The sequence below is a fragment of the Centroberyx affinis genome, unplaced genomic scaffold, assembly GCF_046629955.1.
Source record: "Centroberyx affinis isolate AG114_WGS23_722 - 3 ecotype Tasmania unplaced genomic scaffold, CSIRO-AGI_Caff_v1 ptg003986l_1, whole genome shotgun sequence".
Lineage (NCBI taxonomy): Eukaryota > Metazoa > Chordata > Actinopteri > Beryciformes > Berycidae > Centroberyx > Centroberyx affinis.
In genome coordinates, this window is record NW_027281803.1 from 59,464 (window position 1) to 347,821 (window position 288,358).

Genomic DNA, 288,358 nt, shown 5'->3' on the forward strand with positions numbered 1-288,358 from the left:
GCAGGCATGGTTAAGAAAGATGTTGCTATCTTGGACAATATGTTGTTTTATGAGTAATTGTTGAACTAATAAATATCTATGGAAGTGTTACAACCTGATTACAGTTATAGGGGGGGTGTGAGGCTGGGGGAGGGGGGCTATGATAACCTGTTTATTTTTTAATTGAGGTATATAAATTTTCCAAGAGGGGGGGGATTGACACAGGCATGTCCCAGAGCCGGGGAGCAACAAAGAGAGGCCCTCTTCTGGAAGTAGATGGACCACATCATTGAGTTACTGGTCACTGGAGCCCATCCAGTCACTGTCAGCCACAGCTGGCTGGACCACTGGACCACTGACAGCACACACACACACACACACACACACACACACTCATATGAGCGCGCACACACACTCCGACTGAAGTGCACCGCACCGCACACATGCACACACACACAGACAGAGAGACAGACACAAGCACACTCTGATTGCAATGTAGAAGCCCACATTCACAATGTCTTCCTGTTTTGGACTCTACAATCATTATTATCTTTGGCGTCTCTTTCGTCGTCTCTCTCTCTCTCTCTCTCTCTCTCTCTCTCTATCTCTGAAACACTGAAATGTGCAAACACACATGCACAATCTCCCCCTGTTTTGCTCTCTTTTTCTCTCTCGCCCTCTCTCCGTCCTGTACACACGCTATTAGATTAAAATGTGAAAGCGCAGATGCACAATATCTCTGTTTTGCTGTCTCTTTCTCTCTGACTCTCTTGTTCACATTCTCCCACATGCCCATTCCTAACCATAGCTCTTCTCATCTGCCTCTGAGGGGGGAGCCGACATAGGAGACCAGGCTATAAAGTCGTCCCGGGCTCCTCCTGACAACTGTAGGAAATAACAGCTACCTTTTTGGCCCGCTGTCCAACAGCTGTAAAATGGCACATGTTACCCTAACGTCAAGCCAGCGGCGAAAAGCACCTGTCTGGAGAGGAAACGTGGAGCAGCAAAACGAAAGGGCAGCTACTCGCTTTTGGCAGATGAAGCTGTGACATGATAGCGTCGGGGATAGTAAAGGCATAGAAAAGAGAGAGATAAGAGATATGGCGCGCCACAGGGAGATATATTATATTCGGTGCATGGCCTGCACCTGCACGATGAATGCACGCATTCACGCACCAAAATATGCACAGTCCCAAATGTTGTCTTGTTGCAGCTGTCAACGCCACTTGTGCAGACACGGACACACTGGAGGAAGAACAATGGAACTCTATGAGACAGAGGCTCTCTCAATGAGCCGAGCGCCACATGAGGCTCTGCGCTGCCACTGCCATGTCCGCGCCATAGGAAGCTGGAGTATGGTTCCAGCTAATCATATGGACAATTACACCAGAATGGGGTTCAGCTGACCCATAAATGATGAGCTTATAGCGCACGTTGACTCTCAGAGGATCACCCGGCGGCGTGGTTACAGGCCTCTGGTTGACGGGGATGTTTCTGTTACTATTTCACTGTGTTTCACACTTGGAGGCTGCAAGCGACAGGGGGGGTTCAAACCTGGGACTTCACCGGTGATGTTTCTATTATTTCACTGTATTTCACGCTTGGAAATTGCGAGCGACAGGGTTTCAAACCAGTTGGACACTGAAGTTAGTGTTTCACGCTAAAGCTTGCACCTTGATCCGGGATCAGCAAGTTGCCAGATATGAGTGTGGGTGGGCAAACCACTACTCACAACACCTTTAATGAGTGGAACTAGGCAAGGGGATGTTTGCATGAGTGAAAAGCTTTTGTGCTCCCTTCACAAAAGACCCGGGTGAACATTACAGAGGCTTAAGTGACAACATGTATTCTCTCCCGAGTCGTTGTTAACATGAAATATTGCTTAAGTAAAAGGTGGGGTGGGAGGGGGTGAGAGGGGTGGTGGAGGCAAGCGCCAGCACATAAGTCTAAACCTCGCCCCTCCGCTCGCTACCCTTAGGAGGAGATTACATTATGCCGCTCGCCATTGTCCCGCGTCTTCAAGACAAAGCCTGTTCCACTGTGCAAACAGCGCGCCTCGGAAAGGTTGTAAAAACAAGAGGTGAATGTCAAAGGCAGACGTGAATAGGATCTCTCCCTTCTTTTGTCAGGCCGGTGAGGTATGCACAAACACACCGCTGCGTGACAGAGAAGAAAGGAGGGCCTTGTGAGGGAAGGAGCCGGAAAAAGTTGGAGCGTCTTCGCATGAAAAGACCAATACCGTGAGAAGTCGCCCGCCTGACTCTCGGGTCTATAGAGAAAACCCCTCCGAATGTCTTTGGATGAAAGACCCCAAAAACACACAGCAGGCATTCCACTAAAGACAAAACACAAGGCCTGCAACTATGACCTATAGGATGCAGAAACAGAAAAACTGTTGTCAGGCATGCAGAACCTAAACACAGAGGTTGCACAACATCTCTGCATATCATTCATATCCCAGAGCAAAAGAGAATAATGATAGTAGAGTGTATTATTTACACTGAGCCTCATTAAAATACAATAAGCATCCACTTTAAGCATATATTCAAAGTGCCAAATATCAATCAGAATCAAAATCACTTTATTCGCAGATACAATAAAAGTTCTGGAGTTTGTCTCGGTGACACTGGTGTGGAAACGTATTTCTTTTTACATTTTACAGGACGTGGTACAACAGCATCTCATATTTATCAACAAAGCAAATTTCGCTTTTTTCAATGGAAAATGATATCAGATCCGTGAAGAAAAGTCACCAGCGCTGCCTTAACCCCGAGCTTCCACCGTCCCAGCCTGAAGTCAACCTTGTCACGGCCCAAACAAGGCTTTAACTGTCAGGGGCAATTAATGAGGGCGACCTCGGCTCCCTCTAATTTACAAGGCCAGCGCCGGCCTGTAATTAATTGCTGCGTGCATAAATGTAAATGAGTCCATTGGGAGAGCAGAGGGAAAAAACGACTGTCAGGCCAATACTCCAGCGGGGAGCAATCTGCGAGAGAGGGAAATGATTTAGAAGACAGAGCACAAATCTGCTGCTCCGCGAAACACGGAGAAACCAAATGTGAGGGGAGGCTTGTTGAGATGGAGGAGGTGGTCCTCAGGAGTAAATGTGTTTTAACTGTTTTATTTCAATCATTTCAAAAGCCTACAATACAGAAATCAAATACATCAGTACAGTTTATCTCAGTGATTCTCAACCTTTTTCATATAAAGGACCCCTAATGTAGTACATATGTGGGCCATGGACCCCATTTAATGAGATTTTGTCTCTTGTACCCAAATCTGAGAATATTTTTATTGTTAGATATGATTTTGTCCAGAATTCCATGACTATCTGTATTGTAGGTAGAGAGATAACAGAGAAACTATGATCAAAACAGTCATTCTTCCACATTCTTTAATTGTGTTAATTAAATAATGGTGAAGTTTAACAATTCAGCAATTTGCTGGGGCACCCCTGGAACCCCCTCAAGGACCCCTGGGGGTCCCCGGACCACATGTTGAGAACCACTGGTTTATCTCATCTGCCTGACCTGCCATCACCCATAACTCCCACTCTGGAAAAAAAAACAAAAAACACCCCACTCCACTATAGTTTGTAACACTGTCGTGAGGCGATTTTTTTAAAGACCATAAAATTGCATATTTCAATTTTTAGTAACCTTATCAATTTTTAGTAACCTTAAGCATAAAACAAAAGTGCTATTTAGGATCAAGACTGTTCCCTTTCCTCACTTTTTCCGCCTTTTATTAGAAGTAAATTTGTTCTGCCCTGACCATACGGCTGAAATGGAGCGAAGCAGACGTTTTCTGGGCTGCTAGAGGCCTGTGAGTCTAAACAGGTTAGTCAGAGGTGGCGGTGCTTGGAGAGAGTGATGAGTGATTAGATTCATGACCGACAAAGGAGAAGTATTGATCTGTGAGGAGGAATCCACTTAGCTGCCTTTTTCAGTCCCTGCCATTACACGATCCTAATTTTGTGTACCATCTGTACTTGGAGTTGTTTATCAGAATTAATCAGGTAATTTTTAGCCTATAATTATTCAGGGAAAGTTGACTGAGCACATATGCTCTTTTTAAGCAACCGCAGTCTTCTACTGTTGTCCGCTCTACTGGAGGAACTGGGGGTTAAGTGCATCACTCAAGGAAACCTCAGCAGTAGTTAATTAGATAGTACTTAGTAGATTTAATAACAGTTAATTGGGCAAGAGCTGACTGGCGATGTAGTAGAAGTCAAAACCCTCCCGTTAGACATTATTCCTTTTGAAATTAAGCATAAAGTGGCATGCTTCTGTGTCACTCTAGGATCACGTGTCTTTCTCCCACAACTTGTGTTTGCCTTAGAGCTCCATATTGTACAGTATTGTGTGCATCCTCCTATTTTTTTTTTTGTTTTGTTTAAACTTTTTATTGAGGAATAAAAAAAAAAGCAAAGTAAAAAAAAAAACGGCATTGCTGTTATCCAAGACTTTTTCCATTTTTTCCAATTTTCAAAAGGAAAAAAAAAAACAGAGGAATATCCAAATGTTCCCCTCATTTGTCCTCCTATTTTTGAGTGGGCCATTTATAGTGGCAATATGTTTTTAATGTGTTTGGTTTGGTGTAGATTTTCCCTTTTTAGTGGCAAAGTTGTCCAGCAGCGTCCAACATAAGTATACAATTTGATGGGTACGGGGTTTACTGAGATAACAGGCCATTTGTTTTATTCATGTTATTTCATATATCTAATAAAAACTAAATTTTCTATACTTTATATTTGCAGGGAATCATGGGCAATCTTCAAGGGTAATTTTGATGGGGTTTGGCCACGTTGTAGGCGAATGGTTTGTTGGTGGCTGTTTGAAAGAGGGGAAGGAATTAGTCAGTGGTGCACTTTCTGTGTTGGGTTTGGTTTAGAGTCGCTCTTTTGGGGGGCAAAGCTGTAACCATACCTTTTTATCGCAAGAGAAGATGTTTTTCTCTCGTATTCAGCTCGCTCCATTGGTGGTGAAGAAAGAAAAGGCACAGAGGGAGAACACAAACATATCGTTGTGTCTCCGTTGGAGGACCAGATGCGCGATGCAGCTTGGTGTTAATGATGACTTAATAATAGCTACTTGACTTGATGTTGGAGCGCCTATTCTTTTCTTGTTGTTGTTTTCTTGCCATTTGTGTTTGCTGTCATCAGCATAACAGTTGAGAATTCATAGAAATTGCGAATGTGCAATTGATATATTTGGGTCTGACATTATGCTGTTATATCTTCACAGACAAAACAGGTGGCGAGCTTGAAAATAGCAAGTAAGCTAGTTTTCACTTGTTTCATCCATGTTTGGGTTAGCTTTAATGAGTTGGACAGAAGTTTTTGTTTGTCTTGAGTTGATACGCACCCTTCCATTATCACCATTATTTATCTTGTACCTTATCCCCCACCACCCAAAGTCATGGAGTTGCACAATGACAAAGAGCACATAAAATCAAAGGGACCCAGGCGGAGGGAACATGTAATCATTTATGGCCGCTACAATAGCTGCTCTCATTCATAAATCTCCCCCACAAAAGGCCGGTGCTTAACTCCCTTTGTATGCACCATGACAAACAGGCACAGAAACATTGTCCATTGAAACCTGCACAAATGTGAGGAAAACACACGTGAAATTCACAATGTATGGGTCAAAGTAGTGACACTTAAGGATACACACACACACACACACACACACACACCACAGAGGCCCGCAGCAGCCACAATAGCGTCTTTATGACTAAGCTCCTTTTCACTACAGTGCTTTACAAAAGCAAATGAGATTTTTCCTATAGCAGCCCTCCAGCAATAACAATTGACATCACAGGCCGGCCTACGTATATTTCCCATATTAAAAAGGGAGACACAGTGTAAGCTCCTGAGAATGAGACGAAACAGCTTGCTGAGGCAGCGATTTTCCCTTCAGCAGCGGCAGGCGCTCCTACAGGGAACCATCGACTCGAGAGACCATGGCAAGGGCCACTTTATTTGGTTACACCGCTGCGAGCCAAGACAAATTAACTACCTTTAACAATACAGCTGTGTGGGTGACCTGGTTAGCTGTTTCTGCCTTCACATGTAGTCACATCTCAGGCCAAAACGCTAAACAAAGTTTGCTCCCAAATCGCTTTGGTAACATGAGGTTAGCATTAGCCGTGCAAAAAGCACAACAGGTGGGTCCCATGAAGTGCCTGTAATTCTCTTCAGATGGGGCAATACATGCACACACACACACACACACACACACACTGCTGCTACCGTTCCCATTAAGTGCGTCTGTGTGTGTGTATGTGGTCTGAGTGCTTGCGTATTTCTCGTGTGTGAAACTTCCCGGGACAAATGTCAGTGAGCCACGACGCTGCCATCCGTCACACCGTCTAAAGTGTGTTGGATTACGTGGCCGGAAACCTGAGGTCTCGCCCAGTCAGCTGGACACCCGAGCCAGCGCCGCTCCCCGCTACACCCCGTCATCCAGAAACACTACGCACTCACACTTCTGCTAATCCAACATCATGTACAGTACATAGCATGCCGTATAGAAATAGGCATGGGCCAGGAGCGTGTCAAGAGCGTGTCAGTTAAAGGTTTTACCTACTGGTTCCCCAGGCACTGTATGGGCCTGGGAACCTCATGACACAACCGAGGAACAGTCCCTGATGTATGTCGCTCACCAAGATGGGCTGATTTCACAGCTGTCCATCAAGTGGCACATTTCTATTCTGAGCGACACAGTCGATACCCGACCTCTGTCCTTCTCTCTCTCTCTCTCTCTCTCTCTCTTTCTCTCTGTTTTTCACTGTCAGTCGTTCTGCGTCTATCTCTCGACCGCGAGCCTGAACGCTCACCACCACCTCATAATGACAACAGCTCGATTAAAGACTTCTTTGCGGCCTGGGAAACCATAGCAACGCCCTGCGTCGACAGCTGGCCGGCGACCAATTGGATTGGGCTTTGGCGCGGTGGGTGGGACCACGTTCCCCTGGCCCTCACTTCTTCACCACAGGGTCGTTTGGGAGGCCTCGCTCCCCGGGCCCCGCTGCCACGCCCCATTACTCCAAACCGCTACGAGTGGTGAAGCGAAGCGTGCCCGCTGGGTTTTGGAGGAGGGAGACGCTTCTATAACGGGGAGGACCAGGGAAGCACCAAAATATAAGAGCAATGTAAACATCGACACATGCCTCTCAGTGTACACAATGTACAGAGCGACTGTCAGCGCGTTCGCCCCAGGCATGTTTGGAGGGGTTTATTCAGACTCTGGAGTGTTTACTCCTTTAGTTCGGTTCATTTGCCAGGTGAGAACAATGCAGTTTGAACAGGATCAGGTGAGACCAATGCAGTTTGAACACGTGTAGCACCAAATAACCGCACTGAGACGGCTATTGAGGATGAAAATGTGAGGCTCGGTCCACTTTCAAGAGAACTGTGCTGTGGTTCGTTAGGAGTGAGAACGTAATCCAAACCAATTACAAGAAATGAGCCCAAAATGCGTTCTTAATTAGCATGACAGGGACTGGTATCACCTGCAAAATCTCTAACCTCATGGGATGACAGGTTACAAAACTGACAAAACTTTTGTTTTCAAGCCTTGTTCGCTTGTAATTGAGCAGTGTGAAACTAAGCTAAATCCAAAATTGCAACCAGATAAAGTTTCCCATGGTAGTTCAGACCAAAGATATCGAACTATAGTTATGATCACACCCTCAGCTTGTTTATCAGTGTGTGTGTGTGTGTCTGTATGTTTGTGTGTGTGTCTGCATGCATTTTCTCCTGCTATGTCCATTTCAAAGCACACATGCATGCTGGTGTGTAGTTGTGAGGCATTTGCCACTTTCAGCAGCTCCATTCAGATGGACCCAGAGAGGCTCATGGGAACGACCTCTTCCTCGCCACAAACATTTCAGCACATTGCCCCTTCTTCTTCTCCATCTAAAGACAGACAGACTTACATATTTTTTAATCAAAGCCGTTGAACAGCACTGAACAGTTTAGACGGTGAATAGCACATGTCCTTCATAAACAGCTATACAACTTCCAAACCATACACCTTCCCTGAATGCAGCTTCCAGACAAGGACCATGTCGCACTCAACAACCCTGAACAACTCTGTGACACAAATACTCGGAGGCCAGGAGGGAGAATACCTCACGGGCGGACCAACTACAACACCTTCTCGCCTTTTGTCATACGTGTCTGGTGTCAATCCTTTTGACTGGCTGCAAAGCACACAGTGAAATAAGTGATGGCCGAGCTGGAACAAAAGAAACGGTCTGTGTTGTGTTATTCGATACGGAGACTCTCTCACGGCTTCTTCACTTCACTACGAGAAGGAGAGGCTGTATGTTTTTTTTTTCCTCCCGTTTGACACAGAAAAATAAAGATGGCTACTGCAAGCTGAACGTCAGCATGAATTGTTTTCCATGTCAGTCTGAGGTGTGTGTTCATATTTTCCGTGCTAGAAGGCCATGTCAGAGAACCGTTATCCGGTATCGATCGTTCCTGCACGTTCATCAATTGATTCATATCTATCTATCTATCTATCTATCTACCTATCTACCTATCTATCTTGGACAGATAACCAGTTGTCATCTCAATCTATGATTCTGGAGTAGTAATACTTGTTTCTTTAATCTTGGATGCATTTAACATAACACAAAGTGAAAGAGAGAGACAGACAAGACAGAGTCAGAAGGAGAGGGGGAGGAGGAAGCAAGGAGGAAGGAGGGGAAAAAAAGCTACTGGACATGCCGACTTGCTCGCATGTGATTTCCTCCTCTGTAAAATCATCAGGAGCAGCGTAATTGCCAAAGCATCTGCTACTGTTGCTGCTGCTGCTGCTGCTGGGCAATCCAAGGCCTTCACTGCTGACTGACAGGTGAGGAGCCACTGGAGCACAAGTGTCAGTCACCTGGCCACCCTCGTCTTGTTAGCAATACCAAAAGTCGGCCATCTGATTGGCCGAACCAAAGCAGCCAACCGCAGCAGTTTGCCCGTGCAATTTATGTCCAGGAATTAGCAGAGAAACAAGAGCGAGGGCCATTTTTTCCAGGGCTGTTTTTTAACATGAACTTTTGGCTGCGCCTCACAAAGCTTAGACGTCCGTCAAGCGCGATCGAGAAAAACCAGGCTGAATTATGTCTTCTTACAATGAGTCCGTCTCTGAAAAGTGCACCAATAAAGTTACGATGATGGGATTTCCATGACCGAGCAGCGATGAATAATAACTTGTGAGGCTAATCTATTTTGCATGCAACATCAGAGTATCTGAAGAGTTCATTTTCAAAATGCTATATGTCCATTTGGGGGTAAAAAATAATTACCTGAACTTCATCATTCAATATTGCTGAAATCCTGAGGATCCAGGTGTGAGGGTGTTAACATTTTGTCAACCAAGGACTTAAGTTACCTTTGATTTTGATTTTTACAAAGTACTTTAATTGGTTTAATGCTATTATATAAACTATTTTGTAAGGGTAGGTGTCAAGTTGTTCAAGTGCTGGGTATCTCATTTTTGAAAAACAAAACCCAAAAAAAACCGAATCTGTTGTCTGCTTGGAAGCAGGTCTAATGTTTGACCTTTTCTCCACTTTGGCCTCTGCGCTGACTGATCTCTACCTAACTGGGTTCAGTTTCCCAAAGCATCTTAAGGCTAATCTTTATTCCACTGTAAGCTAATGGACGGAGAGGATTTTTATTACACAGTTTTGGAAAAAGGGCCCTAATTTCAATCCATATATTTCCCTTGCCCAGACCATCAACAGCGGCGAATACAGTAAAGTCGGGACTATGCCGTTGGGGTTAGGATTCCCAAAGCCATTTTAGCACCCGTCCTCGTTGTTTCCTAGACTGAAAATGGAGCAAAGAAATTGCCTTGGCATCGGGACGCTTTTTGGGACTTCAGTTCAGTTTGGGTTCTCTCAGCAGAGTGAGATTGATGTGAAAATGCTTGCTGAGTGCTGGAAGGCTCAGAGGGAGCAGCAAACGAGACACTCCAGTAAAATAAAGCACACTCATTTTGCCATTGATCATTTTGGTTTTTCTTTCCAACAGCTGATTCAAATTGACTGTTGCTTCTTCTCATTTCTATATTGTTGGCATGCATGAACAAAGCTGGCCCTCGCTTCCCAAAACTACCTTAGCATTACAGGAAAATTCCACCCCCAGATACTCTTACACTGTTATATATCATCAATTTGTGCATTCAAGCAGTTACTTTGTGATGAAGGGTTGTAATTTACTTTGTGGTGTACTCACTTGGTCTCAACCTGCCTCATCTACTTCTACTTCAGTTAGTGATTTCCTACGTTTCCCAGAATGCCGTTCACCAACCCCCAGAGAAGGGGGTTCTCTGTGCTGGATGCATGTAGGTGGAGAAAGCGATAGCGAGTTTTTTCCATCAAGTTTTTTCCATCAACAAAGTGAGAGAGAAGAGAGACGTTGTGGTGTGCCGTGCCTGGTTGTTCAAAAAGTCGAAGAGGGTTTCATTTTTCACACGCTACTGATGACAGTAGTGTGATTTATAAAAATACAAACTATGGCTGCATTGCATTCTGGTCTATTGAGGCTAATGTCGGTGGAGAAATTGGTCTCTCTGCCTCTTCTACGATGGATTTCTCCCTGTATGATTTTTTAATGTTGGTGAAAATGGCAGAAGAAGAACCCCTTTCTCTTTAATTCACAAAAAAACTGACATTTACTGTTGATGTCTTAAATCGTTGAAAAGATTCTGTTATTAAACTCTGTTGTAGCTTCTGGAAATATCTGGATGTGACGTCATGTTGTCTGCGTTTGGCCAGTTATCCACAAAATAGGCCCAGAAATGCAAGATACATCACCAGTAACTGCTTTAACAGAGTTAAAGTGTTTTACGGTGGATTTATTTTTTAAAATCATGACAGTTATTGAATGTCTGCGGGACAGAGATATTCTTATTCCTGTGATGCTTTTTGGAAGGCCAGCCTGTTTTTTTTGTTTGTTTGTTTTTTTAATTTAGGTGGAGATGTTTTGCTCTCCAGGCAAGAGGCCAGGTTTGGGACTGTCATTTGTCACAAATCGTCTTGTGTAAACCATACATTTATAAACCTCGCTCAAGCCTTCACAGGTACATAATAGCCATTGTTAATGTTCACGTCAGCAGAAGATAGTGCGCCACTCACGCATAAAGAAACAAGAGTTGGAGAGAGAGAGAGAAAGAGAGAGAGAGAGAGAGAGATAGAGAGGGAGAGAGATGAGGAAGGGCATGAACTTGAGCTGCTAAGCAAAGGCCTCCATGCATTAGATGCCAAACAATCTGAGCTGCTGCCGAACGCGACGAGGACACATTTTGATGTTGAACAAAGATGTTGGGCAAATATGTAAAGACTGAAGGGTGTGCGACGAAGAAGAGGGTGCGGGGGGGTGTTGGGGGAATTTGGGGGGGGGGGGGGGGGGTGGCTGGTGTCATTAGGAGCTGGTGTGTCAGGTAAGCTCCCATTCTGAGCTTTGTAATTGGATGGTGGGGAGCAGGTGCTGCAGAATCGACCGCAGAAAGCAAATTTCTGCGGCCATTGAAAGAGTAGAGGGAGGAGAATGAAGACGGCGCCTCGCTATTCTCCGCTCCGGTAAAATGAGGAAGCTGTTTCCAAGGTTATGTGGTGGTGGAGAGCAGAGGAGGGATCACACACACACACACACACACACACACACACAGAAGAACTTGTATACATGCATGCAGGTATAGCCCACCTAGTTTACATACACATACAGCGTTAGCCACATTACACACACAAAGGAACGCACACATATCATACACACAGACACACACACACACACACACACACGGACGAATGCATACATATTACACACACACACACACACTTTAAATAGGCCTACATGCAGTCATACACACATCAAACACACATGTACAATCATCTCAAAATCATCACAAAAACACAAAACATAAATGATACGAAGGCATTTGTCTGTAAGAAACACACACACACACACACACATACACACACATAAATACACACACACATACACACACACACACACACCTCAGCTTGCATTGCGGTTGAGAAACTTACAGGCATCTGCCAGCATGCTTCAAGTGCTCATTCTCCCGGGCCTCAACCTTTCTTTTTCGGCAGCAACACTGCAATTTGGGTGTGCCGTTGGGCCAGAGATAAGTATAGGCTGGCTAATATGCACTTAGGACCCAGGGAGAAATACTTAGGGCTAAATGTTTAATTTGTGTTTGTACAACACATGTCCAATTTGGGGGCTGGTGTCTTTTTCAAAGAGCCCGACAACAAATAATTAGGACTCTCTGCATCGGCCACAGGCTTAAAATGGTGGGGCGACGGTTTTTCCGACGAAGGTGAATGACATCTTCAGAAAAGCATCATGTGGAAACACTTAGCTCTGCAACACCATGGTCAGATGGAAGATAGACATGTAGCTCAATAGCCAGTGTAAACAACAAAAAAACAATATTTCAAACCTGATTATTCTATCTGAAATTGAAATTGAATACACTTTCCTCTCTGCTTTTCAGTGCGTCTCATACTCTGGGTGTTGTCATGATGTCTGATTAATGACAAACTCAAGTCAAGCCTGATGATGTGTTATGACAAAGGTTACAGGCTTAACATTCAGAGTGCTGAATCCCCCCCCCCTCTCTCTCTCTCTCTCTCTTCTCCTCCTCCTCCTCCTCTGTTCATTCTCTCTTCTTCTAACTCTCTCTTTCTCTCAGCTGTCAAATGCCTTCATCTTTAACTCTTTCCAACTGCTTCCCTCTGCACCACACTGAAGGAAAAGGCTTCTCACCGTCCAAGAAATTTTGTCGCATCTTAAAATAATTTGTGAGCATCAGCTAGATTTCTAAATACAAGAATTACACCATGTGGTCGGCCCTGCATTACATTAAAACCAGTGCACACGTTTTCAAGGCATACAATTGGGGTCAAAGGAAAAAAATGTTTGGGGTTTTTTTTGCAATAGATTTTTATAGAATTTAGAATAGCATTTAGTGTAATCCCTACATGTTTTATGTTTTTATGTGTGATTGTTTAAAAAAAAAAAGGAGGTAAACCTGTGTTGATGCTGGAAATAAGGGGCTTGAAATTTTAAGCTCAGGCTGAGGCTGTTTCAACTTAGAAAGACATTGCAAAACACATACACACACACACACACACAAGATGAGAGCGAGAGATAGAGACACAAGTTTTATCAGATAATTGCATTAACCTGTATCAAACTAGTCATTACAGCAGAAGAAATCATTTTCTATAACAAGCGCAAAAAACAACCCCTTTCATTTTAGTTGGTTAATAACTAACCCGGTAAAATAAAAACACAAAATATAGCCTAAGTTCTTTCACCAAGAGAATTTAACTATTTCATTTTGTAAATTATTCAAATTTATCATCTGTTAAAGGGAGTGGTAAATACAATTTTATTGCACACTTGAGGAACTACATGAGAGGCATTTTACGCACGGTTTATTGTGATTTCATCTTGCTGACAGAATCTACCGGACGCGCAGTGATCGGCCGCCGTCTGAAGGCTCGCGAGCCTGTTGTCAGCGCGGATCCAGACAGAAGAGAAAAGCTGCAGGTCTCCCTCAGACAGCGCAGAGAGCTCAGCCATGCAGGCCGGGACAATGTGCTGAATTGGCAGCCTATATATAAGTCTGCCATTTGGACACTCTAATGCCACTTTACCTTATGAGGGAACTTCAACCCGCAGCACCTGCTCAAAACAAAATGCCATAGGAGATCAACTTCAGCGACCCCCCCCGTCGGATTGTTTTTCAGACAGACACTCTCACTTACAAGAGGGAGAGGGGGGGGGGTTGCTCTATAAATTGTCCTGCCAGGCTCCAAACAATTAAACAACTTGTTGGAAAAGGTGATTTATTGTATTGGCCGGTGTAGGCGGGTCAAAACTGGCAACTGGAGCTCTATCAAAACTGGCATTAATAACTCGGAATATCCTATAGGAGTGTGATTTGATGAGTAAACAACTGATTCTGGGAAATTGAGCGTTTGCGCAAACCACACGAATCAACCCAAACATAAGAAGTTCCTGAGATCAAACGGCTTTAGAAATCAGTGTAACAATTATCAATTAGCATTGCCACAATCCACTGCGTTTCCTCTTTAGTGGTTTTTAAACTTGGCCATTTTTTTTTGCCATGCGTGCATGTGAGTTCTCTTTCCCAAAGCTCCTTATCTGCGGCCGAGCAGCGCCTTATCTGCGAGGTGTATGTGGCTCTAAATATGGGAAACACCCTGAAGTGACTCTATCAGCCTTTTGCAGATCCGTGCTGTGCGCCTTGTCCTCCTGTCCCCCCTGTCTTGTGAAGTGATCATCCTCGCCGTGACCCCCCGCCCCCCCCCACCCCCCGACCAAACTTTCACACAGGAGAGCCAACTCTTGTGCGGGGAAACGTCCGAGTTAGAGACGCTTCACTCTGGAGAGACACTGTCTCTGCCTGGCTCGGTTTACGCACTCTCCCGACCGGGGAATTAAATTCACATCGATTAAACAAGCACTATAACCTACTCTGTCAGGCTTCATTTACACACTAAACGACAGATGGAATTGCCAGTTTTATATCACCCAGACCCTAAAGACGCATGGTGCAAACTCTAAAGGAAAACGGTGTTTATCACAACAGCAACAATTACAACAGCAACAGAAGGACAATTATGCCTTTATAGGCTATCGCACTGATAATCATTCCAGGAGAAAAAAAAACTTACAGACTAAATTTCTCAACTCTCTCGCCGTGCTGGGGCCACTGTCCTGTTTTCCCCCGGTATTGTCTCCCAATGGATCCGTGTTAGGGCTCCGAGTCTATTTTAATTTATGACTCACGCATTCTTCTAGGGTCAGTCGCCGTGACCTCCGGGGGGGAAAGTTAACTTGGGCTCTAAAGACGCGCCCCCCCTCTCCCCTATAGTCTATTTGACTCTATCGTATAGGGCTAAAGCCGCTGTTTCCAGTTGATATGGGGAGAACGCACGGCTCGACAGATTTCATTGTGGGTTGAATGTGCGTCTGTGGAGGTGAAGCGGAGCCGGGGACGCGCACGGAGGCCCCAGCCTCTCCAACACGCTGCGGGGCAGGAGAGGAGCGCACGACGGTCATGATTAAGGACAGAAGGCTACCGCTGTGTGGCCGAGCAGGAAACTACTGAAAGCGTCAGTCCCACACAGAGACCCAATACCAGATAAAATAGAGTTAGGGTTGTGGTTCTGTAGCCTATGGGATGACTCTCTGATTTGTTGAAATAAAATAAAAAGTGATGAATCCAAATTTAAAGTCCAGTGCGGTTCTTTAATTCTGCTGATCTGGAACATTTCAGGTATTGTTAAAAGGTTCTGTAATTGACCTTTCTTAATGGGTCCTTAAAATGGTTCTGCTATGGTACAAGCCTAAATAACAATTTTCTGGTAATATAGAACTGTCAAACAATTTTTGTTAAGAGTGCATAAGAGCGATGTAGTGGAGAGTAAACCTATTTAAGCTCAAGTTTAGCCTCAGTCTTATCAGCAGACTAGAGTTTACGCACTTTTGAAATACACCTTAATAACCTAAATCTAGAGTAAGTGGTATCAAACTGACAAATTATATGAGGAGAGAGTCTTAAAAGAAAAAAACATAAATACACTTTTCTGAAAGTACACGCTTTTGTTCATATTGGCGGTTGTTTGCCTGTGATGATCACAGATTGAAGGTCATGTTTGCCCAAATTTTGATTTACCACTCCATCACCGGGTCTGAGCTGAGCTACAGTGGGTGACAGCGGAACTGGATCGCAACTTTTTGCAGAGTTCTAACAAATATCTCGCTTAGTTTGAAGCTGAAGTCTCAACATCATGATTTTAGTGCGATTATCGCAAGTTACAGCGCATAACACTCCTAAAGAAAAATCACAACAATATCCCTTATAAGTGGGAGTCAAAGTGTGTCTGTGGAACTCTATAGTGAGTTTATAGTAACTTTACTATGTTTTAAGGTATTTTTTTTTTATTTCCTATGTCATCATAATATTTCTGTAATATTCCTGTAGGATGTTTTAGTTCAGGTTTTGCTGTAATACCTGTATTTGTACCTTTCTACAATTTATTCTAGTATTACCAGTTCTTTTTCGTATAATATCCATAGTTTTGACAGATAATAACCCCACGCCCCACTTGCAAGTTTTATGATACTGATGCAGCCTGGATGTGGTGACACTTCTCTTACTGCTGTTTATTGTACAGAAGAGATAAGTGCGCACCGACATTCAAAACAACAAGCCCGGAGCACGCGCCGTGTGACAGCCCCCGGTCCCCGGTGATGGCACAGGAGTTTTCTTACCTGGGTCCACTTTGTCGGCACTTCGCTGCGCGTAACTTGCAAACTTGTAGATTGTTCGGGACGATAATAAGAGTTTCGGCGTTGAAACAAAACAATAAAAAAAACAAGCGAAGTCACTCGAAGAAGCCTTCAAATCCCGTGCGTAAAGTCACCATCGCTGGAGCGCGTCAGGGACTTGGGTTAACTCCTCTGTTTGCCCTCCGCCGAGGAAAGAAAAAAAAAACACTTGAACGTGGAGATTTGAATGTTGTCGGTGCTAATAATGAGCCCGAGGAGCGACCGCTCAAATGGGTTTTTTAAGTATTTTAAGTTATTTCCCGTCCGGCACTATGTGTAGGTGAAGTGAGAGTGCGGGGTAGTGTGGGGTAAAGAGGCAGAGGCAGGATAACCCCTCCCCTCTCTCTCTCTCTCTCTCTCTCTCTCTCTCTCTCTCGCTCTCTTTCTCTCTCTCTCTAACTATTTATCTCTCTCCGTGTCTGACTGTTTCTCCCACTTTCTTTCTCTTTCTATCTGTTGTTCTTCGAAAAGTTTTTTTTTATTATTATTTTTAGAATTCTCTTTCTTTTCTCTTTATGAATTTCTCTCCCCTCTCTCTCTTTCTGACTCTGTGTGTGTGTGTGTGTGTGTGTCTGTGTGTGTGTGTGTGTCTGTGTGTGTGTGTGTGTGTGTGTGTGTGTGTGTGTGTGTCCTGCTCACCTGCCCTTGGCCACCAGTTGGAGTAACAGCTGTATGATATTGAAAAAAAAATCGTTTTACTTCCACATATTACAAACATTTTCATTTCTCATAAATCCCACCAAGCTGAAAATCTACATAGAAAAATAACGGTGTAGGCCGATGCTGGTTTCTACTGATAAAATTAGAGGGATAGTGGGGAGTTTCATAAATACATTAAACTGTAAAAAATAGGTTTCGCTATGAGATTAATTATAGGCATGGAGTTAATTTGTCATCGTCGGTCGTTTATCTTGAAATTACATATTTTTACAGTCAAAATGGGAACATAAATCTATAACAAATATTCACTTCACAGCCTGTATTAGGCCAAGTAATCTGACACAAGCAAATAAAAACAAAAAAGAACAAGAACAAATCTGGCAAAACAAATTTCATTTTTCGAAAATAGTGAGTTTGCTCTCATAGTAGGCTAATGAAGTATATTGTGGAGCCTGGAAGGAAGGTTTGTCCTTCACTTTATTCAAGAAAACAGTCATAATAGAGAATTCACATAATTACATACAGGAATATGTCTAGGTTATTTAACAGTTAGATTTAGGTTATTTAGGATTTCAGCTTCCAGGCCCAAACGCTAAGACTTTTCGTTTAATAACTTGAAGATCTCATATTGGGATATATAGTTGCAGAAATTGCTCCTAAACTTTTAGCTGAACCGTCCTGTCAGACCTGTGAGCGCCTCCGGCTCCTTTTCCATTAGATCTGCTCTAACGCCACCTTTTGGCCATTTTAATGCACGTCAGCCATCCGAGGCTCCAGTTCATACTGGATGCTCATGACTGAATCGTCCTCAGAATGACGGATTGTTGAAATACGTATTAAAATAATTTAATTCGATGGGAATAGAGACAGATACCCAAATGTTTTCCTTGATATTCAAAACCTCGAGGGTATCAGGCTATTGAATTATCCTCCATTTGTACTTTCAATTGGAATATATCTTCAATATCAATCTGCTACTCAATGAATGGATCTATTATTATATTTAGATTTTTTTTTTTTTTTCTTTAATCTGAATCACATTATTGTAGATCACATTTTCGGTCTAGAGGAGGAGTGTTTTGTTTTTGTAATAGGCTATTTTTGCTTGAAAGAGATTGCCGTTTTCATTGTTGTTTTTTTTTTTAGATTTTAGATATTTAAATTCCTTCAAAAATACCCTAAAAACTAAAAAGAGAACAGCCACTTAGACCTGGACAACCCTTTCTGTCAAAAAAAAAAAGTTAAAGACGCCACAGGAAAATATTCCTCGTTGAACCTGATTAACTCAAGGCACACTTCGGAAATACATAGCCTACATTATAAACACACATACAATACACAGAAACTAGTTTATTAAGTTAGTCAGTTAGCCAACATTACACCCAAATGTAATCACTGCTTTTGGAAGGTGTAATAGTAATAATGTAATATTGCCATTTTTCACATTTCATATTTTGTTTGTGGATGTAGCCTAAATTGTAAATTCACAATCTATTATTCAATATGTTATATCATGAGTGGCAGTGTGGCTAATTGGTTTCCAGGTAATTGGCCCTCGATAGGTTTGAGGCTACGCCAGCTTCTTTACGGGTGATATAACGCAACCCGCCGGTGGAGGGCAGCAGAGGGTGACGTCACCGACCTCCAGCACCAATGAAGAAGAAGCCGGAACAGGAAGTGGCGACCACAGCACGGGGGGTTGTTGACAAATTCAGCTAACCTCGCCTTGGTGGCATGATATTGTTATTAACAATATACTAAACATTGAATCGGTAATGAGTTCTCCGGAGGACAGACATGGAACAAAACGACCCGCATCTCCGAGTGAAGTGGGTGAAATTAGAAACTGTATTGTAATCCGTAGATACAAGCTATGAATTAGATAGCGTTGCGTTAGCCGCATTGCTAGCCTCGAAATGCTGCGCATTAATCATGAAGTCTAACGGTGGTGGAGTGAGCTAGTTTAGCTAGCGGAGGGCTGATGGCTGGCTAGCCACCGAGCTAGTTTGCCCAGCAGGTTTAAGACGGAGCAGCTTCACAGTTACTGCACGCTGATAAATGAATGGCGGCCTTACGGAGTCCTGCAGTCAGGAGAGTAGTGGAGGGTAAAACCCACCTACACTCATTAAACCACCTCTTTGGTTTACCTACCTGGTCAGCCTGACATAAACTTCTATTGCATGCATTGATAATATATAAATCACAGTAAGTTAGATGGTATCAAACTGATTTGAGTAATATGCGCATATGGTTATTTAATAGAAAAAAAACATGCATTTTAATTAACAAGCATACATTGTAAAATGTGTAACTGCAAATAAAACGTTTTTCTTTTACTGTTTGCTGTAACTTAAAACTGTTTCTGTTGGTGGTTGTTTGCCTTATTAGGGTTAGTGCCTGTTCCTCCTCTGTGTCCCTAGCCAGTCCATCTTCCACCCCTCAAATGTTGAGTCTTTTACCATATTGGTTGTTGGTTTTTTTTGTTGATGCACTGTTTTTTGTTTTGTTTTGGGTGGTTGGCATTTTCACCCTGTTCACATTTTACTCCTAATCATTGGGAGCATCTTTTTTGTCCCCCTTTTTTTTTTTTTTTTTTTTTTAAATGTTATGGTCATTAAGGTATTCCCCCCCCCCCCCCCGAGTTATGAATAATTTCTGACCCTGTTCTACCTACCTATACTCACCCAAGGCTCACAGTTAGAGTAGACCCACAAAGTCATAACAGAAAATTCTCAAAATAAACATAATCAGTGTCAAAAGGGATGACTGATCCTTCTGGCTGACACTGTTGGCTAGAAACGACTTAAGGAGTTTGTAAACGTCATTGTAAAAACAGCGGTGTGTGTGTCTGTGTAACTTATTACATGTAGGCCCAACATAATGTTTTTGATGGGGATCTGCTGTATTTGAGTGTATGAGACCAAATGATGCCAATGTTTTGCCTCGGCAGGACGGGTCTACCCAGTGGGCGTCAGCCGATCTGGGGAGCAATGAGAGGAAGCAGAAGTTTTTACGGTTGATGGGCGCCGGCAAGGTTTGTTGGATTTATTGTCACCAAGATGAACTGGGTCTCCTTGTTCTGCTTATCACTGCCATTTTAAAACCTGTGCAGAGGTTGTGACAAGTAATGGCATTGTGTCTATTCTGTACTCCCAGAAAGAGCACACCGGACGCCTCGTCATTGGAGACCACAAGTCGACATCTCACTTCCGCAGTGGTGAGCATCTTCACTAAAACGCTTTTTATTTATTCTTCTACATGTAAGCCAACTCCAAGCTACTGTCCCATGGCGCTTAGTCATGCTTATTTGTCCCTCCCTACAAGGCAATTAACCCAGCTACCCCACTCCACATCCGCCGCGCAGATCTATCCATGCATGGATAGGCCTGTGACGGCTGGGTGCGCCTGCTGTGACTGGTGTCTCCTCTGCAGGGCAGGAGGATAAGAAGATCAACTGTGAGCTGGAGATGCAGTACCAGCAGGGCATGGACGGGAAGCTGTCGGGCCGGAACCGGAGACACTGTGGCCTGGGTTTCAGCGAGGTGAGCGGCCATCCAGGGCCAGTGAGGGAGGGGCAATGTGTGGTAGACCTGGACAAGATCAAATGTAGTCGAAGAGATTTTGATTTTGAAGAGAATTCTTTAATTTATCTTGCCAGTTAGAGATGGAAATTTTGAATAAAATCACTTCTGATTAATCTGGAGTTATGCAACGGATTAGCCGGCTAGTTTAGCAAGAGACAGAAGTCTAAAACAGGTAGCTGAAAGCTTTTTTCCTGTGTATGTCAAAAAATGCAGCCTCAGTACAACCCAGGTGAATGATGATGACTTTGTTCCCCAGTAACTTTAGTCAATACAGAATGTGTATTTCTGTTGTTGAGCCATGGAAATTTAGTGCTTTACTCTGATAACTCTGTATGTAGTTTTAGTTTAACCGAGGAGTATCTCCATAGCTGATAAGAGGGTCACCCAGCACTTAGCTGACTAGTTGTTTAATCATTTCCATGCCTGTTGCCAGCAAAGTATTTTGTATGTGTTGTTGTGCTGAACCTCATAGTTCAAATATGTCCATGGTCATAAGATCACAGATATTATGCTGTACCGTGTTAGCTAATTTTCCATGTCCTAATGTACACCTAACTACATAACAATCAATGCATGCCAAAAAATTTAATTTTTTAAATTATATTTTAAAATAAAAATGCCATAACCTTTCCTTCATGGAAAACGGCATATTTTTAGTGGTTGCTACATTACGTGCCAGACCTCGGGGCAGCTGTGGTTCAGGAGGTAGAGCGGGTCGTCCACTAATCAGAAGGTCGGTGGTTCGATCCCCGGCTCCTCCAGTCCACATGTCGAAGTGTCCTTGGGCAACATACTGAACCCCAAATTGCTCCCGATGGTTGCGGCAGAACCCTGCGTGGTAGCTTGCCGCCATCAGTGTATGAATGTGTGTGTGAATGGGTGAATGTAGGCATTGTTGTAAAGTGCTTTGGATAAAAGCGCTATATACATGCAGTCCATTTACGTACCAGTAGGAACATATAAAATTCCATTCGATAATATGATCAGAGACTTTTGGACAATCACCTCCTTCCCCCTCCCTTCATATAAAACTTGCAACTTTGAAAGTGATGGGAGTGTCACCACGAGGGACAAAATCTTCCTCCTCTCCTTCCTCCTCCTCCACCTCCACCTCCTGGACTCCCAAGGGTTTTGTCCACTCCCTGCTCCAGTAATGGAGGTTTTGGAGGACAGTGGAATGCAGGCTAGCATCTATTCTTCTGAGTAACTTTCCAGGTTGCATTCTGTTTCAACCAGAAATATCTCTCTTTCGAAAAATGCCACTTCATGTTGACTTTAATGTGTGGAACTGTGAGTGTGGAGCAGAGCGTTGGTGGCAAAGAGCATGCATGTTCAGCCATTTTCCCTAGGTAAGTAATACATGAAAAGGAAAAAAAAAATAGAAGGCAAACCTCTGCCAACGCTGAACAATTCCCCAACTTGCTGTTACACCAAACACATTATTTTTTATCACTTATGTTAACTTGATTGATTGATTCTGCAAATATACCCTTAGGATCTGGACTCATATCTCTGTTTCATAGTTATCACTAAAAAAAAGTCTAATGGTGGAAATCCCACATCTGGATCACCACCAAAATCCGATTAATTGTTCCTTGGCCAATCCGTCCACCAAATTTCATGGAAATCTGTTCATACATTTGTAATAGATCCTGCTGACAGACAGAGACAAACTGAGCGAAACCATAAGCTCCTTGGTGGAGGTAAAGATCTTCTCATCTCTTGCCTCTCTCACCTGTCGTCCCACAGCCCGAGTCGTTTCCTTCGCCACCGGAAGAGAGCCAGACAAAAGCAGACGAGCCAGAAAAAGAGCAATCCACCGGTACAGAAGAGCCCACAGAGCCACAGGACGAAGACTCCGATCCAAACCCGGAGCAGCAGACCTCAGATCAGGCCCAGTCCAGCACAGACAACGGGAAGGAGGACAAGAAACACGGCTACAAAATGGCCTTCGTCAAGTCAACATAGAACTGAGGGGTTGGCGGGAAAGAATCACCTTTTGTAACCTTGAAACACAAATTTGTACATTTTGATGTTTTTTGTTTAAGTAACTTCTCCCATAGGTGATCACTTGTCATTTTACGGTGTAGAAATGGCTTTTCTACACAAGTGCTCGACACTGGGCTAAGATCTAGTGAACATTTGTCAAAGTATCAAGTAGCCTAATGGTCAGCTTTCGTTGGCTGGTGTTTCACCATATTAAGACGGAGAACGACCCAGTTGAACGTTTTGTAACGGGCGCTGTGTTTGCCATGAATTGTGTTGAATGAAACAGGATTGCTTGCCATTCAGCATGATTGATACACATGTGAAGTACGTGATCTCTTGTTTGAAAACCAATAAAGGGAAGTACCACAGATCTCAGGTTTGCTGTGCTGAACAATGGAACAAAAGGATAAAAGGTTACTGTCAGACATGATTGAGCAAAATATATGGAGTTTGTTATACAGATGAAGTTGGTGTTTGGCATGCTGCTTTCTATAAAAGGCTGTTTTGCAGTCTGGACTGTGTATCCTGGTAGGCTTGGAGGAGTCTCACACTGATTCTTCAGTGCTTGCAAGTGCTGTGACCAATGGAGTGAGAGCTAGGCTGGGGCAAAGTCGAGGCCAGTGGTTCTCAACGTGGGGTCCGGGGACCACCAGTGGTCCTTGAGGGGGTTCCAGGGGGTCCCCAGCAAATTGATGAACTGTTGAACTTCACCATCGTTTCATTTACAAGAAGTTAACACAACTAGAGAATGTAGAAGAATGATTGTTTTGATCATAGTTTCACTGTTATCTCTGCCTACAATACAGATAGTCAAGGAATTCTGGACAAAATCATATCTGACAATAAAAATATTCTCAGATTTGGGTCCGAGAGATAAAATCTCAACAAAATCGGGGTCCGTGGCCTTAATTTGTACTAAATTAGGGGTTCTTGATATGAAAAAGGTTGAGAATCACTGGTCTATAGGCATAGAAAGAACTGCTTAATTTGTCATCACTCTGGTGGCCACCAGGGGACGCTGTAAACTAATCTTAGAAAGATGTCTAATTATGTAATTGTGAAAGGAAAAATCCACCCTAAAATGCTTTAAAGCTCGCTCTGGACAGCATTAGTCGTGAGCAGAGGTGGGATGTAACAAAGTAAAAATACTTCAATACTGTACTTCAAGTATCTGTACTTTACTCAAGTTTTTCTTTCACTGAAGACTTTTTACTTTTATTCATTCCATTTCAAAAGAAAAATCTGTACTTTCTACTCACTACATTTTCAAAACAGACTCGTTACTCTCGGGAAATCGTCAACTGATTTTATAAAAAAAAAATATTTTCAGCATCAGATGGCTTCCATCCTGGAAGCAGCTGATCAAGAGCCAGATGTGATTGGCTGCTTGTTCAGTAAAGCAACACCAAAAATTAGGGAAAGGGACAAAGAGAGAAGCAACACGAAGAAGAGAGAAGCAACAAGAGAGAGAATTAACGTTAGTGAATTCAGCTGCTAGGGTTCGGGTTTGTGATTTGAGCTGCAGACTCTTTCTCATCTGGGATTCAGAGGAACGCTCAACAGAAAACCAGTTTAGAACATTAGAAATGACTGTTTTAGAGAACGACTTTTACTTTTATACTTTAAGTAAATTTAAGTCCACGTACTTTTATACTTTAACTTGAGTAAAGGATTTGAAACGGTACTTCAACTTCTACCAGAGTATATTTTTAAATGAATATATACACTTTTACTTGAGTAGGGAATTTGTGTACTTCTACCACCTGTGGTCGTGAGGTCAGTAGTTTGATTTTGCCCATGCACATTGTTAATTTTAGTTAATCATCTGGACCTTCAAATATTTCACTGGGGAATCATGGTAATCCAGGGACCTGGCCATGTGAATGTGCCACACAATACAATAGCACAGGTACAACTCTCAGCTGACTCCATCTCATTGTAGCACTGGAAGCTGCTGCCCCTGCACACTTTACCCACCTTTTTCTCTCTTTTTCTTGGCACCAAACTGTTTAAATGTACCATCTCATCTATAAGAACCAGGCTCTGTGTGTGTACGTTTGTGTGCAATGCAGCACACTGCTTAGGAGAATTATGGTTTGCGCTGTTTAGGAGGCACAGAGCCCTACATAAGTGAAATCCAATGTGCTCTCATACACCAGGCAGTACGGTAGAAGTCAAACGAGCATCAACCGACTGGGGGCTGTTTAATCTCTATGTGCTGTACATCCATATACCAGGAAGTCGCTCTGTGATTTTCTAACTGTAATGGGTAAGTCAATGCATGGCATGAATTAAATATAACCCTAATACTTAAGAGTTTTAGTCAACATAGTTTCACTCGCTCCAACCATGCACCCCCCTACGCCAGCCCTGTGATTTTGTAGTTTCTTTTTGACCCATGCACACTCCTGTTCAGTTCATAGACGTTGATACTCAGTAGACCCCTTCCTCTGTATGCCACCCTCCTTCCTTGTAGCTGCTACTGGAAGGCGGACCCTCCCTGATCCCCCAGCATCACCCTCGACCCTCCGCTGCGCCTGTCCTGACCCAGAAGTCCTTTCCACTGCCTCACCCCCTGCTGACTCCACTTTACCACCCTGAATGTCGGTGTGTCTTCAAAGACCCTGTGTTTTCCAGGTGATCCAAATCCTCCATTTGCAGCAGAAACTCCCCAAAATCTTGGTCAAATACCCCAACCTTGTTACCATTGTTGTTCGCGTGGACACAAACGACAGAGCTGCTAAAATCAGACTTGACTCAACTGTTGATCTTGGCATCCCTTTTACAAATAACTCTGCTAGGCCATCCTTACTAAAACTGGAAGGCCTTCATCTGATAGCACAGGCACTCTGCAGAACCGGTTACTCCCAGGTCACGGCATTACCTTAGCTTACCTTTTGTGCTTACCAGTTCCCTCTCCATCTGCAAATATCCCTGCTTTCTTAACTATTAAATGTCAATATTAGAAGTCTATCTCAGCATCAGAAGCTGGATCATATTAATATCTGTATGAATATCTCTCAAGCTGATCCTGACATATTAATGCCTACTGAAACCTCCCATTGGTTTCCACTTGAATGATTCCTCCCCACATCACAATATCACAATATCCTGCAAGTCAGAATTGAAATAAACATACTCAAAAAGCAGAAGCAAGTACAACTAAAATGAAATAACACTGCAGCATTTGCTATCGGATTGTCACTGAAACACAAACAGTACCACACCCTCCCCCTTTCCTGATACGTGCCGTGCTAAATTTTGTTTCCGATTATCTGGATGACATAACACCATGGCTGCATTTTCACTTTCACTGCAAGGGTTGTGAAACAATCTGTATCATTAAACTATTTTAACCCAAAAGATAATATAAGAAACTTGATCGTCTTAGAGGCACATCATCCTGAAGCGGTTGAATGCAACAGCAGTAGATTAAATCTTTGCTTAGACCAAGGATAAGACTAAAGCGGCTGCAACTGTCAGAGCGAAACCAGCCTCCGCGTGCGAGAAAGAAACCACAGAGCATTTCCTGAGCAAGAAAGAGACACGTACAAGGGTAAGAGACTTTTCAACATAAATAAACTAATGAATAGAACAGATTAATAGACATCATATTGAGATTTATCACAAAATGATGATTGATGATGATCATTTTGCTTGTAAACTATTTTGCAGTTTTTGTTTTAACTATTTTACTGCAAACGTTTTACTAACTTAACGGTATCCTTTTCAAAGTCATATGCTGGGACAGAGTTAAAACGTTCCTGTAGAGTTAGTTTGTAAAAGTACAAACGAACCAAACAGCTTTTGATGTGGGAGAGTTTTTGCCTTCCAAACTTTGCTGTTGTGCTGTTATCCAAGTACAGTTAATTCACTTTAAATTAATGATAGTGTAGTTGATGTTACATCCTCAAAACAAGATTTTTGAATGAACATGAACATGAAACTGAAACAACTTACCAGAGGGAGATAGTGTACTAATACTGTTAATGTAAAAAAGAAATGTAATAAAAGTCTAATACATTTTTTCCTCTAACTGTAATAATTATTATATTTGTGGATTTTATAACATCAACAGGAGGGTTGATTTTACAATGATCACCAAAGACTTTTTTTTTTCTTTTCATACATGCCTTTTGCAGATGGTGCACCATAGTTAATACCAAATTTGAGAATGGGTGACAGTTGTGTACTGAATTTTGACTATTAGATTATCAGTTCAGTTATTACATTTTTGAGTGTAATTCAAATATAAAATTCATTTCCACCAGAAGCCACTGCCTCCAAAATGGACGCCCCAGAGGAGGCTGACAGGGCTCCTGATAGGTAAATTCTTTAGTGTTTTTGTCTTAATTTGAACATCTATATTGACTCTAATCCCAGTAGTTTTATTTCCATCGCACTGTGATTTTTTTTTCCAGTTCAATCCATTTTGAGAAGCCACACTTCCCTACTCTATCCTGTGTGTCCCTGAAAAGTGACAAATCAATGAGGAGTCATCCTTACTTCAGCAAAGAAGACATGTCAGTGTTGTTTTCAGTGGATATACAGAGCATATACTATTTTTGTTCTGTTGTGTTTAAACTCTACAGCTTTAAATGAGAGCTGAGGTCTTTTTGATTTCTGCCACTTCATGAAATGTGTTTCTGAAGGATGTTGCAGGCTACTGAAGCACTCTTGATATTAGATTGCTATATTCAATGAATGAATTACAATTTCCTATTAAAATCGACTGCATTTTGATCCTTTTAAAAATATATATTATTCTCAATATCCCCCCCTAGAGACGCACATGACTGTCCAGAATCGATGGTTCCATGCTGCCAGGAAATGGATGGAAATGACATTTTTAAGGTAGGCAGACAACTATTGCCTAAAATAAAATATCAAAATATCTCTATAAAATATGAAAATAAACCATAACAGCTGAAATTAAGTGAATGGCAAAAGCAAATGCAAAAGGATCATAACAGTTTCATAATCATTAGTGACCGAATTGTTTACTGCTGGATTGCTGTTCAATGAAATTGTAGGACAAAAATGAAGAGCTTCTGCAAATATGATATTGTCTCACTTGCTCAAACAAACATACAAAGTTATTTAGGACATGAACGTGTATATGTGATTTCATTTTATTCATTCTCCTTCCTCCATTTCAGCTGGTGGAGGATTGTGGCATGAACATTTTGTTGAGTGAGATGAGAAGGTATAAAAGGATTCTCTTCCCACATCTACCAGAATCATCTGAGAGTCAAAATGAGGATGATGACAATTTGGCAACTGAAGATAAAATGGAAGACAACAGTGCCAGAAAGGGGGCTCTCAAGATTACACTGCATATTTTAAAGGAAATAGGCCACAGTGAGCTTGCTAACAGATTAGAGAAAGGTAAGTACCAAGAGTAGAAAAGGCCAAAATTGGTTGTTACTTAAGTTTTACCCATTTTTTTTTTATCTCCAACAAAGTTGACTCCTTCTCCGCCAAATGTTATACACAGCATGATTGAGCTGCCTACATCATGCCTCTTTCACATGTTTTTAATACTTAACTCAGTGTTTACAAAACAAGCAGTGGGGCAATGCGATGTTGATGAGGGTGCAATTTCATCAATCACACATTGTAACTCTACAGATTGCATCATCTCTACAGGCAAATCGAATTCTGACGCTGCAAATTCAAATTAAGGTTGTAGCACTTAACATGATGCACTAAACTTTTTTTCTGTATACAACCAGAGATTTATGGTGAGCTTGATGTCTGCCAGCGCAAACTCAAACTCAGACTGAAGAAGTTTGAATACATTTATGAGGGAACAGCAAAGCAACGTCAACAGACGCTCCTCAACAAGGTGTATACTGAGCTCCACATCACAGAAGGAGACAGTGGAACCATCAATGATGAACATGAGGTCAGGCAGATTGAGACTGCAACCAGGAGACCAGTAACACAAGATACGCCAATCAAATGTGAAGACATCTTTAATCCTCTACCTGGGCAAGACAAATTTATCAGAACTGTGCTGACAAAGGGAATTTCTGGCATCGGAAAAACGATCTCTGTACAAAAGTTTAATCTGGAATGGGCAGAGGGAAGGATCAACCAGGATATCCAACTCCTAGTTAATCTTCCTTTTCGGGAGCTGAATTTGATGAAGGGGAGAAACTACACTCTGGTACAGCTTCTTCATCATTTCCTTGTGGAGGCAAAAGAATCAGGAATCTCAAATTTTGGCAAATACAAGATTGTGTTTATCTTTGATGGCTTGGATGAGTGCCGACTTCCCCTGGACTTCACCCACAATGAGATGTGCTCTAGTGTCTCAGAGCCAGCCTCAGTGGATGTGCTGCTGACAAACCTCATCAAGGGGAATCTGCTGCCCTCTGCACACATCTGGATTACCTCCCGACCTGCAGCCGCAAATCGCATTCCATCTGAATGCGTTGACCGTGTGACGGAGATACGAGGGTTCAATAACCCCCAGAAGGAGGAGTACTTCAAGAGAAAAATCTCTGATCAAAACATGGCCGATAAAGTCATCTTACATGTCAAGAAATCCAGGAGTCTCCATATTATGTGTCACATACCAGTCTTCAGCTGGATATCAGCCACCGTTCTGGAGAGAATTCTACATGAAGCAGAAAAGAAGAGAGGAGAGGAGGGAGGCAGAGGAGAAATGCCCAAGACTCTGACAGAAATGTACTCACATTTTCTGGTATTGAACACGCTGATCAAAACCCGGAAGTATTCAGCAGGACAAGAGATGGCTGAAACGCAGTCCCAGGACAAAACAGATGAAGAGATGATTTTGAAACTAGGAAAACTGGCCTTTGAGCAGCTGATAAAAGGAAACCAGATCTTCTATGAGGAAGAATTGAGAGAGTGCAACATCGATGTCACTGATGCCGCAGTAAATTCAGGAATGTTTACACAGATCTTGAAGAATGATTTCGGGTTGCACCAGGCAAGGGTGTATTGCTTTGTGCATCTCAGTATTCAGGAGTTTCTTGCTGCATTGTACGTTTTTCATGCATTTATCCACTGCAATCAAAACCTACTGGAACCACAAGAAACCACCACTGTCAAGCCAGCAACCAAAGATGCAACCATCCTTCACAAGACTGCTATAGATAAGGCCTTGCAGAGTGTCAATGGACACCTAGATCTTTTTCTTCGTTTCCTTCTTGGCCTCTCACAGACATCTAATCAGACTTTGTTGCAGAGCATACTGGCTACAATGGGGAGCAGTTCACGAAGCAACGAAGAAACGCTTGAGTACATCAAGGAGAAGATCAGGCAAAATCCCTCTCCAGAAAGATGCATCAATCTCTTCCACTGCCTGAATGAGCTCGATGACCAGTCTCTGGAGGAGGAGATCCAAAACTACCTGCGCTCTGGTAGTCTCTCAGAGACCAGACTTTCAACTTCACAGTGGTCGGCTCTGGTCTTTGTGTTGCTGACCTCCAAGGAAGAATTGGACGTTTTTGACCTGAGGAAATATTCAAGATCAGAGGAGGGTCTATTGAGGCTGCTACCAGTGATCAAAGAATCCACAGTAGTCCTGTGAGTACAGAAGAACATAATCCTCTGCAGCTTATCAATATCATAAATATGTAAAGTGTTATTTTTTAGTAAAGGTGCTATGTGTAGCATTAAACATTGGTACATCATTGGCAGATTTATTTTGACACCTTGATATAATTACTGTAAATAAATAAGACCATGGTCAAGATAATTGGTAACCTCTATCTCATTCCAGTGGTATTGTTAGTGCTACAGTTTTTCAAAATTAAGAGAGGATGATGTCCTTCCTCTCGTCCCTGGCTTCACTCCGCATGCCTTTGTTTTCTCTCACTTTACTGAAGAGGATAAACATGTTGGAAGTGATTGACATTTCACTCGTTCCTCCATCTGCCATTGCAAGCAACTCTGAAAGATGTAGCTCTATTTATGCTGAAAGAACAGCGCCCTCTTCCTGTTTTGTGCCATTAAGCAATCCAGCAGATTTTCCTGTAAACTTCAACAGAGTGGCACACAAGGTAAAATGCACTGTAATGGCCGGTAGAGGCTGGCAATCTTCTTGGTGATGGTATTGTTTGTTTATGGTAATAATACTTAAGCCTTAAAATGAATGTTGATGTTAATATGTTATACACAGCACATAACTTCATCAGATTAATGCAATATAGCAGTTATAATCAGTTTAAACAGTTGTTTGTTTTCTATAGGCTTAAAGAATGCAACCTCACAGGAAAATGCTGTGAAGCACTTGCATCAACTCTCAGCTCAAACACTTCATGTCTAAGAGAGCTGGACCTGAGTGACAATGATCTGCAAGACTCAGGAGTGGAGCTGCTGTCTGCTGGACTGGCAAGTCCAACATGCAAAGTGGAAAAACTGAGGTTTGTGAACAAATATTGAAGCAGGCTATCTCTGACAGTCAGTGAAAAATACTATTACAATAGAGGCATACAGTATTACTTCAGGCAGAAGATGGCAAAGACACATTTAGAGACGACAGTGTCATAATCTGATGTAAGTGTCATTTTGACATGAGGTTTAAATCGAGGAAGCTATTAAACTAAAACAAATGGCCAATCTTAATTTACATTCAGTGAACTTTTATTCATTATTTTTAGCTCAGCGACAGCAGGGCTCTAAGGATCGCAATGTCGGTTGGTCAGTCGCTCTGTTCAGCACTTTTGGTGATGTGGGTGAAAGTGTGCCACAGGGACTTAGATTGCAGACTCTCAATCGAGAGACCTGAGTTTGATTTGTGGCAGGAATGCTTCCACAAAATACAATATTAGACTCTTAGTCTTGTTTATATCCATTTTCAATTTCAGGCTGCCATTCTGTGGAATCACAGAGAGAGGCTGTGGCTTTTTGGCTTCAGCTCTGAGGTCCAACCCATCCCACTTGAAAGAACTGGATCTGAGTTATAATCACCCAGGTGAATCAGGGATGGAGCTGCTGTCTGCTGTACAAAAGGAGTTTGGACAGCCCACTCTCAGGTACAACTTACATTGAGTGAAGATGTTTTCTCATTGTCCCATATGGGAACCAATGAAACAGGTTCTACAGCATTTTTTTCATTACTAATAATGCTTCTTTCTTTGTCTTTTCTTAGTTTGAAGGGCAATGCAGAATGTTACTTAAAATCAGCTCTGAGGAAATGTAAGTTTTCTAGAAATTTTAGTGTTCACTCAGAAATCAATTCTGTTTTCTTAAATAAGGAGTCATGGCTAAGAACATGGTTTATGGGTGTTACTGAAAATTTCCACTGTATCTATGATGTATTGGCATTTTATATGTTGAACAACAAATACATTCCTCTGTTGGTTATAGCATTTCTTGTCTCTGTTTCGTCAGATGCATGTGAGCTCACACTGGACCTCAACACGGCCCATCCACAGCTGTCTTTTTCCGAGGACAACAAAAAGATGACACGAATGGAAACAGCTCAGCCGTTTCCTGACAACCCTGAGAGATTTACAGACTGGGGACAAGTGCTTTGTAAAGAGGGTCTGTCTGGTCGTTCTTACTGGGAAGCAGAGTGGACAGGGGAATGGACAGGTATAGGAGTGGCATATAAAGGAATTAGAAGGAAAGCAAAAGGTAATGATTCTGTGCTTGGATACAATGATAAGTCCTGGAGTCTGCGCTACTGTAAAGGGAAATACACTGCCTGGTACAATAAGAATGATGAAACTATGTCTGTTCCCTACTTCAACACCAAAAGGGTTGGAGTGTATTTAGACTGGGCGGCTGGCACGCTGTCCTTCTACGCTGTATCGTCAAACACAATGACTCACCTGCACACATTCCAGACTACATTCACTGAGCCGCTCTACCCAGGTTTTAGGCTGGGATACGAAGACACCTCATTGTCTCTGTGCCAGGTAGAAAACCCACCCAGTACTAAAACATGAACAGGAGATTAATCAAAGTTGGAAAAAGTTAAACAAGCAGATATAAAGAATAAGTGGGAATAAGTAAGGTTTTCAATGCCCCATAGCACAACCTGTCTATAATATATCTGCGGGGATGATTGGGATAAGTTCTGTCGATGTTGCCGACATAAGTCATATATAGATGACTTAGTATTACTTAAAACCCCTCAAAGTACAAAGAAGTCCAGCACAGTACATAGGGTTTTGTCTACACAGTAGCAGTGTCGAGTGGCTATCAAATCAATGTGATTTATGTAGAGATCACAGATCTATATGATTTCAGTAAATAGATTTCATAGACCAAAAGGCCTATATCATCTGTGTGTAGCTGAGTTAAGTTGTTTTAGCTTCATCCCTAAATTGAGCAATGTGATGCTTTCAAAGTTGTTCCTATCAGCATCCAATATTGATTCCGAGACTGCTGTTTGTCATTGTATCCAATATCCAGTAACAAATGTGATGCTAAGCAAAAGCCAGTGACTGTTTCAGCATCAAAGATAAATGTCACGGCAGCATCATTGTTATTAAGGAATTCATGTGTCATTGTGTCAAGTTTAATTTATCATTCAGGTTTTTAAGAAACCCATCTGATTTCTCATGCACTGGGAATCCACATGTATCCAAATGGCTTCTTAGCTGTATAAATATATAAAGGGATGTAACTATGATTTTTAAGCAGTATATTATGCTGTTCATTTGTGTTTCATTTTATTCAATACGCTACAAAACAGGAAATCCATACAGGCGTGTAGCTTTCCTTTCAACTTTGGTGGGGGACACTGATGTATTATTTATGTTATTCCATCAAAAATCCAAATTTGGAAGAAACAGTCAGTACATAACTTTTTTTTATTTTAACATTTATTTTCTGTAATGATACCATTGTTGTTTCCTTGTGTTTGAATTATTATTTGTATTATTATTTGTATTAAGTGCAGTACATTTGAGTTGATTGACAGGACCATTAAATCATTGTGTGGCAGTGTTGAGCTACAAAAAGAAAATATACAAGTTAATAAGCATCTCTCTCAAAACATTATAATAAATACATGATTCATGTCAAAACATTTCATCTTTGTCTGAAAATATTGGCTTTCATTCCACTGTTCTTTTATTCACTCATGAAAATACATACCGAACTGTGAAATACAGGTAGGTAATTGCAGGTAAAAGCGATTCACTCGTGTTATAAATTATCATTATTAATTGTGCCATAAGTGCAGAAGCAGGAAAACTTGATTCAATTTCAAAACTATGAATTACACACTTTTTTTTTTTTTTTTTTTTATAAATGTGTATCTTGTTCTCACTCTGATAAAAAAAAAAAGCATCTGTTACAAGTAAATCATTCAGTTGCTAATTGCTCAAAAATGATTAGTTCATTTCCATTTCCATCACACTGAATCTTTTTCCCACATCAGGAGGGTCGTCATGGTGGTCGTTCCTGTGGGTCAGTGCTCAGCAGCAGCTTTGGCTGAAAAGAGAAGAAAACACATTCATGACAAGGAAAAGTCTGATGTCAATATTTAGTCTTGCAGTCAGTGAATCATACGTGCCAACACATCTTGATTTTGTGGGTGTGTATCTGATTTTAACAGGATTTCCATCTTTTTTTAATAAGCTTCAACAGGACAAATATGATATCTGGGGGAGACCTGCTGGGTCAATTAGTATTTACATAGCATTTTAGGTTTGTTTTAGACAACTTAGGTGCCAGGTAGGGGGGGTTGTCACATAGGACAATATATTGAGTGCAAGAAAGTTTAGACAATCACAGGAGAGGAAAAGTCAATTTAGCATACTTACAACTTTCTCAACACTGTCAGTATTGTGGTAAGTGCAAAATGTGCTAAACATCACCTATTTGGTTCTACTGACAGGTTATACTATTTGACCCAGGTCATGATCTTCAGTGATAAAATATTCCTCAGTAACATAACTGCACAAACCACTGTGCATGTATAGTATACTAAACCAATTATTAACTGTCATCGTTTCCTCCCATCAAGTGCTCTTTTACATAGCAAGACACATGACTTGCACCAAAAGACCATTTGCACACGGAAGGCCACCACACTTCTCCAAAGCAGCCGTCTCATCACACAGACCACAACAGCAGCACAGAAGAGACCTGAAGCTCTGGCGAGAATACCACCCAAACCAGGGAACCAGGACTGTGCACAGATCTTTTGGGGGGCTCGATACAAAATGGTATTCCCATGCCTCAAACTGTTAAGCGCAGTACGGAAGAGGATTAGGGCCACATGTGAAATGTGATTTGAGTTCTGTGATTAATCTCAGAATTCTGAGTTTAAAGTCAGAGAATAAGGTCAGAATTCTGAGAATAAAGTCAGAACCTTAGAATTTTGAGTTTAAAGTCAGAATTCTGAGAATAAAGTCCGAGCTCAGAATTCTGACTTAAATCTCAGAATTCTCACTTTCATCTCAGAATTCTGAGATTAAACTCAGAACTCAAATACATTTTTACGTGGCCCTAATCCTCTTCCATAAAGGAGAGTGAAGGTGTGTTTTGTTTTGTTTTTATGTTTTGTTTTTTTAAGTAAGGTATCCCCACCTGTTTTTTTTTCCCCACAGATTATCTTTCCTGTTCTAAATTCAGATGATGATGAATAGGAGGCTCAGATGGAATAATCAAAATCAAACAAATAGTGGAAAATACTGAATAGTAGAAAATACTACGGTGCGTAGGTAACCCTCAAGGTAATTAAGAAACTCAGAGCACACAAAACAACAACACATTAGGCCTACTACTAAAATGGGTTGTATTCAGGCTGTACAAAAAGCTATTTTGTCAGGATGAGTGCTTATCCATCGGCAGAGAATTTTTATAGGAAAAAGTACGAGTGAACACATGGTGTGACAGAGGTGGTTTGAGTCCCAATCAAGCCCGATCTGTGCACGTTCCTGCCCAAACCCAACCAGCACATACTGTAGACATATACAATGTAAATCCACACACACCACCCAGAGGGGAGATGGCAGGTACCTGGACCAGACATGTTCACCAACTCTCCAGCCACTCACTCCCTGCACACCAGGGACAATGACAAATCATGGGTTACCAGTGTGAGGTAGCAATCTTAGATGTCTCCTGCTGAATCTTCACCTCTTCTGTTCCATGTATGTTGTCACACAGTGCCATGTGAATTATTGGTAAAACAACAATGTACTGTGCCTGTTGGTTTATTACAACAGTACCTTAGAGGTTTCCTACATTTCAATGCAGGGGCTGCAAACATATCAAGTAGGAAAATGGCATTCATTGTTTGACATTCATTGTGTTTGTGTGTGTGTGTGTGTGTGTGTGTGAACACTAACCTGCGACCAGTTTGCTCTTGCGCGATGCTTCTGAAGCCAGGACATGGGAGACACTCATGATCTTCTCCTGCTGCTGCAGAGCTGAGTCCAGTTCACTGAAGTCCAGCCCAGAGTTGAGCCCCGACGACGGCTGTATGTTCTGAACACTGACATAAGGACACACACACACACACACACGTATTAATATAAACCAGTGAGTTATTGAATGGCATTATAGACCAGTCTTAAACAAACAAGGAGAAACAAACAAACCATCAGGTAGTCATGGCTTACAGACCAGTAATTTGGTACATTCCTGATACAAAACAGCCAAGCTTTGAGGTAGCCACAACCAATGTCCTTTAACACCAATCTATTAGTACAGGGGCCAATAGGGCCTTAAACATTGATTTCCCTAATTTTCACACAGGGAAGAATGAACTTTATAAACACGGTAGCTATTTTGAACTCAAACTTGGGGTGGGAAACTGTATTCTGAAGAGCAAGTACAGCCCAGCTATCCTGTTGTGTACCAAGAAGCAAAAATCATACAAACTTCGGGGAAACTGACAAACATTTATCAATTCACAGATGGGCCATTGAAACAAATGGATCTCAAGAAACCGGAGGATACTCTAGGTATTTTAAGGTAGGCTATAGCTAGCTGAATCTAGCCTCAGTAGCTAACTAGCAGCTAACTAGCTAGTAAGGTAGGTAATTTCCCTGCTAAATTCATGCAGTCGTCGTAGTTGTTCCTGAGATTGCAAGTAATTTGATATCTGCAGTCCATGTGTTGAAGTAACACTGTTCCAGTCTTCTGGGTAGAGTTCCCCACCTCAAGTGTTCAAAATAGCTGCTGTGGGGATAGGGCTAGGTGATAATTCAATATTATCGTTTATCGTCTTTCATATTGTGATGATATGAAGATATTTAGATATCGTGACACACATTTCTGCTGTCTAAATTGATAATGACAAGCAAATTTTACTTAAAAACTCTCATAAAATGAGGTATGGTAGGAATATTATTTGAATATTAGATGAACATTAATTTGATTATTTAACGTGATTTTGCATACATGAACCATATTGTGATATATATTGATATCGAGAAAAATCCTTATGATTATCATGATATTGATTTCAACCATATCGTCCAGCCCTATGTGGGGATAAGGTCAAAAAAGTATCTATGTGTCTATCTAGGCCTATGAGCTGAAGCATCAAATCCAGGCACTGTTTGACTCCAAACATCTGCCCCTGGCCTACCAACATGGCCATGTGGTGAGGTAATCTCCAGTGTCTGTGTTTGGGTGTGTCTACCTGGATTTGGCCAGGAGGTTTTTGATGCGCTCGGCCCGGCGGGAGCGCTCCTCCACCTCCTCTGGGCTCAGAGGCTCTTCAGGGTCAGACTCCACGTAACGCTCTGGGATGGGAACCTTCCGGGGTTTGGACAGCTGCAAGGATCACACAGACATGACTGACCGTCAACGGTTTTCCATGCATTTATTATACAACAGGTTTCAGTTTCGGCCAAGCAATCTGATTGGTCACAGACATGTTCCAGCCATGCAGTACTTCCCATAATGCATGGATTGAACAATCTAAACTTTCCGTTCGTGTTCATGAAAATCATGCCTGGAGTGTGGATTCTTTTATACCACAACAGCGGTGTGATAAACATGGAGGCTCACTGACTGATTTGTAAAGTGCTGAGTGTACTGCAAGTCGGACCTTAAAAAGGTAGCTGAATGACAAAGGCAATGCAAGCCAATGTCAAAAGTCTGACATACACTCAAAATGTAACAGCATCTTCCTATTATTGAGTTGCAGGCCCATTTGTACAGTCTATGTGTCAGTTTGTCAGTCTTCAGTCTGTCTCTTCCCTTTCATCACCATTTCCCCATTCACCATTTGTACAGTGTGTACTACATGATATCATAATGCCCTCCCTTCTTCACATCCTTTGAGTAATCACTTGATCTGACAGGATAGGACTGGAACAGTGCAGAGAAGAGCACACACTTACACCTATCCCTGTTATGTGAAATCAGTGATAATATCCAAGAATAAGTGAGAGAAAGATTATAACACACCAGATGGGCCAGAGCAGTGGAGCTGACAGAGGTTCAGCATCTTGTATCTTTCGAACCTGTGACTTCCCCATTACAGGATGGTCTCCCAAACCACCAGGTCTCCCTGCCACCTTTATTTTGCACGACTGAGACAGAGACCACGCGGATAAGTAGCTACCTCTCGGCTGATATCCAGGTCGTAGTCCAGAGGCTCCAGATCCACCTCTCTGATCCGTGTGGCCGTCACCGTCACCCACTCATCTGACTGGATCCTCCCCCTCTCTTTCACCTGGGACCGCCCTTCATCGCTCTGGCCCTCTGCCCCGAGTCGCTCCTCCTGGAAATCAAATACCTGGGAAAGAGTTGGGGGGTGGGGTGGGGGGCAGGGATCAGGATTACACAGCTAGCCAGATGACTGTGAAAAAAGATCTGGCTATATCAAAGTTTTGGACTTTTGGTCTTTAAAACTAAAAGTGACCAGTCAGCCATACTGCTAATCGCTAATTATGGACAAAATCCCTGTTGTTTTGTGATGTATTTTTAAAGGTGCTACGTGTAGTGTTTTAATATCAGTAATCGTTCCCACATGAATTAATTAATATAATCACGGTAAACAAATGATATCATCATCAAGAGGATTGGCAGACTCTACCGGCCTCTACACTGCATTTTACTTTATGAGCCACCGGGTTGGATTTCATGGAAAATCTGCAGGGTTGCTATACGGCACAAAACAGGAAGAGGGCGCTGTTCTTCCAGAGCAAACGGAGCTAAAGATTTCAGAGTTTCTGGCAACAGCAGATGGTGGAAGGAGTGAAAGGATGATGGACAAATCCCTTCCAACATGTCTATCCTCTTCAATAAAGCCAAAGAGAAAACAAATGCACACGGAGCAAGGTGGGGAGGGGGAGGGGGGCAAGCAGCAACATCTTCTGTGTGACAATGGGGTTTATGGGAAATGTAGTCTTAATTTTGAGAAACACTAGCACTAACAATACCACAGGCTACCAATCGTCTCAACCATGGTCTCATTTGTTTACAGTAATTATACCAAGGTGTCAATTAATTTGACAATAGCCTACTGTATATATTGATGTTTAATAATGCAACACATAGCATTATTAAACATCTTAAGTTCTCTGGTTAAATGTGTACTGCCACTTTCTGCAATACTCGCCTGCAGTGAGTCTTGCCTCAGTTAGAGGGAGACAAACACCAAAATAAATGGGAGACAATTCTGAATTTAACTTTTCTTTGCAATGCGGAACCAGGAATAATTAGAGCAAGGAGTCCGTCCAGGGATTTGCAGGGATATAATGTTTAGTATCATTAACAGAGAAGGAACCCAGCCACCAGAGGCTATCATTATGATGATTAGTCAGTGTTTCTGGAAGCTGTAATTACATATCATCGCTCTCTCTCTCTCTATCTCTCGCTCACATACACACATACAAACACACTTGCATCCATAAAATTTGTATTTTTTGACTTTGTTGTCTGACAAGTACGTGTGTGTGTGTGTGTGTGTGGTGAGGGGTACTTGTGAGTAATCATCCAAGGAGCATCAAAGCCATGCATTCATCCTTCCCACTCCAGTGCTTGTTCAGTACAGTAGCCTGCAGCAGGGTCTGATCTGTTGATGTATTCCCATGCTTTGAGAAACACCGCATCCCATGCCTTGTTGTGCTCAGGAGAATCAATCAATCACACACAAAAGAAAGAAAGACCATCATGCAAACATGTATTCAATAAACCCCCGCCAGATTAGGAAGAACACAGCCAGAGGAGGTTCAGAAGCAAGAAACTCTCTTTATTGTCGAGTGCAAATCTCTACATGATAGAAAAGAAAAAAGGAAAGGAGTTGTGCGTTGCTTCTCAATTACACAGAATTAGGTGGTGATTAGCAGTTCACTTCTCTAAGTTCTCAACTACTATAATTCTAACCTTCAATTGAGCGATCTCCTTTAACTATTTTTTTCTCACTGATCTGATATAGTTATGGAGGGGTAAAAGCAATATGGCGGAAAAGCATTCCGGATTAACACTTGAGGGAAAAACAAGGAGTGGACAGACGTGCCATGGAGAGCCAGGACTGGGGTATGACACACACATTATGAATTTTCAATAATATGATCAATCTGTTTCACACAAAGTAGGTAAATATGCCACTGTACATACACCATACTCTCCAGTTCTGGGCTCCCCCCGGTGATGTCCCAGGACAACATCGTCCGCTCCTTGTTTCTACTTTTCTAATATTGCATTTCAGCCCAGTTGCTTGAACCTGTCCTGCATGTTTATGATGCGTAAAACAGCATATACAGTATAGGCCACTTTAAAAGTACTCAGATATGAGTACACCTTTCTCTCTCCAACTTTAACTGTGGCAGTGTAATTATCAACCACAGTCAAACTATAAAAATAACCTTGTAGTGGATACAAGAAAAGGCTGTAATAATGTGGATGGTAATTCAAATATAAAATGGTGTAAACATGTTATATGCTGATGTAACTGCGGAGTGTAGAAAATAAAATATACTCTGGCCATTATGGCTATAAGAGGCAGAAATCAGGTAGTAGCAGATGATGAACTAGGTATTGCTCACTGTTACAGGATTTATGGGAAATGTAGTCTGATTACAGATAGATCTCACAGCAATCTGGTTAAGAGTGAGTGTTAGTCTGTAGTCACAATTAATACCAATCTGGTAATTATGTCATGTTATCTTAAAGGAAGACTTGGACATTTTGAATTCCTACTACCAATTACACTGGGGGGGACATTTTTTAATTTTTCCCTCAGTTTCCCTAAAATGGCTTGTTAGCATTATTAGCATTCTTAATTGAAACCAAGGGGCACAGCTAGCTGCAAGCTAGAGTCTACTTCTTCAAAATGTCGAAGTATCCCTTTAAGGATAAAACCAGCAAGGTCCCCACACCTTCCTGACTTCATTGTGCTATTACACAGAAAAGCAACCTTAAAGCTAGCTCTTGCAACATTGGTATGATTCTGCAGTGGAGACGCATGCTGTAAACAAACTGTGATTGACAAAAACGTTGATTCAGGAGGTGAATTTGTTACAAAGGCAAAGGGATTAAGGGATCATCAGCAAAACAAGGCACTTGGATTTCATCTGAAGAAAAGAAAGCGGGGAGGTGTGATCATGATTTGTGCCACTAGCGTTGCCCACTTTCTTCATATCTTTAATTCAACCTGAAAACGTCATTTTTCTTTACCCAACATTTCCCCCCAGTCCTCTATATTCTCTATATACCAAATCTCTACAAAATATAACTGTACAACTGTATACTGAAAATATCCCTCAGTAAATAAATAAAAGTGTACATGTACAAGGTGTGTAAATGTACAGAAATGGGCTGTTCTCTCTACTTTCTGGTGATAAAAACAGAGAGAAAGGAAGGCAGAGTGATGCCTTCCATTCCCTCCTTTTCTCAATGGATTTACATTCAGAATTGTGTCAGTGAGGTCCCACCAGGGGGCAGTGGTACGAAGGTTCACTTTGACCCCTGAACCTTTAAAAAAAATAATAAACAGGGAGCAACTTTAATATAGAACCTCCTTGGGAGCGACTGTCCCAGTTCCTTTCTCTCCCCTACTCTTCAAAGTAGTCCCTGTGCCCACACTGTCTCCCATTGTTCTTTGCAAGCCCAGCCTAAAGCATCAGCCAAGCTAGCTAGCCAGCCAAAGCCAGTCCCGCCCTTTAGCTTGTTAGTGCTTGCGTCAACAACCAGTGGTTACACAAAGGGAGAGAGCGCTAGCGTGTTAGCATCCCCGCTACGTTATTATGTGGTTGGTGGCGGGAGGGTGTTGTAGCAGCAGTGGTGGTGGTGGTGGTCCCTGTGTCTGCTGCTGCTGCGCGGGGGCGGGGGGTAACGTACGGAGGCCGGCGGGTCGGAGGTGGAGGAGGGCAGCCTGGAGGAGGAGGAGGAGCGCTGGGTGGTGACGCTGGAGGTGGAGAGGCCGGTGCTGGAGCGCTCGCCCTGGCTGAGGTTCCTCTTGCGCTCGCGGACCAGCGCCCTCTGGTGGCGCTTCATGCGCTCCAGCTGCTCCTCGGCGCTCATCCGGCCTCGAGGCTGGCTGGCCGGGACCTGCTGCTGCGCCTCGGTGGGCGAGGACAGGCGCTCCAAGGCACTCTTGGGTCTCTCCTGGTGACAGAGGGAAGAGGGAGGGGTGCAGGGAGGATTGGAAGAGAGATGGGAGAGATAGGGAGTATAGAAGAGATGGAGTGAGAATGGAAAGAAAGAGGAAGATATAGCTTGTGAGGAGATGAAAAGGGGGTTTGAGAGTAAAAGAGAGAAAGGAGGTTGAGAGCGATGGAGGTATATGAAGAATGAAATAGGGTGGGGGGAAAAAGAGGCGTAAACAAAATAATAAAGGGACAGAAAAAGGGAAAAGGTAGGAAACTGAATCTGAATGGGTGGTTTGTACACATTATACAGTTCCATGATTTATATGGCCAGTATTTGCCAGTGATCTATGTTCAAATGTTATATTTTGCTGAATATTGGATTTGAATGTCTTAGGTATTGTGTTGGCTAACAAGAAATATCACTTGAGACTTTGGGAGGTTGGTCATTTGGGTTGTAATTCCTTAAAAAGGTTTCAAGATAGTTAAGCTTTACACTGTAAAACTTAAACCTGATATTTGACCTAAGATTAAAACAACTTTTCTGTTATATTTACATAACATTTCCAATATAACAGACCTATAAAATACACTTTCAAATGCCCTGAGGTTTCCAGATATATCTGCAGCTATGCCAGCCGTGTTGTGGTGACTCACCCTGGCTGTGGGGCACCCAGGGCCTCTCCTCAGGGTGACGTAGGATGAGATGGAGTTGGACTGGTTCAGTCGAGACGAGGAGCCCAAAAGACCTGGCCGGATGACACGGGAACATGGATCAGCGCAATCTGGTTTAGTTTCGTTTTTAGTTTTCATTTTACTTGCACAGTGAGAAAAACATAGACGCAAAGTGATGAAGACACAGTGATAAAAATACAGTTATGGTTATATGGTTATTTACGGCTACACACTGACAGGATATGGTCAAATATAGAGTGTATTGCGCATGTTGCTGTTCAGATACCTTTGCTCGGGAAACACTGGTAGTCGACTTCGGTCCCGGTGCTGTGGCGGCTCATCCCCGGCAGCTCCGGTTCACTCAAGTACGACCGCAGCTCAACCTGAATCCAGCAAGGGTGAGGTTAGACAGAAGGCTGGACTGGACTGATATTTAGCTGCTGAAAATGGTTGGACTGGGTGCTCTTTGGCTGAATTAGGTCTTGTATAGAAAGATGAATCCAAGGCTCTCCAAAGTTAGTTTAGAGAGGCTTTTGTTCTCGTTTTCACTTTCTGGTACGATAAGCTTCCAGTTAAGATAATGTGTCTGTTTTTTGTTTTTTTTTACCCATTTTGCAGTGTGTTTAATTTATCTTTTGTCTCACAGTCAAATCATAACTCTGGTGCGATATGATATAATGGAATATGATAATACTATACTACATGATTTCTCAGAATTGTTTTTTGCACCATGATGCTAGAAACACGACATTTTATACAGACATTACTTTATTACACATACAGTGCACTTTTCTACATATGCACATGGAATCAGTTCAAATATTGCCTTCACTCATTGCAAAACTGATCACATCTACTCTTTTAGCCTGCAGCACAAGGCCCTGCCACTGTGTCCTTCCCATATGAGCTACTGTTGTCATGTGAAAACTAAGGCTGGGTATTGGCCAGGACCTCACGATACGATACGTATCACGATACATGGGTCACGATACGATTGTATCATGATACATTGTGATACGATACATATTGTGATACATTGCAATACACATAATTTACTGAAAATTTAAAAATAGAGCTGAAAATACAACTTGCTGTGTACCACCTGGGTAGTCTAATATGTACATCACATTATATTGATAACTCAGCAGACAAATTGAGTCAAAACTATTTAATTCAAAGGGATTTGAGGGAAATTTAAGGACATTTTAAATCCATTTAAAACGGAAAAAAAAAAAAAAATTAATGTATCGATACGAGGGGCTGGAAAATCGATACAGTATTATGGAAAAAAATATTGCAATACTCAGCTGTATACATTTTTTTGCACAGCCCTAGTGAAAACCTCATATGTCCAAAATGTCATTTTCCAGAATTAAGTAAAACAGCCTTGTTTTTACATCAGCTAGACTACCATACATTTTTCTCTTTATCCATTGGGGTTTAAAAGGTTTTCATAAGCCCAAGGGCTGTGGACCTTTCTGAAGCCATAGATGACTGTGTAATCCTTCAGTTGAAGTAAAAACACTAAAATCCCCAAAATTGGAGTTGGAAGGTTTTCACCCGTAGCGTAGCGTACCTTACAGTCTCCATTGACGACGTACTGCCCGCTCTCCCTGTCCCTCTTCCTCTCGTCCGACTGGCGCTTCAGCCCTCGCACCGACATGTGGCGGATGACCGAGGCCTCTTTGGGGAGGGGCGGCACCACGGGGGGCGTCTCCTCGTAGTCGTAGAGACGGGGCAGTGGTGGCCGGGGCGGGGCGCTGTCCTCAGCCTGTACAGGTACCATGACGAGAAAAATAAGTCAGCATTTCAGAAATTAGAAGTGAGGAAGTATAACTGATCTCCCTTTTCTTTTTGGATAGAGCAAAATCCCTTATCTTATCTTTTCCATACACTTTGCAGGAGAAATGAGAGTAACAGTGTACAAATTAAAGACATGTATGTATCTATGGTACTGACAATACAAATGGCAATACAAACAATGACTCAAATGACTCGCTCAAATGACTTGCTTATGCTTAAGGTCCCCCAAGCACTGTCTAAATTTGGACAATCAGCCTTTTATTTTAGTGCTCCAAATTCCTGGAATGATCTTCAACACACACTAAAAACCAATACTCTACTAACCTATGGACAATTTAAAACCATGATCACAAACCTCCCTGCCTCAATGTGTAACTGTTTTAATTGATTTTCTTTATTGTCATCTATGTCTTGTCCTATTTATTTAATACTTTGAACTTGTTTGTAACTCGACATCATTGTAAATGAGGGCAACCTCAATGGTTATTCGAGTTTAAATAAAGGTTTGAAATGAAATGAAATGAAATGAAAAACAGTGAAAGCCATGTTCAAACCTCATTATCTAAAGCCTATGTTTACATCCTCTGTACATTCAGAGTGAAAGACAGTTGAGGTTTTGTACTTTCAGCTGATCATTTACACTCCAAGCGATTTGGATGAACTACACAAGCTTAGGTACGCTGGCTGTTCCAAAAAATTTGAAAACAGACTGATGTGGAACTGTCAAACGTGATCAGACTCACTGGGGCAGAAATTCCGAAACTTAATTTGATGTTAAGTAATGTTTATGTTGCTGCAGGTTTTTACGGGCCGGAGGGTGACACTCACCCACTTTGGCACGGTGCTGTGAGGCAGGGTATGGGAGGCGAGGCTGGGGTTGGAGCTGCGAGGAGGAGGCTGGACCTCCGCGCTGTGGGAAGGCACTGCCGGGTCCGACACCGAAGGCACTAGTTTCCTCTCTGGTGGGGCGGAAGGAGAAAACAGCAAGGATTAGCTTTGATATGTACAGGGGTTTGATTTGGCTTTACCAGCAGGAGTGGGAGAAATTATTGACTGTGTTTACACTTCATCTGAGGTCACATTAACTGACAAGTCTGATGACAAAAAAATATGATATTGTTTACATCACTATTGGATGTTCAAAACCAGATACATAAGTGATCAGGTGCATGTGAGCTATGTAAAGAGATGAAGAGAGAGAGCAGGGAAACAGTAATGCAGACACAGATTTAAATAAATGCAGCCACACAAGATGTTTAATTGCCATTTTGAAGCCAAGAGTGGCTAAACATCGATGTAATCTCATCAAATCTAATCTGTAGAATCAGATCTCAAAACTAAGGTGGAGATGATAAGTGTAGCCATAGAGAATATATTGCCTGACAACATTTGCTGATGATAATACAATATGTGCAGAATACCAAACACATTTATCATGAGAGACTGTTCTGTAACATGCATAGTGCATGCACATGCATGGTATAATATACATATAGGTTAGTGGATAATATGGCACATACCATGACTCTTGGCATTGTGAGTTTGATTCCCGCTGATGAGTCATGACCTCTGTTGTATCTCATTGCCTCACTTTCCCACTTTTTCTTTTGCTATCAGCTATATAGTGTCCAATAAAGCAGAAATGCTACAAACATTGAAGCATTTAAATGGTTCTCGCCAATATGCATGAATAATACTACTATTACATTACACTAATACCAGGCTAAACTAGGCTAATGTGTCAGTGAATGTCCTCAGTTCTAAATTCTTACATCATTTACCTGTTATTTACATCTTGCAGTGAATAAGCTGCAATTTCTCGATTACCAATATTACAAGCAACAAATGGTGAAGTGTTTGCTCCTTAAGTGCGATATCACACTATTAGCTTGATAAATGGGAATACACTACTGACAAGATGACAAAACTTTATAACAGCTTTAAAGGAGAGAGATACATCATACACAGGTGATGGGATCTGTCTGGAAGATGGGTTAGTAGACAGTTCTTTATACACAACTGACAAAGACAGAAGAGGTCAGCTATACAGATAGAAAACCATTGAAAGGCGTTCTTCAGACAAGGCCAAGCCGCCTTTAGTGTTTACTGTCTCACTTCTTTACTGCTCTTGCAAATATTTCAATCCTTATCAGCCTATAAAACTGTGGGCAAAATAACTAAGCTAAGACGTCTAAGAGGAATTCTAAGATAAAGAATGGCTGGTAAAGAGAATGAATAAAAATAATTCAATTCTAAGATAAAGAATGACTAATTTTAGGATGCTTCTTGTACTCCCACAAAACAGTGCAAGGCAGTACAAGTTAAAACATTCCTTCCTAGAAGAAATGCTAAGACAAGAAATAAACCAAACAGCTGAGGAGAGCAGAATAGTTTTTTTTCTCTTTTTAAGAGTTCGAAAGAGTGAAAAATGTGTCACAAATCAAAGTAAAGCAACTTGATTCTCTGCATTTTTTCCTGCACATACAGCAGAAGAATGTTAGATCTGTCAACAGGGAAAGTATGGTTTATATCCCAATCATTTTTGTCTCATCACCCCAAAACTAATCATCTACATTTTTACTGTTAGGTAAAAGTAACAGATGGGACTAGCGCTCTGTGTGGTGGATGAAAACAGTGGCATGGGTGCTGTGGTGTTCCTACCAAGGTTATTATCATTGACGAAAACTAACGAAATAACGAAAACTAGGTGTGAAAAAACATTTTCGTTAACTGAAATAAAAATAAAAACGAGGCTTTACAAAAAAACGATGTGTGTTTACAAAACTAACTAAAATAAACTAAAATTATAGAGAAAATGTCTTTAGTTTTCGTCGTTGTCAATTTATTTCATACATAAGCCTAGTATTTTGAATTTTTGAATCTCGCCCCTGACAAATACCCCATATTACAAAAAAAGACTAAAACTAACACTGAAACTAATAAAAACTAAACTCAAACTAAGCATTTTCAAAAAACTAAGAACTAAACTAAACTAGCAAACCTGCTTTAAAAACGAATTAAAACTAAACTGAAATTGAAAACAAAAAGTCAAAACGAAATAAAAATAAAAACTAATGAAAAATGCAAAACTATAATAACCTTGGTTCCTACCTGGGTTCTGGACAGAGTCGATGGTGATCTTGTAGTTGGCTTTGCTGGAGCTCAGTCCGGCCATCACATCCTCGATCCTCCACAGCTCGCGCTTCATCTCTGCTTTTTCTTGCTGGAGTGTGACACCAAACACACATATTTGACCCAACTGAATACAAGCTGCTGGGTAGTCTGTGACAGCACGCACACACACACACACACACACACACACACACATCTCTTCCCTGTACTGCTTTATGTGTGTTAAGTGAACGATCACATGGTGTTCTCTCCTTCACCCTCATTTTGGAAGGATTCTCACTCTTCATTTGCAGCATACAGATTTCACTAGTTTGTTTGATAGGTCATAAAAATCTATCCAGTGATGCAAAGGGTCAGATGATCTATAATTAGTTAAAAACTGCCAAGAAATGCTAAGATAACTTGCAGTGACATAACCCTCAATCAAAAATTACATTTACACTTTAGGCATTTAGCTGACATTCTTGTCCAGACTGGCTTCACAGTAGAAGAAGCTTAAATTCCTGAATCAACAACATTATATGAAACCGATAGTAATGAGAGCGAGGGTCACTCCTGACTGTAGATGAAATCAAGTATTCACAGTGTAGCATTAGGGTTAGAGAGACTGTCCTGTTAGGAAAATAAGAGCAAAGGAGAGAGAATTTCTATGTATTTTTTGAAATATTTTTAAAGTGCATATTAGAACAAAGAAAGGAGGCAGATATGGGTAAGACAGTACGAATCCTTACTATTTTTCAAATTGCACGGCATTTCACTTTTTGTTTTGCCTGGTAGCTTTCAGGACCAATGGAATATGTATAAGAACTATTTGGAACCCAGCCTATGATAAAAGCTAGATGCTACAACTGAAAAACCAAAGCTGTGAGTGTGGAGGTGAACTCAGTCCAAGCTGCAGTACCAGCTCTCACCTGCGGGGTGGCGCTGTGGTTCATGTGTGCCTGCAGCGCTGTCCTCAGCTGCTCCACTGAGCTCTCCAGACTGCTGTACTCCTCCCAGGCTCGAGCCATCTCCTGCACACACACACACACACACACACACAAAATCTTTGGGTACACAGTTTGCAAGACAAATATACGGTAGAAAGAGTACAAGGCATCCTCATACAAAACATACTCTGTGTGCATGCATACACACCCCCAATCACATGTATATACACACACACACACCCACACTCATGCACTCACTCACAAGTAGAAAAAAACACATACACACAGAAAAATAAAGGTTTGAACTGGAACCAAAAATGGTTCATTGGAGTGATGCCATAGGAGAACCATTTCTGGTTCCACAAAGAACCTTTCAAGAATCTATATTATTGAAATGTATTATTGAATATTTATTATTATTTATTATAATTCATGTTTATTTTATTTTTTTCCCAAAGAACCATATATGGTTCATGAGTGAAAGAACTATATATGTTTTTTTGGGATAATAAAAGGTTCTTAATTCTTAGTTATTGGATGGTGGGTGATGGCATAAATGTAGAAAATAACCAAACCCTTCCATAGAATATATTGTGCAATTGCAAATGATAAACAAAAACACAATGCAGGTGTCTAAGCAAAGGAGAGCGGAAATGTTTTGTAAAAAAAAAAAACCTTGGTCTGAAAGGTTCTTTGTGGAACCAGAAATGGTTCTTCTATGGCATTACTCCAAAGAACCATTTTTGGCACCTTTATTTTTCTGTGTGTACACAAGCACACACATGCACACACACCTACAGTAGCCACATAGAGGTAAAGAAAGATATATACACACACTCTCTCTCTCTCTCTCTCTCTCTCACACACACACACACACACCACAGCGTACCGTGGACAGGCGGGAGATCTGGGCCCTGATGGTGACCAGGTCTTCCTGCAGCAGCCTCTGCTGGTAGGCGATCTTCTGGGCGTGGGCCGGCTGCTCCTGGTACTGCTCCATCTGCTGGTGGGACACGTCCAGCACGCTCTCCAGCTTGTCCTGAAGAGGGGCAGGAGTCAGAGGTCAGAGGTCATATGGCATGAGGTCAACAGAAACCACAGCTACTCAATGAAGCTTCCCTTTCAGGACATTGATCTGACAAAATGTTCATTTATGCCGTTCAGCATGTAACATTCACCCCAAAATGCCTCCAAAGGGCAGCATGTTTCTACTGTCCGTCATAAAACATCATTATCTTTTAAATCACTTCTTAAAGGAGATATATGTCATCAATCGGATATATGTCATCAATCTATGATGTTCGATTCAGTTATTCTGTGATGTGTTGTAAGTGTTGTAATTTACTTTTTTACTGTACCCACTTTCCCTCAGCCTGCCTCGTCTAATGGCGACCTTACACCAAACGACTTTTCAAGCGATTTCACTGTCACCGACAAATTTCCAACGTCGGAATAAAATCATGAGAGTTTTGCTAGAGTTGTGGCGCGCTCCCGTCATCTCGATCGTTTGGTGTAAGGTGGTCAGAAAACTCAGTCCGAGCTGTCTTAAGTCAGTCTTTTTCTTTTTTTTTTTTTCTTGACGTTCCGATAAAATCAAACATGTTTAATATTATCGGAAGTCTTTAGTCTTGGCTCATGCAAATAGTGAAGTTCAGTGACGTGAACATTGTCAACAACCAATAGTTGCGCTCTCTCTGAAGGAAAAAACGTGGACAGAAATTGCTGTAGCCCTCGAAATCCCCGGTGAGTATGCTATATGCTATAGCTAGCTAGCTAACCACTGTCCCGAACGGGGCTACTTGCAAGCTAACGTTAGCTACTGAATGTTTGCTATTAGCCTACGAGCTAATCGTACGTTTCAGCTGAAGATCGCTAGCTTCAGTCACATAAATCTGGCTGCAGTGCTCCCTCTCTCCCTTTCTCTCATACATACACGTGTGTGTGTGTGTGTGTGTGTGTGTGTGTGTGTGCATGTGTGTGTATGTAGGAGGGGGATTTACTTTGTAGAGGTGTTCACAAGTCAGTCCATGTTTACAATCTATTGGAAAACTGAATAATAGGGGAAGCCCTTTTCAAAGTCTTCTAGTGTATGGTAGGCAGTCTTTTCAAAATCGTATAGTCTGTGACTAAAAACTCAGTGACTTATGACACACTGTCTTTAGATGTGAGCTGGATGTGAGAAGGTGTCAGACTTTAGTCTTTTAAAAGTCTTTTCAAAGTATTTTCAAAGTCTTCTAGTGTATGGTAGGCATAACTTGAACTCGTTGCATTCAGCTGCATGTGTAGGTGGAGAGTGATAGTTATAGCAACAGTAAGAGAGCAGAGAGTTCTTCCAGTTGAGAAAAAGTGATATCATACAATTTGCATGATATATGGGAACACACCACTGAAACGATAACCAAAATTCATTACAGCTGTAAGAGAGAGATGCATCGCACAGTAGTGATAGGATCTGTCTCAAAGATGGGTTAGTAGAGACAGATTTTCTTCATTAAATCAATCTGTGATTTTCACTGCATTCCAGGAGTTATTTTGTGATGAAGTGTTGTAATTTAGTTTACTTTTCGCTGTACCTGCTTTCCCTCAAACTGCCTCTACTTCTACTTCTCCACTTCAGTTAGTGATTTACTGTGTTTCCCAGAATGCCTTTCGACAACCAAAGAGAACTGGCGTGAACTTGTTGCAGTCAGCTGTGGGTTATATGTGTAGGCGGAGAGAGCGATAGTGACAGCTTAGTAAGAGCAAGAGGGTGAGAGTTTTTCCAGTCGAAAAAAAGTGAGAGTCGCTCCCTTTACTCAAAACACAACATGCCTTGTGGCTGCATTGCATTCTGGTCTATTGAGGCTACTGTTGGTGGAGAAATTGGTCTGTCTGCCTCTTCTATGATGGATTTTTGAACGTCCCTTACACCAAGGGACTGTTCGTTATTTATGAGAGGGGAGGGGGTGGTGCAAAACAGGGGAGGCACGTCAAATAATTTTTTAAGCACTGGGGAGGGACTTATGTTTTTTATTTTGGCTTTAAGGGAGGGACATACAACTTTAAATGGTTGTACTTAGGTGGTACAGCTTCGACTACAGCTGACACTGACATAGTTAAGTGGTGTATATACTAAGGGTTATATAGGCTACTAAAATACTTTATGTAAATTGCAGCACACTCTGGCAGCCTACTGGTTAAGATGAATACCTCATAGCCAATGTCTGCGGTTCGAATCTGGTTGTGGACTTTTGTTGCATGTCGCCCCCCATCTTTCTCTCTCCCTTTATTTTTCCTGTCTTTGACCGTTGAACGTTCACATTTAGACCATATTTCACCGGTGTAATATCCCGGTGAAATATAGTCTAAATGTGAACGTTCAATCAGCGTCTTCAAATAGTCAGTGAAAAAACTTTCACTTTTGAACCTGTTTTGAACGTCTTTTCACCGGTGACCATAGTCATTTTTTAAACGTCTTTTCAACGGAAAAATGCTCACTGGGGAGGGTCGTGCATTTTCCCACAGTCACTCAGGGAGGCTCAAGGAAAAATATCAAATATCAAATCAAAAATAAGTCACACCTCAGCCACCCCTGCCCTCTCATAAATAACGAACAGTCCCTAACCGGAGTCTGTATTTGTTTTTGTCCAGGGTAAACTGAGCATAAAAGTTGCCTTGCAATGAAATTTCTACTAAATTTCCAATATTGTTTCCCACAGATGAAACAGAATGACTGAGGCTGGTTAGTTGAGTAGCAGAGGAACAGTGCGTTACCTTGTCCTCCTTCAGGGAGCTGATCCGGGCCTCCAGCTCCTTAAGGGTCTTATCCTGCTCACACAGCCGACTCAGCTTCACCTGCAGGGGGAGACAGAGAGCTGAGCGGACCGAGAGAGAGAGCGCGAGGGGGCGCTGAAGGAACTGCAAGCTTTCATGGATGGCTCTCCTGCTCTATAAAGCTCTCACGAGTGTGTGTGTGTGTGTGTGTGTGTTGTCCTCTGATAAAGCAGTAAGTCGTTCATGCATATAACTCCACTTGTTTGTGGGTCTGTACATACTGTAGATAGATCTGTGTATGTGTATATGTATGTGTGTCTGAGTGTATGCGTGTGTGTACGAGTGTGTGTTTGTGAGCATGCTTGTGCAGTGTGTGTGTGTGTGTGAGAAAGTTTGAGTGCATGCGTGTGAGTTTGTAACACACAATAGTGACTGTCCCCCAACTCCCCTGTCTCATTAGCAGATAATTATTGTGAGTGAGCCCATTATGCAGAGTGGGTGCGACCCACACGCCTCTTTTAGTCAAAGTGTCAGTGAAGCTCTGAGCCTCGTTAATTAATCCCAGATTAAATTTGACAAGACGTCGTGCCAAAGGTTGGATCAATTCATCTTCCCAGGGTAAAAAAACAAAATAACATTCAGGTAATAATGCTGACTGAAGAGCTTGATGTGTGAAGTGATTATCCATATACATTTTTACACTCACAGCTACTTTTACCATTCCATCAAATGAATTATTTATCTTGGTGTTGTCTCCATGGTAATGTTGTTGTTCAATCTCATCAAATATTCATCGCAGACATCGCTCTCATAAATTGTTTAACTGTGGTTGCGTATGAAGCTTACACTAAGATATTCTTTCATAAGAGAAATAAGGACTATTTGAGAAGCTGTAGAGAATTGTTTGGATATCAAACTGAAAGATTTACCACGTTTAACTATTAACTGTCTCTGCATGGTGTTTTCGCCTTGAAGTTAAGACCAACGACTTGAAACATCCTCCCACACTTTTTCTACATCTACAACTTTTTTTTGCCTTAATTAACCCTCGGTTTCCCCAATGGGACCATGATAGTCAGTGTAACTCTCATAAAAAACTACAATTTCAGGACTTCTTTTGTCAGGAGAGCAAAAAGACAGAAAGAGGTTGTGAAGAGTTGAGAGTGTATCTAATGCAACAAATATTTTAAGATGATGTTACAGCCTGTACTTACATCCACATCGCTTTCTGCAACCTTGACGGGTTCCCCGACTCCTTCAGAGTCTGACTTCCAACTACCTAGAAATTGGAATAAGGAACATTTTCAGATGCTAGTTCAGGGGCACAAGGAGAAGGCCTACTCCATGGTACAATGGTGCTGCAATACAAGGAGATACAGAAACACAAAACTGCTAACTAATACGAGGCTGGGGTGGATTACCACTGACACATTCCTTTAGCCTCGCGTACATGACAATATGAGTGACTTTTGGCACACAAAATCAGCTCTTGCCATGGAAACCACAATGGCTATGGACACGGAGAAGCCCTGCACTGCACAGTTTCCATATATCCGTAAGGCAACATCGGTACAAAATGTCCTCTCCTTTGAAAAAAGTCCCAGTATTTGGAATATATACACTTTTTGGATTGGGAAAAAAAGTACTAAATTATTTAGAAACACACACTGAACTGAGTCCAGGTGCTTTTTGAGGTACTGACAGGGTTCTACGGTGCTGCCATACGCTCCTAAAAATCAATTCATGCTACTTAGAAAATTAAAAAAGGAGCTCATGTGCAAAAGTAAGGACGTGCATTTTCAATTGATTTCATAATTCATTTTCTTGTGCTCCTAAAATTTTCAGTTTAGGAGTACATGTGCTCCTTGGGAAAAATAATATAAAACAAAAAGGCCACAGTAAAGCCCTGTGGTATTGTCAAGGAGGTACAGTGTTTCAGAGACGATGGTAGAAGCAGCTGGCTTTTCAACCACCGGGCCACAGCCACAGCCACAACACATGCACTGCCGAGCCATCCCATGCCCACTACTCAACAGCATCATCATCACCATCATCGCATGGGGTGGGGGGGGGTGGGGGTCAAAGGAAGATCAGAGGTTCAATGCCAGTCAAGCCATGAACACGGTGCTATAAGCAATGGGATGGTCTTTCTATAGCACAGGCACGGACGTGTGACACTCTAAACATGTGAACACACGTGCGTGCGCACATACACGCACAGTGTGCACATGCACCCCTACTCTAAATACAGTACAAACATGCACAAGCACAAATACGCACGCACACACACACACACGCACGCACACACACACACGCACACACAACACGTAACACACAGACATATATATATATCTTATTTCACATAAGATATTTCACGGAAGAGTATGAGGGCCATTGTAGGTGATTTCTTTTTTTAACCGCAGCCGGGGGGAGGGGGGTAATATTCTGAGATTAAACTCAGAAATTTGTGAGAGAAAAAAACTCAGAAATTTGCAAGAAAAAACTCAGACAAAAACCTCAGAAATTCTGAGGATTTTCTCAGAATATTACCCCACACCCCCCAGCCGCAGTAAAAAAAAATCACCTACAATGGCCCTACTTCTCCTGCGTATATACGCACATATACACACACGCACGCACACACACACACACACACACACACATACACACACACACACACACTCACACACACAGAGCTTACGTTCATTAGAGGCCTGAGAGGCCCAGCAGTGCAGTGCAGTAGTAAACTGTGAACTGCGAGGATCAGGGGCTCTAGAGCTCTGATCTGGGAGTCAAAACCACAGAGACACAGAGCCGCCGTCACAAAATGGCAGCCGCTTTCGTGAGTTGCACAAAGGCTGCCTCTAAAACCAGTTAGCAGCTAAAGAGTTGTCGAGGAACAGGTCTACTGCAATTCATTGGGAATGTTTTTGTCCCACAAAGACGCCTGTACATCCTCATCTGTAGCTGTGACACACTAATGTCCTCCAGTCTGGTCTAATAAGTTCAACATGGGCCAGAAGTGGTTGTTAGTAAGTAACACCAAGTGTATTAGTACAAGAACCATTTCAAATCAGAGAAGGAACAGCAGAACACAAGAACTAAAGGAGAAGAGAAGTTAAAAAAAAAAAAAAGGAGGGGACAAATAGAGTCTCTCCATCTCTATGTCTCTCTATCTCTATGTCTCACCTTTAGGTCCAGATACTCCAAGTCCTTCTTCAGCTGCATGTAGGTGTCATCAGCCTACAAGGCAAGGAGGGGGAGAAACAGCTGAGTGTGGATTATTGATTTGTGTCAGTGAGGATCGAACAGTTCATTGGCTGAGTCACCTAAATCTACAGCAGCTTCACTCAGTATTCATCATGTTGAATCAAGTTAGAGTTGTATGACTTGTGATCCCGTTGTCAGCACACAAAGGGACTGGCATGCCTATGTGCGCATGCTAACATGCGCCACTACACACGCACACATACACTCACCCATACTAGAAATACATTCATGTATCTTCTGTTTGGAGACGGACATAGCACTGCTTTGTCTCCCTTTCTGCACCAAACAAAGACCAGTACATAACTGGATCCATTTGAAGCGGCAGGCTCAATCTTCCAGTCAGAGTTCAGCTTTGAATCCTCGCATTACCCAAATAAAAACAAACTTCAAGTCTGTGCCAAAATGAGAGCTTGACACGTCAAAGGACCAGTCGGTGACAAACTGAACAACACACCCACAGCCAGCCAGTTAGCCAAAGCATGGGATGGCTTCGCTGACGCCAGCTAGTTAGCAGCACAACATGCTATGGAGAGCATCACTAGAAGCACGATATGGAAACCGACCAGCCGTGAAAAGACATGTAAAGGAGGCAGATGGGTCTATGATGGCAGCCAGATCAGCCATGCCCGACACACCACTGAAGCACAGGAGCGTTTGGTAGAGGTTGCCACTAATACACTGTGACCAGGCATTTGACAGCTGCTGTTTTAACTTCTGTCTAGTTCTTAATCTTTATTTATCCAGGGAAGGGTTCTTTTTCCAACACCGCCCAACTTCATGTTTACACAATTACACATATTCACACCTGGGAACTGCCAAGTATAACCACAACCTGCTGCTATTTGCCATTGAGCAGCTCCACTGGAGGAGCTGGGAGTCTGGCTTGAGGGCATCTCTAGGGAGCAGTACTGGTGAATAGGACAGATTTAAATCCTAAATCCTTTTTGCATGTAAAATTGCTACATCATGAAAACATCAAGTCAGTTTGGTAGGAAATATAAAGGTATTACATTAGTTGGAGCTGTTCCTAATTTAAAGGCAGTGTAAACCCGATTTCACTCTTTTCAAAGCACATTAATGAATAGCGTTTTACTGGGTGCTGGATTTTGCTGTATTTCTAATTTCAGAAATATTAATTCCAATGGGTTTGGATGAGTGGAATTAGCAAGGATGTGGTGATGAAAGAACAAGTTGGCTTTCAATTAAAAGTTACAGTTTATAGTTACTTAATAAGTAATAAGAATAGCTGTGTTTAATTATTTGCAGCAAACACACAATCATTTTTTTTTATACCAAATTTACCAGTCAGTGGGTTCAGTAAAACAACAAAAAAAACAAATTCAACTTCTCAATAAAAAATAAATAAATAATAAAATAAAAAATAATATAAAATCTGATTTTAGTGTATTGATCCCTGTTTTTAGAACTGAAACTCTGTTTAGAGGCAACCTGTACCAGCTCCTGGAGAAGTGCGGGGCAGGCAGGCGCGCCGCAGGGGGCCCCACCTGGGTGCTGCAGGGGCCCAGGGGAGCCGACAGGCCCACGTGTCCGAGGTGGGACACGGGAGAGGGGCCGCAGCTGAGGAGGGGGCTGGCGGTCGAGGCGCTGCTGAGGAGGTGGTAGTGCTCTTTGGGGCCGTTGAGCCGCTGCAGCTGGGCCAGCGTGTGGTGGCGAGCGGACGCCATCTTGGCCTGATGGCGGCGCAGCTGAATGAGGAGCAGAGTGAGCTCCTCCGGCTGCGAGGCACCACAGGACACCGATATTCACATCAACAATCACCGCTGGGACGTTCGGTGAAACGCTTGGTTCAAATCAGCAGCCTTGCATTCACACCGCTAGCAACCACATTTCCCTTTTATTTATTATCCTCATTTATTGATTTGGATCCTCATTAGTTGTTGTCTTGCCAAATGGCTATTTTCCCTGGGATCTAGACAAAACAAGATCAGCCTAAAACATGCACTTAAAAACAGAAGTAGGAAAAAAGGAAAAATTGTAAGAATGCTACAAACTTAAAACAAAGAAAATAAACATTTAAGGAAAAAAAAGAATAAACTAACAATAAGTTTAAAGAAAGATATACAAAAAAATAAATCAGAAAATACAAGATATCTACTTGAGTTATTGGGAAGGCATATCATATGGCTAATGGCCTTGCAAGTAAATATTCTTTAAAAAAAAAATATATATATATATATATATTCTGTGTTACTGTCTGATGGCCATGCACTGGTAAGGGACGTTTTCAGTGGGCTCAGGTGAGGGGAAGAGAGGCTTCATAACCCCAAAGTCCCCCTCAAAAAGGTTTCTGGTCCAAGTTCCAAATAGTGAGAAAAAAACCCTGAACGCAATATATGACTTCCGTTGCTATCACAACAGCAAACAGCGTTGGAGTTTACATGTTTATGTTAGCAATATATTGAAGGAAGGCTTTTGTTTTCATGTGCAGGACTTACCGTTTTGCCGTGCAGGCTGGGAGCGCTGACTGTGTGTGTGATGTAGCCAGATGGAGGCATTGACCGCCTCTCTATGGTAGCAGCCTGCAGAAAACACATTTTACATGCATTACTTGGATTTAGGAATCACATATGAATACGTATTGGATGCAATAGATTTAAAACCGTAAAGGTACAACATGGTTTATGGTAATCTCTCAATAAAGAAAGTCACACTGTGCAGCTACCTATTTCCAAATCACAAGCTGAAATTTTTGTCTCAGAGGATAATATATTTCACAAAGCCACCTTAAGAAGATTTTCTAGCGCTGTGCAGAATCCCTGGCCTACAAATAAAGTTTAATAGAAAATTTGTCATATTTATTCAAACTGAGCAAATCGTAAGTGTTTGCAACTTATCACCGTCCATACACATTTTTGTTTTTTTTACATTTTGAAGCACTGCCAAAATTACGCAGAAAAAAGCTGTGTCCACATTAACTAAAATTCATATCACATTTCCAGTATCAAGCAAAAACAGACTGCAATATAATTCTCATAAGTCAATATTGAAATCCCTTTATTTACAAAACTTGTCACCATATTTATGTATTTTATTTTTTGTGATACAGTTGAGCTCATTTAGCAGACTGGTTGCCTTAAGGCTGTGTCTGCCTTTGTGCCCCAAGGCACTAAAATAATTATTCTGTTCACTAGAGCACAGTTCCAACACCCGTCCCGCTCTGTCAGGATGACTGACACCTTTTCTGGATGAGGAACTATTCTATTTGACCTTTAGGTGCATAACAGTAAAAAAAAAAAAAAAAAAAAAATTGTTAATACTTCAAGCTTTGGAAGAACACAAATAACAGGCGAGAGTGAATTCATTTTGCAAAGGTGAACACAACCCAATCAGCGGAAAACACTGACAACAGAAACGAAAAGTCACAGTGACTTTGCATCTTGACTAATGGGTTTTGTGGGTAGCAACAGCATCTGAACACGCTGCCTGCACACTATCTACGTCTCCTTCCTAAATCACAGCCCTTCTTTCCTTCCTTCCTTCTCTGTTTATACTGGATATTGCTCCTGTCTGGTTTGGAAAAAAAGCCCCAAAACATCACCTACCATTTCCTACAATGCATGCAATTTTTTTCGTAATTTTTAGGGTGGTAGTTGTGGCTTTGTCCCTGATATTCCTCCTACTGGATGCTTGTGATGCTGGTAATCCAGGAATTTAAGCCTTTTCTACTGTCTCACTCATTGTATGTCACCATGAATAAGAGAGTCGGCTAAAATGTAATGTCCATACCCATCAAGCAATTTAAAACTGCACTAGGCAAAGTTTGTAGGTAAAAATACACCTGTCTTATCCGCCTCATCCCACGTGCTTTGAAGAGCATCCCATTCCTCTTAATTGACACCCCGTAGTTTGGCTTTATTTGCCCAAATTCATTTCTGGTGTCGGGTATCGACACTCCTCCAGCCACAGGAACTGACGAATCAAAACTTAAAGAGTAACCACACCCCAAAAACATCCTTCAGCTGAATCTAATTGTAGAATCTTCCCCAATAAGGGTTACCTAGAGATACATTTATCAAGGTTTTATGGGGCACAAAATGTGGTGACGAGGGGGGGGGGGGGGGGGCAATTTTTTTTTCAACTAGTTACCTCTCGCTGCCATTTGGAGCCACCAACATGCAAAGTTGCCTTGTGCAGCTTTAAACATCATGAATGCAACATAACCAGAAAGCGTTTTGATGGACAGTTACGCAGCAGATAGCGGAGAAGCTGCTAATGTCCGACATTCTTTTACCTTGAGCAGCTGAGATTTGGTCCGGCGGGGGGAAAGGGCCAAGGGGATGTCCACCACCGACCTCTCGCCCACGGGTCTGACCGTCACCCGCTCCGCAGGCGTGTGCGGCCTCCGCATGGGCGACCCGGCCCGGCCGGAGCCCGGCGGCCCCGGCGGAGGGATGTCCGCAGAAGAGGGGGGCACCGAGACGCAGCGGGGCGGCCCCTCGGAGCCCGACCTGGGGGCCGAGGAGGAGGAGGGAGGCACGGTGGAGGGGGGGCGGGGGCCGAAGGGGTACTCCGGGGCGGGCGTGTAGAGCGGCGCGGTGGGGCTGCCGTGGCGGAACTGGTGGCGCTGCTGCCACTCGTACAGCTGCCACACGGTGCCGGTGCCCGGGCCGCCCTGCTCCGGGGTGAGGCGGAAGTGGCTGAGGCGGTCCTGGGCGTACTTGTACTCCCCGAAGCGGGCGGCCGGCGGGGGGCTGTGGCGGGGGGTCTTTGGCAGGGTCTGGTAGGCCTCCGCGGAGGTGAACTTGGGCTGGGTGGGGGGGGTGCGGCGGGGGAGGGTGTTCTCTCTGGACGGAGGGCTGTGGAGAAGGAACAGCGGGAGACATAAGGAGAGACATAAGTGTTTTACTGCACAGTGAACAGTATCTGCAGGTTTCAGAAAGCCAAATTTAAGACTTTTATGACCATTTTAATGCTTCCTGGAATTGAATTTAAGAAAGCTGGCAAAATAAGCCTATTTCTCATTGGACATATTTAATGAAAGTTCTGAAACTATAAATGAGTAGAATAATAAAAAGCAAACCAGGAAATTATTTTATTAATAGGCATGAAGTTCAATTATGTTTAATGAAGCAGATACAATGAAAAGTAAATGTTTTGCATATTGCAACAACTAACCTTGTTCGACATTATTCTACTTGTCACTGCATGGTGGAAACAAATTAGATCTCTGATAACTGTTTAATTAGTTTAACATTTTAATACTTTAAGGCCTTAAATTAATCACATTTTCAGAGTTCTTAAGAAGCAGTGGTTTCACATATGTATCTACGTATATTGCAGCATCAGAATAAAACAACACATTTCACCAGCAGGCTTCATCAGGTTCGCTCATCATAAATATGAAACTCTTTCAGCTTGCCTGTTCATCACTGTCTGGACTGTTGTTCCTGCTTTGAACTGTCATGCTTTGACAAGTGCAATATAAATAGTTAAAGTCCTTGTAGTATATCATTGGTGCATAATATTCCTTAACTATAACAAGCTCATTATTTTTCCACTGGAGTCGGAGTTCAGAAGTGTAGCTCTGCACAGTGCAGACCAGACGAGCCTCATGAGGATTGGAGTGATTCACTGGTGTGTTTTATCCCCAGGCAAACACCACTAGAGGGAACCGTTCACTGGACTTATAAATATTGTAGCCTGCATGAACTTACCAGACTACAAGGACTGTTTACTTTAGCTGCCCTGTTGTGGTGGAATCTATTCTGTCTGCATGGTTCATACCCAGGTCAAAATCAAACTAAAGAAACTTGCATTTTACACATACAATATTGCCATAAAATGTCTACAACATCTAATATCTACTATCTACTAATATTGACTTTCTTTTTAAAATGAAATATTGGATATATATTGGATATTGGATATAGGTTTGGACACACCGGATTGAATGTTCTATGTTTTTCATTCTCTTAAAGCCATTTTGATCTAAAGGCTTATGCTTAAATGCTTGAAATTTGTTTCTTAGACAAATATAAATAGTGAAGTTGATGCCTATGTATGAATTTCTTTCCAAAGCCTTTGCCTTTCCAGCAAGGCAAAGGGCAGCTGCTTTACTTTTTTGGTCACTGCATAATTCCATTTGTGTTATTTCATAGTTTTGATGTCTTTACTCTTATTCTAAAATGTGAAAAATAAAATTAAAGAAAAATGTGTGTCCAAACTTTTGATTCTTTCTCTTTCTTTGACTCTTTCTTTCTTTTTTTAAATCCCTTTGTGTGCATTATGTGTCAGTGACCTACCCTTTGTGCTCGGCCTTCTGCACTTTGACCCAGTGCTCCACCTGCTCCAGAGCGCTCCTCCTCTGCACCTGCCTGTGTGCGGTTTCTGTCGGCGGGGCCCTCTGGTACGTCCCCGCCCCGATCCCGTTGGGCTCCAGGATGGGGCTGGGCGTGGACACCAGGCCGTTCCTGGTGCAGGCGCCGGGGGGCAGCGTGGAGGCGGCTCTCGACGGGGCGCGGGACGGCACCCTGGAGACGGGCGCCGAGGCCGACACAGGGTCCTGCTGGGGGAGGGAGGAGGACAGGGGGTTGGAGGGGAGGGAGGCGTGAGTGTCCATCTCCATGACGATGGCTCCGATGGGGAGCTCCGACACGGTGATGGCGGCGGCGGCGGCGGCGGGTGTGTCTTTGTGGAAGCTGCAGCGCTCCTCTGCGTCGCGGTGGATGGGCTCGAGCAGAACCTCGTGGACGATGGGCCTGGCGGTCTCAGGGTCGGGGGTCTTGCTCTTGTGGTTGACGTGGTTGGTCTGCGGGACGGCCTGCCGCTCCAACGTGCTCAACTTGTCGAAGTTCTCTGACGGCCTGGGGAGAGAGTGGGATGGAAACGGAAAGGACCGGATGAAAGTTGGCCTTTTTGTCCCTCTTTTATTCTCTTTCTGTCTCTCTCTCTCTTCAGCGCTGCGAGAGTTTCATTCCTGAGAGAACCGGGGTGATAAGTAGCTTCATCTGTTATCCTGACAGGTGATTTTTTTTTCTACAACCCTCTCAAAGGGTTTCAGTCATTTTCACTCGATAAGCACCAGTTCTCTTTCATTTGATCATTTCCCTGATATCCCATGGATATCAAGCTCCATCATTCCCAGGTCTTTGTTCTGTCCTGTTGAACTGAATTTGAACTGGACAACTGTCACATATAAGAGAAACTTTGAGCCTTGTGCCCAACTTAAAACACAGAAATTGGACATGGCTAAATACACCGCACAGACCATTTTTAAAGCAAGGCTGCTGGCAAGAAAAGCCTTGTAGCCAAATCGAGCCACAACTCGATTTGAAGCTCATTAATAAAATCCCTTGTGACAAGAGGCGTTTGGGCTAGAGAAATAAGTCACGGCTTTGAAATTCACTGGAACATCGCACCAAAGTTTATTTAAAATAAATGAATTAACGAAAAGATAGCCTTAAGTGCAGGAATGCTCCACGCCAACAGCCGGTATTGGAAGATATAACTTGGCAATCTGGTGACTGGTCTGTCCAATCACATTGTGTTAAACAGGGTATTCCAGTTTTTTGCATCCTTTAGCTACTGAGTAGTGTGTTGCTCTGTATTCCATCTCCTACATGCATAAAAAATTCACTTCCACATACCAGTGCCTTCTGCACTCAAAGTATTTTATTCAGAACCAAATTGAAACCCTGAAACTTGAACGGGAGAGAGTCTGAAAAACACAGAGAAATACTATTGGCTTATTTTCTTTAAACAAACAAAAAAAACCCAAATGTTTGGTAGTGGTTTCAAAAATTCGGAGGCTCTCTTCAGCTACGTTTCCCTTTTGTCATTAACTTACAGCTAGCATAGCCTTGTGGGATTTTCCCTCCAAAAAACCCCAGAGCACTATGAGCTGCGGGAGTCTGAGTCCTGTCAGTGAATGATGGAGCGTGTTTGATCTACCAACACATGAATAATAGATGGAGGCAGCGGCTGTTCATTCAGAAACAGCATTTCATAACATCAGATTGTACTGTTGTAAAACGGAAAGCTGAATGAACGTAAACAAATACAGTACGCTCACAAGCTGCACCATAAGGACTGTCACAGAGTTGTTAGACTGTGTGTAACGTATCGGGATGTTTGGGTACCATATCTATCATTTCCCAGGAACCAGACTTATTTATAGTGACATACAAGTAAAAAACAAAAATGAATGAAGTAAGTATTCATTGGACATTACAAGTGTAGAAACAACACACTAAAGCATGTTTATAATGTCTTATGATGATCTAAAAGCACCTGTAGTGATTTATAAGTGGCTATGAAGCTCTTTTTTATTATTTTTATAATGTTTTTTAATGTTTTATAAGTACAGTCCCTTATAGAATATGTTAATAATGTTTTATAACACCCCCTGTATATAAAAATCTCATAATATACCTTGGACTTGAATGAAAACAAATAAAAAAATAAAAAAATAAAATAAAAATAAAAAACAAACAAAAAAAAGTTGTCTAATAATTAGATGTGGCCCAAGCAGACGGTGTAATTAGAAAAGCTGTAGACAAATTGTGAGATGGAAAAAAAACACATTAGTAAATGGAATAGCAAAAAGTAGAATTTAAATAACTTAACTATTGTGTTGTGTCAGTGAACGATAGAGAGTAGCAAAACATAAATATGTTTATATGGAGATGTCGCTGATTACACACACACACACACACACATACACACACACACACAGTTGCTGCCCCTGACAGACATAAACACACACAGACAGACACAGACCAATAGTGGCATAGCAGAAGTAGCTGTCAACCCTAACAGACCGTTAAGGTGAAACCTATGGAGACAGATACTGACACAACAAACACTGCTCTCTTGTCATCAATCAATGTCTGTCTAACCTGGCTCACACACAAACACACACACACACACACACACACACACAAACACACACTCTCATTCTCACACACGTGTTCTCTATTCCTTCCATCCTTGCTTCCAGTACATACCATCTCTCACCAGCATTCACTGGGCAAGGGCAGACTGTGTGTGTGTGTGTGCGTGTGTGTGCATTTGTGTGTGTGTGTGCATTTGTGTGTGTCTTCTGTGGCAAGTGCAGTACAGAAACACCACAGCAATGAGCGCTGAGCACTAAAGATAGATGGATGGAGGATGACAAGTTTAAGGTTAGAATAAGGATTAGGGTTAGGTCAGGGTAAGGGTTAACATTAGCCGTGTAGAAGTGAGGGTTAATGTTCGGGTCAGCAGGTTTGGAAACTAATGTAGTCAAATTAATGTGAAGGTTCTCTTAAGGACAGAAGTTCAAGGATATACTGTGTGTGTGTGTGTGTGTGTGTGTAGGGCTGGACGATAATTCAATATTATCGTTTATCGTCTTTCAGTGGGATTATATTGTGATGATATGGTGATTTTGGGATATCGAGACGCACAATTCTGCTGTCTAAACTGATGAGAACAAGCAAATTTTATTTAGAAACTTCCTACCATACTACACAAAATGAAGTATGGTAGGAATATTATGTGAAAATTTCAGTTTAGTTTGACATCACACCAAACATTACCATTCGGTTCAACATGATGAACATTAATTTGATTATTTGACGTGATTTCGCTTATGATTATCCTTATGATTATCGTGATATTGATTTCAACCATATCGTCCAGCCCTACGTGTGTGTGTGTTTGTGTGTGTTCACCCCCTAGAGATGGATGGCTTGGCAGGCTTATCTTTGTCAGTCAGGAAGACTGACACTCAGACAAACACACAGGAATTTCCATCTGCCAGCAGAGGAAAGGGCAGGACGGGGCAGGCAGGTCGGCCACCGCAGAGTCAGAGTCAAACGTTCCACAGCTGGGAACTCAGTGCACGTTCACCCCGGGCGTGTTTGGAGCGGTTTAGTCAAACTCTGCAGCATGTACTCCTTTAGTTTGGGTCATTTTGGCAGGTGAGAACAACGCCGTTTGACCTCGAGTGGCACCGAATAATCGAACTGAGACGCCTGAAAACACAATTCTTGCTCGTCCAACAAGAGAACTCACTCACCGCGGTTTGGAAACAAGCCCAAAACGCAAAGCTTTATGGGTATAAGGAGACGGATGTTGACTTCTGATAGCCTAACATAACAAAACGAAGTGAGGGCAAGCCGCAGTCTGGACTGAACATAAACTATGTTATTCCATAACAATTCCTCAAGTGTGTGTGTGTGTGTGTGTGCATTTATGTATATCTGGTCAAATTAGGCAAGCTGTTGGGTGTGTGTGTGTGTGTGCATGTGTATCTGCCTAATTATATATGTAGCACGTATACGCATGACAATATCTTGGCCATCACACTGTATAGTCCAGTAAATAGAGGGAGAAAGTTTGTGTGTGTGTGTGTGTGTGTGTGTGTGTGCATGTGTGTGTAGGTTTCCTGTAATACTTAATAAGTGTAATTGGTGTTGTTCTCACTGAGATATTCACCACTGAGAGTGTGTTAGCTGTCTGTGGTCTGTAAGTGAATGAAGTACAGTGTAAGTGTGTGTGTGTGTGTGTGTGTGTGTGTGTGTTCAGTAGGGTCCGTTGAGTACATTGTTGACCGAGCGGCCTGGTACATGGCAGTGAAAGATTATTAGGAGTGTGTTCAGTAATTGAATGAGGGGTGTGTGTGTGTGTGTTTGTGTGTGTGTGTGTGTGTGTGTGTGTGTGTGTGTGTGTGCAGCACTACCTGATGAGTGTGTCGCTGCGGTTCTGCATCAGTGCGGCCTGGTTCATGGCCCTCAGCCAGCTGTTCATGTCCTCCTGGGTGTCGGCGCTGAAGTAATAGGTCCGCATGCCGCCGTGCTCCGCCTGCGAGCCAATCATAGAGCTCTGCTTGTAAATGTACGAGCGCATGCCCGTGTGGCTAGCCTATGGGGAGAGAGAGAGGAGGCGGGGGTTAGGGCCGCGGACGCCGAAGACAGACGAATCAGGTGAGAGACGTTGAGTTAGGCGGACTTTAGCTTCGGCCCATAGAGACACGGAGATATCATGCTGTCCAACAAGAGAAACGACATCAAGAGACACGTAAGCATCGACCAATACAGACAGAGCCACTGACGGAAACCAGCCAATAGAAATACAGAGACAAAAACGCCAGCCAGTTAAGACTAACAAAGCCACAACTTTGACCAATGAGAGGACAGGTACACCAGTACTATGGACCAATAGAAACATGTGAGTGTCAGGGAAAAGAGAGAGTCCAAACCCGACCAAATCCACCTCACAAGAAGGCAGAACAAACCTGGTCTTTACCCGCTCTTACAGCTTAAAAACCTACTAAGAACATATTAAATGGCAAAGAAAAACAGTTTATAATAGTAAACAGTATAGTTATAATAATATAGTATCTATTCCCTTTGGTTTTCCCTGTAGGATCGCATACTATTCCATGACAAGTATGGATGTAGAGCTGCAACGATTGATCGATTAATGGATTAGTTAGTAAATTAATCGCCAACTATTTTGATAATCGATTAATCAGTTTGAGTAATTATTTAAGAAAAATAAGTCAAAATTCTCTGATTCCAGCTTCTTAAATGTAAATATTTTCTGGTTTCTTTACTCCTCTATGACAGTAAACTGAATATCTTTGGGTTGTGGACAAAACAAGACATTAGAGGACGTCATCTTGGGCTTTGGGAAACATTTTTCACCATTTTCTGACATTTTATAGACCAAACAACTAATCGATTAATCGAGAAAATAATCAACAGATTAATCGACAATGAAAATAATCGTTAGTTGCAGCCCTATATGGATGTCTGTTACATTTTATAACTATCTATCTCGCAATATAAGGAAAGTGCAGTTGTCTGGCATGGAAAAAGTACCTTATTCCTGCTAAGAGACAGTGTGAAATACTGTAAAATTGATGAGATCGCCCTCCATGACAAGGTAATTGTACTCTGTAATTAAAGTGTCGTAGTTGTGACAGGCAGATTCAGACCTTACATGGATATTTCTCTGTATGCACAGTAAAAAGGCTATTAGTCAGGCCATCTAACGCGCTGTTGTTGCTGTGTGTCACAATCAAGAGCACATCTGCACCCATTCATCATCACAGATATTTTAAAGATGCAATCTGTAGAATGTGAAAAAAAATATACCATGGCTATCTCAGCTACTTTTGGTCTTATTGACTCATATGTGTTTCATATTTGTTATAATGTTGTGATTTGATAGATCTTTCTATTTTAAACTCTGCCTGCAAACCAATGTAATATTGGTATTGAAGGAAAATTCCACCCTCAGACACTCTACTGTTACTCATCATCAATCTGTGATGTGCAATGATTTATTTTTGTGTTGTAATTTACTTTTATGGTGAACCCACATTCCCTCATTCTGCCTCGTCGTTGACTTCTTCTGTTAGTGATTTCCTACATTTCCCTTGAACTTGTTGTATTCAGCTGGGGGTTATATGAGTAGGTGGAGAGTGACTGCAAAATGGTGAGTCTTCGGCCTCGCTCTTTGATTCTAAAGGACTGACACCAAAACCTGATATTTAATGTTGATGCTTTAAATCGCTGAAACATTTTCTGCTATCAGAGTCCATTGTAGCTGCTGGAAATATGTCGACATGATGTCACGTCATCTATGTTTGGCCAGTTTTCCACACAGATAAGAGAAATACACCAAACAACAAAATGGGCTCTGAAATGCAAGGTACATCGTCAATAGTTATCTTCAAGCTCAACTTCAAGTGCTATATTATCTTATCTTTATCTTATCTTTTTTAAGAGTGTTAAAGTGTTTTAGGGTGGGTTTTTCCTTTAACAACACTTGTTTTGTATCCTTGATACAAAGGTTTAAAATCGACTTTGCTGTGAATGTTACAGCTCCTTTGAAAGTCTGCAGCTGTATAGTACGGCTCTAAAAACGTCCCCCTTCCTTCTTTCCCTCCTTTAGTGTTTGGTGGTTGGGATCGGAAGACAAACGAGAGCCAACTCAACAACAGATGCATGCAAATGATAAGTAATTAAACACTAAATCTTCCCTACCCAAATTCATGCACTGAATAATGTATGCAGGATAATTAAGTGTGTTGGAGTGTTGTGGTGGCATCCATTGTTGGGGCTACATAGTAATTTCTCTGTGATTTCTTTATTTGGTTTCTATTGTGGTCTAATGAGTGTGATTCCTCAGAAATTCAGCTGCCTGTTTGCAGCATGATAACCGTCAAGGACACGCAAAACACCACGCCCTCTCACACAGGCCCTGCTTAATGTAGGCATACTGAACCGGTTCATGAATAAAACAAATGAATGCTGACTGTCAGTCCTGCGGTCTCCCTGCCACTATAATCTCTGAATAAATCCCAGCATACAGATCCAGATGTGTGTCTCGCTCCCATCCCTCTATCCCTTTATCCCTCCGTCCCTCCCAGGTTCCCTACCGGCTCGATGGCTCACTTCCCCTTTGGAAACTTTGGTGACATCTGATTGCTGAAACATGTTCGTTTCGATAGCTGCTAGTGAGCATTAACAAACTGACTTCAAAATATAGTTTTCTGAATCATTAACACACTGGACTAAAACCAGTCATGTGTGTGAATCAGTATGTCCACGAGTCTGCACCAGGCCTGTATTTAAAAATTTGAGAGTTCTTGGTGCTTGGGTGGAGGGGTGGGGTGGAGGGGTGGAGGAGTGGGGGTATGGGGGGATGGAGGGGATGGAGGGGGTGAGTGAAACTACATTGACTTTAAAAACTCACATTTTACAATGTAAAATGCAGTGTAGCGGTCGGTAGAGACTGACAATCCTCACAGCGATGGTCTTTGTTTATGGTAATTATACTAGCGTCTCTAAATTAATAGTAATATTTATTGATGTTAAAATCTGACTGCAAGTGCACATAACCCACACAGTGGTTCTCAACCCTCATCCTCAGGACCCAGAGTCCTGCTGGTTTTCTATCCTACCAGGTAATCAACTGCATTCACCAAGCATCCCAGGTGTAAATCAGTCCCTGATTAGATGGTTGGAATGAAACCAGCAGGGTTCTGGGTCCTGATGACCAGAAATGAAAACCAATGGCCAACAGGCTAATGATCCTAATGCAGGGGTGTTCAATCGTGTGTCATGGAGGGCCGATGCAGGTTTTCAGCAGGTGATTTTGTGGATTGGCACAGCTTCAATCAGAAAGGAAGAACTAATGAGTGAAATCGCCTGCTGTAGTCTTTGGTTTAAATGAAAACCTGCAGACTCTCAGCCCTCCATGACACACAGCTGAACTGAGTCCTAATGTGTCGAGGCCAGTGGTTTTCAATCATGTGTCAGCGTGACCCGAGACCAAACACTAAAGCAGCTGATTTCACCAATTAGTTCCTAAAACGATGGTTGAAAACCACAGACCTTGCCATGTTTGGGACAAAGCGATGTGTTAAGGAACATACAACAAAAAGGCAGGAAACAGGCAGGAAAACCCATTAGCACCCACTAATCTTAAAAATGAATGGGAGCTGTGTCCAAAAAACTTGAAATTTTGAAAAAAAAAAAAAAAAAAGGATCACAGCATCCCGAGGAAGCAGCTGTCAAAACACGCCCGCTCACTCACTATCAGCACTCTGACAGGCGGGCGGCTACAGCTACGGTGTGACAGGCTGCTTGATGAGAGACAGAGGACTGTGAGGCCAGTCAGATGTTTGGGCACGTGGAGCGATATCGGCATGCATGTGCAGTGTACACACACACACACACACACAAACACACACACACAGGTTTGTACTATATTGCAGTACTTGTGAGGACGTTACATTGACTACATTCCAACCTTAACCTTACATTCTTAACCTTATACTTTTTTTAAACTTTTGTTCTTTACCCTAACCTATGGAGCCCGGGAGTGGCCATTGGGAGAGAAAAAAAGTTATATTGAGTCCACGATTTACTGTAACGTGATACAATTCGCTCCCTCGATTTCGTTAAACTGTGCAGTTCAGGAAAAAATGCAACTTAAAAGGAACCTTTTAGGTATTGCAGATAGGCCTAGTAAGGATTTGGTATGCTAATATCCATTGTCTGTTTACACTGAATAGGCAAATCCCCCAGATATTGCAACACATTTAGCCACTTAACCTCCAGGCCATGTAAACACAATCAGGTGCTGCAACACACCCAGGACTGCGGGACATTTAAACATAATCACCAATATGTGCACTGACTCTTTATAAGCTCGTGAAGAGCGCATGTGTTATATATCAAGAGCACCATATCACTTTTTCGAGGGCACGTTTTGGCAATTTGTGCGCACGTAAAGAGGAAATCGAGGGAACAAATTGTATCTCGTGCGCACGAATAAACCAAAACGAGGCTCATTTTAACCAGATCGAGGGAACGAATTCTATCTTACACGTCTTATCTTATCTTTACGTTACAGTAAATCGTGGCCACCGCATAAATTATTTTTCTCCCGATGGCCACTCCTGGGCTCCGTACTAACCTAAACTTGATTCTAACCTCAACCCTAAACCCAAATTCCTAATCCTGAACTAGCTCCATAAGCTCCAAAGGTCTAAAACTCAAACTGGTTCTCACAATGATAGCAAAACAACTACACACACACACACCTAAAAGCCCAATCCCCTTAAAGCACTCAAATCTCCAGCCCTTTCCCCCCCTATTTCAGTCGCATCGGCATAACACACGTGCATGCACACACACACACACACACAGACATCGCCGACAAACACACACACTGACAGCAGCCTAAAATAACATGGGGAGACTCTGCGCCCCCCACCCCCCCCCCCCTCCCCGCACTCTTTAGCAGGAATGCTGAGTGGGTCATTCAGCTGTGAGTGCGTGACCGTCACACCTACACACTGATTCCATATACAGCTAAAGCCTCTACTCTCTCTCTCTCTGTGGGTGTGTGTGTGTGGGAGTTGGTGAGATTTTTAAGGGTGTTTCTGGTTATTTTTTCCCGTTCATTTCACACTATGTTTCATTAAAGAATAAAAAAAAAGTCTCCCTCTCTCTCGCCCTTTCTTTCTCCCCTCTGTTTCACTTCAGTCTCTACCTCATCGCTTCCTTCCTCTCCACCTCCAGCCTCTTTTCCTATCTCTTCCTCTCTTTATTTATTCTTTATTTTCCAGCCCTAATCACTTCCCCCACTCTCTGTTTTTCTCTCTCTCACCCTCCATCCTCTCCCTCCCTCCCTCCCTCCATAAACTGAAAATATCCTCTACTACTTGCACTCAGAAAGGCTAACAATAGAGTCGGCTCCTTTCCTCTGGACAGCCCCTAACACACACATACACTCACACACTGGTTCTCTTTGTCCAGGCGCTATTTAAAGACTCATTGTGCCTAAAAAGATAAGCCTCAGCAGCCAGAGCCCCGCAAAAGCTCCAGATAAGGTACATTCTCCTGAACTAGCAAGGGTAGAAATTGAATTTACACTGAAAAACATCCAAAAGGAGACAACAATAGCTTCAGGGTGTCTCTTTTTTGAATCATTCCTGCTTTTGGAAATACATTCAGTCATCCTACTCTCTATGTGTAAAAAGCCTGTTATGACGTTAGAATAGCACTTGAAACAGGCTTTTCCACTTTAAATTCACTCGAGCAGCGTTTGGTTTTGGAAAAACACCAGTTTGAGCAACCGTAGCTTTAACAACATACATCCAAACTGACAGATCCCTTTAAAAGTTTTTGAAGATTATTTTTTTCCCCCTCCACATTTCTGAGAACGGCAGCAGGAGGCAACGTGAGTCCCGAATAACGAAGTGAAGTTTTCCTCCGCGCCGTCAGAATATTGCATGCTGGTACAGTAGAGTGTGACAGATGGAACAGATAACGAGAGCGGCACATAGATCAACGATAAGCCCAAAACCAGATAAGCCAAGTACAAAGATTCATATGGCGATAACAGGGGGAGAGAGAGAGAGAGACAGGGAGGTAATTGAATAAAAGGACGAGGAACACAGAAAAAAACCACAACCACGTCAGCCAAACGGACACGTTATTCTCATGCGTCAAAAAAGAAAAACAGAAGAATATACACAGCTGCTGTATATTCTCTCATGTTCGGACCAAAGAAACCACACCAATGGTAGACATCAAGGGTGCCAAGTACACATTTGTCGAAGCGGGAGAGCACGTGGGAGGGTGTAGTACCTATTTATGGGTGGACTGTCATTGGACGAGGCCACACACTCACAGGGAGGGAGGGAGGTCCCAGTCAGGCAGCCGACCAATGGGAACAAGAGAAGGAAGAGGATTCAGTGAATAGGGGAAGGGGGGGAGGGGTGGATGGGTGGGGGGGGGGGGCGGGGGGCTGCTGGACCTTGGAGGTTTTTGAAATAGGGTTGTGATGCCTGAAGACTGATTTGATAGTAAGTAGTTGCAGCATTCATACACACACACACACACACACACACACACGCACGCGCACACACACCAGTCAAATACACTCGCTCATCCTCCCTCAGGTGGCTAATTGTGGTCCTGCTGGTGTGGGTTGCAGACCTAAGTCAAGTAGCATTTGCAAATAATTCTTAGTAGGAGTTTGTTTTAATCTGTTTTGAGTAGCAGATGGGTGGGGTTTACTGCATCAAGACAATTCAGATAGTGTCAGTTACGTTGCCAGTCTCAGAAAGTATACTGGCCTTGACTCTCAAATAGTTTCCTGTGATGGTCTTAACTTTCTGTTCATTCTTTGTGCTTTCCCATAAGGCAAACCCCATCCACCTGGTGCACCAAGTGGATTAAACTAAACACTAAGAATCATTTATGTAGGTAGGTTGCAAGTTGGAAAGAGTGCAGGAGAAGGAGAGATTAGGGTAAGAGATGACCAGTCCACTCCCCTTTCTGTCACGCACTCGGTAACACACACACACACACACACACAAACACACACACACAACTACTAAATATCTTTACAGTAAAGACCTGAGCCGAAGTTTGGAGTTAATTCACTTTCACTGTACACTCGGTGATTAAGAGTGTAAACAGAATTGATATATTTTCAGTGGACACAGCATCAGAAAACAGCGGCCATGTTGGAGGAACAACATCAGCATGGACAAGGTGCATAAAGATGGCAGGTGGAACTGATGGTCACAGGCACTTTGCATACAGCACTTGCCCTCAGACCTGGCTGAAAATAAAATGAAACAAGCCCAACGCTCACTAACGCTGAATACACACCGTCTTTCAGGTGTGTATTCACCTGAAAAGGATCCGTTACATTCAGTGATGTAGTGGTAAATAAAAAGATAAACTATGACCTCCAGTCATCAAAAGAGAAACAACCACCAATATAAATAAAAATCATTCATTCCCGCATATCAGTTTCTACTTAGGAGTTAGGTGAGTCTGGCTGGGTTTACCCTCCACTACATCCCTGATTCTATATGGTGAGGCATTTCAACTTGGGAGTGAGTTTACAGTGAGCAGCATCAGGTGGTTTCAGCCACGTTTTGACATCATCACCCATCGAACGGTGAGCAGCATCAAGGCGTCAACGCTGCTCTTGTCAGTTGAGAAACCCCTGGGGATCAGGTAGGACTCTGACATCTTTATGCACCCAGTCCTTGAAGAAGATACGTGCTTATCTATTGGCCGGGGCCTCAGATGTGTCATGCTTGCAGTGAGACTCGTTGGACAGTCAATGAACTTTCACGTTTTAAATTTTAGGCAACAATTAACAGGCAAATTACAACGAGTGAGCAGAAACGGGTTCAGTGTCTTGCTCAAGGACACTTCATCAGGAAACATGGCTGCTGATGGACACACATGGACTGTCTATGACCTTTGGATCTCAGGCCGGTTTCTCTAGCCACTAGTCCTCCCTGCCACCCTATATAGTGAAATTTAGCCCAGGGGCCAGTTGCATAAAGATAGACCTGGTCTTAGACTTAAATGTGACTTTAAGTCAAACTTGCTATAGACATTTATATTTACCTGTTTCTTCGTATTACTTCTTGGTTGTTGTAGATCTCTAATGGGTTGTTTCTGTCTCTAAAGACTCTCTCTCTTCTTCAGACTCTTCCCAAAAACCAAAGATTTGGCATCTTGTATGAAACAGCTTCAGTATTTAAACGTCCACCACTCTGACAGTCAGGCCAACTCGTTGCCATAACAACAAAGTTTTTAACTCAAGATTAGCCGGGGGGAAGGTGGCTAACATTCCTACCTCAAAATAAGTCAGTTGTAATACTTAAGTAACAGACAGTCTTAATTAGACTATTCCAACCTGAGAATCTAAGACCAGTCTAAGGCTTAGAATAGTCTTAAACTAGCTTTATGCAACTGGCCCCAGGCAGGTTGACTGATTTAACAAAAGGCAAGGGGGGGGGGGGTCCGTGGGCTCGGATGCCTTGTGCATGTGTATTTGTGCACATTTCTAATCTATACATAAGTGCATCCCCTCATTTGTATGTGCTTTATGTGCGTATGTAACCACACAGAACCACAAAGAGCCTCGTCCCAGAGGGAACGGAGCAAAGTAGCAGCTTCATTCCATTCCAGAGAGGAGCTTGTCGACCTCCATCCAGACACTGACAGACACACTGTGGTAACAGGCATCGCCACAACAGCTGGTGGCCGGGTTGGGTAGTGGTGGGCATTGTATAACAGCTATTGGTTGTAGGAAGTCAACTGAATTTTCCCCCAAGTTGAAAGTTTGTTTTAGACTTTTTTAAAACAACACAGAATGCACTTGAGAGCCTTTCATAACCGGCTCTCAACGTGAAGTTATAGCTTTGTTTGTTCGGTTTCACACAAGTGGACAGGATTGATCAACGTCAAAAAGTATATATAGATACTATTTCAAATTAGATGTGTACACTATGTAAAATTATAAAATTCTGCTTGACAATATTCTATTGGGGGAAAAGGTCATATGCAATAGGTTTTCTGTTATGGGAGGGGATATACTGTACTGTAATGTACTTCTCTGCTTGTCATTAACAATATAAGCCAGTTGGTGGACACTTTCATCCAACATGGGTGGTTTCAGTGGGAACGGTACCCCCAACCCTGGCTGTGTTGGTGCCTTGCTCTACCTATTGAGGTATACAGTACAGGATCATGGGAATTATCACTTTAGAATATGTTTTCACGTCCCTTCAGGGTTGAATTACTTCAAAAAAAATGATGCATCCCTCAGCCAACTACCACATTTATCAGTGTCAACAGTGTTCAGTCAACTTCAAAAAGTGCAGAATGGGTCAGAATTCACAGTAATCACATATTGTGACAGCAGAAACTTCTCATGGATCCCGGTAGTGTCTCAACAACTTTTTTTTTTTTTGTCAAATTATTTTCCACAGAAGCGTTCATGCTGTCAAGTGAAAACCTTGTATTTCCAATTTCATTCTTTTTTTGTAAAATATTTGAGTTTTCAGCTAGTGTATTTTTTTCCATTGTTACATGGTCTTGTTTGTGCTGAGTAGGTTTAATGATCATTACACATTATGCAAAACATACAACATTTGATATTAAAACCTACATGGTTGTCAATTGGTAAAATTCTTCTTTTTTCATTTCATTCCTTGTTTTTTTTTTTGGAGATGCAAGGTTTTCATCCAAAAGCAGCAAAAAGGTGATCATCAGCTAAGCATGCATTCACTAATCTGGAGTTAATAATAACATCCCAGCAACAAAAATGGCCTAAAAACAGAGAAATTCAAAGACAGGAATCAAAATTTGAGTGAACTGCAGGACGAGGTGATGCCGTACCTTGAAGGCGTACTTGCGGCTGATGTGGTCCTCGACTCCCACGGGTGAAATGACATAGCTGGGCAGAGGAATACTGCCTAGGACCGACTCCTCTCTGCTGTCTGTAGAGAGAGAAAGAGTGGGGGAGAGGGAGAGAGAGAGAGAAGGAGGGATAGAGGGAGAGAAGGAGAGAGAGAGGGAGGGAATGGAGAATCATGGTGAGGAAGGTGATAAACGGTGAGAAAGATAGGGATGGAAGGCAGGAGCAAGGGAGTAAAATATCACTCATCACCCACTAATTTCACCGCTCTCTGGAATCACTATCATCATCACACACACACACACACACACACACACACATACACACACACATACACACATACACACATGCCGTCATTCATACCAGGGTGCTGTGCCAAAGCAGTAAAGTCCACTCTGGTATCCCGGTGTCAGAGAGCTAAACCCGGCCCGGGCCAACTGGCAGCGAGTCGCCATTCCTCTCCGTGTCTGCTCATCCGGTTTACATGCTGAGATCATAGTGTGTATGTACACACACCTACACCCACACACACACACACACACACACACACACTACACACACCTACACACACAGACTTGCCTGCCAGCGTATGCCATCAGAGTCTGTCCTATCTTAATTAGTTCACACGTCTATAAATAAAGATGTACGGGGTATTTGTTTTCCACTGAACATTGTGACAGCGCGCTAGAATGTGTGTGTGTGTGTGTGTGTGTGTGTGTGTGTGTGTGTGTATGTGTGTGTGTGTATCCAACAATTCCCTCATTGTAAAAGTTAATAACAGACTCAGAATATGAGTGTACGTCAGCTGTATGCGTGTATGTGCACCTGTGTGAGTGTGTGTGTGTGTGAGTGAGAGAGAGAGAGAGAGAGAGAGAGAGAGAGATAGTGTGTGTGTGTGTGTGTGTGCTGTGTGTGTGTTCACAGAGCAGGGTGTTTGGCTGAGAGGTGATAAGGTGGTGCTGTGGATTAAAGGGGTAATTGGTTAAAAATAATTCAAGGAGCTTTGGAGGAGACATTCCCTAAATGGTGGGCTGGACGGTCAGCTCTTTTTATCTGTCTCTCTCTCTCTCTCTCTCTCTCTCTCACACACACACACACACACACACACAGCAGGACAGACCTTGACAACTGGAGTCAGATTACGTCCAATCAGGACAAGAACGGTACCATTCTGTCACCATGACACGGGCCATGAGGGAGAGAGAAATAAGAGACAAACAAATAAAGAAAAAAACAAAAACAAATGAAAGAGCGGGAGTCTGACAGCAGGGAGGGAGAAAGTGAGAGGAGACTGTTATGAAAACAAGCAACACATCCACCAGGAGTGGAGGGAGGGGATAAGAGAGAGAGAGAGATGTAGTGCAGCGGAAAGATCAAGGGGGTTTGATGTTGAGAGGAGAAACCTTTGAGCTAAGAGAGAAAGGCGGAGAGATAAACAGAGAGAGAGAGAGAGAGAGACAGAAAAGGAGAAGACAGAGAATTGATTTCATCCTTTCCTCAAGGCAGGGGAGCGTGTCCCAGAAGGTTTGGAAAGAATACAGAGATGAAAGAGAAAGGCGTGTAGGGACAGATAAAGAGAGTCAGGAGATGGAGACTGATGGAGAGGGAGGGAGGGAGGGAGATGGGAACGCTGGTGGTAGAGCGTGAAAGTGTGTGTGTGTGTGTGTGTGTGTGTTTTCCCCTATCTATCCATCTGTTTGAGCCGTAAACCACTGGGAAACACCAGATTAACGCCCGCCCAGATCAAATCACTCGCTCTCAGCCGCAGTTGCGTTCAATCCTGTCTCATCAGAGTCCAATTATAACCTCCAAACTTCACTCCGAAACCACTTTGTTGACAGCTGTTGTGACAAAATTCGTATCCCCTAAAGGTACGTTTCCCCTGGCGGTGCGTCTCCGCCTCGATTTCACGCCAGAAACCCCCAGAATCATTTTAAATTTTGAGGATTTTTTTTTCCTGTTTTTAACGTTTTAAAAGCATTCCGCGCAACTGCAAAGAATAAAAGCAGCCTTCCAAAAGTAGCCTAATTAGCTGCCTCTAAATGAATGAAGATCACACTTGTTTGTCAAATCACAAGAGTCCATTGATTCTACCAGGAAGTTGTCAGGTGTTACATAAGTCTAGTACTTGTCATTTATTAAGCACATTTCCCCCACAATCATTTCCTTGTGCAGAGGCAAAGCGATGAGGAATGAGGATGCAAAATGCCATGGTAAAAACACGTTTTAGGAGATACACATTTTGGCACAACACCCTCCCCAATCCGTCCTCATATTTATGAAACTTAAACAATCATTAACATAGAGACAGCATGGATGAGGGGGCAGACACATGACCAGTGTCATAATATGTTCTCTGTACATATTAAAACATCTAAAGACCTATAAATGATTTTGGTGTCTATGTTCTCATCAAGTTGACTCCCCAAAATGTGCTGTATTTATTCTGTTAAAAGTTGTGAGTCATTAGGATTGGGCGATTAGATGAATAAGATTTTTTGTGCGGATTTAAATTACCTTGATCTTTGTTAATTTAAAACGTAGCCTTGTGCAAGATACTCCCACAGCGCTTAACAAGGAGAGATAGCTGCCTTGACAAAAGAATGTGTGTGTGTGTGTGTGTGTGTGTGTGTGTCCTTCAGTCCGTCCATGCTTCCGTGTGAAATCTGACCTCAGTCAATTTCCTAGATTAATTACATTTTAAATCAAAATCATCTAAACCTCAAGTCACTGACAGAACAGCACACTCTAGGTTCAGTTTTGACTTTTGTTCATTACTCAATATTTCAAAAATACAGATGATTACATCTCCAGGATAAGAAGATCCTCAAAACCCTCATAATATTCCATAGTGAACTTTTGTCATTGCAGGTGCCACTTTTTCTTAAATGAACGAGTGGAGCTCTTCATATACAACATGTAAAGAAATATGTGACATCTTTTGTGTGTAAATTCCCATGCTTCTGGACAAAGTTAAAATCCCATTCAGGTGTTTGTCGTCCTCAGCCTGTTGCCGAGTCATTACAGGGGGCAGAGAGTGAGAAATTCAGCCATTTTTTTTTGAGTGCCAGCAGGTCGGTCGACACTGTACAGGGAAAGCTTTCAGACGACGCTCACACAGACTCACCTTTGTAGTAGAACAGGCAGAAATCAGCCAGGACGAACCACTTCCTCTTCCAGAGACGCATCCCAGAGCTGTCCTGCAGAGAGAGAGAGAGAGAGAGAGAGAAAGAGAGAGAGAGAGAGAGAGAAAGAGAGTGTAAGCAATGAATGAATAATGAGAGACAAAGTGTGGGAGAGCTTGGGGGAGATAGCGAGAAAGAGTAGAGAGAAAGTAATGTTAAGCGATGAAAGAGGAGAGAAAATAATGAGATAGGGAGAGGTCGAGAAATATGGAGAATGAAAGAAAAAGAGTCAGGTGGAAACAAGCAGAAATAAAGAGAGTGAACAAAAGAGAGAGAGAGAGAGAGACAGAGAGGAAGTGATCATTTATACTCGTTTGCTGGCTCGCTAGGCCTGTCATGGCCGCTTTACTGCTGGTTTTGTCTTTCTAGTTCTCCGGTTGAAAACGGTGATGTTTGAAGAGAGAGGAGGGACAGAAGGGAGAGAAACACTTCAAACGCTCATCTATTTCTATCTTTTCTTTGGCTTAATATGTATGCATATATGTCCGTGTGTGTGTGTGTGTGTGTGTGTGTGTGTGTGAGTGAGTGTGTATGAGAGTGAGTAAATGGGGTCCTGTTCGTTTGGTTGTGATTGTGTGTGTGTATGTACAGTTGTTTGCGTGTGTGTGTGTGCAGGAGTATATGTCTGCATCTATGCCTGAATATGTGTGTGTGTGTGTGTGTGTCTGTGTGTGTGTGTGTGTGTGTGTGTGTGTGTGTGTGTGTGTGTGTGTGTGTGTGTTATGTGTTCATGCCCAGCATTTAAGCATTTAAGTGTGTGTTGTAATTAAAATATAATTGCATTGCACTAATACAGTGTGTGAGCCCGCATATGTACATTTAGTTGTGTGTGGGCTGTGCGTTCCTGTCTGTGCCTGTGTGTGTGTGTGTGTGTGTGTGTGTGTGTTCGTGTGTGTGTGTGTGTGGTCATTAAAACATAATTGCATCGTACCAACATCCCTCACTGTTTGTCTTGTACGGGGGCCAATGGTTTTCCGGTGGGACCATGCCGGCTACAGCTATTTACAGTATAACTTCAAATAAACGCCAAGTCTCCAGTAATAGTCTGTCTCAGATGAACAGCAGGTGCTCTATATTGCGGAAGCATAAACAGAAAAAAAGAAAGAAAGAAAGAAAGAAAAAAACAAACTAGGCCACTGACGGGAGTGTTACAGAGCCATGCAAATAACAACATAATAAGGTGTGAAGGCTGAACCTGGAACTCACTCCTGTAGTGTGAAGAGGAGATATTAATAGGCCCAACTGTCATGTCGGGAGGGCGGTACCTGTATCCTCATCAATCAATCAATCAATCAGCCTTTTATGCCAATAGTGCCTTATTCCAGCGAGCTCTTTCTGCTGCTGTCTGCTGTTGATTTTCTAATCAATGTCATCATGCAAGCCCAGTTGAGATGTCATCCGTTGGTTATGGCAGTGTTTCTGTGTGTGTGTGTGTGTGTGTGTGTATTGAGCAAATGTGTTCACTGTGTCTGTGTGATATGTACGTGCACGTGTTATTGTGCATGTGTGCGTGTGTGTGTGTGTGTGTGAGCATGTCAAACAGGGCATACACAAACCAAAACAGCACATACACATGCAGAACCATCCATGTCTATATTAAATAGACATGTGTCCTGACCTGTCAGTGTATGATGCATTTGGGTGCTAATATGTGCGTATGTTAGTATGAGTGTGTGTTTCAGTGTGTGTTTCAGTGTGTGTGTGTGTGTGTGTCCTGACCTGTTTGTAGAGCCATCCTCGGACCACCACAGGGACGTTGGGGTTCCTCTTGATGGCCTGGTCTCTCTTCCCGAAGCTGTGCACCCTGCCGCTGGACCGGGACCCCTGCAACGCACAGCCAAGCACAGAGGGCGTTCATGTGATGTAACATGTTACACTTTTTTGTTCTTTTTTGTTTTGTTCTATTTTTATTTTGTTTTCTCTGTTTATTGTTAGTATTATTATCGTTGTTGTTATTGGAGTGATTTTCTTTTAAAGTTGAGAGTGTTCTGTGAGGGTATGGGGGATCTGGGTTTTGGGTGAGCGGTATGAGGGTCGTGTTGTTGACTGTTCTATGTATGTAGTGTGTTGATGTGTTTGTTTTTTATGTGTGGACCCCATTAGTTACTACCCCGGTAGCAACTAATGGGGATCCAAATAAACAAGCAAACAAACAAACACACCTTCTGGCAGCCATGTTGGAGGTCCTCAGCTCTTAGGCACCAATGGCTACGAACAGCAGCTTACAATGTGTGGGGTTAGTCAGTAGTAACTTTCACAGCCAGCAACTAGTAGTGTCTAGTAGTTACATGTTAACAGTGTGTTAAATTGGCTTGGTTAGTTAGCTAGCTAACAGTACCAAAAGCCAACTGTTTGTTCAGGTTAACAGAGCTGACTCTTCTCAAGCGACAGTTTGCAGTGCTTTGCAGTAGAGTTACAGCTAAAGGCAAGACAGTATCCACTGTCACAGTAACCTACATCTGGAAACAAATCCACCTTATCAGACCATTCACTTTTACTTATAACAGTATTGAATGGATCTCCATCCACACCACAACAATCTTTTTCCAGCATCTTTTTCGAGCCCAGTTGTTATATATTTAGCCATTATTTGGGCATAGCCAATTTTCCACTGGACCTCCATAATGGTGCCAGCTGTGGTTGCTAAGGAGATTTGTGACCCAACTACAAATCCTCTATACACATCAGTTAGGGTGACAGGGATGGGAAGCAGCAGACTAGAGGTTAGAGAGGCTTGTAACCTGCAGGTCCCCGGTTTGACTCCCAGACACCTGGGATAATCTGGGCAGGGAACCTGAACAACTACCATCAAGGTAAGCAAGGCACTAGATCCTCATGATGCAGCTGCAACAATAACAGACTGGCTGTACTGGGCAGTCCCCTGGTGTGACTGTGTCTAACTGTACAAGGTAAAAGCTCAGCATTGCTGAATAAGCCAACCTTCCCTGTATAAAAAGGTCAAAGGTCAAGATGGAAAGGACACACATTCTATCCCAGAAATAGCCAATGTGGGATAAAGTGTCCTTGAGCAAGACACTGAATTTTTGCCTGCTCACTCATTTTAAGTTGCCACGGTTAAGAGCGTTAGCAAAAAAAGTCAAAAAAAGATTAAATACACTAGGAACTATTCTACAGCTGCAATATTTCAGCTGGGGTTTCAATGATTTTGGAGGTTGTTATTAGGCAGTTTGAATATTTCAGCATTTTTAGCCAGGCTCAGGTTCAACTTAACATTGGTTTCTTGCAATAATTTAAAGGCCAATTATACTAAACTGTAGTTTACTACAACATTGCAGCCTGTGCATTACATTTACATTTAGCTGACGCTTTCTTCCAGAGAGATTTACAATGAGCAAGCAAATTGTTGCTCACAGACACTTTGACAGGACACATGACAGTTACTGGACACATTAGCTGTTGAACTTGTGACCTTCTAGATATGGGACGGTCTCTGTAACTACTTGGCCGCCCTGCTGCCCTAATATAGACTCTTGCAACAGATGTGAAGGCGTAGGATGACGTTGGATAGGACGGGACAGGGAGAGGCACAGGACAGGTGACAGGACGGCACCGGGATAGACGGGACAGCAAGGGGAGACAGCGTGAGATTGGATACGGCGGGATGAGCTGGCAGGAATGAGATGCCTGACGGTTAGAGAGGCCGTCCTGCAACTGAAAGGTCAAAGGTCCGAGCCCCGCAACCGCCAACGTGTGTTAATTAACAGGAATGCGTCCTGTCAAAGCAAGACACCGAACGCTACTGATACGCTCCTTATAAGTCACTCTGGGTAAGTAGTCAGCTAAAAAGGCCCCAAAAAAGTGATATTTTCATTGGCCAATAAATTATTACAACAAACCACTATTCTGAAGTTGAAACTGAACCTGAACTAACTGCCTGGGTTTCAGTTTTACTTAACCTGCTGGCTGAAGTCCATTAGCAGTGTTTAACTCTCTGGTAATATTTACGGTTTCAGCCCACTGAGTTATAATTGTGCCAACTAACTACAAGGGGACAGGAGTCAATTCATCATCCATCTCTCTCTCTCTCTCTCTCTCTCTCTCTCTCTCTCTCTCTCTCTCTCTCTCTCTCTCTCTCTCTCTCTTTCACACACACACACACACACACACACACAAACACATTCTCATCAAATGCACATATGCTGGATGCTGGTCGGCCCTCTCTCTCTCTGATACACACAGTTTATCTCCTCCTCTCAGCAAACCAAGACATTCTTGCATTATGATTGTCTGTGTGTGTGTGTGTGTGTGTCTGTGTGTGTGTGTGTGTGTGTGTGTGTGCACGTACAAGCAAGTGCGCTTATACGGTGTGCACACATTCATGAAACCTCATTACACAATCCTCCATCCCAAGACCTCAGATGAAAGCCTACTCCCCTTGACACCACACACACACACACACACACACACACACACACAAACAAACTGTCGCCTCTATCATCCCGTTATTCTTATAAAACATTTGGTGTGACGGCTGTGTGAGTGTGTGTGTTTGTGTGTGTGTGTGTGTGTGTGTGTGCGTGTGTGTGTGTGTGTGTGTGTGTGTGTGTGTGTGTGTTTAGGCTGAACTGGCAGCAGCACTGGGAGGCGTCCACAGCTGGAAGACAACAAACACACTCGCTAATTAGAAGGAGGCTGGTTGGCCAAGCATGATGCAAAGACACAGAGCAGCTCAAACACTGTCACACTGGAGTCCCTTATCTGCGTATGTGTGTGTGTGTGTGTGTGTGTGTGTGTGTGTGTGTGTTTGTGTGTATGTGTGTGTGTTGCAGCAGTCTATTTTTAGGTGGAAGGTAATTCTGTGGAACACTCTCCGGTCCCTGCTGCAAAGTAGCATTCTGCCTTCTAGGGGAGCGACTCAAGGTGCAGAGCAGCTATTTGTTAACTTTAATGGCAGACTGACAGCCTGGCTTAAAGCCTAGAGGATCGGCCTTGTGGCTGGAAGGTTGCCGGTTCAAATCCCCAGACAGACAAGTATAATCTGGGCTGAAGTAGTTTTAAACCAGAGCAGTGCTTCCCCCTCCCTCAACAAATCCGGTTTGAGGTTTGCTTGAACAAGGCAGCTAATCCCAGACTGTCCCGGTGAAGCTGCTCCGCGGCTAACAGTAGAAGACTGTGACCGTACATGTCAACGTGTGTACATTTCCTTAGATAAATTAAAGAAAAAATGATTCCCTGGATAAATCCATGAAAAAAGTGTAAGAAAAAATTAAAGAAAAAAAATTAAATCCAAATCTCTAATGGAATAGTGTTCTCAAATTTGGGGTCAGGAACACTAAATGCAGGAGCAAACTAATGTCCTATAGGCCCTTTTCACATCGTCATGGTAACAGATTCCGCGTTGAGAAACCGGTGCATCACAACTTCCTGTCGCCAGCTACAGCCTTCACTAAATCACTCCACAACCTGCCAAAATTAATAGTACAAAGACTCACTGACCTGTTTTCATGGACTCCTGAATCCAAACTGGAGAAAGGCTACAAGTTCCCTCTTCGATCATGAAGGAGAGTTTTAGCTGTCATCACCTCATTTGCATAACGTTATTACAGTATATATCTAGTGCTAGGTTTGTCTTGGCTTGTCAGTAAGTCAGAAAAGAAAGTTGTGATGCACCAGTCTCTCAACATGGGAACTGTTACCATGACGATGTGAAACGGGCCTACTAGAAATAAATAGGAGTTACGGTACGTGTCCAAAATACACACGTTGACAACTGGGCAGCTGTCGTTGCGGTTGTCAACGTGTGAAAACTGTATGAATGTGATGCTGGGTGTCGATGAAAAACACCAGGCATGCTCAGCAAAGGGCCGACGGATGAATGAAGGTTAAAAAAACAAACGTGTGTGTTGTTCAAAACTAGACACACACGACTGTGTTACCTTAATGGTAATTGTTAAGGGAAGGGAGAGCGCCAGTCATTCCCTTTCCCAGCACGGATTTTCCCGGCCAAAGCAGGGATTTGACATTTCGGTCACAAGTCCTCTCCTCTAACCCGTCACCGCTCAACACCTCATAGGCTTGTGATGTTATGTTGTTGGTACTGTTGTTGAAAATTACACGTCCCTTTAAAAGAGTGCAGGAAGCTCTGCGCTCCATTGGTGTTCTCATGTGCTACAGCGGAGAATAGACGAGGCACATGAAATTATATCTGGTGCTTCAGCGAGACTGGGAACCGACGCAAACTCCCAGATGACACTGACTTTGATAAGCCCCAAAGAAGTGGTGCTGGCTGCTTATGAACACAACATCGCTAAATATGCATCCGGCGGCAGAGAACACAAGTACTCAAAGGAGAATTATGACTCATGACTCGGGGAGGGGGGGAGAAAAAATAGGATGATTTCTGTCTCTGCGCTCCCTCTGATGTTTTGTCAGAGGCGGATAGGACACAACTTATTCAAAAATACGGATTCATTTCTTGATGGCGACGTCCTCGGCAAAGGGGAGACGAATGAGTCATCTTTCCTCCGAGAGCCGATTCTTTTGTTAAGAGTTTTGCCTGTCAGGGTGAGAGGCGTGCGGTATTACTTTGCCGCCGTTCGATGTCAGGGGCGATGAGCCACGGCGCCTGGGGGTGGGGGTGGGGGGGTGGCGGTGGGTGGGGACGGCTGCGGGGCGGGAAAATGTGGGGTATCGGAGTGGAAACGGGGCGACGGGGCGACGTGATGGATGTCCTGTCATCTGGGTACCGCACCCGACGACACGCGTTCAATCTTGGTCCCGCGGCACCTGTTGATTGGTCGGGATGAGATTTCATGCGACTGTGGAGCTGTGTGTGTGTGTGTGTTTGTGTGTGTGTTTGTTTGTGTGTATGAGTGAGTGAATGAGTGAGTGGGAGTGTCAGAAATAGACCGAAAGAGAGACGGTGAGAGAGAGAGACAAAGAGAGAAAGAGTGAGCCAAGGAAAGAGAGAGAGAAAGAGAGACAGATAGTGTAAACAAGACAAACAGATAGACAGGAAGAGAGAAAGACAAAGGCTCTGTTCACACTGCAGCTGGAATTCTTCCCAATTCCCAAGGTTTCTTCCATTTTTTTTTTCCTAAACAAGTTTCATAGGAGTTTTTCCTTGTATGAATGCAGGGTCTAAGGCTGGTGGTGCTGCTATAATCTGTTTTTGTGTGTCTTGCTCTTCCTGATGTTTGTCATATATCATTCTGTTCTATGGTTGATTGTTGGTCAGTTAGATCTACATAATTAGGCTCTTTTTCTGTAAAGTCCTCTGAGACATGCTTGTGATAAGAGAGCTATAAACATAAACAAACTTAAACTTGCTGAGGCTGAGATGACCTGAAGGCACATAAAGTACCAGAAATGTGTTGAAAACAAGTGGGAGAAGCATAGGTACAAAAATAGACGTGGCATCTTAGAGTGAGAGACTTTAGTGCCTCAAAATAATTTAATATACCGGGCTTGCTAAATGAAATGTCTATAACAATGCGGCTGTGTGGGGGGAAAAAAAATGCCCAAACGTACCCTATTCTGCATGACAGGCAGGTAACAGTCCGTTGTAATTACATCGCGTCTACCTGCCTGGCTTGGAACCCAGCTTTAATTAAACTAGAAATGATCTTCCACCCCCTCCCGACCTCCACTACTTTCTTCAATTAAGCCTCCATGTCTCCGTCCCCGCAGGCCTGTCATGGATCTTGGTCAACCGCAAAACACCTCTAACCCCCATTCATCATCACCCACCATCCACAGCCAGCATGAGTCAGCTGGAAACCGGTTCGAACCGGGTCAGTCAGGTAGGAGGGCTGATAATACTACTACCACTACTACTTTTACTATTACTAATAAGTATGATTTTTAGTCATGTAGTGCTTATCTTAACAAAAGGCATAAAAACAAGGAAGAGCAAAAGCAGATAAAGAACAAATAAAAACATAAACAATACAAGATTAATAAGGGTGCAAAATCAGAGAAAAAATACATAAAAGCAAGAATATAAAAGTGTATTTTAAGAGGTTATTTAAAAGATGATACTGAATTAGCTAACCTAAATTCCTCAAGTGCAAGTAGTAAAGACTGAGCGACCACCAGACAGGCTGAAGGATCTCAGGCTGTGCTCATAGGGAATCTAAGGTGCTATCTGTACCATTTTAACATCAATAAATCATTACCGCATCAATTTTGAGACACTAGTATCATTAATGTAAACAAACAACACCATTGTCGGGAAGGTTGCCAGCCTCTACCGGCCTCTACTCTGCATTTTACATTGTGAGCCACCGGGTCGGATCTGGAGGGAAATCTGCTGGATTGCTTTACGGCACAAAACAGTAAGAGGGCAAATAGAGCTAAAGCTTTCAGAGTTTCTGGTAAGGTCAGATGGTGGAAGGAGTGACAGGCCGATGGAAAAATCACTTCCAACATGTTTATCCTCTTCAGTAAAGCGAAAGAGAAAACTTTAAACCAAAGAAGCAAAGATCCTCTTCGAGCCAGGAAGCAACAGGGTTTATGGGAAATGTGGTCTTCATTTGGAGAAACACCAACACTGACAATACCTCTGGTGTGAGACAGCGGCTGACAATTGTTAACAGTAATTATACCAAGGTATCACATTTGGCAATGATATATCGATGTTTAAAAATACTACATGTACCACCTTTAAGAGGTCTGCAATGTAGCTCAGGGCCACATCTACCCATGCTTTAAATGTGATCATTATAATACATTTTAGATCTTACCAGTAACTACCTTACAGACGCTAACATTATGAATATATGGTCTCTTCATGTGGTACCAGTTGATATCCTAGCTGCTTCATTCTGAACCAACTGGAGGCGTGAGAAAGACTTTTGACTGAGGAAGGAGTAGAGGGAGCTGCAGTAATCTAAATGAGATGTGTTGTGTATAATACTAATTGTGTGGTGTGTAATCTGTAGAGAATACTTGATATGTTTCTCAACTGAAGGGTGCAGGAATGCACTGTATTGGGGAACAACCCGTGTTTGATTGTAGAAACATTGTCTGAGCAATAACAGTCACTGATGCTGGTTAGAGTGTCTGCAGGTTTCAGCAAATGCTAAGACTTCTGACGATCAATATAATGCCAGCTGGAATGAAATTCAAGACGAAGACCTTTCTGCATCTCTCCTTAGTTCTCCTTTCTCCGATTCTTTAAACCAAGGTGTTCTAAACCAAGGCGTTCTATTTTTTATTCAAAGATATCATTCAACTTAGTATGCCCAGCTCTTACTTCTTTTCTGAAAGTTTTTCTGTCTTACATTATTCTAGGGACACAGATGTGGCTCTAACCCCTGCATTCCTTACTGCCGGCTGCTTGTGCTGTTGGAAATCGAGGAATTTAAGCTTTTCTACTCTCGCACTCACTGCAACTCACTTGGGATAAAAGCTTCAGCTAAATGCCGGTCTGCATGTCAGGGCTGATGGCTCGCTAGAAAGGTAGTGGACCAAGAAAACATTTTTAAGACCTCGGAAACTGTATTTAATACTTAAAGGTTACATTTGTCTGCCTTTTAAAGGACCTTCAAACTTTCAACTAAGGGACATTTGAAGACCAGCAGACAACCTGGTTACAACCACGACCTTTTCGGGAATCGTTTGAGGTTTTTACTTGTTTGAGCTGTAAAAAGGTTTTTTGAATCAAATACTTACACTGCTAACACTTATAAACTGATTGTCAGAATAAAAGGGAAACCACCTGCTCTTGAAACAAAACAGATTTGGGGAACTTAAATTGAAACTAGATTGATAATTGATTTTGAGAAAAGGATTTCAGGTACGGAGTGTTTTGGAAAGAAACCGTTCATAAGCAAGGTGTTAAAGGGTTGATCCTAATCCAACAGTAAATACACACTTACATGCTCACACAAACACTCAAACACAGAGATACACACACTAATACACTCATAACACACACAAAGGGACACACACACACCACTGTATAGCTCCAAGGGCATAGACAGAATGAAATGAACACTTCCAGGGTTAGAGGTGTTTTTTTTACCCCAAACTAAACACAGATGTCCTCATGGTACTATTAGATAAAACCACAACTAAATGACCTCTCTCTCTCTCTCTCACACACACACACACACACACACACACACACAGACTGACCTTGGAGGCGGAGGCGGTGTCCACGGTGGAGGAGGTGACGGTGGTGGAGGCCTCGCTGACCGTGGTGCTGGAGGGGCGGAGCAGATCCCCCGACGGTTTGGACATCATGCGGATGCCCTGCGGCCTGGAGACACACACACACACACACACACACAAAAGAAAGCCGTTACACACCACTGCTATGACCACCGACGGCACGATGACTCTGACCCTTACACGTCTTACTCCTCCTTACTGGAGGAGCCATTGGCCGATGCAGGTTTGCCATAAAATTTAAGAGGAAAGACCTTTCCATTTTCTGGCTTTTTATGCTTTATTGGACAGTTAACAGTGGAGAGAGATTGGAAAGACGGGAGAAAGAGGGAGATGCCATGCGATAAAGGTCCCATGTTGGACTCCTTTTATTCTGTCTTACTAAACCAAGTTATTGTATTTATGAGATGTCATTTAACTTTTTATCTTCATTTGTTTCCTAGCATTTCTCTATGTTACACACTCGTCTTTTACATGTATAGTCAGAGAACTATGAGGCTGACCTTTACACTCCCTTGCACAGTCTCTTGTCATTTTGGTTATCCATGAATTGAAGCTTATTCTACTATCAGCTATATAGGTAAAATGTAAAAAAAAAAAAACATAACTAAGCATGGAAAATGAAAAAATTTGCCGGATGTGAGGAACAGAATGAGGAGGGAAGGATGGGGTGAGACAAAGTGTGTGTCGGTGTGAGGAGGAAGAATACGGATAAAGGACGAGAATAGAGGACGATACATGGCAGGGTTTTTTCTGGCTACTCCCATGCTTTCTGTCCGCATGTCCTGGAGGCTAAGGACAGACCTTTTGTGTGTGTGTGTGTGTGTGTGTGTGTGTGTGTGTGTAAAAACCAGAACACCAACATCCGACACTGAAGCAGCTGAATGACCTGAAGACAGGATGTCCTCAATTTTCTCTCAGTCCCCACCCCACATACCTTGGAGGGAAAAATATAAAACCCTTCTCTCTGTGTGTGTGTGTGTGTGTGTGTGTGTGTGTGTGTGTCTCAGACTTCTTTTCTCTCTCTACCCCCAGGTTAGCTCAGACTAGTGTGACCTATTACCTTACATGACCGTTTCATAACAGGAAGATGATAAATACAACGTCCGCAAACCTGATTCATTGCGGAAAAGTGAAACTGCATAGAGCAGACTGTGTTACATAACTGTTTGTTTCAAGAGGGGCATCAGAAAGTCATCGAGAGGTAAAGCACCCGTCCTTAATCCAAATGTAAACCAAACGGTGGCCCCACTACAGAAAATATGACATTGGAGAAATTATGTCAGTCTCAAGTGAATTTACAAAAATATATAATAGATTAACAACTGTTTTAATTGTATTTTGAAGGTTTAAAAAGGATTTGAATGTCACGTTTTGATAAAATAGTTAAGTATTATTATAATATATAGTATAGTTAAGCATGATTATTACAGCCAGATATCCATTATTATCATTATTATTATCATTAGGAGTAGGTACAGTAGTAGTAGTAGGCTAGTATCTGACATTAGTTCTATTAGTTCTCTACCAGTAATATTTATAGGTTATAGGCCTAAGAAGGCAATTGTATGAATTACTGTAACGCTTATTTACAGAGTGGCTCTAAATTCTTTTAGGCATACCAGGTACTGTGGAGCTGCCAGTAGAAATAATAGCCTGTCTCTAATAAAGGCCTGGTGCTCTCTTTTATTGAGGTAAATTAAAGCCGCGGCCATTAACATCCCACATTATCTCGGACGATGATGTGGATTTTACCGCACTGTGCACTAATTGGGTTAAGAATGACTTGTTTGTAGGTGCTGGTTTGAAAATAGATTGCCCATCCAAAAACGCCCGCACGCAAACACACACACACACTCTTCAGGCAAATCCCCGACTGTGACTGCAGGCTTGCGAGCTCCACTCAGAATATATCTTTGCATGATGACAGTCCTGTTATTGGTGCTGTCGTATTGCGGCGAGACGGATGAGATGTTCCGCGCTGGATGTTTTATAGTCAGCCGGTCGACACCAGGCGGAGTGCCTCTGTAAATCTGTCCGATTAGCTTCAGAGGGGAAAACACTGGCAGCGTAATGCATTCCTCCATCCAGGAATCCAAGCTAATTACCTAGCACTGTAATTCTCTCTGACACACGCCTCTCTCTCTGTCTTTCACACACACGCCCATATATTAGTATTTCTGTGCCACACAGCCACACACACACACACACACACACACTCTCTTGGGTGCTGTAAACTAGTCTACTACAGAGAAAGTAATAGTCTAATTTGTCTGGTTCGTGAATGTTGCTGGGAAGAAATCACAATCTCGGTCTCCTTCTTTCACTTTTTCTCCCTCTGTTCTCTCTCTCTTTCAATTTCCATTACTTTTTCTGTCTCTTTTTTTGTGCCTCTCTCTCTCACTAACACACACACACACACACACACACACACACACACACAAATCCACAGACTGAACGCACCCTCATGCATTCCCCTCGCCCTCCATATTACAGTCTTTAGTGTAACACGCCAACACAGCCGCCAGTTACATTACCAGCGAGCTCTCCACAGACACATAATGTAAATCTGTTGGATGTGGTGTGGGTGGGCCGAGAGAGAGAGAGAGAGAGAGAGAGAGGGAGAAAGAGAGAGAGAGAGAGAACAGAGAGAAAGACATTAGCTATGTTTCCACCCAACTGTCAAGCAAATTTCATGCAAACTTTTGAAAGGTCGCAAAATATAAAATGCAAATTAGATGCATTTCCATCAGCTGGGTTGAAGTGAATAAGTAGACTTTCTGAATGTCAAAAAAAAACACCCACCAGAAAACTGGAGAGAGAATTAATTTTTAAGAATTCATCAGTTTTGGGGCAAGTTGTTATTGCTCTTTAGTGACAGCAAATGCTGGCCATATTTCATGCCGTCCAAACAGGAAAACAAAGAAATGCACTTGGTGATATTCAAATTCACTAACTAATGGCCACAAAGCCACAACGGCCGTGTTAGACTGATATTTTTGCACACAACATTTCAGTCTGTTGTACAATAAAACTCTAGCTATTCATTGGTCCGATCATGCCAAGCCTACATCACCATCCATTCAACAAATGCGTTTCCATCGCAGCCAATTATTTATAACTCTTAATCTATTTTTTTGCGATATTGAGGGAATTTTAAGGAATTTTGCTGTTTACATGATTCACCTTTTCAAGCTTGGTATACAATAATTTGCCAAAAATACTTGGATAGAAACACAGCTGCTGAAGAGTAAGAGAACCTCAGTATTGTTCATGACCTTGTTGTTGTTGTTGTTGTTGTTGTTGAGAGAGATAGGACAAAACAGCAGAGAGAGAGAGAGACAGAGTGAGAGAGGCAAGCTTTGACTTTTGCGAGAAACGTTCACAAACCAGACAAATTAGACTATTCATTTCCCGGCAGCAGAGTCTACAAAGCTCAATTCCTCTTTCAGCCACAAATGCACAGTCAGTGTAGACCTGAACTGTCTATAGGAGTTCAACTTACTCAACTGCAGAAAAAGCTACTTTCTGACCCCCCCACCCCATCCCCACATCTAATGGATAACATAGGGAGATCCCTGGGGTTGGGGGGGGGCTTTGACTCTCGAGGCTTTCAGGAAGGTATGACCTGTCTTTTCACAGAATTCATCCATATGTAACAGAGCTCCTGCAGGTCCAAGGTTACACGAACACTGTTTCTCCACTTATTTACCTCAAATGCTCACAGAGGACAGGGTCAGAGGTAGTGATGGAGGAGGGGGGGGGGGGGCAAAGAGACAGAGAGTAAAAGAAAATAAAGACAGGGATAATAAGAGAGAGAGGAAGAAAGATACAGAGAGAGTGAAGAGAAACTGCAGCAAGCAGCAGAAAGAGATAGAGAGAAGAGAAAGCTATGAGATAGAAGGCAGAGAGAGAGAGAGAGAGAGAGAGAGAGAGAGAGAGAGAGAGAGAGAGTGGCAACCTGCCATAACCCAAGAGACAGCCAGTGAACTTGAAGAGCAAACCAAGCAAATTAAATTATAATATATCCCAGCATGTTAAGCTTCCAATAATGCTGCACCTTTGTTCTTTTCTTCACTGTCTATTAAATTACCTATTTATACTTACCTTATAATAACTGTTATATTTAGAGCGTTCTCTTTATTAGCTATTCGTTATTGCTTTGGAAACTGATTTGGCAATGTAAGGAAAAGCTTGCCATACCAATACAGTTTTTTGAATAGAATAAGGAAGGGAAAGAGCAAATAGATAGAGCAGAGAGAGAGACAGAGTGAGACAAAGGGAGCACTTTTATTTTGAAAGAGGAGTAGAGGGAGCGTCTGGACTATATTCATCAATATGAGTAAGTATAGCTTCGGTATTTTTTCACAATGTGCATAAATATCAGCAAAAGCTGAGCTAAAACAAATTACAATACAGACAAAAACTGCAACTAGACAATTATTAGTAGGTTACAATTAACTGATTTATGGCGTATGTTGGTCACTTTGAAAAATGGATGCACATTTTTCAATTAAACATCATAGCCTATGTGGATTGCCATTCACTTCATGATTACGTACAAGAGTCAGTACACCAGAAAACAACCAATAACAGCTTAATTCCTCATTATTTCAATGTATATGTGAATAAATGTGTGTGTCAGCCATTGAGAATTTATACCTTTTAAGCTTATAGTAATTTACTAAGGGATGAATGAACAGAAGAAGTGATGCTGAGGTGGGACCCAACTGGGGCATCACCGCATAGAAATCAACTCATCTACCCAGAATGCACTGGGCTCTGGTCTGCGCGGCCCTGCTGTCTCACCCCAACCCAAAGACAATCCTTTGGGGTGACTTCACAAGCTAGAAGCTAGACATAAACTGTGCAACTGTCACACTTACAGTCCATCTTTAAAAAAGACACAAGGGACTGAATACCACTAATGACGGCCCAAACACAAACAGCAAATAATGTTAAGCCTTCGTTCCCAGTTTCACGTGACAAAAATGGCGAAATCTTTCAGTAAACACAAACATGTAATAGTCCACTAGGCTTGCTAGTAAATACACATCTTGCCTCTCCATCTCTGACTCAAACAATTACTCTGTCAGTCTGTGAGAGAAGAAAAAAGACACTCAAGGACCGACACTTAAGAAGGGCACTTAGCCGCCCAATGAAGAGCACGAAGAGGGCAAGAACCCAGATTTAAAGACCGCCGTACATGATTATAACTCGCAGCTTTCCACAGAGGCTCTGACCCTGAGACGAGGGAGAAAAGCTATTGGTCGGGGTGGATATTTATTTGTCGCTCGTCCGTGAGGAGAGGTTCGCCCGTTCAAAACCTCCGTGGGAGGCACAGGCGGCCATGTTGTGAATCGAGAGGCCATGAGGGGGACTGAGTCACAGAGGAAGAGGAATTACCAGCAGGATACTGACATTTTCCTTCAAAACTTTTGGTGTTCAATAATGAAACATCTCACAGGAAAACAAGAGAAAAAAAGTGACTTAAAAAACGGCTTAAAAGTCACCTAACTCCCACAAAACACACAGACACACGGCAGCAACAACAACAGGACTGAATATATCAAAAATCTACAGCGATGGGCAGCCCACGCAAGTACAGCTGACATTTAAACACAAACTCAGTTCTTTCAGGAGGACAGTTCTCCCACCATACAGATTGTGCTCTGCAGCCCCTAAACATTCATAAATGAAAATATATTATCTGAGCGAAAAACGCAGGTAAAAACACACAGAAACCATCATTTCAGCATAGTCCAAAATCTGCAAGTTGAGGTATCAACTTCACTTCAAGATAAAAAGAAAGGACTTTAAAAAAAATGATAATTCCTTCAAAAAATGCTTGAAGAAGTGTGCTTGCCATGTCCTCTACTTACAATAATCTTTCTCTAAAAAAGCCACTCTATCTCTCTCCTCAGCTTTTACTGTCTTTCTTTCCCTTGCACTTCTCTCTTATATAATCATCATATTCATCTTGATGTTGATTACAATGATGACGATTATACTGTTGTTTGCTGCATGCCTGAAACTCTGCGGCAAAGCCTTGCATTGGCGACTGTTTGATGTGACTGTCAGTCTTATATTTTTATGTAATGATGTTTTTAACACTTGCTATGAAACCAATTGCCTGTTTGAGACTTGAGCGTCGGTAATGTAAGAATTTAAGCTTATTCAACTGTTGCACTTATTGTAAGCTGCTCTGGATAAAAGTGTCGGCTAAACACCTAAAATGTAAATGTACTATAAATGTCCAATGTTAACTGTGTGTTTTTAAAACTCAAAGTGAGGCAGAGAGGCCACTCTTTGCCCCAGCATTCATTCTCTATGTCTGTATCCCCTTGTTTGAAATCCACACCGCTGCTATGGCAACAGTCAACAAAAGCGTTGCCATGCCGCGCCCCGGCGACCCACCATGTGTGCTGCCATCATCACATTGCTGCCGTAGCTTCCCCATAAATCACCAGATCCCATATCAATCAGCAGGGGAAGGGGCAGAGAGAGAGAGAGAGAGAGAGAGAGAGAGAGAGATATTGGGACAGCGGTAGGGAGTGGAAAGAAGCTTCTGGAAAACATGAACAGGGGATGAGAGATGGAGTATGAGCTGAGAAAGATAGAGAAGGTGCAAAAAAAGAAGAACAGACCAAGTGACAGCCAGGATTAGTTTTAATCTCCATTTATACAGGGAAGGGTTGTACTGAGCATCCATGCTCATTTTCAGCAACAATAACAAGCTTCAAATTCATACTCCAGTGGAGAAGTCGGGGGTTAAGTGCCTTGCTCAAGGGCATCTTGATGGTTGTTGTTGAAGGAGAGAAGAGCGTTAAGTGGCGGCCACACTGATCCGTCAGAAAACGGACAGAATTTTTGATGCTATGATTTCTGTCTGTTGGTATGAATTATGAACACATTTTTATTTGTGTGCATGTATTATTTTCCTCAACTTTTACAGGAAAACAACTTTAAATTCCTCAATTTTCCATGACTCAAACTTCCAGGTTTTCCATGACCCTAAATGACAATGACAAGAAGAAAGGCAGGCAGACAGACATGAGGGTGAGCAGACTCAGATCCACTTCAGACCAGACGGATACTGAGACCCAGACAGCAGCAGTGAAGGAAGTTATTCCATCTCTCCCGCTGCCAAAATAAGAGCTGATAAGGGATTCGTAGGAGCTGTAAAGTCCTGACAGATTAGCCACTTCAAGCCGTGATAACCCCTGGAGTGCAGGCCCTCTGACGCCAGCCTAAACACACACACACACACACACACACACACACTGCACCCCTGCTGCTAATAATGCTCTCAGATGGAGTTTCAGCTCTGCTTTGATGGCCTGTGAGCTGATGCCTCCATCAAAGGTGATGTTGACATCAAAAAAAGCAGCTTGGCTGTGGCGGGGGGGAGCTGGAGCTGGTGGTGACAGATATATCATATAATAGGAGATCCAATGGACTCCGTGACTTGTGCGCCGGCATGGAGCGTCAACAGGCTGGTGGCGGCCTAAAGGTTAGAGAGGCAGGCTGGCTGGGAGAATCTAGGCAGAGAAAGTGAATGAATAATGCTTTCTCCCGCCTTAATAAATTCCTGCAGAGACGCCTTTGTGCAAGACACTTGATCCCCCATCGCTCTAGTGGAGCTGCTCAGCGGCCGACAGTAAAAGACCGCGGTTGTACTAGGCAGCTCCCAGGTGTGAATGTGTGGAAGTGTATGAATGTGGAGCAAGGTGATGTTGAAAAAGAGCATGTGTATTCAGCAAAACTCATTTCCTGGATGAATACAAGAGTTTATAAAAAGCCTTGGTCTTGTTCCATGTAGGCACTCACCCTATATAACACAATGTACTGGTCAATGTCTGGGGCATGAGAGCTGGAGTCTTTTGTGTGAAACGCGCGCTGTGTGCAGTGACGTGGTGGTAACTGGATAATTAGGAGGTGGGGACACTGCAAAGGTTATTGTATGCCCACTGCAAGGTGGGCATACAATAACCCCAGCCTCCTATATACTTTAATGGTAATTATACAACATTTTGTTTCCGACCACACATTGTAATTGGAGGCGTTTCATGAGTATTTCTAACCAAACTTATACTTTAAAACTTACAACATTATCACTCCACCTAAATGGATCGAAGACAGTAAGGATGTTTTTAGCTTCACAACTGGGAACTAATGTCTTGTTGGTGGAAGTCCAAAAACAGTAAGCATTAAACTAAAACCCAAAACTTGTATATTTGTTTAATGTTGGAAACTATTGTAAACATGTTGTTGTATAAAAACAGTATAAAATTGTGAAAACATAGTAGCAGAATTGCAAAGGTAATTGTAGGGACAGTTAGAGTAACCCATACAGCAAGGACAATCTCCAAAACTGAGGGTTACCAATGCAGGAAAAATATTTGTATAAATTTAATTAGATAATAATAATTTGTATAAAAGAAGAACATATACAAGGTTGTGCCATGTCATGATTATTGCACCGATGTGCTGCAGTCGTACGGCCGAGGCCACAGCACTCCCTCCTGCATTTTATAGCTTAAAGGTCCCATGATTTTGATTTCAATTATACTGTAGCTCAGGATAAGAATAATGTTCCTCATGATGTTTGGCTAAAAGGGTATTTACTGAATGAATCTGAAGATCAAGGCTGCGGTCACACGTTTTGTTTTTTTCAAAACTGCCACCACCTTTTTTACAAAAAAAAAATGCAGAGTGGCTGCAAGGCACATAAAAGGTGGATGGGATGCAGAGCGCTTTCAGAAGTTGAAAAAGTTTCACCTTAAAAAAAAAAAAAAAAGTCGGGTGCCGTGAATCACTTTTTTCTCAGCCAACAAATCATGATGAAGGAGAGGCTGGCCGTTTCCCATAACAACCACAAAGATAGAGAAAGTGTCAGTTGAGAAATTAGTTGTTGTGATAAGTGAATTTCCATTAGCACAACACTGTATTGTCTGCTACCAGCTGGTTAGTGAGCTAGCCAGCTATAACATCAGATGACGTTATCGTGATCCGCTTTTTATTTGGAAGCGCTCCAGGCAGCACTTTTTCCACACGAAAAACGTTGTGTGTGGATGCAGCCTAAGTCCTCACAGGCAGAGCAGTTACAGTATTGGACTCTGATTGGCCGACAACACCAGCTCCTCTGACTCAAATCCTGCAAATCTGCCTGATTGGAAGGATTTTAGAAACGATTTAGTGAGGGGAGCCAATCAGGTCAAAGTCCAGTTGTGATGCGTTGACTGGAGTGAGTCTGAAAGAATTTCTACATCGTCTCCATGAAACATCTTTGATCTTGGGCGTTAATAAAAGAATAGCCTACTAATGATAAGGCCCCTTTAATTATACAACAGGTAGTTTCAGCCATGAGTCTGATTAACTGTACTTTACTGGTTGCTATGCCGGCTCTTGCGGTAACCAGGTGAGTTAATGATCTTTGTTGTGTTCTCCTGGTTTGTCTTCTTCTCCATGTGCACTACTTTGAAGAAACCTTTTGAGACAGTACTTACGTGTTGGCAACTGGTGTATAGAAGCCGTGAGGACGTTCTGTACGGTGATTATAGGTACTTCAGCGCAGCTCGGCTGTGCCTCACATAATCACAGTAAAGAACGTCCTCCAGGCTATTAATGCTACTTTACACTGATAGACAGAACAGTGTAATAGTGTAGATATCCTGAAACAAATGTGAGTGTTCTTCTTCTGCCTGCATATGCCTTCCATTATAAACCACCGACTGTGTGTTCCCTCAGTCACAAACCTATCCAAAATTCGCCATTGATTTTCAGAAACACACACACACACACACACACACACACACACACACATACACACACACACACACCGATGTGTGTGCTGATACATTATCAGAGTGGAAAGGCCTGCTTCACACCCACACAGCTGCTAATAAGACAGATCATCAGAACATAGCAGGGACATAATGGAAAGAGAGAGGGAGAGAGAGAAAGAGGGAGAGGAGACAAAAAGAGAGAAGAGCGAGAGAGAGGGAGAGAGTGATGGAGAGAGACAACGAGGAGAGAGAGGGAGGGAAGAAGAAGAGATGGAGAGAGAGAGAAAGAGAGGGAGGAGACAAAAAGAGAGGGGAAGAGCAAGAGAGGGAGAGAGTGATGGGAGAGAAAATGAGGAGATAGAGGGAGGGAAGGAGGAGAGATGAGAGAGAGAGAAAGAGAGAGAGAGAGAAAGAGAGTGATGAGGAGAGAAATGAGGAGAGAGAGAGGGAAGGAGGAGAGATGGAGAGAGAGAGAGAAAGAGAGAGAGGAGAAAAAAGATGGGAAGAGCGAGAGAGAGAGTGATGAGGAGAGAAATGTGGAGAAAGAGGGAGGGAAAGAGGAGAGATGGAGAGAGAGAGAAAGAGAGAGAGGAGACAAAAAGAGAGGGGAAGAGCGAGAGAGGTAGAGAGTGATGGGAGAGAAAACTAGGGGAGAGAGAGTAAGGGAAAGAGGAGAGATGGAGAGAGAAAGACAGAGAAAGAGGAGACAAAAAGAGGGGAAGAGCGAGAGAGAGAGTGAGTGATGGGGAGAGAAAACGAGGAGAAAGGGGGAGGGAAGGAGGAGAGATGGAACTCTTCATGGGCGAAGGACGAACAGCCCGTCTTAGTGTCAGATAAACCTCTAACCTCCTTTACACTCATTTCTTCATTTAATCTGTTTGTTTGCTTGTTTTTCTTTTTTAATCATTCATTAATAACTGACCCATGTCATTTTGATCTTTTCCCATACACACAAACACTAGTTGCATCCACTAGCTCTACGGAAAATTACTTGTGGGTTTAGGAGCTGAGTATGCAGGAACATCCACTACTAAAGAGATAATGACACACACACACACACACACACACACCTGATACGAAGGGAAGAGCAGGGATTGCTACTTTATTACACTGTACTTTATCATATCACCTATTGTAACTGAAGATTTGGCAAAATTGTTAATTTTAATATTCATGTCAGTAAAGAATATTGAATTGAACTGAATTGAGAGAGGAAGAGATGGGGAGAGAGACACAGAGGGAGAGAGAGAGAGAGAGAGAGAGAGGGCGATGGGGTAGGGAGATATGGAGGGATAGAGCATGATAGAAAGAGAGAGAGAGATATGGGCAGACAGATAGAGAGACAGAGAGAGTGAGACAGGGATGTAGAGAGAGGAAGAGAGAGATAAAAAGGAGAGTAATGGTATGAAACAGACAGAGGGAGAAAGAGAGAGAAAGAGAGAAGAGGAAAAGCGTATGGGAAATGGGTATGGAGAGAAAGAGGGGAAAGAGTGATGGGGAAAAATGCAGAGAAAGAGGGAGAAAGAGGGAGAATGAGAAAGGGAGATTTCTGAGAAAAAGGTCGTGACTGGAAAAAAAAAATGAAGAATGGGGAAGCAGGAAAAGCGAAATGACAGAAAAAGTGATTGGGTGGGACGGACGGAAATAGAGGATGGAGAGAATAGGGAATGGAAAACAATGAGAGGGTGACAGGGGGAAAAAAAGCGAAAAGAGAAAATAGCGGAGTGGAAAGGCAGCGCTGTGGTCTCTGAGTCTGTGCGGGAAAACTCCAATGCATTTTTATGTGTTGTTTCATTAGATTTGTAGCTACAAGTCTATTAATTGCTCTTGGCTGAATTTTTGCTCCAGCTGAGATCTGTGTGGGGAAATTACAGTAAGACAAACTAATGTTTCTCTACAGTGGAACCTGAATATGTCTAATAAAGCAACACACTGAAATGGCTTAGGTTAGCTGCAATGTATGGTACATTTTCTTCCATTAATTGTTCACAAAGTGCAGCTACATTCTTCCTGTTGTTGAAATCTGCATGGGGGAAATTTAAAAAGGAAAGACGGAAATGTTTTTCTCTACAGTGGAACCTGTTTCCTTCTGATTTTGCTCTGAACGCAAGTCTTTGTAGCTGCAAATCTAATTATGCAACTTAGTGAAGTGATTTAGGGTCTTACTGTACAATGATGACATTTTGAAAAAGCATGTTCCTTTTTTTCATTTATCACAGCCTTCATCACTAAACCTTAGCTGAAACATGTTGTTTTTTATCATAAATAAGGATACTGAGGAAAAGATACTTTTTATTTTGAACCTGTTTATTCTATACGGAAAATATGCAAATGGCGAAAAGGAAACACAGACTAAAAACAGAATGAAAAGGGCACTTGACAATTGCAAAGCCTTGAATATTTCTTTGCTTTCTACCATTGAAAATGTATGAATTGCTCCCCTGATATTTGTAATTATTTTATCTTTATATATGTATACAATGCTTCTGTAATAATAATGATAAAAGTTTGAAAAGGTTTTTGGGATTTATCATTTTTTTTACATTAACTGTTTACCAAATGTAGCCAAAATTTTCCCTTTGGTCAGTTCGTTACTTAATTCAATCATCTTGATCGAACTGGATATTAGTGTAACATGTTAGGCCACACACACACCAAGACTGACAATTTCACTCATGTGCAATATTGAATGTATACTAAACTGTGCAATATCAATATTTTCCTATGTGCAATAGTGTGACTTCAATAACTGTTTACTTATTTATTTATTATATATTGCTTTTTACTGATGCCTTTTTTTTTTTTTTTTTTACTTGCTTTTGGACTATCCCCTTTGCTGCTGTAACACTATAAATTTCCCCGTTGTACGATTAATAAAGGATTATCTTATCTTATTTTATCTTATCTTATCTTACCCAGAGTGATTTACAGTTAAAGCAATAGGAGAATAAGGTTCAATTGCTAGATCACCAACACTACAAGTAGCCAAAAGTAAGGAGTGCAAAGGTCAGAGCCACAGCACCCTAACAAGGAATGCAAGAAAATATTCCTGTGACCCTAGAATGGTCATGTATGAAGGAGAGGTGCTAGGTAAGAACATAAGAGCTGAGGAGAGAGGAGAAAGGTAGTAAAGGTTTTTTTCTGTGCAATCTATGTCACTTAATTGTGTATTCTGTTTCCATACTAACAGTAGAATACTGGCATAGGAGCAACATTTCATTTCAATTCATTTAGAATGCCTGCTGTAGTTGAAAGGTACGAAAAGTGCAGTAAAATTATTTTGTTTCTCAAATCATCAATACTGATAATCGTGACATCTAGCCAAATAACTGGGATTATCATTAAACCATAATTTTGTGGACCAAGACAGTCATTTTAGCCAAATCACCAGGGAGCACTCAAAAAAGCTGTATGAAGTTTTGAGAGGAGTTTTGAGGAGAAGTTAATTTTAGTCAAATTAGCCATATTGCCGCGGGGCAGAGAGTTTCAAACATCTGCCAGCTGAGGCTCTGGGGGCAAGTGAAGGATGTCAGGCCCTCGGTTCAAAGCCAGAGGTAGACTATGGTGCTGATGTCTCCAGGTACTGTAAGGCCAGAGCTTTACAGTCTCCCTCACCTCTGGTGCTGTGGACTCTCAGACCCAGACGCTCAGAGGCAAAGAGAGGAAGAGGAGGTGAAAGGTGGAGGAGGAGATAAGGACTGCTGCATGACAGCTTCTTTTGATGAAGAGACGTTTTGAAGGGGGGTATTTAGTGTTTTAGATCCATAATGTGGAAGGCCTACAGGAGAGAGCTTCAAGGTCAGGGGGCAATGCACTACTATTATTATTAGCAGTAACAGTAGTAGTAGTAGAATTAGCAGTAGCAGTAGTAGTAGTAGTAACAGTAGTAGTAGCAGTGTTGTTGTAGTAGTAGTAGTAGTAGTAGTAGTAGTAGTAGTAGTAGTAGAAGTAGTAGCGGTAGTGGTAGTGGTAGTAGTAGTAGTAGTAGTAGTAGTAGTAGCAGTAGCAGTAGTAGTAGTAGGTAGTAGTAGTAGTAGTAGTAGTAGTTACAGTAGTAGCAGTAGTAGTAGTATTAGCAGTAGTAGTAGTAGTAGTAGTAGTATTAGCAGTAGTAGTAGTAGTAGTAGTAGTAGTAGTAGTATTAGTAGTAAAAAGGAATACCTAAAATTCTAAATGTAGGCTAAATGTCTTCCACTCATTAAAGGATATGATAAACTTTTGTTTATACCAATAGGACATAATGGGGAATACTCACTGACATAGACTGACATGTCCTTGCACATAACAATGTTAACATGGCAACAGCATCCAGGTGAGGGTTACCAATATGTGGAGGTTGAGGAAGGGCTTATATAATGCTACAACAAACTGTGTGTGTCAAGGATATTTGATGGAGAATCCTGCTAAGCAGTTTTCAGAAAAGTTACAAAAAGTGCATTTACCTGCACTTTCCAACTCTAATGGTCCAAACAGAGAGAGAAAGATAGAGCATCCTTTTAATATATTATTGACTCCTGCTACAGCATCACCAAACAGCGAACACATTCCAACAGCACTAAAGGTCCTTGATAAATCCACCAACACTTTCTTCTTTCACTCGTTCATTTAACACAACAAAGCCAGTCTGATAAGATGAAAGGCTCAGTTGGCCCAGTCAAAACAACACTGAACTTCCCTTGAAACCGATTACAGTATCAATCCAGAAGTACAACTCCCGAATAGACTTCAAAAATTGCTCAAATTATGTCACCAAGTTTTATACTTAAAGGTGTGTGGTGGGAGTTTACAAAGTCATAGTCACCTCAAGAGTCATGCCACCTCTTACTTATACAACAAACCATAAACTATTCTGGGAAAAAAAGTTGTCATCACTAGAAGGGCAGGGGAAACATTTTTTAAAAACGTAAAAAAATGCTCTGACATTAACTTTAATTCCATCGTTCGATCATTTCAAAGACAGGGATAAAAGAAATAACTGTTAAACAGTATATAAATGGCATTCATTCCCTGGATGAAGATCAAAACAATTTTAGCCAATTTTAGTTTTGATATATCTCAAAACAATTGGAGAAAATCAATGTAGCCCACTGATTCTGGCATCAAGATAAATTTTTCATTTCAACAGCTAAGAACCTTTTATATACCCGGCGCTGCAGAGGAGATAAAGCTAAAGACACTCACTGTTCTTGGAGGATAAAATCCACGTTCTCCGGAGAAATCTGTCCGGTCACAGGATGCCGAAACGTCGTGGTCCTCTGGTTATGACTGCAGTGACAGAGGGGGCAAAGAGGGAGGAGAGAGAGGGGAGACGAGAGACAAAATTAGCAACCTTGGTTGCACTCTGACCACAGTGAGGCCATCACCCTGGATTTTCACCCCTGCTCTGTTCACAAGTACAGCAGACACAAGCTCATCATTCCCCGGGGGAGTAGTAGGCTTAGAAGGTCTGTCCAAACCTCCACACCCTGCTGGGCCCTCGTCCCTGACTTTCCCAGGCCTGTGTAGAATGTGAGGGGTGGATGTGGGCCCCCGCAACGCCCCCGCAACGCCCCCACCCCCACCCCACCCCCCACCCGTCCTGTACAGCGTGTGTGGACCAAAGTCAAGCTCAGCACAAATTGCTGGACATTGCAGGCCAGGGCCTCCATCAAGTTCAGTCTCATTCTCGGCCTCGACCAGGGTGTAAAAGCATTCCACTGCCAGAGGGGGTAAACAACAAGGGGGGTGTGTGTGTGTGTGTGTGTGTGGAGAGAGGGGTGGTGTTGGCATGGAGCGGGGAGGGATTCAACAGGACTAAACTTTGTATTTAAGCTTTAAGGGAACTGGCATTCATTGCTCTCCATATTCAACAGGAGCTGTGAAGTTAGAGAAGTGAGTTTGCTTCAAAAATTAGATATCCACCTCTGGAATAAAGTGACACCTCCTCTATACCGACAAAATGACTGGTAAAACGAATTTAAAAACAAATAATGGGAATTTCTAATAGGATAGTAGGTAACTTTAACACTTTCACAGACTGGATTCTCAATCAATCACTTCTTTTGCCAAGTGCAATAAATATACAGGAATTTGCCTTGTTGACATTGGTACAGAGACATATTGACAACTTCCAGAATTTCACAGGACTTTCTGAGATGCATGGTGCAGGGACAACAGGGCCTCACATACACATAATATACATAGTTTTAGGGCTGCAGGGCTGCAACTTGCAGCAGATCCCCAGCTGGGAAAAGAACAGGAACCATATTTGGGAAAGAAGTTAAAACAAATCTTAGTTGTACAAATGGCGTTTTTATTTGCCATTATGCAACACAAATGTTTTATTTAATAGTTAAATAAAAATTGCTTCCACAAAGGGCCAACATGCCCCTAAAAATCAGATCAAGGGGGCAAAAAAAGCCAGTTAATTTCCTACATGGGCATGGAACTAAACCCAAACGTAGCCCCCGCAACAAACACTGAGAACTGGGCTTGTAACCTGAAGGTTGCTGGTTTGAATCCCCAGATCAGCAGCTACTATCGAGGTGCCTTTCAGCACGGCACCACAGTTGAGCAAAATATACACACGTGCATATGTAACAAAAACTTTTTTTTTTTTTTACTTGAATTTGTTCAAAACATGTGCCAAGTGATAGTTGTAGGAAGACATCAAAGATTGAAATGTTATTTGACTAAAAATATAGCATGTGAACATAGATGCTGACAAATATTGGTTGTGGAATATATGTTACTGAAGAGTCTGGAGGTGGCAGTAAAGCAGCCTAAAGGTTACAGTTAAAGGCTTGTAACCTTAAGCTTACAATGCAGTATATATATATATGATGTAGCATGGTATAGTGATGTTTGTATATGATGGTATGTAAAGCCCTTTGAGACATGCTTGTGATAAATAAACATGACTAGACTGGTGACTGCCTGACTGCTGGTTTGAATAGTAGCGCTGACTGGGAAAATCTGGTCAGGAAAAACCACTCAACAAACTACCATTAAGGTTCCCCACCTGCACACTGGCCACCAGTAGAAGACTGTGGTTGTACTGGGCAGTTCCCAGTGTCACTGTGTGGTGCTGTATGAACGTGCTGAGCATACATGCTCAGCTAAAAAACTCCTGTGTACAGAGGGTCGGAAACCTTTCCCATCTCCAACGACAATCAATACCTGGCAGCTATGTTTTCCATTCCACTAGCAGCTCACATTAGTCATGGTTTACCAACTATTGCTTGATCTAGCAGAAGATTAAATCTTATGGGAAACCCCTTCAAGGTTTCCCAGGAAACCCGGCGACATGGCAGCAGCAAGCTCCCCAACAGGGATTTATACTGCAATTAATTAGCTCACAGCATGAGACCTAAACACAACCCGTCACATCCAAACACACTGCCTACAGACCCCTTCCCCTTCAGAGAGCAGGACTTCCTCCTGTCAGTGTCAGATGAAACATGAAGAAAGAAAGAAAGAAAGAAAGAAAGAAAGGAAGAAAGGAAGAAATAACACTACTACTACTACTATTGCTATACTAATAATAATAATAATATAATCTTTACAGTGAAACAATAAGAAGTAAAAAACAATTAGATGAACATAAAAAAATGAAAGCAGGGTTTAAACAATATAAAATGGGAAAATCCCACAGTAATCACAGAAGTAAACCCCAATTATATAACGGACCGTAAAAGCTGTGGTTTAAGAAGTGATTTAGCAGCAGGGACAGCAGGGTAGGAAATCAACTTTTTTTTTTTTTCAGATGGCATTTTTTGCCCCCTTGATCTGATTTTTAAGGATATTTTGGTCCTTTAAGGCTGCAATTTTTTATCTAACTATGAAATAATACATTTCCGTTGCATAAGGGCAAATAAACACTCCATTTGTACCACCAAGATTTGTTCCATCTTCTTTCCCACTGCTGGAAACTGGCAGCAGGCCTTACAGAAGAGAATAGGTTTCCCCTCTCTGTCCCCAACCAGTTAATCTTCCACCACTCGATTGTTGAGGTTTTTGTTTTATTTTTTTGTAGATTTTGTGATGAGGTTGGCATTTTCTCCTAGTGCTGCCTGCGTGGTGCCAACATTTTCTCCTGCTTCAGGCTGCGTGTTTGGTTGTTGTCTGATCAAAAATCACTTCGTTTTTCTGTCCCAGAATGTACTGGAAAGAATTCCCCCGATCAAAGGCTCCCATGACTCATCTACGGTGGCCCACGGGGACAGTAGTCACAGTAACGTGTGAATATTTGACAACTCACTGAAAACACAAGTGTAGTTTAGTTTAGTTTAGTTTAGTTTATTGGGTATATTTATATCAGGGACCATGTACAAAATACATTGATCTCAAACAAAGAGGGAAGATGCTTTGTACCAGATTTAGCTGCTAGCTTATTTCCATCTGTGGTCCCTGGGCAGGTGAACAGAAACAATAAAACACAGAGCAAAAACCTATCAGGGTGAAATATAGGGTGAAATATAAAAAATGACGCTTCAAATTATCACTTTTAATTTGATGGGTTAACTTCTGACCCTTGGATGACAGTGATTTTGCCAAGCCGCGCCCCTCAAGGCGGCCTCTCCGCAGCCTCGAGGCCCGGACGGCAACTGACAGCAAAGAGCATTTCCTGGTGCTGAGGAGCGTGAAGCACCTTTTCTCCCAATCCACCAGGGGACAGAACTGTTCGTCATGCTGCCACAGGAGTGTGTCTTCATGGGGGCGAAAACACGCAGCGCTCCAGATAGTAGCGTCCCTCCCGGGGATACGCTCACCGTTGCACCGTAACGAGGAGCGCAGGGGCTCTAAAAATGTATAACTGTCTGAATAGGAAGGGAGTCATAATCGATCAGCTGTGGCATGAGAAGGAAAACAGATCATCTGAAGAGCCGCTCTGAGCCGTGAGTTATGACCCACGCTCTCCTCGCAGAGACGCATCAAATTCAACAGCAGATGCTAAATGGCAGCCGCAGTGTGTCAGCGCTGTTTTACTGGTAAACAGACACACGGGTCGATGTTGGTGAGGTCAGGTAACGGGAGGTTTGGTTGTTAATCTCTAGGCGGTAACTTGAGGTACAACAAATCAATGTTGTAAACCACTTAAGTAATAAAACTGTAATACTGCATAGCTTTATAATAACTTTAAACTGTAATAATCCTGTAATAATCCCTTTTTTCCTGTCCTGAAATGTTCAGTTTTCAAAACTGAAATAACTCAGTTGATAATCTAATAAATTCAGTAGTCAAACCATTTCACCCATTCACAAATTTGGTTATTAACTATCATGCTACATTAAAAAAATTGATGAAAATGTATGGACGAGGTCTTTGGTGATTTTTGTAAATGGATTACATTTAAAAATTTCAACTTTCATGTTAATGTAATAAAACCAAATTGTGTAGTAATTATTACGGGGACAGGAAAATATTAAATAAATGGTAACTTTTATTACCTCAGTAGGAAATGCATTATGTTAACAGGAGTATTTCGCCATTAACTTCACATTGTTAATACATTAATGGTTTATTATTTTAATGGTAAATTTATGACACTGACAGTTGTATTACTGGACAGCCTCCATGTGTGGAAGTGTGAATGTGTGCAACAGTAAGAATGTGAGGCAGGGCATTTCTAAAAACAGCGTGTGCACTCAATAAACTTTCCCTAAATAAACATTAAAGAAAATAGCGACCTACCCTATGAAAGTGTCATTCAAGTCAACGTATCAATGCATCATGCTGTCGAGTTATGATAAACAGTAAAAAAACACTATTTCTCATCCGCACAAATGTATTACAACTAATAAATCTTGGTAATGAGGTCAGTTAAATGCGTGCCAAATTCATAATGATCTTATGAAAGCTAAAATAAGCAATAAATGCAATATGATAAAACTATAAACATTAATCTTCATGACACACAATCCATTACACAGTCACTTACAGAGCCATCACTAATTGGAACTCTTCCATCCCACATTGCATTAGGCAGAGAGCAAATACACCTTCAGTAAAAGATTGAAACGACAACTCATGGAGAAGACCATATGACTGTACATAGATATACCCACGTGAACTATAACCAAGCAAATATTCAATAATGACTGTAATTTGTTGTGGTTTGTTATTGATCATTTTCATTTTGTTGTTTTTGTCAATTGAAGTTGTCTATGGTTGTTTTTTATTGTATGTCTTGTCATGTTCTAATGTTTGCATTGTTTGTATGTCTTGTAGTCATCCTCTAAATGTTTGTCAAATGTTCATTTATTCACACGCACCAGCTAATAAAGAATAAAGACTATGAAATAGTAACATGGTGTGATGGTATGATTGCTGAGGACAGTCGCCGCCTTAAATCTTCTCAGCAAGCCCAGCGGTCTGATATTGATCCAACACATTCAAATAATGGACTGTTTATTTGTGAGCTGGTATTTGATGCGTTGCAAGTGGGAAACTGATAAATCCATGTCTGATTCATCTGACACAGAATATGAATGGAACATGGTGTCGGTTTCTTCGGAGGCTGTTTATCGGTGGCTGTGATTTTACACTGCCACTGGGTTCTAAAGATATAATAGGTTTGATATTGTCATTTCAGAGTAGATGAGGCATCCTTGGCCTGAATTGTAGAGAAAAAAAATTGTAAATGTGTCTCTACAAGCTTTATATAGCCCCCTTTTAACAATGTTCTTTAACACTGATCCATTTGCGATGCACCTTACATTTCTGGGCCCATTTTGTCGTTCTGGGCCCATTTTGTGCAGCTACAATGGACGTTCACAACATTTTTTTTTTCAGCTATCCAATACGTCAGCCGTTAACCGAGTTTTTTGTGTCAGTCCCTCAGATTCAAAGAGCAAGGGCTTCTTTCTAGACTCACCATTTTGCATCTGGGGTAATTGAAAGTCATTCTGGGAAATGTAGCACGAAAATGTAGCACTAACTGAAGTAGAAGTAGATCAGACAGGTTGAGGGAAAGTGGGCATATCACAGATCTAAGACATCCAAAATTTAGTCTACACAGGCCATGTGAGAATATAAGTGCTTGCAGGTTTAAAATTCAAAGCTTCTGCTCAGCATTTCATTGTATTCCTCATGTGTTTAAGCTTATATAATAATAACTTATTGAAGCTCATTGTAAGAACCTCTGGATAAGAGCATCAGTTAAATGCCTGCAATATCACTGTAAAAATCCGCATATTCCTGTTGTCCCAAAAACTTTAATTCCCAAGGACAACCGAGGCTCTACTCTACCTTACACAGTTGGAGAGGCAGCGTGAGTGACTTACATAACAACCATATCATTGAAACAGCTACCTCTCAAAAAAATAACCCACTCAATGCTGACCCTAAGCGTGGAGCTCAACCCTCTCCATGTGGTATTTACCTACAGCGTGGCAGACTCGTCAATTCAGATTGGTCGAGTGAGAAGAGGTACAATCTGGATGTAAACATGAAAGGGTTACATGTGATACATTTACCATGCCAATAAGTATACAGAAGTCCCACTGACTGCACGCTTACTGAACTACTGCAACGCTTTTGCTCCATCCTCAAATAGAACTGTCTGCAGGGGGAATAAGGGGAAATAAATGAATATAGGATGGATGCAGGATAAATGCACGAATGCAGCCACGATCATGTGAGTGCAAGCTAAAGTTACTCGCGAGCAGAGCGCAACCTAAAACCAACACTTAACCTACCGTTTGATTTACATGCTACCAGTTTAGACTGAACACGATTTCCCCATGGGTGTTGGAGGAGGAGTGTATACGTTACACTCCATTTGGGAAAGTGGCATTAACATCGAGATTGTGAAAGAGCCTTGTGCCCCTATGATGAGCATTTGCCATCCATGTTAACCACCAAATGCTCTAAATGACTGACATTTGTCCATAAAAACATCTCAAACTAAATGCACTGAAAAATGTTTGCTTGACGAATCAATGCGTACATTTAGCATTTCCCCACATTGGATGCAAAATACATAAACCAATTTATTTTTCGCTTGAGGTGCTTCAATGCTCTTATGCTCCAATTACTCTCTCTCGCGTGTGACCAGGTTGTCGGTTCGAATCCTCAGAAAGTCTGGAGCAAGGTGCTTGACCTCCAGCTGCTCCGACATTGGAGCTGCTCAGCTGCCAACAGTAGGAGACTGCGGCTGCACCGATCAGCTCCCGGTGATTTGCTTATGGGTGAATTAATGTGAAGGGTGCAGCTGAAAGACAGTGTGCTGGAATAAATTAAGGATACAGAGAACAAAGATGCTCCGGCGTATCTCGGGCACTATAAGCTGTCGGCGGCTGCTCTCAGCTGAGCCCCGTCAGCGACATGCACTGTGTTTGTGCTTCAGGCACCTCTTACCGCACTGATCCCAGCAGGGGACATGCACCCTCTTATCAAAACTATCAAAACCCATCACCATTTTTCTGATTTGTCTGAGATGCAGACTGAGAAGTCACAAAGAAGATCCCAAACTTTTCACTTTAATATGTGATTCAATGTTTGCTAAAAAACGAACCAGACAGCGTTCAGACAAAGTGGCTCATTTCTTTGCCGTCTGAGAAAAGCAACACAGCAGCGACCACTCTCCCTTTCACACCAGCGTCCAATTTTGGGATTTTGTGACATGGAGACAAAGAAGTCAAAAAAGAAGATTTGCTTTGATGCCATTCAATGTTTGCTTAAAAACCAAACTAACAAAGTGGCTCATTACTTTCTCATCTGAGAAAAGCAACACTCCAACGAGCATTCTCCCTTTCATGCCAATGTAATACCTTAATTTTGTGATTTTGTGGTCTTCTATTGATGGTCGAAATTCATCAGAACAGTTCCCCTGCAGCTGATACTTCGCTTTTACAAGATGGTCTCTTTGACCACTTAGCCGTCCTGCCGCCTATATAAACCGTCTTTAGCACATGTAGGCCGCTGTCAGCTGACCATGCGGACTCTGTTTTGACTTAGTTCGAGGATCTGGTGTGCTGCGCGCCTCTTTGTGTGACTTTTTCACCCGCTTCGATATTCACATGACATTTACGAGGCACGGGTGGCAAACTCCTGGGGTTACATAAACACAGTTGTCCATGACAGCGCTCGCACGACACAACACACACATGGTCACACATACACACATGCCACACATGACCTCTCGCACACACACACATGCACACATTGCACCTGCTGTGTCATATGACTTGAGTGTCACCCTCTATCTCTAGGAACTTTTGCTTTGCTCCCGCTTGTCCTTGTGACCAAGTCAAGTCAAAACCAGCCTTGTTTGTCCAATCTCGCGCTCCCTCCCTCTCTGAACTGACCTCTTGCCAAAAAAGCATCAACATGTCTTGATAATCAGCCAATGTTCCTTCAGAGCATTTTTGAACCTGTGCCCATATTGTCCAACATTAAATTGTCACTAAGGAGGTTTCAGAGGTTCGCTCTGCAGCCAGCTAAAATGCCCATTGGGTCAAGATTGGCAGACCACTGAACTTTGTCATTGCCTATTGATAACCTGATTACCTAAAGGGCAATGTCAATGGTTTTTGGACGGGCAAAGAACAAAGAAAGACTTGATTCAGAGAGACGCTCTGTCCATTTGATGCCCATTTCTGTTACGTCTAGCTCTTTAATGATGCTCCATGTTGCATTTTTAAACATCAATATATCCATGTCAAATTAATTGTGATCCCTTGGTATAATTACCGTAAACAAATGAGCCAATTTTTTGACCGTTTGTTTTGAAAAGCAATAAGTATAAGAGCCAATAACAGCCCTCGATAACAGCAGAGTATGCACTGCACTGAAGTTAGTTAGAAACTGGTGTAGCATCTCTCTTCCTGTTTTGTGCCATAAAGCAATGTCCCTTTGTGCCACACAACAATAAAGGACATTTCCTGCAAAAACCGACCTGGTGGCACTCAATGTAAAATGCAGCGAAGGGGCTGACCATCTTCTTGGTAATGGTCTTGTTTTTTTACGGTAATTATACTATTTCAAAATGAATGTGGTAATGATTTATTGATGTTAAAATGCCACACACAGCACCTTTAACTTTTTTATTACAGATGGACCGATCAATGTGCCACCTCTGATGATGTACCACACCTCCACCTGGGTGTGACTGATGTTTTAAAAGGTGGGCTCGTTGGCTAGAGCAACTCTTATCTACCCTAAATGGGGGGGATTTGTCTCTATATTTCTTGCCACTGCACAGCCAGCTTGTATTTTGACAAACGCGCAGCAGACAGTGTTTCTAAATGTCGATTTAGTGAGTGGGCGTATTTTCAGTCAAAGGTCACGTCTATTTAAAGGGTTTTTCCAGATGAAATGTGTTTGAAGTGCAATGAGGGAGGGAGGGGTGGGGGGGGTGCTGCCGGTGCAGTATGGGGAAACACAGCAAGGTCATTCCCATTCAGAGCACAGTGTATGTTTAACAGCGTGTGCGTGAGAGACAGAGAGAGGGAGAGAGAGAGAGAGAGAGATAGAAAGAGAGAATGTGTCATTTATATGTGGATGAGAGAGTATGAGAGAGTACTTCAGCATAAGTATTGTTACTTTGTTGAAATTTTACTAAAATTAGTATACTGTACTGGTATAAAAATCTGCTAAAGTAAAAAGTAGCTAAAATGTACTGTTACTGAGTTACTTTTCTTTTAATTGGATTTTTTTTTTAAATAAAATCAAAATAAAGTAAAGCCAGTAGTGGAAGTCTCTGGATATCAACCCAAAGAAGGCACTGGAGCACACGGATCACTGGTTATAAATTTAATATAGGTACAAGGACTAACGCACCTGCGTCTTCCTCAGGGTCAAACAGTACTGTTTCTGTTCTTCATACTAAGATGTATTGTAGATTTTTCTCTTGACTGATTTGTGATGATGTGCGCTTTTGTTATTGGCCAATGAGAGGTCCCCTCCCATCCTCTAGCGCCTATGACAGGCTCGCTTCATTGGATAGGAAGGTTATTTAAACCTCCTATGCCTTTAGAACTACTGTTTGACTCTGAGGAAGACGCAGGTGCGTTGAAACGTTAGTCCTTGTACCTACATTAAATTTATAACCAGTGATCCGTGTGCTCCAGTGGCTTGTTTGGGTTGATATCCAGAGACTTCCACTACTGTTGTCCTGTTCTGAGAGCACCGGTGCCCAGGCTGAAGCACGAGAAACTATGTGCTGTAAATCACCGCACCTAAAGCCAGATTACTCAACAAATTACACAAAAAAGCTACTCAATTAGAGTAACTGTAATTAGTTACATACACCCTTGGTGTGTGTGTGTGTGTGTGTGTGTGTGTGTGCCCACGCACTCTGCATACCTGTTACCTGGTGAAATTATGTACAATTGTTCATCTTCAGCAGACAGACAAAGCCTTTGGAGTGGAGTAGCTAAACACTGACTCCACGCACACACACACAGCCACACACACAAACAAACACACTATCTGTGGTTAAATTGATGAAGCAACTCGTGTCACTATGAGTGGCGAGCTCGTAGAATAACACCACCCACTCATTAATCTGAGAGCAGGCATGAAAGAGTACAGTATGGGCAGCTCACCCATCTACACACACACACACACACACACACACACAGGACTGCCAAGAACAAAATTCCACTTTGGTGCATGGCCTAATATTTAAATAAATTCACTAAATGATGTTGCACAAAGTAACAGAGGCGAGAGGGGTCCGGAGTTGGCCGCAGAACACAAGTAGGTTAAAACATGATCGATGTTGTTTTCAGTAGCCTGTAGAGTGGGCCGCTGGCACCTCATCTCAGATTATTTAACAGCTGCTAAGTGTCCCAAGAGCTCCCTGATGATGCGTCAGCCTCCGGCTCTCACTGGCTACATCAACTTTAGGCTAGGAGCATCATTACAAAAACAAGTACTAGAAGCACTGCTTATACAACAATGTACTTCACTATTAAATGTGTTGTCTTATGATCATAAAAGGATTTAGCTATATATTGAAATATATGTAACTATATTGCAGCAGTCCATGCAAACTAACCCCCAAAGTTTGCGTCGTGTGACATCATCAAAACTCATTTGTACACAAAGAGGCTTGTGGTACATTAACATCGCAGCTAAGGTCTGAAGATTTGTAGTTCAAGTTAAATTTCACAATAAGAAATCAATACTTTGTTTTATTAATTATATACTTTTCAACAGTTTCATAGCACTCAGGTATACTATATATACTGCAAATGAAAAAAACTGTAACTTCAGTTTTGGTTGAAAATTAGATCTGGTCATTTCTGCTAGCCAACACTGGGTCAGAGGAGGATAAGAGGATGGATAATAATGTCTTACCAAGTCAACAATTCACCATGTTTTCAAAGATCGTCCAAGTCATTTGGCAGGGCAATAAAAAAAGATTCCTCACTTTCACATCCTGACCAGTTATTGCCTTTGAAGAGCAGTACAGCAGAGTGAAGTGTGTCACGTCTGGAGGCCCTGGCTGAATTTGGCTCTTGAAGACCCGCACCGAGGTAAAAAGAACAGCCTCACTGTCCTCACCAAAGCAGAGCGGGGCTGCAGCGACACATGGCAGGCCCACACCCACAGATATACTACCATATAAACTAATATTAGCAGCTCTATTAAGCGTAGTGAACTAATAATAGCCCCAGCATCATTCAAGACTTTGTTTTGTTACGTTTGTGTTCGGCAGTAGTGGCAAAAGAGCTGTGCCAGCAGCTCCATGTTGGTGCCTCGCTCAGTGTGGCTGCTGTAACTCTATAGCCCAGTTCCACCTTGCTCTGCCTATTTCTCCACTCTCTGCAACTGGCACTGCAAATAATGAAGTCCGAAAAAGACAGAGGAAGCTTTCTCAGCGTAATGGAAAAGCATTGTTTTTTTTACCTGTGTCCACACGGTCACTGGTGCGGCTTCATTGCTTTGCTTCCCCACCGCGCGTGTGAATGTGTATGAATGGCGCGTGTACTGTAAGCTCTTCCTGTCTGTAGCCAGGGGAAGTGGGGGGCGGGGGGGGGCGGTAAAGCTGGCTGGGTCCTGTAACTGGCCAGGGGGTAAAGAGGGGGAATACTATCTGACCATCTCTCTCTCTCTCTCTCTCTCACACACACACACCCGCACACACACACGCTCCCTAGTCAGCCAGCTGAATTCCTCGCAGGCCATTGCTGCCCAGTGAGTGTCAGGCAGTGACACAGTGTGGTTCAGCTCCAGATTGCTGCTGCCACCATCTCTTCTTCAGGTTTTCACAGCCTCCTATACAACCACCTACCCACCCAAACATCCGTAACACAACGCCTCACCAACAAAATCATGCTCTCTCACTTCCTCACACTCCATCTCTCTCTCTTCTCGCTCCCCCATCACCCATTTCATCCCACTCGCACTGGAAGGCATTCATTGCCCCCCCCCCCCCCCCCCCCCCCCCATTTGATTAAATGAAGGTCTATAAAAGTCCACAGAGGTTTTGCCAGGTTAAGCAGTGAAACCAGACGTATCTACCAGTGTGGGCAGGCTGTGAGCTGAATGCTATTGTTGTGCCCACTGGCACACAAATCACTGTAATGAGGGTTATTAACGATCTCAAATGACCGCAGCCTATCGGGCTGTTAAACAGGACCTGTTAAAATACCCATAATGCCAGTCTTTGCTGCCTCGCATGTCGGACACATTTCCTGTTCAGCGGTGACGGCAAAGTTTTTAAGTTACATAAGACTGTTGATTTATCACAAATTGTGCGAGGCTTTTAGAGTTAGGCCAGGGAGTTGTGCCTATGTAGGCTACTGTAAAAAGCTACAGTGCATCAAATACAGGCTTTGTCCCTCACCATACCTAACATGATTCAGTAATTTAACACAAAGAGGATTCACTAGGAGTGTACGAACAGTTTATATAAGGCAGCTCATTCTTTACTCCCTCGCTGATTCAATCCCCCCCACCCCGTCCTCTTTGTCATACCCACTGTTTATTCTCTTTTGATGAAGGAAGCAGAGCCGGCTCAGGTAAGTGCCACTGCTGTAACCCTAGCGTATGACGTCAAGCTCCCAGCAGCCCGAGCATTATGCGGCATTTTGATCATTACATAGCGCCGCTTTAATGTTGCCAGTGCCAGGCAGCTCCCCCCCATCTCTGGTTTCCCTCTGACCCAGGAAAATAAAGAGCTTCTCCAGCGCCAGAGAGGGGTGAGGGGGGACTGAGGGGGCCGGGGGAGTCGCTCAGTGCTGCTGGCAGACTGGCATCTACACCGTGCCAGTAATTACTGAGGTAGGAACGGGTGTCACTGACATCACTGGCACAGAGACCCTGCTGCCAAGACCCAGACAGACAGCCGGGTCGGTTACAAGGTTCAGATGCCAGGTGATTTAATGTAGTGTGAGAAGCTGTGGACTGCAAACGATGCCGATGCTGGAACTGTCATACTGTAAGTTATGTTGGTCCCAGCACCTGCAGGTATGAAGGTATGATTATGCTTCCATGTGTTAAACAAGAGAAATAGCAAGACAGCTGTCTAGAGGTCTCAAAACACAGTTGGAAAGCAGAATGAACAGTCAACAAAACAAGATATCATTTGAAAATCATGTAAAACACACCAGATAGAGTTCTCAGTCGTGTAATTAATCTTGGACTTCCATTGATTTCTGCACTTCTTAGAAAGCCTGAACAAAATTTTTTTTTATCCTACTTTAATATTGATTCTGGTGACAAGTTGCCAAATGTTTTAACAGGAAATGCATCCAAGGCCAAGCCCCTGAACTTCCTCCCTTTGTACTTGTGATCAAAGACAGCAAGAGGTGAGACTGGTCACTCGTTATGACTTCCTGGAATTAAAAAAGACAGACTGAATAAGACCAAAACTTAAAGTCAACAGGCCTGCAGCTCATCTCCCTGCTGAATGCAACAGACCTGCAACAGCCACCTTCCTGCATGTGTGATGGACACATCTATGACTTCAACATTACAACAGCAAACAATGTGCATTCACCCCTCATTCAGAAACCTCTGTACTCTTCATTATTATTCCATGATGAGCAAATTAACCATGACCTACCAACTAAAGTTCATATGATAATACTGACAGCTGTCAGAAAAGAGTGTTGCCCCCTCTATCTCTGGACTTGGCAACAGCCAAAGCCAAAATAGCAGAAGAGCACTCCACTGAGCAGCTCTCGCCCCTGGGCTTTAGCTGTAGCACTTGTCTCAGAACATGTGCACATCTCCAATACATCAATCACTGTGTTGACAGCCTGCAAAAAGGTAAGACCTTCACAGTGCTGGTAGAAGAGAAGCCCAGCAGGCATTTCTAGAATACCACAAACACAACTCCAACACATCGCATGGTGATGAAACAAGTCCTGGCACTATACAAGGGGAGACAGGTGTTTTTACGGTGTCTCTGTACTAACATTACTTAGGTGTTGAGATTATATGGGTATTTGTTTGAGTGATCTACTACACACTAAACCATCTGCATATGCTAAACCATTGAAGTCAATTTTCTTGTGTGGATGTCGCAGGATCAAATACGCTTTGCACAGCTTATATTTAACTTTACAGGAGTTACAAGAGGACAAGTTCACTTCACAGGATTTTAAATAATGTTTGTTGACAGTTTGAATTTTACTGAGTTTTCTTAACATGACAAGTGTCACATTATGGGAAAAGGTTTTTGTATTTGTCCTTCAGCAACCCTCAAAATGGATTTCAAAAATGTTTAGCATTTATCATCAAAAAACATTCAACTGGCAATGGGTGAACAAGATTGCAGCAAGCGGTGCTCATTAGTTTGAATGGGAAATGCTGAGCCATTTTTCATTACATTTCAACATGTTACAGATGCCTGGTGGCAGTGCACAAAGATTTCACCAAAATTCAGACTATCAATGTATCAAGGCTGCATTTTTTTTAATATGGCTTATTCACTAAATCTGGTTGATCTATCAGGTGTTTTGTTTAAGTCTAATGAACATTTTGTTTTTCACATATCAAGAAATTAGTTTGTCAGGTTCACTTTAACCAGAGTTTTGCTCGCATTGAAACCCAATTCAATACAAACTTAATCATTACCTTTTCCAAGTTGGACAGAGATTGACTCTACTGTCCCTTTTACTGAATGACGGGCCCTGTTGTCCATGCATCATGTAGCCATTGTAAAAGTCCCATGTTTTTACTGCATGTTTGCTGAAATAATGTTACAGTTTGCTTCATCTCCACGTGCCACTGTTTGAAAAAGTATTGCAAATTATTAGGAATGGTCTGGTAACTAGTTGGTTCAGGGAGACAATAGTTTTGTGTTACAATATAGTTATTTGACATTCAGAAAACTCTGCACTTCTAATGCAGGATAAATGCATGAAGGCTTGTACAACACCTTGCACGATATCCATTTATGTTACTACATTAGGTGTTGATATGTCCTTGCACCAGAGTCACCGGGGCCAATTCTTCAACATTCATTGTACTCTGTGAATGAAGTGATTCTGATTATCCAGAACACTTTCCAAAGCTTTCCCTGACGGCTGTATGGAAATCAGATCACCGCTTGTTTGACACTTGTCCACATACAAATCAGCGGTGGCGTTTTGGCCCCCTGCCTCGGTGAGTGACTGACTCTAATTATACCCACTCTGCACCAGACTGGGGAACAGATTGCCTATTAAATGTCTTCTGCACAGATAATGAAAATATTTGCATTAGCATAAACAGGGATGGCAGTGGAAAGGAGCCCTGTGATTGGGATGAGCGTGGAGAACACTGAGCAATGCTTAGACCCGTTACAAAAGTGCCTACACTGACTAAAAATTAGCCTTCACACCGCGGCTTGTGCCTTCACAGCAAATAAGCTTCTTTCTGAGCCCATTGAGAAGCTACTTGAGAGAGGAAGGATTTGGGGAAGCTATTTAGAGAGTACAGAGAGTGTTGCAAAGGGAGAGAGATTTTCGTGTAGTTCTGTGATTACAAATGCACTCCTTCTGCATGAGTGAATATTCTCTCCTTAGTTTTTCTGGGTTTGTAGACGATGAAAAGCCCATGAGTTACTGAAAGAGAGCAAGGGATACAGAGTATTACTGAAACGTGAGTTGCAGATGAAAGGTGAGATTGATATGAAGACACGGGGGGATGGGGAGACATTACAAGAGGCGTTCAAAGACGTTCAAAGCGGGAGAGAACGAGAACGCAGGAAACACATGTCAGTTGAGTATACAGACTAACGTCATCGGCATAGTAACACGCCACCCCAAGAAAACCTCCTGGCTGCTCTTCAGCTGTGGCTGGGCTAAGTGGGAGGGGGGTCAACACGAGAGGTAAAGTGGAGGGAAAATGTGTCACCAGTGCCGCATCCACAACTCAAGTGGTTCTTCAGCGTCAAAGCAGCAGAAACGCCGCCATCCGTACGCAGGGTTAATAACGTAATGTGATACTCTATTGATCCCTGTAGGGAGGTTCTCTTTCTCGCTTGGACACCGACAGAACAGCACCGCTGGAGCTGGTAGGGGTTCAGTGTCTTGTTGAAGTGCACAAATAAAATAAAATAGAGAATCATACTCCTATACCAATAAGACTGCCTGTTCTTGTTAGTACCCCCAGTTTAACATGGAAAAAAGCTAAATATATTCCGTAGTTATCTTTTTTCTAAAAAATAAAGTCAAATATACATTTTCATACTTGTTGCCAAATACATACGAATAATAATGATAATAAACAATTAACACAGGTTTGTAACATTGACATGTCAATGTAATATCTTGTGAGATTATGACTTTATTTCGTATATAGTATGTGTTTATAGCTTATAGTGTGATTTCAGAATGAGAGAATTGCATGATCCAGGTGTGGAAGCAATACAGTTTGAATTAAATCAATTCAAAATATGAAACTGCAATTCACATCAATATAGTAGGACCTTCATACTTGTGTATTCAGATGCATAAGATATAAGCCTTTTTATGGCAAAAGATTTTTACTTAATTGTGGTTCTAACAAATATTCACTTGACCCCGACCCTAACTTGCACTTGAGTTGAAATACAAAGGAGAAACTCTACACGAACACGACATTTAATTCAACACAGTATCACATCAACCCAATAGAGAAACACTATCAGTGTTCCCGATCAGCCGCGCTCATCTCCCTCTTAACCAAGTGTGTTCTCAGATGGCTGGCCCATATCAGTGTAAAACATCCTCTCTCCCTTCATCTCACAATAGAGAAACTCCATTAGATCTCTTAGATGAAAATTAGCTCCCTCATGAATATTTATGGAGAACAATTTTGACACCATCCATCACGCAGACTGGAGTATTCTTAGAGGCGTAGCGGCAATAAAAGGTCTGTGAGGAGTGTTTACGGTCGGATCGATGGCGACGGCGCCAGGCCCAGCAACGAGAGAGATGTAGGCTGTGTCTTCTAAATTAGAGAGCGGAGTGTGTGTGTGTGTGTGTGTGTGTGTGTGTGTACGTTGGGGGGATAGGGGGGCCAAGGAGGATAATGTTCTCACAACTAATTATTGTTAGGCCAGGCCAGACGTGGGCACGGATAACTCTTTAATCCTTTTAATTCCTTTGACAGGATACCTTACTGCTCAAATAGAATAGAATAGAATTAACAGAGTAGAATAGAATAAAGCAGAATAGAACACAATATAACATAAAAGAGTAGAAGGGAAGAGGTGACAAGAGAAAAGAAGAAAGCTGCATAAAATAGAATAGAGCAGAATAGAGCAAAATTGAATGTTAGAATACCATAGAAAAGACCACCATAGCACACAACAACAAAACATAACAAATCACTATGGCAAAACACTATCTAATACTTATGTAATACTTATGTAAAATGTAATTATTTAAAGTTTATTTAATGTTAAGTCTCAACAAGTGATACACCGACTAAAATATAAGACATTGCCACCGTCAAAACTGAAGAGGATTTTCACTTCCCTTTCATCACTTTTTGTCAGTCTTCATGAGCGCCTCTCCCCGCCCAACTCTAAACTCTAAAGTGTTTAACGGCTATTTGACAGCTTGTTAAGATCGCAACCACAGGGCCATCGATTCCCCCCTGACGCTGACATGGCCCACAGCAGAGCGACGGGTGGCAGTTGTGTGCTTTGCTCTGCTGCTGGTCCACAGTATCTCCCTCCACCATCTCTTATCCCATCTGCCCCGACAGGATCTGGACACGGGAGAATTCCTCTGCTGGTACAAACACGACGGCTCAGAGTAAACAGTGCAGGACCGTTGGAGCCGCGTTCAAATAATGTGCCGACAACGACAGAAAATGTAACTGTGGAAATGGCCTACTGGCTCACATCCCACAGATGATTATCAATTGTGAATAAATAGACTGGAAAGCAGGTTTTAATGTCGTTTCAGTGAATAGAAGCTTTGGAGTTGCGTCACAAGTCGCCTAGCAACTACATCAGGCGCTGTCATGGTGGTCCACTAGAGAAATGAACGTATGCAAATACTGGCTAAATATACAACAACTGGGTGGGAAAAAGATGCCTGAAAAAGACTGTTGTTGGGTAAGGTGTAGGTCAATTCAGTAATGTTATAATTAAAAGTGGATAGTCTAATAAGGTAGATTTTTATTGAGGACCTCCAATATGGCTGCCAGAGGGTGCATTACATCACCTGAACGCCTTGTACAGGACATGTTTGATCTTTTTTTTTTTATCTTAAAAGTACCCTGTGTGGCAAAAAGGTTCAATAGTTCTCTGCTGGAAAGAGGAGCCAGTCTAGAGCAGGACAAACAGTATCCTCTAAAACCATATTAATCAAATCACCTGTCCCACGTGAGTCACTGTTCTTGCCCTTCTCTTTGAGGTGATCGGATTTACATTGATTCTAGTAAATCAACCTTTACATCTCTCAAAAGTTCAGGTATAGTACTATTTATAGGGCTTAGCAGGCTGAGGTATAAACCATGCAACATCACAGCTTAGACTCCGGCTCATGACCTTTCCTGCATGTCACACTGTCTCTCTCTCCCCCATTCATCCTGTCTCTCCTCTCCTCCTCTCCTCAGCTTCAGATTAATGTAATAATGGCAAACAAATTAAAAGTACCATTTATCCTCTCTCCCACTTGTTTCTCTCCATCCCACTCCTTCGTTTTTTACTGTACGCATTTGATACATTTTAACGTTTGTTTGTTGTGTGACGCAAGTGCTGCATTCAGTATGCTTGCACATTTTATTGTGTTGCTTTATAGTTCTGCCTTTTATCTGTGAAGCACATTGTGCTGCATTCACTTGTATGACATGTACTATATAAATAAATTGATTGATTGATTGATTTGTCTTTCTTCCTGCCTGGGTCTGACAACCCCTCATTTTTTACAACATTTCTTTCCTTCCTTCCCTCCCTCCCTCCTTTTAGTATCATCTGTCTCAACATCCTGCTTCCAACAGGAATGTAAGTGAGTTTAAGAATTTATTTTGGACAAACTACTGCCATTCATGTCTAATAGGCCACCATCTTCATCATCTTTTTTGTATTTTTCTAATCCCATCCCAGCTCCTCTCCATCTCCACAGCTGCCTCCTCCACACACACCCCCCCCCCACCACACCCGCTGCCTCCACCCCCACACCCCCCCACCCTCCTCCCCTCCCCAGACACGCACACTGGGTTATGCAGCAGCTCTGACAGTTAATTGCGGCTCCATCAAGTAGCAGGATGGGGATTCTTCAGCCCTGATGAGCAGTTCCATCTTGATTGTGGCTGTATTTTGGGAGACATTGTGGGTTGGGGTCGGGGTGGGTGGGGGTTGAGGGGGGTCAACACGTCATTGGTGCAACAGACAGAGACGTCCATCACGACCAATCAGAAGCAGCAGATGGAGTGGCGTCCACCTCTGTTGCTATTGCCGATATCACAAGGCAGAGGCAAAGCGTTTTTTTTCAGCCGCCCCATCCCTCCAGAGATTGCTTCGGGACACTTCGTTGCTATGGCGACGTCGAGCTGAGGCCATCTTTGGCTTTAAATAAGCCCCAATGTTGCCCATTGCAATAAATATTGCCAACGGCGCTGGGATTTTAGAGTGGGCATTTGAAAAGGGGGAAGTGAAAGTGTTTACTGCATGCAATGTATCTTCGGAAAAAGTGTGTGTGTGTGTGTGTGTGTGTGTGTGTGCGTGTGTGTGTGTGTGTGGACGATAGAAGAGCGAGGGTCGGCCGGACAGCGAGGGATTCGGCGTGGAGACGGACAGCCTGGCATGCTAATGGAAGACAAGTCTAAAGTGCATTCACATTCAAAACACTTCACAGCGTCCTGACAGGACCTGTCTCAGAGAGAGGAAGGGATTGTGTGTGTGTGTGTGTGTGTGTGTGTGTGTGCACATGTGCATGTGTGTGTGCCCATCAATGGGAAAACTGAGAAAGATAGCAAGAAAGAAGGAAAGGACCTAAAGATAGAAGATATAAGAAAGAAAGAAAGAAAGAAAGAAAGAAAGAAAGAAAGAAAGAAAGAAAGAAAGAAAGAAAGAAAGAAAGAAAGAAAGAAAGAAAGAAAGAAAAAAGAAAGAAAACAAATGAAGACAGCAAACTCACTAATTAATTAACCAACGAAAAAAAATGTCAGACAGGGAAAGTAGTGCCAGGAAGTGCCAGAAAGAAAATATTTCTTACAAAGAACAAGGACAGATGATAAATCGGTATAAGGAGAGGAAATAAGGAGGCGGGAGAGGGAGGAGTGGAGATATTTTTTAACAATTTCCATTTTCCATTTCGTTACACACTTTGACAGGACATTCGGCTGTTGCTGGCATCGAACCTGAGACCTTCCAGTTACGGACCGCTCTCTCTAACTTCTTAAGAGGGGTTTTAAGGATAAAATGGTAACAAAAGAAGCGCTGAATGATTGAGTAGCAAAGATACTACAAATACAAAGTCATTATTCTTCTTCCCGTTATTTCTATAGGTGCAAGAACCGTGTACTGCATGTAAGGCCCTGGACGTGACAGAAATGGACAGAAGTGTGATTTAAATGGATGGGACCGGATGTCCTTTCACTGGGGGACAGAGGGAGACAGAGGGAGACAGAGGGAGGCAGAGGGAGACAGAGGGCTTTGGAGGCAGCGTTTGATTCATGTGTCGAACCGCTGCTCCCACCTGACGCCTTCTGAGTCATAAGACACATACTGAGACAGAAAAAGGCATGGATTATACAGCTTAGGGAGCAAGGAAAAAGTGGAGAGAGACAATGAGAGAGAAAGAGATAGAGAGAGAGAAAAACTGCGCTCACATACAGACACAATCACACACACACACATATTTCACACTCGAGGCCCACTGATGAGCATCTTGTTATTGATTCGTTAGAGAAAACGCATCTAAATGCCACGCAGCGATACCAAATCACATCCTTATCTGACACGCCAGGACACTGTGACATTTCATATGACTAAATCAAAACACTGGCTCCTACGTTTAATTAAGGTAATATACTGCGCTAATCCAGGTGATTAAAGGTGGTAAAACCCCCATCTGTGAGACTGAACAAATCAAATATACACAGTCTTGGAGCCTCGCCCCTGGTCTTGGCATAATAAGAACCCATTTCTCTTCATAAACACCAGTGTAGCTCGGAGTAATTGTGACAAATTCGTTGGCTGGGCTGTAGTGAAGTTGGACGGGGATGATCTGTTGGCTTTGTGCACCGCTCACTGGGGTATTTCTGATATCCATAAAAAATAAATGCAGCCTCGGTTGTTTGTTCCTGAAGCGCAGCCTGCAGCCAGTTTTCATCACCACTTCCATGTTCTCGCAGCCATTCTACTGCAGCGTGTTCCTGCCACATCGGGGACATTTGGGGTATTTGAGTCAAGAGCCTGCAGTCAGCTGTGCTAATCAGAAGTAATGTAACACTAGCCTCAAGCCTGTAGTCAGCTCCACCTACCAGATGTAATATATTAACATGAGAGTCAATCTCCACTCAGCTGGCTTGGCTCAAGAGAGCAGAGCAGCAGGGAAACAGGCTGCTGCACAATTTTGAACCATTTGGTTATATAATTATGACAATAATCTCAAATCTATGTTTTAACCAAATCTTGAAAGACAAATACAAGCATGATGACAAACTCACAAATTTGTGCTTTTACCAGCATTAGATTGGCATTAGTGTTTGCTGGGTCTGGCCAAAAATACAACTTTCATCACTTTGTTAAAACTTGGCTTCAGAGACATGAACCCTGCCTCGCTCATTGGGGACACGCAGATCTGCAGTGGCATTTATTCTACAGGAGTAAATGTGCTTACAAATTGAAAAGTTTCAGAGCACAGTACAGAAATTTAGGCACTAAAAATAATATCCACCCCCACCTTGAATCTCAAGTTGCACATGTGCTCCTCTTTCCAATTCTCTAGGTGCAGAAGCTTGAATATATTTTCAGGTGCCACTGCTGCTAAAATATTAGCAATCTGAACCTCTGTGTCAGAAAGCAGGTAAACAGTGGCACTTTATGCCTCATTAGTAGGTGGAGCGAGGAATTCGGTCTTCCCACTGAGACTCGGAGAGGAGAATCGGTCCAGTTCTGCTCCGGCCTACACTCGGCTCGCCGGCTCCTCTGGGACCGACGCGAGACAGAGTTTCGTCTTGTTTGCAGTTGCCAATGTGGGCAGTGAAATACATGCACTGGAAATTTGTTTGGGTTGTCCCATTTGTCCTACTTAACTGCTTTCCTCCACAGCAGATAGTCTCTGCACTTAACAATGCCTCGCCGCCCTGCCAAACACACACCAGGCTTCACAAATTCATACGCACATAAAGCTGTCATTATGAGCAATTCGTTTGCAAGGCTTTGCACTTAACAGCGCTCCACTGCCTTGCAAAATACACAGAACTTCAGAAATTCATACACACATAAAATTGGAATTATGAACAGTGCATTTATTAGGCTTCCTCTTCGAACCACCCACATTAGACCACACTGATTTGCACCATTACAACTAGCACATACCAGTCATGGCTGGTCTATAATGGGGAGTGGATGGCATTTGGTGGGTGGAATTGACTTTCATATCTTTAAAGGTCTCATATTACTCAGTGTTCATGATTTTGTTTTCAAATAAACTATGGCTCAGCTTGAATTATGGCACAAAGGATTGCAACATCAAATCCTTTGTACCGGTAAAAAGTGGCTTGATTGAATGACTCTGAAGATCAATTCCTCACAGGCAGAACAGCCACAATACTGGACTCTGATTGGCCGACAACAATTTCAAATGAGGTAATCCTGCTGACTGGAGGCTTTCCAGGGCTGCAACCTTGCCTGACTGGAAGGGTTTTAGCAGTTTTTAATAACCTCGTCCCCAGGCGATTGTATGTTACACGTCGGTTACTAGGTTAAACACTATGCAAAAGAATCACCAGGTAGATCCTATGCTCATGTAGGCTTTAGCCTGAGGTGCCACACTATGACTGGAGTTTGTCCAAGCATATTACTTTAAATTTAGCTAACAAAATCTAATTTTAACAATGTCTAAAATTTGAATTCCTATCATAGGGCCTCTTTAAGGTCCTATATACCAGTGATTCTCAACCTTTTTCATATCAAGGACCTCTAATTTAGTCCACATTAGGGCCACGGACCCCCATTTGATGAGATTTTATCTCTTGGACCCAAATCTATAGAATATTTTTATTGTTTGATATGACTTTGTTCAGAATTCCATCACTATCTGTATTGTAGGTAGAGAGATAACAGAGAAACTATGATCAAAACAGTCATTCTTCTACATTCTCTAATTGTGTTAACTTCTTGTAAATCAAATAATGGTGAAGTTTAACACTTCATCAATTGGCTGGGGACCCCCTGGAACCCTCTCAAGGACCCCTGGTGGTCCCCGGACCCCACGTTGAGAACCACTGCTATATACACATCTGAGTACTAGTGGAGTACCGGCTAACTCACTGGTGATACTACCAATCTCTCATTATACCTGTTAGCATTACTAAGTTAATCATTTTAACCATTTTATAGTGTGTTGACTATAAAAGAAAGCCAGATATATAGAAGTCAACATGGCAAAGAGAATGACAGGTGAACAAAAATACAAAACAGAGGTTGAGATTTGGTTCAACAATAATATACAAATGTGTGGCTTGTGATGGGAATCTATAGTGGGAGTGGATACCCTCTTAGCGTGTTTTTTTGTCATGCTTAGCCCTGCCTCTTCGTGCCTCTACAGTAGATTCTTTGATTGCACACAAAGCTGTCTCAGATTAGGCAGGGATTAGAGCAGCGCTGCCCACTCGCACTGCGCCGGCCTGGGAGTAACGTGAGACCTGAGACTCTGGCAAGCTCAAAGGGTTTCAGTGGCAAACAGATGGAAAACGGGGAGCTGGCTGATAGGAAACCCACACAACCGTCTCTGGAATGAAGTACGGACAACAGCAAGAGTTTATCATCCCCAGCCCACATCAGTGTTAAAAGCTCTACTTTAAATCTGCCGTTTCCATCTCACGGTGTCTAGTAAAGAGCATCTCCTCTGTAATAAGATAATTGAAATATTTTTTAAAAAGTATTAAAATTTAGTCTAATTTCCCCTGAGAGCACAAACAAATTATCATCTTAATCATCATAAAAGAGCATCTAAATAGGCATGATTTCAGTATTACGATCTAAATAACCTCTGCACTAGATCCAAAACTGAGACAAAAACAGGGACAAACGTGGAACCAAAACCAGAATTACTCCATACACCATTTTTAGAAAATGAGCAAATATTGGTAATTGATTAGAGTAAATATTGGCAATGCAAACTTAGTCAAACAGTGCCATAAAAACGTCCATATTGTGGTAGCTTTCCCTGAACCTAATGGTACACTTCAACTTTGTGGAAAAATAGCATCACTTGATCAGACAAGAGCTGACCATGGAGCATCAGGGGCCGCACACAACCAAACAGTCCTTTACTAGGCAATCAACTTGAACCGATCCACCTCTGCCAAGCTGTCTCGGAACCATGGGACTTAACTTTGATTATATCTTTTTCCCTTATTAAAACCAATGTAGTACAAGGCCATGATCTGCTCTCTCCTACAGAATACACAGTTATAGAATGCTGAATGTCTCTAGAGTGATACTGTGCGTATCTGTATGATTTATATTGTCCTCTTTGCACTCAACGTCAAGTATGCAGTGTTATTATGCAAGTTGTCCATATGTCTCTGCACCAGTCACCATGACAAATTCCTGGACAGTTACTGTTATCGTTTGCTTTTCATTTATATGCCTTTGCACCAGTTTAAATAGGTTTAATTCTAGCCAAGATTTAATCATTTCTAGGCAGACCCTTGACCAGAATTAATGCTGTCTATCCTCAACAGACATACAGACTATTTTTATTCTTGTAACACAACCCACACACATTTCTTCACTAATGACACCAGGACAGCTTTCTGATGTACACTTATTGCACTAAGCGATGTAAATGACTCTGATTCTTTCCTACCTTCTAAGCCCAAGGCCCATGCAGGAACCCACGCTTTCCCAACAAGTGCTTAGCATCTTCGCTCCACTCCAATGCAGCCAAAACCAGCAGAACTGTAGGCCTTTTGAAGTCGTTGGCCTTCAGAATGTGCACTGAGCAAGCTATGGTCCATCAGGCTCCTGTACGGTACCGTTTAACGCCAATAAACTCAAATCCAACAAGACTTTGGGTGTGATATGGGGGACGATGGAGGGATCTCCTCATCTCTCTGTAACTCAAACTGCTCATGTTCACAGCTGGCTTCTATCCTCTCAGCCCTGATCCTCTCACTCCTGCCGCAGCACCCTCTGCATCTGATGAAAACCAACGTCAAAAAAGACAGATTACACTCGCAACCAACGGCTTTCTGGACTGGATTTAGCCACCAAACCTTCGGTGAACTCTCCATGTCCCCGCTACGCAGTGAAAACAAGTGTGTTTGGGGTTTTTTCTCCCACTTCTCATGAATAAGACTGGCTGAAACAAGGGCAAGTCTAGCATTGTGAACAGGGTGACATTTGTACAGAGGGTCCCGTCTAAGAATGTGGAATGAGCGGATAGGGTTGGACATAATGCTAATGAACCATACTAACCATGCAGAATATGGATTTGTAGATAGAGATGCCTTGGGTTAAATAGGCTAGAAATGAGCATAGATTCTAATCATTTGGAAAATATTGTTGTCGGGTGAAAAAGTCACAACTCAATCCACAATCCTAATTTAAAATGAAGGATTACATGGTTGCTCTATGGGTTGAGGCAGTTCTGCAACACCTTTAAAAACTTGTGGGATAAACTGAAAAATGCATGGCGGTCAAGCTAAAAACAAGGCTGTGGTTTTCACCAGATAACAGCAATATGATAGTAGAACGAAACTATGATTTCTCTCTGGGGAATATGAATGTGAAATACACCTCCACCCCCCATTCCCTCAATAACTGCTGCCAGGGTTCCTTTGTGCAAGACACCAGAGAAGCTAAACTACCCACCTTGCCAAACTAATACAGTTCTTCATGGTCTAAATTCACAGTATAACAATAGTCACAAGTATGAGACTGATAGAAGTCAAATGAAAGGAAGGTCTTGAAGAAATATCAAGAAAATTTCAAATCACACAGATCCTTGTCACTCTTGTCACAACATTCTCAAGTTGGTTCTATTCTGTTGAGTGTGACCCTGTGCTACACTGAACTACTTCACTGTGCTGTTTATATTTAGCCTACTGTCATATAGCACATCTTGTCGGACTCTGCACTATATGCCGTGTATGAAATGTGCTATACAAATAAAGCTGCCCTGCCTTGCCATGCCTATATAAAGTCCTGTTGTCCTGCACCTAGTGTGTCAATCCTGTACTGTGTAACTATTTTGCAGAGGAGTGACCAAGTCAACTTTGCTCAAGTCCCAAGCCAGTCTCAAGTCTTGAGGCACAAGTCTCAAGTCAAGTCCCAAGTATAAAAGTAGATTATCAAATCAAGTCCAAATCAAGTCCATGTCATTAATGTCAAGTCTCAAGTCTAAATGTAGAACACCAAGTCAATTTAGAACAAATCAAGAGTCCAGTATCAATTTAACATCTTAAAGAAAACAAAATATCTAGGACATTTCAATGCAATGTGGTTTTAATAGGATAGAAACTTGGCAAGAGCATCATGAGTTTGATTTCTATAATCAGTTTCAACTTCAATATTCAATCATTCCATACAAATTTAGAGAACAGAATTTAAATTCAGTCGTCTGCTGGAACAAATCTCATCACTTTCAATCTAAGTCATTTACACAAACACAAGATCTTTTGTCAAGACTTTAGAAACAATTTCGAGTCATCAAAGTACAAGTCAAAGTCGAGTCCTGAGTCACCAGAACCAAGTCAAGTCAAGTCTCAAGCCTTTTCTTCATGCATCAAGTCAAGTCTCAAGCATTTAAAATTGCGACTCGAATCTGACTCGAGTCCAAGTCATGTGACTCGAGTCCCCACCTCTGCTATCTTGTAATGTGTCAGCACTAATCAGGTAAATTTCCTGTGCACACATTGTACTTGGCGAACAAGAGATTCTTATTCTGAATTTGATTTAGAATCAAAATCAGAATATTATAATATTTATTATAAGTATTCTAACAAAAAATACCGCTTTCCTGTTTACATGGGGGAACAGGAATACAGTTTTCCGGTTTGCACGGGTGGTTGCTCGCTCTGAAGTAATCACCGACTGGTATTTACACTTTACCCACCTTTCTTTTTAACCACACCAGCACCTCCACAGACAAACCGCAGTGTCAAAGCAGCCACAGCCATATGACAGCCTCTTTTTCAGCACAGTCCCATCCAAGTCTGCTGTGGTGACAGCCTGACACTTTATGACAGAAGGGCGCCCTCTCTGAGAGTGACTTGTCGGGGAATTCGTTTTGTCAAAGTGTCAGTCTCATCAAACACCCAGCCGCAGCAGTGTGTCAACACTGAGGAGGAGGAGAAGACAGATACAGTGAATGGCGGATTCTGCTGGAGACTACAGAGATTAGATGCTTGGACAGATGCTTGCGCTGTACCTTTTCCCTCGCACACTCTCTGTTCAGTTCTCTTTCATTCTTTCTAGGCCTGTTTTTGGTTAGAAATACACAGGTAAAATGTAGTGTGTGTGTGTGTCTATGTGTGTGTGTGTGTCTGTCGGTACCAGGGAAGAAATTCCCAAGGCCATGTATTTGTACCCTTGATCTGATTTTTAGAGGCATTTTAGTCCATTTCAAGGGCAATTTTATTAAACTATGAAATAATACATTTGCATTGAATACTGACAAATAAACGCTTACTTTGTACCACTATGATTCGTTTTAACTTCTTTCCCACTGCTGGAAACTGCCATCAGGCCTTACAGTTGAGAATGGTGCTGTTTTCTCCTCTCTATCCCCAACCAGTTCATCTTCCACTCCTCCACTGTTTTTTTTTTTGTTTTTTTTTATTTTTTGGTTAATGTAGTGGTTTGTGTTGGGTTGGCATTTTCTCCTACTGCTGGCTGCATGGTGCCAAAATTTTCTCCTGCTTCAGGCGGCATGCTCGGTTGTTCTCTGATCAAAAATCATTCCATTTTTGTTGTCCAGAACGCAATAGAAAGAATCACCTGGTCATAAGCTTCCATGAATCACCTACAGTAGTCCACAGGGACAGTGGTCACATGATTGTGTTAATATTCACTGTCAATTCAATGGAAAAAAATGTGAACATGGTGAAATGCTTTTTTGAATTGTCTGTATCCATGCCTCAGTATATAGTCTCTCCGCTACTCATTCACTTTGCAACCTCCTATTACAGTTCCTCTCCCCTAGGAGCCATTACCTATCAATCTATCCTCACCATTACGTCTGTTTTGCCTTCAGGCGATGGTTTAACACTAATCCACACCTTTATTCCTTCTCCGGCGAGGTGAGAAATCATTTTCCACAAATTCAAGACTCAAGGCTTAAAGCAGAGATGACAGGATAGCACCTCTGTAATAGACTTTTTTCCTGCTAAGATTTTCATTTGAGACACACGCATTATTCATTCAACACGGTGCCATCTAAATATTTGAGAGAGGTTAAGCTCATTGCCCGGCTCTCAAGTTAAACCAGACTCATTATGAATGAAGTGGTAATATGAAATGTTTGTCTGTGTATACGTATGTATAGGTGAATGTACAAGTACGACAGAGCTCAGTGTGTGTGTGTGTGTGTGTGTGTGTGTAGGGATGAGACAGAGACTGTCAGACAATCTGCTCCCTCCACTCCCTGCTGTGACACCAGGCCCAATCCATTTACATCCCTGAGCCGCCGCAATGCTGACAGCCACACACACACACACGCACACACACACACACACACACACACACAGTATGCTCCATCTCTCAAACGCACATAGACAGTTTAATAACATACCAAGACACACACAAGGCAAAATGCACACATGCACAAACAGTGCACACAAACACATCTCTGGGGTGTCTTGGTAACTCAGAGAGCTAAAGGCAAATTTATGGTTTCTGCGGCGTGCCCGGTGTTCACGGTGCGGAGGGTCTGTGCTCCGCAGGGGGTCTGCGGAGGGTCCGCACTGAGCTCCACGCTCCTCTCAAAAAATGAAACTCTGCGGAGGCCTGCGCACATGCCGCAGTCAGTTCAGAGGCTATGATTGGTTAGTTATGTTAGTTGGTTACCAGAGAAGTACTAGAGTCTAAGTTTAATCAAGCCAAGTGACAGCCGACAACCGGCAAAAATGGACAATAGGAGGGGATTCTGTGCTCTCCGTGAACACCGCGCTGCTACCGCATTCACCGTGAAATGCTGTGGCTCTGCAGAGAGAACGGTCTTGCCGTGAACACCGGTCACACCGCAGAAACCATAAATTTGCCTTAAGGCACATTACAAGGTGAACACCATGTAGAGTTCACGCAGTGTGGGTTTGAATCCGTGTCATGACCTTTGTCACATGTCATCACCCTTCTCTCTTGCCTTTTCCCTGGCTCTGCCCACTGAGTACTGTCATACTGAATACTGTACAAAATCTGAAACACCAATGAAATATTCAATTACATAAATAAACAATCTTATTTCAGGATTAAAGATTGCCCTTATCAAATCACAACATGTTGAGCCAATCAGCACCTTTCGTCAATAGGTCAAGTAGATACGGCCACTAGAAAAACTCTACACACTAACACTCAATTAACACTCGTTAACAGTCAACACTCAACACCCCCACCCCCTCCAAACACACACACACACACACACACAAATACAATCGATACTCTCAGGCGAACACGAGTCGGCACTCATTAAGCTTTCACGCTCACCTCATGCCTTCACGGCTGACTGGTGCTGCTGGCTTATGCTGGATTAGCGGGCCAAACAACGGAGTCTGGCTAAGTACTTCCTCACACAGCGAGTGAACACAGTGTCATTTGAATGTAAACACACGGGGAGAATAAGCAGGAATGCCGGGGCGGAGTCTGGCGGTGTCAATGACGTCTCTGTTGACAGGTGAGGGAATCATTAACTCGAGCGACCTCAAGGGATCGCGGTACTTTCGCTGAATACACAGAACATGTTTTCAGTGAAGTACCGCTGCTTTTAGTCTTATACTCTTGCACTGTCACTGCCTTGAGGCCAGTACTTTTACTGAATACACAGAACACGTTCCAGTGGAGGCCTGTCATGGAAAGTTTGGAGTGAGATTAATAACACTTCACCATGTCGGAGGACTGACAAACAAACACAAGACTGCAGCGTTATCGCCTCTTCCTCCTGGACAAAACAAATATCTAATTTCTATGTGGTGCTGTGCTTGGTATTCAATAAAACTATCCTCTCTTTACACCCTGACCCCAAACAGAACTTAGGCATTTTCCTTTTTCTGTCAGTGGGGCGGCGGTGGTAACTTTTCAATATTTTGCTCTTCCAACACGGAGGCATATCCCTCATAATAACTGGCAACTGCTCTCCAAAGCCAAAGCCTTTTGTACACTCATATCTTTTTCATCTATCTGTGCCTTTGTCAAATCATTGTCCTGTACATCATGCTACTTGAAAGCAGTTTTTGGGCTGGGCCACAGGCACAGCACCTTGCACTGCCCTGATGTTAAACATTTTCAAATGCACACGCCTGGAGGCACGGCTGTCCAGCGGAGATATGAGGTGTTGCGTTGAAAAAAAAACAAATCCATTAAAGGAATAGTTCACCCAAAAATGAAAATTCTGTCATCATCTACTCCCCCTCATGCCAGTTGAAACACAGGTGAAGTTTGTCCATATAACACACAGGGAGGTTGCCAGCACAACTCCATAATAGCAGCCTTCTCCAAAACAACTGAAGTCAGTGGGGACCAGTTCTTCAGAGTTCCAAAAAGACCTACAGTATATTTACACCATCATTTAGTGCAAATCTTAACTACAGCTGACTGATTTGCAACAAATAATGGTGTATAGGTCTTTCTATTCACAGTGTGTTTGGCTGTTTTTGTTTTGGAACTCTAAAGAACAGGTCCCCATTGACTTCAGTTGTTTTGGAGAAGGCTGCTACCAAGTTGTGCTGGCAACCTCCCTGTGTGTTATATGAACTAACAAGTTTCACCTGTGTTTCATTTGGCATGAGGGTGAGTAGATGATGACAGAATTTTCATTTTTGGGTGAACTATTCCTTTAACCACCTTAAACACCAGAGCAGCCCAGCCATCATTAGGGACACCTAGTCTTGTTTTGTTGAAAAACTAGGACAGCTGAGAGGATTACAGACTGGTGAGAAGTTTCTGGAAAGACACAGTACCACCCTACACCAGCACACAAACTTCTACTTAACCATTATACCATTATTTGCGCAAATGATAAAAAGCATGAAAAGAGAGCAAGCTGTGCAGGTGGGACAGAAATATAAAACAATATCTCATCCAAAACGAGCATGAAAAATCAAGATGACAAGATGAGAAACAGTGACACAAATGACATCAAAACTGTGTAAAAAACAAGGGAAATAAAATAAACTGAAAGTGTGGCTGTGAGTAGTTCATCTCCCGCAACTATGCAATCCATTTCTATGGGCATCCTAAGCATGAAGAACTTTGCATTTACGCAGTAAAACGTTGAATTTGACTTGGACAAAGGAGGTGATTAGGCTACAGGTACAGCGTTCAGTGCGAGTGTGAGTCAGAGTATTTCACCGTGGAGAGAGTAGAGTGGGAGTGGATAGCGATGGAGTTTGTTTTGGAGCTCAGGGCTATTTCCTGATTCCTCTCTCTCTCTCTCTCTCTCACTCTCTCTCTCTCCCTTTCTTTCCTTCTCTCCTCGCCCTGAGCTCGGCCAGCCGGCTGATCTGACAGGTCATTGACCTGCCCAGCGGTCTGAGGGATGACTCACTCACCAACTCCGCCCCCCCTACCCCCCCACCCCCCACCTACTCCCCACTCCCTCTACCAAGTGCTGTTGCTGTTGTTGCTGCTGTTGACACCCCTACACATAAACATGCATAATAACATGAATACATAAAGCTAATGTATGCGTGTGGACTTGTCACACGGCCACATACATGCTTGCACACACACAGACACACTTGAGATGTTACATGCTCACCATATGTTAAATTACATCCGTTTAAAATGCCTCCTCATTATGCTTGACCACACAGGCGTTTCATAAAACGCTGGTAGTGCGGGTGGTGAATCAGTATTCTGGTGGTTAAGCTACAGGAGTCTATGGAGGTTAGAGACTGTTACAGTATCTGACAGAGGAAGAGGAGGAGGCGCGGGTCTGTTCTCCCCTCAGGGAATGAGGATTGATGGTGTTCATTTGAGAGCGGGTCACATCTGCAACCGTGTGATAAATGTAATGATGTCATTACTGCTGCTGGGGGGGGAGGGGGGGGCGCGGGACCAGAGACCTATGGTGCTCCGATGGAACAGAACCAGTAAATCTCTCCAATCTCCGCTTCAACTTTCCATGAGAAAAACATGTTATTCTCATCTGCTCAAAAATGTCTAATAAGCCTAAATGTCTAAACAACAGCCTTAGGAATGAGTTTATGGAGGAACAACATGAAACAGTTCAGTGCTTAAAAACAGCAATATTGTCAGTCACAATGTCACACTGACCAGTAAACCTGTCTATTCACCATCTTCTATTTCACTGCACAGGCAAAACCTGGTTTCCCGGTTCTGTGTAAGCCAGGCACAAAATAATCACAAAAGAAAAACCAGTTTGGTCACTATCACCGTTTGGGAAAACACTGAAACCACTTTGGCTTACTCCCAACTGAACAAGTATGCATTACACCAGACTCATTGGATCAACATCTGACTCCAACAGCGACAACATTTTTTCCAAAACGTGGAAAGGTCAGTGGGCCAAGCATTGACCCCGGATGTACGCCACAGCTGAATTGTCCAGTCACATAATCAGAATCACTTTTATCAGCAAATACAGTAAACATACATACAACATACATAGAGTTTCACAGCACCTCATAGCATGGAGCAGCAATGTCTGCATTTCCCAAGTTAGAGAGTGCTGTGACTGCACAGGAAGGGGTGGGGGGGGGCACACATGGGGTTGTGGTACAATACCTGCAGGGCGCATGGTAGAAGGGATGTCCGGGGTGAGGTAAGTGATTGCAGTATCCGGACTGACTCCACATGGTGCTTCTGGTGTTCCACTTGATTACAGTTCACAAGTGCCGCTGCTTTTGCTTTTGCCTCCGCTGCCGCTTCTCGCTTTCTAATTCTAGTGCCGTGGAATCAGACTTCAGGCTGCTGGGAGTCACTTTAATCAGCGTCTCCTCTCGCTGTCTTGAGTGGCTCCATGGGGAGAGACGGAGAGGTGTACAGCTGAGAGGAGGGATTACTGAGAAAATGAGATGAGAAAATGCGGGAGGGGCTAAGCAGAAAGCGAGAGACAGGGGATGAGGTCAGGTAAGGGAAGTCTGGTGCGGTTTACACACCTGGAAATGAGGTCTCCTCCTGCCTCCCCCCTCCTCCACAACACCACCGCTACTCAGCAGAGTCTCGCACGATTGCCCCTGGTGATGTCTGACATCATAGGTCACCTCTTTAATCCCAGCTCAAGACAGTCATTTTTTCCCTTGCGTCCCAGGTGTATTCAAGCATAATAGAGGTCTTTCAGGTGAATCTGGCTGAGCTGTATCTTTTGCGTGTTAAATCATGCGTCATGCGTCTCCGTCTTACATCTCCTCTGGCTCGATCTGGCTCGTACCTCCGGGGTCTTCGACCTCTCAAGACGCAGATCTACCACACAGTGTTCTAACACAGGTAACCGATTTCAGGAGGGAATCTCAGAGACCTCAGTTTCTCCAGCAATCTCCGATGCAAAATAGGAGCTGTATTTGTCTTGTAAATGTACAGTACATTCTCTCCAAAGTTCCCAGGTGCCACAAATCCGGTTCTTCTTCACATGAATCAGCGAAATCTACAGTCCCCGCGTCCCTCCGCTGTAGCTAGTGCGTCTCTGAGATAGTCGGCACCGGCACAAGCGCTTCTTTCCCAATCACCGGCTTCCCACTGACTCTCCAGCTTCATGAAACAACAGCGCTGCACGGAGCTGAATGACTGAGCACACACAGAGACCGAGAGAGAGACACAGAGAGAGAGAGAGAGAGAGAGAGAGGGAGAGAGAGGCGGGAGGTGGCAGAGAGAGTATGCGTATCAGAGAATGGGAGAGAGAGAGAGAGCGAGAGAGAGAGGAAGAGGTAAACACAGTGAAGCTGCATTCCTTTTCCCGCCTCATGCTCATCTGGCAGGATATGCACCGCTGAGAGAGCGAGTGAGAGAGAGCGAGAGAGAGAGGGAGGGTGAGGGAGAGAGAGAGAGAGGGAGAGGGAGGGTGAGGGAGAGAGAGAGAGAGGAAGAGAGACAGAGAAAGAGAAAGAGGGAGTGAAAGAGACAGTGACCACATTTATGTGCACACAAAATTGCAGTGCGAATTAAGACAATAATGCAAGTAAGGCAGGATCCGTGTAAACACCTCACTCTGAGTATGTCGTAGTCAAGTGTAAATGCAGTAACATATGTAGAGTACTCAGATTTTACTCACATGAGTAGAGTCCAGTCAGAACATTTATACACCTTAATTGCATTTCAAGTGTGATCAATTTGCACAGGTGCAGAGTCTGACCTAGATGTTGTTCGATAAGGAGCGAATAACCCCATGTCACATGCAAACCTGACAATCATGGGGAGTTGTGACTTTATAGAATAATGTAAACAGCTCAATATTGGGAACAGTATTGACATTACTGGCTATAATGTGAATGTAAATACAGCCATCTGAAAAAGGCATAAAATCTAAAGGGGGATGGCAGAGACAGAAGGAGAGCAAGACAGAAAGCTAGGAAAAAAACTAGAGGAGAAATGAGAAGACAGATAGAAAGAAGAGCTAAAAACAGACACAGGCCGACTCTTACAGTCCACAGCAGTTAGCAGCAGCAGCCCACTGCCTGACTCAAACCTCCCAATCAGCAGATGAAGCCTGCAGGTGAGAGGTCACCTCTGTGCAGCTAAACAGAGATGTGCTGTCTCCCCGGAGAGCTGGACTACTCCAGTGCCCTACTGAGCAGAGCGTCGCCGTGACCCTGCTGCAAGGACGACCGCACTCCACCTGGGGAAAGGCTGGCGGCACCGCCATAAAGCTGGCGAAACGACAGCTTCACTCACCGCAGGTCAAAGTCCAGACGCATAATCAGATTTAGGAAGAAAGCTCAAACAGGGAGGCAGCGACTTGAGAAGCTAGGACCCATTTCGGCATTGAATAAACTCAGGAATTTTCTGTTTTCTTTTTGTATGCTGCCTACTGCTGAGTGCACTGTTCATTTAATTTTCTGCAGGTTTTGACTTTAATTTGACAGCGAATGTTGTTAATTGGTGAATGTGTGTAAACTGCATTTCCCTTGCATCATATCGTAAACGGAAAAGTGCATGTTTTCAGGTTGGGTTTTCCCTTTGAGAACTTGTTAAGTCATTGATTTACGACACATTACACCCTGTTATGGCACTGTTACAATCATATTGCATCACTGCTCCATGTGAAGTCGAAAACCCTCCGCCTGATGAGAGCAGGAGCTCGTTTGTGAAGCCTAAGTCATCCACATTTCCAAGCAACTGTGTCCATGTAGCTCATACAAAAGCGTTGTCCCCAACACAGAGACGCCCTCCCTCAGGACATGTTCGGTCGTGGCATTCATAACCCACTAAACAGATTTCCCCTCTTATCAAATCACGAGTCAGTTCCAGTAAGCGTCCACTAGGGGCAGAATCAGACTCATTTAATCCAATAGAATAGATTCACTGGCAAGGCCCTATTGCATTTAGAGCTTCCATTTTGGCCATTTAGCTGATGCTCTTCTTATCCTGAGGAACTTACAACGACAACAACAGCAGAATAAGCTTTGATTCCTTGATCACTAACATCAAAAGCAATAAATAGTGAGGAGTTCAAAAGTCAGAGTGTCCTGACAATATCCCTGTGACGCTTCAATGAGTGCTAGGTAAAAAACAAAAAGAATAGCCTTAACTCCTTGCACCCTGAGTTTCCCCTTAAATTTCCCCTAAAGTACCTTCAAAGTTACAATTTTTTTACATACTGTAAAACAATGTCACAAACATGCTCTGTTTCTGCTCGTTACAACACTTCACTGAAGCTATAGCACACTTATATTGAGTGAAATATTCATAATTCATAACAGAAGTTGTTTCTAATTTTGTTCATATGTCTCACTTTTATTAAATTGTAGATATTTCACTTCGGAACAAATATTATAATAATAGTAGTAGTAGTAGCAGTAGTAGCAGCAGTAACAGTAGTTGTAGCAGTAGTATTGCAGTCTGGTAGTGTGTGTGTACTGCTTGGTAATTGTACTAAATCAGACAAGGTTTGCCATATTAAGTGTGGAGTCATAAAACCTTGCCGACCTCTGACCCCATACAGACTGAATGTTGGAGTTTATTCACACAGCCTGGAGGAACATCATCCTCTCCCACAGACTCTGCTGTAATTGGCTGGTTACATCATGCCTCTGCGCCGTGGAGAAGGGACAGAGGGAGAAAAGGAGGTAGGGAAGGAGGGAGGGGAGGCAAGGAAGGAGGAAAGGCGAAGGTTGGAAGGGAGGGAAAGAGAAAGGGAGGAGGTGAGGGATTCAGAATGATGAAAAGAACAGAGGAGGCGGGAGGGAAGGAGGTGGGACAGACCGTCTCCCGCTGTTTGTTTTTTGTGAAATTCAATTCCAGCCCAATCTAATCAGGGCTGGGAAACACAGGGGACCCTGCTCCTTCCTCCCCTCCTCCTCCTCCTCCCTCCTCCCTCCTCCTCCCTCACAGTCTTTGCTCTCCTTGTTTGAAGAAGCAGGTGGACTGGCTCCACCTCTGCTCATCTGTCCGTCTGCACACACACACACACACACACACACACACGCACACCCCAAAATGAGGCGAGGTACGCAATCGCCTCACTGACACACACACAAAAACGCAAGATACATATAAACAGATATTTGAAGTCACATCAGACACATGTATATGTACACACATGCATTTTCTTCTATTTGCACATGCAAATAGAAGATAGACATATTCATACACACAGAGATACGCATACACAATCACAACATATGGACGTGCACGCGCACACACACACACACACACACACACACACACACACACATACAGTGTTTCTCGTCCTGCAGACAGATGACAGCTGTGGTGAATCATCATGTCAGTGGGTGAGATGGCAGGAGTGTGATTGGGGCTGCGCTTCGGCTTATCAGTCTCTTACAGCCAAACCCACCCCCCCCCCACCCCCCCGCACCCCTAACACCCCCCACCCCACCGCCTTATGCCCACTGTCAAGGTCACGTCTCAGCTCCTATTTCAGGAATGCCTTTAAAGAAAAACTCGACGGATCTCTCTCTCTCTACCTGTCTCTCAGTTTTACTTTTAACTTCTCTCTGACTTAAAGGTGCATCAAGTAAGATTTTACAGTCCCATAGCACAAAACGACCATAATACATCCGTGAGGGTTTGATAGGTTTGTTAATCAATTCAAATGACGCAATGATTATTTTGCCAGGTGCTGAGATTTCTGGCTTTCTAAACTCACTTTCTGATCCATACTCTGTTTTAGAAACAAACCCCTTTTGGGCATTTTTTTGCCTTTATTTGATAGGTGAAAGTAGAGAGACGGGAAACATTGGGAAAGAGAGAAGGGGAATGACATGCGACAAAGGTCCCGGTCCTGACTCAAACCCAGGATGTCACATGGTACAAGCCTTGAGCCAGCAGGACGTCCCAGAAGTATTATTTTGCATCGTGAAATATTATCTCCTCACTAGACATTTCTGTTGGATCTCTGCTCCATTTAGCTAGCTTTCTCCTTCTGTGGTGAAAATGTAACCTTTATATTTCTGCCCATTGCAGGCCACAATTAGCTGTATCAGAGACCTGTTGATGTAGGTTGATAAAAGTTCTAAAATACTTACTACCCCTTTAATCTGCTGCATTAGGCAAGGTTTCTATGTAAAAATGCACCCATCTTATCAACCTAAATCACAAAGTGGGGCTGCAACAGAGAAAAGCATCCCATCCCTCCTGATTGAGACAGATTCACCATATTTCCCAATTGAAATTCTGGTGTTGAGTATGGACACTGGTGGGAAATCTTCCCTGCACAACCTTCAGAGTAAAATACAAAACTTTCTCCTGAACAGCAGCGAGCGAGCGCTCTCCGCCCAGAGAAAGATGGATCAACCCCCGGGTCCAACCTGAACCTCTTCACCACCTCCTCCCCCACCAGCCGCGGAGAAGGAGAAATTTAATTTACTGGTGTCGTGTTACATGATGTCTCATTAATGATGTCCAAAAAAATTCAAGCAATTACCTCTCCCTGCCATTTGGGGCTGCCAACTTGCAATGTTGTCTAGTTTAACTTCCTCTTATTTTCATCTCTGCCTGCACTCTGCCTCTCACGCACACATAATCTCATCCACTCTCTCCCACACAGGCTCTCTCACTTTCTCACACTTGTTTATAGTCTCTCCCTCACTCAGACACAGTCTCTCTCTCTCTCCCTTCTTTCCTGCGCCTCGCCTGTGTTCACTCACAGCCTGGTGGGACTCTGCATTAGTTTTCTCAGGAGAACTTGATCAATCATACAGCCGGTCAGGACTCAGGGTGGAGAACTGGCTAATAACACAAGCTGGATGTCTCTGGATGACAAATGGGCAGATTGCAGCGAATGAAAAGGGAAATCATTCAAAACAAAGTCTATTTGTATGTGTGTGTGTGTGTGTGTGTGTGTGTGTGTGTGTGTGAGTATCCACAGATGAACTTCAGAGGAAAGTGTGCATGTGAGTGGGTGCATGTGCTGGAACTAAGAGAGTTGGCTAGTGGATATACTATTATTTGCTTCATATAATTCAAGAACGTGCTCCTCTTTCTTGGAGGAAGCTTTAGTCTTTGCTGGCATGAATGATGCTTAGAACGTGTGTGTGTGTGTGTGTGTGTGTGTGTGTGTCTGTATCAATATCCCGGGGGAACTTTTGATCCAGATTCTTCAATCTTCAGTCTCATACTTGCTGGGCACACATGCACACACGCACACACACACAGATACAGACACAGTCCTACTATTAATAAGCTTCCACTGAGCTCGTTCTTTTCATCATAGCATTGCCTGGAGGCCTGGTACCTATCCATCTCACTAGCTAGAACATGACACCACAATTAGATGAAATCCTTTACATGGTGGTTTGGAACAAGAGCCACAGAAAAGCAGGTGCCCCTTCTTCAAAAGATAAAGGATCAGTTCTCGTTGATTGCTGGATTTGAACGTCGCCCCGTATCTGATTAGGCGAGGCGAGCTTTGGCTCCAAGCAACAGCAGACAAACAGAGATTCACTTAGCCTGCAGCATGCCGCGTTGCATCATCAAATCAATCAGTGAAAGAAAATTCAGAGGAAAGGAATGGGAAAACTTGTCTCTTTTTGGAGCTATCGTTATTCCTGCCCCGTCTCTTTTTATGTTTTATTGTCTCAAATGATCTAACAATCTAAAATCGGACAGCAGTTTTCAATGGGGCATCATCATCCTCTTGTGTTAATATATTACTTCTGATTGGCAGAGCTGACTACAGGTTCTGGACTCACATGCCCAAAGTTCCACTAATGAGAAACTGTATTGGTATGCAAGGCATGAATATTCCTCTAAGATGAAACTTTAATGCTGGGAAAATCAGGTTGTTGCAGCAGCAAATAGTAATAGGATACAGCAAGGAAAATAGAATATATAGGCAAGGCAAGTTTATTTATATAGCACATTTCAGCAACAAGGCAATTCAAAGTGCTTTACATAAAACATTAAAAGCATTGAGACAAAGTGAAAAAGATAAAATTCATATATTGCATTAAAAGAATCAAATCGAGTAAAATAGAAAGATAAAAGAACACAACAAACACAACAAATACTCCCACTTTTAGATGCACATTGTAAATAGCAACATAGCAACCTTAGGGTTATGTAAACATACACAGACTTAACTTTTTGCCTTAGGAGCATGCAAAGTAGGAATGTATGTATGGGAAGTTGTGGATTAGCCTGTTCAGTATGGACTACCATGTAATGAGGTCAGCTGAAGGCACAACAACAGGCTCATACACATCAACTTCATCCAATCCAAACCACAGCACAGCTATTGCACTCTGAGAAATCTCCTTTATTCTTTGAGAATCAGATGTACAAAGGAAAGAATCAGCATGACTGCCCCCTTTTGGAAATCAAAGCACATAAGCCCATTCTCCTACTATGAAGAGGCTCAAGTTCAAAGTCAAGCTCCTTTTATAGCCGCACAGTCAGACCAGCAGAGATGACTTCTGTCCAGGCAAAAATGTGACATTTACCACACACAACACAACACCACATTCAGTATAACAGATAACAGATCTAGACAACACCGAGTGAAAAAGTGTTATAGGCAGAATACTCATTTTCACTGTGAAGTACGGTGCATTTATGAAGTGTTCTTCAACCCGGCTCGGTCCAGAGCCTTTTCTTCTCTCCTCTGAGGACCGGCTGAGGACTGGGTTTGAAATAACAGGTCGCTATCTGGGGCAACACAAGATCCTGATCAGTTCAGGCGAAACCCTCAGCAGCTCAGTGTGTTCCAGCTGCTACAATAGTAAACCTGTTATGAAATCAACAGGTTCCTGCATCACAGGCAGAATAAAGATGAATGAATGATTCCAAAATTAGAAAACAATAATGTGATACTCAAGGGTGGAAGAAACTGATTTCATTTACTCACATTGCTGTAATTGAGTTGCTTTTTTGTGTACTTTTGTGTACATTTTTGAGTATTTTTTAATGTCAGCAATTTTGCTTTTACTTAAGTACATTTTAACTTAAGTATTACACTTCACTACATTTTAAATCAGATCCATTACAGAGTACAGATAAACAACAGAAACTGGACAATTGTAAATTGGCCAAATTGTGGAGCCATTCTCAGTGAATGTAATCAGCACAGTAATCTGGCTTTACTTTGTGCGCTTTATTGTGTGATTTCTATTTTTTCCAGTTAAAAGACTCTAGTTTGAACTCTGTCCTCTTGTCTGTTTAGAGCATGGGAACGATCACATCTAAAAATGACAAGTAACTCAGTAACTTTTACTCTGAGTTCACTTTACATGAACTATTTTTTACTTTTACTAAGATTTTTACACCAGTACTTCTACTGAAGTAAAATATCAGCAAAGTAACAGTACTTCTACTTGAGTAGAACATTCTAGTATTCTTTCCACCACTTTATTGATCCTTGTATGGAAACCTCAGCGTGGCTTGCCGACACAACGCTAGAACCCAGGTCATCTGTTTCAAGTACGGTCTCTCTAACCGCTGGGCCGCCCTGCCGCGTGTTTTGAAAAAAGCCCGCCACATTTTGGAAAAACTGGCACGTTTCTTGATGATTGTGAAAACTGATTTAACTGAAACTTTAGCTTATAAGTAACACCTTTGTGATCAAACCATCCTTATTTTGTGAAAATCCCAACTAGCGTTATTTGTCAAAATGGATGCTTGGCATTTTGGAGTGACACCCTTCAAACAGACCTAACACCTTGCAGCATGTGGGCAAAGTAAAAATCGATGAAGTCAGGCACCTGGGGGAGCGATCAGCAGCGTGGAGCCGGACAAGAAGAAGGAGAGGACAGCTGGAATCCTAGATATCCACTACCATGAATCCCTATCAGAACATATTGCCCTGATCTACACTTGAAGGACTATATCACCCTGAAGTCCAGTTCAAGTCTGAGCAGGAGAGTCTCTCTCCATCTCCCATCGCAGGATGAAAACTCGTCTCTTCAAGTATCACCCTCTGCTCCTGAATCATTTTCCTTCACACATTTTCCACCTCTACTTGCTCGAACTGGCTCTTATCTTGGGGAAAAAAATCCCTTCTATCGCTCACCTTAGCTCTTCTTTTTTTTAGTTATTTTCTAAGCACCTCTTCCATCTTGCATGATAGTTACAGGGTCAAATGAACATTGTCAAGGCAATTTGGCTCTGACTCTTGCACTCCTTGTAATGCTGGTGATCTTGCTCAATTTAAATTGAATTAAAGCTTATTTTACTGTTGCCCCATTATAAGTCGCACTGCATATGAGCTTAAGCTAAATGCCTAGAATATAAAACATAGTCCTTAATAGAAAGCCACACAGCATTATAAACCCTGCTGATGCTTCTCTCAGCATTACTAATGATACTGAATATCGTCTGTTGGAGAAGACATTCTCCTGTGGGCCAATGGATAGAAATGAAACAACTCGCAATACAAAAAAGTGACAATACGTATCGTGAGGCAGAAAAATGAACGTGATATTAGTTCCATTTTATTCTGCTGCAGTAATCACAAATGAGACGGCTTGACCATCACAATTTCACAAGACCTCCATCCAAATTATATCATTTTCACTTTATAAAGACACTTTTTAAATTGTTGTTTACATTCTAGCAAGCCAATGCCATTGCTAGAAAGATATGTCTCAGAAATAAACATAATTCTGCACAGTCTTACTTTGTTGTCACTGAACTTTTATTTATCACATCGTATCGTGGTTGTATCGAATCGTGAACCTCATATCACGTATCGAATCGTACCGTGTGATAAGCGCATCGTTCCTAGAAACAACAAAATGAGGATTCTCCAGCTCTCATGATGGTTACTAGACAGAAACTCATTTAAAATCATCTCTTCCACTGCACTTGCTCTGCTGTAGACACCAGCATCTCATATCCATATGAATCACAATCCATTAACTTTGCCACTTAACTATTACTACTGGGGACTTTATCGTATGTATCTCAGTTCTATTCTGGTTCCTAAATTGGATTTCCTCGGATTCTCACGGAAATGGTAATGGGCAGTTCCCTGCTGGTTCTCTATGACTGAGGAATGAGACATCCACCCATCCACCACCCCCTCCGCACAGTGACTCGTGGGAATAACCACCCCACCCTCCTTCACCTGAGGCTTTCACTTAGCTTTCCAAAGGCCTTGACAGCAGTGAATGGCTAATAGTTACTGCCAGGAATAGAAGGACTGACTGTCAGTCCATCACATCACCAGTGACAGTGACATCAGAGGAAATTCAAGGTTACACTTTTCTGTTTCCAGTTAAAACAGAACTGTGAAAATAATGTATCTAAGAGGTCAATGTCAGAGAGAGAGACAGAGAGACAGACAGACAGACAGAGAGATAGATAGACAGATAGACAGATAGATAGACAGATAGATAGATAGATAGATAGATAGATAGATAGATAGATAAGCAAATCATACTATAAAGCAAGGAATCTCTGTCTGTCTGTCTGTCTGTGTGTCCTTCGCATATCTTGAGAACCGTTCGTCCGATCGAAGAACCGTTCGTCCGATCGACTTCACACTTGGCGGGTGCATTGCTGGGGACCTAAGGAAGTGTAGTGTCAGATTTGGTGCAAGTTGGACACGTGACACGTTCAATATTAATAAACTTTGAATAAACAAGCGAACAGCGCTGTTTTGCACTAGTAAAACAAAAGCAGCAAATAGCAAAATAGATCAAATGTAAGGAAGCCATACTAAACATCTCAAGAAGCAAAAAAGTAACTCTGAAAGTGAAAGACTTCATGAGAATGTGTCCGTGCCTTTAGTTTGTGTTTCTTGGATTAAAATGCACCTCCAGTAGCTGTAAGTGGTCTCATTCTTTAACCACCATTGTGTGTGTGCTATAATCAGCCTATTTTGGGTGGTGGCTGTTGTAATGAAGCATTCAAAATTGTGCTATGAGAAGGCAGGGGGAGTTATGAATGTACAAAGGGCTTGAGCGTTTGTAGGGGGCATTCAGGCTCAGCTGAGCCTTTCCTATCTTGGCTTTGAGGGAAAATGAATGGGGAAATTCTCCACACGCTCATCTTTCTGTCAGCGCCTCCACATTGTTTGGAAATGTCACTTGGTCATACAGTGAAGGTCAATAGTTGACTTTTAATCGCAGGTAATTTGAGGGAGCAGAACTGCTGAGTGGAGAAGTCTTGGTTCATTGCTTTAAATGTCTCCCACCGCAGCCAAGAGACCAAGAGCATTTAAAAAACGCCTGCACTTTGTATTCAAATGCCATGGACTGGGCCCAGTGCAAATCCACAGCACACTGTTTTATACGTGCATTATACATGCATTATATTCCTCCCTCACACTGTGTCCCAGTTCAAAGCTAGACAGATTGCTGACACCTTCAAAGGAGGCAAGACATATCTTTTCTTTCCTTTTTACTTGAAGGTAGACATTTAACTTAAAACTGCAAAATGTAGACAAAAGGTAAATGTCTCATGCACTGTTCAACAACATGTAATTACCAACATTAAACAATGACATAAATCACATGACTTTCTATAGTACAAGCTAACCATAAGATGTACATGTGTAATGCTACTTGCTAACAGCATTAGCTTGAAGCTGCACTCAGCAACTTCACACTTCAGTGGTTCCAAATGGCAGCAAGAGGTAACCGTTTGAAAAATACCCAGAAATCCTGTAACATGATGTCAGTAAACTGCACACAGCACATGTTAACTAGTTTTTATATGACTGCAAAAGTGTGCGTCAATGTTGATTATGAATAAAGAGCAGTATGGGGCAGCACATTATATACTGCAATTTATACAAAGGATACATAGCAACCCATTACAGTACATGCTATTGATGCGTGGGTCAGGTTTTTTTCAACCCGCCTCCGCTGATATGACACATAAACATATCAGAACACGCCCAACCCATTTTCATACAGAAAATCACGACTAAAAAAGATTCAGGCAGCCAGGTAATTTTCCTCAGACTCTGGTGTAACTGAGGCTCTACTTAATGCAGCACTGTGCAGTGTGGCAGGATATCATGTATGGATGGCAGGATACACCAGCTGGATATTGGAGCAGTTTATTCCATTAATAAACTTTAGATTTCATTGAAATGTAGTCTGGAATTAAATTGTGTGTGTACTGTGTGCAGCCTATTTGAGCCGCACCCGCCCCAATAAACCAGCGGGACCTGCGGGTTTCGGATTGACCGGCGCATCACTAGTATATGCATTAACAAGCTGTCAGCCAGTTGTTACTGAAAGTAGAGCAATTGCAGCTTCTATTGTTATATCTATGCTATACAATGTGTAAAATCCACTTATCAAAACACTCCATTACCTGGCTTGCAGCTTTGGGGGAACGAAACCTATTCACAACATAGGGATGGGAAAAACAGGGAGGTTAGTCTTGAATCCAATTGGCTCCTGCCACAGTCTGTGAATGGTTTACCGTTACAATACCCCAGGGAACTGGACAAAAGCAGTCCTTTTACTAATGGACTGCTTTTTACTGCTAACCTGATTCAGTCAAACACACAGTGCTTGGCGGCAACCTAACAGCCAATTCACCAACTGAATACTAAACAGGCCGGCCAATGAGCAGACTGTCTGTCAGGCAAAAACACTGACAGAAATGTGTGACTGAATGCGTCTCTGTGGCTTGGCAGGCTTGTTATATCTGTCTTGTACAATGGTAGCTGTCCAAAAAGTCGCCCATCCTGCATCTATCCTGTACTAGTACTGCAGCAGCCACTGCAGATACTGAAACATACAACTCTAATCTGCATTCTTTACACCTTCTAATGGCTGAAAAGGAGCTATAATGTGAATTTTCCGCACAATTCCTCTCAGGGGTGCAGCAGCTGTGCAGCCACAGTGCAGCAAGCATGAACCTGATGACAATTGTCTACCTCTCCCATCTTTCCTGTCACTCTCCACTGTATTCTATCTAATAATACAGACAATTCAAAGTAATATTAAAAAAGAAATGTGTGGCTGCACAAATTAATTTGGAGAAATGAGCCAATAACTGAGGTCTTGAGCTTCCATAGAAATTTACCAGCACCCACACATTAGACAGACTACAGTAGGCACTTTGTTGAGATGTCTGAGTGAGTGCATAAACAAATCTGACATCTAACCAGGTTAAGCCCCACAGGGAGACTCGGTGACAACAGTTTCCCATTTCTGTCTTGATAAAAATCAATATTATTACCTTAGGCGAGTTAGACAGCCGATATGAGCTTTACAAAGAGGAGGAAGAGGAGGAGGGGGTGAGGGGGGATTGAAAACCATGTCTTTCCCATTTATAATTCACAGGAATCATCAACAGTGTCACAACAAGGGGTAATAGCTAAATCCTCCTCCTGAATAATTGACTGTGTCTCCAGATACAAAGCAACAGCCTTCCACCCATGACAGACATTGAAGCTGACAGAATCAGATGCCTCCAGAGAGCTCCGCCCACCAGTGGTGGAGGGAGAAACGCACAGAGAACAAAGTGTTTCCAGTGTCAGACATAAAACCATCTTGTTCTGTGGTGTCGGAGTGGCTGTCTGACACTACGCTCAATGGCCCTCGCCCAAGCATGGCTTCTTTGTTTACCCTGATATTTCTACTTTCATACATTTTCACTATAGGAAACCAGTGAATTCAAAAGCAGCACCTGGTGGCTAATTGGTGTGCAACACAGTTTGTAGCCTACATCATATATTTTTAGCATACAGCCTTGTGTCCTATCAAAGTGTCTTTTTGCAAAGTACTGAACGTCTCTATGCTCACTCAATGTTAGTCGCTCTGGATAAGAGTGTCAGCTAAATGTATGAAATGTAAATGTGTTTCAAAGCAAAAAGTGAATACTCTCGAAACAGTTGCTCAAAGCCTTTCTACACTAGAAGTTTGTCCCTGTCAGTATATTAGAGTTTCGTTGATACTTCAAACATACAGTAGAGCAGAGGTGTGGGTAACAGTAGATAATAAGGGATAATGCACAGCGAAACAGTCATTATGGTAAAGCAAGACAGTAAGAAACAAAAATAATAAGTGTAATCTGATTCACAAATGCCTATTAAGCTATGCCACAAATGTATATTGTATTCAATTTATCATTTAACATTTTCGACTCTGAAAATATGTTGCTCCTAGAACAATGTGAAAATATATATTTTTTTTCATTTTTGTAAAAACCTGTACTTCTGAATATTTAACCACAATTCATTCCATACTTGAGAATCCATTTACATTAATCTGCCGCTCATATCTGGATGAAAGGAAACATTGCTTCTTGCTGTCGTGCTAAAACAAACAGCAGCTTACTACCTTTTCATTTCCAGCCACTCTGTTTGATTATGAATAAATAAACCTTACACTTGAGCTTGGTCATCAAGATGACTGGCATATTTTGCCTCTCAGTGCAGCCTGTGGATTTACCATGTTCAACTCTCTAAATGCAAAATACTGGTACTTGGGTTCCATGCAACTCTCCTCCACAGGTGTTTTGAATTTCAAATTGTTTCTGGAGGCATATGTGGATATTCCATCTGGCCCAGATCATCACAGGGTGTTTTCAGTTTGTTGTAGTGCAAAAAGCATCCATTTTTCAGAAAAGCTACTGTTTGAGAATCTTTTCCTAGCACTGACAACAGTGAAATACGATTTAGCAGTTACTTTGCTGGGAGTTGTGCCAAAGTGATTCTGTCTGGATTAGCAATAAAGTCACAACTGTGTCCGCAAGATAATGGCAGTTTAATGTAGTAATAGTCAATTTCTAGGACAATACGTCCTCTTCTATCTTCCCTTTTTCTTTAGCCTTGCCAGCAGGAGGCTATCCACCTTTTTTATGGTCTGACCGGCTGAGTGGGGCTGGGGAAAGTGCTGAGCACGCCAGTAAAGCTGTCATATACCTCTTGTCAGGCTGAATTAATCTTATGTTTGCTTTCAGCTAGGGATCAGAGTGTGTATGTATCTGTGTGTATACAGTTAAAGCCCCACGAGCCACATAGCGCTCTGTGTGTGTGTGTGTGTGTGTGTGTGTGTTTGTAGATGTATGTTCTGTTGTGTACAGGTTGAGCCCCATAAAGCACAGCAACAGCGGCACACCCGGAACTGCCACTCAGAGTGTGTGTCTACTTTTATGTTTCTCATGTACCGTTAAAATCCCATAAAGCTGACAAACAGCGCCACACACACTCTTTGGTTTATTATGAGCAGTCAGGGTGTCGTACCAAAGAGGACGACGCTGCACCCAAAGGAGCCAACAAGCTGTTAATCCACTTCATGCTCTTCAGGTGCGGCAGAGAAAACCCAAGCCACTATAAAGCATCTCTATATGGGATCTAACTGCGTAGAGGTCAGTGCTGAGCAGCTCTTGTGTTAAGATGTAGTGTTTCACGGTGGGTTTACCTTGCGTCACGCGTCGGGTCCCATGTGCTGAATTCATATTCGTCAAGGCTAGTGACCACCTTGGCCGTCCTTGGCCAGACGGCGTGACGTTTGATGGGAACCACTTCGTGACCCGCCTCCCGGCTGGGGTCCCGGCTGCAGCAGGTACCCATCCTTCCGCAACAGCACACCTCTCTCTCCTAATCTTTCTGGCACGTCACTGGTACTTGCTTGGCACTCCCGTGTTCTTCATTTGTCCAATTTTCAGCTCCTATGAATGTTTGTCCTCCTACTTCTGTGTCTGCTACCACTTTCCTCTTCTGGTCTCTCCAAATGTCCCTCTGTTTTCTCTCTCCTCTTAGATTTTATGCAAAAAAGCATAAACGAAAGTCATCGAGAATGGCAGGAACACTTCTTTCAGCGAAGGTAAATGCGTAGCCAGAGTGCAGACCGTTGTGGACGCTGTCTTCCCAGTTTTGAACAATGCCCTCTCTCTCTTTTTAAGCTCGCTTCTTACTCTCACTCCATTTCTGTCCTTTGCTCTGTCCAAACCAGTATCACCCCTTCCTCTGTGTCTCCGCTATCTCCCCCTCTTCTCTCCGTCTGTCTCCGACCTCCCCAGTGCTCCTCACATGATTTCTCTCTTTTTCTGAGCTGAATTGCTAATGTTTTGGTGGCCCGGCCCTCGCAGCCTCGCCTGTCTCCTTACAGTGACAGAATTCTTACCGTCTCCCACGGCCAGCCAGACTTTTAGGGCCACAACACTGTATCAACCATCTTGTTGTTTCTCTCCGAATCTGTGTCCTTCAATCCCTCCTTTGTGTGTGTCCTGCTTTGCTCGATGGACCCCCGCAACTTTCCAACCCCGAGCCCTTCCTGTGGTCCACAGATATCAGTCATGTAGAGAAGAGTGGAGACGGTCCTACGCTGTCCTGCCATGTGGGCTTGTCATGTGCAGCCACGACAAATATTACAAGATTCTGGACAATATTTTTCTTTGTTTGCTCAACACATGTCCATTTCATACATTTTTCTGTTCTGAAATCTGTTGTTTCCATAGCATGTAGATTCATGCACTGGCTATACAGCATGTACTGGCCGTTGGTGAAGAATCAGCTTGCTCTATTGAGCCAACAAGGAGCACTTACACCACCGTCTGTCTCTAAAATAAAAACAGCCTCTTCGCAAAATGGGTTTTGCCAGGGTTTTGATCCTGTGCGGTATGCGAAACGAGAAATCACAGACTGCTGTCCTGTGTTCTTTACTTTAATTGGTTCAACATTTCCTCAAGGATCCAGTGCCCAGTTTGAGGTAAGAGAAAAAAAAAATAGCTGTGAGCTGTTTCTTGATTTGGATATTTGATCTTGACCTCCGTTTCTTCTTGGAAACAGAGGTGAATCAGAGTGCATGTGGCCGTCGCAGTAATGAACCTGGCAGAGAAGTAAAAACATGATTGAGTCCGCAGGGTCAGAGCCAGCTGCCCCAGAGAGAATATGTTGATGACTTACTTGTATTTATGAGCGTTGCACAACTGCTTATTCAAGGGACGGAGAGAGAAATGGAATATTGAGCCAGAGAAAAATCAAAGGAGGGAAGAAAGAAAACAGAGAAATGCATTGGAGCCATCAGTGGTGAGCAGAGGAGAGGTGAGTTTAATCCTTTAGCGAGGCGCAGGGTGGGCGAGAGGTCGCAACGATTGCACAAGGCCACAGGAAGTGCGGCTGAATAGACAAAGGACTCTTGATGTCGGTTGAAAGTAAAAAAAAAAGAAACCTTGTTTCTCAAAAAAAAAAAAGAAAAACCTGGTAATGGGATTGATTTCACAGGCCCTAAGTTCACTCAATATACTCCACAAATAACATACCAGGCTTACTTTCAAATCAAGACAGAGAGAACAACCCGTGCTGGAGGTGAAGTACATACCCTCCCCTATTGATCAATAAAAAGTATTTTCCTTCGTATCAGCCGATTTTCTCTTTTGCCGTTATTTAACTTGACTTGAAAATAAGCATTCTACAGCTCCATGACCCAAGGCCCCAAGAAATCAAATTCAATCAATTTTTTTGTCAACTCAAGAGAATGAGAGTGACACGCATCAGGGCTAAGTAAACTTATAGGATGTAACTGTATCACTCCATCTACACTACCAGTCAAAAGTTTGGACACTCCTGATTGAATGTACCATGTTTTTCATTATCTTAAAGCCATTTTGATCTAAAGGCTTATGCTTAAATGCTTGAAATTAGTTTCTTGGACAAATATAAACAGCGAAGTTGATGCCTATGTATGAATTTCTTTCCAAAGCCTTTGCCTTTCCATCAAGGCAAATGGCGGCTACTTTAAAGAATCTAAAATATAAGATAGTTTTGATTTGTTTAACACTTTTTTGGTCGCTGCATAATTCCATTTTCATTCATTCATTCATTCATTCAACCTTTATTTAGATCTCGGAGATCATTGAGGATATACCCTCATTTACAATGATGCCGAGAGTACAGAGTAAATACACATAAAAAACAGCCAACGAGAAAACAAATAAACAAACAGTTAAAAACATTTACATTCATGAGTGGTGCAGTTTGCAATTATGGTTTTAAATTTACCCAAATGTACAATTGTGTCCAGTTTCAATGTATGCTGCAAAGTGTTCCACGTGTGTGCACCACAGAAACTAAAGGCAGTTTTCCCAAATTCAGTGTTTGTACGCGGTACTTCAAGCATTAGCCAATCACTTGAACGAGTTGAATAGTGACTATAGGACCAATTTAATAAAGAAGTAATATATGATGGCAAGTTGCCACTAAGGGCTTTATAAATAAAGAGAAACCAATGCCTGTCGCGTCTTACTGTTAGGGATGCCCACCCAAGCCACCCCATGCCCACCCATTTGTGTTGTTTCATTCTAAAATGTGGAAAATAGTAAAAATAAAGAAAAATATGTGTGTCCAAACTTTTGAATGGTAGTGTATGCGGTGGAGGAAAGATGTGATAAATACCAGGAACAGCCAAACTCTTAAAGTCCTGCTTCGATTTGTGTTGCACCTTTAGGTATGCCATTTTGAAAATTGTGTCACCTTGACTTATGCAGAGTGACGTGTTTATGCCAGAGTGCTGACCCCCCCCCCCCCAACCCCCCACCCCCCATTCACTCCTTGTTTTTGGGCTCATGCTGACCTTCATATCCTGTCAGCCATTATTATCACCAGAAAAAAAGAAAAAAAAAAAAATAGGAATATGACAGACGTATTAAACAGCACCCTAAAGTGGCTGAAAGTGTCAGAGATGGTGGTGTAGGCAGCCAGGAAAAAAAAGAACAAACAAAAAAAAAAAACAGAAAAATCACAGTCTTTGCGATCGGTGCGGAGGCAGGTGTAACCATGGTGACCAGATAGGCAATGCGACAGGTATAGATGGGGGGTAAACCTATGAAAGAAAGCCCTTCTATCCTTTCATCTCTCCAGATACATGGGCTTGGTGTTGACTATTGGTGGACTGTTCACACACACACACACACACACACACACAGACACACACATACAGTATATATACACACACTGTAAAGACCTTTTTGCAGGCCAATTATAGGACTGAGAACATAGTGTCAAGTTCTCTTTTCTCAAACCAAGTCTGCACAGGATAAATGATAAGAACTGGCAGGGTGTTTGCAGGAGGCAGTGAGTGTTTAATCTTCTGGTTAATCTGAATTATAGAACAGGAGCAACACTGCAGGAAATCAGACCCAAAAGTTCTCAGTTCTCAGTCCATCTAGAGAAATAAACTTGCCGTGCACACAAATCACCTTTGCATGTTTTATGATGTGCTTGACATTTTAATCAAAAGACCTATTGACATCTGTGATATGCGCGTGTGTGAAACCTCTCTTTGTACTGTAACTGACACAGCATCTATTTGACACTTGTTTTTACTGGAAGTGCAGTTTGCAACATATGAAATGGACCTATTCCCTATTTTTTTAATTAGAGGTTAAAGTGTGTTCAGAGACATTACACCATCATTTCAATTCCAAAACACAATACAACTATTTTAGAAAAAGAAAAATATTACTTTACGGTCATCGTCACAAGTTTGTTGAAGTGTTATCCCTTTGTCAACCAATAATTCACCAGTTATACTTTAAAACATACTATAATTGGCTGTAATTTCTGTGTTAACAATCATTTTATAGGAGCAGATGTGCCTTTTTTGCCATTATTTTGAAATAAAACCCATATGCACATAAAACCTTTTTAGTGTGCTTCTAGTGAATTATGCATTCATGGGTTTTAGGATAAGGCTGGAAGGCTCTTTTTTATTATCTGTAAAAAGCTCATTGGAGATGCATGACTTTCCGACTCTTCTTATGTTTTTCCTTTGGTTCGTTTTTTTTATAGAAAGCGCAAACGTATAGCTACACAGCGCTCTTGCATACAGGCAAACGGAGACTACAATCTCTTGTCTCCTTTCAAATGATGCGTAGTCCATGTTTCCAATCCACCGTATTCCCAGAGCGCGTCACGATAAAACACATATCAGTCTGACAGATCTGTGTTGTACTCAGATCGTCTGTGAGAGGCTATGGATTAATACTGCAGCCCCGGGGCGAGGTTAAAAATTCAAGGCATCCATTTTCAGGCTAACTTTAAAGATGGTACTGAGACCACACACACACACACACACACACATAAGCGTGTACTGAAATGACACCAAAGAGTGTAACTGTATCATAGGCGGGGACAGAAGTAAAAACACGAGGATAGATTAAGGATGCAAAAGTGAAAAGGTGAGAGAATGACAGAGGGAGAGGAAGAGAGATAGAGAGAGAAGTCCACAGAATAACACCCTATTTGAACAGGATGAGAATTACATGATAATGAGGGTGATGAAATATTAGCCATGCTCCTCTGTGATTTCACTCAGCACTCTGGACTCCGGTTTTTAACGAATGCCAAAAAACAGATAGGTGCATACTTTGGGCAGACGTTCCCAGATGCAAACGTCACACAAAATATGCAAGTCGTTTGGACACAAGATAGACTTTCGGTCACTTCCACTCTGGTTCAACAAATTCAATCCTTCTTAGCCTACAGGTAGAACACTCTTAGCAGCTTGCAGGTTCTAGCTCTCCTGCTTTGCTTCAACTTATATAGGTATAGGTGGGTTTGTACCAGTCAAATTAGCAAAAGCCTCCTCAAATGCTTCCATATCAATGCGTTTTCACTTCCACAGACAAAAATGAAACTGTGAACTGTGCTCTCATTGGGAAATAGCGCGACTGGAGTTGAGACAGAAGCGGCTAAAACCTCAAATCAGTCCACCTATGAGCGCACTGAGAAACAGTAGGGACTGAAATAGGGGCTGAAATTAATATCGAGGTCAAGTGGGGAAAATCACAGATGCTTAAAATTAACCAACAGCTCAAGCACAAATTACCCTACCTAACCCGAAGAAACGAATCCCGTCTGAATCCCGTCTAAATGGGGTTAAAACCTGCAATTTGGTGAAAACAGAGGACAATACTAGATACTAGATAATACTAATCCTATACGAATCAAACAATCAATCAATCAGTAATTTCAGACAATTTGTTTTTGCCGTGCAATTTGTTTATCTTCTTCTAGACATGCAATTTTTGACCTGTCATATAAAATGGAGGCAGTAATGGAATCTAGGGAGGAAGGTTTTGAATGCATTTTTGTTTTATAAAGTGTAAACTACTCAACTGTATCCGAGGCGCCGGTGATTTCAGCTAATTTCATTATCCTGTGGAAATGCATTTCACACAATTCAGAGGCTCGGCGTGAGGGAGGCAGGGGGGGTAATTCATTAATTACATGAGACCCCCACATCGTCCCATGCAAACAGGGCTTAAGAAAGAGAAAGAGATAAATGTCTTGGCTCACACAAGACACCAGTGGCTAAAGCGCCAGACTGAACAGGAACGCTTCCACCAGGCCAGCTGTCATCGATACTGACTGTTAGGCGACAGTCCAGACATTGTGTGTCTCTAGCCGCCTCTCTACACCACTGAGAGACAGGACACAAGGAGAAACCATAGCACTGTTGTCACAGCAGAGCCAGCAATCCAGACATACACATCAAGATAAGGAGCTTACATTCATTTTATAACTTACACAAACTGCTCCTCTACAGCTGCAGCCATACTGTAAGCCATGCTGCCTGAATAGTGACTGATAATAACACACATTATAGATCAGACTCACAAACTTACACCATATATCACGTCTATATCACCATATCATCATAATCATATATACCATTGCATATACTTTAGCCACCCTGCCACATACTGTTAAGAATACTAAACATTACTACTTTATGAATACAATCTGCCCAAATAGGCTACATTCCAACATCCAAAAATGAATACTCAAATAAAGCTTCTTCAATGAAAATACTTCAAAATACTTCAAAGTCTTAGCTGATGGTCCTCATTGTTATTACTTTAACTGTGAAACGACACAATAAGAGTAATATAACACAATAGGAGAAATGCATACAGTTCTCATTGTGGGTGTAATTGCTAAACTGATGCGCTGTGTCTAATTTTCATTGTCAAAATTTCTTTACAATAGCCCACATTTTTATTTTAAGATGGACATGTGCTGAGGTTGGTATGTACTGAAGTGCACCTACACTGAGTGGAAAGAGAACAGGTGCAGAAACAAATAAGTCTTTCAAGTTGAGCATTTTCCCTTTTATCTCTGTTTGTATTGTCCAGCATTGTTAACTTATGAATGAAGATTTTGCTTAAGACACACACAGATACACACGCACACACACACACACACACACACATACACAGACACACACAGAGCACATATTGAATACACACACACACACACCAAGCTGTTGATAAATAATTAGCCAGTGGTAACGCTGAGTAAGTCCCTGTGGAGTCTGAGTGTGAACACAGTGAGTCAGGCATAAACACTGACTCACTGGCTCATCTCACTTCTTAACTACACTGCACTATACCGTCTCTCCTTGATCCGTACACCTTTGATTTTCTATTCTACCATCCGCTCTTTTCAAACTTTGTAGATGAGCAAAGTTTGAAAACTCTGAGTCTCAGTGAGTCTCAGTGATTTGAGGGACAAAATTGTTTTACTGTGCATTTTCAGCTGCAGTGTAACAGTCTAAATGAAATGAAATGTTCCAATGTTGCCGGCATGCCAATATTCTACGATTATTAATTGTTGAAACTAAAATCATGATATACATTATATACAGTTGTACACTATTAATTGCAAAACCCTAGACATTGCTTTCACTTTGTGAGAGGGGTGGAGGCAGCGATCAAAGCACCGTCAATACTCTTCTATTCTGTTAGGACTGGGAGAGCTCTCTCTCTCTCTCTCTTTCCCTATCTCTCTCTCTTTCTCTCTCTCTGTCTGTCTTTTTCTCCCACCACTTGGCCTTGCAGAGAGAAATACAGAAAAATAGAAGGTAGCAAAAACAGTGAAGGATGTGGGTGAGGAAGTTAAGTATATGAGATACAGAGAGAGAGTAGATAGAAAACAAGACAGGAAAAGTGAAAGAGCAAGACTGAAAAAGAGAGCTAGCAGGATAGAGAGAGGGGGGGGGGGGAGTATGTGAGAGAAAGAGTGTGAAAGAGAGAGAGAAAGGGTGAGTGTGAAAAAGAGAATGAGTGTTTATAAGAGAAAAAGTGACAGAGAGAGTGTAAGTGAGACAGAGAGAGAGAGAGAGAAGCTGCCTCAGCAGATGCTATCTCCTGGGAAGCTTCCTAGATTTGATGAAAAAGAACTTGTCTTATTTCCAAAGTCATTCGCTGCGAAACACCTCAAGCCCTCCTCCTCCCCAAACTTATTCTTTCTCTCTCCTTCTGAGGCGAACAAACATCAAATATTCAAGTTCATTCCACTCCAGTGCCAACACTCCAGCAGAGTGTGTTTATTCCCTTGGCTTTGTGCAGATAGAAGTGGAGTGAGAACTATTCTATCTAGCCAAGAAATTCACAAAAACAAAAGGTAACCAAGCTATCATGAAATGAATATACTGTTCTGATTTCTGAACTCGTTAAAACATCTTAAGTGCGCTTCATTAAGCATACCTGGCATCCTAACTATGTAGGATGTGCACCTTTAACGCTTAAAACTATATCCAGTCACATTTCACCGATTCAAAGGAGGAAATTCTAGCACCGTTTCTGCCAAGGACTTTTGCAAAGACACCGTCAACTTTAAGACTTTGAGCTGTGTGGGAACACACAGATGAGTCGAAGTCTGGAGAGAGTGAGGAAATGATTTACCTGCGACACCTCTGGGAGTTACTAATTTACCCACTTACTCAGGCCGCAGCTGACAGACACTCGCAGAGCTAAAAGAGAGCACGGAAATATAACACCAAAATATAATACAAAAACCTAGCATGTGTCACCGGATTGAGCCTTCTGTGTGGAAACAGGTGTTGGAAGCAAATATCTGGAGGGCTCATCATTAAGCACGCAATACAGCCCATGAAGAAAACACTGGATATAAACACTGTCCTTGGGCTGACATTTACGAGAAATAATCTTTAACTTTCCTGCTGTTCCGAGAGCAAACATGGAGACTGGTTAGGCGCCTTGAACCGATGAAAACAAAAGAAAAGCTTTTGTTTGCAAAGCTTTCTCCTCAAGTCTTTATTTGGCTGCCAGAGAACTGTTGGTTCTTTGGTTTAGCCACGGCTCCACAGCAAAACAAAGCCCCTTTCTCATTTGAAGACAAAGAGCACTAGATGGCGAGCACAAACTAACCCTATGTTCTTACAACTTCAGCGTGATCCATCAAGTTTATTAGCATGATCACAAGCATTTTGCATCATTGTTGAAGTTGGAAAAAAGAACAACCGCCTTGCCTGGGAAACCTGCTGCATGAAGTTGTCCTTTTTGCCTGAGCAAACAACCTCTTAGCAGCCAGTCAGGTGGATCACTGTAATGCACCAGTGCGTTCTCTGCAGACAACATCTATATTTAGGCCCATTTATTATTGTTGTGCTCACCTGGTGATCAAGCATCTTATCCATAGTCAAGAACACATGATTCGAAAAATGAAAAATAGCTCTTACTTCCTTACCTAGCATTTATCTGTCATACACGGTCATTCTAGGGTCACAGGAATATTTTGCTACATATCTTATCTCTCTTATCAGGACACTATGGCTCAGATCCTCACACTGGATGCTTGTAATATTTGTAATAGGAATTTAAGGCTATCCCTCTGTTCCACTCATTGTAATTCATGCTGGATAAGAGTATCAGCTACTGTATTTCCTGAAATATTCATGTAAACGCAGTTCGTCTTTTCAAGCAGAGCTGTGGTTACACTGGGCAGCCCACAGGTGAGAATGTGTATAACTGCACAAAAGGGAAATTGCTGACAAAAAGCATGCATGACGAGCAAACCTTCCCCGGATGAAAGGTTTATTGAAGTAATTCATTCAAACGTTATAGGAAAAAAACTCCTCTCAGTGGTCTTGATTGTATCTACACCGAGCCTTAGAGGGTTTTTAGCCTTGCGAGGCCATACTCCTGACATAATTGTAAGCTGCTTTGAGATAAGCCTCTTTGTCACGGCTTCATGATACCATCATTGTGCTTACGCTGCCATTCATGCTTTGGCATACTACTAAAATCACTGCACAGCCAATTGCAGACTTTTGTCAGAGTATCAACCTCTACAATGTCATTCAGTTTACTGTATAATGTAATATGATTTGCAAACATAATATCTGAAAAGCTGACTAAAAAGTTGGATTTCTGAAGTCCCGCATGAGGCCAGAAATGAACCATTTGAATATTGTTGCTATATAGTTGTCCCCTCTCAGTATGTTCACAATGGCAAAAGCATCTTACAAGCTGACTGTTGATTCACTTTGCATTTGATGGTTGCTTTTATTTGCTTTTATTTAATTTTGCAATTCAATTTTTTTTTCTGATTCTTTCTAAAACTTCAAAATGAAGCTTAAATGAAATAAGTTCTACAGTAAGCAAGACTGTAATGCCGAACCCATTTATTGGTTTAGCAGGGTGTTCACCATGTTTCTCACACCTTTCTAGATTAGTGGAACTGCAGGATAATGACTAAGGACAAGGCTGAGTGCAATGGGACTGAACCAGCTGTCCTCTTCCATTACCAGGCCTTTCTGACGTCTCTCTCTCTCTCTCTCTCTCTCTGAGTCTCCTTGGGTGTCTCTCTCCCTTTTTTACTTCACTTTGTGTGTGTGTCTCTCTCTCCTTTCTCCCTCCTTCCTTCAATCCTCCTCAGCCGAGTCGTGGCGACATTCCTGCAGGAGGTTTATCCCTCTTTGGATCTGATCGGCTCTGCTCCCCACCTCCCCACTACTAGGAGCCTCCTGCTGGGTGGAGGGGTGGGGGGGGCAGGAGAAGGAGGAAGAACCATCTGTAGCTCCCTCAGGGACAGACAGAGAAACACACATCATGTCTGTGTGTGTGTGTGTGTGTGTGTGAGTGTGTGTGTGTGACCAAAGGCAAGAGAGACAGAGGCACGCACAGTGAGAGAGGGAGAACATTCTTCGTCAAACAAACGTCTTACGCACAATGAGTAATACTGAAGAGAGGTATGTGTGGGTTTAGCCGAGGGGAGGTGGAAGTGCTGAAACAAACGCACCTCACACTTTATGTCCCACCGACAAGCACCGCGGGGCGTCTATAGGGGGATTATTACCGCAAGCCCAGGCAAAGAACAGCTGAGTGTTAACAGTGGGGACGGACAGGAACGCAGCACCGTGCAAACAGCCACAGGCAGACACGCAATCTGGCCGATGATGCTGCCGCTACTACGTCCGCCGTGAGCTCATCAGGAGCTATGGGAGGTGTATTGCAGACGCAGATTGTCTGTGAGAGTCTGTGCCAACACCAAAGATGAAGGTTTTAATGCTCTGATTCAGAAGGAGCCGGGGCGCAGATGTGATCACCTTTTACACCTGGGATTAGCATGAGTGATCGGATTGTAATCAGGAAGTGGAAAAACACATAAAATACAGGTGTAAGTGCACTCAATAAACACTGAAGATCCGATCATCCAAACCACCTCCGGAGTGCGGGTGTCTTCAGTCTACAGCTATGCAAACAGAAATATATTTTAGCATTTAGATCCAACCAGGAAGCACAATGTCATGCAAAACAAAGAGTTGGCTTCAGGGCATGTGTTGGGACACCATACCTATCTGTGCTGTAAGGCTGGGTATTGGCAAGGACCTCACGAGACGATACGTATCACGATACATGGGTCACGATACGATTGTATCACGATACATTGCGATATGATAAATATTGCAATACATTGCAATACTCTACATAATTTACTGAAAATTTAAAAATAGAGCTGAAAATACAACTTGCTGTGTACCACCTGGGTAGTCTAATATGTACATCACATTATATTGATAACTCAGCGGACAAATTGAGTCAAAACTATTTAATTCAAAGGGATTTGAGGGAAATTTAAGGACATTTTAAATCAGTTTAAAACATGAATAATTTTTTTTAATGTATCGATATGAGGGGCTGGAAAATCGATACAGTATCATGGAAAAAAATATTGCAATACTCAGCTGTATACATTTTTTTGCACAGCCCTACTGTACTGTGCTAATTTCAGATATTGTCACCATTGATGAGGCATCAAGGACACTGAGAAGTTTCAACTCAAGGTTTGTTCTTGTTTAAGGGAATTTGCACCGAGGAAATCAATTGAGCATGGTCCAATTCGAGACAAGCAGATGGTATGTACAAATTTTACACAGAGAATAATTTCACTGCATAAAGAAATGTGCTTTCACTGCAACAAAGAGAGGTATTGAAAAAATACTGTTTTAAAACCAATAGTGGAAGTAACAGAATTATACAGAACAGTATCAGTATTGAAAAATGTCCAATGTTTTTGTTTGTCTTTTCATTTGCATATCTTACTTGTTATTGATGATGATTTTCATGTTCTTACTTCAGTTACAGGGATTACATGGTTTTCTTTCAAACCCCCTTGAATAAACACACAAAAGATCAAGCTAAAAATAAGGCTGTATTTCTTAAGTCCTGATCAGTATACATATGGGGACACAAGGTTTTCATTAGGGCTGCAACTAACGATTATTTTCATTGTCGATTAATCTGTCGATTATTTTCTCGATTAATCAATTAGTTGTTTGGTCTATAAAATGGTAAAAATGTCGATCAATGTCTCCCAAAGCCCAAGATGACGTCCTCAAATGTCTTGTTTTGTCCACAACCCAAAGATATTCAGTTTACTGTCATAGAGGAGTAAAGAAACCAGAAAATATTCACATTTAAGAAGCTGGAATCAGAGAATTTTGACTTATTTTTCTTAAAAAATTACTCAAACCGATTAATCGATTATCAAAATAGTTGGCGATTAATTTAATAGTTGAAGACTAATCGATTAATCGATTAATCATTGCAGCTCTAGTTTTCATCCATCTGCGATGATATGTTACCCCTATTGAAATGATCATACAGCCATTTATGAGGCATTTCCAAACAATCTTTAACTTTAACCCCATATTCACACTGCGAGCAACTTAGCTGATGGGTCGCTCTACAAAAGTTTGAACAACTTTTCGCTGCTTTGGTATTGCCTGCCATTACATTAAATGGTTTTGATGAGTTAACATTAGTTTATGGATGGATGCAACCGTCCTCCAAGCATCTTCTTGAAGACGTTTATTCCTGTGGTCTTTCAAATAAAAGTTGTAGAGAACTGGGAAGCTTTGAATTGCTGTAACCAACTTCTCGTCTATTTAGCACTTGCCAGGTGGAACTATTGCTCATGAAACTAAATCAAATCAGCGGGGAAACAAGGAAGCGTGGAGGTTCAGCCATGGCCAACTTTTCTCGGTGGACAAGCTTGTAGACACATCGGCCGAGTTTCCCCTGGTCGCTCAGCTCTCTAGGAAATGAAGGGACTAGCTGATCATGTTTACTCGCAGTGTAAAATTTGCAGTGTGAAAATCATTTATTTGTGGCATAAGAGCATTCATTTATCCTGGGCACTTCCACTTCTGTCATTCCACTGCACTAGCTAATGTTCGCTCACACCCTGAGAGGGCACATCCATGGTGTTTTTTAATGGCAGCCTCGTGGATTGGACCGGGCAGAGGCCATTGTCCTGAGTGTGTACCTACAGGGAGATTAGGGTGGTGCTCCATCAAGTGGCCAGCGTGCCATCACATTGATAAATAGGTTGTGTAATGACTTCTTGGTGTGTGAATGATTCATTCTGGCCAGGCACCGGTACAGAAGATGAATTAATTGTTCTAAAAGGCCTCCGACTTTGATCTGAAGACTTTGTTTTGATACGAAGCCACAGGGGATCCTTCTTTTTACGGCATTAAATAAAGATAAAAGCTTTGGACCGAGTTAACAGCAACTCCCGTCCACTTTGAAATACAACATCATTAAGAGATGCTGCCCTGTTTTTAGGCGGGGAAAATAAAAACTTTTGTTTCTTGGCAAACGCTGTTACCAAGAACTCTGCGAGTGTCCGAAGACAATGAAAAACATACTTTAATGCAAAGGGAGCTGTGTTGTTCCTTTTGCTGGCAATAAAAACATGAAAACATTTTTGAGTCAGGAGCGGCCCCAGAACAGACATTGGTTGAACCCCGGGGAGCTGTTATATAAACATGGCCTCTGGAAAAATAGTCCCCCTTCAACTGGAGTAGGATATTGGATTTCAAGGAGGTTATTACTTCACCTTGTTATTTCTGTACAAGAAATACCATTCACAAGGAAATTAAAGGTTTGAGATGGAGACAGATAAATGCCCCCCCAGCGCAGGAAAAGAATGGTTTGTCCCAGCTTTATGGAGAAAAGATTTCCAGACAAGTTGTCAGACATCAAAGAATAAATGAAGTACATGTAGCTCCCTCTCTAGTCCCTCTAGTCATTACTTAATTCGAGGTCTAATCTATGCACACATTTGCCTACAAATTTTGTATTAGTATCAAATAAGTCTCAACTTGCTGTGGAGTCTGTCTTGATTTGGAGTCAACATGACTTTTGCCTCGGTTTTGACCACTGCCCTATGTCATGAAGTCAGTTTCACATAGGTTATATTTACGATAGCTGGCTTCACAACACCTAACAATGGTGATCCAGGCTAACTGGTCTCACGAAGCTGGTTATCAACCCAGGATTTTCAAATCCCCCTGTGAGCATGTTCACATAAAAGGGGCAGGGTTTGCAGCAAAAAGCCAATCACATGCAACATGGAAAGATGCGGAGCAGCCAATTTAAGCCAAAATGAAACTATTGATCACCGTGGGAAAATTAGATTGTTGAATCGGCAAAAGTGTAATGATTCAGCGGGGAAAAGTAAATAGAATACAAGCACACAACTAGAATATAAAAAGAAGCAGTAAAAAAAACAGTAGAAAATAATAAAACAATAAAAGCAGTAGACTATAAATAATTGTGGGGTTATGTAAACATGTTGCAGACTATTTCAACACGTTACATAATATCGAGAAGTGTGGGAAAGAATGATTACTACTAGCATTTATGTTCTTCTCTCAAGAAGGAACAAACTGTTATAATGAATAGAAGTGAGCAACAGAAAATCACTAACAGTGAAAATTAATCTAACTCTGGGGCCAAGGCTACAGAGGGGACCGCAGGAGGAAAACTGCACATAGTGCAAATGTGTAAGTAAATAGGCTTATCACTGCCTTGTCCTTAAGGCACAGCAGAGATACTTTTCATTGATACAGTATTGTAAAGCCACACTGAGGCTGTGAAAAGGTTTTCCATTCACAAGCCCCGCCTCCTGTATGGGAATATGGGTGAAACCTATTGCATCAATCTCTCTTGGGAATCCTATGAAGGAATTTCAGCGCATTTAATATGCAACAGCAAATGTCATTCATTATTAATCACTACAGTCAACTGATGTACTATCTGCTATTTGTTAGAAGCCCTGTTTTATAGCCAGAGTGGGAAAATGGCCTGGAAACACTACAAACATTTATTATAGCAATAATTCATCATGGAAAACAAAGTGGTTCTGCCAGTCTCTAAACACCGTTGTCCTGCTAACAGCCTTTCTTACCGTTCTTTTTATTACTTGTCTCATTCATTTGAATGCAATGTTTGTGTTCATATCTGGTTTGTAAATTACATTTTTGCAATAAAGCCTATTTTCAGGTTATTTTTGAGGAGTTGATTGGTAAGGAGGCAGACTTTTAATACGTGTGGATCCTGAACATAAGCTGCTCCGGAGCAGGTTAGCTGTGCAGCCTCAGTTACCATGGTGATGTACGCTGCCTAAAAGTGAGCCACCTCCGTGACATCGGAAACACCAGGTTAAACCTAAAGTCCTCGCTAACCCTGTAATCTAGCTTTGTAGTATTTAGTGGAGGGTAAACCCACTTAAACCCAGTTTACCTATCTGGACTAGATGGTCCTCAGTCTTCAAGTCTTCAAGTCAAATTAATAAACCAAGGGAAAAACTTTTGCTAAAGAAGCATCCATGTAGGCTAGCTTATGCATCACGTAGTTATACTCTCTCAAAATTATGACATAATGTCTCCTAACTTACTGTAGGACAGATGACAACTGGCCACTGACACCTTGATGGCCAATTAAAACTCTAACAGGTGGGTTTGAGGTACACTGCAAAGCTAAAAAAAAAAAGACAAAGTGGAGTCAAAATGAAATTATGCATTAATGCATTATTTATGCATTATTTTTCCACTCAATTCAGGGTCATTTTAGGAATATGGCTGGCAAGAAGGAGACACACCAACAGACGCATCACTGCAAAACAAGACACCACATCAGGCCTGATACAGGTGTGTGAACTGCCAATGTTTTTACACACCTACACAACATGATATTTTGCAATAAGCCTCCGTTCCAATGGCATTTACCCTAAATCTCTAACACTCGAGCTCTACCTGAAAAAAAACAACTCTTGTTTGTTTGTACCCAAGCAATTACCGTCAACAAGAACAGACCCTTGCCCTGTGTTATCTACAATGACACCTTAATCTCTAAATCCCTTTCTATCAGCACAATAGCTCAACATGGAGAAGTCATAAAACACTAAATCCCAGAGCGCAGACTTTAAGAACACTACAGGACGTCCAAATGGCAGCTGATAACCTGCAGACTGGACAAACTTACCAGCCGCTGTCAAAATTATCTGTGTTAATTTGTTGCCATGCCAAGCCTTTAGAAGAAGTCATAAGGATATTGAATGACCAGAGACATCAATTTCCCACCAAAGAGTTCCACAAACCCAAACACATCCCACACATACACACACACACACACACACACACACACACACACACACACACACAAGAAACCATGTACATTGGGTATGACAAGGCATGGCAGTTGCCACACCGCAGCCTTGGTGAGTCCAAATTTAATCTTGCATTTTCTCTCTTTGTAATGAAGAGGCAAGATCACGCAAAAAATGACTTAGATGCAATGTAAAAATAAAAAAAATACAAATATTTGTCTCAGCGGATCGTTCTGGATCCATGCTCCCTCTAAGCTGTGTGCTTCTGTAGAGACATTTTTGGTGACCTACATGTAATAACTTATGACACTGAGCAAATATTAATAATACACTGTCAGTCATCAGCAGCCTAACTGTTCCACTTTGTCTCTCCAGACGTTTTGTCTATTGATGCAGTATAGCTGGGTTTCTGACTTTTGGTAGCAAATGATATTAGATGCAGGGAAAAATCCAACTTAAAACACTTGGCCAATTTTATTGTTTGATGGTGTATTTTTCTTATTCTCATGATAATTAACCAAAGACGTCAAGATATTTCCAGCACAGCAATGGAGTTTGATAGCAGAACATGTTTCAGCGATCTAAATCATGAAAGGCTTTGGTGTCAGTCCATCAGAATCAAAGAGCGAGGGCTTCTTTCTACAGCCGCCATTTTGTACCAACGTTCAACAATCACACAGGGAGAAATCCATCGTAGAAGAGGCAGAGAGACCCGTTTCTCCACCAACAGTAGCAGAAAACAGACCAGAATGCAATGCAGCCAATTTTGAGTAAAGGAGAGCGACTCTCACTTTTTCTCAACTGGAAAAAAGCAGTCTTGCGCTTACAAAGCTATTACTATTGCTCTCTCTACCTGCACTTATAACCCACAGCTGAATGCAACAAGTTCACTCCAGTTCTCTGGAGGTTGTCAAAAAGCATTCTGGGAAATTAAGGAAATCACTCAATGAAGTCTAGACAAGTCACAAAATAACTCCTGGAATGCACTGATATGGGCCTATGTTATGTGTAAGAGCATCCAAGTGTTGATTTTCCCTCAAACGAATTAACGCCACTGCAAGAAATAATTGCAACAGAACACATATCCTGATAAAATGCCAAAAGGAAGAACATAGGCGGGGGGGGGGGCACCATCCTCTAACAGGTGAATAAGGAATACATACTTGACATTTGCTATACAGACTACAAGGCAGCAAATGAAAGCAGTAAGGTCATCAGAGGGTCAACAGGTTAGTCCCAGTCAGAACCCCTTAAATCCACACACTCCCGGCGGTAATTACAGAGGAATTAAGAGGCAGCTAGGAGCCATATTTAGCTTCACGGTACCTTCCAAGTAATGTGCAGGTGACTGTATGACGGAGACGAATAAATAAAAATAACAATAAAAAGGACTTACTTTATGAAGTAGCAGGCCCCGTCGTCCGTAAAGCCTTCCTCCCATCCCGAAGGAAGGTCTGAAATGTAACAAAATGAGACAGGTAACTTGTCACCTGAAAGTTTTCTTCTTCTCCTCCTTCTCCTGCTCCTTCTTCTTCTTCTTCTCCTTCTCCACCCCCACCCCCCGAGGCTCGGCCCAAAATGTAAACAAGCTCCCCACGGCACAGCAGCAAAGAAAACACAGTATAAAGTCAACAGTAGACTACATGCTGCATGGCGATGCTGGAACAAGCCCGTTTGGAAGAAGAAAAAAAAAATAAGGCAAAACAAATGAAGGAAATGAGCAAATGCCACAGCCGAGAGTAGCGCCTACCTGAGCGGATCATGTGTCCGGAGTTGACCGGCTCACCGGAGCGGGGATGCAGCCAGGTAGTGGTCCGCGTCTCATCGCTGCCACACACACACACACACACACACACACACGCACAGGGAAAAACACCTGTTACACCACCGGCAGGAAGGAAACACTACAGCAGCCGCGCCAACTCCCGTTAAACCGAGAGAGACGGGCGCGACACGGTCATTAAAAGCGCTTAATATCCGACTCACTTGATGAAGAAGACCCTGCCGTCCTCGCAGACACCGTAAGAGCAGTGTTCAGGTAAGGTGTCCCGCCCGAGAGGCGCCGCCATGATCCGGTCTGAAGTCCTATTTCATCTCATTCCCTCTCCATGGAGTCTCCAGGGAGCTCAGTGATCGCCGCTAGGGCCAGTGCTGCCTTCAGGGACCAGTCCCCAGCTCGTAATTCCGAGTGCCACAATCGCCACCATCAATTCGCCACCGTCAATTCAAGCAAAAAGTTTCTGTATCTGGTAACAGTAGCCACCTGGGGTGCTGTAGTGGGTGGATGGGGAGGGGGGCGGAGGGGGGGGGGGGGGGGGGGGGTGTGTGTGCATTTCAAAATGGAGTTCAATTTTAGTTTAGTCTCAGTTACTTTTCAGACAGCATTTCCTAGGTTTATTTGAGTTTTTCAGAAATGTCCAGTTTTTGTTTTTATTTTATTCAGTTTCAGTTTCATTTTTATTGTTTTGACTGACTGGACAAAGACAATGTGTCCTGTCCAGTGTAAACACAGGAAGGCACAAGTAGGCTACACACAGTTGGGGAATAACCTTAGAAGCTTCATTCAGTCAGTGTGATGTAATTTATTTATATAGAGATAGGCTAGTTCCACTCTAAATTTGGCATTGACTGTATTCTGTATTCTGGAAGTAACATCATCTCACTAACTTTTGGGTTTTAGGTTAGTTTACATTTTTTATAGGCTACTCCCCAGTTTTTATTTCATTTCATTTCACTAAATGATTATCATGCTTATTTTACTAATATAACCTTGATTCAAACTGACCTTGATGCAGAAATAGTTGTGTTGGTTTCTGTTGTAGCCTATTATTTTGGAAATAATGTATCAAGGGTGTAACTGATGTTTTAATTCATTAATTACTGTGAGGGAAAGCCACACCACTCTCTTGTAGCAGAAAATAGAAATATATTTATTTCGCTAAAAGCATGACGTTTTAATTTATTAAAAAACAAATTGTCACATTGAGTTACATATTTCCGACAGCACTCGAAGGCAGCAAAAGAGCCTATTAAAGGAGAGTGCCATGACTTCGATAGAAAGAGAGGAGAGGAGCCGCGGCTGTCAGGTTTCTGCCGGCCGACAGTAATTGGACAGGCGAATGAATGAAAAATTTTTGGCTCTCCAAGACATGTGTTGCCTTATTATTCAGACGATTTAACCAGAGGAATTTTGATTATGAGATTAAAGTCTCTAATCACTTTAGAAGCTCATTAAGAAAAGCCTCTGCCTAAGTTTTAATTATTCTGCAGATGCACAAACATCAGGCAGACTCTCATGCAATGTAGATGAACAGGTGAAGATGAATTTTGCATGACATTCCTTTGTGTTACACACTGCAATATTACCTATTATTAGTAGCCTAGTAGTGTTGTCCTGTTATTAATGAACATGAAGAGAGGCGGGATCTTGCACAGTCTAAAAATAGTAGCCTACGCTTTATTAGACTTCTATTAAAAACCGACGTTTCAGTTGTCAAAGGCCTTCATCAGAAATTAATGAAACCATTCTGAAAACAAGATCACACTAAGAAAATTGACTAGGCTACATAATTAGCCAACAGTGTACTCTGTACAGTGAGTGCATTTTTCAACCTGAAGCCTACACAGTAAAAAAGTGCTATAATTTGTCTTCATTTTCTGTTACCATTCACTTTGTAGTATTTTTTGAGTATATGTGTCATTTTTCCAAATGGTGAGTCATTTTGGAACCAATTGCTTCGTTTGTTTTACAGCACTTATGAATAAATAATAACAAGGCCTCTTGTGCTGTACATAATCCCATATGCTCCAAATAGCCTGAGAGTATCTATACCAGCCACAGTTTGCCCATACAGTAAACCATTATGGCAGTGAATATCACTCTTGGGGGCGGGGGACCAGGTGGTGCTGTAAACATGTTGTTGGCGGATTTCCTCAGTCGGTCATTAAGGTAAATAACTCCCTCCAACATGGCAGACACCAGCTTGTTCTGAGTCACTCATCAGGAACCATGAAGTCATTGGCATATTTGCCAGAGTGACTCCTTATCTGGAAGACATGTGGCGGCATGCTGATGACAACATCCTGACACGTTTTCCATCCAGAGGTTTCTGACAACACCTATTATTCTGAATTCCACTCTTGGAGAGAAAACAGTTCACCTGTGTTGTTTTTAGCTCTGCACTGACCAGGAATTTCCAGATCAAAAACAATCATTCCCAAAGGTAAGAGTGGAAGGTGGTGTGAGGAAGAGAATGGCTATTTTGATGTTCTTCACACTCAGCTTCTTATCACACTCAGCTTGCATAAATATAAATGTGAAAATAGGCTATAGTGTAGAAAACTTACTCCAGAGAGAGCGTTGTTTTTCACCGCACAACTGAAGCAAAACAGTTTTGAAAGGACTGTAAATGAAGTCAGTGAAGTCAAAGTTCTTCATCTAACACCTTTATTGATAGATAAGTCACTCAGCTGAGTTTTCTTATTGATTTTTGTTCAGACTGAAATGATGGTTATTAAGAGGCAAGGAACACAATAACATGTGGCCAGGTAGCTGCTAGCTGCTGGCTAGACAGCGGCTAAAGGCTCTCTATAGCTTGCTGGGCAGCTGAATGTTTGGAAAATGTGAAAATGTATATGATTTCTTCCAGAACAGTTTCTATGTTGTATTCCTCTCTGTAGTGATTATGCATGTAAACATACTCCAGTGATATTCTACTCTACCACAGCTAAATATTTTAATGTGATGATGCTGTAAACAACTAGGCCTGTCAGGCTGCAATATACTGCTTTTAAACTATAGCTACTGGCTGTCTGCAAGGTAGAAACCTGATGTACTGAGCCTTCTATGCAGACAAGTAGCTTCAAGGCAGCCTAAAGCATGCTAAGTAATGAGTACAGCCTTCTAGGCAGCCCAGTATTATAGTAGCTTCAAGACAGCATAAAGAATGCTGTGCAATGGCTGCTACCTTCCAGGCAACAAAGTAGCACAGGGCAATCTGCCAGGCAGCAAAATGACACGACAAATACAGTCTGCTCAGCAAACCACCAGATCACCAAAGTGACGCCGAGCCTTCATGGCAGCCAATCAGTTATGACTTATGAGCCATTAGTAGACAGCTTCCAGACAGCCCTAAAAACTGGCAGGTGATGAGCACTACCTTCCAGGTAAAGCAGTAAAGGACCGTCTGTTAGGCAGCAAATTACACTTCCTCCCAGGCAGCCAAATAATAGCAGATAGCTTCAAGGAAGCCAAAACAATTATAGAGGAGGGCAGATAGATCATATAAAACATGGGCATGGGTTACAAAACCGAGTATGGATTTCCACACTGACTATATACTTTTTCACAAAGTAGGGAGAATAAGGCCTGATCATTGGCTCAGGATATAAGCAACAAACAATGTGCACCTGGCTTGTGATTGGCTAAGTGAAGAGTGGGCCGGCCCACTATTGGCAGCCTTGGAGGAGGTGGCTGTCTTCCAGATGTCACTCAGGAAACAAAAGTTGCTTGTGCTTGAACGAAGAACACAAAACCTTCAACGCTCTTCGTCGGGAGGACGCTGCCAAAATGGCCACAAATGTTTTCAATGATTCACAGAAGAATGTGTTTTGCATATTTGCAAATAGTTGTTCACAACTACAAAATGTAGTTTGAGCACACATTTGCACATTTGTGTTCCAAGTTTGCAAGTGATGTTCCAGCCTCACACATAGTGGAACAGCTTGTGGTGTGATTTTCTGTGGGAAGACACTGCCAAACGGCTGAAAATGGTTTTAATGATTCACAAAAAGAAATATTGATTATAATAGATGCTGCACTTCTTTCAGGAGCTGAAAGCCTATTTATCCCTCAGAACACAATGAGCTTCATCAATTGAATGAGTTATTTTGTTAGTATTACAGTTTTTCTTGGTTGGTCAGATGCATTTCTGGTAACTCTGGTTACAAACACAGTGATCACTACCTCAAAGACATTTGCTAAATTAATGATTTCTGGTTCTCTTCACACACTGAATACAATGACACCAATTTTTTTGCAAACCATTTAACACAAATGCAATCAGTAAATATATATTTCACATAGGAGTCTTATGTTCACAAAAATCCCTTGCAATTGTATTGAGTCAATAGTCACATGTGCAAAGATAAGTTTATCAGATAAGATAAACTTTATTTTCCCAAAGGAAATTTGTCTTGGACATATCAGTACTGCTGAATAATCAACAGACAATCAACAACAGACATCACACCAACAATGTCACATTTCCTCCTATAAACTGACTCCTGTAACACAGCACACCTAGTGTGTGTGTGTGTGTGCGTGTGTGTGTGTGTGTGTGTGTGTGTGTGTGTTTTATATATCACAATACATGTTGATATTTTGATGTCTCCACCTATTTCATAGTGTATATATTTAATATTTTGAGTATATTTTCTTACAATAAAATAATGGGTTTTGGGTTTTTTTTTACAAATATTTGTACGATAAAAGAATATTTCTATTTTTTATTATTATCCCTACTTAGTAACTTATCTTACCTTTTACATTTCTTTCTTTTTTAATGTCATTTTACTAGACAAATTACTGTTTTCATTTCTGTCTTGCTTTTGCTTGTATTTTTTGATTTTGCTTGAAAATTTTGCTTTGGCTTGTAATTGTTTTAATCCATTTATTTCATGTAAAGCACATTGAGTTGCATTCTATATAGGCTATGAATGGTGCTATAAAAATAAAGTCCTTCCAAAACCATGCAAGGATGTCCATGGTGTTTCACCCACATTAAAAAAAAAAAAAATAAATATGTATGACCATGATCACCCGCCACACGGTCAGGACTCAGCCTGTGATGACATCACCGCTGAGGCAGCCAAGGTTGGATCCGCCACTCAAAGCTTTTTTATCTCTGCTGTCATAAAGAGAATATGAGGCGGGACATGGTGAGAATTTATGGTCTAATGCCAATGAAGGGCAAGATGCTGTTAAATAAAAATCTAAACATTCTCTAAACATCTAAACATTTAGCTAACTTTATGTTTAGTTAACTGTAAACTTTAAACTTGACATACTGTTTTGAAAAAAGATGGTAATTTTTCATTTTGTTGATGTTAGTGAAGATTTTCTGTTATTGCACATCAGTATGTGATTTTGGTGATGGTATGTAATGTTTCAAAATCAGAAGGCCTATTACATTTTGAACATGTAATTAGTGTTTTGCAAACTAAAACAGAGTTTTGTTGTTTGTGTCAGTTATTGTTAAAATGCACCTGAACAATCAAGAGAAACTGCACCAGATTAGAGGAATTTGCAGCATCACTGCCAGTGCAAACACCATACTGACTGGAAATCACAGTTTGAATGAAATGAGTCAGCTTTGATGAAAAAACTCATTTCTGGCCAAAATACAGTTTTCAGGAGCTGAAAAGCTATTTCTCTCTCAGAAACTGCATGGTTTCAATTCTAAGACGATCATGAATTAAAGTACATTTTGCTGCAGAGTGGCATTTTCTCTGGTTATCAGTAGGCGAATTGTATACAAAGCATGTTTTCAAGTGATCAGAAAAAATAGTTGTTTACTCAGGAATGTGAGAGTTGTGTGAACAGTTGTCTCCTATTTGCAATGAAAGGGAGCTATGTGCCCAAAAACCAGGAATCACCAGTTTGATATAAAACTGAAGTACATTATCCAGTCTTTCAATAATGCTAAAACTTGTAATTGACACTTTTCTATTTTTTAGATTTTGGCATTGGAATAAAATTTATGGGGGGAAAAAACAATTCCAGGAGAAATAACATAAGCTGTGGATGTTTTTCTGGATTTCTACTGGAGTCTAGAGGGTTAAAATGAGAAGTGTGGAGGGTTTTCCACAATGTTTTTACTTTTCTTACTTTCAAAATCACCATGAAATTATCTTCTGAAAAGATCGAATACAAATTGTTGCAGAGGTCAAGGCCATTCCCTGATGTTGGCATTATGTTTTTCTACACCAAAAGAGTTCATTTGGCTTTATTATGGTTTCCTTGTTTTTACTTGCCAGTTTCTTAAATTTAATTCCTGTTTGTGGTAGTCATGACTGCCAGAAATCCCAAGGAAATGATAATCAGGTTTAATTTGTCAGTTTATCCAAAACACCCCGAATCTAACGGAACTGAGCATATTTTTCACATCTGGCTAAGTGGGTGATACTGATTTCTTTCTCTCTCTCTCTCTCTCTCTCTCTCTCACTCTGTGTGTGTGTGTGTGTGTTTGCTTCCTCTCCCCTGTTGGGTTTCAGTGGGCAGCACTTTGGATGCTCCCCAACATCAACAACAGAAACTCCTGACAAGGCAAGATGAGGTGAAGGGCAGGAAGAGATCGGCACAGAGCGTCCAGCTGGAGGCCCAGCTGAGTTCTACTTTTGTTTTTTATTTTCTTTTTCGGAGTGTGTGTGTGTGTGTGTGTGTGTGTGTGTGGTAAAGTGCTCCCACAATAGAAAGAAAAGTGAACAATGTGTCCAGCGAAGTCAACTATTCACCACTGTTAATGAATCTACTGTAAATCTCTCAACAAATATAAATACTATCTCAGTCTCTCCATTCTTCCTCTTCCCTTTTCCCTCTTCAACCTGCGTGCACACATGCACTAACACACACACACACACACACACACACACACACACACATACAATCTCTAGCTGATTACCACACTCACATCCCCAATGATTTCATTTCCTGGATTAGGACTATCTCAATTTGTCATTTGTCATTTTATGAGTTTTGCTTTTAGTTTTTTTCGTTTTTGTTTTTTCCACCATGTTGTGTTCTGTCGTTTCGATTTTATCATACATTCCAGTTGTTTTTGCTTTTCGTTGTTGTTGATTGTTTACTTGTTTCTTTATTTTGTTTGTTTACCGCACCTTGGGTTTCTTCTATCTCACCTGCCTCACCCGTCTCCTCTCTCTTTGTGTATTTTTATCATCATATTTTCATCAGTGCATTTTTTTTGTCACTTTGCTTCTAAGCTTGCCAGGTTTGGGGTTTAATTCCTACTGGAGCCAGCTGTGGCAAATAATAGATAGAAAGACAATATCTTGCATATCATCCATTCTAATACAGCAGAAATGCTGTATCTCCTGAGGCAGCTGTTGTTTCTCAGCCTCGTGCCTGCTGCCTCCCTGGTTTACAGTTCTAACCACCAGCACATCCAGTGTCTCCAGTTGTGTGTGGAGCCAGCTGCTGAAAGAAAAGAGAGAAAACAAAGAAAACAAACACACAGCAACAGGATTCAGGATGCTATTTATACACCCACCCACCGCAAACACTAGGGGACTCATCTGAAATGTACAGAACCACGTAAGGGACAAAAATGCAGATTGTTTCCGGGAGTATGCCGTGGGTCCTCAAACATTTTGAATTACCCACACAGCAGACAGATATTTGGCTGAGGAAAGAGGGAGGAAGAAATTTTGTCAGGAAACGCAGTCCATCGTCTGACAAAATGTGATACAGTAATGTGTAGAGTAGTGATGACGATGGGAAAATTGACACCATTCTCTCAGTACAGCATGTAATCATGTTAAAAAGTAAATGAAGCTCTAGTGGAATGAAAGTATTCTTCATTTAACGGTCGGACCTCTGGTTCCTCTCAAGGACGCTTTGGGGTCTCCGGACCTGACTTTGAGAACCTCTGGCAAAGGGAATATACAGTATATCCCACATTATAATCAATACTGTATGTGCTTTTGGATACACAGCAGCACTCTGTTCAAGGTACTTGAGTTGTAGCTCTACATTGATTTTTGTAGCATTGCAACCCAACACAGGTTCATTTTGTCTGCCTGCATTCCATTAGCAAGAATCCAACAATTAGAAAAGAGAGTAAAGGAGAGTTTACAACAAGTAGAGCCTCCATCGTTTGTCCTACAAGTATTGAATTACAATCTCACACCAAACTGTTTTGGTCACTCCTCACCCAATCAGCTGTTGGTACAGTGTGACCTCACACCTCGGCAGCACCAGACAGATTCTCTCTCAGATTTGCTTCATAGCATGAAGCGGATTAAAGGAGCATTAAGTAATTTATGGCTTTTATCAACCTCTATCAGCGCCCAGGAGGAACTGCACCAACACCAACAGGTCTGTGGCACAGCTTACAGTGGCTTGTAATAAAGTCACATTTTCACAATAGAGTAATTAGAGCAGAGATCCAACAGAAACGTCTAGTGAAGAGGTAATATATCACGGTGCAAAATACTGTAATAATAATACTGCTTTATTATTCTGCTATTATTTGCTTTTTTTGGCTTGAGAACAGAACATCTTGTGATGTGGTCTCTCATGGGGCGGGAAGTTTTTGTTCCAAAACAGATTACAGGCTGTGTGAGTTTGAAAAGACAGAAATGTCAGCACAGAGTGAAGTAATTGTTGAGTCACTGTAACAAGAAAAGCGTTTATTTAAGAGCGAAGAAAATATATTAGGGATATGAGAAAAATAAAGGCATGGATTCCCCAAAGAAAAACCACAGCACAAAAATGTAGAAATCCTTTATTATAATGGCTACATATTGACATTTAAGATTTATTGTAAATTAAAGGTAACAAACAAATGTCAAAACAGGATTATGGGGTGTGAAATATCAGCAATAACAGTAATGCAGGGCTAGTGCATGGAAATTGAAAATCTGATGTGGGGACTGGGGATGCTGAAAGGTAAAAAAACAACTCAAGGTTAAGAACCAAAAGAAGAAGTTTGTGGAGAGAGAGACTGTTAACTGGTAGCTGGTCTGACTATTGGTCTGAATGATCTGAGCTTCACACAGTGGGAATGCTCAAATAGAGAGGTTCATTGAAGGCAATCCTGTTGTTAATCAGTATTTTTGTGTTTTCAGGCCTCAAGCCCTCAATAAAAACTAGATAAAACTTTCGAGGATGTGTCGACTTTTGATATCCACTGTATGTGAAGTTAACTACTGATTAACTTCTCATCTCTAACAGAAGTTAGAGATGAGAAACACACTACATGACTTCACAGTAGATCAAGATTTTTGATCATGAAGGCATTTTTTTTAATTGCACCTGCACTTTAATTGTTTAACTTTAACTTTAACTAACAAGTCTTTACTGATGTATTTGTACTATAAACCAGACCTGGGTTTTTGCAAATATTTCCTAGCATCTGGTTTAATCGATGATGGATGGCGATTACCACATCAGGACAATTCACATACTATCAGGTAAGCTGTCAAACACGCAAACAGTTATTACATTAACTTTCAAATAGGCTAAACTTACTGCTCAGTGTTAACCACACCCATCTGCTAAAGGGTTAGCGGCAGGATGAAACACACTAATTGTTTGCAAATACCGTGTGACACAGATCTGCTGCAAACACTGAGCAGCGTTACTGCTGTGTGCACAATGTCAGGTTTTCTACCAGCTGTAGGTTTGGTGAGGAAGTTGAAGTGAGTTGATGGACGCAGGACAGTTAGGCAAATGCAATTCCCCATCACATTCATCTAAAGTCATGTCAGTATTCCTCAGAGGAAGCAATGATTGCAACATAAATCTTTTAATCGCTATTCACTTGAGGGCCATATTAAGGGAAACTACTTCATGGTCAAGTAATTCTGAACTAATTCATGACTAATCCATGCTCTGTTTATTTAACAATACCACAAAGCCTGTATTTTGGCTTTGGGCCCTCAGCAAAGATCCTTCAGAGAGAGGTGGAGGGGGGTTAAAAGAGGGAAATAAGCACAGAAATAATGTGATTGTCTTTCTGTCTGTCTGTCTTTCCCTCCCTCGCTTTCTCTCTTATGGAAGACCAAGGCTGTGGGGGATTCAGGGAAGAGTTTGAGGGTCTTTGCCCTCCTCCATATTGCGTCAACAACTGCTGGCAGAGCAACAAAAACCTCAGGTGGCGAAGAAATCCAGAGGAAAATTCACAAACTATAAACTACGCTACACTACACACACACACACTCACTCACACACACACACACACACACACACACACACACACACACACACACAGTCTAACCATACGCACTTCTGGCACGGTTTTCCCTATTGTCTCTTATGTAAATGTAGGGTGAATAATGCATGGCTCTGCTCCATGCAAGTGCTTGTGACTTGCGTAACAGCCTGCGGGCCTGAAGGAGCTTCACCCTTCCTACTCAGGCTTCCAGATAAACACATTTTAACACCCAGAGGACACCGGCGAGTTCAAAACCCGACCATTAGATTCCACGCAACCATGGAGCTCTTGAATTAGTAACGTCTCCCATTGTTCTATGCGGTGATTCATGTTATGAGTTGGTCTCTCATATAATACAAGCCCAATCTCTCCAAATACTTTCGGCATCCCGAAATGTGGGTTTAATCGTTTACTGCGAGAACCGTAACTCTTTTAACTGTTCAGACAATATGGCTGAACTCTACTCTAAATTAAAGATGACAATCAGTATTTTAACCTTGTGGTTGTTATTATATCTTTTCACATCAAAAGTAAGAAGAGTACAGAGCCAAAACATCAAAGTGTTTCATGGTCTAAATAATATATATGGAGCTCGCTGTATCTAGCGGCTTCAAGTAACTTCACAATTTGCATATTTTTTAAGCATTTACCAGTCTCTTTTGACTGCGTTTTTATTTTCCATTTCTATTTCTTTACTGATAGATCATCAGGTTGAGCTTCTTAAGTGGACAAAACCTGCAGCAACAAACTGGGACATTTGTTTGCTTTACTTTATCCCCCTCTGCTGGAATGATAACGTAATCATCCAGCCGGCTAGTCAACGCTAGTCAAAAGAAGTTGTATACAGAGAACTGATGGAGACAGAGGTAAACTGGTTTATTTTATTTCATCTAACATCTTCCCTAAACGTTTAAGATCCACTGAAATGTTGACAGCATGTGGAAAAGCTCCAAAATAATTCTCTTTGAACAGGGACTTTTCAAAGTCCCTTTTTATTCACCTGAATCCCTGTCTCATCTTTCACGTTGCCTCTTTCATCATCACCTTCTGTTGTCCCTCCCTCCCTCTCTCTCTCTCTCTCTCTCTCTCCCTCTCTCTCTCTCTTTTCTCCCCAACAACTGAGTATGTTGTGTGGACTTAACCACAATAACTACAGGCAGCACAACATGGGTAGCTAACGTGCAAAAAAGAAATACATAAATAATAAAGATTTCACATGCTTGATAATTGATATCTGAGCTGAAAAAGTAGTTTTAGCATTCATTAAAAATATCAACAACGCCACCACCAGTGAATAAATGGATTAAACAGACAGTTTCTTACACTGCTTTTCCCTTTTGGAAGACAATATTACCACTAACTTGCTGTTGTAAATACCATACATGCTCAACTAAGGTAGACACAGATGTCCAAAAAAAGGCAGGTGTGGTGCAAAGTGTAATCCGCCTATCTATAAAACAAGATAACCAAGAATTTGGGAATGTGTGCAACTACAGTCATCATGAGTCACCATGCAAACACTGAATGAAAAAAGAAAAAGAAATGAAGATACTGCTCCATGGAATTTCTGGAATATCATGAGATTTTGAGAGGTGACAGGGGGAGTCAGGAGATTTGATAAATAATCTAAATCAGAGAATATCAGGGAATATCACAAACGGGTCACTTTACAGGAAAATACCAGAGTGTATTTTCACACTGGTTTCACACATTCACTGCATCAGATTTTGGTTTTCAGTCCAACTGCGGTGAAAACCAGACTGTTCGCCCCTGAAGAAAAACAACATTAACAAACCAGGAAGGGATTACATTTTTAGGAGGTGCTCTGACTTAGTTATGGAAAGTTATGGTGGAAACTGGCAGAAACAGTATCTTGAAGGCCATCCTGCAGCTTCCTCCTCGACATTTAAAGTTCCTGCTGCTTCTCCTAACTTGATCACCAGTCTCTGGCCCATGGACTGATGTAATGTAGAAAATACATTGAATGTTGAAATGTTCACAGACAAATGAATATCACTAGATTATAGTTAAATGATCATGTTGGCCTGAATCTTTAAATTCTTTACCTCACCCACTGATGGAAGTTGCACTTGTTTAAAAGATGGTACCAACTGAATTTTGGGAGCAGATCTTGGCCAAATAGTTTTTGTAAATACATTTTATGGTTTGTTTATTTAATCATAGGCGCCAGATGAGTAAAACATGGGTGGGGTTTTCCTGCAATAGACAATACAATGAGTGCCAGAAAGTTTACACAATCACATGTAGCCAAAGTATTTAAAGACAATTTTGTGTACTTTTGTGTGATTGACAAATTACCTGACATTGAATTTCCCTGCTGTCATGATGGAGCCCCCTTCTCTTCCTGCAGATTTAAACAAACCCAGGTCTGCTGGGAAATCTGAGCGCTGCAACGGTTTGTGGTTTCATTCTTACTGGAGTCTCACACACATGCTCTCATGGCACGATAAGGTGCTTTGGATAAAATTGCCCACTAAATGGCATGTGTTGACAAAATGGTTCCCCAGTCCAACACAGAGCTCCATCAGCTCTTAATAATTCATTCATTTTCTTTACCCGCTTATTCCCATTCAGGGTCACGAGGGGCTGGAGTCTATTCCAGCATGCATTGGGCGGGAGGCAGGAAAACACCCTGGACAGCTCACCAGTCCAACACAAGGCTAACACAGATAGACAGACAATTAGTCACACTCACATTCACACATATGGACAATTTAGAGTCTCTAGTCCAACTGACATGAATGCAGCACCAAGGTTACTGCTGTAAACTAAAACTAAAACTAAGACCTAGGTGTAAAAAACAAAATCATTCTACCTAGGTGTAAAAAAAAGCATTGCTGTGAACTGGAATACAAATTAAAATGTGGCTTTGAAAAAACTACAACTGTACTGAAACTAATATTTCAGTCTACGTACACAATACCTGTTAGAAACCTATACAAAATCCCTTGGGCTTTTGAAACTCTTTCAAAGCCTGTTGGATAAACTCAAAAATGCACTAGGGTCAAGCTAAAAAAAAAAAACAAGGCTGTTTTTCTTAGTTCCTGAAAAGTTGGAGACACAAGGTTCCTACCCGGCAGGCAGCAACAATATTCTTGTTTACAGCAGCTGCCTGGGGGAGGATTGCACAAGAAGGGAAGGTTACACATTTGTACACACACACACACACACACACACACACACACACACACACATGCATATACACACACGCACACACACACACATCTAGTGTTATCTCAGTCTTAAGTGCTTGGAGTTCTTCCGCTGATCTTCCTGGGAAGTTCAGGGAATTGAATGGGAAGTCTTTCAGCCACAAACTCACTGCCACTGGTCAGTCAGAAACTGGTCCGGGAAGCTGGTCTGTCAGGGGGATCAGAGAGGGGGTTTTCCCCAAAAAGCAGCGGCATTGTGTATTGGATTACAATGTAATCTTTGTTCCGTTCCAATCCAATGAACTGAGATGATCTTCATGTTTACATGGTTTTGGGCTTCCTCAGTAGAGTAATCCTGGCATACACAGGTATAGAGAGGAGACCAATTGCTTTGACTGGGACATAAACAGTATACACCCCTATCTGCCTCATTACCATTGGATTATATTGAATGTTAGAGTTACATTATACCCAACACTTCACCTCTTCAACTGCCACTGCACCACCAGATCAGCTGACATCACCAACACACTGTTTCTTTGTGTCAAAGGCATGGCTGTGACTTCCACACTGCTGCCTCCAACAGATACAGAGGGAAACGAGAGGGATTGAAAAATGATCGTCAAAATGAAAAGCTTTCCTCTGACCTATTTCAATACTGCGCATGTTATAAGAAAGAAAGGACACAAATGACTGTTGCTCTTTTCCTTAGATATCCTTCATTTTACCACAAGAGGGCAGCAGAGGAACACAAAGGTTCAGTTTATGTACAGGTGTTTTGTCTGAAATAAGGAGACACAATATTTCCAGTCATTTCCAGGCTTAATATTAGTACTATTAGAATAATTGCAGGCCCATCAAAGGTAGAAAAAGATAATTGATGTAGATGTTTTGCATCAGCTGTTATGTCACTGTTGAGTGATGGATGACATTTCAGGAAAGCATGACAGTAGTTTCCAGTATGCATTAGTCACCAAGATTTCTACTGAACTACAGTAACTAAGGAGAGGTCGAAGTACTTATTCTTGAACATAAGTTTTTGAATTTGAGAGAAATTGACACTTTTAATCCATTTTTAAATCAAATTAAATGTACTAAATGGCAAGTCAGTATATTTAAAATGAGTATAAAGGCATTATTCCAACAGAGGATTTGTACTTTTGCCTAACTAAAGGCTTAGTGCCCTTCTTCCACTTTTCCATCCATGGCGTTTTCTTGCTGTCCTCCCTGTGTAACAATGCTAATTGTGTGTGTTGGGTCAGAAATATGAAAAGGTGTGTCCCCCGGTGGCTCATCTGAAACACTACACCTATTCAAATTCAAATTCTCCACTGACAAAACACACGGTGCTGTGTGCTGTGTGTTTGGCCAAGCTGCTGTGTGTCGAGCCATGCTATGGATCCTCATGAGTGTAGAAAATATTCAGACCAGCTGCTCTCTCCATCCACTACACCAGGGTTTATCACACGTTTTCATTTCTCCATATGGGAAGATATGTGTTGATTTAGTGTTGAATTGTGTAACTGTAGGGAGATTAATAGTGGTGGTGAGTGAAACCTATGGTAAGAATAGTAATTTTTATACATTCTCTAATTGGGATCATTTCAAGTCAATTAAAGTGAAAGTAAACCATTCCTCATTTCTCTGGGGACCCCCCTGGAGGCCCTTCCAAGGACCCTTGAGGGTCCCTGGACCCACTTTGAGAACCACTGAGCTAGACTAACCAGGTGAATCTCAGTGAAAGCTATGATCCCCTATAGATTCCAAATGTTAAATTCACTGCAGCCATGTAAGGGAGATGTACTGTACATGAACAGGATGATTAAAGACAGATTAAAGACAGATTTTGAGCACTAAGACGCAAAAATTGGGACGTGGATTTCACAAAATAGTAGTTGTGGTATTTTGAACACTCACTGTACAGTATAGTGTGCAGGAAGGCTTGCTTTGTCCTCTTTTCCTGATCATGTAGTCTGTCTGTATGACTTACTGTCAGACACAATAGCTGCTGGTATGTTGCATCATCAGCTAATTGTGACCCAGGAGATACCCCTCTCTGCCAGGCGAGCGAGGGGGGCAACCGTGTGTGTGTGTGTGTGTGTGTGTGTGTGTATGTCTGTGTGTATATCTGTGTGTGTGTGTGTGTGTGTGTGTGTGTGTGTGTGTGTTGCTGCAAACCCACTGCCGCCGCCGCCGCCGCTGCTGCTGCAATCACCTGCAATCCTTTCAACGCCCCACCACTCCTGCTGGTTGCCTAGAGACGGGGTCACCTAGGCCACCGAGCTAATGATACCCAGAGAAGAGGAGGAGAAGGATGCAGACGAAGAGATGGAGAGAGAGAGAAAGAGAGGGAGAGAGAGAGAGAGAGAGAGAGAGAGAGAGATACCAGCAAACAGGAAGGGTGGGGTGTGTCTGTGATGTAAAAGTAGTACTGAGAAGGAAGAAGGAAGAGAAAGAAGGAGAGTTGATGGCGGAGAGGGTGGTTCAGTTGTTAGAGAGACTGTCCTGTAACTGGAAGGTCGCAGGTTCGATCGCCTCCAGCAGCTGAAGTCCTGTTGAAGTTGAAGTGCCGCTGAGCAAGGCGCTGAACCCCCCGGCTGCTCACTCGCTGTACGCCGCTTTGAATAAAAGCACCAGGAAAAGGGACGACAGGGAGACAGGGAGAGGGAAATCAAATGATGAAAGACAAACAGGCCCACCCTTCCCCCCACCCACACACACACACACACATACACACCCACACACACACACACACACACACACACACACACACACACACACACACCACAGGCTAATTGATATGAGAGTTTGTTTGTCACATCTCAGCTCACAGCTAATCAGCTCAGCGTAGAAAGCCTCTGGAACAAAGGAAAGGCATCCAGAAAATAAACACTCTTCACAAAATGGTTCCTTTGCCTTGTACCATATGTAGCAGGTGCTGTAAAGAACCCTTTCAGAAAGGTTCTGCACAGCACCTGCTCAGATGGTTCTACATAGACCGTCTACAGTGCTGTAAAGAACCCCAAAATGCATACAACACTCCAAAATCAGCAATGTTAAAAGAACGTTTTAAGAACCACACTGGGTTCTTTGCTCTGATTCAACAGGTTTTTTTTCTATTTTAACAAATCAAGACGGTTCTTTGAGTAATTACAGTTCCACATAGAACCGCTACCCTAACCAAAGAACAGCATCTACTGTATATGATATACACCCTTGACAAAAATGGTCCTTTGCCTTACCATAGCAGAAACCCATTTTGGTGCAATAAAGACCCCTTTTAGGGAGGTTTTCTATAGCATCATACCCAAATGGTTCTACATAGAACCTGTATGATGCTGTAAAGAACCCTTAAAAGACACATAAAATGCTCCAAATCAACAGTATCGACAGAACTTTTTACAAACCACATTGGGTTCTTCACTTTGATTCGCCCGGTTTTATCTATTTTGACAAATCAGAGGGTTCATGTCTGAGTCATTACGGTTCCATATAGAACCACTACCCTAAACCAAAGAACCCTTGAAGAACCCTTCTTTTTCTGTGTGTAAGAACAGCAGGAGATCAATTAGGTTAGACAAAGTGTGGAAGGGAGGGAGGTGGAACAACATCAGCAACAGGCCAACTGCTGGGCTGACACAGCAACAGTGTCAGCGATTGCTCACCTTTACACCATGCTTTGTGTGTGTGTGTGTGTGTGTGTGTGTGTGTGTGTGTGTGTGTGTGTGTGTGTGTGTGTGTGTGTCGCAGAGAGAGAGAGAGGGGGACATGGTTAATTGATTTCTTCCCTGAGGGACATAATTTCATCATACTTGGTGTTTTTAACCCTTGTCTTACGCCAGCCTTGCAGCAGTCGGTCTTCGTGGAGGCTTAGAGCCCTCTGGGGAATTAATAGCTCCTGGAAGAAAGAGAGAGAGAGAGAGAGAGACAGAGACAGAGAGAGAGAGAGAGAGAGAGAGAGATATCTTTGATGACAGTGACGACATCTGAGTCATTTAACCGTTTTCAAACTATTATTTTTCTCAGAAGTAGCGTTATTGCATCAGATCGTAATTATCTATACACAACCACGAGTTACATACACTAGATGTACTGTTACTCACTCTGCAGTGGAGCTTCTGGGCATGGGAGCTGAGTACACAGTAACCTAGATCTCCACTAAATAGATACTGACACACACACACACACACACACACACACTCTCTCATAATCATACACTGATACATTGGTAAAATAGTGATTGTTGCATTTAATGACTGTTTTTGTTTTATCAATTACCATTAATTAACTGAAACTTTGGCAACATTGTTATCTTTGAACATTCATGCCAATAAAGCGTATTGAACTGAACTGAGGGAGAGAGAGAGAGAGAGAGAGAGAGAGAGAGAGAAAGAGAGAGAGAGAGAGAGAGAAAGAGAGAGAGAGAGTGGAGGCACAGCAACACGCACACACGCACACGCATGCACACACACACACACACACACACCACACACACACACACACACACACAATAATACATGGGAGGGGATGGAATTATTTTTCTGTTACTTAATTTATTTATTTAGTTATTTTGTTGTTATTTAATAATTTTATTGGTGATTAATCTCTTGTTACATGCTTTGGCAATATTGTTTGTTTGTGAACTGTCATGCCAATAAAGCACCTTGAATTGAAATTGAATTGAGAGAGAGAGAGAGAGAGAGAGAGAGAGAGAGAGAGAGAGAGATCTCCGACGACAGTGATGACATCTGAGTCATTTAACCGTTTTCAAACTATTATTTTTCTAGGTAGGTACTTGAAAATGAGGAGATGATGGAGGCCTGATGAAGGGATCTGGGTGAATAAAACAAAATCCATATTCATATTCATATTCATTATTATTCGGAATTTCCACATATTGATAACGTTTGAGGTACATGTCAGGGAGTAAAAGCACATTATGACTGACATACATAAATCATTAACAAACTAAACCAGATCATGTGGTCACCTTTATTTCCATAAGTGGAGTGCATGTATGTGACCCTAGCTACCGTCTACAGGTGCGTTCAAAACCTTTCACCCAAACTGAACACACCCAAAGTGGCCCCACCTGGTGAACTTGTTCCTGTTTGACAAGGTGCAGAGTGTTGCTTTCTCTTCAGTTTAACTTTCTGATTACAATTCCATTCATTGAAATTTCATAACTTTGTTTCAACAAAGTGGATACCGCTCCCTGCTTCTCTGCACGTCCCTGCTATTGTGGGGATTGAACCAGAGGCCATGGAGTATTTTAACAGTATCAGTGATACACAGGGCAACTTTTGGGCAACAGAGTCCTAGGAGTTGTCTTTGCATTGTTGCTTTAATCACACAAGGAACATTTGAATAGCTTTTTGACTGTATCTCACTTTTTCTTTCCTATTGTGCGGACATTGCCCAAGTTCATTCCCTAAATTCATTCCCTAGTGTCGCGTCTGTCCAGCCACGACATTCAACTCAAAGTTTACATGAACTCAGGTGAGCTGGCATTTGGTTTTTGAGAAGTGTGGAGAAATCAGTTTATTCATTTTGAGGAATGGGAACTAAAGACTCGACTGTGCTGGCACAGGGAACTCTAACAAAAAGTTAATCTTTGCACAGCCGTATGCGCCAGGTGCATTGGAGGAAGAGGACAAAGTAGAAATCTGTAGACTCCTGCACACTGTCTTCACTTGGCAAGAATTTTATTGAATGACAGGTTTCGGTCAAGTGACCTTCATTAGGTATCATCAGATACCTAAGTCTACAGATTTCTACTTTGGCATAGGAACTCTTAAATTTGGGTACACTGTGCACTTTGACATGTGTTATCTGATTAAAATGTGCAATATTGACCAACCCATTGAATCTTTTTCCCAGTGTGTGCTTTGTAGGCCTATTTCTGGAACCATGTGACAATACTGTCTAGCCTGACTGTTTTTTTTCCTCTGGCAGGAAATTCAAGAAGTTAGTCAAACCCATAGAGATATGGTCACTCCCCTGCATCACTGCCGTCATTCCACTGAGCAGAATAAATTGAAAACAGTTACACAATTACAGAAAAATAGAACACGTATGATTAGAGTGTGACAGCAAATTTTATTGATTTGACATAGCACCTACTGACAAATTTGCTACAGACCATTTTACAGGCAATTTCAGCTACATAAAGTTACCGTGAGAAGCCCGGGTGAATCAAATAGGGCAAAGTGTTTGAATTGTTCCAGTCAAGATAATAAATAAGAAATCAAGTTTCACGCTCAGTGCAAACAGGCTGCTATTTATGTGCCACAAATATAAAAGACAAAAAAACTACCAAGAGTTAAACATTAGAACAAAAAGACAAGAACTTCACTCAGAACGTACTGTGTATTCAACATGCTTAACTAGCAACAGGAAACAATTCAAAACACTTTGTACCTTAAAACCCGGCTTTCTTACGATATGATCATCTACCTTTAACCCAAGTGGTTTTGTTCACACATATAAAAAAACATATCCAAACAGTTAAAACCAACAATAAAAAACAAACCACAAGCTCCATAGGGCATGAATAAGTTACATTACTAGGTCAGTATATAAGGCATACAAAAACAACATTCCATACGTTAATGCTGAGGTTAATATGAGAAAGTGTCACAGTCAGTGCAACAGTCGGGGACCGTATGAGCCTTTGAGGTACAACGTTGTTCAACTTGACATTGAACATTAAAATCGGCCTAACACCGAATTTCTAATCGGCCTAAATCAAAATCACTGTTGCATTGCAACCAATCACAAGTTCTCATCCGAAAAGGAAATAAAATATATTCAGTGTTCGTGAAGTGGCAGGGTTTATTTTGAGGTGCCGTCCAGGTAAGTCCGGATCCTCTCTCTGTGGGATCGGCTGAAGCAGTGGCCGATGGCCTGCTCCGTCTCCTGGATCCGCCTTCGGAAACGGTCCCGGTCGCGCGCCATTTCTTCCCAGTGTCCTTTGCGGGACGCCTGTCGCGCAAAAGGCCAGGTACGCATCACGTGGACTTGGACAAGAGGAGAGAACCGAACCTGAAATAAAATAAAAATAACATGTCAGTAAACATTGTTGGAATGATGTTTACACTCATGATTATATTGTAAGAAGAGTTTGTCTATGCTTCTAATGGGCTCATAACGTGTGTAATGCAACACAATGCACTTCAAGTAAAGTGTTTTCCAAACTTCTGTAAAGAATCATCAGTGATAGAGAGATAGAGAGAGAGATTCCCTACCAAGTAAGAAATACTCCAGTAACAAAACTACACAATAAAGACCATGTGCTTTCCAGCACTAATTGTTCTCAGGCTGCCGCTACAGTCTGATCTTCACACTTCAGCTTCTCCAGAATAAGATAGCGTGATTAATTATTTGTTTTTCTGCCTCAGGGTTTATATTTTGAATGTGATGTAACGGGGCATTAAGCGACAAGCTTGTCAGAGAGACTTTGCAACACCGCTGCAACACCAATTAGTCGACGTGGAAGTCAAACTCTCTGCTGACTCGCTGGAGTCACATGACTGGGTTAGTCATGACAACCGGCAGCGTTGCTAGTGACACAAAACAACAACTCAGCTAAACACACAGTGTACGTGCCTTCTGCGGCAGGGATTAATCCTGACCACACCAAGTGTCAACATATAACTATTTATATCTATAACTATTGAGACACAATTCTAGACTATGTCGCTCTCAACTAAGCTATGGATGTACTCTAAAATGGAACAATCAATGTATACAGCATTACTACTACTAACCCCTGTGTCTTGAGGTGTCAATATTCACAATTAAGCCTCTTTGAGTAAAGCAGCATACCTAATATATATGTGTATAGCATAGATTTAATATTTTTGGTATATTTTTACATTTTCCTTGTTCATTCTTTCTTTGCCTCACCAAGTTCTACTGCAGTTATTTTGCACACTGTAATAATGTAACTGTTTCTATTCTGTTTCTGTTTATATCTATTTCATGTGTCCTATTACCATTTGCTGCTCTCAATTTCCCCATGGGGATTACTAAAGTTTAATCTCATTTTAATTGTGTTCAATTTGTTATGGCCTCGTTTGAATGTTAAAGGATTGACAGTTCACCCATAGGTGTTAGTGGATAATGACCTTTTTCTGGCTGGTGCTGGCCTGGCTCTCCTTCCTCTCCTCTGGATGTGACCCAGATGTCTGTCCAGGTCTTCTCCAGGGCACCAGAGTTTTGTCTGGGCGGCAGTGACGCTTCAACTGTCTCTCTGGCAGGACGGGCTTGGGGGTTCTGGGTCTTTGGGGGTTCACTGCCTCTTCATCGTGTTTCTTGCCAATGGTGGGTGGACTTTGTGTGGGGCGGACACCAGGAGCCTCTGGGTCTCCCCCAGAGTGGAGTGTGGTTGTTGGGGAGCTCTGGAGGCAGGCTTGGAAGTTGAGAGGGTGGTACGGGTCGTCATTTTGGCAGAGGGACTTCCAAAGCTGCTCCTCTTCATCGTCCTCTGATGAGGGAGCAAAGCTGCTCTCCTTCTCCTCGGTGTCGGTGTCTGACTTGGAGCAAGGTGCAGGAGGCGAGGCCTGCTGAGGCCCCTGGCAGTGAGGCAGTGCTGTTTTGGTGGTTTGAGGATTTGTGCTGGTGACTGCGCAAGCAGTGAAACACATGGGGTTGTAGGGGTCTACGGGACTGCTGAAGAACTCCCAGAGCCTCTCGCTCTCGTCCTTGTCCAGGTCGGGGCACGAACTGTCCGAACTGCCCCAACTGCTCTCGCTGTCAGAGCGACTGACCCAGAAATTCAGGCCTCTGGGCCCTAGGAGCTCCTCGCCAGCCTTTCCCGCCGAGATACAGTCAGTATCACTGCTGTCCCTCGCTTCGCTTTTACTTTTGCCCATGTTTGTGTTTGTGGAAACGCAGGCAGAGAAAAAGAAGGGGTTGTAAGGATCACTAGATTTGGACAGGGACTCCCAAAGCGCTTTACTTTCCTCGCTGTCAAATTCTCCCATGTTCTGATCTTCCTCGCTACTCCAATGAGAGCCTCTCTCCTCTTCTGAAATGTCCTGTTTGAAGACTTTCTCTGCGGTCTTGTGGCAGGTGTCTGTACCAGAGCTGTCACTGCTCGATACAAAGATGTTCCAGTCGCCGGGGAAGCCCATCTTCCAGCTGGGATGGTGTCCGAGGAAGATGCCGTCTTCTTTGCCGGTCGTTCTGGAGACAAAGTCGTCCACCAGTCCACAGCACAGGTCGTCGGCACGCAGGCTGGACAGCAGGGCCTCGGCGGTGGACGTGCCGGGGAAGGGGTCGCCGACCTCGGCGCAGAAATTAGAGAGGGGATTTGAACCGCCAACCATGACTCCGTTGTCTCCGTCAAACAACGAGGAGAACAGGAAGGATTCAGTCGGGTTTGTTGCCGTACTCATGTGCTGGACGTGTTGACCCGTCTCGTCAGTGATTCTCAGATGAACCTCAAACCTGAACATCTGGAAAACTGAAAATCACAGAGGAAAATGGCATGAAATTCAACTGAAAATGTCTACAGTGTTTCATTCTGTGATGTGGTGGTGAAATAAAAAGGTGGGTAAACTATGACCTCCAGTCGGTGGTCATCATAAGACAAACAACCACCAATTTAAAATGAAAATCAATCCATGGTATTTTCAGAAAAGCATTAATGTTTTTTTAAAGACCCTATCCTTGTGTAATTTACAGCAGTCCTGATAAAAATACCATAAAGTACATTAATGCCACTATAAACTCACTATTGAGTTATCACAGGCAGTAGAAGTCCCTATAGGAATATTATAGCGATACCACAGAAAACAGGAAGTACCATACAGGCCACTATAATCTCGATATTGAGTATCAGAGACACACTACAAGTCCTTATAGGAATATTATAGTGACAGGAGATTAAAAAATAAAATAAAGTGCATTAATACCGCTATAAACGCACTATTAAGTACCACACCACCTTCTAGTGTACCATAGGCACACTAGAAGTCCATATAGGAATATTATAGAAAATAGTAAGCACCATAAAGTTCAATACGGCCACAATAAATTCACAACATAGTACCACAGACACACTGTAAATCCCTATCGGAATATTTTAGTGATACACTATTATGTATACTGTTAATTTATGTCGTTATTTATGTCAAACATTAAAAAATAAAAAAAAACGGGGTTAACGTTAATCCCCCGCTACTACATTTTTAGCTTCAGTGTTGCGTCACGGCGGATTAACGTTTCCACAGTATAAAGACTAAAGAAGGAGCAGATTAAAACAGACCCGAAACAGCCCGTGTATCAAATTAACTTTTTTTTACCTGATATGAAGCTGTAGTAAATAACCTGGACCAACAGCCTAAGTTGTTCCCACAGGACGGTGAGCATCTGTTTAGTCCACGGCAAAAGCGCCATCCCTCCGCTGCCGAACCTCTCCATCGCCGTCCGGTCCAAACCGTTTGTCGAACCCACACTCGTAGCCATTTTCCCCCCAGCTTCGATCTTGGGATTACGGCGAAAATGTCAAAAAAAAAAAATACTCCTCACGTATTCTGATATTCCTCGTCGAAAACCAAAAGATTTCGCGTATTTGTCAGTGACAGGTGTGCGGCGATGTGTTGTCGCTTCATTTTTCAGCTAGTTTTCGGTCTCTCCGGCTCTCGTTCGTCAAATGTTTACAAGTATTTTCTCCATATTTTCAGTTGTCTGTTGTCTTCGATGTTGTAGTAAGAGTGAATGTCTCGAGATTGCAACACTACCGTTGAAATACAAACAAGCGTCACGTCAGGACGCGTTGTGATTGGACGCGGGAGGTGTCACTCTGCTGTCCTCCCGCCCCTAATGACAGAAACCACACCCTCATATTGCGTAAACGTGACGCATGGAAAGTGCCCGTAATTTCCCGGCCATCTGAGGAAAGCCCTTTTTACAGACACACTCGCAAAGTGAAATATTTAGTTTGAAAAATAAATTAAGGGAATTTTGGAGAGATTGTAAAGAGAGTTCTCTGCATCCAAGACGAAAAAGCAAGTGAAAGGCAGAAATGCCTCACAAGGACACCATTTCCATACATTATGTATTCAGTGTTGCGCAAGAACTTGTACTTTACTTTCTGTAATTTACACTTGACATTGACCTCCATGAATGTCTCATGAGTGTAATTAAGCCCAAAACACGTGAGTCATTTCACAAACAAAATTGACATTTAGATACAAGGTTTCTGTGAAGCATTGTGAAGCATAAGTATTTCAGCAAAATGTTTAAAAAACAAAAAAATGACAGGACAACACTTTCCAATCTTAATTTTTTTATTAATCCAAAAAGTGTAGTTTATGCCACCAGAGCAGAAGCTGTAGAGGACTCGCTGTAAACAGAAACAAACAGGCGATTAGAGGCTGCAACACTTCAAAAACACACTGCAATGGCTATACGACGACTCTATTATAGTAGGCAAGGGGGACTGCTTTGCATTGGAGGCAAAATTTAAATCAACATGAGCCAGCAGTTGCCTTCATGGACATTCAAGTTTCTGTTTCTATACTGGCATCATTACAAGAGGCCAACAGTAAGCACCTTACACTACTTATGATGGTTGCAACTAATCCTGGGTATCCAGGAATTGAAGCTTTTCAGCATCATCCCAATGAATAACATGTAAATCAGATAATAAAATAATTCAAAAATCTCAAATTACACCAACATATTAAAGCAAATGAGCCAGATTCATAAGCGACTGACAAAGGCGAAACTGCTTATTTGTAGGTTTTTTTTCATCATGTGTGAAGGGGACTGGCAGATGTGGCACCAAGTAGCCACTCTGCTAATTTACCTCCAGCATTAATCTGGCACAACAGAAATATCACAACTCCTACAAGGAAAGAGCAGGACAATGAATTGTGCATTTTTATCTCACTCCCAACAGGTTTTTGAAATCCCACTATATCAGAGAGTTTACCAGAGGAATTGTTGAGATTGTTTCACTGTATGCAGGACAGGAAACTAACTTTTGGCCACGGGTCACAATGTTTTGGTTTGCAAAACGGACCTAGCATGTTCACCATTTTACCAGCCAACTATATTCTTGGAATAGGACCCTACAACTGTTACTTATCTGCACAAGTGGCTGGTAGAGTAGACAAACTGCCCAGCCATATTGTAAATATACCAGCACTTGGGCTGATGTCTAGTGTTAATTTCCCATCCTAAACACAAAGAACCATTTCCAAAGCAGAACCAATACGTACTACTTCCAGTTGGGGGCCAGTACTCTCTTGGTCTTGTAGTAACGGGCCAGCCTGTGGATCCTGCTCTCAATGAGAATCAGGCGGAACTTGGCGTCCTTGTCCTGCGAGGAAAGAAGCAAAATGTTAACACTGAAACAAAGATTTGATGTTTCTTAAGCTTTGATATCAGATATAAAGTATTCTAAATTTGCATTACAGAGGCTCTGCATCCATCATAGCAGGCCTAGATGGACAATATGGAGTTTTGTCTGCCTATACTGAGGGAACACTGTGGTATTCAATAATATTCCTCACATTTAATAATAAATAAGATTCATTAAGGACTGATGAAATGAGTGCTCAACATTATAGGCAACAGGTCTTTCTGATGAAACTCCTAACACCCCAGTGTAATATTCTGCACTGAGTTTAACCAATCTTGTATCACTTCTGATTTACTCTCCATGCAGCAACCCCAAATTCAAAACAATTTGCACATCCAAACAGGCTGCAGTGAGCAGACTAATAAAGTAGTATTTGTAAAGTACTCTTAATGTTTGTTTTAAACTACTCAGGGCATCAAATGGGTGGGGTTTACCACATCAAGACAATTCAGAGTGTCAAATAAGTCGTTAGCCTAATAACAGAAAGTACACTAAATTGACAATTACTTTCCTGTGGTTACTCCACCAGGCGGTGCTCAAAGCACTAAACAAATGCCATGGATTATAGGCCACACTATTTGTCCCAGGTCTGGTAGTTCATTTCTGCAGGTTGTCAGACATGGTTTCAGGCCCAGCTTTACCTTTCTGTTCCTCTCCAGATGCTTCCTGACGGCCACAGCCTTCTTGATGAGGTGGTAGAGATCCTCGGGCAGGTCGGGGGCCAGGCCCTTGGACTTCAGGATCCTCAGGATCTTGTTGCCAGTGACAAAACGAACCTGGGCCACACCATGGGAGTCCCTCAGAATCACACCTAGACAAGGGGAGGACAAACATGGTTACAATCAAAACAAAAACAGGCTGGAAGGACCCACTAAAGGGCGTTTTCAAACATCATAGGTTTGTTTTGGGCTGAATCAGGGGATGAGCTGCTACTTTGTTGCAGTTGCACATTTGGTTACCTTTCAGTCAACAACAATTGAACAAAAGCCAGGTGGGAGCAGCCATTAATAACCAAAGATGGAGCATCGGCTACTTTAGGAGTAAGGACGTGATCCGACCCAACTAACACACAATGCTTCCTGTAGTGGGGTGGGATCATGCTGAAAACATACCGAAACGTACCAAAACCACCCTAAACAAGGTCGCGGTCCTATTGTTTTGGTCTGCCCCCCACGAGCGCAACTGTTGTGTTCCCATACACCCAAACAAACCAGAATATGGGGGAAACCACTGCAAGATTCGAAATAAATGCTGTAAACATACACTACCTGTCATACATAGGCATCAACTTCACCATTTATATTTGTCTAAGAAACAAATTTCAAGCATTTACGCATAAGCCTTTAAATCAAAATGGCTTCAAGATAAAGAAAAATATAGTACATTCAATCAGGTGTGTCCAAACTTTTGACTAGTATTATACATGGTGTGGAAACGGCATAGCAACTGGCGTGGCATTGTCAGTCGATACCAGGCTAAAATAAGGCCACAGTCTTGTAGTTTCTTCAGTACTAATAACTAAGAGCCACATGTAATATATCTGACCAAAGTGGCTTAATTTCCCATCTTGAACAAAGATTTTAGTTAGAATTTGTTTTAGAGAACACTTATTATTTTAGTCAATTTTAATCAAAAGACCCTAAACTAATGGTCCAAGTTTATATTGTTCAGTAAACATAATGGATTGGCACAGTGAAATGGCCAATACTGCCAAATTTAGTTAATCCTGTTGGCAGTGTTGTCTGCACATCCCAAGGTTTGGCTGCACATGTTCACAGCAAAACAACTCTGAAGTTCAATCCTGAAAAATGTTTGGGCATCTTATTAGTACAAATGTTATATGGGGAGAAAAAAAGAACACTGATTTATATAGTTTTCATCAAAGAGCCAAGCAACAGGCAGATAATCAATTTGTCACTGAGGGCAAACCAAATCATACAGTCTGATCAAAGCTCGCCTTTTTAGTAAGCTTTCTCTCAGGTCAATATGGGTTAGTCGTATAGTTCACATTCCAATCAACCTATTCATGAAGCTCATTTGCCATTTGATTTGAGTCCTCCATGTAATGATGCCACACACAGTGCCCTGTGTGACATCTCAAAATAAAAATGCAAGCCATGGTACTTCAAATCTAATACACCATTTAGCAGACGCTTCGGTCCAAAATGACTTAAAAGAAGTGCATTTTGTCAACAGTAGTCAAACCAACTGTATATGACAGTCGTCATCAACTAAGCCTCTAGTAGGAATAAGTAGCATTTATAGAATCAGAGTTTAGTTTTTTTTTGTATCTTTTAAAAGCTTTGAGATGTTACTTTGCCATTGTCATAATTGGTAAAGCAGTTATTATTATGCACATGCTATCTGTTTAGGATTTGTCCTAAACAATACAAACAGTATTGTCTGCAACTGCCTTCAAGAGACAGGGTTTGTCTATACATGTACAAACAGTGATGAGGTGGAGAATGATCAAATCTGTATATATCTAGCAGGTTGAAAATTTGGTAATAGTCACATCTGATGTACAAACTGGAGTTCAGTGCACACAAATTATGTGTACTCCACTGCCGATAGTATTATGTTCTGAGATTCTGTTGCCTTAGCAGGTCCATTATCTCCTGTCAAATTGTCAACAGAAATTGCTGCACACTAAGAGTAGTTACTGTTCAGACAGTGGGACAAATCAGTACAACTACTTCATGAGGTCCCTTTGAAACGCAGTCATTGTTGCCCTGCTGTAAGCACAACATCCTATTCTGTCTAAACTATACTCACACCTGAACATACAACAGGATCCTGAGTCCTGATGCAGCCATACTTACCAATCTGAGAGGGGGTCAGACCCTTTTTGGCCAGCTTGAAGATCTGCTCTTTGACATCGTCAGAGGTGAGTTTCAGCCACTGCAAAGTAGGTTAACATTACCAAATGACCAAATCTGTGCAGAAACTGATAGTTGCTGCTGTCATATTAATTGTGAAATTACAACGTTTACTGTATACTCACAGTGGGAACACTGCGCCTGTAAGGCAGAGCCGACTGGGACAAGCCCTTTCTGTAAGAGAGAAAATATAAGCCTAGTTAGACACAGTCGCTTTGACAGGAGGACAAAATGATGAGGCAAACAACTGGACAGACATGTGTCAAGGTAACAAACAAGGGCAATTTCTTGCATCTGCAAACCGTACTGATTGCTCGTGTGATGGGCCAGCTACCTCCACTCAGACAGCTAGCTTCCTACCCGAGCAAAAGCTACACGCTAAGAAAAGTAGTTAATGTAACTGCCACCTATGACACCACTAACGTAATAGCTTCAAACACGAAAGAAAACATGCACTAAGTCTGGGGATATTGGATATTTCATTTGTCTGACTAGGAATGCACGTGAGGCAGAAAAGCGAGCGTTAGCAGTAGCTAACGTTAACATTAGCGTCTGTAACATTAAGGTTAGCTACTACTAGCCAGTAATGATGTCGAGTTGAGGGTGCGTTTTTAAAATCAATTTTCTAGGTTCTGGGGCAAATTAGAGAGCTCAATTTGGCCGCAAGGCGTCCATAACGTGTTAATAAACTATAACATACCACTAAATCCCAGTTTCCTTGGTGAAATAATAGTTTTATATCATAAAAAGCAAGCTTACCCGGGAGCGTGCATGCGACCCATGATGGCGGTAGAGGAAGAGAGGCCGCACACGCGACAGAAAATGGTATTTTGCGCCTGCGTCGGAAATGACGCAATGACGTAAAGCGGAGCTTAATTGACGTTGATCCAACATCAGACTTCTGTTTCTCTGTCATGTACTAGGGTCATGCAGTATTCTAAGTAAAATATCTGTACAATATTAAAAATATATGTAAAATATTATTTATTCAAAATATATGATATATAATATTTATAATATAATATAATATTTGCCCTGTAGACTGTTACAAACCCCCAGCCAAATCCAAATAATTGCATTTTGCCATGTAGGGGCCCATTAGAGAAGGGCCTGTGATCCACTATCAGTCCCTGCTCATACATTTAGAAAGTAGCGTTGTAGTCCAGTCACCAAAACTCGAGTCAAGTCCTCATTGTGAGTCCTCATCCGAGTCCAAGTCCGAGTCACCAAGGTCGTGTCTGAGTCGAGTCTCAAGTGAGAGTTCAAGTAATCCATTATAGAACACATTAAAAAGAACATACAGATTTACAACTACATTAGTAGATTATTAGTTAGAACAGTCACTCTCAGTTATGGATCTCAGCCATTTAATTTGTCTTGTCAATTTGATTTTAGAAATAGACCAGAAATGAACAGTTCTCACTCCCAGGCACCATGCACTCACAGATGTTACATCATCCTGTCAGTGGTTGTGTTGTAAGATACATTTTCATAGCCTCTGTCTTCATGTAGGCCTACATTGTTAACCAACCAGATGATCAAGTATAATTTTAGGGTAGTGCTTTAAAGATGTGTAGCTGATGTCTGAGGTGATCGGGTCCCAAGTTCAAGTTCAAGTCCTCAGTGCACATGTCCATGTCCAAGTCATCAATGTTCAAGTCCGAGTCGAGTCACGAGTCATCAGAACTGTAAATCGAGTCAGAATCAAATCCAAGTCCAGGACTAGAGTCCTACAACACTGTGAGAAAGTAAAATACAAGACAACAGGTTTTTTGTAAAAACATAATTGTATTGTTGAAAGCTATAGTTTTATTTTAGTAATTGTACCATTAATATTCAAGGGATAATTCCTCAAAATGAAATGTTTGTCTGCTCTGTGGGCGGCAGTAGAGAGTGGGCTTGTGACTGGAGTGTCACTGGGCTGAATCCCTGGACCAGCTGGAAAAATCTGGGTGGGAAAATCCTCCATTAAATACCTTGAAGTTGCTGAACTCCCACCTGCACAGGCGGAGCAGACTGTGGTTGTGATGGGCAGCTGGTGTGAATGTGTGTAAATGGTGTAAATGAATGAATGTGAAACTGAGTGTTACTGAAGAAGATTACACATTACTCAGCAAATCTTCACACAATCAACACAGGGGGAAGGGCAGGAGCTGGGTGACTGTTTCTCACAACCAACACCTTTTATACAACATAAATGAACACAGTGCCACTGCAGTTTTGTTCAAAAAAACATTTAATTCGCTTTAGGAAAGAGGGATTACAGTACACACCGATCCATTCGGGTTAAAGATCACCAATTAAGAATAAATAACTGGCCATGTTAATACAAACTCTGTTTGCTTTCTTTTTACAGTCACTAAAAGTGGATCAAGTCACTATTACTCATAGCGTGAGTGATGCTCTTAGATCATAATTGTCTTTGTAGATATTTTCTTTAAAAAACTTTTCCAGATAAATTCATCTTCATTTCTTTATTAAACAACTTTAGATTTAAAGTTAGCTAGTGGAGAGGAAAGCAGCGAATCTCTTGCTCAGGATCTTGTTCCCTTTTTGTAAAGATGGCTCCTGGTTGAAGTTAAAGTTGCCCCTCAAGCACTGATCTGTGTTCAGTTGGCCTGACGTTCCCTCACAATCCAGAACAATTTGTCACTTAAAAATCAAAAGATGTGATTGGATCTGGACTCTACTGGCAGTCTAACTTATTGCTAACCTTTGACCCAGTCCCTCATCACAGCACCATTACTGCATCATTACTGCACTAGAAGGCACTGGGAAAGAGACTGTGGTGTTGCTGCCTGAGCTGAAACAAGCTTCATGTCCAGACTCCAGTATTATTGCAGTTCCTAAACTGCAGCTTCATCAAGTCCAAACTGTGGTTTCAAACCACCTGAAGGAAACACTGAACTAACCTACGATCAGTGTTATCGGGCAACCGTAACCTCTGCGTCCAGAGCACCGAAAAGAGCATGTTCCAAAGCTTATGATACAAATTCCCCATAAGGTGTGCTGTGTGAAAGAGTCAAGTAACACCATGAGAGAAAGACCTGGTAGTGTGCACTTAGTAGCAGTCCACTGTTCCAAAAGACCGGCATCCGACTCGCTCTGGAAGAACTGTTGGCATAGCTTTACAGAAAACAGATTTTTTGACTTTTTGTCTTTAATAGGGAAATATCACAATGTTAATAAAATATATACTGCAATAAGGCCAAGTCGAGAGATTAAAAAGAGATTGTGAGCACAAACAAAGGCACCCTGTTCAGTTCCCCGTCCGGGAGAGTGGTTTGATTTGCCGTCCTTCTCACGTCTTTTGGCACATACCTGGGGAATCATAAGGTCACTATTCATTTCCTGCAATCTGGTTTATTGGACTACTCTACCCAGAAATCTCTGCTGCAAAGCAGGAAACCCTGATGCCTCCTATTTGTCTATGTAAAAAAAAAAAAAAAAAAGGAAAACGTAAAAATGAGCCCCCTTCTATTCCTTAAAAAATAAATGTGTCAATCTATATATACTCTTCTGAAAGTAAGCCGTTTTGGTCCTCTAATGTCAAAATGTACAAAACATTACAGCTCTCTGTTATAGTTTAGCAAAAGGAGACAAAATAAGTGGAGATTGTTTGTCACAGAAACAATCTTGATTAGTGAGAGAAAGAGGGGGGTGGGGTGGGGTGGGGGGGTGGAGTGAGGAGAAGGGGCGGAGTTTAGAGGCTCCCCTCCGAGGGTGTGAGCTGCTGCCCTCTGAGGAGCGTCTGGAGGAGCTTTTATTCTGCATTCATGTCATATGGGAAGAACCGTCTTAACTTGACGGTTAAAGGCAGTGACTTGCAAGTGTTCAAGCCGTCAAGATGCTTTGATGGAGGTTTTCCGACTTAGGTCGCTCCTGATCAGCTGTTTAACACATAACACACACACACACACACACTTAGTGAGTGATACATTTCAGTTCACGTTTTTCAGCAAAGCAACCATTGCAATTTCAACAACAAAAGAAAAAGTAGTTGTGTCCTGTCATGGTATTTCAAAAGTTGCGATCACAAAATTACTGATAAAAATCATCCATTTGGTTTGTTTTATTTGAAATATAAATCTCACTCCCTATACTTGACTTCAGATTCTTCCTTTTTGTTGACGTCAGAATCAGCAAGTCGGAGAAATCGGGGTCCATCGGCAAACCGAGTTCCCAACTAGAATTTACAACCTGAAAGCAAAGGCGTTTTCAAGTAGGAAGGTCGTGTCTACTGTGTTTCCCATATGATGTGAATGCAGCGTTTTTCTGGAGAGGCCAGAGGTGGAATTGTTCCCGGTTTTTGGGAAAAAAGGGAGGGTGGGGTGTGTGGGGGGGTGTCTAGAAGTAGGGGACGGCCGTGAGTTTGTACCACTTGACCGTCTCCTTGCTGAGGTCAAAGTCTTTGAGTCTGAGCGTGATGCCGCCCAGGTAGTAGTTCTCGCGCAGTGACTCGGCACTGAGCACGCTCAGTTGCAGCTCCCGCAGGCCCAGGGTTTCCTTGCTGTAGCCGCTGTACACCAGCTGAGGAGGAAGAGGAAGAGGAAGGAAAACACGTTTGAGTCCTGCATCTCACCGTTAAGACTACTGAAAAGGCAAGAGTCTGTTATCTGACCACACAGAGAGCAGAGGAACATACTGGCCATGTTTACATGCACAGAGTAACACGGCTATTGGTCATACTTCGGCCATAAGATAACTATAAAGATAAATATAAACTATAAAGATACACTGGCGATTTAAATCAAATCTTTTTATAGTTATCGTTATCTTTATAGTTATCATTCTAGATGTGAATGGGCCTTTACGCTGATGCACCTTGCACTGAGAATCCCTTGCCATGAATGAACCAATTAACAGAATATTCCTGTGATTGGCCACATATAGAACGGTCCACCTGCAATTGATGATGTTTTTTGTTGAAATCATAAAGTACCCATAATGCTGTGAGTTTGAGCGCATACAGTGAAAAACCAAAAGTGAAAGGATAGTAAGATGTTTCCCTCTCACAGTAACTGGTTTAATATCGGACTAAGCCAGGAATCTTAACCAGGTTTCTCATAATCCAAGTATGAGTTTACCTGTGTTATTCTAACCAAGTTATGGTGTTTACATGCATCAAACCAAAACCAGGTTCCTTGAGTTCAGGAATTCTCTGTGTATGTAAACATAGCCGATGGTTTTCAATATTAAAATCACCATCTCATTGAAAGTAGGATTCCTGGTTTTCCTGGAGATCTTTGTCTTGCGTTTGGAAGTCTTGTGTGGATCTGGAAGCAGGTAGGTTTTCACATACGGGTTCGGATCTGTTCCATCTTCAGAAACCTGAAGGGGAGCGGATGGAATACGGATTAATAGACAGATCGACATAATAAGAATACAAAAGCATAAGAATCTATCCGAGCATTTTCTCAGTATGGGTGTCGGTGCCTCTGTGTCCTTACCAGGTCTCTGATGTGCATGACCATGATGAAGAGAGTGCTGTTCCTGTAGGAGACTGAGAGCTTCACCTCTCCCTCCACCCGACCGGACGTGGGACTCAGCGGTGGAGGCTCTGCAGCAGTCAGATACCATACATTACATTTATTATGATATCATTATCAGAATATTATAGTTATAGAATAGAAGTTATAGAATATACTGGAAGAATAGGTAAACGTGAGCTCGGTCTTCACACCGTTTCGATGTGTAGGTACGGACCAAAACCATACATTTTAAGTGTTTGACAAGAAAAAGGCTACAATATAATCTAACTCTCAGTATGAATCCTCAGCTACATGCATTTCTTCTAAGTTTAGACAGGGAAGTTTTGGAGAGATAACTCACACATCTCACTGATAAATGTTTTTTGCTCTATTTTTGTTTTTTAATTTTAAATCTATCCATCTTTCTATCTATCCAATTCAAATGTTTATATATTTTAGTATTGTAACATATTTGTATTATTTTTTACATTTCTATTTCATTTGATTTATTGTACTGTCTAATTGTGGGCAGGTATGTACCTGGTGCTTTGGGCGTGGCCTCTAAGCCTTCTGTCTTGTCGTCCCGTGCGATCGGATGGAAGAAGGTGTAGATGAGATCACACTAGGAAGAGAAGAGAGGGGATTATTTACATGTGTGTTTTGATGTGTGAATATTTACATTGATCCATTGGGATTTATTTATCTCCTGTGCACAATCTAATAATTTTTGTATTTTCTTTCCATATTATTATTACATTTTTATATGTACGGATAGATAGACAGTCAAACAGACAAAATAGGCATTCAAATGTATGGGAGGAAATAATGTGTATGTGTGAGCATGTGCAAATAATCTGTCACACTTCAATCATATGGCAAACTGAACAAAAATCAAATACGTTCATAAATAAAGTACAATTTAAAATAAAATATGCTACACTTACTTTGTACTTCTATAATGTATGTCTATCAGTGTGTGTGTGTGTGTGTGTGTGTGTGTGTGTGTGTGTGTCTACCTGGGTGACCTCTGTGGAGCTCCTCATCAGGTTGTGGACGTAGTTGTTGAGCTCCACCTTCCTCTTGGCCGCCACGTCTTTGATGTGGGTGCGACCCAGCACCATTTTGTTTGGGAAACTAGAGAGGAAGAGAAAGCCAAGACACATTTACTGATGTAACTATGATGTAATACGCTACTGAACCAAGGTGGCACCTACACAGAAACCTAACATGGATGTCAGAGGAAAGGTAACAGTGGGTGACAGTGGGTATATAGTTGGCATTATCGATCCTCAGCATAGAAGTTTAATTGACATACGCTTATGACACCTATAGAAGGGTCAACAATAAATTCTGGCATCCATCTTTATTAGTATCACAAAGATGATCTATCTTGGATTATTCTTTTATTTTGCTGTGTTTTTATTGATACCATTTGTTACCTTTTTAATTCAAATCGTTTCGTACCTTTTACTCTTTGTTCACCAACCTACAAAGCTGCTGCAGTGACCCAATTTGGGATTAATAAAGACAATCCTATCTAGAGCACGGTAAATACCGTGGTATAAATATGGCAGCTCAGACAAGCATACATTACAAGATTATTATTTTCATGATCGTCATTTAGCTAAACCATCTCAGATCATGAGCATTTAGTTCAATGATGAATGATGAATGAGTTTGAACAAAAATGCATACCACAATTATTTTTCTATGCTAAACAACAGTACCTCTTTTTTTATTAATAGCTTCAAATCCTTACAGTATTAAGCACAATCACAAATAACAGTGTTCAGGCATGCAACAACAGTCCAAGGACAATAACAATCCAATACTGCACAATCAATATGACTATGCAGGTAAGGAAGAGTTAGGTGATTATTGATCTACCAGGGTTCACATGATGCTCAGCCAGGCCTCATTTAAACTAAGCTAGGTTCCTGCTAGTGCTATCCATTGGTTTCCACAAGGAACGCTAGCAATGCTAACAAGCTGTTTAAATAGCAGCTGAAGGAATATCCTTGTACCTGGCCAATTGATGGTCTACAATCAGACTGTACTGAAGTCTAATATATCATTAAAGGAAAGATTTATCAAAGTCTCCCATGATAAAGTGAGACGACATGTTGAGGTGTGTGCAGGAGGGGTTGTTCTACCTTGGCAGCTTCCAGAGAGGGAAGAGGATGGTGAGTTTGTTGTGGAGCTCCTGAAACTCGTCAAAGGTGCGGAAGACAAACTGGGGCTCGTTCTGCCCCTCCCTCAGGATCCTCACCACATAGGTCTGCACAGAGAGGAGGAGGAGAGAGATCCACACAGTCAGGGTTCAGTACTTTTCCCAGTTTAAACTCAGGGATGTGATCAGGAACATGAAACAGCAGGCAAAATGCAGCAAATGAATGGGAGTTGTACATTCAAAAAAACTGTAATCTCAAAAAACAAACATGAAACATCACACTTGTACATTTCAAGTGACCTGTGGACTATCCAGTAGAGCCAGTGTATACACTTTCATAAATCTTTAGATTAATCAGCAGCACAATACTCATGCCTTCAAACACTTGGGTCAATTAACATTTTCCCCAACTCTGCCTACTGACCCCAGACTAATGGTTTTAGTCTGTAATAACGATAATAATCTTTATTTATACTGTATAGCACTTTTCAAAACAAAGTTACAAAGTGCTTCACAATCAAGAGAGATAAGACAAAGGACAGATCAATAAAACAGAAAGCAAATGAGGATGAACAATCCACAATGTCTCAGATATCGCGTGTGTAATGGATGGACAAACATGTAGCGCCCCCCTTGGACCAATCTATGTAATGAGAGGAGATGCATCATTCTCCCAAGTTTCATCAAAATCCGTTCAGCGTTGTCTGAGATATTGCTTGTGAGGGACGAACGAATGAACAAACAAACAAACAAAAGGAAGGAGACTGATCCATATTCCTCCCCCTGATTTCACTGTGAGGGGACAATCAGCGTTGGTGGGGCTTACATAGTGCTTGTCGGGGTTGTATCTCTTCTGGAAGGAGAAGATGGAGGCGTGGAGGATGCGTCCCTCCTGTTTCAGGGTGTAGGTCCTGGGGGAGAAGGACAGGATGGGCTCGTCGTTGGCCGGCAGACCGGAGAATCGTAGCTGGGCCAGGTTGTGGATGAAGAAGTTGAACTTGGTGGCCACACTGCCCAGACTGGACTCTATCAGCCTGAGGAGGAGGGGGAGAGATGGAGGGATGTAGTTGGGAAAGGGAGTGGTGAGAGGAGAGGGAGGTAGAGAGGGAAGAAGGGGGAGAGGGAGAGGGAGAGAAAAGACAGGCAGAAGGGAGTAAATAGACAGGAGAGGAGAGAGAGGTAGAGGCAACGAGGGGGAGAGAGGAATGAGTGATGGGGGAGAAGGAGAAAACATGGTGGAAGTAAGAGAGAGATGAATAATAGAGGTGAGACGAGAGATAAGAGATTTTTAGGATGGCCACGCAAAAACATGAACAACAACATACTCTTTGACCTAAAACTCCGACAAAACAACAAGGTATTTTCCACCAAGCAGGTTTTCTGTCAACAGACTGAGTTCCAAACCAGTCTGACCTGCCTCAGAACAAAAATATGCCTAATACCATTCCCAGAGTGTCAGATGACTGTTTTTGTTGCTGTAATGTGATACAGTGGCTATCCTTGACCTCCTTTTGTTATAGTGCCACCTGGTGGATGTCATGAGGTAGGTAGCAGAAAAACAGAAACGTCCTCTGACTCAATCTACTCCAAACAGCAGCCTGGCCAACAGTAGCTGTACACTTTTGAATACTTGTTAGGAAAAAAAACCCAGAGCAGTGCATGATTTCTCTCATTGTGCCAGCAATGTACCTGGTTTTCAGGTTGTGTAAGTGTCGGGAAGTTATGTTAAGTGCGCCTTAAGTAGTTTTTAATGTATATTGCTGCTGTTATGTGAAGACCTTGTAATCTTGTGACCCTAATTTCAAATATGACATAAAATTTCAATCTGAATTAAAAACAATGTGACTATGTGCCGAGTAAGGACCCCAGAACCCATTTGGACCCCCCCCTTTTTTTTTTTTTTTGGATTTCATCCAACAAAGTGATTGGGTGGCCTAGAAAGGATATCTGCAGGCTTACAAAAGCCAAATTTAAGACATTTTAAGACCTTTTTAATGCTACCTGTAATTGAATTTACAACCAATTTAAAACTATAAATGGGTAGAGTAAAAATATAATTGGGAAATTAATTGTCATGGGGCATGAAGTGCAACTGTGTTTATTAAAGCAGATATGACGGAAAAAAATTATTTTGCATGTTGTACTACGAACCCTGTTCTGTATTAATTAATCAAAAGTGGTAATACAGCGCAAAGAAACCTGTCACTGCATGGCGGGAAAAAATGATTTAAGGCTTTAAATCTAGGTAATTATTTTTTACAATTTTTCAGACAAGACCTATGGATACTCTGCTAGAGGTTGGACGGACTGCCCCTTAATCAAAAGGCCACAGGGTCGATCCCCAAAACAGCCGATGTGCATTAATCAACAGCCATGTTTCCTGCTGAAGTGTCCTTGAGCAAGACACTGAAGCCCAACATGCACACTCATTTTAAGTCCTAACCCCTAACCCTTTGGATAACAGCATCAGCTAAATGCCTAAAATGTAGAATATCTTGCTCAGTCTGCCGATCCATGTGTTTTCTTAAAACAGAAGTGGAGACAGTTGAGATTGGACAGTGCTGGGAGAGCTGAGTGTGTTTACCTGGTGAAGAAGATGGTGGCCTCGGCGTCGGTGTTGTGCGGCTGCAGGGCGTCGTACACGTACTTCAGATCCTGGGACCCGGTCAGCTCTGGGAGGCCTGATGATGTCATCTGGGACACACACACACACACACACACACACACACACACACACACACACACACACACACACACACACACACACACACACACACACACACACACACACACACACACACACACACACACACACACAAAAGTACAAAAGTGTTATCGTTGTGTCAACCAAGGCCTTAAGTTACCTACTAATCTTTTAAAGGTACTATAATTTGTTTTAAATTTGTGCTATCAATCATTTTGTAAGAGTAGGTGTCACAATCTCAAAGGGTGGATATCTCATTTTGGAACCAAACTAAATATTTCATGGCAGTTCATTATAATGCCAGTAGGTAACTAGGACACAAAGTGACAACGAGCTACACTTTTAGAAATACGATAAACTTTCTCCTGTCAAGAAACCCGACCAAGAAGCCATTTACCACGCTCTACAAGCAGACATTTCCAGGACAACAGTGAGACATGTAGATTTATTAGGAAGGCACAACTTCTCTTGGTTTGCAAAGCTTGTTATTCTGCCTCTTGCAGGTGCAAAGGATAACAGTACAGCTATACAAGGGAGACCCTCATAAAAGGAGGACAAAACTAGAGCAAAGAGACAAAAAAAAAGAAGCTGAAGGTAGAAAAAGGCAGTAAGAAAACTTGGCAGTAGCCTAAAGGTCCAGGAGCCGAGCAGCAAACGAATACAGCATCACTGGCTCAAATCTGAACGCCAACCGCTGCAGTGGAGCTTTGAAACAGCCATTGGTTGTGCTGGGGAGCTCCAAAGTGTGTGTGTGTGTAACTGTGTGATTGTATGAATGTAAAGCAGAGTGTTGTGGTAAAAAGAGGGGTAAAATGGTAAAATAACAATAACAATATTGTATTCCACTAGGGTAAAATAAGATATTGGTATCCAAGAATTCACCCTCACTGCTAAAACCCATTAAAACAATTCTGTGGCAGTCTGTGTTGCATTCCACTCTGCCAGTTGTCTGTGTATAAACTGATGCATGTGTGTGTATGTATTAATGTGTATGTGCGTATGCATATGTGTGTATATACACAATATACAGTATACACTTTGTGTGTATGGGTTTGTGTGTGTGTGTTGTGCCTCACCAGTGACAGCAGGTTGAGGAAGAGTCCGGAGTGTTTGCGGATCAGGTTGTAGGCCTGGGAGCACAGGTCCACAAACAGCTGGAAGCGACTGGTGGGACGCTCTCCCCCGTTGATGACGTACGCCATGTCGGAGGTCAGAACGAACGGAGCCCGGTCCCTGACAGACAGGGAGGGTGGGGGTGAAGTGGGGAATGAAGGGAGAAAGGGTCAAAATACAGTTCAGGAACAAGGGGGCTGGCAGTACCCTGTTATAGAAAAGGGAAGGACTGGAAGGTCTCCAGTTCAAATCCCTGGGAAAATCTCAGTGGGGAAAGTGAATAAGAAATGCTCTCCCCTCCTTTTACTACCACTGAGGTGCCCGTGAGCAAGGCACACAACCTCCAACTGCTCCAGTGGAGCTGCTCAGTGGCCCAAAATAGAAGCCTGTGGTTGTACTGGGCAGCTCCAGGTGGGAATGTGTGGAACTTGTGTGAGCTGTGAAGCAGCGAGTTGCTGGAAAGGAACATTAATCATGCTGTGGAGAAATACAGGAGTTCCTACGTTTGTAATTCATCGACCCTTAAGGGAATACACAAAGTTTTTGGGAGATTGGCCCATTGCTCAACTCGCCTGTTAATTAAGAATTGAGAACAAATGGTTGATCATTCCCTCTGGTGCGTTACACTTTAGTATATACTATGTTGAGTGAACAATGTACTGTGGACATATGGATGATTTTGGTGATGTTTTCATCACTTAACAGGTAAGTTGACCAATGGGCCAAAATTTGGTGAACTCCTTTAAGACTGTGTTAGCATCTCCCATTGAAACAAATTTGTACTTTTAGCTTGCTGCTCGCCCATTGGGTTAAAGAAAAAACATAAGATAATAATAAATAGCTAGATACACCTTTATGGAAATAAACCCTGATAGTGTACACAAGTTTATTTACCTGACAAGCATCTCTGCTCACTTGCGCACATGCACACACACATACACACACACATACACACACACATACACACATGCAGAGCTCACTACACTCTTACCTTTTGAAGCTGCCAAACATCTGGGCATGGCCCAGGAACTTGCCGAAGTCGATGTGGAACATGTGACCAGTGGAGCGCAGCATGATGTTGTCGTTATGGCGATCGCAGATGCCCAGTACGTAGGTCGCCACACAGCATCCTGCACATGAATAGATGAAGTTCTCTGATGCCTGGAGAGGAGAGAGAGAGACAGAGACAGAGATAGCAAGAGGAAAGGAGAAAGTGTGAGTACCTTCCTTTCCCCCCCACCATTTGAGGTAAACTCCATGTCCAAAAAAATAAGTATTTTGAGTAAAACTTGGATCTGCAGACATCAGTTGTAAAGCACAAGCTACTATTCAGGAAAATGTTAGCAGTAGGCTACATGTGAAAATATAGATATTCTTTGGCTGGCTACATGACCAAGTGTTGCCATGATGTAGTGTAATGTTGGCTGACTGGAGTTAGGGAGGGCGGTAGCCTAAATGGTAGAAGCAAGTTTGTGACTGGAGAGTTGCCTGTATGAATCCTAGCTGGGAAAATTTGAGCATTGAAGACCAATGTCAGTGTTCAATATGATGGATGTAGATAATGGCTGTGCAATTTGACTGTCAACTAGACCATATCACTCTGTAGTTGAAGATCATTCAACATAATGGTACTGGTGCTACAATTAAATAAAATAAGTGGTCAAATGTCAGGAATGTGTTGTTCATTCCTGAACAACACATTTTCCATACTTTTCCAGGTGTTTCAAGCTATTATCAACATTCAAGACTTGCAAATTATTAAATTAATTTTCCATAAACTTCCAGACTTTCTAGATCTGTGTAGTAAACAGCCTCAAACAGTGTAGAGCTCCATAGAAGTTATGTAACTAGCAACAAGTTTATTATTGCTTCCTGTCTAAGTGTGGGTTGAGGTTTGTGCAGAGGATTTTTAGGGTCAGCGTGTTTTTAAGCAGGGAGTAAAGTTTCACTTTTATACGTGTCAAAGGTTGTACAGTTCTACTGCTGTAAACTTCAAGAGTAGGTAGGTTATGTGTTTTAAGTCAAACACAGCCATACCACAGCATCAAAGGAAAATGACGGTTTTACTCTTTCGCTCATTCCTTCAACTTCTCCCTATTTTACATTGTGTCCTAGGTCATAAAAAAAGAGGCAGTCCACTGGTGTTGCTGAGATGCACAACATATGTGAAATAAAACATGGTAACATATTAACATATGCCATTTGGTGGAGGCTTTTTATCGAAGTGCCTTACAGTGCCATCAGTGCACAGATCTTCCATCGGCCACTTCCAGCTACCCATTCCAACATGAAATTTATGGTTCATCACTGCCAATTATTCAAAATTTGCATAATTATGAACCTTAGATTAGATTACATCTCTCACTATGTGCGGTACGCAACACTAGTTGAGGTGGACCTGAAGTAGTAGAGAGATGTCCCAACAATGTAACACAGCTATTCTCCTTTAACTGTGTGTGTGTGTGTGTGTGTGTGTGTGTGTGTGTGTGTGTGTGTGTGTGTGTGTGTGTGTGTGTACCTTCTCATACTCGTCCTCAGCAGGGTTGTATTTGCGGAGCCACTCGGCCAGCGGCTTGTCCTTGAAGGATCCGGTGACTCCGTACTCCACCTGGATCTTCCTCAGAGTGTCGGAGGACGGCACCAGCTCCACCATGCCTGGACCACACACAAAAACACTCTTAACACACAACACAAGCTCTGAGGTTCACCTTCGAAAATTGCATTGTATTGCTGTAGTTGATCAGAGTATGTCTAATTAGCATAAACTCAGGTTGTCTTGACGCTGTGTGCTGTTGTTTATAGAAATCAGGTTAAAATGCAGCATTTCAATCAGCAATCACATTGATTATCAGCCAAAAAACACTGTTAAAAAAGACGTAAATCAGAATCACTCCTAAAAAACCTGATTGGTGCATCCCCACCAAATCCTAACTGGCTGCAAAAACAATGTAAAAGGGGAATGTGTGAAAAAATAAAACCTTGTAAGTCAAGGAGTTTGGAGTTCTCAAAGTGTAAGCTGTGGGTTTTTGCTTACTAGTGGAGATGCAATAGGAAACTAATTTTGTTTTTCTGTGTTTCTTTTGTGCGTTGTGAATTTATCTAAAATATATCTTTGTCTGACCTGTGTTTTTATCAGTGATGGTACGTTTAAAAGTTGTTTGATGTGTGTGTTTGTGTGTGTATTACCTTTATCCTTGCCGGTGGAGATGCATTTGAAGTTGACGATGCGGAGGTCCAGGCCCTCCTGCAGCCAGATGCGGTCCATGATACGGATCATCTGAAGAGCCAACATGTCCTGCCTCAGGTCCTCTCCCACCTGACACGCACACACACAGAAAAGTACAATAACATGCCACAGTTTTGATATTTCACTCTAGCCACCAGGGGGCGCAGTGTTCAGCTGAGAGGCACGTAAACAGGAGTCGTACAGGATCATCACAACTCCCCAGTGTAAATTAATGGACTGTGTGTGGTAGATATATCAGAACCAGTGAACAGGTATTGTTTGAAATGATGATTGATAAATGATGGTTCATAAGGTCAGGATACATTTTCAGCATTTTGCATTGTGTGTGTGTGTGTGTGTGTGTGTGTGTACCTTGAACATGACGTTGATCTCTTCTCCCAGGGGGTCAGCATTGACCAGGGCCAGCTTTAAGGGAACTGCGTTGGAGTTGAAGAAGGAGCAGGCCTGCACAGAAACACACACACACACACACACACACACACACACACACACACACACACACACACACACACACACACACACACACACACACACACACACACACACACACACACACACACACACCCTATGACTTCATTTCCTGCATTAGGGCCATTTATTTATTTTCTTCCCCCTTGTCATTTCATGGATCTTATTGTTGTACCATTTTCCACCATGCTGTGTTGTGTTGTCTTTAGGATGCCGATATACAATCCAGTCGTGTCTTTGCTTATTATTATTTGTTTGTTTGTACCTTTCATTTCTTTCTTTCTATTTTCATAAGCCCCTTGCATTTGTTTAATCTAACCTGCCCAAACTATTAATTCCAGCTCTTCTTCCTGTGTTTTTCATTGTATCTCTGAGGTTTTTTTTATAACTTTGCTTCTATGTTTTATCACTAAGTAAACTAAAAGTGACAAGGTATTCTGTTACTGTACTGAAGCCCAACCCTTTGCTCTGGACAGCCTGAAGAGTGCAGACCGTCTCAATGATGAAGAACCACAGAGGTAACCAAGTTGATTCAACAGAGCAAAGGCTGGTCAACGGCTACTTTATCGCCCACAATTCCTTGCGTTCTGAGTAGAGGGCCTCCTCTTACACGGGACAATACACAGACATGAAAAATCTGACATCCAAAGTATAAGATTTCAGCATCCCTGATGAAAATCAGTATGGGGCGTTTTAAAACGTGTGCATGCATGTATTTCATATTTTGGAGAAACTGGCTCCTTTCCCAGGAGTGTGTGGCTGTCCTCCCCTCCCTGACAAAGACTTCAGCTGAGTATTTGTATTGATTGATATTGTTGTGACTTCACTACCACTAATCCTTGGGACATCTGGTATATCCAGTATGGTGTGTGAGCAGTGTATTGACTTTAATACATAACAAGAATAGACGATTGTGAATTGTATAAATGTGACACAAATGACCCAGTGGAGGTATAATATTGGGATGAAGATGTTTGATTACTGAAACCTTGATTTTTGTTCATGCACTGAATTAAATTATTGTCTGCATTGAGGCTATGAGTGTTCAGTGGCTTCTTGTTAGTCAAGAGGTGTGTGCGTGTGTGTGTGTGTGTGTGTGTGTGTGTGTGTGTGTGTGTGTGTGTGTGTGTGTGTGTGTGTGTGTGTGTGTGTGTGTGTGTGTGTGTTACCTTGACGTTTAGCTCCTTGGCCACCAGACTGGGGCTGAGGGGCAGTCGGCAGCTGTTCCTCTGGAAGAAGTTCTGGACGTTTTCAAGACCCTCCTGCAGCGCCACCTGGACACACACACACAAACACACACACACACACACACACACACACACAAATGCAGAGATGTTAGTACACACACAATACAGAAATGTAAGTTCATAGTAAGTACTTTCTGTCTGTGTAGTGTTGGTAAGTCAGACCACATCCTTATCTGTTGTCATCTTTAACACACATACACACAAACACAAAATGTAAGCACACTGCTGTCTACCTTTACCTTTTAAGTCAGACCACATCCTAATCCGTCTCTAACACACACACACACACACACACAGCCGTTGCTCTGCCTAACCTCTCTTGCATGCTGAAGACACACACACACACTTAGTACACTACTGTCTTCATGGTGTTCCCTTGTCACGTTGCCTCACACACTTACTAGAAAATTCCATGACTTTTCCATGACTTTCCATAATTCATTCAGAGCAAAACCATGACCTAAAAACTTTGTTCCTTCCTGGTTTGTTCAATGTTGTTTTTCAGCTCAGAAAAGTTCTAAAGAGGTCCGCAGCCTGGTTTCCACTGCAGTTGGGCTGAAAACCACAATCTAATACAACAAATATGTGAAACAAGCTATAAAAAACATTCTGGTATATTCCTGTAAATTGCCCCATTTGTAGAATTCCCTGATATTCCCTAGGCTAGCGAGCTGGAGCTCCCATCCAGCTGCAACTGAAGGTGACGGTCTAGAAACCTGAGACGGAGCTGAACAATGTACTCCAATCGGAATGTGCTCAAGCTTTGAGCGCTAAGTTTTATTGGTTGGCAGATACGTCAGTCAAATGTCGGTAGGCAGCGTCATTAAGTTGCTAAGCAGCCAGAACTTACTTGATGTACAACAACATGATGAACCTTAATATTAAGCTGCGTTGCAATTGCTTCGTTGTAGACGTTCCTTTTAAAAAATTTGTTTTTCATGTTGTCCACACACGTAAACTTTTGCAAATTTAATCAGCTGTAACGTTCGCACCTGTTGATATTTTCGCACTCCTGACATCTGCTGAGCGGTTGCCAGGGTAACCACTGCACAAATTGCAGATACCCAGGGCTCAAATCACTGAGTGAAAAGACGAATCATAAAGAAAATGCTCCCCTCACAATAACACCTGCCTCCTCAATACATTATCTCTGTAGGCAACATCAAACAAAGTCCCCAGACTATTTGGGTCAAGAGTCAGGTTAGGACCAGGCAAGAAATTCCCTGAGTTTCCCAGAGAATTAATCTAATTCCCTGAGTTTCCCTCAAAATTTTCTTGAAATTCCATGACCAGTGTTACCAGTGTCCTTCCACACACAGACACACACACACACACACACACCCCTCCCAGCTCCCCTGCTGACCTGTCGTGTGGACCCTCCAGCCTGTCGGACCCTCTCGGCCACGGCTCCCAGCAGGGTGACCAGGTGGGTCTGCTGGTCCAGCTCCGCCCTCAGCCTCCCCCCACACAGACACAGCAGGGCACCCAGCACCCGCTCATAGCGCCGCCCCCAGGCCGGGTCCTGCACCGCATCCCTCAGCAGCCTGCAGCCGTTACACACAACAGAACATCTGACACTCAGCTGACGCTCTCATCCAAAACACATTTCAGTACAAAAATAAAAGCATTAATTTTTAGCCAGGGGTGAGAAATTAACTCCTTCTTTAAATCGGCAAGGCAATCAGCAACAAAATCCAAATACATTGGAGATCGGCGATGGCCTGAATCCATCGCCAATGTATTTGTCTTATCGCCCAACCCTAATAAGACGCAATAAAGTTTTATCTTATCTTAACTGGCATTGTAAGTACCATGCTCTACCCACTGAACAACATTGGGTGAAGATGCAACCTAGTGGTTAGAGAGACTGATCTGTAAAATAATAAAGAAATTATCAGATAAGTAGCAATGTAAATGTAATGATGTAGGCTTGGCACGATCAGCCCAACGAAAGGTTCAATTTCATTGCACAATAGTTCAAAAGTGGCTTTGGACATCCTGCAATGTTAAAAAAATAAAATGTCTGCCCACCATGACCTTATACTTGCTGGTTGTGGTAGTATAGCCATTAGATGGTGATTTTTTTTTTCATCTTTGGATGAAAGCATGAAATCTGGCCAAGATTAGCTGACACTTAAGAACAATAACAAGTCTCTTTCTTCGCTTCAGCACCTATTTTGTAGTTATATTTTTTGTGACATTTCAAAAGTTTTCATTCCAAACACTTGGTTGGAGACATAGCTATAGATGGCTGGTTGTTGTGTGGGTGCTGGTGCGGACTCACCAGTAGAGGTAGTGGGCGATGTAGATGTTGCCTTGTGCTCTGGACAGCAGGAACATGACGAGGGCGTTCTTCAGATGACACTCAAACTTCAACGCCTGGCAGGAGATGAGAGAGAGAGAGAGGGAGAGAGAGAGAAAGAGAGAGAGAATAAGAGAGAGAGAATAAGTGACTGAGTGAGAGATTTTCAGTGCGTATTAATGCACATTCCATTAACGCCCAAATTACAAATTAATACATATTGATTGGATCGCCCAAGTTCCTGTGAGTGAAATGTCAGTCACATTTCAGGAGTCAGCAGGATAATCTTGTATATCCTCAATATATAATATTATATATCTTTAACTTATCCTTGGTATATATCCTTATATCCTTAAGTGTGTGATATCTTGTCCTTGCCTAATCATCTAGTGCAGTGGATTTCAATGAAAAAACCCACAGTAGACCACCTGAAAAATACTGGTCTACTGTGAGCATATGTACGACAGAGACAAAAAAGAATCTGTGAAATCTGTCATTATGTGTGTGATGCAGAGTGTTTTCAAAATCAGTTAGGATTTGAAACGTCTTCTAGTGAGTGACAGAAATATAAGTGAATGAGTGAGTGAAAATGTGTGTGTATGGTGTACTACTGTATATGTGTGTGTGTGTGTGTGTGTGTATGTGTATATTGCAGTACCTGCACAAGCTGCGGCAGGTAGTCAGCCAGCTCATCGTCAGTACTCGCCTCAATCCAACTAACCGCCACACTTCTCACCTCTGTATCTGCAAACCTACACAGACACACAGTTAGACACAAAGCATCAGCAAAGAGCGCTACAATAGAACAGAATAGAACAGAATAGAATAGAATCCTTTTCGTCCACATATAAAATTTTGCTTTTAGCTTCACCGTGGTACAATTAAGAACAACAAACATATACAACAAAGATATAATAAATACATAATCACACACCACAAGACACAAGGACATCATCAGTACAACAATCAATAACTATAATCAAATCAATATGACACCTACAATCAATACACATTTATGATTTTTTTTAAATGTTACATCAAAGGGACAGCCCTAAATAGGAGTGTAATTTTTCAGTGTCTCGGATTGTTTTGCTGCCCGAGGAAGAGCTTTGAACTTGATACACGTTCCATAGCCAAATGTATATAAACCTTCTTTGTCTTCATCCTCTGGCACTTATGTGCTTTTGTATACTTGTGCACTTATATGAAGCATTAATAAACTTTCGCTTTTTGCATTCATTAATAAGACTTCTTAAGGACCCGTGGACGTCCTGTGCCTAATGCGTGTGTATAAGCCCAGTTTTTGAGCATGGTGCGTACTTGGAGTCCAGCAGCTCCAGGGCGGTGACGGGGGCCAGCGGAGGCCAGTGGTGCAGCAGGGAGTGGAGGTGAGTCATGCTGGCCCAGTCCCAGCTGGGCGCGCTGGCCAGCACCTTGGGGAGGCTGCTGGGGTGATCCCTCCGACAGTAAGGCCGCTGGTCCCACAGGAGCTGGTGATCTGCCCGCTTCAGCCTGGGGATGGAGCAAGGGGAGCAGGGGTGGGGGTGGGGATTGGAGGGATTGGGGGGGGAGAGAGAGAGAGAGAGAGAGAGAGAGAGAGAGAGAGAGAGAGAGAGAGACAGAGAAGTATACAGTGTAAATGTATTGAACGTTTTTTGATTCTTTCTTTTGTTTGTTTTGAGGTGAAATCTTTTTTCTTCTAGCACCCCCTTAGCTTTCTTTTTTAATATCATCAGCCCAAATTTAGCATATTTCTCTTCCAGTTTTTGTTTGTTTTAATGATTTCATTTTGCCACTGTTTTTAAAGTGGAAACTGACCAATAAAATGATAAAAACAGAGAACAGAGAAAAAGATTGTGTACCTTGAAAGAAGCAGACAAACAAAAAACAATGGTGGCAAATGAAAACACAACTGAACTGGACAGCAGAAACAACAAGAAAACAAAGAGGAATAAACCTCTTAATTTCCAAATCTGTCCAAGATAGGACAGACAGAGGGCGGGGTAGGTTGGAGAAGCTTGTGATTGGAAAGTCACCAATTCAAATCCCTCAACCATATGAGAAGATATTGACAGGGAAAGTGAATGAGAAACTCTCTACCCTTCCTCAACAACTAGCTGCTCAGTGTTTAACAGTAGCAGGCTGGTTGTACTGGGCAGCTCCCAGGTGTTAATGTTTACAAGATTGTGAATGTGAAGCAGAGTGTTGCTGACAAAAGAGCAGGCGTATTCAGCTGACCTTTCCTGGACAAACAAAGGCACAAAAACAATCGTATCATGGAGCCCTGCCTCCAAGAGAGCCATGTGACCCTGGCAACTCCAACACTCCACTGACCTGCAGAAGGAAATTAACTATCTCAAACACTACCGACCTAATCTGAAATTCCTTGCCTAGTTTCCTTGTCCATGCCCTAACCGTCTCTGTTGTGTCAATATGCACTGTAACACTCCAGATCGTCAATATTTCTCAGTGTCAATGTCATCACGACAAATTCCTGCATATTTATTGTACTCGGTGATTAAAGTGACTAATTTTCTTTACACATGTGCGTAACTGATTGTGTTAAGAAACTTGTCTCAAACGTGTCCTTGATTCTTCACTCCTCCAAATCCAGCGGGTAAAGTTGAGACAGTTCCTTGGATTCTGGAGAAGGGAGGACAGCATCCGCCCTGCTGAAGTGTCCTTGGAGTAAGACACTGAATCCCTAGATACTCAGGCGGGGCTGTTCTGTAGCCGACCCTGACCCCTGACCTCCCTGTGGAGCGGGGCAAGCGAAAAAATAATTTCTCCTTCTGGCATTGATAAAGTATCATATTATTTTATGGCAGTGGGGTGGTGTAGCGAGTAGGGAGACTTTCCTTTATCTGAGGGGTTCCCAAAGTTTTTCATATCAAGGACCCCCAAATATATACGCATTTGACTACTGACCCCCATTTGATAAGACTGCATCCCAAGGAGCACTGTCTAAGAGGATTTATATTGTTGGATAGGATTCAGTAGAGAAGTGGCTAACTGCAGAGGGTGCAGTAACTGAAATTATAAAAACAGCCAGTTGTACATTATCTCATTGTGCTAACATCTAGGGAGTGGAATAACAGTGAAATTTAACTATTCCTCATTTTTCTGGGGACCGACTGGAATCCTCTCAAGGACCCCTGGTGGTCCCCGGACCCTAGTTGGTGAACCACTACTTTAACCTGGCTTCAAGCCCCTGTGACAGCAAGCATCATCCCTGCTGAAGAGTCTTTGAGCAAGACACTGAATCCCTACCACTCCTTCAATTTCCTCTTCGGGGATCAATGACACACACACAAATCACACACACAAAAACAGGACACATGACATATTAGCGATGCCCTGGCTGCACCAAGTCTCGTGCCCAAGACAGAGGCTGGGGGAGTGAATGGGCAGGACAGAAAGCAGGCGGCGAGGGCCCAGTGAGAGAGCGCTCTGTGCTAAAGAGCCGGTTGAGACTCATGGAGGTTGGCAGAGTGGCAGAGGTTTGGCTGGCAGCGAGCATAAGAGGGCATTTAGCTGGGACTGGAGCAGCTGTGGGAGAGCAGACACCCTGGAGCAGACAACACACAGGCATTTATGGGGAACTGAGCCTGGCAAAGTCAGTGTCATCCTTTAAAATCACTTCTGAAAGCTAGCAAGTCCAACGGATTTTGGGTGGTCTAAGAGAACGCCAGCAATCCTTCAGCTGAAAGGGGGTAAATTTAACTAGAACTGCTATTTCTATGCATGTTTTTGAAAATCTAGTAACACTGGTTTGTACAGAAAGAGTTTTTATTTTAAACCTTTTCTGCAAACCAAATTTCCAAGGAATTGAAGTTAACTGAACTGAATTGCTGTAACACGACACATTAAATCTCCTTTCCAGCTAAAACCATCTTACAAATTTTCTCATATCAGTTACAATAGTTACTGTCATTTGTTATTGCAACTTTACAACCAACTTTTCTATCCCTAACCCTCCATTTGAGTATGAAGGACGCTAGTGGAAATGCTCCTCAGCGGGAGATTCTCCTACCCGAAGGTGGAAGCTCGGCTGCAGATTTTCTCCAGTTTGCGTCTGAGGTCTGGGTCCAGCTCCTCCAGTGTGTGTGGCTCTGGGCTGGGGGCCTCCAGGGGCCCCACGTACAGCACATCTACTGCTGGGCTGGGAAAGTCCACCTGATGGTAACACACAAACACAAACACAAACACACACCAAGGTAGGGGTCAATTCATTCCACTTCCAGTTATTTAAATTCAAGAAGCCCAATTCTGCAAAGAAAATCTAAAAAAAATCTATCTACAATGGAGCTCTTCTTCCCTAATAGGTTCTTTCTGATCCGTAAGGAAATGATGGAGAATGGAGGCCCTGTCATTATATATCAATTGCAAACAACATTAGTACTATTGCCACTACTACAGTACTGGTGTGTCTACTATTAAAACCACCACTACCAGTACCATCACCACCACTACTGCTACTATTGTCATTACTACGATTGCTACCACTATTACACTAAAACTACTACTACCACTACTACTGTCACCGCTACTACTACTACTAATAATAATATCACCAGTAGCACGACTACAACAGCTATCAATGCTAGTATCACAAGAAATACTACTACTATTACTATGATTACACCACCACTGCAATACTACTATCACGACAAATACTACTACTATTACTACTCCCGACACAACCCACCTGTAGTACGATCCTCTCTGCCAGCGGCCTCCTGCGGTTCCCTGTAGAACCAGCGGCAGCAGCAGCACCCTGGGGAGACGTCCACAGACACAGCAGCCTGCTGCCTCTGGCTAGCACCCTGCAACACACACACACACACACACACACACACACATATATATATATATACACACACAGTCAGCTACAGATAAACAAAAAACAGATACACATATGCAGGATGCAGAAAGCAAATAACCAGTGTTCCTCCCACTGTGGCTCTGATGTAAACTTCCTCTGACTTTTCCATGACTTGCATAACTAAATTGGAGCGCTTCCATTGCTAAAGATTTTGTTCCTTCTTGGTTTGTTAAAGTTGTTTTTCAGCTCAGAAAGGTCTAAAGGGGTAAACAGCCTGGTTTCCACTACAGCTGGGCTGAAACCACCATCTAATGCAGTGGTTCCCAAAATGTTTGGCTCGTGACCCCTTACAACAAAGAGATGGCTACTCGCGACTCTGAGTGGTGAACAGTTCACCCAAAAATGATTTTCCCTTTTCAGGCTGTTTCATTTGATTATCAGAAGAGGCCTAGGGGCTGAAAAGTAGTATTTCAGTATTTCAGAAAAATGACACATGCTGATAAATTTTATAGTATAGAAATGTCTTTTCCTACCCCATAAATCATCTTGCGACCCCCCACAGCCCAATTTGACAACCGCTGATCTAATGCAACGAATGTGTGAAACAAGTTATAAAATACTGTACATTCTGGTATATTCTTGTAAAGTGACTCACTTGTAAAAATCCCTGATATTCCCTGACGTCCACAGAGAATTCCCTGACTTTCCCTGTCTGGTCCTGTCAAAATTCCATGATATTGCAGAAATTCCCTGACAAGTGAATGACATTCACTCAACAGGCACACGAAAACAGGAGTCCAACCACTACCGACAGAGCCTCTCTCCTCACCGTCTGAAGTCAAAGAGCGGCATGGAGACTTTGCCCAGCAGCTCTGGAGCCTTCCTCTGTTTGTTGGAGTCTGGGGAGCCGCTGGCGTTCTGGTTCAGCAGGCCGAACAGAGACAGACTCAGTATGGACTCCAGCGGGAGAAGAGCTACTGCTATGGGGAAGTTGATCCTAGGAGAGACAGGGACAGTGTTAGGAACATGGGAGGACACTACAAATATAATATGGCAATATATTACTATGGTGCTAAAGGGCTAGTGACATCAGACATCATGTATTGGTAAATGTCTTAAATAAACGTTCTACTACTGTTACTGTACAAGTCTATACAATGATAGCACACAAAAAATATAATATAGGACTTCAAATTTCAAATACCAAATACATGAGTGAGGTATACTGTATGTTGCAGAAAGGAAAGGAAAGGAAAGGAAAGGAGGGGATCACTCACAGCTCGTCCCATTTGATGTGGTAGAAAAAGTTTTTGTAGGTGCCCACTTTCTTGGACTGGACCGGTTTAAACAGGTTCTTGCCGTTGTGGGTGAGGGCACACATCAGGTAGTACTTCTCATAACTGAAACAATACAATACAATAAATATTGCTTCTGTGTAAGATACTACTAAGTACACCAGTATACATTGAGATATATTACATTTGTATTTTTTAAACCTTTCATTTACCCAGGGCAGATTGACTGAGCATGCATGCTTTTTTTCCAACAATGTCCTGCGTTGTATTTATACTGTTACATAAATTCCCACCCTGAGGCTCCACTGGAGCAGTTGGGGGTTAAGTGCCTTGCTCAAAGGAACCTCAGTAGTTATTGTTGTTGAAGGAAGGGAAAGCATTTCTCATTTTCCCTATCCAGCTTCTCCCAGACGGTCTAGGACTTGAACCAGTGATCTGCTGGTCACAAGATCCCCACTGCTGACCCTCAATGTCTATATACTAGTATAATTATGACTACATTATATAATATTACAACTATATAAGATTCGACCTTTCTATTCATTTATCTATTACCACTATATATACTTACTACTTCTATACCAGTAATACATCTGTATAATATTAAGTTAATGTGTTAATTCAATGTGAGTTCAAATAACCACAAATCAAGGGAAAGTTTGCTTACTGCACATTTTTCATTGTACCAACAGCATATTGTGGAATTTTTAATTCTAGATGTGATGCAACAAAACCCAAACAAATCAATCAAATTCAGCACTTAGTTCAGTTGCACCAGTTAACCACACTTCCAAAAATAATTTATATAATAATAATTGTAATTACACATACACATGGGAGTGGAGAGAGAAAATATGAGCACGCCGGTGATACATTTACACTACTGGAGGGTTGATCTGTTGCTCAGTGCCATCTGTGTGCTGGCAGCTAAACAGCCAGTCATGCTGTCTCAATGTGCCAGCGATGCCATGGCATCCACTGAGCCCCAGATGGATAACACACTAGCCACAACGACGGCAAACACCCAGACCTCGACGAGGGAGCGCTCAAGCCACACCACACATTCTCACAGAAATGCCTCGTCAGTAGTTTGGGCTGAGAAGTATTTGCTGCGCCCCTCTGGCCTGGTGTTGTGATGGGCTAAATATTTTTGGAGGTGTCTTTGGTATGGCTGTCGCTGCAGCAATGTTTGGTGCCGGCTTAAAATAGCTGCTGGAAGAGGCTCCGCCGGGTGACGGGCTGGAGGAAATAGGCCTGTTATTAAGCAGCTCCTCTCTCTTTAGGAAGGCCTCACTGGCCAACCAGAAAATTACTATGGAAGGCACTGAAGCATTCTTTAAGACAGGCATTTTAAACTGCCTCCATCTCAGAGTCAAAGTTCCTAGACATTTTCCATTTGGAAATTCCATACTTTTCCTAGAGCTTAATTTCTTGACCGGACTTAAGACCTTGGTTGGTGTTCAGTATGATGTATGCTGAAAGAGGCTGGGAAATATGGCTGTCAGCTAGGGCATTTCAGTCTATAGTTGAGGATTATTCGTCACACAAATATCACAACAGATGAAATGACAGCAAGGTTTACAACAACGTACACTGTATATCCATGTGTACTGGGCCTGAATAACACTATCTTTTCTCATCCAGACATCCTGTACAAATTCAAAACTTTTCAAGACTTGAGCTTTTCACTGAAAAGGAAAATGATCAAATTCATTTTTCCATGCGTTTCCAGACTTTCCAAACCTGTGTAGGAGCTTTACAATGTGGAAGGGCTTGCCAGAAACGTACTGCTCCTGGTTACTGATGCGTGACGGTGCTGAGAATGGAAAGTTTGGCTCAGCTCTGTTCCAGACACACGCTGAAGATAAAGCCAGGGTGGAACTGGACACCAGCATGGAAAAATAAGACGTGGGGAGCAACACCGGAGCTGTTTGTTTAGTGGAAGACAACAAGGCTATCAGCTGTGACAGCAGGGCCTGGGAGACTGTGGTGTAACGTTTTGGTGTCAGCAAAACAGCATTCCAATATTTTCTTCAGCTCCAAATTGCCAACACTTCTCTATTGTGCAAAGGAATATTTGTTACATCTATTTAAGCTTAAATTTAAGCCTATTCCACTGTTGCACTCATTGGAAGTACTTGGCAAATTAAGTGATGCTGATTCTGAGGTGCTTCCAGTGCAGGTTTATTCATCTTTACAGATGTCTTTATCTTCGCCTGTGTTGTATAAGTACTGTTAAGTGAATTGGTGTGTGGGTGGCACTAATAATACTGAGCGAGTGGGTGATCATGCCAGAACAAATGCATGAATAAAGGTTTTAATTATCCTACAGCAAAAGCTATCCTACAGCTTATCCAAAATGTAACATTTCCAGGTCCTGAAAGTTTTGGAATTGCACAAAAAGTCTGGATGTATGGGGGAAGATAAAGACACATATATAATGACACACTTAGTGGGCCGTACACCCCAGTGTCACTTCACACATTGTGATTTATTTTTTTGAGTGACATGGCCAGTATCTCATATTTTTTCAGGCACCTAAGCTAATTTGCTACCACAGCATTAACTGACAATGGTACTCCCAACTGATTACAACTAGCTTTGTGAAGCAAATATGATACAACCAACAATGTGCACTACGTCATATGCACAATCAATTATGGTCATTGTAGTTCACTAACTGGCAGCATCAAATTTTTTGTTGTTTTTTTAAATCACTAAAATGCACTGATGAGAAATGCCAGGTTTAAACACCAGTTCCGTGCATCACAGCACCCAAAAGGAATCTAAAACAAAAATGTACTTGGATGGCAATTCACTGAAATGGGTGGGCCGCACAAATACTAGAATTATATGGGAAACACTGATTTATTCCCCTTTTATATTTATAACTTTTATATTTTAATTGATCTAGCATGCAGTGATGCCACAGTACGCTCATTCTCGGTCTGTTTACCTGCTGACCCAGTTGCCGGGGATGCCGTGCATGGCAAACAGGGTGAACTGGAGGTGGTCTGTGGTGCCGGACGCCTCCTTGCTGCCCCTCCCCTCCGCAGCCTCCCCGTCTGCAGCCGGAGCCGAGGCGGAGGAGCTGAAGGAGGAGGAGGCGGGGCAGAAGGAGCGCAGGTAGAGCTTGGCCAAGTCGTACACAGCCTCCGTCAGCAGAGCCATGCTCTCCTCCACAGGGCTGGTGTGACCTGTCAGGGTCAGACAGGGGTCATGCAGAGGTCATGGAGGGGACATGGTAATAGCCGGGCTTCCATCCATGTGTTTTTATGCAATTTATAACGTACTGAATTAGAAAAATTAGAAACTATTGCGAAAAGGACTAAAAATGTTTTGTTGATAAAGAAATTATTAGATAAATAGCAATGCAAACACATTTGTCAAATAAATAATGGCATAGGCTTGGTTCAAACTTGGAAAAGTGGCTTTGGAAGCCCTGAAATACAGTAATATATCTGCTGCATGCTGCTTTGCCTCTCTGTATTATGTATCACTCGTTTTAGAGCCCTCTCTCTCTCTCTGCTATTCATCTATGTTGTTCATAATGCAAAGAAACTTCAACGACAAGACGGCAAGATGCAACAAAGAAAGTTGAGCTTGAGTGTGTTTATCAAGTGAGAGTGAGTGTGTGACTGTGTGTGTATGCATGGTACTTACCATTTGATGACCCACCAGACGATGTGGACCCAACCTACAAGGTAGAAAGTCTTGGTCTTACAAAGAGATCCTTACATCTATGCAATGCTATGTATGAGTGTTTATGTATTTGTGTGTGTGTGTGTGTGTGTGTGTGTGTGTGTGTTCAGGCCCACCTCAGGCGAGCGAGTCCTGGGCAGGTTGACAGAGCGTCGGAGCCTCTTGATGGCCTCTGTGATGGCCTGGGTCTCCACCTCATCCAGAGCACAGCACAGGTTCTTCACCGTCTGCACCACCCTGTCCACCGTCTTATACTGCGTACTCTGCACACAAAGAACAGGCTGGTTGGTTGGTGTGCGTGTGTGTGTGTGTGTGTGCGTGTGTGTGTGTGTGACAGCTGCATCACTCTCCATATGCTCAAATCAGCCGATTGTGAAACAAATATCTTTTTCAGATTTTGTCTTCAAATTGTTTTTAGATGGTCAGCTACAAAACCTGATTAAATAAACATCATGCTGCTGCATAAGCCCATTGTTTAACATAAGCACAAACACATTTAGACAGTATTACAACATTAAACTTAGAGTAAACTGTGTGCATGTGTGTGTAAACAATACTGCAAAAGAGCACACTCATGTGCGTGCTTAAGGGTTCTGTACATTCATTGCATGCCATGTTTCCTTTATTGTTCCCTCAAATTAAACTTTATACCATTGCCAGGTTTAAGGCTGGGGGTTGGGGGGGGCATTAGACCCCCGCTCTTGGTTCAGTCTGTATTCAATTACTCCACAACAACCAACATTGGCTTGAAAACAGATGTGCCATTTCTAGAAAGTCTGCCTTCCAGGAACGTCCTGGTCCGCTCGCATTCGTGTGTGAAGTATTTGACGCCACATGAAAACCCTTGGGAGGTTTGAAAACAATTTCTGGAGTCCTTCACCGCGCTATTCAGTAAATGTTTGTGGTTCATTCAGGTGTAGCGTCAGAGACGGGACCCAGGAACAAAATGAGTCCCAATACTCAGGCGAGCCACACATTATTCCATTTTGAAATCACATACCTTTCCACACGGCAGTTCATAGACATGTAGATATACAACTAGCTGTTCAACACATGTATATACAAGTTAATATTATTAATAGCTAATGGTGTACAGAGCATCTCTCAGGGCAATTCAGCAAGCAAGCAAGTCACAGGGCAATGCCAAATGTCCAAATTTTACCCCAGACATCGTCATAATTGTCACGTGTTTTCCATACAAAAGGACCTGGAAATCATCAAAATTATTTCACATCTTTTTCCATACTCCATACTCAGACCTGCGCAGGAACCCTGTGTACCTCATTCTGTAGGCAGATGTTGACTTGATTGTGATAGCCCTCCAGATAGTCAGCCAGGCCTTGTCTGCAAGGAGAGACAGAGAGAGATACAGTAAGTGAGGAATGACAACAAAAGAGTCAGAGAAAAGACAGACAATAAGAGAAAGAGTTCAAGAAAGACAGTCAGAGCAAAGAATGACAAGGATGGATAGAAACATTGCAGGAATGAACATGTGCGCTATCGTCTAACACATCAGGAACTGCAGCAGCTGAACTTTGTTCCTGTCTATCGTCACTAGTGCCGATCAGATCAGGACAGAGAAAAGCAAAGCAATTCCAGTTGGCTAAAAATAAACCTAGGCCTGCTGCTAGGCCTGAAAAACATTTAGTAAATCACAATTGGAATAAAAAACATTTGACTGATTTGACTGTTACCATATGGGAGCAAAAGAGAATCCTTTAGTAATCAATAGGTCAGATCGGGTATCAATATTCTACAGCCATCCAAAGACAATTCCCTGTCAGTTTAGTAGTAGCCAACGTAGAAGTCCCCCTTCATGCATTCATCCTGCATCTATCCTGCACCAGTACTGCAGACAATGCTCTCTTAATGTTATTTAGTAGAATTAATTCAGTCTAATGTAACACAATACTCTACCAGTTAACAGATTGTAACATCTATATAAACAGGCACTATCAATACACTCCATACAACCATGGCTGTTGAAATACTTATTAAAAAGAAACTAAACTAAAATTGAATATTTATGATGAACAAAACCTAAACTCAAACTAGAAAACCCTTCTGAAAACTAACTGGAATGCAACTGAATGGAAACTATATTTGATGAAAAATAAATAAAACATACTGGAAACTATAAAACTGTAATATCCCTGGAACAGGGAGAGTCAATCATGTTCCTACAAACCTTAATGGCTTGACTGGATTTCAAAATTTTGGTCAATATTCAATATGATGCATGTTAATGTGCGTCTGGGCAATATAACTGTCAACTGCGCCATAACAATCTGCAGCTGCTGAACACAATTCTTCACAACAATATCGCAATATGTCAAGTAACAGTTGGTCAACAACTACATAAAATGTGAAGTCACAGACATATCAGGATTGTAAAACTGTTTTTCTCGACTTTTTGTGCAATTTCCAAAACTTGTCAAGATCTGGAAACAATCAAATTCCTCCTCAATACATTTTCAGGCGTTCTAGCTGTGTGTAGGAACCTCATACCTGGTGACGTTCTCCTTAAAGGGCCTCTCCACCTGGCCCAGGTGCTTCTCCAAGTCTATTGCAGAGCTGTCGTCTTCCACCTGAGTAAAAACAATAAAGGTTTATCAACCAAGCGTACAAGCCGCCAAGTCAGCAGGCGCCTAGCTCAAAGAGATGCACTATCATGATGAAACAGTGAGAGAACCGGCTCAGCAAGTGAGGATGAAGGTGGTTGGTTTAGCTAGGTTAGGCTATTGGAAGAACAACAGCTGTAGGATTATGGCTGTTTGAGTTTGTATGAGCATCACTGGAGCTAGAAGTACAGTGAACTGCCAAGTAACATGAATCAGAATTAGTACATTTTATGGACTGATTGGATTATCTGGATGGATGGATGGATGGATGGATGAATTAATGGAAGAATGGATGATGTAGTGAACAAATGGATAGATGGACAAATGGAATGAATAAATGTATGTTTGTATTGATGTATGTATGCATGAATGTTGGATAGACAGCAGGGTTGAGAAATTGGCAGGGGGCTCAGGGCAAAAATGCTCTTAAAAGTTCATAAAATGTCCATGAATTAATATTGAGGTGGCAAAAAAATTCCCCCGATAATAGTACCATTTTTTACATTTTACCCTGTTCTATTAATTTGTTGAGATGTCAAGTATTCACACATTAATGCAACTGCTGTCCCCCGTGGACCACCATCGATGATTCGTGGGAGTCTATGACTAGAGGACTCTTTCCAGTGCATTCTGGGACAGAGAAATGTAACTGTTTTTGATCAGAAAACGACCAACTATGAAGCCTGAACCAGTAGAAAATGTTGGCACCATGCAGCCAGCTGTTGAAGAAAATGCAGACCCCATGCAAATCGTAAAAAAAACTCAACAATGGAGGGTGGAAGTGGCACCATACTCTTCTGTAAGGCTTGACGCCAGCAGTGGGAAAGAAGTCAAACCAAATCTAAGCGGCACAAATTCAGTGTTTATTTGCCAATATGCAATGCAAATCTATTGTTTCATAGCTGAATAAAACTGCCAATGAAAAGGACTAAAAAGCCCCTAAAAATCAGATCAAGGGAGCAGAAAAAACCCTCAGAAAAAAAAAAAAAAAAAAAGTAAATTCCTTACCCTGACAGACATAAAAATGAATGAATGACTGAATGGACAGGTGAACAGATGGATGATCTGGGCCAGAGGGACTTACAGTGCGTGCCAAGTCCCTTCTCATGGTGGAGTGAGAGAGTAGTTGTAGTCTGATCTCGCTCTCCCACTTCCTGCAGTTCTGGACGTACTCATGGCTGCCCAGGCTGTGTTTACTGTGGTGCAGGGCAACAAAGAAGAAAGGTTATTGCAATCATACTATATAACAGCAATAATACATGAGAACAGTGTCAAAAATTAACTTTTGGGAGCACCTGCCAAGGGCTTAAAATATAAACATTTACCTGCCAAGAAAAAATATGTATTGGCCAAAAAAAATTATATTCAGTTTTAAAAAAAAAAAGAGTCATTTTTCATAGAGATACAGTATGTCAAAGTTTGCAGACGTTGAGATGCTTTGTGCAGAGTCAACTTTGTCTAGAGGTAGTGTTACAGGCAGCCAATCACGAACCTCTTTGATACAGAGCTGATGTTTTGCTTTGATTTGATTGGCTCACGGACAGAGAGACTGTATGGTGGCTAGCCCTGCTGGATAGCCACCTTAGGTGAACCTTACTGATTTATCTGCAAAAGACAAATATTACTGGAATTTGGTGCTTGGCGGTTGTTAATTTCAGATCCTGCCTGAAAAGGCTGTCTTTATGTTATTACGGGTACAACAGTGATGCAGTTGTTAAAAGCATCAAAGTATCTATAATCACAGTAAAGAATGTCCTCGAGGGTATTAGAGCCTTTATACAATGGTTACCAATGCGTGTGTAAAGTTTGAAACATTTTCCTCAAAGTAAAAGACCGAAATGAGAATAAAAAAACAGCAGAAAGCATGATAGATCGCAGACTAGCTCCCTTGTTACCACAAGAGTTGGCAGCAACGAATAAAGCATCGCTAGCCATGCTTTATGGGAATTAGCAGTATGGTTGGAGCAAGATTTTGACCAATCAAATTGTTTGGCTTAAAGTGTCTGTTGTATAAATTATTATTGTCTCCAGACACTACAAAATCTCCATTCAAACATGCATCTCTATGGCAGCCACAATCATGGCAGGCATTGGAAAACAAATACACAATTTTGAAAATTTGGGTGTACTGGGCCTTTAAAGTCCCAGCATGGGAGGAACCATTCCCATGTATCCCAGATTAGAGGGAGCAGAGAATTTCCATGGTGGAAGAGGGAGCAGGGCGTCGCAGAAACATCCGCCGGTCCTCATTTTAAAAGCTTTTGAGGGCCGGCCAAGATAGAAGAGATAAAGGGAGAGAGAGAGAGAGTGAGAGTCATGGGGGTTTGTGGTTGTGTTTATGTGTGTGTGTGTGTGTGTGTGTGTGTGTGTGTGTGTATTGAAATGTGCTTATGCATGTGTGATACAGCCCATACATAGTGTTTAGTTGTGTATCCATGAATTCGACTTGAAGATGTTTGTGTGTGATTATGCAAGAGCGTGCACTGTAGATACTCATAAGCTAGTCTGTGTGTGTGTGTGTGTGTGTGTGTGTGTGTACACATGCATCCTTATGTGTGTATAAGTGTGTATCCCTGTGTGTGTGTGTTATGGTGTGTTTGTGTGTGCTGATGTAAGTGCATGCACTGTTAACACAAATACGCTTGTCTATGTGCATATATATGTTTGTGTGTATGTATGTTCCCTGTATCCGTATGTGTGTCTATGTTTACCTGTGTATGCATGTTAGAGCATGTTTGGGTGTGTCTCAAACACTAGTCATACATTGTTGTTGTTCTGTGAAAACTTCATTAGTCTAATTGTTGTCTTGTGTGTTTGTGTGCTGAACAAGTTTATGACCCTCAGGCCCATGAAACCCATTCAAATCTCAATATATAATTTTTAAAAAAAATACCAGGTCAGTGTGAAAAAAGCTCCCAATTCCTCAAAAGCTGACTTTTTGGAGATACACTTTTTGGAGATGTGTGGAGAATGTGTGTGTGTGTGTGTGTGTGTGTGTGTGTGTGTGTGTGTGTGTGTGTGTGTGTGTGTGTGTGTGTGTGTGTGTGCGTGTATACTCACTTCTGCAGCACCTCCTCCTGGCCACAGACCTTGAGCAGGTAGCTGGAGAAGTCGACCTGGTCCAGGTCATCATGGACCCAGCAGAGAGTCTGACTGATCAACAACTCCACTGGAGAACTCACTGAGGAGGGAGGGAGGGAGGGAGAGAAAGGAGGGAGGAAGGGAGGGAGGGAGAGATCGGGGAAGGGAGGGAGGGATGGAAGGAGAGAGAAGGAGAGATTAATGGATGGAAAGGGAACCACATGAGATAGAAGAGAGAGGGGCGAAAGGGGAAAGCCAGAGAGGAGGGAGGGATAAAGGGTGAGAGAAAAAGCGAAAGGGAGGATGAAGAGGAGGAAGATGAGGGAGGGGAACAGAGAGGGAGGAGAGGAGAAAAGGGGAAGGGCGATAAAGAGAGGGTTAGGGGAAAGGGTAATGAGAATAAGATGAAGGGCTTTTAAACCAATGAAATTAGCTGCTCCACTTAACATAGCATAAAAAATTAAAGGGGCATTGAGCTCAATTCTATCCAGGCTCTTCAGCTAAACCAAATTAAACACAAAAGAGAAACAACATGCTACAGGGTACACCAACATCAAAAGCATTCTGGTGGTTCAGCTTCTTTTTTTTTTTTTTTTAAAAGGAACTGAAGAATTTAGAGCATCTCAATCACCCTATTCCACACAGTGAAATTAGGAATTTGTTTCAGAGACACAGTTGGGGTCTGTGTTTTCTTGTTTTAAGTCACAAACCAGCATGACTCAATCAGCACGACAGCCACCTATATCAACTGTGTGGTTTTCTCTGATGACCAAACGCAATTTCACTCCTGGCAAAATTCATTCATCACTCATCATTCATTCATCATTACTATTTAGGTATTTAGCTGATATTCTTATCCAAAGTGACCAGGTAGGGGTTCAGTGTCTTACACACATGGCTGTTAATGGACACACATTTGCTGTCGTGGGAACTGAACTCAAGACCTTCCAGTTACGGGACGGTCTCTCTAACCACCACCTTGCCATATTGTGAAAGGCTTATTTTTCATTTAAAAATCAAACCTGGGTGTTTATCAAAGAGAGGTGAGGCAGAAGGGATTTTAGGTCAGCTTTAGGTGTTTGTGTATGATCGTGTCTGATGTGTCTGGCTAAAGGAAGATGGGGCGGTGAGTGTAACCTGACACACGTTTACCTACTTCTACAGAGGTTTCAGCACACTCTTTATCTCGCCTATACACAAACACAGGGACAGATACAAAGACAGAGACAGACTTTACACAGTCAAACACATCTAAGCTTCACTTGGGTTACTTGCTAGACATTCAGACACACACACACACACACACTCAGGGAGGGAGAGACCACCCCTGGCTCCAGCAATAACAAGCCCCCGCCCTTCAGTGGAATGGTGGGTCTTTTCTTAACGCTTAGACCAGCGGCTGTAGGTTCAGTACCATAGGATCCTTGGGAGGTGGGGTGGGTGTTATACATGTGGTAGAGTGTTTTGTAACAAAGCAGTCAGACTGGCCACACCTCGTTTTGTGAGCGCTCTGAGGTGGGTAAAGGAACTCCCAGCGTGGCATTTTTGAGGGCACCAGTTGAAAGGGGAGAAAATTCCTCCGTCGCATGTTGTTACAATTTCACACATGGTTGTGGAATGATATTGTTGGGGTCACATACGGGTGCATGGGACACGCAAACATAGGGATGGGTGATCGCGCACGCATGCACGCACACACACACACACACACACACAACATAAAACACACTACTAATGGGTGTGGTTGAAAAAAGCAGGATGTTCAGTAGAACTACCACAACAATGCTGCACGACAGCTACTGGTTAGCTCACTAGCTAGAAATACCAGCCAATGAGCAACTCTTAATACAGCGCTCAGGTCCAATCAGCCACCAGCACGGTGTAGCATCCGTGAAGGGAAGCCTGGCGAGGGCAAAGCAAAAGCCAGAAGTTGCTCAGGAGCAATTAACAGAGTTAAGACATAAAAAGAGGAAGGATTTAATTCCCCAATGACTCACAGAGCAAACATGATGATTTCTGTTTGTGTGACATGCTTCACTGTGTCGACAAAGATACAGAGAAGAGAAGAGACACACAGAAGTGAAGGGAAAACAATAATTAGAAAATGCATAAATCTCTTCTGCTCCACCGTTCTCTTTGTCCGTATCTACTTTACTCTCTACAATTCTTATTTCTTTCCCCATTCCTCCATACATCCATTCCTTGTTTCTTTCTCTGCAGTCTGAACCTTTTTCCCTTTCTTTGCCCATACAACTTCTTACCCCCCTCTCTCTCCCCTTTCCCTTTCTTTCTCTCCTGTCTGTCGATGCTTGTCTTTTTCTCTATCCCTCTCTCCCCTGTATTTCTCTCTGCTCCTACTCTCCCTCCCCCTCTCTCTCTCTGCTCTCTCTCCCGCCTTTGTATTTCTTTCTCTGTAGTTCTTGCTCTCTCTCTCTCTCCCTCCATCTCCCTCCCTCAGCCACAGTATGCGAGGAATCCCCAGAAGCTTAGTGGTTCACAGCCAAGCCCTGGAAGAATCAGTCATCTTCCTTTCTTCCTTCCTCTCTTGTAGACAGATTAAGGGCAAAGGAAAGAGATGCAACAGCAGAATGACACTAGCAGTGGATGTTTCCATCCAACTGGCAAGTGAATTTTACTGAAACTTTTTGAAACGTTGAAAAAATTAAAAAGTGAATCAGGAACATTTCCATCATCTGGGTTAAAGCAAATAAAAATGATTCCTTTAGTGACAGCTCATCTTAGCCATATTTCAAAGAAAATGAGACTTTGAAATATTGTAACACACCAACTATTGGCCATACACCCACGATGGCCACATTATATATGCTGGTATGCCATGACAGCTGGTATGCCGTTTCTGGAGGTCATGGTGGACAGATATTTTACAGACAACATTTCAAAATGGCCAAATCCACTTTCAAATTGTTGCGCAATTAAACTAAACCATCCGTTGGGCCGATCAGGTAAAGCGTTAATCATTATTTATTCAACAAATGTGTTTGTATCACTATTTCTGATCATTTCTTTATTACGTGATCACATTTTTCTGTTTCCATTCGGGTTCTCTAATTTGATACATCATAATTTGCAAAAAAAAAAGGCTGGGAGCTGGGCACAGTAAGCATGACATCTGAGAGGGAGAGAATGAAAGAAAGAAGAAACGAGGGGGAAAGAGAGAGGGAGAGAGAATGAGAGAGAAGACAGAAAGACAGAAAATGAGAGAGAGAAAGAGAGGGAGGAGAGATGAGTGGGAGTAAGAAAGAGAAGGAGGGAGAAGAAGATTAAGAAAGAGGGAAAGGGAGAGAGAGAGAAAGAGAAAAAGAGTGAGGGAAAGGGGGAGAGTGGTGCATTTCCCATGTGTCATGTTCACGTGGATGGTGTTTCAGGGTGATGACAGGGTCGAGAGACATGAGAGGAAAAACAGAGTGAGAGAAAGAGAGAGAGGATGAGGAGAGAGAGAGAGTGATGAGGAGATGGAGCAAAAAAAGAGACGGGGGGAGGAAAAGAATGTGAGAAAGAGAGAGGGGGAGGGAGACAAATACAGAGAGAGAGACAGAGAGAGAGATACAGAGAGAGAAAGAGAGAAGCAGGGAGCGATGAAGAGTGGGAGAGAGAAAAGGAGAGAGAGAGAGAGGGAGAGAGAGAGGGGGAGACAGAAAGAGACACAGAAGGAGATAGGGACAGTGAGAAAGATAGGGAAAGAGTGAAAGAGGGAGGGAGAAAGGGAGAGAGAAAAAGACTGACAGAGAGAGAAATAGAGAATGAGAAACAGAAAAGGGGAAAGTGAAAGAGGAGTATCCCCTCCTTCCTCTCCTTCCTCCCCTTCTCTCTCTCTCTCTCTCTCTGTATCCGTCTATCCATGCTTTGAGTAGAACTGAGGCCCATTGTTCCTGACAGCAGATCTGTGTCCAACCAGAGGAATCCAAACACCGACTATGTGGGTCAACACACTGCCGACAACATGGGAAGTCAACCAGGAAACGGCAAACTAGACAGCACACTAGGAAACGAGGAAGTAAACTAGCAAACTGCCAAGGAAGTGACCTGGGGGAGCTGGGATTAAAAAAGGAGGCAAAGTCGGACGTGCAGGAAACAGGAGGTAAACTAGGAGTTAATGTAGGAAGCTATAATGCTAATGCTATAGGATGCAGAACGAGGAAAGTAGGAAATGAACTTCCTAGGTCAAACTTGGGACTGTGCTGTTCTAGTTGTGTGCGTGTGTCTGTGTGTGTGTGTGTGTGTGTGTGGTGGGGGTGGGAGGGGGTGGGGTGAGACTGGGTCAGTGGGGCAGTCGGTTTCTCATGTATGTACAGACACACACACACACACACAGACACACAGAGGGAGTGCTGAGGACTTGCCCTCATGAAAGAAAATAAGAGCTGGTTAATGTAAAGAAAGCAATTGTCAATAGGACTGACGCACAGATTTATACACAGGCCCAAACACACACACCACCAGACAAACAGAGAGCAGACAGACACACACACACACACACACACACACTCACCACCAGACACACACATACCCATACACACAAACACACACACCCAGATACACAGACAGATACTCATCAGACAAACATGAGCAGACACACATGCAAAGACGCATGTGCACACACACAAACACAGACTCACATCCACACACACACACACACACACACGCACACAGCGGCCTACCGCCGATCCTCCGCGGTCCCAGCTTAGACAGACAGAAGTGAACTTGGTCACACAGTTGGGATTATACTTCAAACACAAAAGCCTACTCTTGATTGGCTGCCAGCCTCCAGGGAGCTTGGCTTCAGATCCCAATAGAAATGTCGGTCACAGTGGTCGTATATGTGTATGTGTGTGTGTGTGTGTGTGTGTGTGTGTGTGTGTATATGTGTATGTGTATGTGTGTGTGTGTGTGTGTGTGTATGTGTGTGTGTAGCATGGGGCACGTCAGACAGACTGGCATTGGACGGGCCATCCTGGGAGGCGGGGGTTATGCACGAGGGGTCAGCCAATGACGGCTCCCCACACACCCAGGGAAGGAAACCAAAAATCCTGGAGGGCCCATGACAAGAAAAACATTTAAAAAAACATTAAAAAACACAGTCCCCCTTTTGCCCAACATGGCTACTCCAGGGTGAGGGCACAACCTTTATTTGTGTGGAAAAGGAACGTGGTGTACTTCCCACGACAGAAAAAAAAAAATGAAAGAAAAGAAAAAGAAACAAGGAGGTGGGGTGGGGGATGAAGGAGTCGAGTTTGGCAGCTGTGAATGCAGTTTCCTCCTTCAGAGCCTTCTCTCTTATCTACAATCTGAGCCGCTCGCTCTTAAAGGGAAAGGGATTTTCTTTTTGCCCATTTTAAAGGCGAGGTGCAGGGTCAGTGTACCGTCTGTAAGTGGATTTTCTCCACTTTCCCCTGTTCCTCCTCAAAAGGTGAGTTTCGTAACACCGGGCCATTCTTTTGATTATACGTTTGAAGCATTCATTTACAAAACCTTATATAGCCATTAGCCCATTTTGGAAGTTTCTCTGTTTCTAAAGTTTTATTGTTCAATATCTCTAAAATACAGTGGATCTAGGCTGTAAAATTTGCGTCATTTTGACAAAGAAGGGCCAAAGTCACCTCCAAGATGTCACCTTTTTCCCCCTCAAATGGTGGTTATCTCATTTTGGAGCCAAACTCTGATGTCCATGGTTGCATTAAAGTTAAATAAAGATAAAAGCTTATTATCTCTATTATAGACACACACTTTGTTTTACAGGTTAGGGGTTCTGCAAAGCTTTCCCTTTCAGAAAAAAAACTACTCTATTCTTATATCCTATTTTTCTTTGCTGTATGCTATTATGTGCTGGTTCAATGACCCACTTTCCTTATTGTTAAAGGTTAATCTAATCTAACTGTGCAGCTCCAGGTTCTGGTGACAGATGTTTTGGTCTCTGTTTGCTTACCGTCACAGGTGAAGGTCACGGGCTCCTGGGAGTCGGAGATCTCGATGGAAACCTTGACGGAGCAGCCGTTGTCGCCTCCGCCGTCCTTCTGGGCGATGACGGGGCTCAGGACGTAGCCGGGGTTGGTGGACACGTCGCCGTGGGGGAACTTGGTGCGCAGGCTGGGAGAAAATCACAACAGAGTCAGAGTCAGCAAGCATGAGATGTCAGCGAGCATGAGAGGGCTTTCTTGGTGATTACAGGTACAACTCTGCTGCACCTCACACCTACTGCAGCACAAGTACCCATAATCACAGGGAAGAACATCCTAATTGTATCTTTCACACAATGGTTACTAATGCATGTGAACTGTCTGAGAATTTTTCTTCAGAGGCAGGGTAAGACAGTTAGGGGTGCCCAAGTGACATGTTGATTTGGACCAGTGCCCAAAAAAATTGCTTACAAAGCAATAAATAAAAGCCATTGTGAAAGCAACAGATTCCGTCGGTTGAAAATGAATCAATCCTGTTCCAAGTAAGGCAGATTGAGCTGACTCATTTTTAAAGACACCAACAACTACTCCAAACACAGCCGGCAGCCTGTGTGTTGGCTAAGTGTCTGGCTGACAACCACTCATCAGGTCTCATTAACGGATTGGCGAGACAGATGAATGGATTTACCAGCATTAGAAACTTCCCCTCTGGGTTTTACTGCTGGTTACATTTACAGACAAACTTCCATCAGTGGTTAGTTATGTGCCTCATCTACCAATACAGCAAGGGTTATAAGGGCCAATTTATATTTTGGAATTTTGTTAAAATCATGCATTTCAAATGTATTTACTATCAATTATTTACTTTTTTGTCATATTGCTGTTGTATATTATGAACATTCTATTTTAATAAATTACTGAATATATGACACTTTCATTTTTGCCTGCTGCGCCAGTGAAAACATATTACGGGAAAGCAGAACTCCGACCCGGCAAATGGAAAAAAAAATCTTTATAAGACAAGAAAGATTTCTAATTAGCTCTCTGGTTACCGCAAGACTTGGCATAGCAACCATTTATGGGAATTAATAGCATGGTTTTGGAGTGCATTTCACACCAATCAGATTGCTTGGCTGACATTACCAGTTGTATAATGGGCAGTGGAGTAGAGAATAACAGGAAAGCTGGAAAGAGGGGAGCGAGAGAGAGAGAAAGAGGGAGGGAGATGATAAAAGGATATATAAAATACACAAAACTGAGTAAAAATTATAAGCATATTGATTAGGTTACATGAAACCACATCTGTAATTCACCATTTTTGAGTGTTTTGCCAAGTTAAAATAGCCCTCATGCACAGTAACGCATCTGTGCTGTTTATCCTGTGATATTGTTGGCCTGGATAGCTGGGACAGTAAAAGATGATTATGTAGCGGGACTATTTTTGCCATTCATTCTCCATCTGTATCCTTATGGGACTCAAAGTTCCTTTTCATTACAAACTTTGTAGTGTGTGTGTTGACCGACAGAGAGGCAGCAGGCGGGGAAGTTGTCGGGCAGATAGTGGGCGTTGACTGTATTATTGTAAAGAAATGGATTCCCTGAGCGCGGCTCCATCACCGCTCCACCCAAAACTAACTGTTGGAGAGAGAGAGATTCTGTACAGGCCAGGGAAACGTCGCAGAACAGGCAATTATGTGTATGTATGCATGCGTGTACACACACACACACACAAACACACACACTTAGTGCCGCACAAAAAGGGAACAAAACTAAGTTTTTTCTCAATACTGCAGTTGTCACATGAAATGCTAAAGATGTGAGCAGAGTCTTTTATGCATGGTTTATTTTTCTGCAGTTAAGAAATGTTTTACAAATTCTGTTATGAGAGAAAATAAGTTACTAATGCTCAGAATTTGCTCCGGTTTAATAAATTTAAAGACATTCTTTGGCAAACAATTTGAATTGCAGGGCAGGATTTTTGCACAGCTTTTACATATTTAGAAAGCCGTCTAAAACCTTTCACTACAGGAAAAGAAAACAGCCTTGGGATTTTGATATATTTTTGATAAATTGTGCAGCCCTACGCATGTATACACCATATAGCAATAATACCCAAGAGGATGATAGCAGCTAGAGACAAGACGCCAATTCAGCATCACCCAATTGGCCACAATACCAGCAGAGAACGGTGTGTGGGGTAGTATGGATTTTACATAACAGTTACCATCTCTTGTGTACACTCTAAATAGCTTTCTTCAAAGTGGTGTGCCCACATAACAATCACAAAATGAAAGGGAGAAAGATGACTAACTAGCTCCCTGGTTACCACACTTAGGAAGCATATTGACCACTTCCATTTTTCATGAAGATTCACAAGAATGTTCAGCAAAAAGTGTTCCAGCCAACTTTTTTGAACAATCAGATTACTTGGCTGTTGTATAGGTACTGTATGTATATGCACAGTTAAAAAATGTATCTATTTTGAGTGTACATACTGCTCCAAATGCTCAGAAAAGTAGTTTATTCCAAAATGCTACATATCTATTTTTGGGGAGGAAATTCCACCTGATGTTTGTTCCTCAATAACTAAAGAACACAAATAATTAAATCCTATAAAATGTTACAGTTTTGTACATTATGGACTCAAACTAGCAAAGAACATCCATAATATTCAATGGTGAGCTTCGTTTTAATGCCAGAAGTCATTTTGTAAGGTTAGGTGTTGCACTTTTCACATGAAAAATCAAACTAGAATGAAAATTCTCAACAGCACCTCTTAAAAGTTGCAGAATCCAAGTACTGTTTGAAAATATACACTTGACACTCATTTGTAATGTGTAAGAAAAACAAACTAAACATGGGTGTGTGTCTGCAGAGGAGGAGACGTCTTACGTTGCTACGTCTTCACAGAAGGCGACAACTTCCAGGTTCTGAGCTTCTGGTTCCTCCAGGACGGCGTTCTTCTTCACGCCTCTTCCTCTTCCCTTCTCCTGCAGGAGACACACACACACACACACACACACACACACACAGTCAGGGAAATTAAAAAATACATACAAGTACATGCTTACATACTTAAAAAGAGGTAGGCTACGCAGAGACAGGCAAGAGACTGAGTGTGTGTGTGTGTGTGTGTGTGGTCATAGTGACTCATCCTTCAGGGCTTCAATAGAGTCTAGTTTGTCATTTATACTGTATGTCCAGCCTAAATGAACTCCTTGCCCCAGTTAAAAGCATGATTGGTTGCGGACTGCTGTGCTTAAGGTCTTTATGGTGATTTGTATTTGGGGATTGTCGGTTTTATTAAAAACACCTAAGAGCTATGAATTCTACTGAGTGAATAAACATGTCAGTAGGGGCAAAGGCTTAGACAAAAAGAATCACACGTGTGTACACACAGACACACACACACACACAGGGCTGCAAGTGTGAGTTGTAAACCTGTCTCTCTTGTGAAAAGCTTCATGATATACATAAAATACACAATTTAAACTTTTTAAATATTTTTTTAAAGATTTGATTACATCACACACATATGCGCGCACACGCACATGCACACGCACACGCACACGCACACGCACACGCACACGCACACGCACACGCACACGCACACGCACACGCACACACACACACACACACACACACACACACACACACACACACACACACACACACACACACACACTGCTTACTCCAGGAACTGGGTTGTAACCTACATCTTTCTCTGGCTCTTATACATGATTGAAAACTTCATCATATATGCAAAATATTGATATTTTTAATTGAGGTTTAATTTTTTTAAGCTTTAAAATTTGATTAAATCTCTCTTTCTGGCATACACAACCCCCCACACACACAGTAACACGAAACCGAGTGGCGAGATTTGTAAACCTCTCTTTCTGGCTTTCTCTTACATTGTCAAAAGCTTCATGATTTATGTAAAATAAATCATTTTAATTTTTTAATTCAAGTTTTTAAATTAAATCTCTTTTTCACACACACACACACACACACACACACACACACACACACAACCACTCCACGAACTGAGCTGCAAGAGTTGTAAATCTCTTTCTCTCTCTCTCTCATATACACACACACACACACACACACACACACACAACCCTGAGACAGCTCCCTGAGGAATTACTCTACGAGATTCCTGGAGGCCGGCTTGCTGCCGGGAACTGGCAGTAACACTCGGCTTTCTACTGCTGTCTGCCTGCCAGCGGCCAAGGAATGCGCTTCCTGTTGCACAGGAAATGAGAAGTGAAAGAGCCCCGCCCCTTCCTGCGCCAGGCGCTCCGCTGTCTGCAAAAATGCTCAGTCATGGGTTGGAAATCTGTGACTCTGACATCACTCCCCGCTTGGAGGGTGAGAGAGAGAGGGATTTGCAGGGAGGGGAGGGAAGAAAAGTGAGAGAGGGTGAAAGAAATGTTTGGAATGCCGTAATAATAGTTTATTCCTCCCCTCAGAGACTTCTGGGAGATTTTGAACCCCGAGCTTTTTAATGAGCACGGGAGGGGGGGGACAGAGCTGACTTTTGATGTGCAATGACGATGAAATGGGAAAACTAAGAACATTTCCGGAAGGATGACTTGCCCCAACTTGTTGAACATCAAGTTATCTTTATCACACCTTAATCACAAAACACTTTGCTTCTGTTATTACAACTTTAAGCATTTTGTAACTTTCTAAACAGACAAAGAAGACCAAACACATCTCTAAAAAAAATGCAGGCAAATCACCAGACACACTAAAAGGCCACAGAGTAAAAGTGGGCCTTCATAATCGATTTTTTAAAAATGGCAGTGGATTTTGTTGATCCAACACTTTACTGAATTATTCATTGTTCCACAGTCTAGGGGGCGCAATAGCAAAAGCAAAAGCCCAATCACTCTCTCTGGTTTGAACCCCAGATCAGAAGACCTAAGGGGCTCAAAGGTTCTGAGGAGCAAGACCATGCAGAGCTTTCTGAACGATCAGCAAGATTTTAAAGTTGATTACAGCGCTGAGTCAGGGAGACAGTGAAGGGACGCCAGGGGGAACGTGGAGTTACTTCTGACAGAAGGAGAAACCACCGTCAGACACTCACAGAGAACACAGAGCTGCACAACTGTAACACGTCTACCTGTTAGAGCCTCATCATTTCACTTGACCTGTGAACATCCAAACAGTAGTTTGTGGTCGTCACGCTGAGGAACGCAACAGAATGCGTTCCGTGGAAAAATCAAGTGAGTCGTCGAGCAGCGGTGGAAAGACAAACACTTGCTCTGCAATTCAGACAATTCACTATCCTCAAGCATTTTCCAAAGGCTGTCCTAACAAGAAAAAGTATGTAAGCACTGGAGCAACATTACACACGTTATAACCATATCTATGTAAGGACATGGTTCCACACTTCCAACATCATTGTGTTATGTTGTTATTTTTGCAACATCTTTGGTGCTAAGCGCTTATTTCTGTGGTGTTTTTGCACTTGTAATGTAACGTTTAATGTAACGTGTAATGTAAAGTTTGAGTTTCTGTAGGTGGCGCTGTTTTCTTTGTCTGTTCAGACATGGTGGCTCTCGCTGCTCATGCTAACTACCCAGTTCTTCTGCGGCAAAGGATTCTTCCCAGGAAAGACCTATCCGGCACTGAGAATTCAGAATAATTTTTATTGAAATTTTAATATAAACGAATGTTCATGCTTCAAATTATATCATGTATGAATGTTAAGCCTCAACACCCATCCTTATCCTTAATAGTGAGACATTTAATTTCAAACGCCTGCTGTAGCTGAAAATAGCAAAGATGTTGGTATAAGATGCAGAAAATAATTTTACACTTCAAATCATTAAGACTAATCATCGTGATCCAGTAAATTAATCAGGATGATTATGCACGCCATAATTGTGGGGCCATAAGAGCAGGCGAGGCGAGCTGACCTGACATAACACCAGCAGATAGAAATCTGTAAATCAGCATGGAGCTGGAAAAGGAGGCCAAGCCTGACTACAAACCACCTGCATCTCACAGCAAGGGAGAGAGAGAGAGAGAGAGAGGGAGAGAGGGAGAGAGAGAGAGAGAAAGAGAGAGAGAAAAACAGGGTTCCTATGTCAGTGTCAAGTTTCGAAATTTCATGCTTTTTCCAGACTTTAATGTGTTTAATGTGTAATTTCTTGATTCGTTTTGAAGATTTCAGTCAGAGTTCAATATGCTGTGAGCGGTTGAGTAATATAACTGTCAATTTGCCCATATCACTCTATAATTGAAGATTAGTGTTCACAACAAATACCACAATGTGTGACATGTCAGTGGTTCCGTAACTATTTAACATATGAATATAATAAAAACAATATGTTAATCGGGACTGAGCAAAAATACTTTGCTAAATCTTTCCTTTCTGGTAAATGTTTTGCGCAATTTCCAAAGAAATCATTGATTTAATCTTCCATACTTTGATTTCATTTTCCACCTGCGTAGGAACCCTGGACGAAGAGAGGGAGAGTGAAAGACAAAGTGAGAGAGCAACAAAGACAGAGAGAACGGAAACTGGGGGGAGAGAGAGATAGAGAGAAAGAGAGAGAGAGAGAGACAGAAAAAGTAAAGGAAAAGAGAGAGAGATAAAAAACAGAGTAAGGGAGGGAGAGAGAAAGAGAGAGAGAGAGAGGATGAGCGAGAGACACAGAGAGAACATGAGACAGGCGGCAAGAGATGGAGAGAGAGAGAGAGAGATAGAGAGAGAGAGAGAGAGAGAGAGAGAGAGAGAGAGAGAGAGAGAGAGAGAGCATTAGTGATGTTTATGTTTTGAGTCAGGATCGCTTCATCAAAAACAAACACGGCCAGATAATCCAATGAGGCCATGTTAGCTGACCGTCACGCTACAAAACACACACACACACACAAACACACACACACACACACACACACACACACACACAGTGGGCTGTACAGTGGGACAGGCCCGTCTTTGTTTCTCTCCGTCGGTTTCACTGGACCCGGCCACAGAGCTCCTGGTGCCTGAAGGCATGGGAATGGCTTCATATGATTCACACGTTGACTAATCCTTCATCCTGTCTCTCTGTCTGTCTGCGCTTTTATCAGCCTGCTTGTGAACGCTCCCCTCTCTTCTCTTCTCCTCTACTCCATGCTGTCATGTGACCGTTTAAAGGTCACATGACAAAGATTCGCTCCACAACTTCCAGGTGTCTGGAACAAGTTGATTTTCATAGACATTAATCGGGGTTCCAGCACATTTATGAAGATGAAAAAACAAGATATATGTGATATTACAGCACATCCTGTTTATGTGCTGTAGTATCACATGTTGATTTTCTTAATAGCCTCATTTTTTCCCTCTCATTTGTCATATATTACATTTATATTGACTTTTTAAAACGTATTTCATACTATAGGTATCCCATTATTATTTCTATGGTATACTCCCATACGGTATATATTAGTCTCAACTTATTTCTATTCCATTGTCCTTTGCGGTATCCTGCTACTATTTGCTGCTGCAAATAAGCCAACTTCTTCACATTCTTTATATTTTTACATACAGTACATCAAATCTTTCCCTCTTTGTTTTACAGCTTAGACTTGAGGCTAATAATTTATATGATAGTAGCTTGTAGTCTTTTTCAGGGTCAAGCAACTCAACTCGTGGGGAATTTCTCACTTTCTCAGGATGGATTTTTTTTTTCCAAGACAAATCATTCCATACTTTCCAACCCTGCGGGAAGCCCTGATTAATCTCTCCTGACAAATGTCTGTATTGGCAAGATTCAAGTGTAGAAAAAATGTTTTTTTGCTCTGGGTGTCCTAGATTACTTAGGCAGGCAGGCAGGTATTGCTCAAGAATGAGACATCAACAATTTTGAAACAAGTGACTCCTACTCCTACAAAATGGTAGATGAAAAAAAATGTAAACAAATCTTACTTTTTTTTAAAGGATAGGAGGCAACTTAACTCCTCGCTTGACCAGTTGATAACCTTTTTAAACAGAGTGGACTTTTAGAGAACTTTTAGAGATTTTTCTTTTCCCTAAATGGATGTATAGCGTTTTAGAAATCTGCTCTCCAGTTGCAGCTTGTGTTAGAGAGAGGGACTGAGCCTCGGTCAGCAGCAGGTAAACCCAGCAGTCTTTGGCTAGACCAGGATCTGGGATAAACCCAGATCCACGGGTTTACCTTGGCTTTAGGAGAGGTTTAGGTGGTAACACCACCAGTGGGATGGATTTACACAGTTATGGGAGGTTGAAGACTCACAGTTTTCCACCATTCTGCCTCTGGTGTTTTTCAGATTCTGTTATCCAATCCAGGCTTAGCTTGTCTCCATGGTTTTTTTATTGTGGTCATCTTGATTTTTTTTGGTAGTAGTTTTGTTTGTTTGTGTCTCTTGTTTGTCTGGTGGCCAGACAAGTGCTGTGGGTTATTTTCCATCTGCAGACAGTAATAATTTGTATTTCTGTTATGTGTTTTGTTTGTTTTTTCGTCCTTGTAGCATCTAGCAATGTTTATTTTGTAATCACATCACTTTTCCACTTTATCACAGGGTAAATAAACTAAACTAACAAAAATATCAACTAAACTAACTAGCTAAAACTACTTTAGGAGCAATTGGGAGCCATTCAGAGCTACATTTTCTGTGGAAAAGGCAAGTGGAATTCTTTTAGAAATCTCATGCAAGCAAAAGATCATTTTATGTTTCATACTTGACATAAGATAATGAGTTGATCAAAGAGCATATTTGCTGAAAAGTCAGTTTATGCCACTTGTTATTGCAGTTTTCACTATCTGAATCAGGGCCTACCTGCTTCCTCACTACATCTCCAGGCTTTTCATGCTTATTGCAAATACACAAGGTCAGAGATTAGAAAAAGCAGAACCATTTCTAGTACGTTGGTGAAAAACATACAGTTGTGTGGGTGTATAGTTTCATAGACAGGAGAACAAGAGAAACCTTGTGGTTCCAAAAAAACAAACTTTTTGTCCGACAGACACACAGGAAAGCCGGACTGAACACAGCAGGGTAGTAGAACTGACAGGCTTACCAACCACAGCCAAAACGTACCATCATTTGGCTGGTGGCTTTGTAATTCCAAGCAGTTGGAGACATCGGTGTTGAGTTACAGTACAGATCTAGACATCAGACACCTCCTTACCTCTCTGTGAAAGACTAATGAAAACTGCCCCAGCCCCTCCACAGGAAACCTCCACCGGACACAGTGGCTGAAGCCTTCACATATTCACCAGAAAAACGTTCATTATTTCACCAACTGACAAGATTTTTAGAGTTCAGAAGCACCAACAAATGATGGTTGGTTACTTGCAAAAGCCCGGAGGACTGTGGACTACTCAAACTTACTATCCATAATCAAAATGTACCGATAACAACAAGCAACAACAACAGTAGACTATAGCAAACTCTAGCCGTTATCAAAGGAAACCGTTAATTATTTTTCATTACATTTCAGGCATTTAACCGAGACTCTTATTCAGAACGGGAACAATCTGCAAACCGCCTGCGCTTAGTATAGGCCAAATCTGTTCTAGCCGTTCTAGGCTTCATGTAGCAATATTACTTTGTGTGGAAAACACAAGAGAGAGATGCTGACATGCTGATCCAACACTTGAAAAAAAGAAAGAGGCATTTTAATGGGTTTTGAATGCTCAGCACTCTCTCCAACTGCCAGCTAAAATGTTTTTTTTCGCTGCATAAACGAACAAGGGTTTCCAAACGCTTTTGTTTGGATACAGCCTGATCGATGAGATCAAGTGTCTTTGAGAACCTCTGTGGTTTGCATCAGAGGAACCAGCTGCATTGAAAACACAAATCAACTTCCTCTTTCGATCAGGAAGTGACTGCTCTCTGTCTACCTCCCACTTCTTACAATAAACTGAAATTCACGGCTTCAACAAAGATTGAGGTAAAAGGGACACACAGACTGTGGGTCAAATAAGCTCCCTGATCAATTTGCCATTGTGTGATTGGGAATAGTTTCCAGTACTTGCTGAGTTTGCCATGACGCTTGCTAATCGTGTGTTTATGTTTAGTGGACAGCATAAGCTAGCTTTGCTTCACTTCAAAAACACTGTATAGTGCATTAAACACTCAACATACTAGATGGAATTGTTCCCACTCTTGACACACGATGATGTGGTATTTGCCAGAAGGTTTAATTATTCAGCGTATTCCTTTAACACTTGTTACCAAGGTCTTCATTATCTGCATCAGGGCCTGGATTCTACCTGCTTCCTCACTACATCTTCCACAGTGCTTCCTCTGTTTGATGCCAGTAAACAATGTCAAAGGTTAGGAGACGTGGAGCTATTTGCCCAGTGAGTCATGCTGTTAACTGGAATCCATACTGACCGTGTCACTGCATTGCAACATCCTCCAACTCCACAATCCGTATGGTGGAACAAAATTAAGAGAGTGTTAAGTGTGGTGCAATGACATACATATGCTTAAGGTGTAATTACAGGATAATTAAAGCTAATGGGGCAGAGTTTGGAGTGGGACGGTATGGATGTGTGAAAGATGTTAAAGAGCAGCTGGAAGTCGGTGGAGGAAGGAGAGAGCAGACGGCGTCTTCAGGCGGTGCGCTGTGCCACTGGAAACATTCACAGTATGCTCCTGTTTTAAACAGCCAGTGATCTCGAATCATGGCACATGTTCATATAAAATTGCGTAATCACCCTACATTTTAGAGGAGTGGTGCTAGAACACACATGCTTAATCTATCTGCCATGAGCAAAATACTTCACTGTGTCTGTGTGTGTGTCTGTGATTTAACACTACTACTAAAAATGTAATCTAGCTAACTGGCTTATCTGGCTCATTATATAATCACTATCATCATACTACTATGCATACTACTAGTATAGCACTCATACTCATACTGTACATCATCAGTACTAAGTTACAGACTAAAAATGAAACTATGCCATTAAAGCAGCAGCAAGCCTTGGACTATTCATAGTATTCTGTTACATGACCACACGGCCATCTTGGTAGGAAAATAACAAGCGACTGTAATAAATTTACAGGTGATTATAATCAAATGACAGCCAAAGACAATGAAATCCATCTATTGTCAAGGTTGGGGCTCTGACACTTACACTCCTTACCATTAGTTGCTTGCAGTGTTGGTGATATAGGAATTGAAGCTTATTCTAGAGTTGCACTCATTGTGAGTGGCACTGAATAAGAGCATCAGCTAAGTGCTTTCAAAAGTTAATGTAAAATATAAATAATTCAATAGGGATGCAGCACCAGCAGCATTCAAGCTCTAAATATCTATCATTTCAAACTAGCAAATATACATCTTAATAAGTATGATTCTAGATACAGATATAATATCAACATGAATTAGATATAATTTAAATAACATTATAATTATCTACTTTGTTTGTAGATGTGTTAGAAGAGAGATTGTTTGACTAGTTTTTTCAAATGAAATGAATTGGGATTGCTTACTTTTGTCCTAAGAACACATTTTGGTAGTTAACCATAAAGGTCCTATGCAAGTATGCATACTAAAAACAAATAAAACTTCTAACCCAAGTGAAATCTTGTTTCACTTGGGTTGTGTCACTTGGGTTGTGTCACAAAAAGGATGTGTCACTTTCAGCACATCTGTTGAAACATCTGTCTGTCTAGTTTGAGACAACACAGGCTACAATTACACCTGTCATTTTGATGTGACTTTTGAGATTTGATTTTATGAGAACACATCACTGTATAGTCACGCTTAGCCTGAAATTGCTGTTATGCATCTCCTGTGGATGCATTTATTAAAATCTGTGCCTGCATTACTTTTTCCCACACTATCCCTCTCCACCTCCTATATATATATATATGCACATTGTGGCTGGATTCAGTCCAAACTATGTACACATCTGATCTCAATGTGATCCTGACCATTTTCCCCATCTGGTTTTGAACATTTGACATGAGCAACATGACCTGATCGGATGCTAAATGTCACATTGAAACAAGTGTAACCCCGCATATTTGTGTATTCTTTGTTCAATGTGAGGAAAACACATGAATGTGTGATGTCGCAAACCAGACGCACCGATGTGTTGAAAGTGACGCATCAACTTTCAGAGTGTTGTGCTGCAAACAGTGAGAGCCAGGCCTGAACAAGCGTCGGTGCTGTGAGGCATGACGGCTGTGCTGCAGATAGCGCTATTTGTTTGCCTGCTGATTATCTCGAACCAAGCGCTTTATATCCAAGGGCCAAAGCAAGGGATTAGCAGCCAGAGACTAGCCAGGCAATCAACTCCAAAGAGACTGACAGAAACATGAATGGACAGAGAGAGACTGACAGAGGGGAGAAGAGGTAGAGAGAAAGAGGTAGAGTGACAGAGGAAGAGAGGCAAAGCAAGAGATTTTAAAGACAGAGGAAAGAGTAGAAAGTGAAAGAGGAGAATGAGAGACAGAGAGAGACCGAAACAGACAGACCGAAAGTGAGCGAGAATGAGAGAGACAGAGTGAACAAAAGAAAGGTAAAGACAGATATAGAGGTAGAGACAGACAGAGTGACAGACAGAGAGAGGCTGTTAAATATAGAGAGAGAGGGATACTCTGCAGCAGATAGCGAAGTTCTGACTACGTCTCCAAGTTCAACCTCATTTATTCCATTTTACACCCCTCTGCCCACGCGGCCACATCTTACAGTACACTCTGCCAACCACAACAAGGCTTGGCAACTCCAGGATGACTTACAGACATCCAAACACTCATCTTGGAAGTAATGGGAATGAAAAAAAATTGTGCTCGGGCCAGATTATTCCAAGTGAAACAACAGGGTAAGAAATTACAACCAGCAACAGTAACTTTCGACTGTTGCTGGTGTGTCCACTTTTATATCCGCTTTGGCTGGTACCTGGCTAAGAGGTTGTTTTATATTCGTCAAACCTAGCCTGGGTAGATAAAAAGGTTCTTGGTTCATTGGTAATTCCCCAAAGGCTACTGTTAAGCTAAATGCCAAGCCAAAGTTTGGCCATGGATGGTGAACACATCAAGGCATCATCTGTAGGTGCTGCGCTATTCTAAAAATCATAGTTAGTATGAAAATAGTAAAAGCGGCTGGTGAGTGTTTGCATCCATCAGCTGCTGAGGCCGGTAGGTGAAGAAGTAAGGTTCTTGCACTGTGTGTGAGCAAACTTAGTGCAGGATGGATAGATGGGCTGGAGCAGATTTCATTAAGCTTTTACAGAGAGGTAAGGAGGTGTCTAATGTCTAGGTCTGGACTGTAACTCAACACCAATGTCTCCAACTGGTCAGCCTACACACAGGGCTTGCAGTCACCATCAACCACCAGCCAAATCATGCAAAGTTCTGGCTGTAGTTGCTAAGTCTGGCATTTCTGCTATCCACTTTAGCAGGTAGCTAGCCTGTCTTCACCCCGTCTTTCCTATGCTGAATAAACTACTTTGGCAAATGACAGGTTCTAAAATTCTGTTTCCACTGCACATGCGGCCGATGACAAAGTTTAACTTCATGTAAACACACACACACAAACACATGCAAACTCACAAAGTGTGCAAAAGAGATATAAATAGCAAAGCATATAGCTAGAGACTCACTCTCTCTCTACATACAGACCAATACGCTCAGTCTCAATGAGAGGGGGGTTGGCATAGCAACTCATGCGGGGGTGGGGGGGGGGGGCTGTTAGGCCATTCTGGTGCTTGTCAAATGAGCTGCCGTGGGGCATAGGGGAGCTGTATGGACTTGTTCCTGCTTATACCAACACTGGTGCTGGCTGCCAGGCAAGCAGACGGGACACGGGGAGCAAGCAAACTCACATACTATCTCCATCTCATTCTCTCTCTCTCTCTCTCTCTCTCTCTCTCTCTCTCACACACACAAAAAGATTGCAGACATAATACATACCGATAAAACGGCCAGAAAACTGAACTTCAAAGGCTCGAGTTACACAACACAGTAGCCTGACTAACAAACACAGGCTAGAATCCAGACATAACATATAGGCAACCGTAAACAAACACCATTTCAACATTCCAGTATGAAAGAGACATTCCACAACTGTGGAAGATGCAGCTGGGAGTACAGACTGGGCAAATAGCCTTTGATGAATGGCAAAGTACGTCTTTCAAGTCCCACACAAGGGGAAGATTGGGCCAACACACTGAAACTGACTTTGACTGGTCATGTTTATGACAATTTCCATGACCTTTCTTACATGTACTATTCTTCATAATTTTTCCGGACATGGAAAACACCATTTTCAAATCCTGTGACTTTTCCTGGTTTTCCACAACTATGGCGAACCCTGGAAATAAGAGCCTTGTACAGTGCTGTAAGGTTAATTATCACCCTGGTGTGAGAAACATACCACAGTGGTCAATTGTTCTGTCCTGACACAGAGAAACACAATGAGAACAGGAAGGGGCTTTTTGAGAACTAAGAAAAAAAAAAGACGCTCACAATGTTCAACAGAACTGCCTGTCCAGGCCTTACTCATTCATTTTCTGGAAAGGAAATTGACAACTTCTGGTTAATCTGACAACTGCAGAGTAAGTAAGTAAAAAGGAAAACGACGGTGACGATTTCATGTTAGGCTCTGGGCTAGTAGGCCTAAGTACTGCCATATTGCTGTATATTGAAAAGTACTGTCTTTGACTTCACCTCGACTCAGAGCTACCAACCATACAACCCAAATGACAGATGGTAGTTTAGTTTTAGGGAAAAAGATGAGGGGGCAAAACAGTATGCCGTGCCACTTGCCCACAGCTCTGTCCCAAATGAATGTTCTGAATATTCATCACAAGAAATAATCTTTCTCTCTTCCAAGACAAAATTTATCACAAAATGAGGTTGAGTGGAAATTGTGGGGTCAAACAGTGGGTACCTAACCACAGTGAAAATTGTAATTACAGGGAACAAGAGTCAAAAGGATGTTTTGCTAGAGCTGGTGAATGTATGTGGAGTATGGACATAGTTGTAAGCAAAGCTTTGATGGGTGTTTTGGCAGAACAAGAAAATCCATGATCATCTGTTCTGACTAAACATCACTCACATTCGCTTATCTGAGCTGTGGTTGTATTTGGTTTAGTCTGCATGTGAGTAAATGAACTTTCGGGGCAGCAGTAGCCTAATGGCTAGAGAAGTGGGCTTGTGAACGGAGGTCGCCAGTTCAAAAATGTGGGTGGGAATGATGAATGAGTAGCGCTGTCCCTTCCCTCAACAACTACTGTTGAGGAGTCCTTGAGCAAGGCATCCCACTGCACACCAGTTGAGCTGCTCAGTGGCTGACAGTAAAAGACTCTACTTGTACTGGGCAGCTATTAGATATGCATGTGTGGAATTGCGTGAATGTGAAGCAGGACATTGGTGGAAAAGAGCAAGGATGTGCAGCAGACTTTCCCTGAATAAAAAAACAGGTTGGAAAAGCTTCAGCATTTTAATGTAACAGCGATCCTACCTGATTGTTTGGCTTGTGCTGGGAGGAGGTCCCTGGGATGTTGAGAGAGTGGCTCCTAGTGACAGCTGCCCCCGCTGACGCCCTCCTGGGGTGTGAGCGAACTGACAGTGATGCTTTCGCCTCCGATGGGGGGCTATTGTTGCTACTGTTCCCTTCAGTCTCAAGCACTGCATCCCAAGGGTCCCCTGCAGGCACTCCTGCTACTGTCACAGCTCCCCCTGGTGCCAGGGAAGCTTCCTCACTCTCAGCTTTGCGCTTGGTAAGTGGGTCCAGATCCAGCCACTCAAAGCGGCTGATGCTAGAAGGTTCTGCCACTGCTGGCTGCTGGGGTGGAGGGTTGGGTGCCAGAGAAACCGTGCTGGCTGGTGCCGAATCCACGTCAGTGCTGGCTGACCTACCGTTCTTTGTGTATTCCCAGGTGCTGGCGATCTTGTCGAAGATTTTGGCCATCTCCGGGTCGACGGCAGGCTGCTGGAAGACCATGGGAGCAGCAGACTGGATAGGGGGGAAGGCCATGAAGGAAGGCTGCTGGGAAGGCAGGGCCATGAAGGGCGACATGGCTGGGGTGAAGCCATTCTGAAAGGTGCCTGGTTTGGGGAACGGAGCAGAGGGAAACATGGGGAGGGGCTGATGGCTGGGAGTGGACACACTGGAGCTAGAGGGGGTGGACAGAACAGGTGTCCACTGGCTGCTCTGGAAGGGTGAGGGGCTACAGGCAAGACCACCGGGGTAGGAGGCGCTGAAGTCAAACCCCAGCAGGGAGGGGCGGGACGCTTTGTTGTTGGCCCCAAAGTTATCATCCAGTAGGAGCTCTTCAAGTTCCTCATCAGTCAGTTTGGCCACATCGATATCCCTGAACTTGTCCTTCTCCGCCTGCTTCTTGGTCTCTGGGAAGACGATGAGGTCCTTTTCTGGTCTACTAGTAGAGGGTGAAGGTCGAGGAGCAGTAGTGGTAGATGCAGATGGTTTTGGTTTTGTGGAGGATGAGGATGATGCAGAGGAAGATGAGGACGTTGAAGCTGAAGGAGTGTGTCTCTTCTCCTTTTGCAATTTTGCTAAAGCCTCTTCCTCCATGCGGAGGGCTTCTTCTTTACCCACAACCCCCCTAGGCTGGGGGACATCCAGCTTGAATCCATTACCACTAGATATCTGGGCCATTGTGTCAACTCAAAGGTGCCATGAGTGTAACTGCTTCAAAGTCAGTGTGGCTGAACGGGTTGGAGAACAAAGCTTTAAACACCTGCAAGAGCAGGGAAAAATGTGTTAACACAGCATTTAGTGGTTCAGACAGGAATCAAAAATCGTATTGAAAATGTCAAACCAGACAGCATAAACCTAAGGAAATAGGCCTATGTCTAGGTTGGCCTGGCAGTGTTCGATTAAAGAATGTAGGCTATTTCCGAAGTGACCCAAAATCTATAAGCATTATCCACACATGACATGAAAATGGAGAGCTTGTTGCACTTGTTCTACTTAAATCCTGACATTGTTCAACAAATTACAGCCAACAATGAGATGGGGGGGGGGGGGCTAACACTACAGCTAGGCTACCTGAGAAACACTGGCGTGGAAAGCCATGATACCCTCTTACACAATTGACAGACTTGCCCGAGTGTGCCTTTAGTGCGCCTGGATGTCACAAGGGTTAGCCTTGTCAGTTACATTGGAGTTCTACATCTAAATATTCTTTCAGTATTTGTTGCTCTAAACAGGTTTTGATTGCTTATTGATTGGCTGCCATTTGTTATATATGGACAGCCAATAATTACTTTCATTGGTTTGGAGTCAAGGGCAACAATCAGGTCATGTAACCAATACAGTCTACATTACCAGAACGTTCATGACATTTAAATTGATTCACTCATTCACAGCAAGCTTTCCACTGACTGTTAGCCTACTGTATGTTGTTGACCTTGAAAACTGACACATGGCAATTGTTTAACCAAGCAGCCTGGGGCTGCCACCGGCCCTTCCTAAAAATCAAACAAGTGGGCAAGATGTAATTTATAACAAGAAGATGACATATGACACAAACCACTTATTAACATGCAGTAAACTTATCAAATCAGTGTGATAATGTGCATGCACAAGATTGGGCTATTGCTAGACAAGAGCATCTTGCAAAGTTCCAGTCTTGACAATCGTCACTATTTTAAACATTAACCTACAACAGGAAGGAGACAAAATTAGCCCAAGTCCATGACATGAGAAAAACATTGCTGCAAAGAGTGTTTTGTGATCCTCAAATGACACAGCGCTTTCTCAAAGCAACCATTCATCGAACGATCACAACCCCAGGGTTGAGTGAGTTCCCCCTCTCCCCCCAGGCGTCACCGGCCTCCTGAGCCTCCCCTCCCATTGTGGTGGAGAAGGCTGGCTGTACCGGGGCTCAGGCTAGCCTAGCACTATTGTGCAGCTGAGGAATTTGGCATGCTAGGCAGCCAGACGGCTCTTTCTCTCTCTCGCTTTCTCTCTCTCTGTTAGCATTATGTTAGCACCATGGCCCAAGACTGTCTTATCAGCTGTGCTAATATCAGCTCTTGGACCAAGGCTCCAGCAGGCAATGACAATGTGGCAGCATTCATTAAACATTTGAGGAGTGTTTAGTGCCAAACTCTGCCAAGAACCCAGCTAAGGGAAACTTTGAATGCATAAGAAGAAAAGGTCATCGCCTTTTGGTGCCTACTGCACCGCAGCAGGCACCGATGTCTAAAGTAGCTTACCTGTATAATATGATATTCACAGTGCAAATGACCAGTATGCATGACAGAATGTTGCCTAGAGTGACCCTCCCATAACCAGAAGGTAACAGGTTAGATCCTCCTAACAACCATCACAGTCTACGTGCCATCGAGCCAGACACTGAACTGCACCTGCTTGCTCATTTTAAGTCACTCTGGATAAGGTATAAGAGGAGAAGATTATACAGATCTATCCAACGTAATTCCAGTTGAAGGAAGAGGGGAGATATGTAAGAGGATCAACCTATGCTATTTTAACCCAGGAAATTGAAGAGGACTAAAGCTACACCAAAATAACCAAAACCAATGCATGGCACAATTGGTCCTGATTCAAGATAGCCATGTGAGTCCATATAAGGCAACAGGATGCTTACAAATGAGGAAAAACCCACTTAGGGAGAAAAGTCAACTACAAAGATAACAAGTCCAAACTCTGCTCCACTGCACCATGGAGGGTCCCAGGTCCTTTAAGACTTTAATACAGATTTGAGCATGACAGTCTATACTCTTTAAGTATTCAGAAGTATTCAAATGATACTTGAGCTACCACAGGTCTCCAGTGGAAATGTTTGCTTAAGCAGAGCGATTTAAGGATGCAGAGGTCACAATAACAAACAAGACTTTGGGAGTCGACCTCTCCCAGATCATTTGCTTGATAGATTGAGGAAAAACCAGTCGTGTGTTTTTTTAAATTTGGGATTTGGTGTAATGAGACCAAGTGGACTGAGTGGGAGTCTTGTTGTCAGTGAGTATGCGGATGTTAACAAGCCACTTCGCAGCTGATCAAAGTGCAAAACGATGTCTTTAAAATGGAAAATAAGTAACCAAGTTTATAGATTTATAAGATATATTCTGTGGTCATCTGGTAAGGAAAAAAATACAGAAACACAGCTTCCTTCTCTGCTGGACTGTCTATCACTAAGCCTGGCCTGTGCAGAACATTAAGTCTATAAAAAGAAACCAAAACAAACATTCTGACAAGGCCTTTTACCGTCACTGGAGGGGGGGGGATACACAGATGTTAGCTGCAGAATCCCAAATGTCGTCCGCCAAGGCCAGTGTCCCAAAGCAAAGTAAAGTAACTCATATCTCAGTGAAATCATGGTTTATTGTGCCAAATACTGAATCTGGCTTTTGCATTTACAAACTCCTGCAAAGTGATAAAGCATCCGAGTTAACCATATCTTTTGGACTGTGAGGCAGAGACTAATTGACTAATTCTCTAAACTGTTGACTAATTCTCTGAACTGTTGGTTCAAACAGAATCACATCAACAAGTGAGCCCATCTGTGGTCATGAGCATAGACACATGCAATCACACATGTACACAGAAACACACACTTTTCCCGTTAACTTGCAGTGCTGTTGTGTTCAGAGCTGCATGTCCGTTAGACTTGCTTCTCCAGTTATCCTGCACAAACTGTACAAATGCAGCAGTCAGCAGCATCTAAAGAAGACTGACAGCTAACTTTTAGCTAGACTTACTTTAATGGGTTCAAGCAGTTCCAACTTAAGTCGATATTCAGACTATTATATTCATCTATGCATTTGTATGAGCCAAGTACCAAGACTTTTGCTAAAAGTATTTGGGGAAAACACTGCAATTCACTTGACAAAATGGGGGAAAAGGCATTGCTAATTCGCATGGTAGTGCTAAACTATTGTTTGGAAGACGTTCAATAAAAATACACAGTAGAGAATAACAACGAGACTGTTCCAATCCCGTGTGACTAATACAACCCATGTACACAGATCTACAACGCTAAATATTGTGAAACTGAGCTGCGTTTCTTGAACAGGCTTTCAAAACCTAACCGATTATCCTGTTTGTATACAACTGAGATTTACAGCTAGCTAGCTAACGTCTATCTATGTCACCTGTCGGCTGATGCTCAGCTGACTCAAAACGACTCAGAAAGTGTGATGTGTGGCTTCTTATCTGTAAGCAACGGATATCTTCTTTCACACTGTACAAGTCGTAATCTTAGCTGGCTAGTTCGTGAATTAAGATAAAACAATGGTCCTAAAAAAATAATAACCTAGCTAACTTAGCTGGCTAGCTCGATCAGATGACACTTCTTGATACTTGTGATGGCAGTTGGAACTTGTCTTAAGTTTTACTTTGTTGGCAGCTTGCTATTGAACTGCTAAACCTAAGCCAAACAGAAAGGAAAGAGGCAAATTTACCGCTCAGAATCACATACGACGGACTGAATTTAGTTAAAAAAACGACAAATGGTGTAAACTTGCATGACTGTTCCGCACTTTGAGCACTGATTCAATAATTTAAAGTACTCAGCCAGTGATCTGATCAGCCAACTAAGTCAAGCCACAACAAGGAAGAAATCCAGGTTTTGTCATGCGGGAAATAATAATAATACAGAACTACAACAACTGGCTGTAAGTAACTACAGGCTACAACTTTTACATACAGACATTTACTGTAAAAAGGTTAATTTCTCACCTTTTAGCGGTGCGGTGTTTGTAGCCATTTTTCCTGCAGCTGCAATTTTTTTTTCCATCCACTTGCACAGAAGGGACGTCAGTTCCTGTTGAGGTGGGTTGGACGTAGTTGGATGTAGTCGGACAGTGTTTCTGCTCAGTTGGATCCTTGGCTAAAGGTAAAATGGGAAAGCAGTGCCACCGTGTGGGTACCAGGAGCCAGTGTCAGTGCAGGGTAAACATTCATTTCATTCATTGCATTCATTTAAAATGTATTTTGAGAGAAGCGCACTTGCAGATATAAGTTGTCAACACCGCATAGTATTTCCAGTGTCCAAAATATAATTTGAATGAATGTAAACTACATGTACAAACTAATTTTTGGACCAATTTTCCTACAGTTTGAAACGTGGGAATTGTATACTATTGTTGTGTTATCGTTTTTTCCTCTGTGTGCCAGTTTTCAATGTGACAAGGTGTGCCTTAATTCGCAGGGGAATTAGATTTGCCGTTTGATTTTATCCAAATACCAAGAAAATAAAATATCTATTGTGTCAAACAAATACGTTTACTCCATTAAAATGCTTTCTATTTTCCCTGTAAGTGCAATTGGCCTTTGTATTTGCTTCCTCCCTGTGTGACATTTCAGGTTACTGTAAGCCATTTTCAGGCTATGAATAATTTGTGTTGCGCTTCATGACTCCATACATCAAACACTAACTCCGCCCTCCTCGGGTCACACTCAGGTTTGTAAACGCCACGTACAGTTTGTCTCAACGCACCTTTAAGCCACAGTCTGGAGGATACACTGTGACTGACAGGTCGGGCGACCAATCATCTGCCAACGCGACTATTTTACAGCCAAAGTAGACTTTTTCTACCCAATAAGGGAGGCTGGGGGCGGGGCGTTGCCATGGTAAATACAATCTTTGCTGTAGGTTGTGGCCATTGGAGGTTTGTATTGGTATTGGTACATGACAGCTGTAAACAAGCTCTAGTCTCTCTCCAGCACTTGGTGGATTACTAAACGCTCCCAAAGCTACGAGAAGAGGAAAAAGAGGAGATAGAAGTGAGTGTTAAATTACTTGAATTGTGTTATATTAGTGATAGTAATTTATGTGCTAAAGGCTTTCTTTAGCAGCTTTTCCAGTTCAAGTCAGACATTTATCCTGCTTTCCACCTGACACAGTCACTCCATATTTATGAATGAGAAAGTGGCCATCCTCACTAAATTAGTGATGAAACAAACTGGGCTTTAAATGACAACTGTGATATTTAGACTTTGTGATTTACAGACTGACAACAGTTTGAACTTCATCTCCCAGGTCTTTGAAACTTGAAATTGTTGCCATCCTCACTAAGTTAGTAATGAAACAAACTGGGCTTTAAATGATAACTTTGATATGTAGTTTCCCATGGATGTGACTGACAACAGTTTTTCATGTATGACAGACCTGGGAGAGGAATGCTTTTAAAACCAGCATGCTGTGGGTGGCGTTATCCAACAAACACATGTGTTGCACAGTCCTGAACTTGTGGCGGAGAGCTTGCTTTTGAGATTAAGGTTAATTTGCGTAACCTTGTTGCAAGCTATGGGAAATGGAGGGTGTTGTTTGTAGCAAAGATAAAACACCCACGCACGCTGTATTGGACAAACAGTGGACACTTAGGTCATGAGAACTGTTTCAGCTGTAAACATGTGCATACAAGCTCGGGTCTGGGTCCCAGTTTCATTCATGAAAAGTTGCACACTGTTTTTGCAGCATTTTCTGGTTTTAACGAATAGTTTCTGTAACCCCATAAAACTGTTGGTTTAGTGTTTCTTCCTTTGTTTTTCGGCCCAGATGTGGAGGGGTAAAGCCTCGGGCCGCTGTGTGCTGGCTCTGCTGAGCCTGTGGCTGTGTGTCCAGTCGGTGCCGATCAGCCTGGACAAGCCCAAAGTGGCTGTTCCAGAGGAGAAACTGGAGCCGCCGCAGAGTACTGTGAGTTGGGGGGGGGGATAGTGTCATACAATGCATGCATTTGCCAGTTACATCAAGGGTTTCATATTCAAACTTGGGTCTTGTAGCTAATTACACCAGACACCTCCCAGTCATCTAAATAAGGGATATGTTTAGGCTTACAGTGTCTCAGACAGGGCTGGTCTGTTTCACATAGACAGCAGACATACTTAGATCTTTGGCGCAAGATTGAACAGCAAATGAAATGTTTCTCATTGAGGATGAGAAGATTATAAGAAGAGGAAAAAAGTCAGAGTGCTACCATGTTGAATCAGAAGTCACCATTCATTAGAAAGTGGAAGCCACCCAAAAGGCCAGGCCGGATATGATTAGGTTAAATATAAAATGTCTTCCTCTCTTTGCTGACAGCTCACAGTGATGTGTACTTTGGTTTTGTGCTTCAGGACACTGGACTGCACTATGACCGCTACCTCAGGGAAGTCGTTGACTTCCTGGAGAAAGACACCTACTTCAGAGACAAGCTCCACAACGCCAACATGGAAGACATCAAGGTCAGCTACAGCTGCATACTAGCTCAACAGCCCGTCATATCTAGCTGTTTTCACAAAAGCCTGTCGTTGACTTGAACACTTTGTACTGAATTGGGATGTTGTTTGTCTGCTTGCAGAAAGGAAAGCTTTCCAAAGAGCTGGACTTTGTCAGCCACCATGTGCGGACCAAACTGGACGAGCTGAAGAGGCAGGAGCTGAGCAGGCTGCGGATGCTCATCAAGGCCAAACAAGACATCCAGGGAGGGAACGGTATGAAACCCGGACTGGCCATCAGCATGTCTGCAGAGATGTTGTTGACGTGTCACTGACAAACTAGTGCTTGTTGAAGTTGCACAAGACATTTTGGGTGGTTAAAGTTGGGTGATGACATTGTCAGATTAAGGAAGTGGCTCTTGGACACAGGAACATGATGCAATTCACCGCCAATTTCAACAGACAGTGGCTGTGTGCATTTAGACTGGAGAGCAGAACTGCCTTCATGCTGCGTGTCTGTTGGAGGGAAGATCAAATTAGATTTATTTAAATGCCATAATACAACATTTATGCATCACTTTTTAAGGATGAAAACAGAAACGTCAGAGACATTGTGTAAGATGGTGGTGCAAGTTGAACAGGGTGTGTAGAAACATTCAGGGAGATGGAGGAAAAACTAAATACACACATGGAAATCCCTCACTCACATGCTCAGGAATACCAAATTTTTCCTTTGCCAAAGTAAATTTGAGTTGAACTCAAAGTCAACAAAGTTGCAGCACTCGTCCTTGGCTGTGTGTCAATCTTGCATCAAAGCACTCATGAGCTGTTTGTTACTTAGTAAATGACACAACCAGTCAGCAAATTTTTAGTGGATTTTATCTAAGATGCCAAAAGACATCTACATCTTCTTTCATGTTCCTTTTACCGCTACACAGCTGAGTAACACTTTCCGTCATTCCCCTCCTTGCAGGCATGACATTGGACCACCAGGTCCTGCTGAAACAGTTTGAGCACCTCAACCACACAAACCCGCACACCTTCGAGGTGGAGGACCTGGACCGCCTCATCAAGTCGGTATGGGCTGTTTAATGATAAAACGCTAGGACATTATCTACTGTTCATCAAATAGATCTTTACTTTAGTGGATCAGATGTGTTAAAGAACCAGGGTCTCTTAGATTTGTTGAGCAGCAGCAGTGGATCCTCACTTCTACAAAGGATGACAATGATAACAGTGAAAATTCATCATGTGGCCATTTTGTTTTTCCAAGTCAAACAAATACTAAGTACACACTGACTGTATATCATGACATAACGTATAAGAGCCATCTCAAAATTTTGGGATTGAAACCAAGAGCAAACGCTGGTCCCAGAACCAAAATTATCCCTGGTTCCCATTATTACCAAAAATTGTACGTGAAAAACTGAGAGACAGGTTTTTTTTTTTTAGATGACTGGTTTGAGAAGATAAATAACCGGAGGTGTTCTGGCTTCAAGGCACATTAACTGTTCAAATAGCACGCATGGCTGAACGTTTGTCCACAACATGCCACGTATATACAAGGTAGCCTGATATGGTGCAACATCTGATGCTCAGTTATTGTAGATTACTGTAGATATTTGGTAGAGTTTTACAAATATATATTTTGCATTATTGTCACATAATTAACTAATTCACAAAGAAGAAAGTTAAGTCTGCAAAAAAATAAAAAATGGAGTCCGGAGAAAAATCGTTCTATTTTTTCCCCCTGTTTTTTGTCTTATGTTTTTACACTTTTATGGAGAAAAGTACATATGCATTGGTAACCATTATAAAAGGTGATTGAAGGCTCTTGAAGACATGTTTTACTGTCCCTATGCATACTCTATAATCACAGTAAAGAACACCCTGTCTGGTATTATTGCTATAATTAGAACCAAGTAGCCTATAGAGAATTACAGGTGTCAGAAAGAGAAGACCGTTCACAGCTGAGATGCTCCTGTTTCCTGACTCGTTGTTGTGATTTCTGCTGGCTCTCATGTCAGCATTATTAACCAGTCTGGACTTTTTCGCTTTTAGATGTAATTACATGGAGGCATTGAAGCATTCACAGCTTTTTGTCCTTTGTTGGAGAAGGCTGGCTTGTCTGAGGTAAATTCCCAGTCAGTTTTGACAGAGCTACATGTGCAGGAGATTGCCTGTGAACTAAACTGGAAAAAAAAACACAACAGCGATGTCTGCTCAACGGTGGAATGATCATCCTTGCACAACCAGTGTTTGCATGTCTCTCTGGTTTTAGGAGTGCATGTCAATATTGACACTATTTTGGGTTTGTTAAGGCTTTATTCTACAGTCCATTTATCAGCAGTGCCTTGGAATTGCTTGGTGACATGGAAATATGCTGCTAAATACTTGTGTGCTTTGTCTGTGAGATTCTCATTTTAAGCTTAACATCAGAAAACTATAACAATTATAACAACTATAACAATGTCATATTCTGTGCACCAGGTAAATTCCTGCGGGACTTTAGAATAAAGAATTACCTGTATGTTCTAATCAGAACCATCCCAAGGCAATGTTATGGGACTCAAAGCTGATTAAAACTGATCACCAGTTATAGACCAGGGGCCTAAAGATGGCAGCCTTCCACTTTGACGTCATTATGTTCTTCAAAACCATAAAGAACGTCAATTGTCAACATCTGTTTTTGTCAGTTGAGGGGGATGCATGTGTGTTGGGAAGACCAAAACGATGACAGTCTAGACGGCAGCCATCTTAAATCACCTGGGTGCGCCTTCATGAGATCCAAGGACTGAAAGCACTGATCCAGCATCACTGGTCAGATCACATTCCAAATGAATCACACTGTCCTAGAAAGGCAAACAGCACGGTTTCGATTTCTTTTCAACAAAGGTTTGATCCACTTCTCTACCAACTATTCTCTTGTTGGGACAGGAGAAACAATTTGTGGTCATTTTCCATTACATTACCCAGACAGTTACTGCTGTTTGGCTTTGTAGGGCAGAATAGAGGTATAGTAGTATCTGATCAGTATCCATAAGACACGTTAAGCATATACAGGCTCTGATCCATCCACTTTGCACTGCCTGAACTAACCATAAAGAGCATGTTGTTGCAGTATCATATTATCCCATCTCTCCTGGGACAGCTGTGAATTGAAATTCATTCAGCAGAGCAGTACAGATTGCTTTAACCTCTCCAGGGTGCAAGATGGGTGGGTTCCTGCTTTTTGGGGACAAATCTGACTGCACCCTTTGCAGGATCAAACAATCCCAGAAAACCAGTTGTATGAATTTCAGCTGCACAATCTGAACAGTCTGAACTCTCCATTCTAACTTTGTTTTTACCTTCATTTTCTCTCTCTGTCCGTCGGCCGTGGGTTGAAGGCCAGCAGCGACCTGGAGAACTTTGACAAGGAGCGGCACGAGGAGTTCAAGAAGTACGAGATGATGAAGGAGCATGAGCGGAGGGAGCGGCTGAAGACCATGGATGAGGAGCACCGCAAGAAAGAGGAGGCGCACTATGAGGAGATGAAGAAGAAACACGCCGAACACCCCAAAGTCCACCACCCTGTAAGACGCCTGCTGTCGCCAAGCTGGTTTCATATCAGCAGTTTTGGATAGGCACTGGACTGGGTTTCATTAGCTTTCAATTCAGTTCATTAAAACATGTTAATAGAGCAATTGCAACTCATTTGCTAAAGATAGAGTATTCATTCTCAGTTATTGTTATGTTTAATAGAATATGGTAGCCTTCCCTTGCAAGTATATGAATTCTAGGTATTGGGTTCAACAAGAGACATATTATTACATAGTATTGTTTTGTAGCATTGTACACAAGAGCAGTAATTTTAGCTCATTTTATTTAGATGTTGGAGGGAAATAATGGAGATTAGAATGTCAGAGGTTGGAAAGCAGCAATTTACAGTTAAAGGAATCTTGAAATTAGCTGAAGATGGAAGATGTTGGATCATATTTGACTTTTTGAGAGGGTGCAGGTTGTACAGTAAGCACAGTAAAAGGACATGACAGTAGATGGCGGTAATGCTGCATCGTACGGATGCCAACTGCTATTAAAATACAAGAAGAAGAAAGGAGAAGATGATTTGAATTTTGAAGGAACTTCCCAAGGAAATTGTGAGATTATGGAATTGAAAGTGAATTGACACCAACCGTGTTTGTGTGTGTGTGTGTGTGTGTGTGTGTGTGTGTGTGTGTGTGTGTGTGTGTGTGTGCAGGGCAGTCAGGACCAGCTGAAGGAGGTGTGGGAGGAGTCAGACGGTTTGGACCCGGATGACTTTGATCCCAGGACCTTCTTCAAACTGCATGGTAACCACAGAGGCCATATTAGTGGTTAGAGAGTCCTGGGGGTCCCAGGTTCAATCCCCAGTGCTGACCTCTGACCTCTGACCTTTCTGGAAAAGGGAAAGGGGAAAGCCAGTTGGGTCCAAAGTTGGGCCCTAGGGGGTTGTCAGCAAAATTAAAGGAAGTTAATTATTATTTCATTCATTAACGTTACAATGAATCTACAATATAATCTATAAGAATGACTATAATGAGGTTTCACTCTCCACTGTTATCTCCCCAACTAAAATATTAACACTTTTGCAATTCCTTTCTAAATCTAGCATCAAATGGTAATTCTAAAATCTAGCTTCTCAGATGAGGGTCCCAGGGAGAAATTCCTGTCAAATGGGGATCCTTGGGGCCTAATATGTATTTGTTTGGGAGTGACATTTATGTTTTTTTATTTAACTCTAACTTTACTCTAACTCTAACTTTATTTCTTATTTACATGGATGGCCTGGCATAAAAAAGACAGGGAACTCTTGTTCTACACAACCAATGGCCTCAAATGACATAACATCAAACTGCTATGCGTGTGACAAATTATGCATGTATGAAGCAGTGTGTTCATTCCAGACGTTTGTTTTGTGTTGCAGACAGCAACGGAGATGGTTACTTTGATGAGAACGAGCTTGAAGCTCTCTTCACTAAATCGGTATTTATGCCTAACTGCCCTGCATGTGTCCCAATTCTATGTTAATGAAGATGCCTTTGAGGTTCAACTTGTGTGTGTGTGTGTGTGTGTGTGTGTGTGTTCAAGCTGGAAAAGGTGTATAACCCCACTCATGAGGAAGACGACATGATGGAGATGGAGGAGGAGAGGCTGCGCATGAGAGAGCATGTTATGAATGAGGTGAGACACTAGAGTAAGAAAGCAGACGTGGCGTGCGCACACACACACACACACGCACACACACACACACACACTCACACACAAATACACGTGCATGGTTTTGATTAGTACAATAAAAACAGATTTGTGCTGTTGTCACTGAATCAAAATCTTTACGTAAACATGACGTCCTCCACAAATAATGCAGGCATCCCTTGGTCCAATCAGTAACAAGATGCATCTTCCCTCCAACTTTCATCAAAATGGAACCGGTGCTGTAGCCATTATGGTCTTTTTTAACTTTGAAATTTTGAGCTTTTAATAATAGCGCCCCCATCAGGCCAATCAGTGTAATGTCTTAAAATGCCAGGACACAGTGGTAAATTCATTCATCCCTCCAAGCTGTCAAAATCAGACCAATTTTGAGTTGAAGAAGTTCAAGTTTATTTGTCATATGCACTGCACATGCACTTACAATGAAATATTTACAATAAAAGCAAAGGAAAAGCATACAAATAGAGGTAAAGCCACATGAACACATAAATAAGATGTGCAAAGTAACAGTAGTTGTGCAACATGTAGTCTGAATTGGGTAATGTTTGTATAGTATGTGTATATATAAAATAAGGTGATGTAATATATAGTTGAACATTAATTATAGTCAATTAGTGTAATACTGGAACACAGTGGAAAGATGCATCATCCCTCCAAGTTTTGTCAAAATTAGACCAGTAGTGTCTGAGATATCACTTGAAATGTCACGTTTGATGGATGAACAGACACAGACTAAAGTGCCGTAGAGTACAAAGACTTGTGCAGACACTGAGAGTAGTGCAAGATTATGCCAAAAACACTGCGTAAGAATAAATTGCATGGTAGTCACTCCATTAGTAGAGTGTTGTGGGTGTGCAGGGGTTGAGACAGCCACCCTGACCCCTTGTCATTAAAGCAGCTTCATGTCTTGATGTTCAGGTGGACACCAATAAAGACAGACTGGTGTCATTGGATGAGTTCATGGTGGCCACTAGGCAGAAGGGGTTCACGGAGACAGACGACTGGGAGGTAAGAGCCAGGATGTAAGGACATTTTTGATAGATGGAGACAGAAAAGTCTGGCTTCTCTTGGAAAGTTGGAAAGCTGGAAAAAAAAAACACTAGTTGGGTACTGATTCCTCTCTCCGTCATCTCCTTCCAAGCAACATTTTCGGTGAACCAAATGTAAACATCTATTCTGCTAGGCTGCCTTGATGTTAGCCAAGTTGACTTTTTTATATTTGGTTGCCTTTGCTGTCATCAAACTGTAAGAATTAATAACTTTGTAATTCTAATAGACAGGGTGGGAAACTAACAGTAGCCACCAGTCAAACACTGGTAAATTTTAGTGTAATTTACCAGCCACTGTGGAAGTTAACCAACCATCATTTGGAGATCATAATCTGTTCTAAAACTCTAGTTGGCTGGTGAAATAATAAAAGTTGTACTAATACTCAAACTAGTGGTAATAGTAAAAGGAGTACTTTTTGCAGCATGTCAAAGTGTGTCAAAGAGTGTCATTCCAAAATTGGATCCTTTTGTCCTATCATCAAAAATTCATCCTATTGTTCATCCTAGCTAGCTATATCAGTTTCATCTTTTAAATCCCTTCTAAAAACACACTTTTATAGACTGGCTTTAATGTGAATTGCTCCTTATACTTTTATTTTTAATTTTGCAATTGTGTTTCTCATTATATTACGTGTTTTTTACTTATTCATTACAGTCTCTTTAGGGGACAACTTGTATTGTCTGGGCATACATGAGGTTAGGCACACACGTTTATGTAATATTCTGTTTTTAGTTGTATATCTCTGTTTTCTAGTTGTATCTGTGTATCTCTTGTATTACCTTTTATTTCAATGTTGTATTTTATTTATTCTTTTTTATTCAACTTTATTTTATTTAATTGTGGTACTTCTCCATCACTGTCTCTTTGGGTTTTATGTATGCAAAGCACTTTGTAAACATTGGTTTTAGAAAAGTGCTATACAAATAAAGTTATTATTAGTTATCATTATTGTCCTGTCCTCTTGTTTTTATCTTATGCACTTGCCTCCCGCAGACTCTGGACCAAAACCCATTATACACCGAGGAGGAGCTGAAGCAGTTTGAGGAGCATCTGGCCAACGAGGAGAACAACCTCAAGGAGAAGGCGAGCGATCTGCAGAAACAGAAGGAGGAGCTGGAGAGGCAGCAGGAGCAGCTCAACGCACAGAAGATGCAGCTGCAGCTGGTAGGCCAACAAACAGATTATTTTATTTACTTGTTTAAGTAACAGGTCAGGGACATTGGGAAGTTATGTCTGTAACTCCTTCTTCAGAATTTAACTTTCATCCTTCACCATTTAGCAAAGTGTTAATATCCATCTGCAGTGCCTGGGCCGGTTATAGTTACAGACTTAAAGAATAATGCTAACATTCACATTCATCTTAAAGTCACATGCCCATAAATAAACCCTTAACATTTATGATTCATGATATATATGATTGACACATATGTTGTTGGAGTGTAAACCATGTGCTTCCTTGTAATAGCACAGTTGAGCCACAGCCATTCATGAATATTCATGAAATGGCTGTAACCTGAGGAAATGTATTTTAACATTGTCTATATCCTGAAAACACACCGTTTGACAAATAAAAGATCTAGTTTCGCTATTGTGCAGTATCTGTGATGCAATGTGCAAATAGTCTAAAGCAAAGCATGACCAAGATTATTTTTTATTTTTGTGACGACACAAAGGACTTTAATGTGGACAAGATGTGATATGATATATTCTGATGTATCACTGCAGTGTTTAGTCCCAAGTGACAATGCTTACAGGATTCACACACACTGGAGTTCAAGTATGTGTGCATCTGAAATGTTGTGTCACTTTAAAGGGGCCGCACCCTTGAATCTGTGTTATTTCGGTCTCCATCTGAAACTTGGAGTAGAGGTTCTCACTTATTTTGTGACGCTCTAACATTTTCCATCCTTCATTTCTCTCCTCAGGCAGTAGAACACATAGAAAACATAAAAGCTCAAAACCCACAAGCGGTCAAAGGTTAGTATTAAGTTGCGATGATGATTTTTGCAATTTCAACGTTTGTTTGTTTTTTTTCCAGCCTTTATTTATCCAAGCAAAGTTGACTAAGCACACAATAAGCACTTTTTCAGCAGCAATCTGCCTCACATTCACACAATTGCACCATATTCACACCAGGGAACTGCTCACTACAAAATACAACCACAGTCTTCTTCTTCTGTGGGCAATTGTCCTTGCTCAATGGCTCCTCAGAAATGGTTGCTGAGGGGGAAGGGGCAGAGTTTCTCATGTTCCATCTCATCCAAGTTAGTCTGGGATTTGAACCAGCGGCAGCTTGAAGCACCACCTTAATGCTCATGTTTATCTCAGGATGATGTAATTCAGGATGTTGTTGACACTATGAATCTCTAAAATTATTGGGGAAAAATAGAGATCCCTCACACAGCTGTACTTCACTGAGAAAAGCACTATTTATTATATTGTGGCCTAGCCATTTTTTTTTTTCTTATATCTTTATTTTATGTCTATTTTATATCTTGTTTTCTTCCAGTCTTTATGTGTAGGAATGATTGTATATTGTGGTGTCTTGTTTATGAACTTACTTGCCTTGAACTGCCCCTTGAAGTATGAATAAAGCATTTTGATTGATGGATCTCTCTGTTGCAGATTCGGGAGCGTCTGTAGCATCGCCCCCTACAGGTGAAAAGCTGCCCGTTCTACCAGGAAACAGTCAGCCGCTGCCCTCCGGTCACCAGCAGCAAGACGTACCGGTACCGCTGCACTCTTAGCAGGCCGCACAGCTGTGTGTATGGATGCCAGTGAGCGTGCATGTGTGTTTGTCCTGCAATGAATCCACTTTCCTCACTTTCTGTCAAAAAAAAAAAAACACACACACTTGACCAAAATACACCTAAACAGGCAGCACTTCGAGCACATAAGAAAATCTGATCTGGGGCTTCAAATTTGGTGCCAGTTCCCATCATGCCCTTCTCATAGCCGGCCATAGCAGCTGCATAAACAAGACTTGAAAAGTGGAGCTGGTCCAAATGTCCCATGGACAATCCACTCTTTGTTTTTGCCATTTTGATCTTTTATCACAAGTAGGACTCTGTTCTCCATGGGAAGTGCTTTGTAAGTTGGGGGGGGGGGGCTGTTGGCCGGATAAGTGAATGTTTTGTTTTGTAAACACTGTAGTTTATTGTCAGTAATATTGTCTCTCGGAGAAAACTGTTTGAAAATTATTTTTTATTTTGTTCAGGTAAAAAGAGCTGATGACTTCTGAGAAAAATGAATGTCAGCAGCAGCGTTCTACAGTTTATGTAATGCTGCTTGCTAATGAATGAAGAGGTCCTTAAATTTTTGTTGTGGTAATAGCGTTTTGGCACATTTACTTATGAGAGTAAAGATACTGGATCCATAAAATATCGTTTCATCGTTTCATAAGTCTTCGGTTTAAAGCCACTGTTTTGCATCTTTCCATTGTGTTCATCTTTACCTCTGTATTTTGACAGAAGGTTAGATAATGGTAATATTTTTATTGTCTAGCTATTTCCGCCTTTGGAGCAGATATTTGAAGAACACTGAAGAATATCTAGAGTCAATTTTACATATTATATTATTTAAATGTTTTAATTTAATATAATTTAGCTGGTGTTAGAGTAACGATTGTATGGATTCTGAAGTGGCTGTGAATGTACCGTGTGTTTGTGTGTCTGTTTGCTTGTGAGTTTGTGTCCAAGCATTGTGAAACATTTTTCATGTGATGGAATATGGACGACCTATTTAATTCTCCACAGTTTACATCACCCCAAATTAAACTGCAGTTGATCCTGACAGTTTGAGCAGCCTCCTCTCCTTCATAGGAAACAGAAAGGCTGAAGCAAATTCTCAACAGAGGAATCATATCCATCTGTTGAAAAATGTGTTCATTATAAATTCATACAGCAGATTAGAGATGGGATGAGGATACAAAGCTAAACTACTGATCTATTTTCAATAAGCTGGTTGTTTTTATTTATTTTCTTATGTCCCTTTCGAAAAGCGGTTCAATCTGCTCACCTCCCGACTTCCTGTGTAACAAACCCACACTGTTGTTCAAGGTTTGAATGCGGACATTAAAGTGAAAGAGCTTGCACGTTTCTGTGTTTTGTTTAATTGTACACACCGGCTCACTGAGTAGCCCACCTTCTCTGTTGTACACACACACAATCATATTCAAGGCACATTTAGAAATATTAAAAACTCAAAAAAACATGAATTCATCTGCATGGGTTTAAAATTGAAGTGGTTGGATCCAAAGTGAGATATTCAGCAGTTAAAAAAAGTGACTTCTAACAAAATACAAATGCAAAAAATTCTGGTACTTCTTTAAAGGATAGTAAGGTAATATGAGTCCTTTGTTGGCTAAAAGATAACACATCTATCATCTGAATCATCTGTGTTTTAGAGATATTGAATGATGGACTTCAGGTGATGATTTTCTTCTATAATGGACAGGCCTATATGGTGTTTTTAGACTAGAACTAACTATAATTGATCTACAACAGCAGTGTTTGAATGATATGGAGTGTATATGGATGGGATCTATGGATGGAAATTCACTTCCGTCCGTACGAGTCATTGAAGCGCTCCATGAGGTAGGCGCCCGATTTGACAGGAGGGTATTTGTCCGAGCCGTCACAGCAGGTCACCAGGGCCTCGTCATCCGGCTGCACGAAGAAAGCCAGAGACTGACGAGTGCTGCGGTCGCCAGCAGGGGGCAGCAAAACCCTGTGGACCTGGAGGAGAGGGGACAACTGCAATTAGAGGCTTTCACTTAAGAAAAATCTATTTATTATGCCTATAATATTTCTATAGGCTCTTATAATATGGCTTTATTGTACTAAAAGGTATTTTTTGTATCTCCTATATATTCCTGTAGGGATTTGCAGTATAGAAATGTGTCTGTGGTACTCAAAGGTGATATTATAGTATTTTTGTTTTATCTTCCATGGTATCACTATAATTTTCGCAGAATATTGCTATAGTTCTTATAGATTTGCTGTGATTATTATACTGTATCCTTCTAAAATTTCGTATAGGATTATACTATAGTTAGCAAAGTCAAAAATCACAATAATCTACACAAATCAGTGAGAATACAAAAAATGTTTCATCTCCGTTTAACACTGGGGTTAAGATGAGGGTCACATTTATAATGAATGTTTAGTTGAAAATTATGCAGAGTTTTGGATCTGCAGGTTGGCCAGTAAGTGATGACATCACAAGTGGTTCCTTTGCACAAAGATGGCGGACTCCTGTTTTGGAGGTTACCTATTTAACAATGTAAAGCGCTCAAAGAACAGTATCTGATGAAAGATTTACGTGGAAGCATGGAAACACACTTTGATTTGGCATTGCTCTGAGGGATGACAGCAACATTAAATACATCCAAATGTAGAAATCGGACATTACATTATTACAGTACCTGGGCTAAAACCCTCTAAAGCAAAAAGAAGACCTGTTGAAGAGCTGTGAAGCCTTGAACATTTCTTTGTTCGGTGTAACCCTTGGACGTAGCTTTGTCCTTTTTGTAAAATATCTCTTGTAGCCTTGTAATATGTCTGTAACACTGTTAGTTAAAATTATAAAGGTTTAAAAAATGTTTAATCCACACAAACTTTGTTGTGTGGTTGCGACACAAACATGCAAAAACATCTTCCTAACTGACCGCAGAGATGAACCGGTCGCTGGTCCAGCGCTGCAGCAGGTCAGCGATGTTGATCAGGACTGTTCCAGGTATGCTGGGAGCGGAGATGTAGTCACCTGAGCGGCTGAGGACCTGAAGGAGAACAGGTGTCAGAGGGACTACAGGCCTGAAGATTTATTCAACAGTAAATCTCCAGTCTGATGTCTCCAAGTGTGTAGCGTGTGTAGACTATTATGTTACCTATGATAACTTTAACTGTATTGCTTTACCACTGAGTCCCCATTCATTGTCAATGCCGCCCCCTAGTGTCACAACGTCAACGTTACAGTGTGACTAACTAACGAATGAACGAACTAACGGACGGAGATCGATCCATAGTCCCCCCCTTTGGTGGGGGACAATGAAATTAGTTATGCCAAAAAATTATAAATAATCTATTTTATGTATTTTTATATCAAAGTCTCATTACTTTTACTTCCTGGAAAACTGAAAATCGTTAGCGGTAACGTCACTGTGTACCAGGAGACGACATAAAAATTCCAACCAATAAAAGTTATGTACCTTTCATCACTGTGGGGTGAAAACCTTGTATCTCCAAAATGTCAACTTTACAGGATCTATGAAAAACAGCCTGTTTTCAGCTTGAGCGCCATGCATTTTCCAGTTTATCCTAAGGATTTTGAAAGAGTTTCAAAAGCCCAAGTGTCAAAGGATTTTCTCAGACAATAGAGGAGCAGGGAATTCTTCAAGTGAAGTTAAAACACAAAAATCTAACATCTGAGTTACTGGACAACAGCGCTTTGCATGTGTTCTGTCTGTGTGTGTGGAGGTGTGTGTGTTACCTGCAGGCCTCCCTCGGGGCTCTGAAACACCAGGGTGATGCTGCCGTAGTCTGAATGTTCTCCGCACCGCAGCTGGCCCTCCTTCACCTTCTCACTGTTGACTGGTGGGTAGTAGAGGGAGCGCAGTGTGGTGCCGTTCTCATCCGCTGCAGGACACACAACACTGTCACTGTCACTGTCACTTGTTCCTGCTGCCATTAATGTATTCAGCAATCAGTACTGAAGTTTGTGTTATAATAAGCTTTGCACTTCTTTTGCCCTTTTTGAAGCCTAAAGGACTGGCCTACATTTCAGTCAATTGGCGACCACAGCCCAGTACTCATTCACAATGTACCAATAAATCAGGTTCCTTCATATAAATATCTTGGTGTCCACCTTGACAGTTCACTCACATGGCATGTTCTGTTGAAAACCTTTGTTCTAGGCTACAACAGAGGATGTACTTTTTGAGAATGCTTAGACTCCATGGTGTAAATAATAAACTTATGTTCTTGTTTTATCAAATGACTGACAGAGTGTAATCCGATATGGCACACAAGTATGGTATGATAACCTGTCAGCACAGTTAAAGTCTAAGCTTGCATTATTAACTATGCTTTATTTTATTATTTTAAAGAACCACTGGTTGATTATACCTGGTTTTATTATCTGAAACTATTGTCTTTATTTTTTATTACCTTTATTATTTTAAAGAACTAATTTAAGCAAGTTTTGCCTGAGTTTGTATGTATGATCTATGTACTTGCGTGCATGTGCATTGTGATGTTGTTGACAAATGTGTTGTGTGATGCAGTGGTTTGGAGCCCAAGACAAGTTTCCCTGCGGGACAATAAAGTAATAAAGTCTTATCTTATCTTATCTTATTTACTACAATTGTTTGGAAGAAAGCTTTTCCGGCAGTGAGCCTGGAGAACTCCTGGTAAGTTGTATGAAGAAAAAGCACTCATCTAATTTTGTACTGGCATGATGATGATGACCAAATTTTTATTTTTTTTGGGTGAACTATCCCTTTAAGTTACAGGTTGTTCCTGAAAAAGAATGTGTCTTCTCAGCAGAATCTTCCTGGATAAACAAAGGGTCAGAGGGTCAGAGGTCAGGGTCTGCTACAGATTAGCTGGTAGGGATTCAGTTCCTTGCTCAAAGGCACTTCAGCAGGGCGAATACTTGCTGCCACAGGGCTTGAACCCAGGCAGTCTGGTTGAAAGACGGTCTCTCTAATACTCGGCTTCCCTCTCAATGGTTATTATTATACTGTTGTTGAGTCGTACGTACTCCCTATGAATCGGTGAGCGCCGAGGAACACCTGAGGGTCCAGAGCCAGACTGTGGGCCATCACCCTCAGCACCCGCAGAGACAGCTCCTTACAGCGCAGGAAAAAAGACTTCTGCACCTCCTGGAAACCTACGACAGCACCCGACGACGGCCATTTCTAGAAGAGAAGAGAAGAGAAGAGGAGAGGAGAGGAGAGGAGAGGAGAGGAGAGGAGAAGAGAAGAGAAGAGAAGAGAAGAGAAGAGAAGAGAAGAGAAGAGAAGAGAAGAGAAGAGACAAGAAGAAAAGAGAAGAGAAGGAGGGTAGAGAATAGAATATAAAAGAAGAGAAGGGAATGGAAGAGGAGAGACAAGAAGAAAAGAGAAGTGACAAGAAGAGAAGAGAAGAGAAGAAGACAAGAAAAGACAAGGGAAGAGAGGAGAAGAGAAGAGAATATAAGAGAAGAGAAGAAGACAAGAAAAGACAAGGGAAGAGAGAAGAGAAGAGAATATAAGAGAAGAGAATAAGACAAGGTAAAAGAAGAGAAGGTAAGAGAACAGACAAAGACAAGGGAAGAAAAGAGAAGAGACAAGAGAAGAGAAGAAGACAAGGTAAAAGAAGAGAAGGTAAGAGAAGAGACAAGGACAAGGGAAGAAAAGAGAAGAGACAAGAAGAAAAGAGAAGAAGGGACAAGAAAAGAGACAAGAAGAGAAGGGAAGAGAAGAGAATATAAAAGAAGAGAAGGGAAGAGAAGAGGAGAGACAAGAAGAAAAGAGAAGTGACAAGAAGAGAAGAGAAGAAAAGAGAAGAAGACAAGAAAAGACAAGACAAGGGAAGAGAGAATAGAAGAGAAGAGAAGAAGACAAGGTAAAAGAAGGTAAGAGAAGAGACAAAAAGAAGAGAAGAGAAGAGAAGAGAATCTTTATTGTCAGATAAAGGCCTTTCTCTCTGGAACAGAAAGAATGACTTTGCACTTTGACCCCCTGATATCCTATAAACTGATACTCTACAGCCACCATAAAGGCGGTTTATCCCGGGACAAGCCTCTGCTATATGTGGCCATGTGTTACACTACAGAAAATAAAATCTTGAATTTAGGCTAACTGAATGAAAAGTATCACAGCAAACTGTGGCTTGGTGCGTCATTACTATGTCAGTGCGGAGAGAAGCTGTGTTGAACGCCTCCTTTAAGTCTCCCGGCTGACGTGGATTCAACCTGCAAATACAGTTATTCAATATAAATGTGAAATATGCCATTCTGTCCTGTAAATTGTGCAGGTAAGAGGTGGTGGTGTGTCAGGTTTTTGACTCGTACCTTTCAGTCTCTGAGGACACCCAGCCGTGGTTGGGGTTGTTGGCAAAGCTCTTCCTGCTGAAGGGCAGCTTCAGCTCATCCGGCTGCAGGAAGAACCTCTTGGAAATGTCCATAACACGGTCTATCTATCAAAGCAAATGTGGAGAAATAAAAAGGCACATTCCACTTTAACAAACTGAATGGACTTCTAGCTATATTCAGCTCTGGAAAAAAACAAGACCACATCAGATTTTTCTGTGGCAGTGGTTCCCAAACCGCTCAATCAATCAAAAAAAAATAAAAAATCCACCACCAGCACTCCAGGTCAATGAGGTATTAATTAGGTATTGATAGAGCATGCCAAAATGCATCAAAGCTGTGACAAAGAATCTGGGTTACTCCACCAAATATTACTTGTTGACCCTTCCTAAGCAAAGATATTATTATATCAGTTATTTATGCGTATAAGCTTGTTTACTTTGCATTATTCAATGTATAATTAGATTGTGTATTTTTGGTATTTTGACCAGTTGTCATTGTCTGCACATAAATGTTCTGAATTAGAATATTTTTTGTTTGACATTTCAATCAACAGTGGTCAAGTTCATAAAAGAATAGCCTATAAAAAGCTAGATTTTACACAGACGCACACATAAACTGTGAAATTGAAAATTTGAATGTGGTCTCTAGTTTGATCAGTGCTATGCTCACCTCCTCCTGACTAATTCCAGAGTTTTTCAGATAAACAAACCCAACTTCCGTAAAGGCTGTTTTCAACTCTTTGCTCAAGAGCTGAAGCTGCTCGTCCGAAACATCCTGTTCATTCAGGCTGTATGCGCTGAAGTCTACCAGTGGTATCTTCATTTTAAATTATATGTATTAAACTCTGTGCAGAAACACACACAAAGTATCTATACGTGTACAACACACCCTATGGAGCAGGATTGTGAGGTGGGTTGAACGGAGGGACTCGGCTCCTGTCTGAGTCATGTGACTTTTTTTTTTTTTACAGCCAATAGGAAAAGAGCTCTCGGTTAAAGAAAATTGCATAGGCTAATGGTTTGTTGTCATCTTTTCACCTTTGGATGTCAGGTCCAGGTGATATGGCAGTGCCAACCTGCACTCGGTTGATTCGTGGAAAAAGTGACATGCTTCCATAACTTTCATTATATATTTCCACAAGTTAATTGAGGAATTCGTTTTTTGGAGGGGTTCTGTCATACAGCTGGGACTAAGTTGCACCTGAGAAGATGTTTGACTTGAAGAAAGAATGGAGTATCTCTTTTGCAGGTTGCGGATTTATGGGGATTTATTATGTTGGTGCCACTGGTTGTATCCTTGAACGTTTCCCTCGCCTCATCCAAGACGCCTCCAAAATCTATGGAGCGTCTGCAGGTGCTTTGATGGCTGCGATTCTTACTATAGGAATCCCAATAGGTGAGTGTTGGCCTCCGTGCGTCACGCCAAACTCCATTCAAAAATCAATTTAATGTCAATTTAATGCTGCCTTACTTATTGGAAAACGTACAAAGATGGTAGAACATGACTTAAGGCCTTTTCTGAATCATTATGATCCGCTCTTTAATTCGGCATAGATATATTACACTGGTAAGCTGTTTAATTTGATAAAATATCAACTTTTAGAATTGGTTCCTACGGAGCCCATAAAGTCCCGAAAGGTGATAATTTTTTTATCTTGTGCGCGCAAGTTAATTATCTTGTGGGAAGAAGTAATTATCTTGTACGCACAAGATAATAACTATCACTTTGTGCGCACAAGATAACTTGTTCCCACAGGGTAATTAACTTGTGCGTACAAGATAAAAAAAAAAAATCACCTTTCGGGACCTTAGGGGCTCCGTAGAGCGGTATCTAGCACTGAACAAATGCTAAAAGGAGCTGTTACTGAAATAAAGCGTTACTTCGTGGGTCATCATATGCCGAATTTACCAGAAACAGCCTAAGATTTTGTAAATGAACTTAATTGATGCAAATCTATCTTAAGTCAAGAGGAGTAATAATAAGTTGGGGGGTAGCTCAGTCTATTTTTCATAATTAAAAAGATGCACTGCAAAATATAGCTACAGTATTGGCCTACGTCTTGTAGTCTGTCTCATATTCAGTCTAAAATCTTACTAAATTCTGCCAATAGAGTGAGGTCATTCCACTTGTTTCCAGTGTGTCAGTATCTTGAAATGAGACAGATCACTAGTATCTGTTGGTGATTAGTCTGATTAGTATCCAAAAAGTTATCTCACAATATTGAACGTTTTTTCCAGTTGGTCTAAGAAAAATAAGAAAAAAAGTTTCCATATTCCGTTTTCAGATCTTCTTTTTAAGATTGTTATGAAATTAATTTTGAAATTAATTTTATGGTTGAGGATGCACAGGAGGCGTACATAGGCTTCTTGATATACTGAGGTAGCCTACAACAGCAGCAAGGTAGTTTCTACTTCTGAATGTGAATGTATTGCAGTGTGAGTCTATGCAATAAGGGAGTGCAGCTTGTATCCACATTCACTTCATGGAAAGATATTCTGATATTTCTGACATTTTGACCTGTCATTTTAGTTCCAAGTACCATTGCAGACCTCAGCGTTCAACGGTGCAGTGAAAAAAGAGGCCTCTATTTTGTGTATTCAAACACTGACATAATTTGAGTGAACAGTTTTTGAACAGAATTTCATTCCAAATGAGATCTATAGCACAAGGTTCAAACTAATCTTGGTTAATTTTAAATCATAGTAGGTAACTTAAGTACTTGTTAAGACAGAATCATAAGGATTTTACAGTTTACAGTGATAGAGATATTCAGTGATGAACTTGCAGGTCACGATTTCTAATGGATATACAGCATGTTGTAAAAGAACTATTCAGCAGTGTGTGTGCCATTTCCACCATACAGTTAGCTAATCAATGTGTCACCCTGCACAGAAAGAACTTGCGCTGACTTGATGTCTATGGCTAAAGAGGCCAGAAAGCGTAAACTGGGGCCGCTGCACCCGGCCTTCAACCTGATGCAGATAGTGCGGGACTCCCTGCTGGGGAACCTTCCAGAAGACGCTCATGTCCGAGCCTCTGGGAAACTGTGTGTGTCCCTCACCAGGGTGGCTGATGGGAAGAACGTGTTGGTGTCGGAGTTCGACAGCAGAGACGAACTCATTCAGGTACGTTTCACATTTTAGATGTTTAGCTGACTCTCTGTTATCCACAGTAAGCAACAGAAGCTTCAATTTGTCGATCACCAGCATTACAAGCAGCAGTCAGGAGTGGGTGGGTCCTGTGACTGAAGAATCACCATGTGAAAGAGCTGTTTATGCAAATTAAGTGCTGACTAGAGAGAGAGTTATTTTTTTATTTGAGGAAGTGGAGGAGGAAGATGTGGGAGAGGAGAAATTATTCAGCGGGGAGGCGATTATGAAAAGAAAAGTTATGAAAAGTTTTCCATGGAATATGAGGAGTCACTCTGCTGTTCTTACTGGAGTGGGGAGGAGTTAAATTAAGTGTTTCTGTTTTGTTTTTTTTATTTACCATCACACCTGATGTAACTATCCTTTGTGCTATTAAACTAGGGTGAGCACCTACATTGAAACCTTGTTTGGGTGTTGGAGGAAAATGGGGGGAGTAAGAGTGCAGGTATGTCATTGAGGTTATCAAGTGGACTTTCCTTATTGCAAATACGTTACATTAGGATGACAACACCTCCCATAAGTCTTACTGTCTAAGAACTGTCACTCCTTCCCAACTCACTGAGATGGTTTGTGTTTGTTTCCACAGGCTGGTAGTCTTTCTGTAACCAATATGTAGTAATATCTGTCTAACGTCTGCCTCTTCCAGGCCCTCATATGCAGCTGCTTCATCCCTTTCTACTGTGGTATCATCCCGCCCACATACCGCGGAGTGGTGAGTGGACCAGAAATATGCTACAATATGCAACTTTTTACCTTGAGGCAGGAAGTGCATTCTTAGTACTCTTCTTTAATCTTTCTGAAGTTTATAATGAGGAACAGCAATTGTGGAAGATCATAATGGACATTGTTTGGAAAATATCTACCTTTCCCAGAATCTTGAGACATACTCCTGAAGCAACATAAACGGTCCATGTTTCTTTTGTTTACTACTCTATTGGATAGATGGCTTGAACTATACTTTATTTTGTTTAGTTTATCCTCTAGACCCTCATCTCACTAAAATACACATAATCCCTCTAATTTTTTTATGTAATTAATTATTTATTTTATGTTTATTTTTATTTTATGTTATTTTAATTTTTACTTTTTTTTTTATTATTGTTTCTTATATTTTCTTGCACCTTGTACAGGTATCCATGTCGGTATGTAAGTGAAATATGTTGTTTCCTTTTTTTATTATTATTTGTTGAAAAAAACAATAAATGTTCAAGTAAAAAAAGAAAAGGAAGTGTATTCTTAGCCCCGCCCTCCTCCCCCTCAGTCGGTCAAAATCACGGCCTAACACCTGTCACTTATCTTGATGAGCGGTCTGTAAACTCACCACAGGTGTTGAAGAAGCAGACGGCAAACGCAGCCAATCTGCACGAAACAAAAAAAAGCAGTGTTGTATACAGCCACAGACCACGCCCCCATATGACACACCCACAGCAAAAGGTATATGCCCCAAAACGTCCTGAACATCATTAATTTAGGGCAAACAAGGCGACATTTAGGCATGTACACACAAGGTCACACGCACAGACTGATATGGTATAATATATCCTATTTATTTATGTGGAAAAAGTTGCATATTGTAGCTTTAAATGATTTTTGCACATTCCTCAACCTACACACTTCCTTGATATTAACCTCTCAATTTGATGAATTACATGCACTACATCTTCATAAACTCAGTGTAGGGCTACTTTTCTAATATTCAGTTGCACAATCCAAGTCCCAGCTGTCTCAATGCTTAAAAAAACTTCTTTAACCTAACCCCTTCCCTTCATGACAAGTTGATTTTAATAGGTAAAATCAATAAGGAATCATAGCTTTCATCTGGATTTACCAAGTCAGTCCATTTTGTCAAAAGAGTGGATGTTCCAAATATTATGCTCTCTCAGTATTTAAATACAGACAGCCGCCCACTGCTTTGACAATAATGTAGTTGTTTCTTATGGCCCTGAATACATTCCATATTTTCCCCTCTGATCCACACCTTCCCTCTCTTCCCACTCAGCGCTATGTGGACGGTGCCATCAGCAACAACCTGCCGCACTGTCACCTGAGGAACACCATCACGTTCTCCGCGTTCGCCGGCGAGAGCGACATCTGCCCCCGGGCGAGCACGCTCAGCTTCCACGAGGTGCGCTTCAGCAACGTCAGCATCCAGGTCAACACAGAGAACATGTACAGGGTGACCAGCACCTTCTTCCCCCCCGAGCCCGAGGTGAGTCACAGCGGGGGCCGAGTTTCAGGAAGGGCTGACTGCCATCAGGAGCCTTGAGCAGCGTTTTTTGTAGTTCTGATAACAGAAACGTCAATGCTACTTCAATACCGTTCTGGAAGATTGAATTCTATTTTGAGTTTTAGAAAGGTTCAATATTTGCGCCAAATGTGTTGCACCAAATTCTATTTCAGCGTCACCTCCAGAGAGCGTATTGGAATAGTTAAAATAAGGATTGGGCTCGACAGTTGCAGTCTGGCTGTTAACAGCGGACTGCAGCAGTCTGAGATAAACAGCTGAAAACGTGGTGACAGCATCACAGTCCACCACGTCTTGAACTGAACCCCAGTCCACCCAAACCGACGAAATATGGAACTATTTTGCTTACAGAGCTGACAAAGACGCTTACAAAACCGACAAATCAAAACCCCTGTGCAAGAGCTGCTACAAAGCCGTTCAAGTCGAGTGCGAGAACTCGTCGCTTCATGTTTTTCTTGTTTACGGTGGTGTTGTGTTGAAGTAGTAGGCTATCAAGTTTTTAGATGTTAAACTGAGAATTGGTATCAAACTGAAAATCATGGTTTCGTGACAACACTATTCGGAATTGCACAACTGCACGAGTTCAAGTTCACAAAATGTGAACTCATCAATGAATATTTATATTTCCCCCAGTTATCATCATCATGCTTATGCTCTTATGTATTATATTTATTATAATATTGGGGTTTTTGTGACCAATATTTATTGATTCATCCATTGGTGACTTTGGCTGCTATCGTTCCCCTTCCCCATTCCCCAAATTTGAATTTTCATATGTACAAGCTTTGTGTATATGACCAACTGTCAGTAGTACAACATTGTTTGGCCTGTTGTCTATAATACATCTATAATACATTAATGAAAACATTTACTTAGGCTAGGTTAGTTACGTAGTAAATGTATAACTATAGTACATCATACAGTATATTATAATATTGTGTAGAATGAGTAGATCCAACTTGCATCCTCACCAAGCATCCTTAAGTAGAGATAGAAGTACCTTTTTGTATTTTACAGATAATGGCTGAAATCTGCCAGAGCGGCTACCTGGATGCTCTCCGCTTCTTGCAAGAGAACGGTAAGCCCATCTCCATGATACTGGAAGTGTGGTTAACTTTTCATGATAACCGTTGAATATTCACGTAGACACAGGGTGGGGAACAACAGGCTTTTTTTGGCTTATGGATGAATTACTGATAGGTTAGAAAACAACCTGCAAAAAATGTCAACCTTCCACAGTGGCTGATAGAGCAGAGAAACGTAGCGGTCTCTGTCCTCAACTGTCTCACTTCAAATGCCCATCACAGACCTAATCAAAAGTGAGTGTCCCCTGGGCAGTTTGGAGTTGGACGCCCCCAAACCTGCTTGTTGTGAGCTGGTGAGCGAGTCGACCGAAGCTGAAAAGTCCAATACGAACGCAAAGCTGAACGGACTGAACCCTCCTCAGGAAGAGCACTGGTGGCTGGACCAGCAGCTCATACAGGACCTCCCAGTCAGCATCAAAAGGGGTAAGAGCAATGACTCAAGGGCCGGCTGGCCTAGTGGTTAGAAACTGTCACATAACCTGAAGGTCACAGGTTCGATTCCCTTTACAGTTTAAGAAAAATAGATACTGATTTTGATGAAACTTGGAAGGATGACGAATCTTCGCACAGTGTTCCAATTTTAACAAAATACGCTAATTGGCTAAATGGGGGCGCTATAATTCAGTTTTTAAATGTTGAAAGTAACTAACTGCTACATTATTGGTCCAATTTTGCCAAAACCTGGAGGGATAATGCATCTTGGCACTGTTTTCTGGCATTTAAAAAATACACTGATTGGCCTGATGGGGGCACTGTTGTAAAAATTTCAAACTTGGAAAGGTTTACTTGTTTTCCCAGTGACAAATGCTGAATAATTATTCATGAACCGTTGAACTTGAAAAGCCATTTTTGAATAGGGAAGGTTATAAACTTACAATGCCGGGAATCAAAGCCGGGACATTCTTGCTGTGAGGAGACAAACCATTGAGCCACCGTGCCATTTTAGTTCACTGCAATAGAACTTTGTTGTTGTTTTCTGCTCCGTGTGTCAGTGTTGTGTGAGGCCTGCAGAGAGAGACATGCCGCTGGTAGTCTGTTGTCGCAGGTCACTGAGTTCCTGCCAGTCAAAGTGGCCTCGTACCTGCGGATCCCCTGCACTCTGCCTGTGGAGTCGGCCTGCGCTCTCGCCCAGAGGTAAGAAAGAGGCTCAGAGCGAATCGGAGCATATACTCAAACTGTTAAAGCAAAACTAGGGACAAATAGTCAAATGTCTAGTAACGTTTTAACCTGCTTGGAGTCAATTTAGCATCATTTTCTGTGACTGACAGCCTAGCTGACACCATCTTTGTTGTCCTGATGCAGCAAACCAAGCAGGTTAAAACAAATGCTAAAGATGATTTGCAAATACTATTTAAAGAGTAATTAAACCCCAAACCCAAATCTGTGGTGAAGCCTGACACCTAATGGTGAAAAGTAGGGTACTGAACTGGCCTTCTCCTATTGGCTGGTCTTTGTGCCAGGTGATGTCACCACCTGTTGTACTCTATAGAGGGTGACATCACAGGCCACAGAGACCAGCCAATAGCAGATGACCAGTTCAGTACCCTACTTTTCACCATTAGGTCTCAGGCTTCACCACAGATTTAGGTGGGGTTTAGTTACTCTTTAACCTATATGTTATCACCATTAATGAACATCAACCATAGATGCAGGTTTGGAGGATGGTAATGGGCTCAGTGTCCTTGCCTGGTGTGGTCTGCTATAGCATTTAGTCCCTTTAGGTCTTAAGGTATCCAGCTAGAGCAGTAGTTCTCAACTTGGGGGTCGGGACCCCCCCAGAGGGTCGTGAGATAATTTTGAGGGGTTGCAAGATGATTTTTGGGACAGGAAAAAATCATTTCTGCTGTACAAATCATTACTATCATGTCTATTTTTTCTGAATTTGTCAAATTTTTGCTTTTTTCTTGTGAAATACTGAATACTTAAAAGCCTCTAGGCCTCCTCTGATAATGAATCAAATGAAACAACAAAAGGGAAATCAAATTTTTTTTTTGCTTTATTTAGGGGTTCATAGCATTCCCTTTCCCTGTGCAAATATGTCCTGTGAGTTTGTTGACCTGTTCCTGGAGTGTGTCCTATGAATATGTGTTAATATGACATTGTAAGACTTTGACGATGTCTTCCAGACTGGTGGACTGGATCCCGGATGTGTCCAGAGACATGAGCTGGCTGTACGGCATGGCTGGAGACATCTACAAACAAGCACGGAAGAACGAGGCGGAGGACGGTGATAGGTGTGTATGGAGTGTAATAATCATTCTCCTGTCGTCCAGCTCTTCATCACAATCACTTCATTTACCAAGTACAATAAATGTGCAGGAATTTGTCTTGGTTGCATTGGTTCAGAGACGATGCAGCTTGGATAGACAGTAAGGAGAAGAAGTGTTTTTCTGTTTTGAGTAAAGAACGCAGTTCTCACTTTTTTCTTGACTGGACAAACTCTTGCTGTTTTGCTCTCACTATGTTATCACTATTACTCTCTAACTGGCAAACTACAGAGTTCTTCTCAGCTCCGATTACCGACCCACAGCTGAATACAACAAGTTCATGCTCATTTTCTGTGGGTTGTCGAAAGGCATTCTGGGAAATGTAGGAAATCACTAACTGGGGATGGGACAATACATTGAAATTCAATTTATTACAATACAAAAAAGTAGCAATACTTATCATGGGGCAGAAAAATGAATCACAATATTAGCTCCAATTTATTTTGCTGTAGTAATCACAAATGAGACCGCTTGCCTGTCAAATTTCACGAACTCTCCATCCAAATTATATTATTTGCACTTTGTAATGATATTTTTAAATTGTTTGCATTCTAGCAAGCTAATGCCATCAGTAGAAAGATTTGTGGCTCAGACATAAACAGAACTCTCCACAGTCAGACTTTGTTGTCACTGAACTTTTATTTATTACATCGTATCGTATCGTGGTTGTATCGAATCGTGTGTCGAATTGTATCGTGATCTATAAGCATATCGTCCCATCCTCATCGCTAACTGAAGTAGAAGTAGATGAGGCAGGTTGAGGGAAAGTGTGTACACCAAAAAAGTATATTACAACACCTGAACAGAAAATAACTCCTGGGATACTTTGAACATCACAAACACTGTGGGTGGATTTTTCCCAGAGGTGGAAAGTAACTAAGTACATTTACTCGAATACTGTACTTAAGTACAATTTTGAGGTACTTGTACTTTACTTGAATATTACCATTTTATGCTACTTTATACTTCTACTCCACTACATTTCAGAGGGAAATATGGTACTTTTTACTCCACTGCCTTTATTTGATAACTTAAGTTACTAGTTACTAGTTACACTGCAGATGCAGATTATTAATACAAAATATAATCAACTAATACATTGTGATGTATTAT

The 288,358-nt window shown here is 42.1% G+C and overlaps 9 protein-coding genes and 1 non-coding gene across 11 annotated transcripts in view; 4 read left to right on the top strand and 6 right to left on the bottom strand.

The window, feature by feature from the left end:
- Nucleotides 1–18,729: 18,729 nt before the first annotated feature.
- On the top strand, nucleotides 18,730–22,978 carry cunh11orf58 (chromosome unknown C11orf58 homolog). The gene is made up of 5 exons (XM_071541985.1): nucleotides 18,730–18,870; nucleotides 19,992–20,075; nucleotides 20,198–20,258; nucleotides 20,474–20,583; nucleotides 22,375–22,978. The coding sequence occupies exons 1-5, from the start codon at nucleotides 18,817–18,819 to the stop codon at nucleotides 22,591–22,593; spliced, it is 528 nt and encodes a 175-aa protein (XP_071398086.1). The 5' UTR covers nucleotides 18,730–18,816; the 3' UTR covers nucleotides 22,594–22,978.
- A 2,925-nt stretch (nucleotides 22,979–25,903) lies between these two features.
- On the top strand, nucleotides 25,904–32,543 carry LOC139663341 (NLR family CARD domain-containing protein 3-like). Its single transcript, XM_071541983.1, has 10 exons — nucleotides 25,904–26,170; nucleotides 26,886–26,940; nucleotides 27,036–27,137; nucleotides 27,399–27,468; nucleotides 27,774–28,002; nucleotides 28,350–30,174; nucleotides 30,840–31,013; nucleotides 31,458–31,625; nucleotides 31,742–31,788; nucleotides 31,984–32,543. The coding sequence occupies exons 2-10, from the start codon at nucleotides 26,903–26,905 to the stop codon at nucleotides 32,541–32,543; spliced, it is 3,213 nt and encodes a 1,070-aa protein (XP_071398084.1). The 5' UTR covers nucleotides 25,904–26,170; nucleotides 26,886–26,902.
- Nucleotides 32,544–33,936: 1,393 nt separating this feature from the next.
- plekha7a (pleckstrin homology domain containing, family A member 7a) lies at nucleotides 33,937–171,601 on the bottom strand. The gene is given in 31 exon segments (XM_071541982.1): nucleotides 33,937–34,038; nucleotides 35,904–36,049; nucleotides 37,205–37,338; nucleotides 38,135–38,308; nucleotides 41,857–42,123; nucleotides 42,762–42,853; nucleotides 43,066–43,162; nucleotides 44,356–44,550; nucleotides 45,411–45,541; nucleotides 47,584–47,586; nucleotides 47,694–47,805; nucleotides 48,626–48,727; nucleotides 49,533–49,682; nucleotides 52,397–52,477; nucleotides 53,611–53,648; nucleotides 53,651–53,675; nucleotides 55,098–55,181; nucleotides 55,586–55,639; nucleotides 57,172–57,402; nucleotides 58,123–58,206; nucleotides 59,919–60,483; nucleotides 61,930–62,490; nucleotides 66,351–66,532; nucleotides 76,351–76,451; nucleotides 79,497–79,569; nucleotides 81,274–81,378; nucleotides 89,656–89,779; nucleotides 104,658–104,741; nucleotides 170,877–170,934; nucleotides 171,231–171,307; nucleotides 171,467–171,601. Coding segments are annotated over 31 exon segments (4,236 nt in total). The 5' UTR covers nucleotides 171,550–171,601; the 3' UTR covers nucleotides 33,937–34,015.
- A 19,060-nt stretch (nucleotides 171,602–190,661) lies between these two features.
- LOC139663351 (protein phosphatase 1 regulatory subunit 15A) lies at nucleotides 190,662–195,314 on the bottom strand. The gene is made up of 3 exons (XM_071541995.1): nucleotides 194,918–195,314; nucleotides 192,737–194,076; nucleotides 190,662–191,651 (listed from the first exon to the last, which is right to left on the bottom strand). Exons 1-3 carry the CDS (start codon nucleotides 195,078–195,080, stop codon nucleotides 191,442–191,444), a joined length of 1,713 nt encoding a protein of 570 aa, XP_071398096.1. The 5' UTR covers nucleotides 195,081–195,314; the 3' UTR covers nucleotides 190,662–191,441.
- A 572-nt stretch (nucleotides 195,315–195,886) lies between these two features.
- Nucleotides 195,887–200,673, bottom strand: rps13 (ribosomal protein S13). Its single transcript, XM_071541988.1, has 6 exons — nucleotides 200,622–200,673; nucleotides 199,988–200,036; nucleotides 199,806–199,884; nucleotides 197,625–197,794; nucleotides 196,841–196,941; nucleotides 195,887–195,960 (listed from the first exon to the last, which is right to left on the bottom strand). The coding sequence occupies exons 1-6, from the start codon at nucleotides 200,642–200,644 to the stop codon at nucleotides 195,927–195,929; spliced, it is 456 nt and encodes a 151-aa protein (XP_071398089.1). The 5' UTR covers nucleotides 200,645–200,673; the 3' UTR covers nucleotides 195,887–195,926.
- On the bottom strand, nucleotides 196,370–196,498 carry LOC139663360 (small nucleolar RNA SNORA19). The gene has a single exon (XR_011696708.1). It is a non-coding gene; the product is annotated as a small nucleolar RNA SNORA19 (small nucleolar RNA).
- A 1,407-nt stretch (nucleotides 200,674–202,080) lies between the features above and the next one.
- Nucleotides 202,081–260,729, bottom strand: pik3c2a (phosphatidylinositol-4-phosphate 3-kinase, catalytic subunit type 2 alpha). Its single transcript, XM_071542000.1, has 33 exons — nucleotides 260,677–260,729; nucleotides 255,472–256,711; nucleotides 242,916–243,013; nucleotides 240,053–240,213; nucleotides 234,088–234,208; nucleotides 232,112–232,223; nucleotides 230,915–230,994; nucleotides 229,687–229,750; nucleotides 228,523–228,669; nucleotides 228,368–228,401; nucleotides 227,661–227,901; nucleotides 224,687–224,809; nucleotides 224,239–224,406; nucleotides 223,293–223,410; nucleotides 222,618–222,760; nucleotides 219,905–220,096; nucleotides 219,243–219,336; nucleotides 218,567–218,661; nucleotides 217,646–217,826; nucleotides 216,205–216,309; nucleotides 214,919–215,011; nucleotides 214,507–214,636; nucleotides 213,839–213,975; nucleotides 212,312–212,481; nucleotides 211,284–211,440; nucleotides 210,088–210,197; nucleotides 208,330–208,537; nucleotides 207,487–207,611; nucleotides 206,350–206,467; nucleotides 205,874–205,955; nucleotides 205,313–205,422; nucleotides 205,068–205,193; nucleotides 202,081–204,392 (listed from the first exon to the last, which is right to left on the bottom strand). The coding sequence occupies exons 2-33, from the start codon at nucleotides 256,627–256,629 to the stop codon at nucleotides 204,210–204,212; spliced, it is 5,184 nt and encodes a 1,727-aa protein (XP_071398101.1). The 5' UTR covers nucleotides 256,630–256,711; nucleotides 260,677–260,729; the 3' UTR covers nucleotides 202,081–204,209.
- A 39-nt stretch (nucleotides 260,730–260,768) lies between these two features.
- LOC139663354 (nucleobindin-2-like) lies at nucleotides 260,769–273,506 on the top strand. 2 transcript variants are annotated; one of them, XM_071542001.1, is made up of 14 exons: nucleotides 260,769–260,889; nucleotides 261,664–261,723; nucleotides 262,499–262,636; nucleotides 263,059–263,166; nucleotides 263,283–263,415; nucleotides 264,113–264,216; nucleotides 266,529–266,714; nucleotides 267,380–267,470; nucleotides 268,085–268,143; nucleotides 268,249–268,341; nucleotides 269,293–269,382; nucleotides 270,418–270,588; nucleotides 271,350–271,401; nucleotides 272,050–273,506. In XM_071542001.1, the coding sequence occupies exons 3-14, from the start codon at nucleotides 262,499–262,501 to the stop codon at nucleotides 272,169–272,171; spliced, it is 1,347 nt and encodes a 448-aa protein (XP_071398102.1). In that variant the 5' UTR covers nucleotides 260,769–260,889; nucleotides 261,664–261,723; the 3' UTR covers nucleotides 272,172–273,506. The 2 variants fall into 2 exon arrangements, with proteins under 2 accessions (XP_071398102.1, XP_071398103.1); XM_071542002.1 differs by lacking the exons at nucleotides 260,769–260,889; nucleotides 271,350–271,401 and having other exon boundaries at nucleotides 261,615–261,723; nucleotides 272,050–272,154.
- Nucleotides 273,507–273,528: 22 nt separating this feature from the next.
- LOC139663355 (uncharacterized) lies at nucleotides 273,529–279,401 on the bottom strand. The gene is made up of 7 exons (XM_071542003.1): nucleotides 279,169–279,401; nucleotides 278,479–278,603; nucleotides 278,313–278,379; nucleotides 277,186–277,342; nucleotides 275,914–276,059; nucleotides 275,093–275,203; nucleotides 273,529–274,160 (listed from the first exon to the last, which is right to left on the bottom strand). Exons 1-7 carry the CDS (start codon nucleotides 279,319–279,321, stop codon nucleotides 273,981–273,983), a joined length of 939 nt encoding a protein of 312 aa, XP_071398104.1. The 5' UTR covers nucleotides 279,322–279,401; the 3' UTR covers nucleotides 273,529–273,980.
- Nucleotides 279,402–279,707: 306 nt separating this feature from the next.
- LOC139663343 (1-acylglycerol-3-phosphate O-acyltransferase Pnpla3-like) overlaps nucleotides 279,708–288,358 on the top strand; it is a 9,438-nt gene continuing 787 nt past the window's right edge. The window contains exons 1-8 of the mRNA XM_071541986.1: nucleotides 279,708–279,894; nucleotides 281,392–281,624; nucleotides 282,295–282,360; nucleotides 283,648–283,857; nucleotides 284,911–284,971; nucleotides 285,201–285,401; nucleotides 285,971–286,112; nucleotides 287,105–287,212. Coding sequence (XP_071398087.1) covers nucleotides 279,708–279,894; nucleotides 281,392–281,624; nucleotides 282,295–282,360; nucleotides 283,648–283,857; nucleotides 284,911–284,971; nucleotides 285,201–285,401; nucleotides 285,971–286,112; nucleotides 287,105–287,212 — 1,208 coding nt within the window. The remainder of the gene's footprint in view (nucleotides 279,895–281,391; nucleotides 281,625–282,294; nucleotides 282,361–283,647; nucleotides 283,858–284,910; nucleotides 284,972–285,200; nucleotides 285,402–285,970; nucleotides 286,113–287,104; nucleotides 287,213–288,358) is intronic.

What these genes read in the sequence shown, in the direction of transcription:
- cunh11orf58 (XM_071541985.1), top strand. Translation starts at nt 18,817, where the DNA reads ATGAGTTCTCCGGAGGACAGACATGGAACAAAACGACCCGCATCTCCG. An exon ending in GACCCGCATCTCCGAGTGAA is followed by an intron (nt 18,871 to 19,991) that starts GTGGGTGAAATT and finishes TTGCCTCGGCAG; the next exon opens with GACGGGTCTACCCAGTGGGC. An exon ending in GTGGCCTGGGTTTCAGCGAG is followed by an intron (nt 20,584 to 22,374) that starts GTGAGCGGCCAT and finishes GTCGTCCCACAG; the next exon opens with CCCGAGTCGTTTCCTTCGCC.
- LOC139663341 (XM_071541983.1), top strand. Translation starts at nt 26,903, where the DNA reads ATGGACGCCCCAGAGGAGGCTGACAGGGCTCCTGATAG. An exon ending in GCTGACAGGGCTCCTGATAG is followed by an intron (nt 26,941 to 27,035) that starts GTAAATTCTTTA and finishes TTTTTTTTCCAG; the next exon opens with TTCAATCCATTTTGAGAAGC. An exon ending in AAAATCAGCTCTGAGGAAAT is followed by an intron (nt 31,789 to 31,983) that starts GTAAGTTTTCTA and finishes CTGTTTCGTCAG; the next exon opens with ATGCATGTGAGCTCACACTG.
- LOC139663351 (XM_071541995.1), bottom strand. Translation starts at nt 195,080, where the DNA reads ATGGCTACGAGTGTGGGTTCGACAAACGGTTTGGACCGGACGGCGATG. An exon ending in TTACTACAGCTTCATATCAG is followed by an intron (nt 194,077 to 194,917) that starts GTAAAAAAAAGT and finishes TGTGATTTTCAG; the next exon opens with TTTTCCAGATGTTCAGGTTT. An exon ending in CCAGCACCAGCCAGAAAAAG is followed by an intron (nt 191,652 to 192,736) that starts GTCATTATCCAC and finishes ATTTTATTTCAG; the next exon opens with GTTCGGTTCTCTCCTCTTGT.
- rps13 (XM_071541988.1), bottom strand. Translation starts at nt 200,644, where the DNA reads ATGGGTCGCATGCACGCTCCCGG. An exon ending in ACAGGCGCAGTGTTCCCACT is followed by an intron (nt 199,885 to 199,987) that starts GTGAGTATACAG and finishes CCTACTTTGCAG; the next exon opens with TGGCTGAAACTCACCTCTGA. An exon ending in CTGGCCCCCAACTGGAAGTA is followed by an intron (nt 195,961 to 196,840) that starts GTACGTATTGGT and finishes TTCTGTTTACAG; the next exon opens with CGAGTCCTCTACAGCTTCTG.
- pik3c2a (XM_071542000.1), bottom strand. Translation starts at nt 256,629, where the DNA reads ATGGCCCAGATATCTAGTGGTAATGGATTCAAGCTGGATGTCCCCCAG. An exon ending in AGCACAAGCCAAACAATCAG is followed by an intron (nt 243,014 to 255,471) that starts GTAGGATCGCTG and finishes TGTCTCCTGCAG; the next exon opens with GAGAAGGGAAGAGGAAGAGG. An exon ending in CCAGGACTCGCTCGCCTGAG is followed by an intron (nt 228,402 to 228,522) that starts GTGGGCCTGAAC and finishes TCTACCTTGTAG; the next exon opens with GTTGGGTCCACATCGTCTGG.
- LOC139663354 (XM_071542001.1), top strand. Translation starts at nt 262,499, where the DNA reads ATGTGGAGGGGTAAAGCCTCGGGCCGCTGTGTGCTGGCTCTGCTGAGC. An exon ending in TGGACCGCCTCATCAAGTCG is followed by an intron (nt 264,217 to 266,528) that starts GTATGGGCTGTT and finishes CGTGGGTTGAAG; the next exon opens with GCCAGCAGCGACCTGGAGAA. An exon ending in GAGAGCATGTTATGAATGAG is followed by an intron (nt 268,342 to 269,292) that starts GTGAGACACTAG and finishes CTTGATGTTCAG; the next exon opens with GTGGACACCAATAAAGACAG.
- LOC139663355 (XM_071542003.1), bottom strand. Translation starts at nt 279,321, where the DNA reads ATGAAGATACCACTGGTAGACTTCAGCGCATACAGCCTGAATGAACAG. An exon ending in GTGTCCTCAGAGACTGAAAG is followed by an intron (nt 278,380 to 278,478) that starts GTACGAGTCAAA and finishes CTGTATTTGCAG; the next exon opens with GTTGAATCCACGTCAGCCGG. An exon ending in GCGACCGGTTCATCTCTGCG is followed by an intron (nt 274,161 to 275,092) that starts GTCAGTTAGGAA and finishes CCTCTCCTCCAG; the next exon opens with GTCCACAGGGTTTTGCTGCC.